The following is a 225,381-nucleotide window of genomic DNA, read 5'->3' as shown; positions in this document are numbered from 1 at the left end:
GAGTTAAGTCGTCTATTATTTTTGTGACATAATTGTGACTTCATGGTTAAATCTATATTTTACATATATTAACACAACACGAGAATTATATGGGTTAATGAAAAATTCAAGAAAACAAAGTTCAGCCAATTAAACAATGTAAAATATTCTTAAATGGTTGCAAAGTGCTGAATGGTTTGAATCTACTGTTGCATTTAATTAACATTTTTGCAGAGACATTTTCTGTTAGAATTTGGTTTTCTGTCACATAAAATGTACTTTTGTGGATATGAATTTATAGAAAGACTTTGTTTTATGTATCGGAAACATAAAAAACAAAGAGCACCGTAATACAGTAATAAATAATCAATGTTACAACAAACATAAAAAATGTCTTGACATTTACAGTACTTGCTTTTATTTTTATTTGCTTAAACTCTCTATTTATTTGCACTCTTTCCTACTTTGTGCTGCATCTGCTGCACAACAGTTTCCCTCAGGATAAATAAAGTTCCATCATCTTATCCTGCAATTTAGAAAGGCACCCGTTAGTAATTAGAGGAGCAGTTGAGCTGGACTCTCTGGAGGAGGTGACAGAGAAAAGGATGCTGTCCAAGTTGGTTCGCATCCTGAACAAGGTTTCCCATCAGCTTGAATAATGAAGTATGTGTGTACACATAGAAGGAATTTGACTCTGGTTACTCAAAGTACATACACAGAAAAGGACATAAAAACAAAGCTGGATATATATATACACTGTATGTGTGTATGTATGTATGTATGACCCCTCCTGGTCTTTAAGGGAATTACACTAACGGTACTACCCAGTGACCCCTGCTGGTCTTTAAGGGAATTACACTAACGGTACTACCCAGTGACCCCTGCTGGTCTTTAAGGGAATTACACCAACGTTACTACCCAGTGTGACGTATGTTCCTGTGACGCGCAGAAATTTTAAACTATCGTCCTTCTCAGTGATGGCGGCTTCGTCTCGTTCTCTCCCTGCAAGCTGTAATAACAAATGGTACTACACCCGACAACAGATCGACAACAGCCCATCTCGGAGAGCTGGACTTGATCCGGACAAGGAGCTGTCCTACAGACAACAGGCGGCCAACCTGCTGCAGGACATGGGACAGCGGCTCAATGTGTATCTTTTGTCGAGGGACGACTTGCTACCTAGCCAACATTAGCTTGTTAGCTAGCGAAGTTTAGCTTCTCGTGACGCCGGTTGGGCACAGAGCTACGACTTGTGTTTTGTTATTGTGTTTAGTTCGAAGGCTTCTTGGTTGGGTTTTATGTTGCCCGTGTGTTTCACGCGTTGGTTTGTGATTTTACTACGTTAACGTTAGTTTGTTAGCTATATCTAAGAGCGGCGTATTGGACTAAATATACCGGAGCCACGAAGGCCTGTGTGGTCTGCAGGCCTTCAGGACGTTAGCCTTAGCTTTACCTCTTACTGTGGATGTTCGTGAAGAAAATGTGTAGCTATAGTGGAACAACAACCATTAGAAACATTATGTTTTAGTGTGTTTAAGTGTTTTAAATATTTTATCTATTTAGCCAACCCTTTTATTTGTTAAAATAGAGGCTCCCGGCTAACATCCGAAGCTAGCTATGGTTTCTGTTTTTCTCTGATGTGATATTTAGTTTCAGTAAGTCATGAGCTTAATCAAACCTATTTTAGTTATGTTATTTTACTTAAAGAACAATGACCCCTTGACATATACACGATACATTAATGCAGATGTTGCGATCTGTTAGCACTGTTTGCTACTTTGTCCTTAACTTCCATGTATCAGGTCCCAACTCACAATAAACACAGCCATCGTGTACATGCATCGATTCTACATGGTCCAGTCATTCACCAGATTTCACAGAAATGTAAGTATCGATGTCACCAGAAGTCCCACATACAGCTCTCAGTACTCAATGTTCAATCATTCGTGAACTTCTTTTTTTGTTTTCCCCTCAACAGGTCATTTCTCCTGCAGCACTTTTCCTAGCTGCAAAGGTCGAGGAGCAGCCCCGAAAGCTGGAACATGTTATCAAGGTGGCCCATGCATGCCTCAATCCTCAGGATCCTTCACCAGATGTACGCAGTGACGTAAGTGTTGGGCTGTAGTCAAAATTGCCTGCAATTGTGCTCTTGTCTCCCCCTGAGCTTACCTGATGGGGTAGAGGTTTCATCTCTGCAACACTATGGCTTAAAGGGAATGTATTGTTATTCGTCAGTAGAATTTGTGACTATTAATATTGCTTTATTCATTTGACTGATTATTTTGTTTTTTTCTAATTGCAGCTTCAATGCTGATGCTCTTATATGGAATGTATTTTGGCAATAAGTTAACTGCTGAGTTTTCCTCTTTATTCTTGGTTTTCACATTGGATTCAAACTGGGTACAATAACTTGACTTGGTGATTTGTTGTGAGACACTTTAGGTTACTTGAAGCTAGCTACGTGAAACTTGAACTTTTTGGCAAACTACGAGATTGTGGTATTTTAATGTCTTACATCGTTTCTCAAACTTCACATAATCTCATTGACCAGTGGAACAGCGCTATGTGTGAACAAACCAATAGAGTGATCCAGCTAAATAGATGACTATGCTGATCGGATGTGGCTCTTCTTTGGGTTATGTATTGCGAACAATGCAACATAAATTCTAGCTATAGGCATTGTAGGCAGCTGGATTATCACCAGAAAATTCAAGAAATAAGTTTGATCTGGTAGGCCAGAGCACGGACTAATCAGTGTCCTGTGAGGAGCTAATGGCAGCTATGGGTGTAGTTTAGGTGTGTGCGTGACTGAGAGGTGACTGTTCGTTCAAAACAACAATGGCGGCTCCTGAAGAGGTGTAGATACTGCAATAGTATCTGTTACATCAGAACTGGAGAGTATTTCTTCACTGAAAGAACGGTACTGAAGGCTTTTCTCGGTGGAAAAGATGTTTATGCTTCTCCCGACTCGCTTCAGTAAGAGTTTGATTGACAGGTGGTTTAACCAATCACATGCCACGTATTTGTTTTGAAAGTGCCTGCCCTATGCCAATCGGTGTCCAATGACAGCTTATCAGATGGTTCTATGTAACAAACCATCTCGCCATCAGGTGATGGCGGATGAGGAGCTTGTGCCAAAAAAGATGTCAGTTATATAGGAATGGTTTGGTTACGCAGTGTTGGATAATTCCCAAGCCAACGTCATCTGTAAATTACGTCGAGCAGCTGTGGGCTCTTCTAGCGATAACACAACTTATTCAATCACCTTAAAAGAAAGAACCTGAAATAATATGCCGACATCAGCTCATCACACCGAACAAAAACAAAACAGTTGCCATTGGCTGAAGCTTCTGAGCAGTTGAATAAACATGACCAAAGCAGCAGATAACTGAGACGTATTTAGCAAAGGATGTGCTGCATTCAAAGCCGTTCACAGTGTTGGATTTAAAATGCCGCTGAAAACTTCAGATCAGAGGTTTGAGCTGCAAATATGTTTTGTGTTTTGTGTTGTTTACATTTTTACTGAGTATTGTTTTGTGATATTTTGCTTCTTTGTTTTGAGTCCTTGAAAAATGTTATTTTATGATGTTTTATTTTGTCTTCTGTTTACAACTTCAGGTTTTAATCACTGCTTTGAAACCTGTTTAGTATCTTAAGCAGTAACGCAATGGCGTAAATGGAGATTGTGATATTATATTTTTGGGCCGGACCGCCCCACCCCCTACCTCAAGTATTGTTTCTTCTTGATACATGGGTCAAGAAAGCAAAAGACAAAAAAAAGTATCCGAGTGTCTTTTGTAGGTTTTCAGTGACCCAGGTTATGTGATGTTTAGTAGTAAAGCAAATGTACTCACTGTTAAGCTTTTAATCTGTGAGGCTCCGTCAGCTCTACGTCAAAGGTGGGTTTAATGTGTTTGACGACGAATGGAGGCCTCCCAGTGAGTAACGTGCCTGTCTCCTCAACCTCAGGCCTACCTGCAACAAGCCCAAGACCTGGTCATTCTTGAGAGCATAATACTTCAGACCTTGGGTAAGTTGGGAAGGAAATACTGGGTCCCTTGATTTCCCTCCTGGAACACATATAACTATAAAACTAGTGCTAACCTGTTTCACTTTTGTCCACAGAAAGCACAGGAAAGAGACATTAACGCTTAATATTAGCAGCACTCACCCACTGTTGCATTACAGTGTTTCTGCTTTTGTTTCTATTATGTCCATAACTTTTTACATTTTCCCCCCTTTTTTTGTCTACATTTTTTTTTAGCCATTTGTTGTTGAGGATAATGTGAAAAATCTCCTGAACAATGGCTTTTAGTATGTTTTTAATCTGATTTAATCCTTTCCCATGTTTTCAAGCTTGTAGGCAGTCGAAGAAGATAACTGGTTTTAATTAAATACACCAAATTGTTTTTTTGTTTTTTTTGTTAAACAAGACTCAATCAAGGGAATCAAGAAGTGTATCGGCATGCCTTTTAATATTTTTTCACATTCATCTGTTTTCATGTCGTCCAGGTTATTATTGGGAGACTCCAAATTTATATTCCAAGTTAATCTCTGCAACACGTAGTTTGGTATAACAGTATTCATTTTCTGGTTTTCAGGGACTTTAATGATTTAAATCTCTGTGGTGCATATGTTAGTTTGACTTCTGCATTTCATTTATCGAGCTTTGTCTCTTTTTGTCCTTTTTTTTTTTTAATTACAGCTTTTGAAATCACCATTGACCATCCTCATACTCATGTTGTCAAGTGCACTCAGCTTGTCAGAGGTGAGCATCAACTCTTCAATTTTGCGAACTTGTGTTTGTATGTTTCAGCATGATGGGAAGTGTGCATGTTGCGTTGTTAAATCGCAGGTTTTAAGTGTGTTTTTTTGCTCTATTGTTGTTCCAGCGAGTAAGGATCTGGCTCAAACATCATACTTTATGGCAACTAACAGGTATATTCACAGTTCACTGTAAAATATTAGCTTCTTTAGTTTTTTTGATATATGATGTTGCAGCATGTCTTCATATATTGTGTACAATCCTCTAACTCAATATGTCTGCTCTCTCTTCTCTCTCTTCCTGTTTCTGTTTTTTATTGCCTTCTGGGATGTATCCTGCCACGTAGTCTGCACTTGACCACGTTCTGCCTGCAGTATAGTCCGCCGGTTGTGGCCTGTGTGTGCATCCACCTCGCCTGCAAATGGTCCAACTGGGAGATCCCCGTGTCTACAGACGGCAAACACTGGTGGGAGTATGTTGATCCCACGGTTACCCTCGAGCTGCTGGATGGTACGTGTCTGAAAAGGAACTACAAGTCACACATCAGTTACTTAATCTGAAGTTCTTTAACCTCCTCTTCACTTCTCCATAACTCATTTCAGAGCTCACACACGAGTTCCTGCAGATTCTGGAGAAAACACCCAGCCGGTTGAAACGGATTCGCAACTGGAAGGTAGATATTTATTTTCTTCCCATTTCTCCTTTGTGACCCAACGGAGTACAGCCAAGACGTCCTGCATTGTGTGGACATTTATCGTTGAATGACTTTAACTGTGAGGCTCTGTTTTCTCGGCTCCCAGGCTGGAGGTCAGACGCCAAAAGCCAAGCCAAAAGTTCAGGAGGAGGGCGACCAGAGGGATACCATGATGAGCATGATCTCTATGGCCTCATCGGAGAGCACCGTGGCAGGCTTGATGAGCCTCTCAGCTCCACCTTCCGGCTCCTCTTCCTCATCCGTCGGAGACAAGGACGGGGGTGAACCTGGCAGTGCTGCGACTTGGAGTGGAAAGGGTCAGGCTGGAGCTGAGCAGCAGCTGCCCAACAACGAGGTTCACGCTCCAGCTAAGGTGTCGCTGAGTGAGTACCGGGCCAAGAACGCAGACGTCCTGGCTGCCCAGAAGAGGAAGCTGGAGAACATGGAGGCCAGCGTAAAGAGGGACTATGCCAATGCTGCCCAGGCTCTCATTGGTCAGCAGCAGAGGAAGGAGAAGCAGCAGCATCACCAGCAGTCCAGCTCATCCTCGTCCGACGTGTCCAACCCGTCGCCCATTATTCTGAAAATCCCCCTGGAGAAGGAGAGGCATGAGAGGACCTCTCTCAAAATGCGCTTTCCTCTTGCTGGGGGAGGAGGCAGCGGGCACAGTGGCAGCGCCCGAGGTCAGGAACAGGACATCAAAGTTAGAATACGAGTGCCTGACAAGCAACGGGGGAGCTCAGGAGAGGAGGGCAAGAGCAGGGACAAGCACAGGGAACGGTCTAACCACCACCATCATCGCCACCACCTCCACCATTCCTCCTCTACCGGCGCTTCACTCTCCTCCTCACACAAACATTCATCTAGTTCTAGCGGGGCTGTTGGAGGCAGCAAAAAAGTCCCCAGCGACTCGTCTCGAACGAGCTCTTCGTCCTCTTCTGCTTCGCGTAAGAGGACTCACTCCCAAGATCCCACAGCAGCCACTCACTCCACCTCGAAAGTCAGCAAGTCCTCTAGGAATCCCTACCAGCTACCCTCCCTGTCTTCCTCCTCTGGGCAAACTCTGGGGCACGGCTCTGACATTCTCCCCGCCCTGGGTCTCCCCCACCACCAAGGGAGCTTTCCCCACTCCAAAGGCGACAAGACGGACACTAATGGGCACGGTGCAGCGGGGGGAGCCCAGTCGAACGAGTACCAGGACACTTTTGAAATGCTGAACTCACTTCTGAGCGCACAGGGGGTCCAGCCGTCGCAGCCGTCCATGTTTAACTACAGATCCCAATATGGGGAGTGCCGGTACAGTGGTGGCTCCAGAGGGAACAACCAGAGGCCCCCACCCCTCCCTTCAGAACCGCCTCCCCAACTGCCGCCGCTACCCAAATAGGTTCCTGATCGGAAGACGTATTGTGTACATCGTACTTGACATCCCCGACATCCATCTTGTTACATAAAGTATTGTCGTGTTTTTTTTTTTTTTTTAAACTCACCCGACATTTTTTTTATAGGTTTCAGTGTGACAGCAGTGAAATGTACCGGTGAGATAAATGAGTATTCAACTTTTTTTGTTTTTACACTTTTTGGGCAATAATGAGTGGCTTTAAAAGCTTGCAAAATGTGAGGGGGAAAAAAATACAGGAAAGTGTAGATAATATTTTTTTGCTCTTCCGTTGAACTCAAATGAAATGTGATAATGGGACCTGGTATTTTTAGCATCACTGTTTTGGAGGAAGTCGTTGTCTTGAAATTATGAGGAAACTAAAAGATTTCCGTCACATACCTGTTAGGTCTTCTTTCCGATTGTCTTTTTATAATGTTTTTATAGTATGTTATTTATTAATCGAATGCTTTTAAAAAAAACATCGCCCTCTTTTATACCTTTTTTTTAAGGTTCCCCCTCTTCGTTCTTCAGGGCAGAGGGATATTTCTTCATCCAGACTGTACAGGCTAGTGTGAGTGTGCATGTCTCCAAAGCCATCTTTTCAATATTTTTGTCTTTTTTGTCTTTTTTTTTTGTTCAAACAGCCATAGCCTAAAAGAAATGTGAGAGCCCATCCCTGGTGTTTATCTATTTTATTTCTTTCATTATTTGGTAAGCTTGTACAAAGACTGTAAAATGTTTAAAAACAAACATGAAATATTTTTTACATTTTGTTATGAAAAATTGCAAAAAAAAAAGATGTAAATTAAGGAATCTTGTACTTTTTTTTTGTTTTTAGATATTGCGTGTTGCAGTCATTGTTTTAAATGGTTGTAAAATATTCATATTCAGTTGTCTAATTATTACACTAATGGACAAAGTTCATACCAAGGATATACATCTATAGTTTTATCAAAGGGTTCAAACATATCGACACAGTATGGTCACAATGAAGGAATTGCCTACACAAAAAAAAATCCCTCTAGAGAAGAAATGTGAGTTTTTAATTCTGTCGTGTAATTTAACACACCAGTCTTTTTATGATCAAATTGGCAGAATGTGTAGATATACAACACTCTAAATGGTGTGGACAGCAGCACTCTGAAACTGCCAGACCTGCTGGTGCACACCTGCTCTAACTAATTGAATTTATGATGAATTTGTTTTAAACGACAGTGGAAGAGGTGCTACTTGTTGGCAAGAGAATCTGGTATCATCTGTACATTTAATTCATACTAAGCTTTATGTGGTTTTGATTGTATAGTATTACTGCTCTTAACCTGCTTTCTTTTATCAGTTCAAGTAAAAAAAAAACAACACTTTATTACCTTCATTATAGACATACAGGTACATACATGAACAATTACCTCTGTGTTTAACCCGTCGTGAGCGTTTCAGAAGCAGTGGGCTGCTGTAAAGTGGCCAGGGAGCAACTTGGGGTTCAGGGGATCGAACCCGCCCAACCTTAGCCTCCCTCATTTGTTTTAGACAGTTCACAGTAATGCAGTACAACAAATCATCAGCCATACAATTGTAATATATTTTTTGTTCCCATGATTATGTGGAAGATAAGCTGAAAAGATTACAGCTCTTTGCTCAGGCAGCAGAGGTTTAATGGTTGTAACAGGGAAACGGTAAATGCACTGAATATTTATCTCGGTAGGTACGCCTACAATGCAAATGACAGTGTTACATGTACAATGGGTAGGCTATTAGAGTAGATGTCCAATATATTGCCATTTTTTAAAATTGTTTTAATTGATCTGGGCACATTTTCAAATTTAAATATCAACTTTATGTTGTGAGAAAATGTTTTTTAAAAAAAGGACGCTCATTTAAAAATAAAACTAATGTACGACAATAGGACACTCATTTCAAAATAAAACTCATATGTGAGAAATAAATGGAAGACACTCATGCAACCTAACAATGCAAAATCCAATAGCTACAGTAAGTTTCATGTTTTTCATGTCTTGGTGTTTTTAGCGACACTCAGGTCTTGAAATGAAACGTTTTGGTATTTTATTTTATTTTTGTTTTCAGTTAAAACGTTATATGTGAACACTGTTCTTTTTGATAATATGTGGTTGCTTTATTCTCAATTAAAGTCAATAAATATTTTAAGAAAACTTGCTGCATTACATGTTTTAATAAAACTTCACTGGTGCAGTATTGTGGGCGGAGAAGACCTTTTTTTACTGTTATGCCACTTTTGATTGGCAGCTAGATTGACCAATGAAATACCTTGAGCTTTAACCAATCAGAGCTCTGAGTGGGTGGGCTCATATTGAGCTTGCAGTGGCTGTGGCAGTTATTGAGGATTGCTGGGAAACCTATGTGGTGTGCCTCGGAAGCAAGTTGAACCTGCTCGGACCTTTGTGACAAAGGTAAGCAGTTATAAACAATACATGCAGAGATATTCATTTTCTGGCACCGACGCTTCTTGTTGATATCGAGACGGATGGCCGTCTGTCGCCATTGTTCAGCAAAACTCCCTTCCTAGGTGTAAATTGTGGAAAGTAGCGGTTGGCTAATGTTAGCAACTGCTAAACAAAGATGGCCGCGCCATAACTGAAAGCCTGACGCAGTAACTGTTACGTCTTACGTTGGTACGGGTTCAATGGTTTTGATAGTTAATGACTAATTCTTGTTAATAATTTATATTAACTTACAAAGTTATGGTGACTAACGTGAGTCTTCTTAGACATTATTTTAAATAAAGAATAACTTAAATTGGAATTTAAATTCGATAAACTTTGGTTGTTTTCAGTGAATATTGATACGATAACGTGTCAATTCTGTTTGCTTTACTCTGACCCCTGGACACAATTTATGACGAAAGGTTTAACTTTAAATAATCCATATGCAATATATTATTAGGCAATACATTATTTGCAATATGTAGTTGGTCTGACGTCTACTGTTATTATATGACAAGATGAATGTCATAAAATGTGTTGTTTTGTCTGACCAATGGTAGAAAATCTATTTTGGTTGGCTATATTTTTTAGTTTAATACCATAAAGGCCAAAGATTAGGGAAATAAATGGGATATTTTTGGACAGTTTTGCATATGATCAGTGTAGTCAGTGCAACGCAATCTTTTTGTCTGAAAATTACAAAAGATGTCCGATGATAAGGGTTGAATATGGAAAAAATTAAACATCACTATTTTTTTTACCAACTACATCCATCGATATTGCGACAATATTGTAAGGTTGACTATGTCTTTTAAACAAATTATTTTCACAATGAGATTTTTTATAAATACAGTCTGGTAAGTTCACTTTAATGTAGTTCAGCCTTTTAAAACCAGGAAAAGACAACACCTGCGTCATATTACAATATCCAAAATCTATAACAATATCTAGTCTCAAGTCAAAATATCAATATAATATCGATTGGATATCAATATAATATTGATTTGATATCAGTACAATGATATTTTTACCAGCACTACTGGTGATATTTTCAGTTTTTTGTTTTCTCTGACTGACATTACAAAGATATTCAGTTTACAAGACAGAGGAAAACAAAATGGGAAGATCATACATTTGAGAAGCCAGAATGAGTGTTTGCTATTTTTTTCAATTAACTAATTGTTTCAACTCGTAATTTTTTAGCAGGCTTGCAATGAACAGAATACGAATCCATGTTTTGCCTTCGAGTCGAAACCGAGTGACCCAGACGGCTCGTTCCCAGGAGCCCCAGGCATGCTCCTTTACCCAGCGGCCGTGCTCTCAGCCCCGCCTAGACGGCCTGGAGTTCTGCATCAAACACATTTTGGAGGATAAGAACGCCCCGTACAAGCAGTGCAGCTATGTCTCCTCCAAGAACGGCAAGCGCTGCCCCAATGCTGCACCTAAAGTCGAGAGGAAAGATGGGTAAGAAAGTAAAAATTTGATTTGAAACAAGTTACACCTCAGCTTTATTATGAACTGCAAGTCTCTGTATGTTAGACACTTACTGACATTTCTTCTCCAATGACTCTTTCTATTGTTTAGAGTGACGTTCTGTGCAGAGCATGCTCGCAGGAATGCCATGGCCATCCGTGCTCAGATGAGAAAGGCGTCTTCTGGTCCGTCCCCAGAGTCGCTGTTGTCTCAGCTTAGTGGATACAACCGTGCAGATACTCATAGCACTGACGGAGGTCGCTCTGAAGCGAGCCGTATTCTAGGTACAAGGTCTTGTTTAGACTTTGTCAATTGTTGACACAAGTTAATCTCATGTGCGTTGACATTTCCTCTGTATTATGTTAGTGGTGAATTTATGTGCTTAGTTCTTTTGCAGTTTATGTTAACATGCGTAAATATGATTTTAATGTTTAACTTCACCTGCTCTGGACAGATGAGGACAGTCTGAGTGAGGAGGAGCAGGGTCCGTTGGTTCTAGACCAGACGTGGAGAGGAGACCCCGACAGTGAGGCAGACAGCGTTGACAGTGATCACGAGGATCCTCTGAAGTAAGTTTTTAATCTAAACTCATTTTAATTTGAGAAGTGCATCATCTCCTTTGAGGAAGGAACGCGATGTACCAACCCCTGCCTGCCCATGACCCGTCACTGCGTCTCACGTATCAACGATGTTTTCATTATGTGTCTGGAACATATTGTGATCTGTTTACATATTAAAAAAACCTGCGCCCTGTTTCAGAAAGCAGGTTTAATAAACCCTGAACTCTGAGCTGACTAACCCTGAGGTGGCTCATTGAGCCGTCCTCACCATGGCCTCGATCAAGACCAGCAGCTTGCATTAGCTGCTGGTTTCAAAGAGTGCCTACATAAACTCCTTCCTGTGGTCTGTTGATTTTTCCCAGAGTTATAAAGGGACTAATCTTTTCAGTTGGAAGGAACAAAATCCCATCTCAACCTGCCTTCCTTTTTACCTAAAATCATTGACGGTAGTCTCATGAGTCTCATATTTTCAACAAGATTTACATTCTAGATTTTTCTCTGCTAACAACAAGAAAATAGTTTATATTGCAAGTACTCAACTTTGTGTGCTTCTAATTGTCATTTTAGTTGGGGAAAAGTTGTACAAAGCCACTCGGGCAACACAGTGAGGCCTTTTGCTATAGAGCTGGAGCGATGCGTCGAATCATTTTAATTTGATTGGATTTAGATTGTAGTGTAAATCTAACTTTTGGAAGTTTGCTTAGATGTCCAAAACAAAAAAAGTATTGATTATACTCTAACACATTTTTCTTTCTCTTTGTGAGTTTTAATTAGCAGCGACTTTCTAAAATCTCAATTCTCTTGGAAGGCACACCTATTGTATAATTTCCTGTTTGTATAAAACTATGTAGATTTCTTGTATACTAATTACAGATACAGTATAGGGTATGATTATAATTTTGTAGAATGTCTTGATTTAGCCTTAATTAATCCAAGATTGTGTAGTCGGACTGGTTGGAGGTTGTTGGAAGAGTTGAATAAAGGGTGATATGAGCCCTTCTCCGGTAAATATATTTTTCTTTTTTCCTTTTGTAAATCGCAGACATGCAGGGGTGTACACAGCAGAGGAAGTGGCACTCATCACCCGAGAGAAACTCATCCGGCTCCAGTCCCTCTACATCGACCAGTTCAAACGCCTGCAGCACCTGCTGAAAGAGAAAAAGCGCAGATACCTGCACAACCGCAAAGTGGAGCATGAAACTCTAGGTAAATATACGACTAATGGATTACTAACTACATTTTTTTTACCCCCACACCCTTTCATGTTTACAAACTCGCAGCCCAGAGCGTCATCTGTACTTGTTTACCTTGCCGTCAGGGAGCAGTCTGCTGACAGGGCCTGAAGGTCTGTCGATGAAGGAGAGGGAGAACCTGAAGAAGCTCAAAGCGCTGCGCCGATACCGTCGTCGGTACGGCGTGGAAGCCCTGCTGCACCGGCAGCTCAGGGAGAGGAGGCAGGCTGTGACAGAAGGAGCTTCTCAGGTATGACGTCGCAGTAGTAGTGAAACTAGGAAGCCTTCAAACTAATGTTTACGGGTCACTTCACCTGATGGTATCTAGCCTTGAAAATAGTTCCAAGTTTCTCTGTACAGGTTTCAAGATATCATGTCTAAAATTTCCGCGGCCATCCTAGTGTACATGTGTGATGGATGGATGGATGGATGGATGGATGGATGGATGGATGGATGGATGGATAGCTAGCCCTATACTCATTTAGCAAACAGTATCTTTGTAATTTGGTGCAGAGGCCCTTTCTGAAGAGAACAGAGTCCACCAAAAACATCTAGGATGTTCAGCATAAAGGGATGTTTTGATTGATTAAACATGTCCTGCTTTTTAAAATGTCAATAAGAGCTTTTATGTTTTAAATGTAGCAGAACAGTTGTATCCTCAATAATGTAGATTCAGGGAATGGGGGAGATAATACACACTTTTGTGTTTGACATTATGCTTTACATATTTGAGTGTAGCAAACTGGAATTCCACCTAATTTTTATAGGCATTTCTAACAATTCTGTGGCATTCAGGATTTTTTTTTAAAGGGTGATTATAGTTATAAAGGAAATTCTAGATTGTGTTTTGACTTTCTATGACTCTTTACTCCGTTGTAGCCACACTCAAGAACCTTGCACGAGAAGTGCATCTCCTTTGAGGAGGGAACGCGATGTACCAACCCCTGCCTGCCCATGACCCGTCACTGCGTCTCACGTATCCTCAACGATGTTTTCATTATGTGTCTGGAACATGGTGTGATCTGTTTACATATAAAAAAACCTGCGACCTGTTTCAGAAAGCAGGTTTAATAAACCCTGAACTCTGAGCTGACTAACCCTGAGGTGGCTCATTGAGCCGTCCTCACCATGGCCTCGATCAAGACCAGCAGCTTGCATTAGCTGCTGGTTTCAAAGAGTGCCTACATAAACTCCTTCCTGTGGTCTGTTGATTTTTCCCAGAGTTATAAAGGGACTAATCTTTTCAGTTGGAAGTAACAAAATCCCATCCCAACCTGCCTTCCTTTTTACCCCAAATCATTGACGGTAGTCTCATGCGTCTCATATTTTCAACAAGATTTACCTTCTAGATTTTTCTCTGCTAACAGCAAGAAAATAGTTTATATTGCAAGTACTTAACTTTGTGTGCTTCTAATTGTCATTTTAGTTGGGGAAAAAAAGTTGTACAAAGCCACTCGGGCAACACAGTGAAGCCTTTTGCGATAGAGCTGGAGCGATGCGTTGACATAATTGGTGTCATAGATGACTAAAATATATTGGTGGCTGCATTCGGTCAGAGCATGCGTTCCCCTGGAGAACAAGCTTTAACCCCAAAAAGAACATTTCCATGACTCTCTAAAGTCTGCAAATTAGAAAAGGCTTATCACAGCAGTACAACTGCTACGCACAAAGCGAAAGCATCCTGGAGCGCTTTGCCAAGACGGCACCGTGTCCCGTACCTTTCTGTCCCCACCAAAGCACGATATATTAGGATTATCAACATGTGGAGCTGTTTTATGGGATAGTATTAGTTACACCATGCGTCATCTGACGTTGCTATTTGGCCATTCCATATTTTGTGTTTAATTTAACAGCAATGTATGAGTGAGAAACTAAACTGAAGCTTTGTTTATACTCGCGTTTCATGAGTTACAAAACTCTGAACATTTTAGTCTGTGACTGTTTTTACAGTCATTTTATGTTTTAAGTCAAGTATTTAGGTACAATTAGTGATTCAGCAGTTTAGGGACAGGTGTGTGGCGACATGCAGTAATTAAATGAATCAGTGTGTCGCAGCAATCCTTTTGAATTTGAGCGCCAGTGTTTTTCTGACCAGGAATCTGACAAATTAGTTTTTTAAATATTTCTTATACTAATACACTATTAAAAAGAGAAACTTTGTAATAATCACTAAATTACTCATTAAAATACATTGACTAATCTCGAAAAGAATAATCGCTTAAAAAAATAATCGTTAGGTGGCGCTGTATAGAAGATTGTACTCATTGGAATGATTTTAGTACTTGCAATAATACTTATTATACTAACTTGTGAGGTTAAAATGTCCCATTAATCAAAACCACAGGCCAGAATTTAGTTTAACCTTTCTAAGATAGGAGCAGTTCTTTCTTTTGAATGCGTGTGTGGACATCGTGCATCATTGTCCTTGACACCCAGACACTTAGACATCTTCCAGGACGGCAATCAGGTGCTTTTCAAAATGTGCCCGGGCCTGAAAGACGTCCCATGTGAATGCCCCGTGCACATGGGACAGTCCGATGATCCTCGCTGCCCGCTTCACCTCACCCTGCCTCCCCCCATGTACCAGCCCGAGCAGGAGCCTCCCCCACAGGAGCAGATCACCACTGCAACCAGAGACATGTATCTGAGTGCGGCCGAGCTTCAGCCCACAGAGAGCCTCCCCCTAGAGTTCAGTGATGTACGTAGACATGACATACCACTGTCCTCTAATCTGTATGCATTGTATTAAAAATGTGAGTGCCACACTTATTGATAGGAAAGATTGCTGGTGTGTTCGGGTGCTTTCACAACTACTGCAACAGCTTCTGGTGCGTTTTCCTCCGTAGTCCGTGCTGGATAGTGTTGTCCTGTTTTTGTCAAATCTCAAGAAGGCAATACTTAGTTGCTTGCCCGGCTCAGACCTCGACACACTACAGGAGCTGTTTAGCTCAAACTTGCAGAGTACGCCATGAAGTTGAATCAGAACCACGTTCCCACAACAAAAGAACTGAGACATTTGTTTGTGACCGGATTGAGGCCACTTCTAAAAGTGAACAAAGAGGCCAAAAACGAACTAGCGTCTGATTACGTAGCTTTGAAAACACCCTGAAGCCGAAGATGCACCAAGCGGTGGTTAAAGTGTGGCCTGCTGCAGTGCGATGTCTATGGAAAGCTGTGGCTGCTGCTCCAAACTGTGCAAGCTACAACAGTTTGATTCTGCAGTGCAGTGCGGCCAAACTAAAAGTTCTGGATAGTTTGACTTTTGTTGGCAAATTGCAGCCAGAAAATACCCGTAAACCGACTCCTGTGACATGTCGAGCTGTGTTACAAAGGTTTCCTGCCTGAAGCGCGTGAACACGCCTCCCGGCAGCAGAAACAGTGCGGCGAGCCGCACTTCGCTTGGTGTGTTTCCGGCGTAACTGAACAACCCGACCTGGTCCTCTGTGTGATTGTGGAATTGCTTTTTTTTTTTTTTTTTTGGCGAGAATTCAAAATGATTGTAAATTGTTGATATATAGATTGATGGATGGACTTAAGCTCTTGCTTTGTTTGTATAAAGTCGGTGTGAACCAGCCCAGATCCATAAAAACGCAAAAACATATCAGGGAAAAAGTTGCTACACCCTTGAAATACTACTACCGGCACCTTTTTTAGAAGAAGCAAATTACTTTCTAAGTGTAGTGACTGTTTACAACCCGGGACGAGCCACTGAGGGGCTGTTATGGTCAGATTGAGTTGTGATGTCCTGATGATCACAAATCTCTGCAGCTCACAACTTGCTGTTTTATTATTGTACAATGTTTTCTAAAAAAAAAAGCATGACTACAAAATTGGGCATAAAATAATGCTGGATCACAAGCTCAAAAACTGCATGCTTACAAAGCAGCAACACCTGAAGCTGATTGCGTTGATCTAATTATCCCAAACCGAGGACGCTCCGCCTGGTGGTCGGAGGTGTAAACCTAAATAAAAACATCTATACATACAACTTCAAATGGCTCCTACAAGTGTTATGTTAAGCTTTAGATTTCATCCTATTGTACAGGACCTGGATGTGGAAGGGGACGGTATGCAGGGTCCTCCGTCCCCCCTACAGTTTGACACGGCCCTGGCCCTGGAGGACCAGACCATCAGAGCCATTGCAGAGGGCCCGATGGACATCCTGACTGGAGAAGACCCAGACCTGGACGCCTCGGGACAGGAGCTCTCGGAAAGAGACGTGGATGCCATCATGCATGATCAGGTTAACTCTCAGTCGGGGCCATCTTGAGTCTTTCTTTTGAAGGATTGTGTCCATACACTGTTCATTGTATGTAATGTATGGCTCCAATAAAAATATTGGTCACAATCTTTGCCAGGACTTTCATACTAAAAAGATATACACACATATTGGCTTCATATAAACTTTGGAATATACTTTTTAAACAGTCGGCGCTGTGTTTTCTGTCCCTCATCTTGTACATTGGGAGCATGTTAGGCAGGGATCTCCTCATCGGTCAACTCAAACTATTTGTTAATGAAATTTCTCTGCTTGCGTCACTAATGTTTGGAAAATGATCAACCAGCTTTGGCTGTAGTGCATCAAAAAACCTCTAAAAGAGGAGAGTGAAAGAGGGGAATATGGATTGAGATAGTTTGATGTGATTATCTTGTTTGCTCAGAGGTTCAAGGCACTGACTATGAACTGAATATCCCTGGTTCAAGTCTGACCTTTTTTTTTAATGACTTCTCTCTACTGTTGACTAAAAGTATAAATCCTCCACATTCTTTTGTTACATTTATTTACAGGTTTTAAGTTTCTTCATCCCCAAAAAACATGAAAATTACAGTGTTTCCTTCTTTATCAACCAATGCTGATTGACCAAAACATAACATATTAAATAAAACTCCAGGTAAAAAGAACTATTTCATAATAAAACTGTAAAACAGAACCTCTCACTGCAAAATAAGACTAAGATTAAAATACTATTAAGACATTTCTGGTTGTGCTCTTTATCCCCTGGTCTTACTGGGAATTAAAGCGTCGGTTTACTCTTTAACCTCAATTCCCCGTCCTCTGAACCAGCTGTCGAACATCTGGCTGACTGAAATCTAAACAGAAATCTTTATTTGAATTCATAGAATCCTGCTAAACATCTAAATACTGGACAGAGTATGTGGTCCTGTCTGTTGTTGCAGCACATTGATTGGTTTGTAGCCTTTGGTTGTAGCAGCCATCACATTGTGAGGCAGCCTGTCTTGAGCAGCCAGGTTTCCATGCAAATGTATGCAGCTTTCCATCCACTGTTCAGTGAATGTTAAGATGGTTCAGAAGAAGCTTTACAAATCAGCCGGACTCCACTCTCGGTGTGATGTAGGACCGCTGCTTTTAACTGATGACCAAACGATTTCACCACACTCCTCTCAACCATCATCTGAACATGCTTAGAAGCAAGATGTTACAAAAACAAACCAGTGAAGCAAGTAAAGTAAAGAAACAAATCATTTTTGTTGTGTCTCCACATTCTTGTACTCCATCGCAGACACACACACACACACACACACACACACACACACGTAGGAATTTAAACCATGACATCAACACACGTAAGCAGAGCATTCTTTGGCTGGAAATTACACCTTATTTTAGTCACAACAGCAGAGCAGTAAATGTACCACCGTCCTCCCAACTTCCTGTTCTTCCACCTAGGTGGTGTCAGAGGTTGAGGGAGGTGAAAAAGAAGACGCCACTGATGATTCACTCCAAGACATCGAGTCTGCTGCAGTTGATGCTCCTATAGATGAAAAACCACTGCGGCTCCATTTACAGAATATGTAAATAGTCTAATAGTTTACTAGACAATACATTTATTTATTTCACTTATCAGCATGTGGATGTTTTTTTCAATTGCCTTAAATTGTACTCCATCTGTTTTAAATAAAAGTAGGACACTCATATTGCATCCACAAATAAACAAGTTGATACATTTGTTGAACTTAATGATCTCCAGATGGTATTTAAAGTGCATTAAGTTAAAGGTTGTGGTTCAACAAAGGGATTCACGTTGGAGCGCTTGACCCAAAACCCAATGAGCATGAACAAATGTGATAGGGTAGCACACCCAAAATACTAACAATGCACTATTTGATTGGCTTACAACACAATTACACACACGGAGTATACAGATTCAGTTCAGTAATATGAATATATTGAAAGTATGCCAATGCCTTTTTAAAAAAGTATATTGAAGTTATGTTTGGCAGCACGGGGACAGCCTCCCAAAAAAAAAAGAAAAAAAATTGGGGCGGGTAATGCAATTTCATGCAATGACATCACTTTTTCTCAACCCAAAACACTGAACGCCGAGGCAGAGATTAGAAAGCGGCTGCTGCTGCAGTGGAGGACGCTTCACAAATGAGCACAAGATAGACCCGTTTTAAAAACAAAAACTAGTATATTTCTGTATTTTATTAATCCCGGAGAGGCAGCGTCGTCTTCGACAGTTTCCAACCAAATGAGGTGAGTTTTAAAAAAAGCCAGGAAAATGCTGTTTCGTGTCCGCTTGGTCGAGAGAATTGTTGGAATACCGACAGAGGCTCTTGGCATGCTTTTCATTGATTTAACAGTACCGGTGAAGCGACGGTCTGAACGGCTGCAGCCTCAAGCTAAACGTGTGGGTATCTTTCTTTACCGTTGGACGCCCCGGTGTTTTCCAACGGGGTTTTTGTCCGTTTGTGGGAGAAACGCAAGGGCGTAACGACATGAACGTGTCGGAGGGGGACGCATGTCGGTGCGGGGTTTGGTTTTTCTTTTTGGAGGGCCTGTCCCAGACAGAAAAAAAATCATTTTTTCTGAGCCGAAGTAGGTTTTTTTGTTCAGTTGCATGCACATGCTATCTTAAAGCAGCCCCGTCGCAGTTCTGGCCTCGTTTTAAGGGGTGAGACCTTAAAGGGGAACATGGAAAGAGGAACTGACATCCTAACGGTATATCTATTTGTTCTTCTCACAATGACGATGAAGAGAAGCATTTATATGAATGATGGAAATAAAACCCAGTGACAGTGGTACATATTCAACCAGATAATGAATGAATTAAGGTGTGAATATGTCTGCAGCAGGGGGTGTAGTGGAGGATAGCCCACCCTGCTTTATAGAATGTGAAGTTAACACATTGATCAATGTCTGCCTTATCACTAGTCTGCAGGGATGTCAGTCTATTTTTACCAGCTGGTTTAAAGTTCCTCTCCACTCAGAAATGTGCATATATTTGCATCACACGGATGTTTGAGCTTCACTGTGTGTGCAGAGTGATGTTTGTGCACAGTTTGATACTTGCAGGATGTTTTTAAAAGGGGGCAAGTTTAAGCAGGATTTTGTGACATCTCAACTAATGAGATCTAATTATATGCAACTTACAACTTGCATTACACAAAACTGAGAAAAGGACTTTCGGTGAAGTGGAACTCGTCTAGGAAAGGGACAATATTTACGTATTCGTAGATTAAAACAAATGCATTTTTTGTATTTTATGTATCTGCTTTGTTGAATTATTGAATATATATATATATATATATATATATATATCAGTCTGTGTATTATGTTGGTAGCTAAATAGATACCATTACATATTTTGTACACCAGAGATGTTTACATTACAAGATGTTCCACTCAGTATGTATCTTAGTCACAGTTAAAACAAAACAAAACAAATCCAAGGGATCTGTATTAAGATGCTGTTACGAGATTTTTTTAAACTTCCAAATCAATATCAGCCTCAAAACTGTAGTCTTGTTTGGGCTTGATCTGTAAACACCAGACAGTGAGAGGAAAAGGAAGTGAAAACAGTCCTTAGACAGATTTCCATCCAAATCTTTCCAGCGAATTTGGCAAAAGATAATGCAAATGAAGGCATGTTTCCATCCAGTGTACTGTTACATGACACGACGTAATTAGAAGAGCGCCAGTCGAATCTCAAGTGGTGGAAAACGACACATACGTGTGGCCTTTATCTTTATGTTTGTTTCATGTATTGGTTTAAGGGAACGTTATAGTCTCGTCGGTCGACACAGATCGGATGTTAACGTCAGCTGTTATTTTTAGTGGTTTCAAAGGATGTTTAAGTCACATGCTTCATATGTCACAATTAATTTGACTGAGTTTTGGTCGTACTTTCTCCACTCTCACTCAGGTTTTTTTTTTTAATGCACATTAAAATATTTGCATCAAAACAGGTGGATGGAGTTTGGTGTGCGTAGCGCCAAACTAATACATGGATTACAACTAATCCCTATTGTCATTAGAAAACAGGTTGTCACAGTTTCTAAAGACCAAAGGTCACTTCCTCAAATTGCTTGTTTTGTCTGACCAAACTTAACGATCATAGAACACAAAGAAAAGCAGTAAATCCTCACTAACTAAGAAGCTTTAACGTGGGAATGTTTGGCCTTTTTGTTTGAAAAATAATTGATGAATAGTTTAAGCTTTATTGGGGGTGCTCCCCTCAAAGTAATGGACTGGATTGGTGCCCATGTTTGCCAGGACACAAACTTACTTGGAGCAGAATTGGCAGTGAACACGTGTTGCTGGATCATACTTTAACAATGCTGCTATTCAGTAAAGGTGATACCACATTTTCTGAATGGCATTCTAGTCACGAGGAGTGGATTGGTTCTTGTTTGTTTTCACATTGCTAGGGATTTTATCGGCCATAAAAATGTGCCGGCAATCTTAATAAATTGTAAGGCATTTTCTGAGCTTAAACAAGAATTAAGACATCTAAAATGTTGCTGTGTTGCTATTCCAGAGTCCTTTTGAAGGAGAAAAAACATCCACGCTTAATGATCTGTGTCTGTTGGTTTTAGGCCAGATACAAGCTCATGATTGTCTCATCGTCTTCTGAACAAAGACCAAACTTTAGGTCAAAAGAAATGAGAATAGAACGATTGTTTGAACTCTGGCCGGCGTTCAGGCCGTAAAATATTTAAGTTTCACTGAAGATCTCCTATGAAATGCTCGATGAATCTTTGCAAAAATGACGTATCCATCGTGCCTTTTCCAAATTGTATGTTGATGTAATGTTGGAGTTTGTTGTTTTTGGCCATTGCAGACAAATACAGCATATAATGTAAGAAATCCTGGTGGACTTCATGGCACAAAGACACATTAAAACAGTGACCTCATGATTGGAACAAAGTGATGGACTTGTTTCCTGAAAAAAGGAAATGATAGGGTTTGCTTTGCTTGTTTCTTTGTCAAAACCTTCCACCTACATTACCCAAAATGCAACTCAAATGCTGACAGTTTAGTCTGAGGTTTGGGTGTGCTATGCTAGTAGCTGCTTGGTGCGCCCAGGTAGCTCATCTCCTTACTGTCTATCAATCTGTCCTATCATATAAAGGCAAAAAAATGCTAATAGCCGCTAATGTAGCCTTTAGCTTGCTGCAAAGATGAGGAGCGTGCTACAGACGTAGCTCACGTCTTTCTAACTGCACACACACACACAGATTTTTGTTTTCGTATCAAATTCGTATTATTAAACCCCAAACAAACGGTTCCTCAAGTGACATCACTTGAGGCAATTTGAAGCCTCTGTAACCTTAGTAGTTCTCCTCAAGTAAGCAGACATTTAAAATGTGTAAAATCTGTGGAGTTCCCAAAACATATACTAATAATTTATGTCTGTTTTTCCACAAAAAAGTTCAATCAGCAGCTTTTATAAATTCTTCAAATGACATCTACTCTTTCCTCGTCTTTAAAATAATCCAGAATCACATTTCTCATTTGAGTTGAACTGCTGGACACGAGATGTCTCCTACTTCACTGAGAAGTTTCTACGTCACATACACCTGCGTGAGTTGGATATTAGATCACGATTGGCTGTAATCAGCCGTGTAGCTGTATCTAAATCTCAAACGGGGGCACACCCAGCATAATCATATATATAATATAACATAAATAAATGTATTCAGAGCTTTAAGAGCCTACTGCCGGTCAAACAGCCAACTAAATTAATAGTTTGGTCTACTTGGTTGGCTGTAATGTCACAAAATCATCTTGTTCGAACACGTGTTACACTTAGATTTAAGGTGAACCTCCCTCCTCCAGCAGATGAATGTGAAAACAGTCTTCTGGCACCAAACCTAATCCTGCACAGTGAAGGTTAAACATCCAAGTGAAGAAAGAATAAGCAAAACGCCTTTCTGGAGTGGAGGAGGGAGACATTTCAAATCAACCACAAGGACAGAAATACTGCAGCGTGAATTCAAAGTTTACTCTGTTGATTAAGTGGACTTATTGCTTTATTGCTTCTTCTTTTTTTTTGGGAGGCTGGGGAGGACTAAAGAATTAACGTGTCACATTCGAAACAATATGTCATCAAGAACACAAGGACCCACTGGCACTGTGGACGTTCTTTTGTCCCCGAGGAAAGACAAATGTGGTTCCGCTCTCCCGCTCGCTGCATCGCATTTATGGACCGTTTGCTCCGTGTTTGAACTTGATTGAAGTTTTTGCGAGAGGCTCTGTCCCAGTGCAACTTTTGAGATTGCATATCCAAGCTGCGCCGCATTACATCATGAAGAGCCGAGCCAGTGACTTATTCAAGTGTAATGGGCAGTATAAGTGCTTGCTCGCTCTGTTCGCCTCTAGTTGTTCACAGATGTTCTGCACGCCTTTGTGTCCCACATCTTGTTGCAGCCACAGACGGTGTTCAGACTTTATTAGAGAGGGGAAACGTGGCATGGAGTAAGTGTTTAATTTGGCCGTTGGTCCTGTAAACTGGTTTTGGTTATTTAATAGGCGTCGCAGTCCACGAAACATGATACAGTTGAAACGATGTGTCCAGGTCTTGATCATAATTATACAGGTGATTTAAGCAGGTTATCGATGAACGAGCCTGATGACAAACGAGAGGACTCGCAGAGGAAGTGAAATGAGGAAGCACCACAACAAGCAGATTCTTCTTCACCTCTGTTAATTCATGAAGCCAGTCATAGTCATAGTTGATCTACTTTGATAGTTGATTCATCATTTAAGGCATTTTTCAATAAAAAGATTCTCATCTTCTCACTCTTACAGCAATTTAGAGCTGAAACAATTAATTGATTATTCAGTTGGTTGATCAACAGACATCACACATTACTCTGGGAACTTGTTATGACCATTTCATAGACTCTTGTCTTGTATCAAACTAGTAGTGTAAAGTCGAGCAGTCCTTTTTTTGTTGCTATATTTGCTTGAAAATCAATGATCAAAATTGTTCCCTAGGTATTAGACTAGTCGTGCAACCTGAGGCAAAGAAATGTGAGTTTTATGGAGCAAAGGACCTTACAGACTGTCAAGGTCAGTCCGTCTGTGAAATATCACTTTATTAGGTCGTAGTTCAGCAGTTTTACAGGGAGGGAAGAGCAACGGGACAGTCATTTAGTCAGTTTGAAGCCTGGTCGGGGCGTGCAGACGGGTCAGAGCCTCCTGCAGTCGGCCTATCTCTTCAGTATCACCATCTCCCCCCCCCCATCTGTATAAACGACCATGCTTTGAAGATAGGCCAGGCTGGGGCTGAGACCTTATCAGCTATGAGTTTAATCACTCCGCTGTCTGATGCTTGTAGGTACTGTAGTTACCATGGTTATACACCAAAGGCACTTCTGGAGTCTGCATTAGCATCGCAAAATATTCATTAATTACCCCGCTGAGTCGGCGCGATACAGCAGAGCTCACAGCAGGAGAGAGGACTGACGGAGGGCTCAGCTTCAGCATCAGCACTGTTTACACAATGCAGATGTTCACATCAAAGGGATATTATCTCCTCCTGCATTGTCTCCTCCGAGGCGAGCCACCTCCGCACGAGTCTTATCGTGATTATTTGCAATGCAGAATATCGGCAGAAGAAGTCGGAACAACTCAAAAGCGCAGGACTTGTCTTCTCCATCTTCACATTAACTGAAAAATGCTTAAGGAATGCTCATAATATACGAGAGAGAGAGAGCAAAGAGCTCACACTTATTCAAAGCCCACCCTACAGAGGAATCTGTGGTCATACAAACATTGAAGTTGGCAAAACACTGCTTTAGCTGCTGCAGCTGCAACAAACATTCAATTCATCAGTCTGGCCAAAGAAAATATGGCTCGGAATTTAGCTTTAATCAAGTCAAGCAAACCGGGTCCCCGCCACGTCCTGTTTGGACTGAAAAAGGATTAAGAAGCCATCATTTTATTCAGTCTTTTATGACCGCACAACCTATTATATTCCACGCTGAGATTTATGACCCGTGATAACTTGGATTAACACTGTGCAGATAAAGAATAACAGCGGCAGTGGGAGGTATTTTGTTTATAGGCAGGCTGCCTTGTATATCAACAGTGTTCCTTTGTGTACCCCTGCAGTTTATTTTCATTTGTCTTAAAATAAATTGGTTATGGAGGAGCTTTATGCAGCCCCTCCCCCCCCCCACCCCTTCAATCCCTAAACCCTCTCCCACAAGGTGCTTCAGTGAACTGCTGCTGCTTCAGTGTTTTTAAATCCTCGCGAGCTTCCTGTTTCACAGCGCCAACCTATACGCCTTGAGAAACATCGGCGACCCTCCCATGTAGGTCGTGTTTGCCGGTGTGATGGCGAGTAGATTGTTTGGAGGCCTGAATAAGGATCTCCATATATAAACCCCCCATATTATCTTGGATTCTGTACCATAAATAGGTCTTCCCCTTGGCCAGACCTTGGGAAAAGGATGTGGATGATGAGTGTGCCGACTCCTTGACTTTGAGCCGCTGCGGCTGGTGGCCAGATGTGGAGACACTGCCCATCGCCCAGCCGCTCACGCTCCTCATAGACCTTCTTTTTATCTGGTCTGTCATAAAGTTCAACCTGGTCCGGCTGTCTAGCTCACCTGGCTTCAGGGATTTGTGATTTTGGATAGTTGGGTTTATTAATCCTGCTCATGAATGGAGTAGTCGGTGGTGGAACGTAACTATTTACATTAAATCAAGAACAGGACTTAAGTACAGTTTTGTACTGTGATGTATTTTTGTGCTACATCACACTTCTACTTCAATACAATTCAGAGGCAAATATTATGCTTTTTACTCTGTTTTAAACAGACAGTGGAAACCTGGTGCTGTATGTTTCTGCAGCTCTTTAATGTTTTCACCCCAGTGAGCTATATGTAACGCTGCATAGAAGTCTCTGGTTCAAACCACGGTGTTGGAGTCACGGTTCTGAGAGAGTTAAATATAGCAGAAACAAGAACAAATGCTTAAAGGATACGTTTTCTTTTCCTTTATTTTGAGCAGACAGTAGTAAAGAGTCAAAGACAGACACAATCCTCATGCTTGGATCTGAAGTAGCATTTAGTCGACTGGCAACTTTGGTAAACTATTTTCATAAAAGTAAGGAGCATTTCAAACACTTATTAATAACACTGTATCACGCTGTACAGAAATGGCGCAAACACGACATGTCACAATAGGCTTTAAAACCGAACAACACCTCTAATGCTATAAAGTTCAATATGCAAAATACGTAGTATAATAAAAATATGACTTGTGCATTGTGAGTGTTTCAATAAGCTCCACGATGGCGATATTAAAACACTGAAAGTACCCAAACATTCATCCATCGTCACCTCGATGATCGGACATCTGGGTGACTGTGCGTTAGCTTGTTTGATGTGTTTCCATTCACGTCCCTGCAACGGCGACACTCCGTCCTCGTCTTATACACCGGTCTCTGTCTGTCTGTCTGTGTCTCTGTGTCTCTGTCTCTCCCCCGTTGCTGTTGTAGCTGACCAGGAAGCTCCAGCGTTTAATTTGCACTCGCCATGGTGTGACTGACTTCACATGCCAATCATCACATGTCGCTCACGCACGACCACCGTACCGTGACTGGTTAATACGAACACAGGAGCCGTGACAGCCCTCCGGTGAGCTGATTGGCCAGTAGTCGGGCTGATTTGACACGTTTTGATCCTCGCAGAATAGGTTGCCATGTTAATCTACTACAGTTACCGTGGTGATAACAGTGAGTCAGCGTCATGGTACCAGAAATGTACAGTGAGCTGCTATAGCAGCTCTATAGAGCTGGACGGGATGACCTGGATTAACTTGTCTGGCCTCCGCACCAGCGTGCCTTGTTCAACCTCCACATATTTTCCAGGCATGTCAGGGTTCAGCAGCTTGGTGCGAATATGACTCGCCGAGGAATCTGGTATTAAAGACGTTTGCTGACTCTCATGGAAATGTAGTGTGCAGCTGGACAAGATGTCAGTCTGGTTACACAGCTCGTAGTCTGGTTGTCGGGGGGACGTGTGGAGTATTTACGGTGGTATGAAACCTGCTTTTTAATAGAGGCCACGACAAATGGTTTTCATTACCGGGCTTTTATGATTGCAGAAGTGAACTAGAGAGCGTGCTTTAAATCTTTTTTTACATGTGACGGGGTTCTAAAGATCACTGTAGCTCTGGAGTGAAAGTTGAGAATAAGGCTGCAGCCAATGATTATTTTCACAATCGATTCATCTGAATAATTGTCTTAATTAATTGGTAAAAGGTGCAAGATACGAGATTGGGAGCATTTCGATTGCCTCTCTGCGGCCCTCAACATGGCGTCCCCTGAGCTGACAGCTTGTAGCTAACGGTGCTAACGGTACAAAACTACGGCACACCTGACCGAGCTAACAGTGATCACCTGAAGGGGAACCAGAGGGTGGGTGCTACGCTTCTACGGCTTTGAGTATATTTTGTATTTGCTCCTTTTATTGATGCACTCTTTGTTCTGCACCTGCTGCACAATAATTTAGGGATCTGGGGTTAAATAAAGTGCTGTCCTATCTTACAGGCCTATTTAAACGGCTTGTTGTGTCTAAGATACCGTCCAAAACCTGAAGGTATTCACCTCGATATCAGAGAAGGCAAAGACATCCTGTGAATATCTATTTTTAAGAGGCTGCAACCAGCGATTGTTTTCTGATGTTTTTATTTAAGACTTGACTTGAGAATCGAAATAGCTGCCAATTCATTTCGTCTTGATCGATTTAATCGTTTAAGCTCTACATGTGAAGGTCATTTCTCCTGGCGTGGCACAAGCAGCTAACATAGCTCACAAAGCCACCGATGGCTCGCCGGCTTCAACTCCTGACTTCCTAATGAGGTCCGACTGAGCCGAGGCTTCATGCAAATTAACACAAGAGGCCTCCACCGACACCGCCGGGGTGTTTACGGCCCCGGCTTTAAACCCTGCACATCTCCTCGCCGAGGCCCGAGTGTCACATTTCTTGTCGGTGGATTAGCTCTCCATCCTCTCGCGGAGCCGCGGCCATCAGTGCCCGTTAAACTGTCGGTCCCTCAATGGAGGTTTGTGCCCCTCGAGTCTGATTTACAACTCTAATTCAGAACTTCCCAGATATTTCGTTCGCTTCAGCCGCCGTGACCACAAACAACCGTTGACCATCTGCTACCGGATCGTTGGTTTCTGTATTTTTACATGGCCTGTCTGCTGATTAATCTTCTCAATTGTTTGTTTAGTCAAGTAATAGTCAAGAAAAATGTCCGTCTTCCAATCACTTTGTTTCTTTGAACTTGGTAATATTTAGTATTTGTTTGCTCGAAAAATGACAAACTATTAATCTATTATCAAGATAGTTGCCTTTTTCTATTGATTGACTGATCAATCAATCAGCAAAGTGTCTACTCTTTAGAAATGAACCATTATCATTTCCCAGAGCCCAATGTGTAAATCACTTGTTGTCTTACAGTAAAATGTATTCAGTTTAGGGTTGTTAAATAGAAAAGCATCAAGTCCTTTACTTTGACAAGCCAGAACCAGAGAATGTTTGGCTTAAAGATGAATGTTCATTTTCAGTCTATCAGCTAATCGTTCCAGATCCGGTCTTTTTAGTTTTGATGATTTTGTTCTTTGTTTTTTCGGAGGTTCGTGAAGGCACTTCCTTGTTGTCATCTTACATTATCATGACAGGAGAAACTGCATGTTTTAAAAAAAAAAAAGATGCGCGACGTCCTGCTTTACATGTTGTTTGCATTGAATTTCAAATCGGTACCATGTGTTGGTCCAGTCCAGTTCTTTCCACTTAGTTTCCAGGCAAGTTTCCCTCCATTAAGACACACTTTACTCTCTTTATGTCCACATTAGCGTTGAGTTTTCTGAGTTGGGGAAAATCCTCACTTGAGGGGAAAGTGGACGTCGGAGGGAGGTGACAATAAGGCTTTTATGTTGAGAGTTATCCTCATTTCCCTTGTGTTAGCTCCAGGGGACCATGTGACCGGCTCTCATTCAGGTCATGTCGGCCTGTTCAGCCTTTGACCCTCTTAGAAGGGAAGCCGGTCCCTCAATGTCCCATTCATGCCATACAGATGTCTGTGTGCGTTAACGTCTGACACAGCTGAGGTATGACGATCCCCTGACTGTCCTTCATTCATTGGTTAACCGTTTCTGTGCTGTGCTGGTGACAACTAGACCGATTCCTCCATTTGGTGAGCAAAGGATAGATTCACTTTTTTTTCTAAACCCCGTCTTAAAACAATACTTAGACGCCTCAATGAACATTGAAATAGTTGCTGCTTGCTGTAGTAATTCATCTCTGTTTCCAGAGTGTTAACACACTTGAAAAGTTGCTGTGTTGGTGAAAGCAACATGCTATAGAAACAGACTTGGGGAATAGATCTTGATGCACATGAAGCTAGGGCTGGGCAATGTGGCCTAAACATAAAATCAAATGCTATTTACACATTTAAATTATAATTATTTTCTTTTCTTAAAAACAAACAGAGTAACTTCGATGCCTCTTGAAAAAAATGTATTTTATCCCTTAATGTTGCATGTTGTGTCGTAGAGACGGAGAGATGTGGTGTAGACAGAGTACAGCGACTGTGCATTGTTCCATTCACATCATGTGTGTGTGTGCAACGTCAACGCATTGTCCTCTTCTCATACATAAGCCTCCCTCTGTTGCTGTTGTATCTGATGGGAAACCAGCAGGCGGGTCTTACAGCGTTTTCATTTGCTCTCGCATTCTTCTTCTCACAAATGCGAAACTACGAGAACATGATCCTGCTTAATGTACAATAAAGGAGGTGTTTTAGGCCGCCGTCTCGTGCCACACACTGCCACTCGTGCCTCTGTTTGAGATGCGGCTGCAAGAAATCAATCGTGCTGCTGCTCTAGTTTGCCACAGACTTTAGACAATCTTTACAGCGGACAGTGTTTTGCTCGACACAATGGCTTTCTTTGTGAACAAACTCCTTACTTTAATGAAGTAATAAAGAGTACAATATCTAACTCTGAAAGGTAGGGGAGTAGAAGTAAAAAGTTGTAGTACAAGTACGTCAGTTTTGCACATAAGTACAGTTTTTGAGTCCATGTACTTGGTTTGTTCTTCATCTCTTACTTTGTTGGCACATTGTGAGATCTTGTAGTGACAGGAAGAAAGATTACATCAAGTAAAACAACGCCTCATTGTACATTTGAGCACCTGACTGTTAACATATCCATTAAAACTGGTTTGAATGGATATGTTGACACGCAGTGACGCTCCCGTGCAGGTTGTCTCTGTCTCCCAGCCACTAGGTGGACAGAGATTAGAAGCCTGGCAATGAGGACAGACTGGGCAGGACGGCCACATGTGTTCAGTAATAAGAGGATAAATCCTGACTGGACACGAGCTCGTTTGATCTGGGTGATTTTTGATGTGAAGCTCAGCGTCTGTCGTGTTTTTTTTTTTTTACCTTTGATGTGGTTCAGTCTTTATGACCTGTGCTGTGTTTTGTCTTTGGGGTTTCCCCTCATTGTCCATATTGTATTTATCACTGTCTATTTGTTTGAAAGCGGAGCTCACCGTCTCTCATTTCAGCATTCAGAAGTATTCCGATCCACACTGTGGAAATACTCCTCTACCCTGCATTCAAAACTTAAGTAAAAGTATATAAGTAGTATCAGCTAAATGTCCTTTAAGTATGAAAAGTAAAAGTAGTCATTGTGTCAGTGCTAATTATAACTCCAGTCATATACTGTTGGGTAGTTTAATCTACAGGAATGCAACATATTCTATAAGGTCATAATGCGTTTGTAGCGTCTTTGTTTTGTGAGAACCACGTACCTAAAAAGTCAACTTCTCGACAGCCCTGTGTTCGGCTTTGTGACGATGCGTTTTCATGCTGATCCAAGAGGGTTTTAAAAAAGTGTATTTAGCTTAAGAAGTGTGAGGATTTCTCAACTCGTATAGGGAACACTTAATCCTTCAGTTTATCAAAAACATTCAAAACCAACACATCTGGTGATACCTGGCTTAGTAAAGTAACCAAAGCTGTCAGATAAATGTGGTAAAAAGAACAATATTTGGCTGAGATGTAGGACGTTGCATACAATGGAAATACTCAACTAAACGACAAGTACCTCTGTGCTTAAGTGCAGTACTTGTGTACATGTTCTTTACTGAAGTACCCCACTGCATTTCACACATAGAAATTGAAATTTTGCTGTGAATCTGGGACAAACTGTATACTCGACTGTTTTGGTCAAATCTGAATGACAATAGCTTGAAACAACTGACATTCATGTGAGCACCCCGGGGCGCTTTATTTTGCCTGTAGGAAGTCTGTTGTGGGGGCCAAATCGATTTGGGTCAGGTCTCTTGTCGACTCAATTAGGGTCAAATTGAAAAAAGCTAAACTTTGACTTGAATGCATATAGATCTGCTTTTTTTAAAAGAATAGTTTCCAGAGGCGGCAGTTGGGCTGTTTTTTTCTTCCGTTATTACTTCATCGTCTCATCCTCCCACATTCAATAACCCAAAACCTGTGTTTTCCTCCTCCTGTTGTTGTTGCTGTTGTTGTTGTTGCCTTGGCGCCCAGTCATTTTGTCATCAGACTTGGTTTAGTGTGTCTGGTATGTCTGAGCATGATGCGCCTTCATTAACTAGGAGAGCAGATGAGTCACACAGGGGGGGGAAAACCTGCAGAGATAAACCACACCGAGACACTCGTTTAGAAAGCCTCCGTGCTGCTGACCAGTTGAGACACGACACAGTTTAGTTGAAACATGCTGCTGCTGTGATAATCATTCACTGTATGTGAGAAAGTAACGGAGTTAGGGTCGAGACTAATTGTCGGTTGATTGACAAGGTGAACCTGGAGCTATTTGGATGAACAAAATGTTAAACGTCTCTTCTCAGATGTGAAGAAGCAACCGTTTTTATAATCGATTCATCATTGAAGTCAATTTTCCCTAAAAAAAATACCAAATATTTACTCATTCCAGCTTCTCCATTGTGACGCTTGTTGTGTGACAGTAAATTGAGTATCTTTGTGTTTGAACAAAACAAGCTCTTAAAAGAGGTTTTATTCACTTCATTCATTTTAAATGCCAAACAATAAATCAATTGATCTACGAGATAATCACCAGATTAATCCGTTTATTGAAGGGTTGCAACGGACGATTATTATTGATCTGGCATCTAGTTTTTATTCAGTTGATCGATAGTGAAAGGTGCTATTACAGTCAAAAAACACCAAATATTCTGTTTATATTCAGATGCAGAAAATGATAATGTTTGAGAAGTTTTAACCAACACATGTTTGGAATTATGATAAAAATGATATATTGATGTCACCTCAAATTGTTTAAATAATTTTGCACAGCGAAGATGCCATTGCTGCTTGAGCCCGATACTGATATCTCTTTAAACATAAATGCATAATGTAAACAAACAATATTGATCATAAGTCATTTAATCCTTTTATATTTGTCTTTTTTTTTTTTGTGTGACATTTTACTGTGTAAAAATGAACTTGTCAGCGCCCTCTGGTGGACAAACTATGTCACAGTGCCACTGTTTTTAAATGACTTTAAACCGCAATGTCTACTGATCTGCAATAAGGTAATACGGGCCGATTTGTTGGTGTCGCTCTACGTGTCACATATAACAGTCCAACCTCAGCGCAGCCTCACAGGACTCAGTCCAACACTTATTACCGCTGTGATTGAGGAAGACAATCCTCTTAGCACAGAGCCTGCCTTCTTTCTAGGGCACTGAATGGTTCTCTGCAGAAGTGCTGTCAGTTCAGCCCGGCTGTCGGATATCCTCTCTCTGTTAACTTCCTTTGTCCGTTACATGGTAGGGTCTCTTTTGAAACACAACCCCCCTCTCCACCTCTTTATGGGCCTGAGCCGGCAGCTGCAGGGTTAATGTTTAGAAGCAGCAGCAGCAGCAGCAGCAGCAGCAGCAGCAGAGAGGCAGGAGTTGTAGCAGGAGGAGGAGGAAGAGGAGGAGGGGAGAAGGCGAGTGGCAGAGAGGTGGGGGCTGGTCCACAGCTGTTGTAGTAGGCAGGGTCTATTGGGGTAGGAAGCCTGCCTCACTCGCCCTGGAACAATGGGAGACATGGCAGCCTCTGCAGACAGCACAGACACACACACACAATGCACATGCCCAAGGACAGGCCTTCTCTAGCTGAAGCGTAGAGGAAACCGGCTTCCTCGCCTCACTCGCAGGGTGACGGCACTTTTAACAGGGAGGAAAATAATCTCCGCGACAACAGCAGCCGGAAAACCGAAATGTAAGGTTGTGTCCTTTCTGTTGCTCTCTCTTTTTTTTTTTTTTCACCTCTTCTTCTGCTGTGAGGAGACCTCTGGATGCGCCGCCTGGATGACTGAAAAGGCAGCAAGAGGACGGTGAGCTGACACAATATGTGTGCTTGATGGAGGGCGGATTTGTGTAAACGTGTGAATACTGGTTGAATATTTACAGCTGACATGGTGTTTTCTGGGCTTCTAGTTGTGTCTTCCTGTTGTGACGCGGCTTCTGTGTCTAAATGCAGCAGATTTTGACTTGTTTGAGTGTTAGAAGATGTGACAGAGAGGGAACACGTGTTTTGTGAGGTTTTTTGGTGTTGACTTAACATGAATGGACTTGATGATGACTCTTGGGGCAGGTCTGTGTGTGTGTGTGTGTGTGTGTGTGTGTGTGTGTGTGTGTGTGTGTGTGTGTGTGTGTGTGTGTGTGTGTGTGTCTGTGTGTGTGTGTCTGTGTGTGTGTGTTTAGTTTAGCATTGGTATCCGTGGGCTAGCTTACATTTTAGGAGCTCTTTTACGACACTGCGTTGTTTTTATTTTAGCCGAGGAAACGCAGAATAATGTCGGATTGTTTCGGTCGAGGCAAACAATGTGTCATAAATCTGCCAAATGTGTACGCCGATGGTGGACAGCGCAGCCTAAATGTTGTTTGTGTTTGATGAAACAAAAACACAGTCTGTGTTGTATCGGAGACGGAGGAGCCCGTGATGCGTTTCCTCCTCGGGTGTGTAGGTCGCCTGGCACAGATTCCAAGAAGCATCCCTGCGATCAGTTCGATTGCTCTCAGTCGTACATGGCGCACAGCCAACCTTTCAGGCCTTTTTGGGAAGAAGGGAGCTCCCTTCCCCTCCTCCATCTCCCTCCCCCCACCCTCCCCCACTATCTCTCCACCGCCTCCGCTCCTCATCCCAAATATTGCTTGTGTACGATTCGTCTCGGTTCTTAAAGCCAAACATCAGACAGGAAGCGGCACCGAGGGAGCTCCCCCAGCCTGATTCTGTGTCACCCACATCCCTCCTCCTCTTTGATATTTATCAGTATTAATGATGCAGACAATCGCGTGGTGATGGTGTGTCTGCATAAAAAAAAGAAGGAAAAAAAAAGACTTTGGCCTACATTTTCAGTCTTCCCTGATCTTGTTTAATTCCACCATGTGAGGATTTAGGTTTTTGTCACATTGTTTACATCTCCCGCCTACACACTTTGTCTACACAGCAAGAACTTCAATCTCCGCCTTTCCCAGATTGGCAGATGGAAAGGATGGTGTTTGACATATCCTGAGACGGCCTTGCCTTTGCCAAATCCTCAAGAGTGCGACTGACATGATTTAAGAAGCTTTTGTGCATTTCTTCTTCTTCTCACTGCTTCGGCTGAGTCGCCTTTGAAACTGTTTTTTTTTCCCCCTCTGCCCTCATTCCATGAATCTCAGCTACTCGTCGTCTTCTGCTGCATCATTCACTCAATATTTCATCATTTTCTCAGCGTCCAGCTGTCAGAAATCAAAGTCTGCCCTCTGCAAATATATGCTGGTGATGTGAAATCGCCGAAGGTCTCTTGTGCTTTTTAATTTTTGAGCCCTGTGATCTGCAGTCTTTGTGATCGTGCGCTCATGACACAGATCCCAGATCCCGGTCGGCTTCTTTTCTCAGGACCAGGTGTACCGAGGAGGGCACTGCCAGACCCGATGATCTGCTCTTACTCTATTAAAACCCAGATTGAGAGGGCAGATGCTCAACACCTCTAATCCCATTTCAGTTTGACAAGCTCTAAAAGGATCAGGCCGTGTGACCCTTTTGGAAATGAAGAGTTTACGCTGTGGCTCGGCGTCTAAACATGCCTGAGGTGATCAGACAAAACGCTGGCTGCAGAGACGCTACCGCAGACAGCGTGTGCCATTTAGGCCCTAAAGGAAACCTTTGTATCAAAGTGAACATAATTAACAAGGGACTCTGTTAATGGGGAATCCCACATTACACCGAAAACTTTAAAAAGAAATCATTGTGTGGCACTTACTGTGTACAGTCCTGTGTTGGCATAAAGGGGGAGTTCTTAAACGCAAACGTCTGCTTAATTATTCATCCGTCTTTCTTTCATTACACTTTACAATGACTCAGAGATGAAAGGGAAGACGAGAGCGAGATAGAGGAGTGGGGGTTTGTGGTCTTGGCATTGCTGGCGTCTGCCGAGCGCTGGTATCTCCCGAGAGCAATGGAGCGTCTTCCTCTCCTCCCCGGTTTCCTGTTAACCAAGAGATCGAAGGAAAGCTGCAGCCTTTGCCCGCCACACGACAGAGGTGACATTGGTCCGCCCCCCCCCCCCCCCCCGATGACCCTAAAACACCCGCCATCAAGCTTAACTTTTCAAGATCTCATGACAAGGGGAAAAATCTTCTGATTTCTATCTTATGATTTCAAGACACAAATAGGATTTGCGGAGATGTCAGGAAGTGGTTTTCTTTTCACTGGAAAGCCTGATGGAGAAAAGATAAGCCTGAGGTTTTATTTCTTTATTTAAATGTGTCGTTGTGCTTTCTCTCCCTCAGCTCCTTGGTTTTGTTGTTGGGAGACAGAGGTGCCTGACAGGAGACTGACTCCTCTTCAAGGATCCTAACGAGAGCTGAAACTACAGGTGAGTGTCTTCACCATGTAGTCAACTGTATCACTGATCTAAGGTTACAACTAACTATAGCAGATTCATTGTTTCCCAGAGGAAGGTGATAGTTGTTTTAGGGCTGCATCAAATGTTTTCATTCTCGGTTAATTTGCCGGTTGTTTTCTTGATCTCAGACAGAGGTGACGCATGCCCTCGACATCTGGGTGTTTTGTCCAAAACCCAAAGATATTAAATTCACAGTGATATAAATCCTCACATCTGAGAAGCTGGAACCAAAGAATGTTTATAATCGACTGAATCAATTCATTGATTATTAAAATGATTTTCTGTCGATCCAGTAATCGATAAGCCGCCGTAGTTTCAGCTCTAATTAGCTTGTTTTGACGGAATTAAAGTTCAAAATCACCAAAAGAAAGCAGAAAATTGTCACAAAAAAGATAAATCAATTACCAAGATATTTTTTGCTGAATCCACAATCAAGCTTTTGATTTGCTGGTTTGTCCACTGAACCGTCAAAAACCAAAATATATTAACACCGTTGTGTGTATATATATACACTATATTTACCGTTTTATACGTCAAAGAAGAACAGAAAATTGTCAAATTTTAGAAGGTGGACTTGGACAATGTTTGACTGAATGTGTGATTGTCAAAATAATCGCAAATACATTTTTTTTAATTAATCTTTCAATGTCAGAGATTAGTGAAATCACCCATCAAAGTTTCCCGGAGCCCAATGTGACATCTTCAAATGTTTTGTTGAGTCCAAAACCCAAAGATATTCAGTTTTGAACAATATAAAGCAGTATATGCTCAGATTTAAGAAACTAGAGCCAGAAAATGATTAATCGCTTATCAAAGTAGCTGTCTGTTAATTTCCTGGCGATCTACTCTGATCAATCATCCGGGCATCTCATTTGTTCGTTATCGACAGAATGTGTAACAGTTTGTAGTTAAAATCAGCTTCCTGAATTGGACAGAGGTGAAGATGAATTCATCGTTGACCTCCTTTCCTCGGTGTCTCTGCTTGTTTGTCGTCGGGCTCGTTGGTATCACTGAAAATAAAAGATAATAAAAACACTTTCTGTCTCGGTGATAAAACGCCCATGAAAAGTCACACCGACCTTTGCGGAAGTTGCTGCTGGGTAATTTGTTTAAAGGACACCTTGGATATTTATTTACAGTAAATGACACGTTGGTTTTCCTCTGGTGTCAAGTTTCACTTTATTTGTGTGCTGATGAAAGCTCACCAGTGTCCCCACGGCTCACATTCTTCATGTTCAGGTGTCCATTGGAGAACAAAAGCAGGACACGCTCACTTGGCTCGGAGGCGAACACATGAGCCTCTCTGTGTTGTTCAGTGATTGGACCTTTAAGCTGCGACAGCTGAGCCTCGTTGCTCTTTGTTTACACTTGGCAATGTTGTGTTTAGTTGCTGTATCTTTTTTGACAGGGCTGGATTTTTAAGAACGAAACAAAAAGCACTGTGCTGACGTTGACCTTTAGTCTTATCTGTTCTTTTATTTGTCTTCCTCCTTTGTCTTTTTTCCTATCTATTGCAGCATTGTTTCTTTTATTCGCTGCAATCATTTTTATAGTCGCAGTAAAAAAAAAGAAGAAATGGGCAATATGCATTAAACTTTGACTTCCCCTGTGAAGGTATCTCATCAGGGCTGCGAATAATCGTTAGTTTCATTATCTACTAAACTGATGATTATTTCCTCAATTAATTGATGTATCGTTAAAACACTAAAAAATGCTCCCACATTGCACAAGATAATGTCTCAAACAGTCCCAAACTCATGTTATATTATTCAGTGTACATATATCAAAAGAAAGGCATTTAAATTGTCTCATTTGAGAAGCTGGAACCAGTAAATGTTTGGCATGTTTTCTTAAATTTGGTAAAAATCGATGGAGCAGAGGCCGAGATATCCTGAGAATTTGTCTCTAAATGTCAGGAAAATGATGGAACCTACATTTCCCACAATGCAACTGCAACATTTCTTTTGAACTCCAGACCTCCAGTTTGTAACACATTCTTAAGACTCAAGCCCAAACTGAGGTAACCCCTGATGACATTGCCATGACTTCATCATGACATCATCAGGGTTCTCAAAGTTCCCTTCAGAGCCACAGAAGACAAAATACAACAGTTTTCACAAGTAGTTTCACAGTCGGAGGGAACAGCTGCTGTTTTACAAAAAAACAATTGTAATAATAATCTATTAATATAATGTATAATAGTATAACAGTCACAGGAGTCATGTTCCTGATTGAACTGACTTGCTTTTACTTAATGTAGGATACAGGACTTTTAACTTGTAACGGAGTACTTTCACAGTGTGGTATTAGTACTTCAACTTGAGTAAAGGCCCTGAATACTTGCTCCACTGGTGTACAGAGCAGCGTCATTAGCTCTCTTTGCATTCCCCTCGTGGCTTCTCTCTGACAGCACCAGCGGCTGTAAGTCTGCCAGCAGAGCTCTGTGGAAGGAGCTCCCTGACACTGCAGCCCCACCGGGACGCATTGACCCTCTCCTTTGCCCCCCGTGTGTGTGTGTGTGTGTGTGTGTGTGTGTGTGTGTGTGTGTGTGTGTGTGTGTGTGTGTGTGTGTGTGTGTGTGTGTGTGTGTGTGTGTGTGTGTGTGTGTGTGTGTGTGTGTGTGTGTGTGTGTGTGTGTGTGTGTGTGTGTGTGTGCGTGCGCGTGCGTGCGTGTGCGGTCGCTGGCTCTCAGTCCACCACCATGATGACAATACTGCAGTTCACAAAGCAGCTGGCAGCTTTCTCCCTCTCTCTGCATTTAAATTCAGACATTAAGATGTTTAAGTGCTGTACATCTGAGATTAAAAAAAGGGCATCAAGGCAAGCTATAAACGAAACATAAAGCTATATAAAAAACAAACTTAGAGCTGCAACGTGCTGCAACAGTCATTTGCATCATTTGCGTTGCTTGGTAAGCAGATGCAGAAGCAGATCTTAAGTTTGTTCTGCCCAGCAACGGAAATGATCAAACAGAAAATTAGTTGGCATCTATTTTGATCATCTATATTTATCATTTTAGTCATTTTTCGAGCAGATCATTCTGGTTGCTGCTTCTCCGATATGAGGATTTGCTGAATTTCTTTTTTTTTTCTTCTGTTGGTCAGGCAAAACAAGACATCTGAAGACATTGTACTAAACTTAACTACTAGGAAAACGGGGATGGACATTCAAAAATTGGCAGGTTTATCAATAATTAAAATAATCGTTGGTTGCAGTATTTTGTCCCTAAACGTTTTTAGTTTTTATAAACCAACAGGAGTATTTAAGCCTGTGCAAAGATCTGAGCACTGGCGTGATTGTGTGATTAATAATGACTGAACCCCTCCATGTTCTTTCATCAGTTGGTCTGCTCTTTGATTGGATATCAATAGGTCTTAGATCCAGCACTTGTTTCAGGCCTGTTGCATTCTGGATAAAAGGGACTCAACTTGCTTCTTTCTGGTGGCATTTTCAGCCAGGCTTGTGACGTTAACTCTGCACATCAAACAGAAACCGCAGCCGCAGAACCACATTCTCGTGTTTATATTTAGCTGCACTTTTGTTTGTCTTTTTCTCCACGCTGTAATTTCCATGTGAATGTTCGCACAGGGAGATGAGTGCTTGTATCTCAGCCCTGCTGCCCCGAGCTTTAATGTGCATTAGGTGAAGAGAAAAGCTGGTATTTATAACCGCTCTGTGTCCAAGGTCAAACGGACGGCTAATATCTGCTTCCGTTCTTGGACGGGCTGCATTGATCAGCCCTCCATTATACGTGTAGATTTAGCTGCGTTCAGTCAATCGCGGCTCAATAAGCTCCCTACACTTTGGATGGTGCTGCTTAGGTTTGTCAGTCAGGCTTCACAATCCACAGTGACGTTCGATAATCTTCCTGTAAACGCTTTGCAAACAGCTCCAGTTACATGAGGCCCAGCAGGTCTCTACTGACTTCAGTAGTGAGTTTTATACTCGCAGTATGTTTGATACTGGTGCCAATGAGGTGACGCATTAGGGCTGCAACTAACAATTATTTTCATCATTAAATCCGATGTTTGTTTTTTTTCTCAACTAATCAATTTACCGTTTTAGTCTATAAAACATTACAAAAACTAAAAAAAAACAACTGTTGAAATGCCCAAAGTGATGGCTTCAAATGTCTTGTTTTGTCAGACCGTCATATATTCAGTGTACTATAATAATGACATAGATAAAATAATCTTCTCTACATATGAGCTGGAACGTTTGGCAATTTAGCTTGAAAAATTACTTAAATGATTAATAGATTACATGAATGAATGCCAGTACATTTGCAGTGGATCGCTGCAGCTCTACTTCTTACTGTGTACTGTAAAAATGCTTTTCTACAAAAGCTTCTTTCAATTTAACGGATAAAGCGGCTGTTATGTATTTTTTTTTGGTATCGTGAAGAAATAACATAAAAAGACCAAAACAATGCGTTCGTCTGTTTCTCAATACTTTCCAGTTTCACCAGACTGGCTCTAAGCCCTAAGACCATTCACTCTAGCTGAAGACATAAATCTTTTAAGCAGCTGTAATCAATTATTTTATCCTAACAATGGATCACATGACTGCGTGTATGTGAAAGGAGTCGCTTATAGTGATGAAACCACAGAGAATCTTTACAAATTATCACAGACTCTGCAGTTCACTCGACAGAGTCGGAGACTTTACAGAGCTTTTTAGCGTGATTCAGCTCATGGTTTTGGTTTTATGGCCGGCGACTTGTTTTGGTTCACCCTCAGCGCTCTGATCACTCTACCTGACAGTCAAAACTATAACTCGATGGCGAACATAGGGGAGGATTTGGCAGCTAAGAGACGGATATTTCCCTCAGGAGTCGTCGGAGACCAAATAAACGGAGCTTAAAAAGAGGGAATATTAGACAAACATTCATCAGATGGACACAAACATGACTTCTAATGAATGATAGTGTTTCTCTGTAACTTTTGGATGTGTATATAGACCACAACAAATCTGTGAATGCAGGTTTAAAAACAAGTCAGGTATATAGATAGATTTATATACTTTCATGTTTAAAAAAAGGGTCAGTAATTTCCTCAACCAGCCGAACACTAGTTTTTAGCAAAAATGACACAAAGACGGGGATTTATGTGCATTTTTGTCTGCGGATTAGTCCACATTTGGTGCTCTAGTGAGTATTTGGGTAGCAGGACCGTGTATGGGGGATTACAGTGTGTGTTCATGGTAATGAAAGAACATGTCACCCAGTTCACTGGTGTGTTTTTTTATTTTATTTTATAGTTTCTGGACAACAATGGAGCTCAGATGGGCACAGATGAATAATAAATATCAGGCTTTGGATACACAGACGATACTTGTTAGTATCATTCATTGTTGGTTTTGTTCTTTTCATGAGATTTAATGACTAAAAATAGGCTATAGGATATCAATAGGAAATGTCTGATCAAGGAATAAGTGAAAGTCTGATAATCTGACCAAAAATGTAGGTACGTGATGGTTTTCGTGTGCTAAAGACACATTTTAGTTGTGTGGTCCGCTAAATATTTGAAGCTTTCTTTGTACATTTACACATACGTGGTGGTTTGTTTGTGTGTCACTTGTAAACTGTGCCAGTTCCTGATTGGCCTCCAGCCACAGAATTAGGCTCGTCTCATCCGCTCTAATGACTCCTTAAGATGTGATGGTTGGATCTGGGTCCATGTCGACACACCTATTTCCCCTCTGACAACACACACACATACCCACAGTCACACACACACACACACCTGGAGCCATGCCTACTAGACTGGTCCTCAGCCATATGTCCTGCAGGGTAGCGTGCTCACAGACTCAGGCAGCCTGTGCAGCTCAGCGTGGTTTCTGCAGGTTGAGCTGGTGAACTCGTTGAAGCTGTAGAGGAATATGGACGCCATTCTTTCTCTACAGTCCATCTGAAACTATCCGAAATGATGCAGGATGGATGGATTAATGTGCTCAGTAATCCTAAATACACTGTAGGTATGATGTCTCTGCCCTGTAGATGAGACCATGTCAAAACTCCGAAGCAGCGTTGAAGCGAAATGTTGTGTCTGTCAGATAAACGGAATATAAACAGTGTAACGGTGGTAATATGGTTAACGTCAGTGTTGGAGATGAGAGCTGTGTCTGATGTGAAGCAGACCTCGGCTCCGTTAACTGGTGTTTGTTTTGGTTTGCTTGGAGAAACCAGACGGAAGAGGTTTACTGCAGCAGGACACATCAGATACGGTCAGGTAGGGCTGCAATGATTAGTCCATCGACAGAAAATCTATTTGGATTAATCATTTAAGTCATTTATGAGGCAAACGTTCGCTATTTCCGTGTTCTGAAATGAGGGTTTGCTGTATTTCTCTGTTCTAGATTAGATCAAATTGTAGTATTTAGTAGAGACAACAAAATGCAGTTTAGCATCTTATCTAAAGTGCCGAAAGCAGTAGTGTGGAGTACTATACAGATTAAACAGTAATGAAAAGCCTCTAAATCGAGCAGTCAGGGGTAGATATGGATATGCTACGATACATACAGTATGATCATCTTCAATATCTGAATTTGAACTTTTACAGTTTTCAGTCTTATTTACTTTTACGTAATCTCTTCAAACGGCGTCCTCCGTACTGTGATTATAATGTTGATACATTCATTATTACTGTAAGCTCAGCAATTATCTTTGCAAGGCGCAGTGAGTGCTTAGTGGACTTCTTTTGCCCTGGGCTTCACCTCACAGGCGGCATTAAGGCTGCACTATGTGATTAGGTTGTTGGGAGAGGAAGACGCAGCTATGGGCTAAAACAAGATTCAGCATTTCCAACTGTTTTTGTTGGATTACCATTATAACGGAAAGCACAACAACCTATTTCAATGTCAGTCACATTTGGGAAAGTGATTTAAATACATTTATTATGATAAAGATGCCATTGTTTGGATTGTCTTTTACTATAATGTACGCTGTTATTGACTGAACTAATACTTTAAATGAATTAGTTAATTCCTCTGTAGAGCAAGACTGTTTATAATGAGACTGAATTGATCTTTTTAACGTGTAACTTTTCATTCATTCAAAGGTTAAACTTTGATATGGAGTCAGTTACCACCTTCTGAGTATTTAATTTACCTTCCCACAGACTTAAAGGCAGTAGTGGTCATTTTGGAGAATATAAAAGAGTGTTGCTACAGTCATAATGTGTTGTGTTCTAGATTAAGAATTATTATATGAATTATATAATGAGGTGAAAGCCCCTGACTTCATCGTGTCCCCCCCACCTCTGAAACCTAACCTACGTTCTTCTAGGGGCAGGTGTGGATGCACAGATCTAATGTTTCCTTTCCTGATAATGACTCTGTATCTGGAGATTCCCTGAGTTGAGGTGTCAGAGTACTATCGATCCGATGCGGCTACTCACTTTTTCACAAATTGAAAATCTGTATACCTTACTGCTCTGAGCTCGTTGCAATTATTTTATGTGAGGTAACATGAGACCAGGGGTTGCTGAACTGAGTCAGCAGCTTGTATGTAACCAATAACGGAAACATTGTTTTTTATTATGATATCAACAAAGTATTTAATGTGCTGCATATCAGATCGGTGCATACAGTAGGAGCAGGATAACTGCTTGTGACGGGTCAGCTGTGAGGTGTCCTACCAACGTTTAACTATTTCCAAATCTGGTCCTAAATACTGTCAGATCCATATCTGTTAAAATAATCTGTTGTGCGTATGAGAAGAACCTTTTATATAGTAGCTTCAGCGCAGGGTAGCAAAGGGAAATAAGATGTACTGTACCTTTTAAGGAATGGAGGGCATTCTCATAACGTTGGTCACCGTCCAGAGCGGCTCGTGTTTTATTACCGTATGTTGTTTTCCCAGAAGATTGTGATGGTGATAGCTGCAGTGTCACCTTGTGTGTTTACAGATGAGAACAATGTCTGATGAGACAGAACAGAGGATGTGTGATGAAGACTTTGGTTCGGACGAGGAAGGCGAGGAGGGAGACGTGGAGTCCATTCTGGAGGACAACAGCAGCGAGCTCATGGACCGACTGAGGGAGCTGGAGGTGAGGAAACAATCAAAGCACACGCATTGTTGTATCTTAGCTTAACATAAAGGCAAGAAACAGGGAGAAATAGTTAGCCTGGCTCTGTCCAAAAGCAACACAATCCACCTCCCAGCAGCTGTAGAAGGAAGCTCATAAATGAACACGTTGTTTTAAACATACGAAGTGTAAGTTTTATTTGACTGGGACCAGTTTGACTGCATTTAATCGTTCTATATAAGAAGTAAGACTGTGTTCACGTCTGACAAATGTTTTACCAATGCACCTGTATTTTAACATATATTCATGTGTGCTGGGCAGTTAAATGTGCATGGCACAATAAATGACGTAACTAAATAACTGCTGTTCGTGTTTAATTGTTGTTTTCCTCACAGGCAGAAAACTCTGCTCTGATGTTGGCGAATGAGAGTCAGAGAGAAGCTTATGAGAGATGCTTGGATGAGGTTAGTTCATGTTGCGGAATATAATGTAGAAACTAAGAACATCATTATAAAGTCGTTCTGTGTAAAATGTGATGTTCTCTGGTGTTATCAGGTGGCCAACCACGTGGTCCAAGCTCTGCTGAATCAAAAGGTAACAGAAAGCTGCATTGCTGCGTCTGTGGTTGGATTTGAACTAACTGTAGCGTCATCAGGTGTCTCACTGCTCCGTGTGTCTCTGAACAGGATCTGAGAGAGGAGTGCATCAAGCTGAAGATGTTGGTCTTTGACCTGGAGAGACAAAACCGAGCGCTTTGTGAGCTCTTTCAGCAGAAGCTGCCCAACCACCCCACTGCTCACTACCAGGTAAATCAGCTGTAGTGATTCATAAGTGACTGTGTGTCATGTGCACTCTGAACTTCTTCCACTGAAGCCTTGTGGAGTGCTACTGCTTATGTGAATCAAGCTAAGAAGGCTTTTGGGTCTCCAGAAGGAGCTCTGTGAAGCTGCATAAATGTCCTTGAGTGATTTCACTTGAATCCGTGTTGTTTCAAACTGAAGACTACACATTTGAAAGTGTTGAAATAAAAGTGTGAAATAAATCTTTGGGTGTGGAATTAGAAGAAAGTAAGCTTACCGGACCTCTTGAGGCCACTGCTAATCTCCGCTTTAGGCTAGCAGCTTGAGGTTACGTTAGTCACTACTAGCATAACACAGCCAAATCTCCTGCTGAACTCTCAGTGGTCAAGTTGCATTGTGGGTAATGTAGGCGCCATGTCAAGGAAGGCGAATGTGTGAAATACATTTTAAAAATGTCTCTGGTCTATTTTTGTCCTGATTTTTAACTGTCAATGACAATGTTGTTGAAGTGCGTTGATAAATTAAGTAAAAGTACAGAAGTATTATCATCAAAATGTACTTTAAGTATCAAAAGTAAGAGTGCCCATAATACAGAATGCCCCTATAGGTTGTAACAATATTGATTGTTAATTCTCAAAAACCACAGGAAGCTGTTAATTTATTTTTCACCTCAGCCTCATTCTTTCAGACGCTGCTGAGCCAGTAATGGATCTCAGGCTTTTCACGTCTGCTCTATATTGTTCCAACAGATGTCAGGGCAATATAGCTACTAGTTGTCTGTGTATACAATAAGCTGTAGTGTATACAGTGTCATCATAATTGCCTCATGAATCTCCCATTACAGGTCCAGGCAGGACCCCTCCCAGACTACAATGCACAGCTGCACAATGACTCTGCCAAACAGGCGGAGCCTGCACAGACTGAAGCACAAGCCAAGGTGATTATTCCAAAGCCTTTTCCAAACATTAAGAGTGAAACAACAGGATTATATCAAAGCCTCTTAGTGAGACCTGTGTGTGTGTGACGTGATAACATGCTCTGACATTTGCTCTGTTTTCAACTATTGTGCTTTTAAAAAGCTGATCTGCCCTGTACTCATTTCCTGTACGCAAACACTCTAAAGGTCTTGATGAAATGAATTGTTTGGCATTGAATTGTGTGCTGATAGAGATCTATTTTTGTCCAAAGGGAAATGGCTACCGCACACAGCATGCCTCCCCGGGCCCTCGTGGCCCTGCCGCCTCCATGGAGGCCCTGTCTCCCTTCTTCAAGAAGAAAGCACACATCCTGGAGGTACTTCGCAAGATGGAAGAGACGGACCCTCTGAAGTTCCACCCGTCCACCGCAAGCTTGTCTTTCTGCGACTACAGCCAGGTGCTTATGTCCACAGAGGCTGTTTTGGCCACTGCGGACCCCCTTCCACTACCCTGCAAATCCCACCACACACACTGCCACTACTCCTGCTCTGACACTGACTCACACCAGCGGGTCAACGGCGACGGGGCAGTGAAGTGTGAAGGAGGGAACACCTGCTGTTTACACTGCAAGAAGAGCCCAGACAGTCCTCCAAAGCCATGCAACCACGTCTGTAGTCCTTCAAAAGCCAACTCAGCCACCCAGAGCCATGTAGTTCCTGCAGCTGCTACAAGCGAATGTCACAGTAAGAACCGAACGGCGGAGTCTGTTCCCCCGTCTAAACAATGCACCAAGAATGAAGCCCACCAGCAACCAGCAGGCGCTACCGCCCACTCCTCAGTCACGGAAACGGCACCGAATTTGGAGGTGATGGAAGTGGAGCAAGAGCAGGATAGCTCTGAGAGTTGTCTAAATGCTAGTGTCTCTGAAGAGCTCACTGGTTTCTGTCCCACCTCCCACCTGCCCAGTTCTGTGAAGGAGAGCGCACAGATCTCCCACTGTGACATGGAGACGAGCGATGGCGTTCACAACGGCGTCAAGCCTGCCATGTCGAATGACGCCTCAGCCGTCCCTGAGAAAGACTGCACAGATCAGGAGGCTCCTTCCGTGAGAGCCAGTGCCTCCATCAGCCCCAGCACGTCGTGCCTCACCGACGTCAAAACCGCCGCCATCAACTCGCCGTCCAAACTGCTCAAGTTCTTGAAGATTCCCACGATAGGGGAGAAGTCTCAACCTTCAACCTCTGCCGTCCGTCTGAGCCCCCAACTCACCCGCAGTTCCAGGATCCCCTGTCGCACAAACAACTATGAGGTGTACCACTCACCTGTTCCCACACGCAGAGCCACCACCACAGAGAGGTGCAGGCAGCCCCCTCCACCGCCCTCCAGGTCTGAGTCCTACCCTGCCACACACTCGGCGCCAACCTCACCTCCTCAGCCTGAAGACGTCTCCGCCCCGCCCGCTCAGGATATAAGCTACAGCAGCTTCTCTGCACCTAAAGCCAGTGCTGCTTCAAAGATGGGAGCTCCTTCCTCCGCATCCTCATCCTCACCCAAAGTATCTCAGAGGGTCCCTCATTATGAAAATGTCTGCGTTATGTCTACCAACTCCAGAGAGGAGGAACCAACCCAGGGCCTTGAAAAGAGAACCACACTTCCATCCCAAATAAAGGCGAACGGGGGTGAGAGGAAGCTTGTTAAATCGTTACCCGAAAGTGTCCTCAACCCTCCTCCTCAAAGAAAGCAGTCGTCCTCGTCCACGTCAGAATCCACATCAGATGAAGAAGAGGATTCAGACAGCCCAGTGTGGGTTAACCACCACAGCTTGCCCAACACATCCGCCATCAGCAAGGTCGCGCAGGGCAGAGCCAACTTCTCACAAACCAGAGAGAAACCGGCGGCAGATGTGAGGGAGATCATTGTGCAGAGCTCTGAGGTTGTCCAGCAGCCACAGCAGCAGCAGCAGCAGCAGCAGCAGAAGCAGCAGCCGCCGCCACCTCCAGTCAGGAGGAGCGACTCCTCTTCCATCCCCAAGAGGCCTGCGGCCGGGGCGCCGAGACCCCAGGCTGACTCCAGTCACCACGCTTTCAAAGAGAGGCTGGCTGCACTTGGAAAGCTGAGGAGCTCTGAGGATTTACAAGTCAATCTCAGGCCGGTCGACACAGTGAATGAGGGCACATATGAAGAAGAAAGGAGCAAGGAGCCCATGGAGCTCCCGAAAGAGGAGCAGAGACATTCAAAATACACAGACTCTTTGGACAGTAAACCTAGAGTTATTAGTGGTGGTTTGAAGTACCCGGGTTCATCTCAGCTGTATGAGCAGGCTGTCAAATCTTCTGGTTCAGTGGTGGTTAAACAAGAACTGTGCGTGACCAAGACAGAAGTCTCAAAGAGTAAAATTGGTCTGCCGTCCCCCAACACGGATGCTCCGCAGGTACTACGCAACAACATTAAGTGTCCTGGCTCCCTGAATCTGGCCTATAACCTTAAACCAGTTGTTGGTCCTCACAGTAGCAACAGCCCCAACAGAATTCCCCCAAAGTCGCCGTCCAAACCTTGCCAGGGCACGCCCGTCCACAGAGGGGGGAAGCCCGCAGAGGCCCCACGTTACTCGTCCAAATCAGAGGAGAGGACCAAGATCGGCAGCAAAGGGAAAAAGAATCCTATGTTCGGAGACAGCCTGCCACCTCCTCCCCCGAGACCTCCAATGTCCGAGGGGGAGAAGCCGTTGCCGCCAGTTCCCAGCCCACAATCCGCCATCGAGCAGAAGGTTATGAAGGGTATCGAGGAGAACATGCTGAAGCTCCAGGAGCAAGACAGAGGAGGACAGGGCATCGAGGTCAAGCAGAAAGCCTCCAACGGCATCGCTAGCTGGTTCGGCCTGAAGAAGAGCAAGCTGCCGGCGCTGAGCCGCAAGACGGACGCGACCAAAGCGAAGGACGAGAAGAAGGAGTGGAAGATCAACATGCCCTCGGTGGGCAGGGACTCTGTGAAAATGGCCACCAGGTGTAAAGAAGGAGTGGAAGGCCTGAACATCTCGTCTCTGATGGAGAAGGCAGAGGGGCTGAGGAGGGCGCTGGAGGAGGAGAGGGCGTACGTGGAGCGGTCGGGGAGGGGTCACTCCTGTGAGGTGGTGATGGACCCGGCTCAGGGACAGCTGGCTGTCATGTACAGGGGAGCACGCTCTGACAACTTCATGCAACAGCTGTTGAACAGGTGAGGACTCAACAAGGTCAAGTGGATTGTAAGGCGGCTTAATAACAAATAGTTATTAAAAACAAATATAAATTAAAGGAACAGTTTGGCATTTTGGGGAAAAAGGCTCATTTGGCATATCTTACCGTTTAAGGAATAAGTAAGTGGTTTCAGCGCCTCTAAATCAAATACACTAGACTTTTTTGCTCTTCTCATCTTACTCTCAGCTTTAAAGTGAATAAGAATATTTCCAAAAACTATTTCTTTTTTTAATATTCTTTGTGAAATAGTTTTGCGTAATGACACAACAGGAATAAGTAAAACATAAATAGATAATACGTACAATTTTAAAGTAACTAAAAAACTAAAGAAAAGAAAAGAGTTGAGTTGTGGTTGTCACTACAGTAATGATCCTGTTTGAATAGTCTGTATTGCAAACTATCCTTTTCAATGGGAGAATGCTAACACTTAATTTTTTCTGGTAAAGCTTGGACAATTTAACTCAACTTGTCTTGTGTTTGATAAATATAGAGTGGACGGGAAAGACGTGATCAGCGTGCCCCAGCGTCGGCTCTCGTTCGATTGTAAGAGCTCCAAGCCGGTGTTTTGTCAGCAGGGCGACATCATCAGTCACACCACCAGTCGTGACGATATGGAGAAGGTACTTCGTTAGTTGCACTTTAATTTATTTCTCTTTAGTCAGACACAAACTGACACCATGTTTATATTTACAATAGTGATAAAACAAACTGACTAGGAGGAAGACACAACTCACTTTCATTTAATGCATCAAGCTCTCAGGTTTCATTTCATTTACTCAAGTACTGTAATCAAGTACAAGGTACTTCTACGTTATTTGAATATTGCCATTTTATTCAACTATATACTTCTCCTCCACTACATATCACACAAATGTAGTGTCTCTGACAGCTAAAGCAACTTTCAGGTTGCAATTTCTTTTATTCCCTTCCTGTCCAGTGAAAACCAAACCATCTCTCTCCAGATGTGTTGATTTTGAATGTTTCTGATAAACTGAAGGATGAAGTGTTCCTTTGAGGTTGAGAAAATCCTCCGTCTTCTCTGCTAAAAAAACTAATAAAAACCCTCTTGGATCAGCCGGAAAATCCTTCATCACAAAGCTGAAAACGGGGTTCTTTTTCTGAGCTCATGAAACGTTGACTTTAGAGATACATGGTTCTTACAAAACAGCGACAGTATGTGAAGTATGTTCGGATTTTGGTATTTCTAACTTTACTTAAAGTTACTACAAGGAACTTCATTTTGTGTTGATTTTTGGTGGTCTCTGTGGAAGAAAGTGGTGGTTTTTCCGAGCGCCAGAGACCCTTTTAGAAGATCTTATCATTTTACTGCTGAAGGGTCTGACATTCTGCTACGAGCAGTCCTTGTTCTGGTTCTCTCGTGGCTTCCGTCCCTACAGCGAGCCCAACCATACAGCCTGGGTCTCCAGCAGGGCAAAGCTCAGCTCCTGGTTGGAGGATGAGAGGCGGCTGCCCGCGCCGAGCTCTCTTCCTCCCGCCAGAGCTTCGACTGCAGGTTGAAGGCGGAAGCAAAGCCGGATCTGGGTCGGTCTGCGGTGGGCTGGTTTCCTGCCAGAAACCGCTCTGGAGTCTGAGCTGACGGAGTATCTGGTGAAACGGCATGATTTCATCTAAGGAATGGCACCAATGACAAGTAATAAGATAACTATGTAGAAAGAGCCAATCTTCCGCTGATGGTCTCTTTAATTATGTAGGTCATTTAGAGATGTCAGTATTCAATTGAGATTGTTTCATAACCAGTTCAAAGTTCCTTGCAGTAACTTTAAGAAAAAGAATCTGAAGACCTCTTCTAACCCTGGTGACGTTTGTTCAACATCGTGTCATTTTTCACAGCTAAACTTGGGTTCTACTGCTGTTCGACTAGTTTCCTGCATATTGGTGTAAAGAGCCGACTTTTGGTACATTTACTCCATCTGCTGCTTTGTTGTTTTTTCACGCAGGGATCCGACAGAATAGGCAAGATCACATCAGATGAAAATCTTGCAGATTCAGTTCACTCTCAACACTTTGCAGGTAAGACTGTCTGTCAGGAATTTATCAGAGCAAAGAAATATCACATCTTTTTTAAGGTTTATGAGCGTTACGACCTTTTTAACGCTGAGTCAGACTTGTGGCGAATGGACGAATGAATATTTAAGAATTTAAAAGTGAGAAATACAGTAAATTACTACATTTTAACGTATAATCACAGGAACACATCACAGGTTAGCAGTGGTGGAATGTACACTTACTAGAGGTAATCAACGTGAGTCATAAAAAACTCAAAATACAGCATGCCATTAAAGGTCATAGCATAGTATGCTATAAAACTATAATAAATATTTATAAATAAGTATTTCATAAAAGTAAAGAAAAAGTCAGACTATATAGTATATTGAAAAATGTATTAGTAAAGCATTTAGAAAACAACCATAAGAAAAATCTAAATATAGTATGTTGAAAAAAGTCATAGTATAGCATGTCGAAAAATGTATTAAAGTCATTGTATAGCATTCATTCATAGTATAGTATGTCCAAAGAAAGTCATACAAAATTCATATTATAGTATGATGAAAACAGTCGTAGTGTAGCATGTCAAAAAGTCGTAAAAATAGTCATAGTATAGTTTGTCGAAAAAAATCATAAAAAAGTTATAGTATGTCAAAAAAAGTCTTCATATAGTATGATGAAAAAAGTAATTAAAAGTTCCTAGCATAGTATGTCGAATACAGAATTTCTATAACTGTTTTTTTTGGGGAGTGATATTTGTTCGGTTTTATTTACACAGATACAGTCAAATGTATTTGCGTATATATATTATTATAGGTCTATGTATTATGTGTATAATTAACTTTTTTCATATTCATGATATTAAAGAAGAAAAACCCACACACTAGAGGCACATACACATGTTTTATAATATCGGAGTGAACCCACAAGACAGACGGGTTTGGAAACATTTTTTAATGCTTTTTTTGTTTTAAAGGACTTTAATCTGTAAAGTATTATCACACTGTGGTATTACTACTTATACTTCAGTAAAAGATCTGAGTGTTTCTGCCTATACTACAATCCATACAGTTTTCAATCAAACCTAATTTGCACAGTGAGGGCAAATAAATTGGCTCGTACCTTAATTAGCATATCAAGGGGAAATAAACCAGGTCACGCCCCAGAGGAATATCGATTCACCACTTCAGTAAAAGATCATATAAATAATGGGATATTCATTAATTTACTCATTTATCTCTTCATTCCTTTGTGTATTTTTATTTATTAATTTGTTTATGTGAGCATGTTGTTTATTCATGTATGCTTCTCCACATCAGTCAGTCACTGAATGTCTCCTTTCTCTGCAGGTTCTGGTGCTTCCACGTACACCCTGGACAGCGGCATCGGTACGTTCCCCCTGCCCGACTGCAGCAGCAGCAGCAGCGGTGCGGCAGGACGGAGCCTGTCCAAGACGAGGGCGGGGGCCGAGCGCCACTCTTCTGGCTCCCCGGGGAGGGCCGGCCGACGGGCCCGCACCCTGGACAGAGAGCCCACGTCCCAGGAGGAGTGCTACGTGCCTCACAAACAGCTGATTCCTACCATTCAGTATGGCGCCGTGCTGGAGGGAAGAAGCTCCGTCGGCGTCATCCGTGAAGGTGCATAGTAGCATTCAGGGCATTGTCAGATGTCACTTAGTTGTTTTATATAGCCTCTATACGTTGTGCTTTTGTACACTTCTTACATTTGTCATCGATTCACAAGGCTGAGGTTCTGAAAATGAAACGATACTAAAGAGTCTACAGTTGTGCTGTGAGGTTGTAAAGAACAGAGACATTACACAAACCAAAGTCAGTACAGATGCATCCTCTGGGGAACATGAACATATGTACAAAATATCATGGCAATTCATCCAGTGGTTGTTGAGATAGTTCAGTTTTTAAAAGCGTTTGTGCTCCTGACAGATTATATTTAGTGATGACGTGTGGAAACGAGATGAAACGAGTCTTAAAATTCTCCATCTACAGACAAAGAGGTCTGTGGAGCGAACATGTTTTCTCCTCGCTCCAAGACTTGGACCTTCCCCAACCTGAAGACGCCAGCAGGACCTGCAGAGGTTTACCTGGCAGTGGAGGAGGAGGAAGAGGAGGCCGTGTCCTTTGGATCTCCATTCAGAGGGGTAGGGATGCTGTATTATTACTTTTGAAATACTATACTGTGATATTTTGATGACATTTCAGACATAATATACTAGGATTCTATATGGATGTTTTCATCTTGCTATACTATGAATTGTTTGTTACTATTTGCAACATACTAAAGTACGACTCTTCTTAACTTGCTGTACTGTGACTTTTTACGACAATGACATTATTTTAAATATTTTACTACGACTTTTGGGGTTATAGTATGACTTTTGTGAAAAAAATTAAAGACAAACTATGAAATTGTATCACTTTTTCAACATACTATGTCTTGTTTCGTCAAACTATCCCGACTTTTTTAGGAATTTATTGGAAATACTATGCAATTACTTTTTTCTTGACGATGTTTCCCAAAAAACTATGACACTGATACTTAACTGATATTTTTATGACGTTTTTATCAAGATATATGACTTTAATTCCTTTTTTTAACTTATAATACTATGACTTTTATAGACATACTATAATATACATTTTTTCATATCTTTTTTCAAAATGCTATTCCATGACTTTTAGATTTACTTTACTATGACTTTTTTTCCATATACTATACTATGTAATTTTTATGATTTGTGGTATATAGTATGAATTCTGTATGACTTTTTTTCGACACTCTACGATTACTTTTTCATGACATGGTATAACCTTAGAAGAAACTCCCCAAATAAAATGCTTTAACAGGGGAAAATATGGAAGAAACCTCATGAAGCACAACAGTGGAGGGATCCCTCTTCCAGGATGGACATGCATGCAGTAGATGTCGTGAATACCTAGTAAACCCAAAAAGCAAAATTATGGAAAATCAGGAGACAATATAACAGTCATTTTTGTAAGTTATTATTCTTGTTCTCCCCAAATTAATGTGTTTTATTTGATCTTTTTTTATTGAAAAACTGCTGTTCAGGAGCATGCTTAAAGGAATTATCTGGGTCACTAACAGACTGAAAGTACTTTGCAGGCAGTAAAGTTGAGATACATTTTTAAATCTGCACTCACATCTTACATAATGTAAAAACACAGAACCACATTCTCCCTTTAGAAATTATTAATCAGCTGAGTATTCATTAAAGATTCACAGTTGTATGCTTTATGTAACCCACTTTTGTTTTCTTTTTTTTGCACCTAAAGGCGTTTACATAAGACGAAAGACATGACCTAAAATGTTTCTCACCCCATTGTGCGTCCCCTTTCAGAGCATGAAGGCCGGCGGTCCCTCCTCCAGCCGGGTTGTCGACCCAGGCAGCTTGCCCGTCCCGGCCCAGACGGGGATGATCCGCAGGGGGAAGACTCGGACTCCCAGCGTCCCCGAGATGAGCAGGGAGGCCGGGCTGGAGCTGCTCAGGGAGCGGCCGGAGGAAGCTCTCTCCCCGAGCCGCCCTCAGGTCCTGGAAACCCCCGAGTCCCTCAGCGATTCTCTGTACGACAGTCTGTCGTCCTGCGGAAGCCAAGGATGATCCGGCCAAGGATTGGGGAGGACGGAGAGGAGCTCATCTTTACCACAGACAATAAGACACAGCCCCGCTCTGAACATGTCTCCTGGCTGCTGCTGATCCACCGCCATCTTTAAAGAAGAGAAACTGTGCTCTGTAGATGTTCGCAAGCATATTGTGGTGATGCTTTCTCATCAGCTGTTTCTCTGTTGCAACTGGAAAGAGATCAATAGACTTCTCCTCAGGATTTCCTATAAACATGAAGCCAAAAGTCCCCCCCCCTCCCCCCCAAGTCATATAGGTTGTTCACCTTTTTCACAATCAGACTCTTCAGTGGACACTCTTTAATTCATGTATAGAGGACTACAAAACGCATGGCTATGCTAATGGTTAGCACAAAAGTTGTCACTCCTGGTAGTTGTTCAGCAACTTCGTCTTTTGTTTTGAATCATCTTGGTAGACAGATCGTCGTCGTGCATCAAGGAAGAGCCGATCAGTTCAATCGCCGACGATCTGCATCAATACATCCATTCTGTTCTGGACGACATTTCATCACATAATGTATTGAAAAAAAAAAAACAGAAAAAACATTGAGCTCCTTAAAAAAAATGAATGTTAATGTCTGTGATTCTTAATTGCTTAACTCATGCATCACGATTTTAAATGTACAAACGATTTTATTGAACATGTTGATATCGTTTTGTGACCGATTGAAGGTTGTCAGAAAATGTCTGTTTTAAATCATAATACATTTAAAGGTAATATATACCAGCAATAATAACATAGATAAGAGAAATGGCTACACTATTCAATGAATATGTATTTCTATTATTTATTTATTTTAAATGTACATCATTTGCAGTCATCTTATTTTCTTTTTGTAATCTTTCTGTGAAATTGCAGTCTCTTCGCTTAGTAGATTATGTTCATATCTTGTATTTCAACATCTCCGTTGCTGTTCGTTCCCTAGCCAATAGAGGTCCTATGTACCTACTGCCGTTTTTCAACTTTCTAATTAAAATGTTTTGATTTACTTCTGTGTGAAGCAGTTATTTTGGCCGGTCGACTCAATTACAGACACATAACAGGTGGAAAGTGCATTTACTTAAGCGCTTTGTTACAATGCAGAGACATTTGTACTCAGAGTACTCCACCAATTTAGCAGAAACGGATATTGTATTATTTATTCGACACATTCCTTGTCTGTCAGAAACCTACATTACCCATAATGCAACTCACACGCAGAACGTTTTGTTGGCGATGTTATGCCAGTAGCAGCTAATGCGGCAATGAGGTACAGCGTTGTGGGAAGTTCACTTCTTTCCACTCCACATATTGATTTATCTATATTTAAAAATCTAGTAGTTTTGTGAGTTGCTTTGTTAATCTTAAACTAAAGACGTCTCATAAATGTAGTGCAGTAGAAGTACAATATTTCCCTCTGAATTGTGGAGTAGAAACTACACAGTATAAATTGGAAATAGTTAATGTAAGATTTTACTAAAACCATAAAAAACTGAATCTGATATTGTGGTAGATTAAACAACCCAACTATGTATAAACAACTATATTCCCTTAAACATTAATGCATCAGTAATAACCTCATAAGAGCATTTTCTGCAGTAAAAGTATGTGTACTACACCATGTACATTTTGATAATACACTAATAGTACTTTTACTTCAAAGGTATGTAGAATATTCCATTTCTGCCAATAGATCCACCTAAATGTTTCTCACCGTTCCTTTAAGCAACATCTTTAGGAATGCAACTTAAGTTTTCATTAATATTCTGAGTTTTTTTTAATAATCATGTAATCTATCAAACGCCCATCACAAATTCTCAATGGCCAAGTTGATGTCTTCAAATCAACACATTTTAAATGCAGAACTATTACTTATAATTAGTAGTTTTGACAGGTATCACTATATTTAATGGCAATATCTTCCATCACTGTTATCATTGGTAGCCAGAATGAAAACAATCACTTCATTCCAATACGTTCAACACATTTATTTGAGCAAATGTATCAAATTATTAGTTTAAATTTTACATCCATAAAATAAATTCTTCACAGTATACACTTTCAAAAAATCGTAAAGGTTAACATCACATCATTTGGCAAACTACTTTCTAGACAACAGATGTTTAGAGAAACTTACACCGGGAGAGGCCTGAACAACTCGCCTGCTATCCAAGATGAAGACAGATGGCACCGACTCTTCCTCCTCCTCCAGCCGACGACACCCGAAACCCCAAAAGTCCGTCGGAATGAGTTGGTGTAGACCACCATGACTCCGACGGGCCTTTAGGGTTTGTGTCAGTGTTACCAGGCTTCACCATTCTTACTCAAAATGTTGGTCTCAAAACAAAAATTAGTCGGGACAAAAACAATGACGGGGAAATTTCTCAAAGGGGGTAATCTGTTGTCAAAATCATGGGACACCATATCTTATGACACTCCACTAAAGAGAATGGAGGAAAACTAAAACAATAAGCAAATCAACGACTGAAATTAAATAACTTCAAATAAAAACAAGGATTAGCCTCAGAAGCTGACATGACCCACTAGAAAAGAGCCCATCATGTCATTCATTTATGGCACTAAATAATGAGTATGTTCATTAAGTGCTGCTCAGCTTCCAGAAGTCTTCACAGGGCAACGCTCCCCTCTACAGGCCAAGCATGTTCACTGCAGCATTAGTCTAATTCTCCATTCACAGCCATGACGGGGACTAGCATTAGTTTACCATAAACTTACATTCAACTGTTGTTGAAAGTTTGAAAAGTAAATCAAAACAAATTTCAATAATATAAGACCACATAGGAGTTAATTCAATAAATGAAGACAGAAAGTGAAAAGCACCAAGTGCGCTGCACATTGTGCCTCTTCAGACTTTAATTATCCAAACGTTCTTTACTTCTTTTCCTTCTTCTTCTCCTGAAAAACAGACAAATAATCAGAGTTGTAAGACAAAAGCATATTCATCTTAGAAATTAAATGTTATGAAAGCCAAAACACATTTTCCACTTCACTCTGGTGGTATAGATGTGGTTACAGAGTGCGTGTTGATTGATTGCTTTTGAGCGATGACAACTTTCCAAACTGTGACTGAAGAAGAACTAAGACTCTTTACTTCAGTAAAAACACCAACACTGTAAAAAATACTGCATTACAAGTCTCTCATGCAAAATCTAAAATAAAAGTACTGAACTATTACAAGCAAAATGTACTCTGACGTATCAAACTGTGAAAGTATTACTCCGATTATTATATCTGACATTATCAGATTGTTAACAATGACGCAGCATTTTACTGTTGTAGGTGGAGCTAGTGTATCTGCTCTATATACAGTCAGCTAGTTTAATTCAGAGGATCACAACACAAACTAACTTCCCCTCACAACCACCGTACTGCGGAGGAGGGAGAAGTCTCATATCTAAACCCCAGCCAATAAAAGCCAAAGCATCTGTTTGGATAGATTCTACTTGAACTAAATAAGACAATATGTTGTTTCTGTTCTGATTTGGGGAGCCAAGCAGTTCAAAACATTGAATCTACAGTACTGTTTGAAAAAACAACAGCCGTAAAATGCATTAAAGACTAATGGTGCGTTCACACTCAGCTGGGGGCGAGTACATTTAAAAAAAGGCTCAGTAAGTTCCTAAAACATCTGGCCTCCATAGTGTCAATGCTACTCAAACGGGTAAATAATGAAAGTGCGGGGAACTATTTTCAGGCATGGATCTATGTATTCGTGAGTATCTCCGGCAGCAGGGCGGTATATGTGGGATTGTGTCAAAATAATCCGTCACCGAGTGCAACAGTGTGGCTCAATCTTGTTTTTTTTATATTTACAACTGAGCTCTATGGCACAGAGGTCTAAAATATATATCAGGCTTTGGATACACACACACACACACACACACACACAACGTGTGTTAATAGGATCACTTCATGGTTGCCTTTGGTCTTTTCATTGGATGTGTTGACAATAAGGAAAACACTAAATATGACGAGACTTATCCATTAAATTTACAAAAAATTAAAAAAGGATAGAATTCCGTACCTTGTCATTCATGGCGAGGATGACCATGAGTTTTCTGAAGATGGTGATGAAATCCAGGAACAAGTCCACGCAGTGCCTTAAAAGAAATAAAGTATACCAGAGTATGCTTCAGAATCGTATCATATGCTTTTGAGGGGAAACAAATGACCATACATCATTCAATATCTCTCAAATAAGAGCATCTGGCTATTAAATGTCTCCATTCATTTTCTAAGGGCTGAGCTCAGGTGGCTGCTCTGATATTTGGACCCGTCATTACTTACTTTTAGGAACTGATGCTAACGATGCATTCACATGGTATTTGGTTATGAGAAAATGTTCCTCACCAGATGTAGTCCTTGTCTCCATTCTCTGCTTTCTCAATGATGAGCTGAGTGTCAAACAGGACGAAGCCGCACATGATGAGCAGCCCGAGGTACATGTGTGCCTGTCAGAACAAGTGAAGAACATGATTAACACCAAGACAATGACACAGCTGATCAATGGTTGAGTGAGGAATGGTGCCACTTGGGTCAGCTACCTTAAACAGCATCACGGATCCGAAGAACATGTTCATCACAGACATCAGGAAGAGGAGGGAAAGGCCAGACATCAGGGTGCCTTACAAGAAGTCAAATGGGTAAAATGTAAGTATTGCTGTAGATGGTTGAGACGAGAAGCAGACAGTGTAACGGGTCACAGTGTTTAGAAACAGCCTTTACCTCCAAGGAACAGGTAGCTCCTGCGTTTGGCATAGAGAGCGCTGAGAGTGAAGCAGATGAAAATCACAGAGGTTCCCATGAAAGCCGTCAGGATGATGCTGAGAAAAGAACCAGAACAAAATGGAAGATTTCAGTAAATGACCACTTTCAATGATATGTGTACAGACTGACAGAGATACTAATCATCACACAATTATCTTCTCATTGCCGTTTAGTTTTATAATGTTAAACAGCTGGCAGCTAGCTGACTAAAAGTTAATGTGCAAGCGTTATACACTGAGTGACTTCCCACATACCTCGGATTGACAGCGATGACAAAGTCCAGTGTGGGGCCAAGGCCAACACCTGGAGAAGGAAAGCGCTGCTTATAGACTCCGACATGACCGTAAATGAACAAAGACAGCAGGGTTTGCATGCTACGTGACACCTGTACCTGTAACATCAGGTAGCTTACCTGTGAGGAAGGCGAATCCTGCGAGGATAGCCAGTCTCTTCTTCTCCGTTTCAGAGTTGTGTGGCGTCATGGCAAGCCAAAACATCATCCCCAAGGAGCCGAGCACAGACAGCACACCTCCCTGAGAACAAGGCCACACGGTGAAGATGGAGCAACCATTGCATGTGTGGGTAACGTCACTGAAACTATAGCTGTCTGGTTCCTTCACAGTAAGACGTTAAGATAAGAGAGAACTCGTCTGAAAGGCCTTTTTCTGTCTCATCACGTAACATCTTATGGTCATTCTGATTTAAATTACAGACGAATACTTTGACATGTGCTACCAGCCCCGATATAAAAGGAGAACACAATATAAAAGTATCAGTTTTACTTTTAACTTTTATGTCACTTCTAACCTATTTCTAACCTAGGATACATAAATATAACTGAAGTGAAAAAGAGGAATTTCACTTTCAGTCAGTTATCCAAAATACACTCACCATCTTCTAAAACTGTAAATCCCTAAATAGTGCGTGTTTCACACTGTTTACAGTGGAGGCAGATATATCACCAAAATGAAAGACCATCGCCACTAAAATCTTAGACAAATATAAATACACTTTCTTACAATGAAAACTTAACTTTCAGGGAAGATGCACCACATTTCACAGAAACTCATTATTTAATTGATGTGGCTATTGTTTAAAACATCAACTAAATTAATTAAAGAGAAGTTCTGGGTAGCTTACCAACTTTGTTCAAAATGTAATTATCTATAAATCAAACTATGACATATTTATCTGCAGTGCATGATTGCAACAACCAGGTATCTAAAAAAGCACCAAGTGGGTTAGATTCAGTAGGACAAAGTATTTGTGTCAGTGCTTTGCCTAAGGGCACTATTTGCATAGACATACAGGATCAACCTGGACAAGTAGACTCTGTAGCATCTTGTTAGCGTTACCTGAAAGAGACGTGTGACAACATGGACGTAGGAGCCAGCTGCAGCCACAAACATACAGAGTGCCAGGCTGGAGTACACATTCTTCAAGTGCACCTGGGTGGAATGAGATCTACAGAAAGAAAAAAAAAGCCGCTTGAGTTATTGTGGATACAAGTATGTGACTGAGATAGCGATCTACTGCATGCTTACGCACATTTGGGAGAACTTGAAGAGGGAGTCAAAGTTGATGTTGCGGTCAAACACGTTCATGATGGAACCAGGGCTCGAGAACTGAAGAGAGATTCTTGGACGAAGACAGCTGAACAGAAACACACATAATTACACTTGAGCTCCAGTTTCACCGGTAGAATCAAAGCTGTTTTATTTAACTATAACTGCAGCATTCAAAGGTAGCACAGGTGTGTCATTTGTTAAAGATCAGTAGTGGGGAGAAATAGCTACACTTACTCAAGAAAAGTACCTCAAAATTGTATTTACATTTGGTGCTACTTTTAATATTAAGAATGTTTAAACACAGGAACAGTTACAATATGGTGGATTTAACTACCCAACAGTATACCATCAATATCTATCATCCAATAACACAACACTGGCAATGCGTGATGCATTCTATGATTAACATTGATATACTTTCACTTGACTTAACCACGATTTTCAATGAAGCAGTTACACTTTTAAGTATTACGGTAATGTGCATCGCTACCCTTACTTAGTTAGACTAAGTTAAAATAACCTGAATACTGCTTCCAAGCATGTCGCTTATTAAAGGTGCGCAGTTTAAAAACCTCATGGAAGACAGTTGCCATTAGGAGCTTTCTGCCAGAAATGGTTTATTTTTAAACACACAATATCAACTGCTTCTAAGCCTCACCAAGTAGGTTTGTAACCTGAACTTAAGGAGATATCTGGCAGAAAACCCTTGCCGTTAGGTTCTCTCGTGTGCGGTTTGCGACATTAAATTGCACAACAGGTTATCACTAACTGATAAGCGCTGACTGCTTTAACACGCTAACAAGCTTCTCTAATAACATATTCTCAACTCGTGTTAACGACATTGCCGTTATCTGGCAACACAATCAAAAGCAACTCAACTTGATTAACGTTAAACACGTTGTTAGAAACAGGAGAATCGAGCAACAGCCCAACACTATGATTGTCGTATGAGGATATCATATTAACAGCTAAGCGTTGCTTAGCTAACAGTTAGCTAAATACCGAGCAGCTTGGCTAACTACGCGGACGTTTCAGGTAACACAATTCGACGTCTCATTTATTCTCAAGCAGATAGCGCCAGCACTGTTACAGCTAACAGTTACTATTAATACCATAACACCGAAGCTATTAGCACAATATGCTAACACTAGCGCTTACCTTTGCTTACTCCGCTAACCAGCTAACAAACAGTTTGGCTGCCGTTCTTCTTCCTGCTGTACGTGTCAGTGGCTTGATGACGTCACAATAGCCACGCCCAGAAAACCGTAGTCCCCCATTCCCGTGTGTGAAATACGGTTATTTTATAAATAAATCAACAAGTCGTCTATATTACAATCACTGAACGTTGAGCCAAAGTTGTGGGTTGTCCCAATACATTGTTAAGAAACCTTTTTTATTAAAAGATACTTCCTGGTGTGTCATCGAGTAATGTCCCCGTTACACCTAAAATGGCCGACCCATAAATTTAACTGCACCATTTCAAACGGGGAAAAAACAACAACTTTCATGTTTGTTAAGCAGTTTGCAACTTCGACCTCACTGTTTTATAAACGCTGTGATTCAAAGACCAGGTTTAAGCTCTTCTGTGAAACAATCAAACTAAAATAAATAGATTCGTAGTTTAAGTGAGTATGAATCTTGATGAATCATTACTAACATGATGCAACGAGATGCAACATAAATATTTTCACTCAACTGTTATGGGTTAGAGGTTTCGTTTTTCTTTGATATGAAGGCAAGAACATTTTGCAATTAATAGTATTATTGTTGTTGTATTCATATTATTACAACTTATTTTAATGAATCAGTTGTTATAACTATTGTTTTCCTTTCTATTGTATTATTATTATTTTCCAAAGTGTGATCTATTTCTTGCAATGCCTTAATATCATAATGCCAAACTAACTGCTTTGTTTACTGCTGGATTTCATATCCTGGGCTTTCTATCACAAATCTTAAAATGAAAAGTAACTATAGCTGTCAGATCAATATAGTGGGGTAAAAAAGAATAACAGTTGTCTCTGAAGAAGTATAAGTAGCATAAAAAGTACATTATTTGAGTAAATTCCACCACTACAGATTGAAAATATAAGTATTTGAGAGATGGATGAAAAAAATATTTTTTATTTACTTTTTCTCTAGTACTGTAGTAACCCAAAGATGTGAGTAGAACAACATGTATTTAAGATTGCGTTAAAAAGATACTTAATTGTTGTATAAGAGGACATATACTAAAATGTATTCCTTGTCCTTTAGTGTCACCGGGGAGAAAAACACATACAAAAACTGTACAATATAACCGATTTTTATTATAAAATAAAAACTGGTAGCACCTTGTCTTTTAGAGTTTTGGTCAGATTGGGTAGACAAAATGAGTGTTTGATTTATTCTGATAGACAAAGACAAATTGTGACTGTTTAAACAAATACTTTTGGTCATCACAACTGGTACAATTTCATTGTCATATTTTAGTCGTTAACATGCAGGCAATAATTGCATCAGACATTGAACATCATAGAAAAACCATATTACCCAGGAAACACACCCCACAAAATATCTGTTGTACTGAATAAAAAATGGAAAAAGAAAACGTGTTCTTGCATGATTGAATCTTGGATTTACATCTATTTGTTTATTTGATTTAACTGCTTAAGTTTTGACTTATCTTTGAACTTTGACAGCAAAACGTGTGATTTTTAGGCACAGATTAAACAGTTAAAACACAAGGCCAGCCTCAAAGTAGGCAAATGGATTACAAAACAATGTTAAGCATTAAGAAGTACTGGACAATACAGATTTTTGGCCAATAAATATAGAAAAAAAACACTCACACATGCTAAAAAATTTGATATTTCAAGTGTTGCACTGCAAGTACCACAGCCGCACGGCATTACACTTGCTCTTGACAGTGTTTTCTCACGCTCAGCATGACACATCAGAGTGTGTAGGCCTACAAATCTCTTCTCAGGCAGAACACCATTCTCTGTCCGGATTTCAAAAGGCACAGTTTTTACTTTCAGCACTGTCAATATAAAACAAGTGCAAGTTGTTTGTCATATAGTAATAAAAGAAAAACATAGCAACAAACGAGTTATTATTAAACCTCGAATGAAAACTGGCATTTCTGGTCGTCCTATGTGCCAACATATTCCAGTGTGTCTGCTTTCAACGGACCATCAAAGACAAGATTTCACCCTGTTTACTTAACTTATACCAAATACTAATCCGACCACTAATGACGTATATTTGCATGGTTTGTAGAAATTATATTTATAGTACAAAAAAGTGAAATATACTTTTGTTTTGCTGCTCCCAAGGTAAATAAGGCTACAGTAATGTTTACATCTGTTGAATGCAATTATTGACTGGCTACTTAGGAGGTACTGTCCATGTACACACAGAACTGGGTTGCATAGAGGAACCACGTTCACCGTTTAAAAATAGATTTCCTTACAAAACAACCTATAAAATGAAATCAATAAATGTATAAAATCTGGTGGAAATTTAAAAAAAGAGCTGATGTTTTTTGTTTTTTTGTTGTTGTTCCATGAAAGGCACAAGAATGAAAAAAAAAAAAAAAAAAAAAAGTCCAAAAGTCAAGTCAGGGCAGGCAGGCTTCTGCTTTGGCAAAATAACCACTTTAATATTGTAACTGGAGTGCGTGTGATGGGATTGCTTTGGTTGTTGATTCCCGCTCTTTCAAATAGTGGTTGTCAATAATCAGCACTGAGGTTCAGAGGAAAGGCCTCAGATTGCGATCTATAGTCTCAGCTGAGCCAAACACATTGTGTTTTTCAGGCTAAGGATTTCCTTAACCCCCCCCTCACGCTAATACAACTTTCTAAACAGAGGATTTTGTGCAGAGGCAAGGAGGACAACGTCTGAAAACTCTAGCATCTATTGTCAATAGAAGGTTCTATTGTAGCTGAAGAAGTCTTAAGCTGGAGCTGAGGAGCGGGTCCACTGAGAGCTTAATGTCCACGAAGCTGGTCCAGCTGGGTGTAAACATTATCAGCTTGGCTAAGTTCCTCAAACACAGGCAGAAGGTTGAGCAGCTCAGCGTCATCCACGTCATCAAACCATGACACCACGGGAACCTGTCGAAAAACAAACAGTCACTCACAAACTGTCGGCTTTTAAAATTAAAATAAATCACATATGACCTGCACCTGGCGGCTGTGAATCAAAGTTTCACAACTGCCAAAGTTCTGAACTGAAAAACACAAGCAAATGTAGCCAGAGGCACACAATTTTAATCTCTCCTAAATGTGTCTTGCATGTGCAAGTGTACGGTTTTATAAATCAGGATTTTAATTGAAATATTCAGCAACAATTATGATATCAATAAAGTAGTTTTAGCCAAAATTTGGGTAGGACAAAACAAGACATTTGATGGTATCATAGTGGGTATTTCTCACTATTTTGTAACTCTACACTATTTTGTATATTACTAACAAAAAGATAAATCGAGAGGGCCAAGAAGTTCTTGTTAACTTTTACAGAGGAGCAACGGATGTGCCCGGCCCACGACTGTAAGGCTCTACAGCGGGTGATTAAAACCGCCCAGATCATCATTGGTACCCATCTACTGAGCATCATTGATACTGGTCACAAGAGGCGCCTGCGAAGAGCTCAAAGGATATCAAAAAAGGAAATACCCACCCCAGCCATAGCCCGTTTACGCTGCTGTAAACGAACCCTGTAACCCGTGTCAACCTAAAATGCTCCTTATAATTCTCAAAACATCGAGGACTAAATCTGCTTTCATTTTCATTTTGTGTGATTTATCAGTTTGTAAGAGCTAATCTCACATTGCCAGATGCTTCTCATCAAGCTTGAGGCCTGGAGAAAATCTTGTCGAAACATTTGGGAAAATAAGATCTCGACATTGGAAGGAGGTGCATGATATCTGACAGAAGCAGATAAAAACTCACAGCATTATTAGGGTGGAAGATGTAGGAGGCAGGAGAGTTATCCAGGATGAGGGTTTTTTGGAGATCTCTGCCCAGGCGGCTCAAATCTTTGACATAGCAGCCCTGGTGGAATACACAAGATTCCCGGAATAACCGGGTCCGGAAAACACCACACTGATCCAGCAGGTCTGTCACTGGGTCTGCATACTGACGGAGGCCAAGGGAGGCGGGGAGCAGGTGAGGGGAAGAGCAGGTTGGACTAATGAAGCACTGTCAACTAATATGGTGGATGTTTATTTCTAACAGCAAATAGCTAAAACATCACACGTCCCAAAAAATACATTCATCTGGATTAGGTTGCACCAGCTACATTTGTGTTGTAAAGTCACATTTACGTTCTAAGTAAATATTAATACACGTTAGCAAGCTAACATTAGCTTTTATCAGTTGGTTCAGTTAGCTATGCAGCAATAAATATGATATATTTACAACTATTTTGTGTGCGTGGGGAAACCCATTTTAATGTATTTAAGCTTAAATCTCCAGTGAGAATTTAAAAGGAGTTGATGCAAGCGGCTCCAGTAAACAAACTATAGCTTTAAACATGAGCAGGGCGTCTACTAAGGTGACTAACAGCATGTTAAGCAGCTGCTATCACACTACAAGGCAAGAAAAAGCAGAAAAACGTCTGATAAATCTGACATGACATCAAACATCTGAACAAAAAATACTTGGTGCAGAATACAAAGTGTCTATTTTGGGATCTGTTTCAGGTTCTGGTGTACTGTACCTTTGCGAGACTGGCTGTAAACAGCACACATTCAAACAACTCTCCCATTCTCTGCAGGAACTCATCCACGTACGGCCTCTTCAGTACATACACCTGTAACCCAAACACACCATTAGTAAACAGTCCCACCAGCAGGACTATTTAAATGGAATTTACATGTCTTCTGTCACATTTGTCCCATGAACTTCCGTCTTCTGTCCGTCAGCTGCAAACAGCCAGTTCCTGAAACAAGTAATCAAGAATAGGCCGTGCCAGTGTTAACCAGCCTATCCTGGATTACTTGAACCAGGCCGAGGCCCACGGTGGATGCTTCCCTACGGATAGAAATGTCATTCCTGGGAGCCTTAAGTTAATTACATTTCCACATGTCCACTAGTGAGAAGCTGAAGAAATGGTCCAACACAATGTGCTAGCTGAGCACTTTACAACATCTTCACAGAGGCAGTAACATGTACTGCATCACTTAATATGACATTTTAGATGAACCGGGGCTGAAACGACTCATTTCCATGCTGATGCATCCACTTCCACTTTCTCTTCCCTGTTCAACATCTGGCCAGTAGAGGGCTCCGTACGCCCGTCAGAACAAAACCTGGCTGATCAGTTACAAGACCCATCCCTTTTTTCAGCTCAGCAAACGCTGCAAACACATCAACACACACACACACACACACACACACACACACACACAAACTCCTCCACAGCAAACACACTCACACACAGCATTTTACCTGGTGTAAGGTCCCCTCTATCTCCACAGGCACGATGAAGTCTGCATTACTAATAGGCTGGAGGGGGAGAGCACAGGGGGAGTTGGTCGGCTGTGTACGTTCACATGGCGTTACATAACAACTGAACACTTAGACGCAGGCTGCACACCGCGGCCATAAATCACAGTGAAGAGCCTACACAAACAGAATGTAATTCACTTGATGTTCCTCAAGCACATGTGATGGTTTTAGAGAAGAAACATTCAGAAAAAATCATCACAGACCAATGCACCACTGCTGCAAGCTGCCGTTATAACGTAAATAAACATTTACCCGATGTTGGATACGTCTGGTGAATCAGAAGGAGCTTTCACTCAAACTACACAAAAATACTAAACACACTAAAATGAAGCATTGACAATGAGCTTATTTGGTGGCCAAGTGAAAGGTTTCTTTGCTTTGGTACCTTGAATGAGCTGTGCACCAGGGTCTCATCCAGGTCTATGACCACGCATAGCTTCCCTTGGTCCTGGGCCTCCACCTCAGGCAGGAGGCTAGGTTCAGGCTCCTAAGAAGACACAAGAAGACTTTTAATGGTACTGTCCAACACTCACCTATATCATTTGTGTTGCGCTTTGTTTACACCTAAGGAGCATTATTAGCCCTGATAGTACACTGATTCATATGATAATCAGACCGTGGCCGGTTCATTTCCCCTCTGGGAAATTTGACTCAGTTTTAGAGCTGCATGTACGCGTGGATGAAGGAGCGAGCCTCATTATTTACGATAATATCGTCTATGCTGCATATCTTTAGGATTAGCATATTTATGTCTTTCATTATATTTCCCAAAAGCATCTGTAGACCTTCACCTGCAGGGAGAACACATTAGCTTGATGTAATCTCATTTTCAGATTTGTTAATATTGTTTCATTCTAGGCTCTTGATGAGCACAGCCAATCTGAACTTAATCATCAACATATTAAATAATGTTGACGACAAATAACATACATGAGCAGGAATATCATTTCACCAACTAATCAACGCAATGCAACATAACCCGATCAGCGCCAATGTTTCATTTTGGATCCAGACAATAACCAGGCCCCCACAGATGCTGCTTCCTGTTTGCTCCTGACGCTGGAGGACACTCCTCAACGTGAACAAACATGGCATCTCATTAAAATGCCCCTTACATGCTACTGAAGCTCTAATCGGGCTGACAGCGTTCACCAGCGTGGCCGGCCGAGTGCAGCAGGCGCTCAAGGCTTTATTTATTTTTTCTCCACCTCAGCAATTACGAGGCACACAATACGCCATTCTCTGCGCGCCGTCTGCCTAAAAGGATTGATCGTCGCTCTGTCGTTCTTATCTTCCTTGGAGGATCAAGTGTGAACATCAAAGTGATTCCATATCCGCAGACAGTTGCGGTTAGCTTTCAAGATGTTCAGAGCAGGTGCAGTAGTGGTTTTAGTGCGCACTTGTAAAAAAAATAATGCTTGAAGACAATAATAAGCAATGGCCAAACTATTCAAACATACAGGTAGTGTGTGTGTGTGTGTGCGTGTGTGTGTGTGTGTGTGCGTGCGTGTGCGTGCGTGTGCGTGCGTGTGTGTGACAAGGAAGTGAAATCTTACATAAACAAAAATCAGACTGAACAGAGGTCTTCAGTGATGTGAAACATTGCTGGAATAAGAATAGTGTTACCTTGACAACCGTCCCATTTTCGTGTGACTCCAGCAAGGCCTGGTGGGGGGGAGGTGGTGTTGGTGGTGGTGGTTTGGGGCCATCCTGAGCTTGGAGGCAACAGAAGAGCGCTTTGAAGATGTTGCAACTCCGAGGCTGTTTCAGGGCAGACCGGCTCACCTGGCCTGTTAACACACAGAGAGAGAGAGAAAGAAAGAAAGAAAGAAAGAGAGACTTTCATGAGGAAACCAAGTGAAGCACACATCAAATACACTACAGGTAATCACTAAACAAATCTTTTTATATGGAAATAGATGACAAATATGATTTAAATTCAATATAATTAGTTATGAGCTACATGTAAGAGCTTCCCCTTTCCTAAAAGGCATCCATCCATCCGTCCACAGCACGCATTTGAAATCTGTTTTTAATGCGCCTGCCTCTGCTGCTGCTGCTGGAAATGGCTGGTACATGTTATATAATCACAGAGGGCGGGAAAACCCACACTTTTTCAGCACTACCTTCGACAGAAAACACAGACAGAAAACATTCCAACCATTTTAAACTCCCAAGACCTTCCAGGGCTGCCTGAAGCTAGCCAGAACAGACAGTCAGTCAGTCAGCCGGACAAGCAGTCACACCTCAATGCTCTGTGCGGGTCTTTGATCAGTCACCATAACCAGGAGTGTCCCAGACCCACACAAGACTTGCAGTTAGAGAAAGGGAGAAACATTCCTGCAAGTTCCCTCGAGTGTGTTTCATGTGAGGACTTGTAAAACATAATTTATACCCATCAATACACCTTCATCGTAGTAAACACTACTAGAAAGAGGGACTGTGGATAAAGAGAGAGAAAGAGATTTACTCCTAATAATCTCCATGCTGACCCTCAGTGCTCAGAAGACATAATGCAGACACATATGTTACACAACACCATCTTTAACAGACAAAGGAGCTTGATTTGGTCATTCGTCAGATGTCCTTCATTAGTCCTGCACACTATTTTCTGAAGAATATCGATATTAAATATTGATATTCCTTCAATATCTTCCAAATGATTAATGTGAATCCTGATTCCTGACAACCAGTGTAAGCCAGCCTATTGATTCCCCACAGGACGGCAGCATTTGGCCATGTATGACATAACAACCACATTATATCTCCCCTGCATGTGAGAGGATGGCACAACAGCAGATTAATCCAGCGCAGATCTATTTGTGACATTTAATGAGCCAGTGCGAGGGGAAAAGACAAGACACATTATGTGTGTCTAACGTGTAATCATGCAATATGCACGATGTTAACGAGCCAGGAATCAATGAGCAGAGCTCCTTTCAAGCCCGAGGAAAGCGTGCAAAACAACGAAATCTTTCAAACGGCGCTACAATGGGGCGTGAGCAGAGGGGTGTGTTTGTGCATTCCGCTGTCAACACCGCGGCACCTGGTATTTCTACACAACCCCTCAGTTAATCAACAGCCAATCTGGACGCCCTTACACATATCCGCCTCTCACATGTATTGTGATTTCATACAGGAACTGTACTGTTTGTCCGTCAAGTAAAATACAAGCAAACTTGGGAACAGTGCAGCAGTCTTCCGTGCCATTACGCACTGATGTGTGACACCCCCCACCACCACCACTACTAAGATATGAACACCTTAGTTTATAAATGAACCACACAGCTTGGTTTACACTGTACTACAGTGCTGCCTGTGGTGGCAGACGAGCTCCTCGAGCTGTACCTGGTAGTAGTAGGATATGGGATGGTGCCAAACAAGCTGGAACCTGATCGACATAAATACACAGCAGCTTGTTTTTTTTTGAGAGAGCTGTGGCCATGATCACCAGCAGCACCACTGAGAAGAAGTCAGCCATAATCACAACACCACATGTTAAGAAGCAACAAGGATTAAAACAAAAAGATAAAAACAGGATCAACAATAAGCTCTGGATGGCATACCCAGTGCGCAATGGAGACTATGAACTTATACTTGACCGTATATTCAATAGTAAAAGGGACAATTTAGCTGTGGCAAATCTACATTATAATCTAGCTTCTGGTGGATGTTATTCAGCTTTATATTTCTATTCTAACAGTTGTATGATCTTTATAATCTCCAGGTGAAGAAAAACGACTTCTGGTCAAAAAATAGTACTAGTAAATAAGCACATTATGCTTCGTGCAGACTCCATGGTTCTGTATCTCATAGTGATAACCTCTAAATATTAAAGATTTGTTTGGTAAAAGGTAAAAAAACAAAGGGGGCAATGCGCCTCTTTGACCGCGCTCTGCGTCCGCAGCGCTCAAACTGTCAAATGGGCGCACTACGGGCTCCCTCGATACACCGATCAGTATTCAGAAAATATCCAAACAATAAACACCAAATGAAGCAGATGTAATAATACCTCAAAAGGCACACAGAACACGGGCCCATCTCACCTGTTTTCGGTGACACTTGAACGTCTTCTTTCTGCACTTGGGTGATAACAGAACTTTCCATCTGACAATCACGGAGCCTTCAAAATCCTCAAATCCTGTCCCCGAGCACTGATGGGCATCCCTCATTGGGTTTTATTGAAAAGTCAACTCAAGTATTCACCGAGGTAACTTGTCATCCGCCTCAGTAACAAATCCCCGATGAGAGTAGGATTTATCTGGTTTCTTTATTCGCCCGCCGCTTCTGCTTCTTCTGCTTCTTCTTCTTCTTCTTCTTCTTCTTCTTCTTCTTCTCTCGGAGGTCCGCCGCACGGAGAGGGGGCAAGGCACTTGGATATGTATTTTTTTTAGGCTATATGAGACTCTGTCCGCTCCGTCGTCTCGGGTTTACCACTACTATTACTGGTAGTATTGCCGAGTAGCCCCCCTCTACCCGTCGCTGCGAAGCCTTCACTCTTGCACCAACAACATGGAGAATCCAGGCGAGAGAAGGAAAACAACCGAGGAAATGGGGCAAGGGAGGGCGGTTTCAAGCCCCCCCTTACTACAAATAAACAACATCGCCCGAAAGGCTCTAAACGCCCACGAAAAACACAGAGAATCGACCTCTACTGTCGGTTTCGATCCAATAAAACGGATTCCCGTGTTCAGTTAAATGTAAAATACGAGTTTTGTTGTTATCCGATGCTTTGTTTTTCTACGGTTGGGACTCCGAGGGTGCCTTGAAACCGTGCTGATCACTGATTGGGCGCATGGGAGGTGGGGGTGTGGCCAAGGCATTCCTCCCCGTTCTGCATGCGCTGCACCGTCGAACACATTCCAGCGCTGATTTTACAAATGAGATCACATTATTTGTTAATTACTTTTAACATAATGTTGATTTCTGCTACTGCATTATCATATGATTGGTTCATACTATATACAAGTAGTGTAATATGTTATCTTTCGTTTAAATTGTAATTCTTTTAAAGTTTAATTTGGTTTCTTTTTTGTTTTTTTCATATACATATATAGGCTAATTATTTAGTATTTGTATACCGCATTTTTTGACTGTTGTTCAACTTCAATCATTGTACCAGAGGAGTTATAGATATTATTAATTATGAGCCACAATAATACAATTATCTCCAAAGAAAGTACTGTAGAGGTTATGTTGACTTTAATACATAAACCAAAACTGGTAGGCTATTATTGTCCGGAAGTTGCTAATTGTAGGCTTTGCATTTTACGCTACACCTTTTAGTTTACAAACTAAACTTCGCGGTTTTAAAGTGTAAAATCGCGATATCACCAACCTCCGATTAGCAAGGAAAACAACATTTGTTTTGAGGCTCATTCAATAACCTTTCAAAGGATATATTCGGTCAACACTAAACCTACAGTTTGATGCATGTAACAGCAGATGGATGAACTCCAGAGGAGTTTTGTTGGTAGATGTATCTCCATGCAAAACAACATACCAACTGTCCTCAGTAGTACTTTATGTGTGGAGGTAACAGAGGGCAGAGTGAAACCAATGACCCAGGCTCTTTTTTTCTCTCCGTTTGCTTCCCTTAACTGACACAATAAGAAAATGAAACCGTAACTTGTTTTTGCCTGAAACCTGATGGGGGACTTTTCTCTGGGAACTACTGCATTATGGCAATCTCCAAACATTACTTTACCATGGGACTGATGATCATCAACATTACAGTTACATGATGTAAAAAAGTATCATATTTAATCAACTATGTAGGTAATTATTTAGTTCTAAATCTAGGGAGAAAAAAATACTTAAACATTTCTATTGTTTTTGATTGAAATAAATTGTACTAAATTGACAAATCCTGTGTTTTTTATAAAAATGTTTCACTATTCTGAAGAGAACTAAAGCACATTTCGCATAAATAGAAGTTGTTTTGAAATCATATTAGGCAATATAGTTAACCAGATATTTACAGTGTGGAGGTTCTGCAGGGCCTTCTTATTGTCTGAAACCTCTTGAACACTGACCCCCTCACCGTCATGCATGTTGAGCACCTGTGATGTGGAGTTGAGCAACAGCAGCTATTTGCAATATCTAAGCACATTAAACACACGAGTGGTATATAGAACACTAACTGCATACAGCCTTAAAAATCCAGAAGAAACAATAAAATAAATTTGTTAATAAAGGAATAACTACACAGTTGAACCAAGCACTCTATCCATTCCAAACACATGTGGGCCCCTTACACCACAAGCTCAGCCAGTGCCCACAGTGGCCACAATGCAAGACATAAACAAGAATGGCTCCGCTGTTTGCATTCCTGGTGTCGGGCGTTTTAGGGCAGCACTGACAGATCTGTGTAAAAATATATACAAAATAAGTATGGACCGCACAGCTGGAAAAAGTCATGCGGTTTAGAGCTGATGCCACCGTTTACTAAATCAATTTGAAATTCATTATCTTTGCCTGATCTCTGGTGCGTCTTGCCCTCTCCTTCTTATAACGTTGCATTCCTCTGAGAAGAAGAGCAAAGGGAGAAAGCTGGCGTTTGAGGCCCTGAGCTGACGGTGCTGCCGTTGTTGTACCCCTGGAAAAAGCTTTCCAAAACATGTGACTTCAAACATCATGTACAAGTTAAACCTACATCCATCTTTCACCAGTTAACAGAACTAATGCGCAGGCATGCATGTAAAAAAAACACGAGGGGAACGGAGAATTGAATCCTACGTGTGGCACATTTCAAACCTGAAATTCCTTTTCACAGAGTGAATGGAAAGTATATGATATGCAAGTTTATGTGAATTTGTTTTGGGAATAACACAATTCCAGCATTCCTTGTGCTGTAGTTTATTGTGTTTGTTCACTGGGATTGTTTACAATTCGATTACACATTTAATGATTTTTACCTGAAATTCATAAAAATCTGTCAATTCTGGCAAGCAACAGTAATACAACAACACGGGGCTTTTGCTATTACAAATTCATCAAGGAGATCTTTTTGCAAAAATAAATCAGTGACTTACATCAGCAAATCTGTTACTTGTCGACACATTAAAGCAAATATACAAATACAACACTGTTAAAATAGCTTATCATATTAATGTAAATCAATTGTAAATATGGGCGAAACGATTCAGAAATATTCTGTACAAAACTATACAACAAGTTATAGTGCATGGCAAAAACTCTGTGGAGATGTTGACATTAATGGCAAAAATAACATTTACCCTTTATACACACACACACACACACACACACACACACACACACAGACACACAAATACAAATACACTCCATATCAATCCATCTGGCGTTGTGGTTCTATTTCTACATTTCACACCTGGGAATCCACAGCGTCTACTTACAGCCTCATGCACTCTGCCATGCATTGCTACATCCAATCACGTTGATGACAAACTAGCTGTTGAAATGTGCTTGCAGCATCTGAGCCTCTGCTAGGGCTGGAGCTTTAGGGTCTACAATCATGTGATTTGCTGGAAGTACCGACCCTCCCTCACTGCCTCCTCTCCTCCCCTACCCTCCCACCTCTGCAGGCCTGCCCCTGAGTGGCCTCTGCTAGGCTATGTTTCCAGGAAAGGGGCCTACTGGACAGGCTGCGAGGCCTAGGCAGGGAGACATTGGCTCATTGAGAAAAACAAAAAACAGAGAGGGGCGGTGGGAAGACTCTCCTCTCTTACATAACTCTGCCTCCATGACAGGAAAAGAAAAAAAAGGAAAAAGTTCCCCGCCACAATGCAAAGAAAAACCTGTCCCTCTACTGGGCTTGCAAATGCTGAAGCACTTCAGGACTGGAATTCAAGCAACACCGAAACTAGCAGTGCTTGCTTGCAGTTGCACAATAGTTGCAAGTCTTCAGGCATGCCACCACCTCAGGCATGTCAAATTTAAACGGAATGTACAGGAACATAGCAGTCAAATCACTGCAGCCAATTATACTGTATTGTTTGAAGAATGCTGTTCCTGTGCAGCTGTAAGGACAACAGAAAACGTGATGTAACTCATAAAACGTGATGTAACACACCGTGTCATTTAATGTGTTGTGTTGTGTTGTGTTGTTCGGCTCTGGTGGTGAGACGTTTACTGTATCAGAGGAGCGTCTTCGATGGCCTGCACTGCCTCCCTGTGTTCAAAAGAGAGACTGCACAGAGTCTTAAAGTGCACTGAATTCAGTTTCCCCAAACAAAAGCCTTCGTTTTGATTTACAAAAGTATTTTATATTTGACTGTCGAGAGATGTTACACATTTATAAATTACAGTCATTGTGTCATTATAGCTTATCTGTTGTGTTTTTTCATTGGTTATCTGGGTCCAGGTATTAATTATCTGCGTAATTAATTATATCATTAGAAAATGTACCCTTTATTACTGCTGTGAAGTACTTAAAAATGGTGGTATTCTAGGCCATATCGTCTCTACTGGTTTTCCATCATCGTACACAGATTTATATTTGCTCAGTTATATTCGGTGAGATTACCTTATTTTTCTCATGTTTATTGAGTTTTCATAATTCAATTAATCGTATTCTGTTTTGTAGTTTAGAAAGGGATCTTCACGGTGCACCATGCCTGCAATAATAATAACGTATAATAATAAAGTGGACTAGACGAAGCAGTATGCTCCATCTAGCAACTGTCAGGTTTATAGTTAACTAATTGTAACTAGTAAAACCTCATTCACACCTGTAAACCAGTCAAGTTGGCAAAACGTATCTTAATTGTTTTGTAAAATCAGTAGGGCTGTGACTAAAGATACAGACATTGACAATACCAGTTTCTTGTTTACTAAATAAAAACATCTATTCAATTCATTTCTGAACTTAAATAGGCAAAGGAGGCTAAATGTGCTGGAAGAGAAGACCGTCGGGTTGCTCACAGCTGCACTTTTGAATAAAAAGGTCCATATGTGATTCAGGAGTCAAACTCTGGCCGCTGCTCGATCAGGATGGTTGTGTCGTTCCCTCTCGTGGTGGTCGGATCAAGGCAGGAAACTCCCAGAGCTATCAGACACAACCACACCTGCAGCACAGACAGAGAGATTCAAAATGTAAAAGTCCATTGATCAGACAAACATCACATATTCAGCATGAGCATGAGTTATGTATGTGGCACCTTTGACAGAAACCAGTCACAAAGTGCTTCACAGTCAATAAAATAAAATAAACGATGAAAGGGGAAAAGAGAGAAAAGGCACAAGATAAAACATAAAATGCCACAATGCCTGCCTGAACAGATGGGTTTTTTGCATTTTTTCCATTGAGACCAAAGACATCAAGATTATTGGGAGACTACTACAGTTTATAGCTTAGGGCTGCCGACTGGAAAGCACAACCTCCCCGACGCTTAAAATGTATCCGAGGTACATAAGACCTAAGAGCTCAGGTTGTGGTGTGGGAGTGCAGAAGGTCCGTGATATTCTTGGCTCTATAAGTGAGCACCAATATTTTAAAATGAACTCTAAAATGAACAAGAAACCAGTTCACGGAGGTTAAATTAGGCGTAATGTGCGACCATCTGTTGGATCGAGTTATGAGCCTAAAGGGAGCATTTTGGACTTAAATGGTGTATGGAGGCTTTATAAAGGCAGGTAAAAAAGAGAATTATAGTAGTCCAAATGTGGTGAGATAAAAGCATTTATTGGCATCTCCCTTTCATTTCTCAACACAACAGACCCACATTTGGCTATGTTTCTGAGGTGAAAGAAACATGATTTGGTCAGCGTCTTAATGTGAGTATCAAAACTCATGGATTGGTTAAAAATCCCACTAATATTATGCAGAATAGACCCTGAAGATAATGATAAGGCACCAAGGTTCTGCCTGATCGCTGAGTGCATTGAACTGCACGAAATGATTTGCCATCTAGTTCTTAATTGGATTGAAACAGTTGTTCAGTACGGAAAGTTTAAGAAGCTCATCAGGTTTTAATGAAAAAATATAAAATAAGATTATATATGTTTAAGATGCAACGTCAAATGGTGAACTATGTTGCTGTGTGATGTAACAATATTTTATTTTTCTTTATAATTATATTTATAAAGAATTACTATCACTGCTGGGAAGTACTGAAAAAAATGTTGTATTCTACTATCGCTATTACGATGATTGTTTTTATTATTTGCTTATTATATTCTCCATTAATCGTTTGTTCTTAAAATGCCAGAAAATAGTGAAACTTTAGTTTTTTTCAAAGATGTTTTGTCCAACCAACAGTCCTGAAATTTAAAGATATTTATCAAAGACTAAGAAAACAAGCAAATATGACATTTGAGAGGCTAGAAGTAGTATATTTTTGGCATTGTTGCTTTAAAAAATGATTGATTATCAAGACAGATATGTTTTCTATCAACTAATTTATTAATCAACTAATTGTTTCATCTCTACGTCAATTATTTATCCCAGTGATCATGGATAATAAGATAAAAGATGTTTTAAACTTCCCTAACATTATCCGATTTTTCCTGAAACTTTCAACCATCTTCGAATCACCTGGCATGAGAATGGTTGTCGGATTTTCCCAGTTAATTAGAATAATAACAGGCAGCTAAAAGCAGCAACAACATTCTAAATATCAACAGACCAGACAGCATTCTCTGGTTTTGTGACCATGCTCTGTGACATACTCTGACTGCACTTATAGTTGAAGATTAAGTCGCGAGAACCAGTTTTAAGTTTCAAAGTGAAACAACCAAGATCCGCTCCGCTAATGTTACCTACCAAATATCCCACAAATGTCAGGTATGCTAGGCAGAAGAATCCTGCCAACACATACAGCCACACGCTGTTGAGGGAGGTCACGAATACCACGACGAAGTACATGTTGATGGCGCACACGATCAAGATCACGAGTCCTCCTCCGATCTTAAACACTCTGCAGGGAAAAGAGTAACGAGTGTGTTTAAAGAGACAATTATCATTCGTCTTTGTGCCTTTATGATGTAGATAAACTTACAATCCGTTGGCAAACTCATTCATGAGAGATGGCAAACTGGTAAAAGTGAGGATGGGAATGAGGGCAAATGGCAACTGTGAGAGAAGAATGAATATGTTATAATATTAAAATGTAGTTTATACCATTTCAAGACAGCAATGAACAGGTATTTCAAATAACAGTTACAACAGATATTTCTTCTTATTGAGAGGGATTGGATTCCCTGAAACCCCCAAAGTAAGGCACATTGCTTTGTTACAGTACAGTTAAAAAGCCTTTATTATTGTGGCTACATGATTAAAAACAAGAACAAGAAATGTATTAGACTGTGAGATAAAAAATGTGGCTATTCCAAAGTGGAGCCAGTTATTTATTAACTCAGTCCGATTTGCTTGAATCAAATATTTTTATCATATTAATGTCTTCCTTTTTGATTGATTGAATGAATGTGCTATGAGAGGAAAAGGTGAACTAAAAGGTGATATGCAGGAAAGATGAAGCAGGTGAAGGTGGAGAGACGTTGATGAAGCTGCCAGTGAACAAGCTTTCACGTTAGCCTGACCTGCATGCTCTGCAGCACGTTGAGGAAGTCATTCATGCCCGTCAGGTGCTGCACGTCCTGGAAGATGGCCACCAGCAGGGTGGGAGTGATGGCAATGGAGCGGGTCAACAACACCCGAGCAAAACGCGACCAGCGCAGGTTCAAGAAACCCTGAGGACAGGAAAACACATCGTTCTGTGACATTTACAAGAGAACTGCACAAACAGCAAACAGTGTGCATATCTTTAGCTCGCTTGAATTAATAAAGTCTGATTCCACACAGACATTTTGATGTAAAAAAATGTAACAAAACTAAGCCACAACTAAAGAAAAAAATGGGTAAAACAACTGACTGATGTGTGATTGTGATGAAGTTAAACAACAGGGCTGACATTTCCACTGTTTGTGTTACATGTGTGTTTTTGTGCACACGGCTGATTCCTCCCTCTTCCACTAACCTCCATGACAAACTGGCCGGAGTACGTTCCAGTCATGGTGGAACTCTGACCAGCTGCAAGGATCCCCACGGCCCAGATGTAGAGCGCTGCCGGGCCAAAGAAACAGCCGAGCACCACTCCCTGAAAACAGACACGCGAACACAGACGCTGGTCAACTCAACAGCAACATTCAACTCACCAGTAAAATCCCACGCTGCTCAAAAAAAAACAGGAGAGGAATGAAATGACTGGGAAATTTGAAAGGGGTCACTCATAATAATAAAAAATACAGAGAATTATCACATTTACAGCATTTTAGCATCTTTCATCTCATTGTTTTGACAAGTACTCAATTTGCTCAGAAGACAGACACATAGACAGATAACTGGGATGTTTTTGGGTTGTGTAGGCAGGGTTTTTGGAGCTTAGCTTGTACTCAATGGTGGAGGAAGTAGTCAGATCTTTTACTTAAGTAAGAGTAACCACAGTGTAGAAATACTCTAGTACAAGGAAATGTAAAAATACAAAAAGGAAATTATTCATTTGTTGATTATATTTTTTGTTATCAATCAGAATCTGCAAAGTAGCTCAAGTAGCGAGATAAATGTAGTGGAGTAAAAAGTACAATATTTGCCTCTGAAATGTAGTAGAGTAGAAGTATAAAGTCAAGTAAAGCATGAGTATCTCAACATTTTACTTACTTAAGAACAGTACATTCCACCACTGCCCAAACTGGAGACTACTAGTCAGGTTCTCTCCGTCTCTGTGGCTTCAATTCTGAGCGTTCTTTTATAAATCTGCCTCCACTACTTAACAGCTGAAGAGAGCCCTATAATTGATTTAATTGATATTGCTCAATCAAGAAAATCCAACCTCAAGTTAATTTACTGAGCTGAACTTACCCCTTTGTAGAGGTTCACCTCTAGAGTTTCATTGTTCAAAGGGAAAAGATGTGAATGAGGACTTCCTGTTTGATTGCAGACGCTGTACTGGAATATAAAAAAAGAAAAACACACGTCTGTAGCAAAGCAGCCAAAGAAAAGAAACACACACAATCTTTACCTTCTAAAAGACGTCACTCTTCTTAGATTATGAGAGCGGGTGCAGAGATACTCACCACCTCTTGGTTTGTGCGTCCATAGAAACCCTCCGCAAAGACAGCCACCACAAACACGTTGATGAGGAAAGAGATAAACAGCGCGATGGTCGACTCAATGAAGAAATATTTGTTGGCCTCTTTTACTTCTTTCTTGTTCGACCGATCCACATCTCGAGACTGAGGGGACATTTGGACAGTTACGATGTTTTGCCGATACAAGTTGATAAAGCTGATTTAAAAAAAGGGGGAATGCCATAGACATTCAGGAGTTGATCGCACCTTGACAAGAGCAGAGTGGAGGTAAATGTTGTGCGGCATGATGACGGCTCCCACGATGCCGACGGCCTGAGCCAGCTGGACGGGCCCGCAGCCCTCGCAGTACGGCATGAACATCCCCTTCAGCAGCTGGCCTTGGTCTGGACTCACCATCACATACTGCCAAAGGGAAAGCAGTGCATGTGTAGATGTTAATGATAAGACGATAATCATCAGTCCAGATTTGGATACACGGTGTGACCACAAAGTTGCTTCAGAACAGGAAGTCTTATTGTAAAAACCCTGTTTTGAACAAACAACAAAAGCCGTTTTAGATCTGATGTGAGAAGATTAAGTCAAACCCAGTTTAAAAAAATCTACCCGAGACATCAAGCTAAGATCTCACAATAAAGAACTTTAATTGTTTGTTATTGTTATACTTCCTTGTTCCAACTCTTTGAGGGCAAATTCTTTGCTGCAACCCTCAAGTGACACCCCGAAAAATATAGATATGGGTGGAGGAGAAATGTTTAGGAAAACATGTTCTACTCAGCCCTGTCTGCAGATACGTGAATGCTTGTACCTCATATCCAAAGGTGATGGCCATGATGGTGATGAGCAAACCGAAAAAGGCTTCCAGCTTCCTCAGGCCTGCAGAGACAGAAATGAGGATGTTATATGTATTGTTATTGTGGCGACATATTTCCCTGTAAGAGTACGACCACAACTTACCATACTTGTCTAAGAAGAGGAAGACAAACGTGTCGATGATGGTGATGAGGACACCAGCCCACAAGGGGATCCTATGGGTGAACACACACACACACACACACACACACACACACACACACACACACACAATCAACACCAAAGAAGTAATCAAGACATTTTAAAGCACTCATCAAACTGTGACTCCGTCTTAGAGGCAGTAGTGGAATGTAACAAAGTACATTTACGAAGTACACATTTATCTGACAGCTTAAGTTTTTTACAAAACAGAAGAGCTTGTAAAATATGATGAATAGTTTTTTGTTATGAATTAATCTTTAAAGCAACAGTATATACAAGTACAGCTGAAACAATTAGTCAGTTAATTGATTGGCAGAAAATGTATTAGAAACTATTTTGTTAATCGTTTAAGTCTTTTTCCGTTCAAAAACATGTCATGGTTACAGCTTCACAAATGTGAAGATTTGCCGCTTTTTCTTTTCATTTTTCTAATGATTTCAATGTATTGAATTTAATATATATATTAATAATGTTGAGATTTGGACTGCTGGTCGGACAAAATAAACATTGTTAAGATGCCACTTTGGTTAAACAACAAACCAAACAATCAATTGGTTAATGGAGAAATTAATCAGCAGATTGATCCATAATGAAAATAATTATTAGTTAATACTACCTCAACCAAAAAAACCCTGCTTTTACATTAATGCAGGAATAATAATAATCTAAAGATGAAATATATAATAGTATGACAGTCACAGGGGACGTTTTTCTAATTTTAATAAGTAAATAACATTCTACTGATTATACTTACATACTTTGACTGTAACATTTTTAATGCAGGACTTTTACTTGTAACAGAGTATTTTAACAGTGTGGTATTAGTACTTAGCCAAAAAATGGATGTTGTGTCTGATCACATTACCTGCCGGAGGAAAGAAGGTTGAAAGCGATGGCGCAGCCGATGACCTCCTGCATGTCTGAGCCGATGATCGCCAGCTCCACCATCAACCACAGGATGATACGAGGCACCTGGACAGACGACACAGGTGTGATTATTTAGAGAAAACACACCAAGCTAACAACAGATTCACCAATATTCAAGATGAAAAATTCACATGAACATCCAAAAGATAATCAACGGAGTTGAATGAAGCTGGTCAGACCTCTGTTCTATCAGGTCACAGTTTGAAGAAAAGATCAGGTGAGTGACTGGAAACACTTGAATTGTGTCTGAATCTGAATATCTGAAGCTAAATAATTTAAATTGTACAATTTAAAAAAATCTTCTGAGAGGGGAAATCAAACCACATAAATTCAGATGGTTTTCAAAGTAAAATATTTCAGTGCAAGAAATTCAGTGATATAAATAATTAGTACCTTGCATTGGTCCCTTTCTAATTCATAGTCAGTGAAATGCTCACAGCTTTAATAGATTATGTACATGAACACAGAAAACGTTACTTTCATGCAGCTCCCTGTAATTGTTGCTCACATGCATTGGAGCCTCTTAAAATGTGTCCAGCAGAAACACAGTAGTTAAGCTCCAGAGAACAAAAGGGCTGGTCACATGTTGTTTCAGCCATGTGGTTAACAGTTCCACTTCAGGAAGCGGAGACATTTTTACACAATCATTTATAAGTCACTCTGGATTTAACTGTAAATTTAAAACACATTTTCTCAGTTTTGAAAACTCTTTTCAAGCGCTACTTCTGCTTATAGCCTCTCAGTTAGATCATTTCTGCATTGCTGCTGATTATTGGGGAAGCTAATCATTAATGAAAACAGCGACCGCAGTGAGTGTTAGCAGGCGCTGTAGATATTTCATGGAAACAGCAGAGATTACTGATGTCTCACCGTGCGGTACTGGCGGTTGCAGACCTCGGCCAGGTGCATCCCGGTGACGACGCCGAGCCGAGCCGCCAGCCGCTGCAGCAGCAGACCGGTGATGGTGGCTGCCAACAGCACCCAGAGGAGCTGAAAGGACCAGAACAGAGACAGGCATCGTCTGTTAATTGGCCCTCTTTATGAGCTCAAATAAGGGTCAATACCTTTGTGAAATGACGTTAACAAACAATTCAAGAGTTTATACTTGTAAATCCACCTCTGTTAACCTGTGAAAAAAAGTCTTGTGAATGTTTTGCAAATTGTATTTACACATTTATTATGGAAATTATATCAACAGACCTTTCTCATGGCAGACATTTTAATCATGCCATTCATGTTTGCGTGCATTCGTGAGTGAGTGTGCACCTCTGTGTCTGTCCACGGCTAATCTCGCATTCTGCTGCAGCAAACTATTAAAAATAATTTTGGGTGGCCAGTTGTGGCTGCATGCTCAAGGACCTCTCATCGTTGCGGTGACTCGCACTTTCTCAAAACACCTTTTACGGCCTGTTTTATACTGCCATTGACTGCTGACTCCTCACTCACTGGGCCGGTTAAGAGCAGCGACCACCAGCTGCTGCTCTGCGCTTAGAGACACAGTGGTAAAACAACAGTGTGTTTGGTTAACCGCTAACAGAACTACCAGTCCACACACTGCTGTACCTCTCAGCAACTCAGCAGCTGCTATGCCAGTACACTGCTTGGTGACTTTAATTTTGTTCTAGGCAAGATTGTACAACCTGATTTGTGTGGGTTTTACGACGGCCTACAGCCCATTCTGTCTAGAATCTGTACATTTCTACCTCTTTGTTTCAACTCCTACTTGTTTCTCACACAAAAACAGGGCTTTTCCACAGTGTCTTTAACCGCTGGCTTTGTGTTTCAGCGTGTACGGGAAAAACAGAGCTTTCACCAAACGGTTGTGCTCTGAGTTTCTCTGAAAAGTTAAGGGGGACTTATTGTCGCCCCAAATCTTCTCTGCGATCACTCCGTTTTTTGCCAGATCGATTAATGTACGACCCACACTTGGCGTTTCAGCCTTCGTTCTCAGTTCCGCCTGCCTGCCTCTCGCCTACTTTGTTTGCCCCGTTGCTGAACTCTGCCTTGAACTTCCTACCAAGTCAACGATTTCTTTCAACTGCTTTACCTCCTGCGGTTGAGTGTGCAGAACAGTTTCAAGGAACTGCTGTCATCGACCTGGATTTATGTTGATTCCATCAGACGATGTCCCGATTATAAAGTGATTTTTTCAGCGCAGCACCTCTGTTGTGACTGCTTGTTTATCAAAGACAATTAAATCACTATTAACTACTCTACTGCTGAAAGAGAAAAATGTGTAAATGAGAACAAATATATTGTGAATTTGGCTGCATTATAACAAAGTAATTACAGACAGCAAGAGGAAAACAACTTTCTGTCACCTCTGACTTTCTCTGTGATTTATTATTTTATATTTAAATATATAGTCGAGGCAGTTTTGCTGTTTGCCAACTGAAAAGAGGGCGAAAAGCAGGAAGAGTTGTAGCTGTCTTTTTTTGTTGGATATGTGTTTCTCTGCAGACTAAGGTCGCTACAAAAACTTTAAAATTAGATGTTAATGAAGAGTTAGTCTGAGTCTAATTTGTGCAATCATTTCTTTACTCATTCTCAAGTCTTTTCTACAACTTGAATTCCTCACACAAACTTTACAGGTTTACATAACATTACATGTGATTGGTAATTTCAGATGTTGCATACTTCAGTTATTTTTTTTATGTGAAAAATCTCAAAATGATGAATGAAGTGTTTTATTCGTACGTCATGGGGAAGTTTAACTTTCACTCATGTGTGACTCTGTTTCAACATAATAAAAATACCCGGATAGAAGACCAGATATTGTCTGCGACAGTTTTCTTGTATTTCATTAAACACTAACGTTTTTTTTTAAACCGCTTTAGCTGTTTTTAGAATAGATTCATCCCAACAATATTGGGACATTAAGTACCTTATAAACACAAGTGATTTATTAGCTGGAAAACTCGACAGTCAGGCTTTAAGGCTGAGGGCTCGGTCACTCTCTGTGAATATTCACTCCACCTCTCATTCACTTTATTCAAAGCTCCTCTGACTAACGACTTCAGGAATGTGCTCCCAGTTTTTGTAGGACAAAGTTCCCCTTTATTAAACTTTGACCTGCAGTACCGTGAGACTCTCTAATGTCGAGCCAATTTGAGATAGAATGAAAGTGAGCTGTCCTTCAGGAAGTATTATTGTTAGTATAGTTTACGTGACTGAATGGTGACAGAATACAAACAGCAGAGTGAGATGGAAGCTGCATGTCTGGCAGTGTGGACACAGCTAGTGGGAGACAATGAAGTTGTGTCATTTTCTTTGAGTTACATTGCTATCCTACCAGTCAAGTTATATCCAGCAGCTTATAATTATAACCCAGCCCACATTATTTACAGTCTTACTTGTTTAAAGGTATGCCGACAACATGTAAGCCAATCTCATCCTGTTAGGTCTGTATCCAGTCAATTGCTGTAATAACATTACGTGACTGGATGAGACAGCTGTAGGTAGTATTTGTTTTCACAGGTTTTAGTAGCAATAGGCCTGTAAATCCAATAGAATTGTTCATTGACTGTCAGTGAAATTATTTTTGCTCTCCAAATGACATCTGCAATAAAAGGTAACGCTTTATTTTAGGGATACATTATTTCCGAGACAGAAACATGTAATTTGGTTGAATTTTGGTGTAACTCTAAGGAAAACAGAGACTGGTTTTTAGACTTTGGTGTTTTTTGGAAACCTTTTTCTTCATATATGTTGGATTATATGTTTACCTCAGGTGACCCGCTTTGTTTCTACTTTAACTATAACAGATGGGTAGCTTTGTCATGAAACATCATTGACATAAATAAAGCATTACCCATTTTTAAACTAAATTAGTTATATAACACATGAAGAGCTTTGCCTCATGTGACACATAACAGTGGAACACAGTTCACTGTTTAACGGTTTGATTATTTTATGTGCTCATATGGTGCATCAAAAAATATCCACGTAATATCATGCAAATTCATTCAAGCACACATCAAGTCATTCCTAATCAACCAAACATAAAGTGAACACAACAGTCAGGGTCAGTTATTGTGGTCCAAGCATTACTTTAGTTACCTTGAAGCCAGCTTTAGCACCAGACTGCAGGTCAGACTCGATGTTACCTGGGTCCAGGTAGGCTATGCTCATCAGAAACCCCGGCCCACTGAAGGCCCACAGCTTGCGGAGACTAAACCCCCCCTATAGGATACAGAAACACAAGCTGTGACACTGACATCTTTACATACTATACAGTTATCAACCTAACAAAAACAAACAGCCATCTAAACTGGAAATTGGCATAACTTTTAATACAGGCTTTCTTATTTGGCACTTTTCATGGACTCGTGGATTACCTCGCTGTCCTCCTCAGGAACAGGGACCCTCTGTTCAAAGTAAGTACTCGAAACAGGCTCATTATTCTGTTTCTGAAATAAGGCCGAGGGGGCGGACGCTCCGTATGTGTGTGTGGTCTGGATCACTGGTTTCTCTTCCTCCATGTCATCGGCTGAAATGTGGCAGAAAACATGGTGAAATAACAAGAACTAATCCCCACAAGGACTCATGTTCAGGTTTATTGTCATATACATTAAACAGTTTCAATGTTTTACATTCACATGCAATGAAATGCATCTGCCCTGGCTCGCTCACCTCTTTAAAATGATTAATAATATGGTCAATAAAAATAAATTCTACAATAATAGACAAATAAATAATAACAACAACAATATTAATAATAACTTTGGGTTATCAAAGTGCTTGTGCGTGATTCATATCACACACACAGATCATACACTGCAGTAAACGCATGACTCCAGCACATTTACACGTTTGATGACAGGAAAAACATTGTAAAGAGGTCGTTTCTGTTCATTAGCAGAGCAAAGTCATTATTGTAAACACTTAGTTATATAAATATATTGATAGATTTGTTCCTGCACAATTAAGCCTGTAGAGACAGACAGACAGACAGACAGACAGACAGACAGACAGACAGACAGATAGGTAGATAGGTAGATAGGTAGATTCAGTAAATACAAATTTTGACAAAACAAACATCCTCACCTTGTCCTCCAGTTTGTTCTGGCTCCTGATCTGTGGGAACGCTGGGAGGCAGAGAGGAGATGTGGATGTTCTCAGGAGGGGGGTCTCTGACTGGAAGCAAACAGGTTATTATAATGAGATTTAAAAGATTTAGGTGCACAGAACAAAATCCTTCACACACAGAGAACCATGAGAAAGAAGTGCAAAGATAATCATTATTGTCAGTCGCAGGCCTTCTTTGCAAAGTAATAATAATGTCAGTAATCATGCTCTTATCTGACAAATGTTTCCCCTCTGCAGTGACAGTATTTTGAGTTTCTAAGTGGTCACGTGTGTGTGAATGACAGTGGTGGAAAGTAACTAAGTACATATAATCAAGTACTGTACTTAAGTACAATTTTGAGGTTGAGGAATTTCTGTTTACTTTATACTTTTACAACACTACGATTTGGGGGCATATATTGTCGAATTTACTCCTCCACATTTATTTCACAGCTTTTGTTACTTTGCAGATTTAGAATATATCACTATTAAATCCTGATGTAATATTATAGATTATAAAATACCCGCCAATGTAAAGTACTCCAAATGAGCCTCAGTGTTACCAGCTGCAACATTCAAGTGATTTCACACATTCATAAATTAATAATTGATACAGTAAATCTCTTTTTTGTTTTGAAATTTTATAAAATCAGTGACCAATTTGTAGGTATACAATACAAACAATTCAACATTTCTGAGATAAATTCTATTGAAATGTTCAGATTTGATAGACACAACTACATGTTTATTATTATTATCATCACTGTGCCTGTCTCAGCCTGCTGTGTCATACTTGTTAGTGCAAACTCAACAATTAATCAATTAATGAAGAAAAATACAAACTTGATGAGGTTTTAAAATTAGATTCTGACAGAGACCCTCTACAAGCCCAGAATCAGAAGATTAGGACCCATTTTAGTTGCTATAATGGTGCAAATAGCTAAATATAAGTGCAATCAATCAGTTTGCAACCAATTAGCCTAATATGGAGTGAAATCTAGGACTTCTGTGCTCTCTGTTGATAAGCCAGCATCACTTCAACAAAACAGTAATATGTTCCTGTCAGAACTTTATGGGGGATGTTATGTCATAAACCAACGGAAACGATGGATGCCATTAAGAATGAGGAGGTCAATCAGAACTGTTGTTACACTATAAATCATATGTTGAATGTTTTAAAATATATCAAGGGACATGTGAGGAGAAACATTTGATCAGAAGAATATAAACTGTGGATGAAGTAAAACTACCAACACTAAAATGTAAAAATACTCCGCCACAAGTAAAAGTCATGCATTAGAAATCTTACCAAAAGAAGGAGCATCAGCTGTTAAATATATTTATAGATAACAAAGTGAAATTTCTCATTTTGAGAACACAATCATATATATATGCAATTTCTTACACACAAATTAGTATTCTTTAAAAAAGAAATTCTAATTTTAGCTTTTTTGTAAAACATTGGATGATCTTAGCTTTTTGGACTAAAAACAATCATTTACATTAAACCTATCATATTGTATTTTGTCATCAAATCTTAATTTGTATTAATAATTATTTAATTGTTGGTTAAAAAGTACACTACACGAGTGAAATGTAGTGGAGTAGAAGTAATAAAACAGCATAAAATGAAACAGGTAAAATAGTTCCTCAAATGAGTATCTACAGCACATGAGTAAATGTCACATTCCACCACTGCTGGCTTTAATTACAACACTGCAGGAGACACACTGACTCACCTGACCGCAGGAAGGAAAACATCTTCTTCTTCTTCTGTGACATTAATGGTCTCTTTAAACTCTGTTCAAAACTTCCAAAACATCAGACGAAACAAGCAGCTACATTCCGGTTATATGGTTCACTTTGTTCTGACCGAGGAGTTCACGGAGAGCAGGAGCATCCGGCAGGTTATGTTGAACAGCGTCACTCCGAGTGAAAAGTGGACTCACCTGACAGGTGAGGGAGGAGGAGGAAGTGAGGAGGAGGAAGTAAGGAGGAAGGGGGGCGTGGGAGAAACCGCCTGAGGACAAAGTACAACCGATACAAGTTTCGCAAATGAAACTGGTGTCATGTTTCTATCACGTGACACGGTTAACACAGTGAAGCAGTCTGAGCTGACCCTGGATCAGGAGGAAACGAGACTCGCTGAAGGGTTATAGATTCCAAAATAAAAGCACAAATAAGACAGGCGTGTGTGTCTATAGATAGACATATATAATACCATTGAAGAATGATTAGTTTAGTTGAGTTTTATGATCCTTGTTTATTGTTTTGTTCAATCAATTTATTTTGTATAGCCCAAAATCACAAATTTATAATGAACCCAAACCAATCAATCGTTAAAGAGTCAGTTGTGGCTCTACTTTGGATTTAACAGGTCACACTTCTAGTTTCTCTCCTTCATATATTACAAAAAATAAAGTATAACTATTATCTATTCTTATTGTCTGCCATTTTGTGAATAAATGTTGATCCAACATAGTTTAAACGATGGTTCAAAGCCTCTGCAACGACTAAAACTATGGTTAATTTTATAAAATGATTTATCATAAATATTTTTCAGTTTATCTAATTTGTTGCTTGGCCTTCAAGTTGTCAAAATGTATATTATATTATACTATATATATACGTATATATGTATATATATATATATATATATATATATATATATATATATATATATATATATATATATTAATATTCACCCTTAAGATACTAGATCAGCCTATAATATACCCAGTACATCATTTAAATCCCCCAAATGCATGACCTCAAAGGCACAGTATTACGGCAATGTTCCTAGTAAAGGCCAATATGCAGCTAGCTATATTTGCTTTACTACAAACTCTAGAGGATTATTTGATAAAATCGAAAGGATGTGTTTGAAAGACAGGTTATGATGTCCAGCTTGATCCTGCTGCAGGTGTAATAACGCCCTCTAGCAGCAATAATGGGTGTGTTTTGTTTTTCATGTCCTGCAGAGAAAATAAATGGTTTAATATCGAAGGAGAGTGTGACCAGAGCAGGAACAGCCACTGGGTGGAGACAAATACCAACTGATATTTCTTTGTGTGCTACATTTCAGTTAAACGTTAATGTCAAGGTTTGAAACAAACAACAAATAATCAGTTTTGACAATGACTTTTCCTCTAGCTCCACCACGAGGCTGACATTTGTGGCGTTACATTCCTATTGAGCTTACTGTTGTACTTTACACAAGAGGGTGAACATGCTCTCTTTGGACCACCTGGTTGGATTAATTAATAAATGTTACATTGTTGTGGGATGTTTTTGTGTGTCTAGAGAGAGCTTGTATGACAATACTTTATCAGTTATGCTATCAAATGCCCAATAGTGTAACTAATACTCTCCAGAAGCTATAAAGTAATTATGGTATAAAATATTTCACCGTAACAATATTCTTCCAATATCAAGACAGTTGTCCCACCAAGGCATCATTTATTAGTACAATTAAAGAGTAAAAACAGCTCTGTGGTCACTTTGGGAACATTCCACATTGATTTGTTTGTCAATAACCTTCATCTGAGTATTCCTACCTCACTGTACCCTCACAGTTTTATCCTAACTATGAAATACTATATTACTGTAAAAGATTCTGCAGAATATCAATGTTGTTTTATTCCCAACCTTATGTTTTGTATGCTGTACCCTGAAGGTTCCCAGTACGAACATATACAAAAGGTAATTCATTTCTCTGTTCCTCTAAAATGCTCAATGACTCCCTTGTTCCCTAAAGTCTTGTTTTCTTCACCTGTACGGGAACTGATCATTATTTTATTGGTATCTGATTCAAACAAATGTGTCCTGTAAAACCCGGGCTGCATTATAAAGTTTTACTTAATATTCCTACTGTATATTCAGTAAATCTTTAATATATATATTTTTTTTATATATATATCTGTATCACCTCCTTCGATAAGTTATCACAGTAACCCATTAAGCAATTCTTCTCAAAACCATTCTGTCCAAACAAGTCGCAGATACGACTCATTAGAGGTCTGACCAGTTTCATTCAGGTTTGGTTGATTATCGTTGGGAGCCCAGATGTTCACGTGAATGTTGGTCTGGATTTATCTGGAAAAAAATCTGAGCAACTTGAATACAGTTTTTTGTATATTAGACACTTAAAAAAATACTTAAAATCAAAAGTTATGAAATTGTACTAGGGCTGCACACATGATTATTTGCACCATATAGTATTCTGTTTAATATTTTCCCAATTAATAATTGAATCGCATAGTCTGTAAAATGTTGGAAAATAGTGAAATACGGCCATCACAGTGTTTTCATTTGTGTCTGGTCCAAAACCCCAAAATATTCACATTACAGTGATACAAAACAGATAAACAGCAGCAAATGATCCCATCTTTGCTTAAAAAGGGATCATTTGATTATCAAAGTCGTCGCCAATTCATTTTCTTTCCATCGACTAATTGATTAATTAACTATTTGTTTGAGCTCTACTGATCATATCATCTCAACGGATCTGCTTGTCAGTGATTTAATTTCACCTTCAGTTAGGACGAGTTTTAGTCAGTTTAAACAAGTTAATAAATGAAAAATAATTATTAAAAATAAAGGATGTCCCGTTGTGTTTCCCACAAACTACATTTACACCAAGAAACCTACAACACATTGGACCAGACCATGCATGCTTTCAGCTGCAGGCGGAGTAAAGAAGAGACGGAGTGAGACTGAGTAGTAAGAGATCATCTGATCCCCATGTTTAATCCAATAGTTTACTTATTATCAAATCTGAATCAGCACACAGCAGCAACAATCTGTATTTTAGCTGAAATAGCTGTAACACACTGCCATTTGTCACGTTGACAAAAAGTTGGTGCAATGAAACCAGATGTTTGTGTTTATTTTGGCAAGCACCATTGGAAATAGAGCAAATTTGTCATGTGCTTATGTTATGTGATGAAGAATAAAATTATATACCCATGCAAAATTCCCCGTGAAATGTACATACGTATCTTTATTGCAGAAAGGTTAAGTGTCACTGAAATCTTACTGATTTCTTTTTTTATTCTTTTTTTACTTTTCTTTTTTTTTTCTCTTAACTTGTAATGACTTATTGATCAGTTGTCGCCTCTGTGTTTGCCCTCATGTTTGTTTGTTTCAGTTTTCGGTCTATTTCCCAGCATCGGTTTTCTTGTAGAAATTGTAAGATCATTATACATAGTTGTCTGGAAATGTTTGGCATGTATGGAGTTACATGATTTCCTCTAAAATCATACATCCGTACAAAAGCAAAGTGAGTAAAAAACAAACAAAAAACAATAGATACAAATCAAACCAAGAGGATCAAATCAAAGAGAAATGTCTGTGCATCCTGATATTGAACTGGAAAAAACGTCTCACCATCTTGGATTCAGTTGTAAAGCCTGTGTACACTTTTTTTCCTCCACACATTTCTATGTCTTTTAATGCATCGTTATTTCGGTTACTTATTGAAAAGGAGCATCTGGCTTCCTTTTGTTGTACGAAACACGAGGAAAAATATCCTCAAGTGTCTGTTGATGTGGCAGCGCTCGGCTCCTCACAGGACTCCTGTCGTCTACATGAGTCTGTAGCATTTAATATAAGGTCCATGAGTCCGTTCTCTCATATACATCTGGACACCAGGATGAGGTCTAACCCATCGCAACGCGCCCGGTCCGACTCATACCGTGGTCACCCTCATCACCACCTCCCGGTTGGCGGCGGCGCTGATCCGAGGGTCGTTGGGCCGCAGTTGGCTCAGGATGTGCAAGATGGTGTATCCACAGTGGTGGTTCAGAATAGTTCTTAACCTCCTGCTCTGTCGCCCACCACTGCTGCTGGCCAGACCGTGAGGATTACTGCGAGAGCTGCGATTCCCCGTTTTGCTCGAGCTCAGCGGGTCGCCCAAGTCCTTTGATTTCTCATAGTTCAGTACTTTCCACTGCTGATTGACAGCCTGCCATCGTTTGAAGATTCGATACACTGATGATCCCTCGTGGATGATGAGGCCTGGGCAGAAAGAAGAAGAGTGAAGGACAGGGCCTGAATGAATCCCCAATGCTTTACATCAGATATGATGCTTAAAAGGCTGCAACCAGCATCATAACAGGTTGGAACTTTCCATCTCATCTGTGCTAGACAGTTGGCAATAATCACAGTGCAGATATCTGATGCCATCTGTTCTCAGTGTTGTCTTACACGAGCAACTCACAATTATAAAAGAACCGTCAGCCAGGTTGCTCCATAAAAGTTTCTTTTTCTCTTTGAACATCTTAAAAATGCTTTTATAGTGTAGTTGTCATCCTCCTACTTTGGCACCATCTGCTTATTTTGTTTAGTTTCTGTGTAATTTTGTATGACCTTAACAACCAACAGAATGTGAGCTGAATACATGTTTTTTAGTTTGTCCTGGCATAATGCAACCTATGTTTATTAATATATTGTTGTGTTCTTGTTGCATAATGTATCCCTTCGTGCTCTGTAACCTAAACCTTCTACTACGCCCAACTTTTCATGTGATATTCTTATACAATTTGTCTATAGATGCTGCTGCCAAAGCTATTTATGTAATACTGGCGTGTGATTTTTATGTTTGCACATCTTGGTGTCCACGCCGTCCCTTACCTATGCACACGATATCCATGAAGCCGTACATGCCATAGCAGATTTGGAAGAGCAGGTCCTGACGTTGCCACTTGGCCGAGGGGCTGAGGGAGGACCAGATGAGCCAGGAGATGCTGGCGATGAGGAAAAGGGAGCCCAGAATAATGGCCGCTATCTGCACCTTCTCTATCACCGTCAGAGAGATGGCCTGCCACTGGAGGAGGAGAAAGATGTCTAAATGAGTGGTGGAAGAAGAACTCAGATGCTTTACTTAAGTAAAACACTAGAACAATGTAAACAAAGGCTCCGAGTAAATGTTCTGCATTCAAAATCCTCTACAAAGTCAAGGTGATTTTATTGCATTCTATGCATACATTTGTTGTCTTTTTCAGCACCTTTTAAACTGTCTTTACTGTCTCTACATTTTCCAGCACAAACTCAGCTATAAATCTATTATATAGATCATGGCTCTAAAGAGAATATTGTGGCACTATTTATACACATAATTACAGCAGAAAAATGTATAAAATAATACTATATTATATAGTCTATTTACATGTTGATTGATTTTATTCCAACTCTTTTTTGTGAACTTTATTGTTAAGTCAAGTTGTTCTCAACCTGGAGGTCAATCCCCTCCAAACAACCACAAGATCAATCTGAGTGTCCGTGACATGATGAATACAAGAGAAAAGACAAATTGTCTTTTTCAGACTTCTTTAACCTTTGTTAGTGAAATATTGGACACTTCTACTATTGTTTAAATGACAACCACGAGGAGCCACAACTAGACAATGCTTTACTGGTTCCAAACATTTTTTGTCTGGTATATTACATTTAAACTATTAGCTAGTTATTTGAACTGTTAATTCATTACTTTCAGGTAATTATTTCAACCATTTTCTTTCGCACTGAACAAATTGCGATGACTTAAGAGAGTTAATGTTCCGTGAAATGATTCGACTAAACCCTGAAATGTTCTGGTGCTCAGCGCAGCAAAGATTGGATTGATTGTTTGATCTTTATGTGTTCAAGTTTGCCACTTTTATCTCAAGATTGTGCAAAAGAAGACTCGTATTTAGTTAAATTTACATAGTAAATGTTGCTGTGAGTGATTTCATTAATTCTGAAATTGAAGGAAACAAATAAAGCTTTATTTGTTTTTCTACTTTCGTTGCTGTTTGAAAATGTGTCTGCTGTATACTGGCCCTGGCTTGTTTGATCTTATGGTGTCTTGTTATTATATGCATGAAACAAAAATAATATTCATTCATTTCCAATTAATTTATTTAAAATGTTTATCTGTCTTAGCTAACTATTTAAAACATGAAATCATTACTTTCAGCTGACTATTTCGACTTCTCAAAACTTTTACAATCAAAACAATAATTTATATATATATTTTTTTTGGTTATTTCCATGTACCCCCAAACAAGTACTGAGGGATCATAAGAACAACTAGTTTAATCTGTGACAACAAATAGCATGTATCATGTGTTTTCATTTAAATTCTTCATCTGTAAAGTAATTAGTAACCCATGGCTGTTAAATGAATGTAGTGGAGTAAAAAGTACATTTATGTCTGATATGTGTTAAGGAGCATGAAATGGAAAAACTGTACTGTAAATTGTACACGAGTGCGGTATTTGAATAAATGTACAGTTTCCACCAAATTATGTCTCACCAGTGAGAGAAATCACCATATGAGTCCATGATGAATATGCGCATTAACAAATATGTCAAACACACACACACACACACACACACACACACACACACACACACACACACACACACACACACACACACACACACACATGGCATCTTCTCAATAGGTTTTAGAGTCATTGGCTGTCTCTGAAAAGGAGGGCAGAAGGACAGTGACGCAGAGGGAAAATGTGTCAGCACAATATGGCAAACAGTCCTCACACCACAGCGACGGCCTGAGATTTGTTCTAGCAAAGAGTGTTGGTCTGATGCAGCAGCGTTTGTATGTTGTATGTGTGTTATTATGGAATGTCTCTGTCAGCACACAACTTTTGCTTTGTTCTCCCACACGATGCGTAGCTCTCTGCCTAAGTCATGAATTCATGGGCTTTAAAAAAACGTACACCTCACAGAGCATGACAACGCTTGTGTTTACCCGAATGTTGAGACGAGGTTTGCATAATCACATCCTCTATCTCGATCTTGTTTACGTACAAGAAATGAACCATGTAGCTTGTAACCTTGTAACCTTTTGTAAAAAAACTTTTGGGGGGACTAAATTATATCTCATGAGCATCTGGATACTGATTCACCTGGACGGGAGCAGAATCAGAGCTTTAGTGAATTTTCAGCAGAATTCAGGGCACTCAGATCTTTCCGTTTCAGGAACCGTGTAGCATTTAGGCGGATCTATTGACATAAATGGAATATCGCATCAATAAGTATGTTTTTTTGGGTATAATTACCTGAAAATAATCATTGTGTTTTCTCAGAATGAGCCGTTTGTATCTACATAAGGTCATGTTTCTACTGAAGCCCAGACAAGAAATACCAAACTCTGGCTCTAGGTAGGGCCATTCACCTTTTAGTGTTTTGGCGTCGGCCACAGTAGTTCTCCTACACGTTTAGCACACGGGAGAAGTTTCAGCTAGAGTGGACATCTACAACCAGCCAAATATAACACACACTACCTCTTTTAGTGAAAGTATACTCTAAATATTCTGTTACAAGTAAGTCCCGCATTGAACATTTTACTCCTGTAAAAGTGCAGAAGTATCAGCATCAACACAAAATTAAAGTACCAAAAGTAAAAGTACTTATCATGCAGAACGATCAAAATGCTTTTCAGCTCTGCAAGAGTAAGAATCCAAGAAAGGAGTGTTAAGCCTTGTTTCCTCCCACATTTTTGTTTTCTTTGTGTTAAAATCTGTTTCTCCACAGATTTGTTGGTGTGTGTTCGTGCTGCAGATTCCCTTCATGTTACCTGCAGAGGGTTCTTGGTGCTGATGGCCAGGACCTGGTACTTGAAGTAGCAGAGCTCGCAGCTCCAGGATCCCCTCTCGCTGATCCAGCGGATGAGGCACGGCTGATGGGTGCAGCGCACTGAGCCGTCACAGCGACAGGGGCTCAACAGTTCGCCCTGCAGGACAGACGAGGAAAACACAGCATGATGAATTCAGGGGAAAAACAAATATTGTTTTGATATTTTCAAAAAAAGTCTATTCTGATTGCATTCCCGCAAGTGAAATATATGGATATATTATATATTATTTTCAATTTAGAGACCTGTATGTAAGAATACAAAGAGAGATGCTGCGTTAAATACAACACACATGTGTTTATCCTAAGGGACTGTATACAATTAAAAAATTCCCATTCATGATTAATATTTCCCTCCCCTTGGATTTGAAGAGAAACACCCTCCCCTCCAAATAATATAACAGTAAACTTCTTGAAGTTCACTTTCTGCTGGAGAGTCAGATGAGAAGATGGATACCACATGATTTATGTGAAGGGAGGCCCGCTGTCTCAGATTTTGAAACCTGCCAATGTGCACTACCAATATACATTCATTGAAATTTAAGGCCAACAAATGATTCGTCCCTTTTACCAAATATTCCAGCTCCTCTCAAGTTCTTGTTTTAAATGAGGATACATAGTGATAGCTTAATGAGTCTTGGTTACAGTTCGGTTAACTGTGGAAGAGCGGATGATTAAGTTTGTGAGTTCAACTGAAAACGCAGGAAAAGATCACATTAGATCATATCTTAAATCATGTATGCTTCATTTCTCTACACTGAACACATGTGTGGTACTGAACCTACATTTTACGCTAACTTGATATGGTACATTTCATTTAACTGCAGTTCGGCAAGCGATAAGATCTAACATCCACATGTAGGCAACACGGCCATATTGGTCCTTCTGCTAATGGAAAAATGCTCCTTTGTGACCGCTAGCTCACATGAACACATCTTATTGATAAACCATTTTGATCTATTTTTAATGTAATAAATATCACAAGGAATAACTGAAAATAAATATAAATACTAGGTAAGAAGAAAAATATACTCTGCTTTAAGCAATTATAAAAATGACCCTCCTCCTATTATGACCCCCCCCCCCCATCTAATCATTTTGGGAGAGTCTCTAAGAAACAGGTTAGTGTCTCTCCGGCACCCCTCCAGCACCTGAAGCGTGTTGGCATTTTCGCCACATTAAGGATGACCACATTCAGGCTGTCATCACCGTTCAGCGTCAAACATCCATTTTGTCAGAAGGCTTAACATTTTTCGGCATGTTTTACCTCAGAGGTCAGCAAAGTTCTCACTTAATGAAAAGCAAAAAAACAACCTAAAACCACACCCATGCGTCACAAACGAATGAAAGCTTTCAAAACACCCGTGTTGGGTGTATCAGTGTGAATCATTGGTGAATCAGTTGGCGGAGGGGCACGTTAGCACAACAACAGCAGGGAGCGGCGGAGCTTCAAAGGCTGACAGGTGAAGGAGAGACGAGCTGAGGACGACTCACACAAACTCTGAGTGAACTCCATTACAAACTTCCATCTCTCAGACATCAAACATACATATTGACTGTCGGGAGAGTTCAATTCAGTGGTGTTGAATTTCTAAAAAGTATTAACTGTTTGTGAACTGGTCTAAAGTGTAAAGCAGGGACCAAATGTCTTGATGAAAAGGAACATTTTAAGTAACAATTGGATATTTCGCTTTCTTGCCGAGAGTTAGGTGAGAAGATTGATACCACTCTCGTTTCTGTCCATTAAATATGTTAGCTTAGCTTAGCATAAAGACTAAAAGCAGGGGGAAACAGCTAGCCTGTCCAAAGATAACAAAACCTGCCTACCAGCATCTCTAAAGCGCACAAATGAACATGTTACTGTCCATCTCGTCTCTTTGACAAAACTCCAGGAAGTCACTAAAATAGTCGGACATACAACACCCTGCAAACCGCATATTGTTGATTTTACTCTCAATTTCTAAACAAACAAGGTATCACGTGTTAATTAGTGAGCTTCAGATATCAACCTTCCACCAAACTCCCAGTAAGACAGAACAAAGTTGAACGGAGCATTACTGGGATTATTAACTGGAATCTAATTACTGAATTTCAAATTATGATCCCTTACATTACTGTTACCGAAAACAAGTAATTACTTTGCTACTTCAGCTATTATTGTTGGGAAATAGAGGACTACTAGTGTAATCAATACAGATTGTATGCAACAGAGGACTGCGTTGACACAAATAATGCTTCTTTTATTTTTTCTGTCTGCCTGCAGTCTGTCGGTCCCCCATCTGGCTTGTTTGACCTTCCCACTTGTAATAAAAGTATTCAAGTGTGCATAAAAGATTGGATTTAGCAGATGAGCCACATGCCACTCATAAACTTTAAAATAACTTGCCTGCTGACATTATAAAGATAACACAGAGAAGGTCAGAAGTATATGGGAAACTAAATAAAAACCATATGAAAGCAAGCATTTCTAAAATGTCGTTGGAAAGTGTTCATGTGCGAGGAAACGTTTTCCAGCTCGTACGAGGACGTTAATGTCACGATCAACTAGAACACAATAAAAACAAAGACCTTTAAAAGCTGTGATTATGATTTGAAACCGTCACCTTTAACAGAAGCCGTTTAAGCATAAAATGTGATAGTTTTGTCTAAATTCATGTCTTCTCTAAAGAGGAACATTTTCTGGAGCTACTCGATGAGTAAGAGACACCATATTTTAGGAAGGGATTTTCGCCGCACAAGCGTCCAATTATCACTATCAAGTAATAAATAACAGCTCATTATTTACATTCGCAAAACTTCAAAGTGTCTCCTGAATTCATCCCAAAATAAGGTTCAAGATTCAAATTCTGAGGGAGCTGTGTTTGATGTTCACATACATTGATCGTCCTGCTCACGGATCACAGGATGTACATTTAGTTTCGGGAAACAAAACTGGAGGTGTGAAAGATGTTTGTTTTTAAATGTACTGAAGTCAAATAATGGCTGAACACAGAACTGTTTTTAGGTGAAAATGTTGCATCTCCACAACAACCTTGTTTTTGAGCTTCATGCAAAAATGTTCAGCAAATGAGGTCAATGCAAAAAATACTGAACAGTTAAAACATTATATCACAATCAAAGCTGCATGTTTATCCACCAGTAAAGTAATACTAATGAGGATTAGAATGTTTTAATTAACTAAGGGTTTACATTGATACTTTAATATTGAAGTTAAAGAAGCTATGAAATTGAACTGAATCAAATCAAATTGTTGAAATCCAACAGCAATTGAATAAAGATAGAAGTAATACACACACACACACACACACACACACACACAGACACACACACACACACACACACACACACACACACACACACACACACACACACACACACACACACACACACACAAAGTCTATTTACAGTTTCTCCCCTTTGACAGTGAAACCTTCCACCTGAAGGCAACAAACAGTAAAAAAAGGAGGCATGAAGGTCACATCTGGACTAGCAGGATGTACTGATGCTCAAATAAAAGTAGAACGTGTGGAATTATACCGTGTTTGAACAAGTATACACGTGAAGTCGACTGTAAAGCAACATCACAATTGACATTAACCTACTTAATTTAAAGGGACCAAGAGATAAAGATGGAGTTTTTCTATATTATTGTTAACAAATCCTATGAGAAGACTAAAACCAACAATGTGGCTCAAACTGAAAATCTTTAAAAATGTTTATGTTATATTTTTAAAAGAGTTAAATAATTTCCTAAAACAGCTAGTTGCTGTAGTTTTTGTCAAACGTTACTCAGACAGGGGGAAGTAATGTATTTGGTGGGGACTATTTTCAGCACTGGATTAATCCACATTTGGTGCTCTAGTGAGTTATTCGGCCAACAAAAGAAACTTCAGTGACCGGGTCAACAAAACATTGTACTTTTACGAGGTCGCTGTTCGTTTCTCATCTGGTTCCTTTATATGGCAACGAAGGTTCACTAACCTCAATGAATACTTATAATAATAATACTTATTTCAACCCAAACCAAACATTTTTTACTTAACCAAACCAAACCTTAAACGTTCATTAACATGTGATGTTAATTACTCAAGTATACTGTAATTAAGTGTAATTTTGAGGTACTTGTGCTGTACTGGAATTTCCATTTTATGCTCCTTTATACTTCTATTACAATTTAGAAGTTAATATAATACTTTTTATGACACTAGATTTATTTGATCATTTTAGTTACAGATTTAGATAATTAAAAACAATAAATCAACTAATACATTATGGATTAAGCAACCCAGCAGTTTAAAAAAAAATAAAAAGCATAGCTCCCCCTTTACCAGCTTTAACATTAAAACGATAAACACATTAATGCATCAATAACTGTATACATCAATGCAGTTCGGCATCATGAGTACTTTAATTTTGTCACTTTAAGTATATTACGTCAAATGCAATAATTTTGTTCTTTTACTTAAGATTTCAAATGCAGGACTTTTACTTGTAACAGAGTATTTTACACTGTAGTATTGACTTTTACTTCAGTAAAAGATGTGACCTAACACATGGTTCATCGTGGCATCAGAGCAGAAAATGCTTCTATGTTGCACCAAGAAACGGTGTATTTTGTTGTTTAATTTGGACTAGCGTTTTAAATCATTCTTGGACATCATTGGACCAATATGGCACAGAGGGATGAGATATGTCAGGCTGTGGATACACACACACACACACACACACACACACACACACACACACACACACACACACACACACACACTTACACACACAAACAATACTAGTTAGTAGATCAGATCAGTGTTGGTTTTGGTCTTTTCATAGCATTTGTTGACAATAAGAAAAACATACTTATCCTTTTAACGACAAGTAGATGCTGTACCATGCAAAGGCTTCTCACCACACTCGCTCACACACACACACACACACACACACACACACACACACACACACACACACACACACACACACACACACACACACACACACACACACACACACACACACACACACACACACACACACTTCCCGTTCAGTTGATCTGGCGTGGGTTTGTCCCTCAAGGCTACTTCACAGAGCATGAAGGTGTTAATTTGGTGTGTCACTTCTATGACTAAGAAAATGGTTTTCCTCCTCAGCTGTAACCTTTAGACAAAATAATGTGCCCCCCCCCCACCCTGAGCTGCAGACTGTGTGTCACTGTGAAAAGGGCAGGCAGGGGTGATCACCGCCACCACTTCCGCCACCCCGCCTGACTCCAACATGCCGGCAGCCTATCTCCATGCGAACCTAACACCAGGCCAGCCCCTCCTTCTGTGAATCCAGACCTACTGTACGTCGACACACGCTGACACCTTTGACAGACAGTTAATAAGGATTCATACTCAATGCAACCCACAGAGCAAGGGTGATTATGTCTGTAGGTAATTGGCCCGCTGACAGCGACATGATCCCGGCCCCTGTTGAGACCTGCTTAAATAATGAAATAACAATAAAATGGCAAATGTGAGCCCCCCCTGCCCCCCCCACACACACCCTGCACCCAAGGACGTATAAGGTACTTTGAGTGCTGTGGAGGCAAAAGAAAAGAAGCTATATAATGTACTAGTCTCAGGGTTTCCCTTCAGTGCTTTGCTTGCTTGCTCTTTGTCTGTAGCTAAAAGAAGCCGCTCAGAGCATGTTGCACGATGAGTCACCTTGCTGGAGAGCCCAAAGTCCCAAACATCAACCTTTTATTAAAGGAGGATCTTTGAGTGTGCAAGACAGCAACCTGGGGTTGATCCCCAACTGTAACATCAAATGACTTCATATCCCAAACAAGCCCACACTGATTTATACTCCAGTTTACTATGTCCCACAATAGAAACTCTCAGATGTCATAAATTAGCACATGGGCTGCAATAACACTAGGCCTATACGACTAAAGGAGACTAAATGGTAATATCCATCTGTGCTCCTACATGATTTAAGAGTGTTTCTAGTTATCTCAGGCTTCAGGACTACCTGCTAAGCCAGGCGGCACAGGTTTCTGCACATCTGGTGAGATCGACATTTGGCCACAGACCAAAAAAGATGCACTACTTATTGTTTTGTTTGGGGCTCTGGGAAAAAAAAATATCAAGCAGTGAGGAGGAGGAGAGAGAGAGAGAGAGAGAGAGAGAGAGTAGAGTAGAAATAGATCACAAAAAAAGGATGACAAATTCATCTAACTTGTCATTTATCGTCATAGTCAACACCATTGTCTGGCCAGGAACAGTGATTGTCACAAGATTAGTAGTTGATCATCCTGTTCTGTGACACATGCAGACAGCGGACAGTTGATTTACATTTACAAAATGTTTGTGACTCATGCATATTCAGTCCCTCTCACTCTATTTGTCATCCTGCAGACCTAATTGGCTAACTTTCTTTGTTGCTATGCTGGCCGGATTTCATATGTGTGGGAACTGCTGCCTCTCCACCACTGATTAGCTTAGCTATGAAAACAGTGTTATTTAGACAACCACATCACTGAGCAATCATCAGGAAAAAAAGGAGAATATTTGCCTCTAAATCCAGGGTTCAGAGACAGAGGGTGTCTACAGTGTGACGATGTATAGCCCAATGAGACACATTTATGATTTTAGGCTTTTTAAATAAAATAAATTGGACTATTTTACATGATTAAAATCTTGGTTTCATCCTAAAGGAGGTACTTGAGAGTGAAGATGGGTGAGAAAGAAAGAAAGAAAGAGAGAGAGAGGGGGGGGGGGTTGTAGAATCCTCTGAATGAGAGATACCCACTTTTTGATTTGCTACAACAAAAAAATCAAAATGGCAGGTTACACTAAAAACTTAAAATATGACCACTTCCTGGAAAAATAAAAACCCTGCACTCATGCGTGGTGAAATGGCTCTCCACAGCAGCACAAAGGCTCAGCAGCACATTTAAAGCACAGAAACAAACAGTCTGTCTGATTCACAGGACGAGGCATCAGCATTATAGGAAGCATCGCCTGCTGCATGTCTACCTGCTCTGGGCCTTGGAAACAGATCCGGCACTGGGGGGTCCACAGGCTGCTGGCGGTGCTGCCCAGAGACACAGCGTCCAGGCCCACTTGCAGCTTGGGCTCCTTGTCCTCAAACGCCAGGCTCCGGGGCCGCGGGTCGCTGCCGTAGTACTCCTCCTCGTCATCCCGGGAATGGCAGTCGACAAAAGGCGGCCAACCGCAGCCGCCCATCCCCAGACCTCGCATGGTGGTGGACCGTCTCTCTGTGTCTGAGCCGGACTGTCTCGTATCGGATCGCATAAACACCAGGACTTTCAGTTCATTAAAAAACATGCGGATCCGATACTTGAACATGTTTGGCTACATAAAGAATCCGCCAGACTGAAATAAATGAATGAAGTGTTTTTGTCACCTCTCCCTCTATTAATTATTATTATTATTATTATGAATATTGTTATTCATACACCTAATATGTTCATTCTTATTGTAGTATTTTCAACAATACCCCAAGCAGCCTATCAATTGGAAATCCAGAGAAATAAAGGCTCTCGCCCCACTGATGGCATGTGTGTCTAAGCCAATGCGGATGAAAGATTTTCCCTTTCAGCTGGCCGACACACTCTTTCAATATTCATTACTCAAACAACTCGGTAAACGCTGTCTATGGACGCATCCTCCACCGCACCTCGGGAACAAACACACTACAACTTGTACAGGTTTTGATTTCCACGGTCCATTTTTCTTCAAAGACACCTTTATTCAGATGCACTGGGCTTGCAGCAAAAAATAGCCTACATGTTTTGCTACCCAAAGCAGAAGACCGCGAGAGAGTGGACGAGTGGAAGAGAGAGCAACACAGAGCCAGGAAATAGAAGATGGGGTGTAAAATACAACGACCTGCCATCCATACAGTCAAATCTGAGACTCTTGTCAAGAATCATAATCCAAAAGGAAAATGAGAGATGAAATGGAAGCTTGATTTGGATAATTATAATATGTCTGTTTTGTTTTTTTGTAATTGTCCCTCACTGTAGCATCCCAAGCGTCAGATCATGGTCCATTTTTTTCTCCCTCTCTCTCTCTATTTCATCTCCTTTTTGTAAAGCCTCCACGAAGAATCCGAGCCATTCACCCCGACAATCCACGTCGAGATCAAAAACACAATCCTTTTCATTTTTTTTTTTCAGAAGCCTACAGCCTGGAAACACGGCCACACAAAAACACCCGAAAGCCTCATGTTTCCCATCTTCGCCTCGATGTCCATCAGCATTTCATCGCGAGCCCCCCCAAAAAAATACGGTCAAAGAGAGAGCGAGAGGCAGAATAACAGAGGCACCCTGCGATTTTTCTAATTAGAGAGAAAGACGGGAAAGACGCATGGAGACGTCTTCAAATCCGAGAGCAATTACACAGCAGTAATGGCATTGATTATTGGATCAGATAGATGGTGGTGATGATACTGCTGGCGCTGATTTTCCTCCTCGAAATGGTCGGCTTGGAGATTGAACCAACGCAGCAGCTACTTCCGGAATAGGGAGAAGGAGAAGAAGAAGAAGAAGAAGAAGAAGAAGAAGAAGAAGAGGAGGAAAAAAAATCTCGTCCTGTAAACAAGTCGGTATTTTTTAGCTGGTCCTCCATTCGCCTCCGATGGGTGACGTGCCTCTCCCAGTGCTCCCAGCAGCTGGGCAGGAAAGGCGCTCTGGCTGCTTTATTATTGACCAGCCAGCGCTGTCCAGGGTGCTGATCTCCCTCTGCTGACGTGTACGCTGAGGCCACATGCACCGGGAGCCCGCGAAGTACGAACCGGACCTGGACGTTGATGTGCGTGCGTGTGCGTGTGCGTGCGCGTGCGTGTGTGTGTGTGTGTGTGTGTGCGTGTGTGTTTGCGTGTGCTCTATATAATGTGTGTGAGAGCAGATATGAATTTGGGGACGTGGGGGAAGAAGTACACAGAAGTAAATACAACAGAGTGATAATACTCTGTTACAAGTAAAAGTCCTGCATTTAAAGTAAAAGTACTAAAGTATTAACATTAGTATATTGGCCTACTCATCATGCCGATTGGCCCATTTCAGAATAGTACATATTATATCACTGGATTATAAATGGTAAAGTTGGGAATAATTGTAATTACTTTAGATAGTAACTCCATTACAAATATACACCCAATTACCAGTTTATGAGGTGCACAATGTTTCTATTATTTATATCAACCAATAGAAACAGCCCTCTAATTCAACCACACACACCAAACTGCAGCCCCCGAATGTCATCAGGTTGAATAAACACCTCTTTAAAACAAAAGCTGAACATTAACCTTCAGCGTAATGACTGTTGTATTAGACTGCATTCATTTTCGCTGGCAAAATGTAGGCTACTTACTGAAAGCATCCAAGATAACAGTACTTGTTCTGCAGTAAAGTGTAGGACTGATGTATTAGTATGACTTTATGGGATTGTTATACTTCTGTAATGTGTAAGAAGACACTTGGTTGCTGCTCGTGGGGGAGCTAGTTTGAGTTACTTTATAATGTCAGCACTGGTGGAAAGTTACTCAATACATTCACACACGTACTGCACATTACTACAATGTTGAGATGCTTGTGCCTTACTTGAGTAAGTCCATTTCCTGCTACTTCTGCTCCACCACATTTCAGAGAAAACATGTACTTTTTACTTAGCTACATGCATTTGATACATTTAGATACTTTGCAAATTCACAATAATATTAGAGAATATAAATCAACTTAGAAATTATGATATATTATTACAAGTTGAACTACCCAGCAATTTCTAAATTAGCTCCACCTTTGACGGCTGCATAATATGTATTATAAAATAGATTAACCTTTCTGCATAATGTGAATTTTACTTTTGGTAGTTTTTTTATGTTAGTACATTTGTACTTTTACTTAAGTTAAAGACCTAAATATTTCCTTCACTGTCAATACCTGAGGAACCTGAGGCGTCTACTAGCCATAGCTCAAGTCCCCATTGAGACTGATACTGTTCCTGTAATACAGACAGCAGTGCAACCACAAGCTATACACACAGTACTCGTACTGAAGGTTCAGCTTGTGCTCATCACAGTTTCAGGTTTTTGAAGCTGTAAACAGCAGAGAAGCAAACCGTCTCAGAGCTGTTTACCAGGATGCAGAGACAAGATAATTAGGAAAACATCAGAGGCACAAGACCGGAGGTCACTTTAGTCTGCAGTTTGCAGAGAAGAAGCCGCCTTATTGCCTCTCTCTCTCTCTCTCTCTCTCTCTCTCTCTCTCTCTCTCTCTCTCTCTCTTCACACTCTGCATTCTCCTCCATGGCAACACTTCCCACAAACCCCCCTGTCACATTGATCTTGATTGATTTTTCACACTCTGCTTGTTATAGATATATAGATTTACTTTAAGCATAACACTTGATTTAATGCAATGCAATGCCATACCTCTCCTCTCATGACATTGTTCCCTATACGATATATAACTATACACACACACACACACACACACACACACACACACACACACACACACACACACACACACACACACACACACACACACACACATTTAGCTGAGTATATTTATTCAAGTTCCCAGGTACAAATTCAAGGTACTTGTACTTTAGTATTTCTCCACTATACTACTCCATTATATTTGTCTGACAAAAGAGAAAGTTTTATTCACAATTTTTCAAATTTTCATACCACTCTTGTCCAGTGAAAACCATGTATCTTAAATTTGTTGATTCAGAATTTGAATGTAAATATTTGTGATGAACTGAGTGTAGTTAAAGTGTTCCTTTTTGTGTTACTTCTAAATAAACTATTTAAAACCCCTCTTGGATGAAAAAGCATTTCATCCAAATTTCTTCAGACTTTTGTTTTAGAGATACGTGGATCTCACAGGACAAAGACGCTACAAACATATGACGATCTTTTAGATTATGATTCATTGCTGTAAATTAAACTACTCAACAGTATATGAAAGGAGTTAAAATGAGCACCACCTTAAACATCTACAGCAGTAAAATGCAACAAACACATGAATGCAGCAGTGATATTAACCCAAAAACATATATGATAGTAAAACACTGACAGGGAACATTTAACTGCATTGAGTACTTTTACTTTTCATATTTAAGTCAATTTTGCTGATACTTTTACTTAATCAAGGTTTTGAATGGAGGACTTTTGTTTGTTTTGGCGTTTTTTCAGTGTGATGTTACTTTTAGTTGAGTAAATTATTTGAATACTTCCTCCGCCACTGCATATATCATACTGTACTGTGTTCAGGCAGTGTTTAGTTGTTTGTAATGATCAAACAGCAGGTCTTGAGCGGAGCCTAATCATTTGTTTAGACTTTTGTACATCATAACAGCAGCTATAAGCGTAGTCTGCTAACACTGTTCTCATGCAAAGCAATTAACAACACTGCAGCAAAATGTGTTAATCTTTCACTCATAATTGACCAACATACATTAGCATTACTACACACCTTTAGAATAAACTGTTCTGCAATGCGCTACATGATGGCACATTGTGTAGGAGGGTTATTTTATGATGATTCTGTGTGGGGGGAGGGTTGGTGCTAAATGCTAATGAGGTGAACATTTGAGAAAAAAAAAAAGTCTAATAGTGTCTGCATCCAAAGGACTGAACATCCCAGATTTTTAAGATGGAGATTTCATGTCTGCTCACCAGGAAGTCCCCTTTATGTTTAATATAATGTAAACCTGAATTCCTCACCTCGTTCTGTCCCTTTTTCTTTCTCCATTCCTCCATTTTTAAAAGTATTTTCTTCATTTTCCTCATCAGCTAAAGCTTTAGTTCCCTTTCGGTGCAATGTACCCTGACAAAACGCCATCAGATGAGCTCCAATAACCCATATCAACACCTCCCGTCATGTTCTCAACATGTTTTTTGATTTGATTTGAAGCTGGATGCTATATAACACTATTACAAATGTGGGGTTGGATAAAGCCTTACAAGCAGGCAGGTGCAGATCTGGGTTCGAGTTTAGGTCCAGATCCAGATCCAGGTCTCTGTCTATGTCTAGGTCTAGGTCCAGGTGAAGTTGCAGAGTTGGGGTAAGGTTCAGGTTCCAGAAAAGTCCAATACACTTGGCAACTCTAATGGTCTGGCGGGGAAAGAAAGGAGCTGGGACGGCATATGAACTGAGATGCTGATGAGGGAATAAGATGCAGGTGAGCAGGTGGGCGGGGAAGGCCAGCCAATTGCAGAGCAGATACGGGAACAGGTGAGGAGGAGGAGGTGTGGGGCAGTCAGGTGATTGGGGAAAGTCTGAATGCATCTGGTGGATGGATGGAAACTGGCAATGAAGGGACTTGAGGAATAGGAAATGTGGCTGTGGAGGAGGGACAGAGAAACAGACTGTGACAAATGCTGTACTCTGCAGACGTCATTTTGGAAGATATTCACTTGACTTGATGGGCTCCCATTGTTGAAACCTCATATTGGCTTCAGATGAACTTTTCAATACATTTTGCACAAAGACTGTAGATTTTGACTGAAAACTCTTCCTTTAAGCAAAGGGATCCTTTTAATGGCCAGCATGAACAGGAGGAATGATTACAGCAAGAAAAAACATCCCTGACTCCTGTTATGAGACAGACTTGAAAACATGTGAACTGATCCTTTAACTCATGTGGAGACAGCTGTATGAAAAAAAGAAGTGCCATTTTAAAGTGATACTTTGAGACTTGAATGCTCTGATTAACCCCCTGCATCACCTGTACTGCCCTTTAATCTGAGGACTAACAACATGCATCCCTCCTCTGTTTCATTAGGGCCATATTGACCCGTTTGTCTCCGTTCACTGTTAAGAATTATTTGCCTTCCTGTTTGTCCTCACAGTGCTGTGAGAGGAATACAACCCCATTTAAAGAAACTCATCTGAATGACCTCCATGTGGTCCCAACAATACATCCCAGTTGTTGCATTATAATTTAATATTTATTTATGGCTTATTCACTTATTTGACCATTTTTGTCTACCTGAGTCTATACCTTTAGTGTCATTTTTACTTTTCCAAGTTTAATTTTAAAACAGCTCAATAAAATATTGCAATATATATATATATATATATATATATATATATATGTTATGTAAACCCAAGTAGCTTCTGAGTGCTGTATGGATTATTCTTTACAGTATTGTTACTTTAATTTAAGTAAAAGATTTGAGTACATCCCCCACCACGGAGAATAGGACTATTATAAGAAACAATGTATTGTATCTGAAGGCGGCCTTATCTTTCCCCATGAAAAGCTACGCATAATTAGTTCTGCCTATAGGAACAGCCCCTGTGAAAGCCTTTCATCATGTGGTATAATGGACCAAATGTTTTAAGATCCTGCCTTCATGCGCTTGCAGAGTCCATGCTATATCTGTAAGAGGACAGATGGCCATCCCTGTTGGTGCAATTCTCCACAGCTTCTCAGAGCTAATACACCCGGCATATGGACATGCATCACAGGGTGGGGACTGGCATCGAGCCCTCAGGAGAGCACGCTGACAGGATAGGGGATGCGATATGTCGCTGACAGGATAGGGGATGCGATATGTGGTGCAGTTTTCCAAAAACTGCTGGTCCCAAGCCACCGGCAACACTCAAAACCCAAAGCCCTTAGCAGGCACATTTCACTTACATAAATGTTCCTGCGTCTCAGGAAAGTGAACCTGCAGGTGCCTCCAGGCAGGGTGCACCGACGCTAGAGATTAGGTCACGCCTTTTCATGAAGGGGGGGCAGCAGGGATGGTGACAGTCTGCCATGGGCCATTAGGATGAGGGCAGAGCAGCAGTTTATCCTCATTTATTACAACCTTGGTTGAAAGGTATCCAGATAATCTCCTCGTGTTCTCTCTATTCCCCTATCAGAGTGTACTTGAGCTCTCCTTCTGCTCTGCCAGCCCCCCCCGCCCCCCCCCTCCACATTACTGGACCCATCCCAGCTGAAGGGATTAATGGCCTTCTGACAACACAAGGAACCAAAACCTACAGTTTGAGTAAATTCATTTTTACAGCTGCCACGTTGACGCCATGCACCTTCAACTTCGATGCCGTCACTCTGCAGGATAATAGTCTCTAGAAACAGTCCCCACTGTGTGTACATTCCTTGCTTGTCTTGAAGTATTTACTCATGTCAGAGCAGGACTGAAATAACAACTACCCAGGAAGAAATGGCAGCAGTGGGGAGACTGTACTGCCATCATGTGGTGAAATGTGTCGTATCTTTGGTGTCATCACTCCTAAACTCTGACACTATAATGTCACAAGACATTTTCAATAGTAGTGGAAGTACTACAAAGATATTTTACTCAAGTAAAAGTAGCAACACCACAAGTAACAGTCCAGCATTTAAAATCGAAAAGTATTAGCAACAAAATATATTTAAAGCGCAGAAAGTAAAAGTATTCATTATGCAGAATGGCCCATTTCTGATTTATATATTATACACATTACTGAATTATAATTAGTGATTAATTAATGTATACATCACTAACATTACAGCTGGTTACTTTCACTTTCTTCGTATAGTGTTGGTAGCTATAGAATTTATATCATAATGTATTAGTTAAGTTTTATTATGTGTTAATATTCTAAATCTGCAAAGTAACAAAAGCTGTCAGACAAATGTAGTGGAGTAAAACATACACTATTAGCCTCTGAAATGTAGTCGAGCAGAAGTATAAAACAGCATACAATGGAAATACTCAAGTGAAGTACAAGTGCCTCAACACTGTACCAACGTACAATACTTGAGTTAGCTTCAAATAGACCCCGAAAGAAAACAAATAACATCTTTACACCACTCACTGCTTATTTTTTTAAAGACATAAAGAAATGTAAACTAAATCACTGACTTGAGTGAAACGGTTTGCAATTTGAGGTTTTATTATTTGGAAAATTAAGTCTCAAAAATTCAAGATACATTTGAATGACAAGTGCACACAAATTCAAAGTGAGGTTTAATATATGGCATAATCGATGCTTAAGATCTGTCAAACTGTTTGTTTACACCAGCGATGACTCCAAATCAGCAGCAAGAAATTCATATCAGCCAAGTTGACAGGTTCAAGTAAGACATGTAGTTACAGTTTGTGTTAGTCCTTTAAGTTAAAAGCAATTCAAAAAGAAGAAACATCTTAAAAGAGAGAATCGATGAGCAGTGATTTATCAACAGGAAATGTCAAACATCGAGTCAGGCAGCAAAATTATATCATCAAAACTAAAACTTAAATTGAGCCTAATGTGCATCCTCAAACTTAACTTAAATAGATCCCGAAAATATTTTACACATTTTTTTTTACAAAGCATTTAACACTGATGAACAAAAACAGCTGATGGCAACTGAGAACAAAATTATTTCACAAAATTATTTTAAAACACAAAAAAAGAAAAATAACTGCAACCAAGAGCACATTTTCACAATTAACACTATTAAAAACAAAACTGTCTTTGCAATGAGCAGTTTTGGCTAAATCTATCCAAATGTTTAAAATCAAAAAACAGCACTTAACTGTATTTCTAGATGTTGTGATTTCTTCCAGTTACACAGAAGAAAATGATACGTACCTGAATCCGCTTCTCTACAAAGCTATACTAAGCAACATCACTGTGCAACACAAAGAAACATTAAATACAGGAAGGGTGGATTATTGTGGCCTTCAAGGACCTCAAATATGCAGGCAAACCTCCCGACTAGAGGGGCAACTACACGGCAAACCCACCAAGAGTGATTTCTAAAAGAGTATGTACAACATCAAGGCTGCAGTCCATTGGCGTCCTAATATCTCAGACTGTTAAAAGTTAGTTGGCTCAGTTACAGTTCATACTTTTTTTTCTTTTTTGAACCCGAAAGACTAGCAACTACGTTACCTAACATCTATTCTTGCTTCGTAATCCTGTTACATCCCGGCATTTGTGGCATCTGAAAAAAGAACATTTACATACAATTCAAAAACTACTTTACAACACACGTCCAGTATTCGCCTCCTGTTGCCCCTCGGCTGACTTAAGAGCACAAAGCCGTCGCACTGGACATGTTGGGTACACAACTCTACACATCACAGCACTGACCAGAGGACTATATTTGTCGTTATGTGGTGGCACTACATCGGACACAAGAGGAAAGAATTCAAGGTGCATACAAGGTAATTTGTTGGACACGGCACAGTCATTTGGTTGGTGTGTGGAATAAAATCAGCAAAGAGGCCGTTTGTCTGTGCGGGCCCAGGACACATGCAGAGATGTCTCATCCCTTGTTACATAGTTGGAAACTAGCAGGAAATCTGGTACTCAAATCAAGGCTGGGTCGCGATACCAACAAGTCACACTTCTTGGTATTACAAGTTATCCTTTCATACACAAGTATCCAGGTCTTCCGGCTGGAGCTCTGGCAACACTTTCTGGACAGGTTGTTGTAGTTTCTCAGTCTCAGTTGAAGGTGTGTGTGTGTGTGTGTGTGTGTTTTATTTCTCAGTGTTTGTCGTGTGCTGCGTGAGCTCGTCCATTCTGTGTGTTGTTGTAGTTGGTGTGGTACTGTATTGTATGCTGGCGTGTGTCTGCCTGTAGATGTGCATGATACTATGTGTGGCAGTGTGTCGGACACTGCGCTGCGTACGGGGGACAGACTATAGGAAAGCACTCGGGTTCGCTCGTGGATCCTTCTGGTTCCTGTAGCGCACAGCGAGCCACACTCCCAGGATCTGTGAAAGACACGACAGGCAAAAAAAAGATAAATGCACGGGCACTTCTAAATAAATCAGCACGTCATCACCAGATATGTGGTGCGTTTTTGAAAAAGTGACGACTCACAGGGCTAGCTGGCCAGCTAACTGCTAACACGCTATCAAGCCGGGAACATGCGAGCGCTTGTCAATAACGATAGCGTCTTCCTATTTCCTGGAAACTAGCAGGAAATCTGGTACCGAATGATTTCGCCACCAATATTGACATTTATAAATACGGATTCAATCGGTTATTTAAAGAAGAACAATAAATCAAACTGCAAACCTTACGATTGCTGGATGATTTGCTCAACAAAAAAGAGAAAACCTCAATTGGAACTCGATGGATAATTTTCCTCCCAAAATAAATGGACATGGGAATGTGGGCACATCCTTTTCGGCTAAATCACTCAAGTTGGCATGCAACGCTAAACTCAATTCAGTGTCTTTCTTTTGTCCTTCAAAGCCTTATTAGACTGATTAAATGAGTGGGTGGTTAGCAGATCTAGGTTTGGAGACGGGACACTCACCTCTGTGAAGCTGAAGAAGAGCCCGACGCCCCCGAGGATCTTCAGAGCCTCCGTTGCATGAGTCAGCATCATATCCCCGCAGGTGTAACAGCCAGTGTTCTTTTTGCATAACTGGAGGGAAAGACACAAAAAAAAGAATACAAGGCCTTTAGTCTTCAGCAGTGTGAGTCAACTGTTTGTCGGCTAAGCCAGAAATATCCTCCAAAATCTGTTCTGAGATCTACAAACTTTTAACTTATCCTGGTTGAAGGAAATGCTTATGTGACTTCTGCTCAGTGGGGCATATTGTGTAACAGGAAATATAATGTGAAACTGCAATATTTATCTATGATGCAGTTGAGCATTGTACTTAACAGAAACAAAAAAAACACAGTTAAATTATGCAGCAACTCAAGACTATGATTGTGCTGGTGAAGCAGGTTTTTATATCCGAGACTCACAGCGGGACAGTTCTGCAAGTCCAGATCAAACTGTGCCTGGTTGGCGGTGACGTTGAGCAGCCCACAGCAGTTCAGCTGGCTCTCTAGGTCAGTCTTGGTCTTGTTTTCCAACATACTCCAAGCAGAGTTCAGAAGTGCCTCCTGGAGAAGCAAGAAAGACAAATAAAATGAGGCAAATTTCTTGTAAAAAGTCAGAACAGTGTATTTATGTAGATACAAACACGTTTTGGTAATACGCGTTATGAACATGGATGCAGCGCAAGAGACATTCAAACTGTTAAATTAAGAGTTTTCTCACCTGTTGTCCGCGGTTCATCGCCAAGCAGGAACATGAAACTCCAAATTGGAAGAGGAAAACGATGAAAAGAATGACCATGTACTTGGAGCAAGAAGTCAAAGAAACAACAGGGGAAGAAACACAAAGACCATTTCATATCACAGTTCACAGCAACTGACACGAAAAATCATCTGTGCATCAATGTCAACGAGGGGAAAGGATACAAAGAAAAGCATGACTTGGTGGTGGTGTATCGCTCCGATGAGTCCAACAATGGCGATGAGCAGCAGGAAGACGCCCACTGCGATGACCCCTCCGATGATGTGGATGCTCGACACCAGGCCGAACCCCTTCCCCCATGCTGCTACTCCGATTAGCAGCAGCCCGACCAGCTAAGAAGAGGGAAGGAAGACGGTTAACCAGAGTCAGCTGAGGCAGTGTGCATCTGATGGGACTGAGCGTATCACGCGGTCATGGTCCTACGTTTTGAACACCAGTTGGGTCTTTCATTAAAAGGTAAAGTGTTTGCCAAATAAGTAATGCAGGAGAAGAAACAGGCTGACACGGTTAGAGTTTATTGTTAACGTTTCTTCACATGGCCCGCGGCGATTAGAGCGCTGGCCTCCAGGCAACACATTTTTAAAACTATTTTCAATTATCTGAAACAAATAAAAAACAGTGAGGTCATTGTTTTATTTCTTTAATTGATTACGTTCAACAGAACAGTCCTGCTTGTATTCTATAATACTATTGGCTTGTCACTTTACCTTTAATGGGAGCTGACAAAACATTACAGAATACATATTTGTCATGTCTGACCCAGGAGGTTCATCTTTTTATGGAGGTACTATTTGTGCCTTTATACATGTCTTCTTTCACTGCCGTCAGTGCCCTGACTCAACACAGCATCACACTCGTGACAGTTCCAGTGACTCAGCTGTTGACATGATTGCTGGCATGTGTACACGTTCCAAAGTTTTCTGACTGGGTGGGTCGTGTCTCAAGTGTGTATATCAGCAGTGAGGCTCAGTGTGTCACAACAGCAGGCAAACAATGCAACACTTCTCTTAATCCCACGTACTTCACAAAGTGTATGCCTGGCAAACTTAAAAATAATCATGACAGCAGAGTAAGAAAAACACAATAAAGATGTTTTTTGACTTAACACTTAAAACTGGACATGTTAGTTATACACTGTGGGTACATTTACGCATAATCACAATATAGTACTAAACAAAACCCTAGATGAAAGTATACCACAATATGACTAACATTACTAATTAATCTGACAGATCGCAATAAAACAAGTGATTATTTAGTCTATTAGATGTCAGTTTATTATAGAAGACAAAGAAATGCAGCACTTTGTCACAATTAAGAAGCTGGAGCATCAAATGTTCAGTATTTAGGCTAGAAATACGACATGAAAGATCAATCAGTTATCAAAATATTTCCATTTGCTATTGATTAACTTGACCAATCATTTTAGCTCAACACAATATAGAGACAGATTAAAAAAAGACACGTCAGAGCAGTTATGTACAGTTGCCCACTGGCAGACATCAACCAACAACAGTTACAAAAACAACTAGTTGTTAACAATTAGGGTAAACACATCTGTAATACCAGGCAGTAGTGACAGTGACTAGAACAATAGAAACAAGCTGTACGATATGATGCAATGCAACAAATACAATCTGACTTAAGTGTCTGTTTAAAGAGACAAATATGCTATTTGTCTTTATATAGACTCATATGTTAGATGGTGATTCTAATATTTTGTCTTCCTTATTCACATATATGAAGGAGCATAGCTACAAGACAACACAATACAGCACACTACCACAAACAACAACCTTAAAACTCACAATAAGGTCCAATCCAAAAAGGGGTACATTTACTACAGGGCTGGTATACTGGGACTAAGTTCACGGTGGGTTTATGCTAACGTTAGCTGAGTCGAGGCCAACATGTTGACTCTGACAGCTCACATGACTGACACACAAACACATTGGGTCTTGTTGTAACAGGCTCGGGTGACTGATAAGGAGAGAAGACATGGGAGATAACACGCATGTCAATCTCACATCTGGGTTCAGCTGGCCTCCCTGCTAACGGTAGCATCCGGGCACATAATGGCGAAAGCTAACCGGCTAACTACGGTTAGCTAACATATCTAACGCTACATATCCGTCTAGTTAGCTAACGTACACTTAACAACGTCTACCTCTAAATGTGTAATAACCAGATATGAATCCATACCATTAATCGTCTGAAAAACAAAAACAGAAGAATGTGAAACAATGGGCAAAATCAGTCATCTTTCTGCGCCCTAGTCACACTGCCAGCTGACATAACGCTAGTTCACTCAGAAGCTAGCTTCGATAAGCTAACTTGGCTATCGCTAAAAGTTAGCATCATGATCCATTTTGTACACTCACCATGTAAACCACATTCAGGGAACAAAGCGCATTTTTGGAGCAGGTGAAACCGCCACAGACCATATTCGAAAAAGCTCTATCGACTACTGAACAAGACTTAATTAAAAAAAACCAGGCTCGTCGGGCTCTCCGGAGCGCTAACGTCTGGACAACAACTGTTTTTGGTCAGCGGAGAGGGCGTATCTGATGATGTCGGCACCGCATGTGACGTCAGGGTGTCAACCATACGTCATCGTTTTAGGACAAAACCAGAGTCGTATATAAAGAGAAAGTGGCGTCAACGGAAATTCAAAATGCTTGATTTTCACGGGACTCGCGCACGATACACGACTTCATATAGTATATAGATATTAGTAGACATTGGTACAAACAGAGAGACATAATTGGGATTTTTGCTGATTAGTAGTTAATGACTGAATATATTTACAATATTAATTGAGAGTAACTACATACGTATTTAGAAACACATCAATTTTGTGTAAAGTAATCTAAGTGTAAAAGCTAGAGGTGCCTGCTTTGTTGACCTGCTTTGTTGACCTGCTTTTTGGCTAAAGTTACCTTGTTTAGAGGAACAGAGTGAGATTTAGTGGCATCTAGTGGTGAGGTTGCAGATTGCAAGCAATAACATACCCCTCCGACCACCCTCCCTTTAAAACCGTGTCAGAGAAGTGACCCTCTGGTAGTGATAGGTACCTTTAAGATATTATTACTACAAGGAGCTACTCTTACCAATACTTTTAAAAACCAATGTAGAATTAACAAATAAATTCAGAACAGAATTAGAAGATATTTATAATTTAGATATAACTAAATGAAACTGGATCCTTATGTAGTTTAATTTAGCTGTAAATTAATTAAATTTTATATTTATTTATTTATCTTTACTATTTGTTGTATTACTACATTGAGCATACATAAAACCACACCCTGTGTCTGGAATGACAAACCAGTTGTGATTTCCATTTTGCCAGTAAAGATGTTAGCATAAAACGGTGAAAACAAAAGTAAACATTTTAACATAAAAAATGACATAAAGGACTGGAAAACAGGATTCCCAGTCTGTGTGAACACAGTGAGTATTTTCAGCAGGCTCTCTGTTGTTTTAACAGGACACCTGTTACACGAGGATTACACAATAAGCTTGGTAATACATCAGGGAGACATCTGTGATACAGCATGACAAAGACAAACAGAGAAATGTTTGACATTAGCAGTCATTTATTCACACGTACATTTTTTTGTTTTTTACCAGTTGCACAGAACACCACTCTACGAAAGAAAGCCAAACTGTAACATCCTGTTACTGTGGCGCATCGAGTTGCTCTACTAATACTGAATAAGACACTGTTTGATTGACATTGTAGACAAGAACATTTCACACAAAAAGTGTCATAATTATTATATTTGTGTATAATCAATTCTTTACCAATAGAAGCAGAGCATGTAATGTGAAATTAATCGTGTCTTTTCAATGGTGCGGCCACCACTACAGTCAGAGCGTGCGTGTTGTGAGAATATGGTTTGAAATAAGGAAGTGAATTCAGTTCAGTTCAAATCTGCAGAGGAAACTGAGACACACACTGTCGTGAGCTGACTTTTGTGGTGTAGAGAGTGAGCGAGAGAGAAACCCTGAGCAGCGGCCGCCGCTTCTTTTTCTGCTTGCTTCTGCGTCTTAAAGTTTGTGTTCATCTTGTAGAACAAACAAGCCAGGAGTTCAAATGGGCTGAAGCGAGGCACTTTAGCTTCAGTTTACAAAGAGATCGATGTGTCAGGATGAACAGCAGCAGCAAATCAGTAAACTCCTGTGCAATAAAAGCAGAGATCAAGAGGCATGCAACTCTCCAGAGTGCAATCAACAGACTTTCCAAGCAGTTTGAAAGAGTTGCGGATCAACAGCTGCGCTCAGGACTTAAAGTTTACCTCCACAGCATTCAAGGTAAGCTCATCCTTCCTACTTTGTTGTATTTGGGGAAGAAAGCGACATATTATGCCAAAGTTCCGTATCAGAATGTGGTGCATGGTCTGCCTCTCAAGGTGCTCACTTCAGTGCATTTCTTGATCGGAAAAATCTTGAGCAGACTTTGGGTCACAGTGAGTTTGTTCATTCTCGTCATCAACAGTAGTGGCTGGGTGTGGGGGAACATGATAGCGTTGGTGATTGGTATCTTTCTCTGTGCTTCCTGTGTCAGTCGGCGTGTCTATTTCAGAGAAGTCGATGTTCATTTTCACTCTCATTTCAAATTCACCTCTCGGCGTTCGATACAGTGGCGTTTTATCTATCAGTCAGCTTCTGGACACGGCCAACCAATGGCAACATCCCTCAGCAGCCATCGCCATGGCAGCAGGATGAAACCTGCTGTGCGGCCTACTTCCTGTCTGCCAATCTGCAGCCGCCCTCAAAGCCACTTCCTTTCAGACGAGCAGGGCCTTTACACGTGAAACCGATCCGTTTTACATCATTTCCTCATATCTCTACTTCCCACCGTTTCTTGTTAATGTGACACAATGCGTTTCTGTCGTCAGTTGTTTCTTGTCATCGGCATCCTTTTTCTGTTGATGGTGGAAGAAGTATTCAGATCCCCTATTTTGGTAAAAGTATTAATACCACAGTGTAAGAATACTCTGTTACAAGTACAAGTCATGCGATTAAACTTTAAGTATTACCAGCTAAATATATTAACAGTAAAAGTACTCGCAATGCAAAATGTCCCCTTTCAGAGTGTTAAATTAGGGAGATCAGGGATTTAAAAAAAATAAATGTTATGCACACCAGATAATAATTTATCCACCACTGATGGAAATACTTTCTTTTACTCAACTACCATATTTAAGTAAAATTTTGAGGTGCTCGAGTATTTCCATAGAAAGCCAAGAGAAATCTGTAACTTCCTGCTTCTGTGGAGCATCGAGCTGCTCTACTAATGTTGAAGAAGAGACTGTTTGATATTGCAGACAAGAACATTTCACAAAAATACTTGAGTATTTATATTTTATTCTACTTTTAACATCTACTCCAGAACATTCCAGACGGAAATATTACTTTGCTTCACTACATTCATTCATTCATTCATTACTTTTCGAATTTAGATTTTACATTGAAAACACAATAAGATACAACAGATCTTTTAAAATGTAACCAGTGGTTCTTGTACTGATACTGGCAATACAAATGCTAATTTTACTTAAATTGGCAATATCAAAGATTTTCATGTTTCAAACAAATGTTTGTTAAATCACAATCCATCTCTGAAGGAGGTAGGGAAAAAAGTCCTGTATTAAATACTTCATCACTGCATACATGGCATAACTCAGGCCTGAGCAGGCCTAATCAGACACACTAGTGTGGGTATGAGGGGCCTTTAAGCTTTTATAATGCATCATATTTACTAAGTTAATCACATGTTTTGTACGTTTATGAAAATCAATCACAGATAGATAAATGTTGTGGAGTAAAAAGTACAATATTTAAGTATAAAGCAGAATAAATTGGAAAATACTCACGTAAAGTACTTCAAAATCGTACTTGAGTAAATGTACTTTACACCAGTGGCGTGGTCAGACTGGGTGGAATAACCTTATGAAATAACAGCTTACCTTTTGATTTCATCCGTTAATTCATCAGTCCACTGTTTGTGTGTGAATTGAAGGTTAATCAGCCCCCTGAGGGATTTTTGGGAGTGCTTTGAGGTATTTTTCGGGATCTGGCAGATCTAGACACCCTCAGAGAAGCTCTTCCCCTATGTGTTAAACATTCAGCTACATTTTTTGGGGGGTGTAATTAGGCTGCTGGAGTGAGGATCAAAGTCAGTGTATCCTCCAGTGGGGCCTGGATCTGTGAGTGTAGAGTTCACTGGTGCTAAAAAGAGAGCCACCTCTCTGTTTTGGACTTAATAAGCGAGTGGGATGTGGTCGACTGACTGTCTGCCAAGGAAAGGCTGGGGGGGGGGAGAGAAGGAGAAAAGGGGTCAGACGGAGCCAAATGAAGACATTTAAATGTGAATCTGACTGGTATGTGTTCACTGCAGCATGGCAGCAGAGCGGAGGGGGAAAGACAGGAAGGACAGCTCCCACTGAAGGAGAAATGAAAAATCACCCAGCATGACCACTGCCCTTGGCCACTGTCCATCTGACAGCACCCGCCCATAGGTGTTAATGCGTAATGTGTGCTTTGTTTGTGTGCATGTGAGTCTCTTCACATAGAGTGTTTTATATGCTGGTGTCTGTTTTTTTAAAATAGATAGATTCGCCGTGCAGCACTGCAAGTTTGACTCATGAATCTTCTTCTGTGTTGGAGGCTGCGGTCCTCTCTCAGGTTGTGTGTGTTTTTCCCCTTGAGCCAAAGGCGGCTGGTTGTCAGAGGTCTTTTGTATTCAGTGAGAGTAGTTATTGCCCTCTCACTGACTGGTGAAGGGGAGGGGCGGAGTGGGCTGAGCAGGTGGACAGTCTGATCGTGTATTATGGGATGATGGTGGGAGGCTGAGACTGGTGCACTGTGGGGAAACGCATCCTCTGATTTCACTTCAAGGATTTTTATTTTTTTAATCAGAGCGTAATCAACATGAAATTACACCAGATAATAATACAAGTGATGGATGTGTGTAATCATGTTTGCTGCAGTGTTTATGTTGTAGCATGCATCATAATTGCAGCAGTTTACTTTGTCTTCTCTTCCTGTATTTTAATGTCTGTTTCTTAACGATGAAGTCGATTGAAAAATGAATCTATTTCAAGTTTTTTGATACTGGCTTGATGAATCGAATAATGCTAAATATTTTATGGGTCTATCTTTTCCTTGTCTTGTATTATAGACATTGAATTTATTTGGGTTTTGGAACGTTGGTCGGTCTAAATATGACATTTGATGACATCAGCTTGGCTTCTGGGGAATTTAGAGACTGCAGTATATTCTGATGTTTTGTGGACTAAACGATTAATCGATTGAGAAAATAATGGACCGATCAATGGATAATGAAATACTCGCAGCCCTAATTCCTTTCATTACTCAAATTGTATTAGTAATATACTGCATTTTGCAACACAGGTTTTAATCGTAGATGAGTTACTGTATCTCTAAAAGCGTATGCAGATTTTTTTCACCTACATCATCATATGGAATATTTCTATGCTTGGGTTTGTTTGATACAACAGTGTGTGTGTTTAATATTTTTTGCATTCTGTGGTCAACTATTGATGTCCAATATGCTCCGCTTCATGCTGTGAGCCCAGAGCTATCCACCTCTGCTAATGAACACATGCCGTAGCCGGCAATAGACTACAGATCAATAACCTCACAGGAAATCTCTTTCACTCACTTGTACGACGCAATGAAACACCCACGCACAGAGAAACACCATTTTGATACAGAGATCCTGGGAGTGATTGCGATACAGAATGTACCACCGGAGGAGGAGGAGGAGGAGGAGGAGGAGGGAGGAAGGACACGGAGATGATTGTGCCACCAGAGCCAGGAAGATTGTAACACCTTAGCAACAAACAAGCCAAGCCTCCTACTGAGGAGGAGCCACACAGAGCCACACACACACACACACACACACACACAAACACAAATAGACAGCTGAAGACAGATGGATGATCTTGATGAAACTATTCTGGCAGCTGTATAAATGAGACAGGGAGCCGACACTTGGAAAACACACCCTGTCCTACCCTTTGTCTTTTTCCCTCCACAAACACCTTTTTCCCCCTGTTGTCATCCCTGACTAATCCTTCCTGCTTTCCTCTCCCTGCCGCTGATCTTTTCTCCGGCGGTCTCTCCTCATTTAGCAGGTCCAGCTTATGTGTGCACTGCTGCTTTACCACCAGCAGTTACCCGCTGCCTTCCCCCCTCCTCTCCGGCACGCAGGGAGAAAGATGGAGGGGAGGGGATGATGGGGATGGGAGGGATGAGCAATAAAGAGCAGGGACTCTGCACAGTCTGAGAGGCAGCAGCAGAGAAAGAGAGAGAGCGAGAGAGAGAGAGGGGGAGAAAATAAAGGAGGGAAAGAGAAAGAAGAGAAGCAGGATCCTTCTGCTTTGTATGGATTGCCTATTGGAACAAGGAGGGGCATGTAGAGGGAGGGACATTGGAGATTCCTATCAGTGTGTCGGTGAGAGCAGGAGAGAGAAACGCAGAGTGTGAGCTGTGCATGTGTGAGGGTGTGTGTATGTGTGTGTGTGACTGAGCTCGTTGAACCTGTGCGACGGTGTCTCTATCGGGGGGGCCGTTTTGGCAGTGACTCGCCTCAGCGCCTCCTCTGTGTTGTCCTGCTCACCGCCTAATGCGCTCAGAGGACACAAGCTGCCCGGGAGACAGCGAGAGGGGCGTGATGGCCGGACGCGCCCTGACTCTGCCATGCATCTCCAGATATCCGCCCGGGCTTCTGTTGGCTTCTCCTCCTGATCCCCTTCAGCCCTCATCAATGTCCTTCCTGTGCGTCTCCGCGAGGCTGCCTGCCTTCTTGCCGCTGCGCTCTCTGAATGGATGCATCTGTCAACACACATGTGTGGCTTGAAGTGAGAGCCCATGATCCGGACTGGACTGCATACAGCTCTGGGTGTACTGTGCCATGCTGCTTTAGGGTGACACTGATGAATTTTTAAAGACGTTACCTTTTCACGTTACAGCTGCTGTTGATCACATTCTTGATGACGTATGATGCGGGGCAGTTGTTATTCTGAATTGAATCCTGATTTTTTTTCTTCTGCTTTGAGCGAAGAGGATGGACTGAGCGACATATAAGATGCACATAAAAATAAGGTCAAGTAAATAATTACCATCAGGAATGAGGCGCCATAATGAAGATGGATAGATTTTAATTTGGTGTTTTCTAGGAACAAAAGAGCTGCTTGGACTGCACTGACAGTGTGTTGAAGGTTGTCTGGAAGAGTGGATTTGTTTTCTGTATTCCAGAGAAATGAAAATTACAGTTAGAGAAGGATTCCGTGACTAAAATTAATATATCGAAACAAAGAAATAGGGATTTGGGGGATGGATGAAACCAACAGCCGCTCTGCTGCTGTATCTTCCAAGGAGAAACTTAATCTCCCTCCATGTAAGTTTTTTGTCTCAGTCGTGCTGCCAGATTCTCTCACATCCCAACACGCTGGCAAACTGTCAGTCGTTCATGTCGCTCTGTCTGGTTTCATTCATCTACTGTGTGTCCACTGAAGCCTGACCACATGAGCGGAGGCGGCGCCCTGCAGCAACGCACCACCTACCTCATCTCCCTCACCCTGGTCAAAGTAGAGGCTGTGGAGGAGAATGGAGGGGAGGCCAAGAACAGCACCCAGGGGAAGGAGGTGGAGGCCGGGCCTGGAGGAAGGGCAGGAGAAGAGGCCGGGGCTAGAGTGGAGGCTGAAGGTGAAGCTCCGGCTCGGGGTGAGAATGGAGCAGGACAATCACAAAGAGCCGAGGATGCTGCTATTGTCAAAGGGAGCAAGTTACCAGATGAACTTAAAGATGGAGAGAGAAAAGCCCTCAGCCCTTTGAAGGATAAACTGCCCTCTACTGTTGATGTCCTGATCAAAGGGAGTGAAAAGCCACCGTGCAACCTCTCAATCCCCTTACCTGCTGAGAGAGCGACAGTTCAGAAGACAAAGTCTGCAGAGATTGACTTAACACAGGTCGAGAAGACGCCCTCCACCCCAGAGGCAAAGCAATGCAGGTCACCATTACTGACCACCACACCTCCAACAGAGGTGGTCGAGCCCATCCGCACCCCAACCAGGACCAGCCTCCCTATCCGTCCGGTGGGACAGCGTCCTGTGAGTCTGCTGAAGTCTCACAGCAGTGTGGCGACCCGCGGTCGCGACTCCAGGGACGGTAGAGAGCGCAGCCCTACCTCAGCGCAGAGCCTGGACCGGAAGGACTGCCGCATGCCGACGCGCTCACCAGGTCCCTGCAGGGCCTCATGGGCCGAGGCGAGCAGGCCCGACGGCTGGAGGGACCTGCGGGATGAAGCTCAAGCCGGAATACCTCTGGAGATTGGAGGTGGCATGGTTGCGGTGATGAGAGACATCCCCAGGAAGGACAGACTGAAGGCAGGTTCGGCCTCCCTACCTGCACCTGCCACCCTGGCCAACAAACCAGGACGCAAAGGTAAAAGCCGCACGCTGGATAACAGCGACCTGAACAGCCTCTCTGAAGACCTGGGGCTGGCCCAGCAGGCGCAGCAGGGCAACCGAGGCTCCACTAAAGACAGGAAGATGCTCAAGTTCATTAGTGGCATTTTCACAAAGAGCAGCTCGGGGTCAGCGGGGTCATCTTCCACAGCGCCGCCTGTCTATATACAGAGGGACTCCAGTGAAGAGGAAGGTAGGATGTCACAACATCACTTTCACCTCTTCTTTCACCCCTCTAAATCTTCATGTTGACTACATCCAACGAATACACACCCTTATCAGACACTCTCATGTCTTCAGTTCCTTTGCCAAACAATTATCAGACATGGAGCTGCTTCATCTGTGCACAGGCATCCATTTAAAATGAGTTGGGATGGGGTTGGGTGGGGTTGATCTTTTTAAAGAACCCCACGAATACATTTACAGGCTATAATACCGTCACGTGTCGAGAATAATTTTCCAGAAGCCAAATTAACGACAGATGGAGTTCTTTGATCTGAGAACTGACAATAGAATCATCTTGGACAGTCTTAATCTAATTCCCCTCAGAGTGTGCGCAGATTTCACACCGCTGGAGGGGTAATCTCTGCACTCAGACATACACACACACTTAAGCAGCGTTCCCAGCATGGGTTTAAATCTCATAATGAAGCCAAAGGGGAGAGGAGCCTTTGGCTTGATCACGGGTGGATTGTGCTGCTCCGGTTGGCTTTATTTCCATGTAGAGGGAAAGACATGAGGCGATATTTGTTCATCCACATCAAACAGGGAAGGGTGCATCCACAGCCAATCAAGAACATTGCTAATCCTGTTTTTGATATTCCACCCACTACATGTTCTGCTATATGGGGCTTCTCTTTTCTCTCCTTCCCTCTGACTCTCGTCTTTGTCTCTGTCAGGCATTCAATTGAAATTCCATCGTCATGTCAGACGCACTCATGTGGCATTTTAAGATTTAGGATCGCCATTGCTGCCGTTGTGTCCTCTTCGCTGCGTGTCGACGGCGGCAGCTTAACAGTGCATCTTTCTCACAAACGTGTTTGCTCAAAGACAGTGTGTGTGTGTGTGTGTGTGTTTTATGGATTCATTCACTCATTGTGTATTCACACTGTTACACACGCAAGTAGTGCGACTAGCCCTGCCGACTGCACACGCACACACACACACACACACACACACACACACATACACATTTGAACACACACATACTGAGGGCAGGAGGAAGTGTTGCCATGGCAACCGGCAGGACTGCTGCTTCTGCTGCTGCTACAGAGGCAGAGTCTGATGAAACAGGGTGGAGGAGGAGGAGATGGAGGAGGAGGAGGTGTTGGGTGTGTGTGTGCGTTGACACACAGGCTGAGAGGATTGTGACAAAATTCCCTCCCAAAAAAATTTAAGTCAGAAAATTGGCAGTTTTAGACGTGAGCTACAGGCGACATGTGGGAGTTTGCAGAGTGGATCACACATGGCTGGTTTGGAGCAGAGTGTGTGGATAATTGGCTTTCTGTATAAATCTGTGGGCCGAAGCAGCAGAAGGATCACACAGTCGGATCACTGTTGACAACAGCAGCAGGCCATAAAGAGAGCTTTGACTCGGACAAAGATAGACAAACTCTATGTTTGTGTGTGTCTGTTTGTGTGGCAGGACTTGCACATCATCACCGGCTGCATCTGTGTGATGCTGGCCTGGACGTTCCATAGATTTAGAAGCAGGCCCGAGTTTAATGATCATCTGTCTTTGAAGGACACATCACACATTCACGCCGCTGTAGTCTGCCAAACCTCCCGGTCTCCTCTGTAGTCTTTCTGTGATTTAATCCTTTTCTCCTTTTGCATTTTCTGATCATTCTTACACTGAATTAGCTTTAGCAGCATCATCCCCCGACTTCAGCAGGTCACAGATTTCACATATCCAGAGAAATATCTTAACATGTAATTGATGGATTGGCATTTTAATTTAATTTTAGAGAGGTGCAGTTTGTGGTGCTGTTGAACTGTATTGCATTATACTGACACAGATGTGTTTCTATTATTTTGTCCACGATATATATACAAACAAGAGTAGGCCAAATATAGCATCTATAACACACTGTAGTTCAACAGCACAACAAGCTACATCCCCCAAAAATGATTGTACAGTTGAATCAACAGTTTCAACACAAACTGAACATTATAACCTTCACGAAGGGAGGATTTAATGCAGGACTGTTGTATTAGGATACATTAGTTTTAGCTATGTACCTAATAAACTGTTCTTTCTGTATCTGAATCAGTTTCAGACTCTCCTCAGGCATTCTCTTTATTCTCGTCCTTCTGAAGCTGCAGCTGGTTCTGATGGTCACATCACATTGGGGGCATGCCACCTTTCTATTCCCCAGTAGGGACGTTGGCACAGCTGTGTGTGCAACCCGACCCTTCTCGACTATTATATTGTTTGATGTGTATGTGTGTGTGTGTGTGTGTGTGTGCACGTGAGGGTTCATGCCACACCAAAGAACCTTCAACATTGACATTATCAAAACGTGACTCAATTTTGAGCTGAGATGATTTGTCGATTAATCTATTACTCAGCTGGCCGAAAAATGATATACTGCCATATAATATTTTGATTATCAATTAATGTTTTCAGTCATTTTTCAAGTGAAAATGACAATTATCGTACAAAATAAGACATTTATAGACACCTGAAATGGTAATGGACATTTTTTTTATAGTCGAAGTCAATCCGAGAATCAAAAAAAGTAATCGTTATTTGCAGGTCTAGCTCAGAGGAGGGATGCCGTTAAAATCCACAGGTGAGTCTTTGGTTGTTTGAATGACAGCTGAACTGGAGCATCCACTAAAGGCCACAGTAACTCACCACACAGCTGCCCGTCATTTATGGCACACACGGGGGGGCAAAGTGGATAAAGAGTGGTGTGGCTGGATGTTGTTGGATTCCCCCGTCGTTACCGAAAGGTTACAGTCATTAAGACGACCTGCGAGGCCACACGTGTGCTTACGGCTGTCGGTCATGCAGCAGCTGTGTGATTTATTGCTCTCCCACAGAACACAGGCTGTTATCGTGGCTTTCTTTACTGTACATGATCAAAATGATGAATCTCTCTCTCTCTGCATCTCTGCCTCACTGACTGTTTGTCTCTGTTTGTCTCTCTCTAGTTAATATTGCCAACAGCCAGGAGTGGACCCTGAGCAGATCCATCCCAGAGCTGAGACTGGTGAGGCAAAGAGTGTACCTGAACCACTCACAGTCGGTTAACACCTGCATCACAAACAGAAGGATTTGTTTATAATTGTGTCATTGTATTAGAGAAGTCTATAAAGAGTGCAAACTTAGACACCCAGAACTTCTCTAATTTTATGTTAGGGTTGGTTGTTTAATTATCTCTAGACACTCCAAAAATACGCTTAGGTTGAGGAATTAAGACTATGCAGTAGTGGAAAGTAACTAATTACATTTACTCAAGTGTAATTTTGAGTTACTTGTGCTTTACGTGAGTATTACCATTTTCTGCCACTTTATACTTTATTATTTTACCAGACTGCATTTATACAGTGAAATATTTAAGTTGTTATTCGACTACATTTATTTGACAGCCATAGTTTCTTTGCAGATAAAGTTTATATATGATCAACTCCTATAAACATCAATTTAATCAAACAACCCATTAGAGTATAAACTTGTTACAACTGGCTCTATATTGACCGAATACACCATTAGAATGATGCTTACATGCAATAATAATCTAATGATATCTTGTATAAAAGTACATATTGGAGAATGGCTACTAAACTAAATCATATGCTATAGCCTGTAATGTTCAGTGTTTGTTCACACAGTCATCAATGTGTTCAATGCAAAGGACAAAACATTAGAAACACCTCTCAATATAATGTTGTCCAGTACAACAGCACCTTTAACTATGACCTGAATAATAAACATATGAATGAATTTACACATTTAAGAACACATCAACACAAACAGAACATTATGAGCTCCATAGAGACAGATGTTATGGTAGCCAGACTGTACAGGTGTACCTAATAAAGTGTATGATAGGTCATTTTACTTTTCCATATTTAAGTACATTTTGCTGATAGTGCTTTTGTATTTCTACTTAAATGCAGGACTGCTGCCTACATAGTTTTTCAAAGCATTTTTGTAATGTGATATTGCTACTTTTGCTAAAGTAAAGGATCTGAATACTTCTTTCACCACTGAATAAACATGGCTAATAGGAACAAAAACATATTCAGAGGAGGAACTATGTGTTTGAATTCAGTCTGAGAGCTATATTTGAAACTCTGTCATTGAGCGTGCACACTGACCCTGAATGAACGGTGTTGTGTTTCCTTTTCTCATCTCTCAGGGCATTCTGGGAAGTCTAAAAAGCGGCAAGTCAGCGTTGGTGAACAAATATATCACCGGCAGTTATGTTGCACTTGAGAAGTCTGATGGTAAGAAACATTAAACACGTCGTCTGTATTGTGTCCTTAACAGTGGTGGGATGTATGCTTTAAATGAAGTACTGTACATGTTTACAAACATTAGGTACTTTATACTTCTACTGCACAACATTGAATATCATGTGGGAAATATTGAAAATGTAGAACTCAAACAATCGATGAAAATACATTGACAGAAAATGTATTGGCTGCTAATTTGATCATCTTTTTTCATTTTTCATGCAAAATATTTCATGGTTCCAGCTCCACAAACGTGAAGATTTGCTGCTCTTCTTTTTAATTATTTTTAATTAATTTCTAATAATTTAGCTGTTTGTATTGTTAGTTGGACAAAGCAAACATTGGGAAGGTAACTGTGGCGGCACTCCTCACCATTTTCTGATTTCTTTACAAACCAAACAATCAATCGATCAGTGGAGAAAATAATCAGCAGATAAAACCATCATTCTAATTCCAAACTGAATCCATCTAAGTTAATAGTTGAGCTCCATCTCAACCAATTGCAACAGTCAAATCCTGCTTTTATATTAATGCATGAGTAATAATAATCTAATGATGCAACAAAAAAGGTTTGAGAGTCACAGGGGACATGTTTATACTTTTAATACTTTAACTATATTTTCCTAATTTTACATGCTTTTACTAAAGTAATATTTTTCATGCGGGACTTTTACCAGTAACAGAATATGTTCAGTGTGGTTTTAATACTTTTACTAAAGTAAATGATCTGAATACATCCTCCACCACTGGTCCTTCAATGCTGGTTATAATGTTTTGGTTTATAAATAACAATTCTTATAAAATACATTTTTATCCCCATGCTTGCTGAGTGTCCTATTGAATTTGATTTGTTCAGAGAGATGTGGCTTCATCATCTGTCATGCTGCTGAATAACTTGTCTTTCATTGTCCTCGTCAGGTGGCAGATATAAAAAGGAAGTGTTGGTGGACGGACAGAGTCATTTATTACTGATCCGGGAGGAAGCTGGACCACCTGATGCCCAGGTTTGTGTGAGAAACAGAGAGAGATAGTGTGCAAAACCTTAATACCTGCAGACTTCATCATCCTCGTTCTCCTTCAGTTCAGCAGCTGGGTCGACGCAGTGATCCTGGTTTTCAGTCTGGAGAACGAGGGCAGCTTCCAGGAGCTCTACCAGCTGTACAGCCAGCTGAGTTCACACCGCACGGACATCCCAGTCATAGTGGTCGGCACCCAAGGTCAGCTCCAATCACAACCATGTAGATCTATTCTGAAACTAAACCAAGGCGGACATGTCAAATACAGACTGTGGACATTAATCTTCATTATTGGGTTTTCATTATCATAAGAGGAAACAACTGTAGCGTTTCTTAAAGTATGTATTAAAGTGATAGTTCTGATTTTTTGGAAGTGAGGTTGTATAAGGTACTTATCATTAGTCAGTGAATTAGCTGCTGTAGATGCCGGTCAGCACGGCCCCAGTTTGGAGAAACAGACACGTGTACGAAGCTACGATGTGTGCTGCTGAGTACGGGGGCATCAGCAGTCAAATTTGAGCAGACAATGTGAACTGTGTGCAAACACAGGGTTTAAGGTTTACAACTAATTCATAAAAATAAATGATTTACAATAAAGAATTAATGGAAATAGAAACTCTGCAATTAGCATGCTCATTCAAGCTACATCCCACATGGTAACAGTAAGCTAGCAAAGACCAGCAGTAAACAATATACTGTGTACTTTGCTTTAGGCTACCATCTTACTGAATTATCATACAAATCTAAAATACAGTCACTTTAGTACACTAATCAAACCTTACATGATAACACATCAGACTCAGACAGTGCAGAAATGTTGGCAGGAGAACACATGTGACTGGAGAATATGTTGTGCATGCAGGGGATTGTTATTCTACTGAATTCCTATCTAATGGGATGCTGGCAAATTAACTGCACATGTGATGGAAGAGTGTGCTGAAGAATGCATTGCATGGTTACATTCAATTAAGTTGGCATACTTATAACCAAAATATCCCATAATATCGAGCATTGCTTTTTGCTGAGCTTAATTTCCCCAAATTCTCCAACCATTTGCAACCCTGATTACATAGATCTTTGCGGTACTGTTTTTATCATATTTTTCAGTTTTCTATTCACTGATCTGTTTTTTATAGATAAAATCAGTAGCACCAACCCTCGTGTGATCGAGGATCAGAGAGCCAGACAGCTGTGTATCGATGTGCGTCACTCGCTGTTTTACGAGACATGCGCGACATACGGGTTCAACGTTGATCGAGTGTTTTCAGAGGGTGAGTTGACTGACAGTTTATCAGTGCTCTAAATACACACACAACACTAGTATTTGTGACACACGTCCGATGAGTGAAACGCTTTAACGTCTGTGTGTTTTCCAGCTGCCCAGAAGATTGTAGCTCAGAAGAAGCAGGCGGCGCTGCAGGCCTGCAAGTCTCTTCCCAACTCTCCCAGTCACTCTGGAGGCTCCACACCGGGATCAGCATCGTTCCCTGGCCAGGTAGCTCATCCTAACAGCTTTAATCTGACTAGTTCAATATTATGCATCTGCTCCACCACATTTTAGTGGCAATTATTGTACTTTTTACTCCACTAAATCTATTTTAAAGCTAAAGTTACTTAGCAGATTCAGATTATTAATACAAAATATAAATCAACTAATCAATCATTACATATAATTCTAAGTGTATAAAGTAGTTAAAATAAGATACACATTTACCAGCTGCAACATTAAAGTGATGAACACATTAACGCATCAATAATTATAATCCAGTGATATAATATTATTCTGACATGTGCCATTCTGCATGATGAGTACTTTTACTTTTGGTACTTTTAAGCATATTTGATACATTGAGTGCAGGACTTTTACTTGTATTGAGTATTTTTACACTTTCCATACTCTCAGCAAACACAGATCTCTTAAACAAATATTGTAATTATTAAAAAATACTTCACCAAGCCCATAGTTGTAAAGCAAAGTAAACCAAGATCCAATCATTTGCATATTGGATATAAATTCTAATCAGCCTCTTTTCTTCTACAATATGTAGACGATTCAATAACTGAGCTAAACGTATCCACCAGTGACGTCACATCTAACCGTTTTGCACAGATTCACACATAAATATTTCTAAAGTACTGACAGGATATCAGATATCAGAGCGATGAACACTAGCACATTCAGGTTGTTATTGTTCTTTTGTTTGGGTAAACACAATCTTTTCCCTGTCTAGACAGATATTACGTAAGACCCGATGAAAACGGGACACAGATCAAAGTGTTCTGCTGTTGCCATGCTGGTGTTTTCTTCAAAATTAAACTTTGGCTGAGCATTTCTTTTTCTCTGCTCACCTACATAAAGCTTCAGGAGCATTTCATAGTCACCTTTGTTGGGTCTATTCAGTATCGATGAGTAAAAGAGACACAATTACCTCTTTAAAAAGTTATTTTATTCTATGTAGTAGTAGGATATTCTCTCTGGGCAGTTACATGCATTACATTATTTTTAAATCATTTATCAAACTGAAATCTAATTTTCAACACCATCTTAAAGCCCGTCCATCACTCCCTCCACATCCATCTCAGCTCCATCAGTAGCACTTTCCCTCGTTCATTCAGTAGATCTTCACCCACTTTTCTTGATGTAAATCGACTTCGCCTGGTTTCCATCTTTCATGCCATTTTCACTCTCTCCATCTCTTCCCTCACGCCTCCATCCACATCCACTCCGGTCCTCCCCCCCCACCCTCGCTCCTCCTCTCAGGCCAGTAATGGGGCGAGTTGTGGCTACGCCTACTCCCTCCCCTCCACCCCTGTGATCGGTCACAGAGATCTGCGGGTTGCACAGGGAGAGGGGGGAGGCAGCGTCAACTCGCGTTCGCTGAAGAGCATCCCCAGACGGCCCTCCCTCTTCAAGGTCAGTTGTTGCCAGCTGACGGCTGTCTCACACCTTTCAGTCTCCCGTCATCTCTCATAATCATTTCACTCCATTCAGCTCCACCTCTGCCTCTCTCTGCTGAAACCTTCTAAACACTTGCCTGCTTTTGGATTTATATTTCAGAATCGTGACTCAGATAAGAAGTCCGGTGATCCAAAGGGAGACCTGAGCAGCACGCGGGGCGTTCCCATCAAACAGGTTTGGTTAAAATCACAAAACACGACACAAAATAAAACCAACTTTTCAATGAGGCTTCAGTTTGCTTGCAGCACAATAATATGTACCAATTCCCTCTTCAGCAACAAGGTGGGAACGAACAATTTATTTCATCTTACATAAGCAGTAATCAACCTTTCTCAAGGGTGTACTATTAATATTGTGCTTTCAGCTATTGTTGTCGGACCACTTTACACTTTGAAGAAATTGCCTCGACTCTAAATTTAGGCAGATTCAGAGTGCCGTTTGTTGCAAGTGCTTTAACCTCGGTTGTTGTTTTTGATAGAGCATCCTTTGGAAGAGAAGCGGCAGCTCTCTGAATAAGGAGTGGAAGAAGAAATACGTCACCCTGTCCAACAATGGCCCGCTGTCTTACCACTCCAGCTCCAGTGTAAGAGAACACCAAAAGACGGATCGATGCAGCAGTAAAACACAGTATTCAGAGTTTTTACTGTGGAGAAGATAATATCTGCAGCTTTTTAGATTTAACTGTCGTTTCAACCTCAATGGTTATGAGTGCAGGGCTACAGGAATTGCTTTGAGACTTTTACTTAACATTGATTTATTTTTATTTCTTTCCAGAAAACATTCAGGGTGATAGATCGTTTGTATTTGTCTCATATCCTTTACTTAAGTAAAATTAGCAATACCGACCTGTAAAAATACTGCTTACTATATGTATGTATGTATACTGTTAGAAGTAAAAGTCCTGCATTCAAGTAAATGTACAAAAGCATTGAAGTAACAGTATCCAACTGTACTTGTTGGACAGACAGTTATATTATTATACGAAACTTATTATAATACTAAAACTGTTGCTTTAACATTTAGTATATTGGTAGTATTTTAATGTTATAGCTGGTGGAGTTATCATATCTTATAAATTGTCATATTTTATAAATTGATCGCACGTTTTGTTTGTAAAATATTTATCTGCAAAATAACTCCAGCTGTCAGATAAATGTAGTGAAGTAAGAACTAAAATATTTCCTCTGAATTGTCATAGAGTAGAAGTGTAAAGCAGTTTAACATTTAAATACTTTATGCTTTTATGGAAATAGGAAAAAGCAAGCAAAGAAGGAAAAAAACAGCAGTGTCTATCTAAAGTTTGCTAACATTAGCCACAATAAGCCACTGGTCATATCTAGCTGTGTACTTTCTTATGAATTCAACTTGTAATTTGTAAGAGGAAGTATTACTTCTTTAAAAAGTTGCATATACTTGTTCATCTGTAATTCTGACGAAAATGTCTAATACGTGTGAGATATCATCAGGACTACACGCAGAACATCCATGGAAAAGAAATCGACCTGCTGCGTGTGACGGTTAAAGTTCCCGGGAAACGTCCTCCGAGAGCCGTGGTTCCTGCGGGGCCCTCACCTGTCCCCCCCGGCACTGCACCTGGAGTCAACGGTCTGAGTAAGGAGCCAACAGCCGCTGAGAGCACCAGTACAGGTACTTCTACTTGTCACTGAGGGTCTGAGAGCAGATGTTTCCATTTAAAGGATAAGTTTATTCTATATTTATCAAATCCCACGAAAAGACCAAAACCAACAATGTGTTGGTCCGTCTCGATATATTTAACTTAACTTGTCAGTGGCACGCAGCCTGAAGCCCATTGGTACAATTCGTACTTGTATTTCACTTGAGTTTTTCCATTTTATACTTTGTACTCCTACTACACTTAATTTATTTTAGATTTTTCAGATTAAGATTTTACATATGAACATTTTATAAAATATGATGTGCAGTTCCACCGCTGCCAGCCACAACATCGAAGTACTGCTGACAAATCAATGCATTAATAATGCTGATCTAGTAATATAATAATGTAACACAAATAGGAAATATTCTGCACAATGTTACTTTGAGTACAAATGGTTGCTAAAACGTCTGTACTTTTTATTCAGTAAAAATGTAATACAATACTTTTGCTTGTAATGAATTATAACTAAACTAATTAATCTGAATATTTGTACCATATGCTGCATTACATTGCATCAAAGTTTTGATGAACAACAAACAGGATTTCATTCTTGTTTTCAATTTGACATATACTGTGTATGAACACTTCCTCTCTCGCTTTCAGTTCCCCAGTTGTGTCCAGCCACTCTGTCTGTGGTTGATGATCGGTCTGGTGGCCTGTCACCTCAGGGAGGAGACAGAGGCCTTCAGCGGTGCTCCTCCTCATTGTCCACCAAAGCACAAAGTGTTGGTACGAACTGCCAGAAATAAAAAAAACACTTTAGCGCCACTAAGACTGTATTCAATGCTGTCATACATACACAATATATGATCCACTATTTTTGCACCAAATGTCAGATGCCCTCGAAGGAGCAGCCGCTCCTTTCGCTGGAAAAGATCCCGGCCAATCATCTCCCATGAGCGACAGGAAGAAGAATAGGAGGAAGAAGAGCATGAATCAGAAAGGAGATGCAGCCGTTGGGCAGGCTGAAGGTAACTCAACACAGAGATCACGTTTTCACTAACTTTTTAAAGAAGAGCAGCATTTGATTCTTGCAATTGTTATTTTAAACAACTCAAAACTATCAAAAATGGTGTTTAAATATTTACATTTATATATTCCTGTGCTGTTTTCTGTTTTCTTAAGCCTCTGTCTCTTCTGTGAGGATACAGATTAATGCTCGTCTTTCTCTAAATATTCCTCCGCAGCCTCTTCTTAACACTTGTACTTGTCTTTCTCTGTTTCTCTTCTTTTCCTTTCCCCTGTGCTTATCTCTCGCTCTGCAGCCAAACGCAAAATGTGGAAATTAAAGAGCTTTGGTAGCTTGAGAAACATTAATAAAACAGGTAACAAGTGAGGGTGATGGAGCTGAATCAGCTTGTGCTCTGATTTACATTCTTTTCATTTTCCTCTTCATTGCTTCTGACATCCCAAGCTTAGGTTGTCAATTTTACTTGTTTTTATTGCAATAACCCCAAAATGTTCTTTTCTCACCTTCCATAAAATAGCTTTTTCATGTTTAGCTTTTTTTTTTGTACTTCTAACACTGACTGCGGATTCATAATGCCCATAACATCATGTCATGTTGAATTACTGTCTCTGTACACGTGCAAATCTTACCTGAGTTTGTTGTGCTTCCCTTTTACTCGCAGATGAAGAGAATGCAGACTTTATCATCGTGTCGTTCACCGGGCAGACGTGGCACTTTGAGGCTCAGAGCCTGGAGGACCGGGACTCCTGGGTTTCGGCTATAGAGAGCCAGATCCTGGCCAGCCTGCAGTCCTGTGAGAGCGGCAGAAACAAGGTACACACGTTTTTTAAAGGCCCTAAAGTCCTATTTTCTCACTCAGGTTCTTACTATGAGCGTCAGGATCCAACATGAGCACAAATTTGCTTTGCTTTTCGGCACTTATATTGGTTTAGCGACATCTGAATCAAAATCTGATGACAGCTGTGGGGTTGCTGTTAGCACTGTGAACCATATCTGATGAAAACACACTCACACAGTTCTGATTACTCAGATTAGCTTTTGAGAGGTGAGGCCAGGACACAGACGCGGTTGAACGCTGCACTATTTTGGCAGCAAAATAAACTCCAATGGGGTGAAATAATTTCACTAGGCCTCACCAGACAAACTCTACAAATATGATAACTAAGGAGGTTATTATGTTCGAATTTCAACTTTGATTGTTGACTATGTAGTCATGAATATGTAATCTTATAGAGACTTTTAAATAGCTCTGAATGATATATCCGTAGAGGAAGCTCCCTTCTGTAAACATACATGTGTGTATTTAAATGTACTGCAGACAGAAATAGTTCAGTGATTTATTGAACAAAATATAAGAAGATACGAAAGCGTACTGTCATGGGTGTCTAGTCCAAACAGGGGTAACTGAGAATCCACAGGTGAACAGGAATTGGGCCGGCACAGATAAGGGTTCTGGTTCTGGCGGCAACATTGATAATCAATGACTGAGACCGGTGGATGGATGGAGAATGGAAATGCATGGAGCTGAGAGAAGCAGGGCAGAGAGATGGAAGTTGTGACAATGTCTCCATAATCAATACACATGATGCATTGTCACGTGTTACCATTTATTATTTGCTGTATAGGTAATTGTGTGGACGAATAAAGGATTTGAATATGTGTGTTGGTGTGTAACTGTGCAGGCTCGGAGGAGCAGCCAGAGCGAGGCTGTAGCGCTGCAGGCCATCCGTAACGCCAAGGGCAACCATCTGTGTGTCGACTGTGAAGCACCAAGTGAGTTCAGCCTCTTTCCCCTCTCATAACCCATCGACAGCCTGTGGTGGTGTCATGGACTTTAAGTAGCCATACCACAGGAAAGAAGTACTTTAACACAAGCAAAAGTCATGCATTTAATGTTTGAGTATCAGCATCAAAATATACTTTAAGTACCAAAAGTGAAAGTACTCCTTTTCATATTCATGTTTTTTTTTCTATTATTGGAATATAATTATTGATGCATTAATGTGTTCATAACGTTAATGTTTCAATGTTGAATCTGGAAAGTAACTATAAAGTTATTATGTATGTAGTAAAGTAAAACAAACAATATTTGCCTCTGGATTGCAGTGTAGTGGAAGTATAAAGTAGCTGGAAATGGAAATAAAAACTAAATTGTACTTAAGAATAGTATTTGAGTAAATGTACTTATTTACATCCCACCACAGCTGCTCAATAATCTGTGTTAGTTCGTTAAGGGCAACTTAACTCGTCCCCCTCCTCTCTTTGTCCTGCAGATCCCACCTGGGCCAGTCTCAACCTGGGTGCGCTGATCTGCATCGAGTGCTCGGGGATCCATCGAAACCTGGGGACTCACCTGTCCCGCGTCCGCTCGCTGGACCTGGACGACTGGCCGGGAGAGCTCACACAAGTCCTGGCGGCCATCGGAAACTACATGGCCAACAGCATCTGGGAGAGCTTCACCCAAGGCCGAACCAAACCCACACCTGCTGCAACACGGTGGGTATCACCACATTCATTTACAGGAACACAGGTTTTTAGATTGATTAATGTATTTTCAGACAGCAGAGTTTCAGTCCATTCTTGTACAGTATGTAAATCTACTTGTAGACAGGTAATAACACACTATAATGCAGTTGTAAGTAGATAAAAGAACATTTTTTAACGTATATTTATGCGTTTTTCACCAAGTTCATCATTAATAACTGGTATAACAGTTTAATATCGATCATGTAATCATTCATAGCTTGATAGCTATGATTATGATTACACACATGAATACGTCCTAAAAGTGTGTTGCAAAACATTTATCTATGTTTTATACTTATACGTTAATACACACATGTCCTTATATCTGCTTACAACTACATTATAAACGATTTATTAAATGGTTATACACTGCTTTTGAGTGCTAAAAAGTCTTCCTGCTTGGTGTATTCAAGTGCTTGAGGGAAGCTCCGAAATCATGAGGTATGAAAGACAGCAAACCTTTAAATACAAGAAATAACCGCTGCGTTTGTAAAAATGTTATGAGCTTCACATCTCAGACGCCAGGTCTTCAAATTGAAGTACATCCTATGCATGACTCAATCTCCTGTGTGTCTGTTTTCCAAGTGAGGAAAGAGAGTCGTGGATTCGCGCAAAGTACGAACAACGGGCGTTTGTGCCGCCTCTTCAGCCGCCCCCGGGGCCCCAGCTTCCAGACGACGGTATGCCGGTGTGGTTGCTTTCTGCAGTGACTGAGAGGGATCTGCCCAGACTGCTGCTCCTTCTGGCCCACAGCACCAAGGAACGGATCAACGCTCAGCTGACCGGGGAGACTTCACCGCCTCGCTCGGCCCTGCACGCTGCTTGTCATCTGGGAGATGTAGTGATGACACAGCTGCTCGTCTGGGTGGGTTTCTCCATTCTGTTCACATTTCTGTCCTTTTATGATTCCTCGTAGTTCACCCTCTGTACATTGTTACCTGCTCTTATATGACAAGTAGAGCAACATTTTCATAATAAGGTTTCACATTGATCACATTGACATGGTCTTGCCATGACATAAACTGGTTTGAGTGCCCCAAGGCCTCCAAATTTCCATATGGGCCCTCTGTACATTGTGAATGTACCGTCGCCTTCAAGTTCCCAATAAGTTCAATGCACAAAGAAGACAATGAAGGTGTTTCCCCCGCAGCAGCTTCCCCAAGGGACCAAGAACCTTTTGAGGAACTCAGGAACTTGTTTTTCGACCGGAGGAACAACAGGGTTAATCTAGTTCCAGGTATAAAATATCATGACAGACATGCAACAGCAAATACACAGAAGGACAGCACGACTCTGTGTTGTTGCTTCCTCTTCTTTGAGTGACTCGTCGACCTAATTTACCCTTATCTACACATCTCTTCAGATGTGGTCGAACAGTATTTAGCAAAAGGGGCTTTCAGTTCTTGGTTTAGTTCCTGTGGTTCTATAGTTACTGGAACATCTTGGTAAAAATGGACCACGCCTGTCTTTTAGTGCATGTGAGCGTGCCCTACTGGTTAGCTCACGGACGCTGCTCTGCACTGCTCTCATACAGCGGTTACAGCTGACGACGCTGTTCCAACCGACGGCATTGTTGTGGAAGCGTAGGACCCACCGTCTGCTTAACACTTATCTCTGTCAGCACTGTTTCTGTTGGTTGCACTTTTAGCGCCGTTAACACCGTTTGCTGAGAGCCGTCGGCTCAGCCGTCGCCATGTTGATAGCGGGGAGGCAATCCATCTGCTCTGTTTATCAAAGTTAGCACCTTTATAAATGTAGCAATATGCACCATCTGAGCACAATATAAACTAATGAAGATCTTAAAATGAGATTTGGACACAAGACAATGTTGCATATCGGATTGTAATTTCACAAAATAATAACGTGGGACTCCTAGGGCTCCAGAGTAACCTGCTTTTCCCAGTTAGTCTTCTGTCTTAGGTCTTGCAGACAAAAATGCTCGCCTGCTTTGTCTCCTGTCATATTTAATATATGTTTGTATACGTTTTGATAGCAAAGAGCTGCATTTCACTGCACACACTGTTCTACCTTTAATCAATATTTACCCTATAAATAAGCCCGTAGATGAGTTAACATTGTCTTTCTCTCTCCCCCTAGTACGGCATTGACGTGAAAGCGAAAGATAACCAAGGCCAGACAGCCATGAAGATGGCCAGAAAAACCGGGAGCAAAGGCTGCATTGATATTTTGCTCCAACACGGCTGTCCCAACGAGACGTCCCCCACCACTGCCACGCCCGTCCTCTCCCGCCGGTCCAGCACTGCCAGCCTGGGTCGAACCAGCAGCTCCAGGAAACGGGTGTCGTAGCGCCAACGGAAGATACCACCACACGGAGGCGCTGGTGGCGACTGGAGGATGCTTATTGTTTAGAAACCTTTTAAAAATCACCAGATACAATGGAGAGCGGCGTACTATAATGACAGGACTATATCGTAGTACTAAGGATATACAAAATACTTTCTGAAGACTGAACATATCAAACAACTTAAAAGCAATATTCATTCAATTTGTTGATGACAGATATGTTAATGAGATACTGTGTTGTTGTTGACATAATTTCAAAATGACTCAAGTAGAACTTTGAGGCCGTCTTCTGTAAATTTAGAGCAGACAAACTGCATCTTGTTTCACTTCGTCCAGAAGAAGTGCAATAATCCAAATATGATGATGAAAAGCAACAAGTTTTAGAGCGAACTATGTCTGTATGGTCAATACATCGAGAGGGTGCTGCTTTTTTCAAATTTGTTGTGACTGGACCAAAACAGCACTTATTTTCTTTGGCTTTACAAATAAAACCTACAATATGTCATGTTGTTAGTTACGTGTGCCTGCGGCAGCAGTAAAAAGGCCAGTTTGGCCAATATAAACTGTTTTTCAGTGACGATTCAGCTGAAATTATTCTGCTTAGACTAGAAAAATGAATGGTTTGAAATATGAACTATATCAGTGTTACTATCACAGGTCAGAGATATGGCGTTTTAATATACTGTAAATGTACCTATACTACATACTTAATGTTAAACTCTGTAACGAAGACACAACAGAAAAATCAAAGACTGAATTTTGTAAATGATTTCTACTGGTAGTTTTGAAAATGTTTTTTTTTTCATTGTCTTATAATTTGTCACAAAAGCATAAACCAGTAAACAAAATGCTTTTACATAATGTAAACATGTGGCTATTTGTTTAAAGTTTTTTTTGGGGGGGGGGTGGCTAAACAACATAAAGACATTGTTCATGTTCATATTACTGTTGTGTAGGTCTATCCCATGAGTTTACAGTGAAGTATGAAGAGTTGCAGGTGTCATCGTTATTTCTGACACTTTGTGGGTCGTGTGAATCTGTCATGAGCTAAAAAAAAATGGTTACCGAAATCAAATAAACTTTTTTTAATTAGCATTATTAGGATCATTCGTGTTGTTGTTGTTTTTTGTCTTTGTGTGTCTGGGCCTGTCTTCTGCAATTCTGTTTATAGCATGCTTTTAGCCATGCTAGCAGATACAAATAAGATACAAATTAAAGCTGAAAGATTAAACCAGAGGATTCCAAACTTTTTGGCATGTGTCAGTAGCGCTACTGGGTGAATACACCTCGCTTCAGTGCAATGAACATTGCATTTTGAGTGCAATAACCATATGTAATTAATAATAACACTGCAACACAAGTTAATTCAGTTAAATGCAACTTTAGTTTGCTTGTGAATACCAAAACAAATGTAACATTTAAAGATGAAAAATAAAATCCCACATTAGTGTCCTTATGTGGGATTTCTCCACAGTTTCAATTAACTTCAAAGTCAGTCTCTGATAACCATATGGAAAATTTGTCAAAATTAGTTTGAGTTCAGATCAAATCAAAGTCTGATTTGTCAAAGTCTGATGAGCTAGTGACTGATGATTCAGTGTTTGCGCCCATTGGCAGTTTATTCACAATCAGTTGTGGGAAAGTGGCAGAAATATGACTTTATAACAATCATTATGTATATAACACGTTTTAAAACGTTTACTTTAATGGCGAGCTGTCTCTGTTTCCGGCTCTCGACCTCCTTGACTCAATTTTCATTATTAAAGTTGGACAATGGAACAAACTGACATTTTGGTGCACGGAATTGATATTGCACGTGTTCATTCAATGCAACAATAACACAGGCCAAGCATTAACCGCGTTTAGCATCGGCTATTAAAGAAAGAACTCACACGTGGCAGAAGACATTTGCATTTGCACAAGAAGACCAATGAGAGTAGGCAATACCCCTAAACTGACATTGTTCATTATACAACATCAACAATTGCAAATTAATTATACTTTGTGCACAGACCCATTACAAGTTTATCTTTTTATAACATTTTTTTTTTGTTGCCATGGACGTATTGTAAGAAATAACGTCTTGAATAGTGACACTAATGCTCAATAATCTAAACACCATTAGTTCTGCGTATCATGTGCATGTGAGGCCAGCACTAAAGAAAGTAAAGGGACCATTAGCTCCGCGTATCAAATGCATGTGAGGCCAACACTGAAGAAAGCAGAAACCATCAGTCACGGTGGACGGTGGAGAAACCCAAGAGAAGATAAACAACGGTGTATATAGCAGAGAGTAATAGATAGGGGTAGAAACAGTAGCAGGGAACTTACAACTAAGCTAAGGAAAATCAGTTGCTCCATGGACCAGCTCGGTTTACATGTACTCTGTTTGATTTTGCAGTAAACTAATATCATATTGAACTCCACTGAATCGGTGTGTTGATTGAAACCAGTGTGGTAGGGGACCTGAAAACATCTTGGGTCTCATCTATAAAACAGTGCGTAGGATCCTCACTAAATGTTTGCTTACGCACAAATGAGGAAATCAACGTACCCAAACCATGCATGTGTCTGCCTGTGTGCAATTTCCTTTAGTAAACCCCAAATCAACTTGGAAAAGTGCGCATGTGGATCAGCCTGATATAACCCTCTACACACCCACATACAACTATAAATGGTCATGCAAAGCATGAATGTTGAAGAATAGAAATGAGCCTGAGCATGAGGTTCTTAACTGTGAATCACGGCAACTATACCGAGAGGAAGAACAAGAAAAGGAATTTTTCTGACACAGAAATCGAGGCGCTTGTGGGTGAGTTTGTCCCTGAACACCCTAATTATTCTAGTCACGTAGTCCTCTAACAAAGCTCGTCCATCATGCAGCATTGCAATTGTCACCGCAATATGTATGTTTACAGCAATCAGACTGATTGCTTCCAAAATGATTGCGACAATCAGTGTATCCGTCACCATGGGATATTATTAGAAACACATTTTATTTATCTATTTCAGATTTGTTGTGGTGAGCTTGGCCTGCATCATGATAAGGATCTCATAATGAGGATATGGAGTGTAGCGATTGAGCGGCCACTGGCTTTAACTCCAGACTTTGCTAACTTTGCACTCTGATACTTGCACTGGATAGTTGTTTGCAGCTTGTCTGTATACAGTATATCTGTCCCTACAGAATAAACCATGAATTAAGAAATAAAGTTGTGTTCACTGCAGTGATTTTACACACAAATATAAAAATCTAAAATGTTACAACTACGATATTATTGAAAGCTATTGACTTCTATAAGTATTTGATGCTATTTGATGTTATCTTGTTATCTCAACAACCAATGATAATGATTTAATATGCATGGTGCGCTCCACAGTTGACCACTAGTGTCAGTAGTCCTCTCCATATGCACAGCTGGGTGCAGACAGCGCTGATGAAATATTGAGTGGGGTTTGATTTGAATTCATTTATTTTTTGTTAAAAATGAAAGGTGCTTATGGAAGAGTTATGGCTCACTAGCACACGCAGAAATAACAATGCTGGTTTGAAGGTTTATGGTATGAATGTTTATAAAGCTGAAGTAACGTGTAAGAACACAATTACAAAACAATTAAATAATTATGAGTCAGTGTTTATATGATGAATAATATGAAATTCACACTTCAAACATCAATACATTTACATAGAGTTTTTTTTTACCATTAATATATTAGTAGACTACTTTTTCTACTCATGGCAGAAGTACTCAGATCTTTTGAATCCGAGTGGCCCGGGTCCTGAAGATTTGAATTCTTAACTTAATTGACATTTTCACTTAAATAAAAATATAGAAGCCTTATCAGCAAAATGCGCTTTACACATTCAAGTACCATGATGCAGAATGGGTCCTTTATTATACGGTAGAATATTATATTATTATGTTTTTATCAGCCAATTTTTTATACTTTCTATACTATACTATGCAGGTTCAAAGTTATATTGTTTACGTTTCTCACAAATAAATTGAAGAGCCTATTCAACATCTCCCTCTTAAATGTAGTGTAGAAGTAGAAGTACAAAGTCATAATAATGGAAATACTTAAATAAAGTACAAGTATATAAAATTGTACTTCCTCACAGTACTTAAGTACTAGTCACTTCCCTCCACTGTCGTTGATTCACTCCATCCTGTCTAAACTTGAACCCCTTCCCCTGCAGTACCTCATCCAGACTGTAGGGAGCGCCTGCGATGATCTTTTGTTGACATACGTCACAAACATGCGACGGACGATCAGAGGGGTTGTAAATTATATCCGTGGACGACCACCAGAATCCCTTTAAAAACATAGTGAAAAGAGAGGAGTCTTCGACACCTTTTAAATGGGTAAGTCACAAAGATACCAACGAGACGGCTACATTTAAAAGAGGGGGATTTTTTGTCATGAATGAATTGTAAAGATCTGTCTGATTTAGCGTTTAGTGAACAGAGTTGCTGTAATGAGTGTAAGAAGGTGGCTACGCTCCGTTAGCTTCTTGTTGGAATGAACAGTCTCTCAAATATAAACTCAAGAGTTTAAACACGTAAAAACAAATGGATACCACACAACGGTTACTTTAAACATCTGTTTGTGTTGGTAGGAGGAAGGTTAGATTACCAGCTTATTTCTGTCCTTCTGAAGATCGTTATTCTTTTCTTTGACTTCAATAATTAATAAGTGTTCTTGTTATGCACGGGTTTGATGGGTAATATATGTTAAATGATGATATTTATTAGTTTGATCATAGTAGGTTCAGTCGAAGCCTGTTTCCTTTGTGTTTGTATTCATTGAATTATGTCTATTGTTATTGTTTGATTTGCAGTGGACGTGATTTACGTGTTATTGGTGTATTGTGATGAGTAGTGTGAGGGAGCATTTCTGCATTGTCACCATGTAAACCGTGTGTACCCCAGAGACAAAAGCTGCTGATGGGGATCTTAATAAACAAACAAAGTATTTAAAGTAACAAAGGTCTTAAATACAAATTGGGTGAAAATTCCCCCGGCTGACTGCGTCTGGAAGTCTGTCTGATTATTTCACTGCAATCATTTAATATTTGAAGACAGTCAGAAACCAAAGAGACAAATATCCAGTGATCTACATATTTCTTTGTTGTTTTGCAGAATACTTTTACCTCTACTCATATGGATTTGCAATCAAATGTAGGCCGACTTCTACCCACTTATTGGCTACACATGTCTCGCTACTTTTACTGTTGCATTTAAGTTATGAATATTATTTATATTCAGCTGAGCTCACACATGACAGCGAGAACCAGCCAACATGTTGTCTGAAAACTGGAGTAAACTTTGGGTTTATCAGTCACTTTAGTAATACGGTGATTTAAGGCCAAATGTAATAATTCTGTTGTTAGTGTTTGTGTAGCAGCTTCCAACAACATTTCAAAGTGCTGTATCGTTACATAAGTAACGTTACAATCATACGTTTTCTGGGACAGTAAGTGTTTTATAATCCATTTATTGACACTCAGGAAGCCGGTGCAAAGCTCTGAGACCTGAGTGATGTGATGCACTTTCTTCATCTCAGTGATGACTTTGTTTAAGCCTCGCTGAGGCCTTTTCAACTGTTTTCAGGTGATTCTGGCTGGTTGTGTGGTTGATTTCTGACTTGGTTGGTGATCTTTTACGTTATTGATTGGAGCTGAGTAACTGTTCCTGATATTCAACATCTAAAAATGTTGTTTGTTTTTCATGCACTGATGAATTTTGAGATTTTGAGCTGTTTTGCTTCCATAACGTTCTTCAGACGAGTGGAAAGAAAACATCCAAAATACACATTCATGTGTTCATTTTACTACAGAACTGCAAAGATAAAGATAAAGATAAAGCCAACATTTGCATATTCAAACACAACATTTCTGAAAACTTGTAAAACCAAATATAATTGCCTTAATGTAAGTAATCAACTGGGGGAATTTCCTGGTGATATGTATTATTATTATTATTATTATTATTATTATTATTATTATTATTATTATTATTATTATTATTATTATTATTATTATTTATTACCCCTATTCACCTGAAAATGTCTGGCATTGAGTTCAGGCATTACATTTGCTCTGGAGCAGAATAATTGAGATATTTAATGTATTTCTTCATATTTTATGTTTACATCCACCTTATGACCATTTCCGCAGCGTCCATTACCTATGTGCTTGCTCGTTAGGTGGCGGTAGCACACCTTGTGTGACTGTGATCCGCATTTTAACCCAGACGAAGTACGTGTTTACCCGGCCTCACATTTGATGGCTGCGGCGGGGGAAACGGGACCGAACGTGGGACCGGGAGGAGCATGACGCTGCGAGCCGGTAAAGCAGCACAGGCTCCGGCACCGGCACCGGTAAATAAATGCACATTCAGCGGGACGTGGCTGGAGGCAGAGACCGATTCACGCGACCAGCTGAGACTGTGCAGCGATTGGTTCTGCACGAGGGGTGAACTTTGTCATAAAATATTCAAACTGGGGACAATGGGTCGTAAAATACTGGAATGTGCGCTTTGCTAGCGGTCGGTCGCTGCTGCTGCTGCTGGTTTTGTACTAAATAGAGATGAAATGTCCACTCTCTGTCAAAGACACCTCGTACTTCTTAAGACAATTCAACTGTGTAGAAACCCTCTTGGATCAGCTCCGTCTCAAAACCTGGTGTTTGGAAAGGTGGAGGAGGGATGCAGAGCTCGTGATAAGTTGAAAATCCACAAACATCTGAGTGTAATGCAACATACACTTTAATGCTGCAGTGATATTAATGCAAAAAACATCATGTATGACAGTAAAACAGTGACGGGGAACAATGCACAGTGAGTACTACTGGTATAGTTTGATGGTAATACTTGCATACTTATGCTTAAGTAAGGTTTTGAATGTTTGTTTTTACTTCCTGATTTTTAGGATCTGAATACTTCTGAACAATTCTTGTTTTAATGTGCCCTTATTTGTTTCTTTACCACATTTTACTGTACATTTTCATATTTTCTATTCTAAATTCTCTATTTTATTTTCTATTTTTAATGATGTCATACTATTGCACTGTGTTTCACTGTTGCACAAGCCACATTCCTTGTGTGTGTAACTGTAATGGTAAAATATGTATTAAGTATAATAATGGTAAAATATATTTTAGTATCTTGGGATGTTTTGAAAGATGTTGTTCTACTGATGGGAAAGTACAGAGACACAGGAAAAGATCACTGCAGTCCTACAGAGGCATTTAATTAGTTCATGAAACCAATGTCCTATCTTCCAAGGTTGTTCATATGCACACACGAGAAGAAACATTGTTTCTGACCTCTGTATGAGACTGACTCCCAGTTGAACGCACCTGGAAGACGCAAAACAATGAGCAGAACAAATCAACCTTTGTCCAAAAACCTATACTCCCTTTTCCTTTCCTATGAGGTAACTAAAGGCGTGACTTCTTGTATGCATAAAATATGAAGTGCCTTGTACTTCGTTGACAGTGTTTGCACAGTTCACTGAGATACGTGTCTGTGTGTTCGCTCTCCTGCTTGCAAGCATTAAATTGACTCTTACTACTTTGAGCATTCATCAGACTCTGTTTATTTAATCAACTCTTATCCCGCATCTACATAGAAATATTCCACAACATAACGTACTTGGTAATAAACAGTTTCTGATTCTCATTCTAATCAACTCTGCAAAACTTTATTCTTTTCATGCTCTCTGTCACAATTACCGTAGGCCTGGACTCATTGTTATTATCTGAGAATAAGAATGCTTTTTATTGCCTAGTATTTTATTTTTATACAAGGGATTGGTCTTTGTGTGTACTTTGCCCACTCAAAGCAAAACATCCAGTCTAATATAAATGGTTAACATAACTTTGTACGGTTGAGTGCTCTACCAAGGCTCTCTGCTCTTTTATAGAAAGAATTGAGATAGTCTTGCGTTCACATTTTTGTTGTTGTAGCCCTCTTTATTTTTTGTTAATGAGAAAGCAGTTGTGTTCATTAATGTGCACTGATTAATTCAGTTATTCAAACTCAATAATGGTGTATATACTGTAGTGTAGTTTGTTGATTTCTTCTGCCGCAGTAATGGTATTATTTTTTCTTCTTAGCGGTTTTAAAAAACGTCTTCAGTCATTCAACTTGTGCTATAAAATGTGCAGAGGCCCTGCTGTCAGTCTGTTCTGACTCCTCTTCTCTGCTCCTGCAGTTGGATAGTAGCACACCAGGAGCTGCAGCAGGGATGAGGATCCAGCTGCAGGGTCCCGGCCACGCTGCCAGCCTGCTCGCTCAGCTCAACGGCTGCCGCCAGTCGCGCCAATACTGTGATGTGTTCCTGCAAGTCGGCAACCGCACGTTCGCGGCGCACCGAGCGGTGCTGGCCTGCTCCGGGACGTACTTCCGTAACCTGTTTGCCCGGGCGCCGTCCTCGTCCTCGGCTGCCTTCTCCTTGGAGTTCATCTCCCCGGCCAACTTTGAGAAGCTGCTGACCTTCGTCTACACGGGGGAGATCTTGACTGATCTCATAGATGTCGGGGTGCTGTACGAGCTGGCCGAGAGGCTGGGCGTCAGTGAGCTGGTGAGGGCCTGCCACGCCACCTTCCCCGACCTGCAGGCTTCTGCGTCTGCAAGCTGTAAACCGGGTAGTCCCGGAGACCTCACCCTGAACTCTAGCATGGTTGCCGCTGCTGCGTCCACAGTGGCCGCCGTCAGTGCAGCTTCTGCGTCGTCCGTGTGCTCCTCTGTCGCCTCCTGCTCGTCTCTGTCTTCGTCTGCGGCCCCGACGCCTGCTGCCGCTCCCTCGCCGCTCTTCCAAACCAGGGCAGCCGGGGCCGGCCATGAAGCTCACACCGGGGCTCTGTCTCTGGACCTGAAGGAGGAAGACGTGCAGTCTCATATCGGCTACGGGCAGATGGCAGGAGATCAGCAACAACCAGGAGGACTCAGACTTTTGTCCGGCAGCCACTCCAGTCAGTGTGGCGGCGTGCTGCCTCCGGGGCCTGTTCTCCAGCTGAAGATCGAGCCAGGGCTGGAGGAAGAGGAAGGCGGCTGTGAGGACAGAGATGGACGACTGGTTTCCCAGTGCGCACGAAGTTCTCTGCCTCAGAGCAGCGACGCTGCACCGTCTGACCCCTGCTCCTTCCCCGACTCCTCGGCTCAGCTCGGAGCCGAGGCCTGCGCCCCGACGTCGTCCTCCGGAGAGCCTCTGGGCAGCCTGCAGGTGGTGTCAGTGGAGGGCGGCATGGTGGACGTCCAGAGGGACGGCAGGCTGGTGTTTGGAAAGGTGGAGGAGGGAGAGAATGAGGAGGAGGATGAGGAGGAGGAGGAGGAGGAGAGGGAGGCTCTGAAAGGAAACGGAGCCATGGAGGGAACCGAGGAGGAGCAGTGGAGACAGCTGGCAGGTGAGATCATCGAGCTGAGCGACGACGAGAACTTCATGGAGGAGGGAGATGAGGAGGAGGATGAAGACGAACTTGTGTATGTGGAGAACGGAGACGGAGGGAGCTCAAGCAGCCAGGTAATGTTTGAATTCATCAGCACTGAACTATTTCAGGTGACATAAGTCCACACAACAGAATGAATGCTTTTTCCCTCCCTCCAGGTGACGGGGAACATGCTGCCGTGTAAAGCCTGCGCAGTGCTTCTCCCGGCAGACCCGGATGCCATCCGACGACACGCCGAGACCCACCTGACGGAGCTGGGGCTCTGCAGAGTGTGCGGGGCCTCGTTCCCGGACTGCGAAGCCGGTGTCGCCCACTCTCTCTCCCACGTCGGCGTGCAGCTCTTCACCTGCGACATGTGTCACTTGCAGTTCTGCAGCCAAAACAAACTGCTGCGCCACCACCGCCACGCGGCCTCCAGCTACACGATACCACAGGTGGCGCTGACCAGCAGCAGCCAGAGCCTCGACCCAGAGCTGCAGTGTGCCGCCTGCGCCAAGACCCTCAGCAAGGACTTCCAGGTGAGTGGACATATAACGAAAACATAATTTCAGGTCAATTTTGTACATAATTATGTAATAATAATGATTAATCATTTTATAAAACACTATAAGAACAGAGTTACAAAGTGCTCTACACGGGAAAATCAAGATAAAACAAGTCAGAACAATACAAATTAAAGAAAAAAAAAAGAGTAAAATAAACAAACGGTTGGAGTATAAATGAGGGAATTCTTTATTATTAGTATTATTTAGTATTAATTGGGAGTTATTGTCAGTCTCGGCAGGTTTCAAGTCTTTGCAAGCTGATTTTAATATTGTAGTGAACTTAATTAAGATGAATGGCTGCCGTCAAAACATTGACAGCATGTGCTTCGTAAAATTGTTAGCAGTAATTTAAAGTATTTGGTGTAGAGCTGAGAGGATTATTCAATAGTAGATCGTTGGAAAGTTTGTTTGAAAGTATTTTTTCAAGCAAAAAAAAACCTAACTTCTCAATCGTGATGATGTTCTGCTTTTCTTTGTCTTAGCTAATTGTAGCTTTTCTTTTTTTGGACTGTTCAACTTGGTCTTTAGGAAGTTGTTACAGGCACTTTCACAATTCACCAACAGAGAAGTAAGACTGTAAGAATATGGAATTACAACCAGACTGCTGCACCGTCATGAGATCTCACGTTCACTCACACGTTTCTTTACCTCCTTCACAGACGGTCAAAGACCACCTGCTGAGCCACGTGTGTCCCCAGAGCCTGAGCTGTGGCGTGTGCCACCTCCCCCAGCTCTCCTTGTGCTCCCTGCTGTGGCACGCCCTCGCCCACCTCTCGCTGCCCGTCTTCACCTGCCCACACTGTGCCCGCTGCTTCGTGGAGCGCTCCATGCTGGACCGACATATGACCACGCACGCCGAGGAGGCGGCAGCCAAGGAGAGGGAGCAGTTTGCTGCGCTGAGGGCTTACAGAGTCGGGGGAGGCGGCGCGCCGGGAGTGGAGGAGTTGCATTGCTTCCTGTGCCCGCAGACTTTCCGCTCCGCCTCTGCCTTTCAGTACCACCTCAGCCTGCACACCACCGAGTCCCTGGTGAGTGTCGGAGGTGCCAGGGCCCAAGGCTGGCTGGGCAAACGTAAAGCGGACCAGACTCTGGAGTGCCTTCCGTCTTCCTCCTCTCAACGGGAGGTCGGCAGCCTCGTTAAAATGAGCAACATGGGTCTGGGGCTGGGAATGAGCTTCAGCGTACCAGATAAGTTCTTTCAAGGGGCGTTACACAGCCTGCCCACCGGGGTCCTGACCAACGGGAACTCGGGGCAGGACGGGGGAGTCGGGGCAGCAGGCGTCCGTGGCAAATGGTACCGGTGTCGCTACTGCGGTAAGTGCTTCGCCCACTCGGGGGAGTTCACCTACCACCTCCGCATCCACACCGGGGAGAAACCCTACCAGTGCAAAGTGTGTCTGCGCTTCTTCAGAGGGCGCTCCACCATGATCTGCCACCTGAAGACGCACGCCGGAGCCCTCATGTACCGCTGCACGGTCTGCGGCCTCTTCTTCTCCACGCTGAAAATGGTGTCGTCGCACATGGAGCTGCACACGGACCACCTGCCCCCGGACTTCAACATCGAGCAGACCTTCATGTACAATGACCACTCTAAAGAACCGCTGCCCAATGTGGACGCCTGACGCGTGTCGGCAGGGTAGTTTCCCCTCCTCGTCCCTTTTTACCTCTCTCTGACACTTCCACTGTGTCTGGTTGTCGTGGACCACGTACCGCATATAATAGAATAGGGCTGAAACTAATGGTTATTTTCTTTCTCGATTATTTTTTGGGGTGATTAACCGTTGTTAAATCAATTTTTAAAATGGTTTTCGCTCTACGTCTAAGGCGACGTCTTTTAAATCTTTTGTCTCATCAACAGTCCAAAACCCAAAGACATTCAGTTCATAAGGATATAAAAAAAAAAAGCATTTCAGAAGCTGCAAAAAGAGAATTCTGACGTTTTTGTTTGACAAACAGCAGATTACTTTTCCGTCGATCGATTGTTGGCCTCGGCTCTATAATAGACGTAGACTTGTAGAATGTAGTGGGCATATTATCTGTCGGATGCTGTTCGCTGAGTCAACCTCTTTGAACTAAGATAAAAAGAAGCCACTTGGTGGCAGTGTATCCTGTTCCGTGTCAGCGAGAGAAGGGAAGCTGGTGGCTTTGTTGACCGTCATGCAGCACTCTGCTTCATATTCATCTGCTCCCCCGAACAAGTCTGTGTCTTCGCCACTTGAATCTGAGGATTGATTTCCATGTCAGCGGTTGATGATTATTAAAGTAGCACCTCATTGTAGCATAGAAATTATTTTCCTATATTTGCAGTCACTATTTTCTCACTTTTTTAAGGTCTGAAAGTTTTTCACTCCAGAGATACGGGACCAGTCACATAAAAGATTGATTTAATTGGTCATTTAAACATAAAACGTGTTATTTGTTGTTATGAATGCTTTCAGATTCTGTCACATGCTGTATTCATTTGTTAAGAGCGTGTGGTCAGTTGTAGAAATTATTTAAGTGCCCATCACAAGTTTGTGTCTTACCTCATATTTATGATGGCTGTATAACTATTTATTATTTGTATGCCTCTATATGTTATCTGTTTCTAAAGCTGTATGAATGTTGGCTTTTTTTTAAAATATTGTTCATGAAAAGAATAAAATAAATGCCTCTCGGAAGACTGTTATCAACCCGAAACTATGTTTTTATCTGGTTTTTGATGAACGTTTAAATGAAATGAATAAATCCTTTATTGCACCAACAGGTTTTTGATTTGCACAAAGATCTTAAAAGAATATCAGAAGAACGGCAACAACCGTACATGACAGTAATGCTGGGCGGTATGGAGAAAATCTAATCCAAATAACTCAATATCAATACTGCAGCGTTGACTATTGGTGCTTTTACAAAATAGTTAAACTGAGATTTTTGATAAATAATCATCAGTGATGTGGATATAAAGGCTAAGTAAATAATGGGACAGTCTGATAAGTTAAGTAAATAACATCACTTTACTGTAATGCAGCATTTAAAACCAGGAAGTGCCAACACCATTTTATAATATCCAAAATCTAAGACGATATCAAGTCTCACGTCACAATATCGATAAATTGCTCATAAAAAGCATAATTTGGGAAATCTATAAAAGGACATTAGGTGCAAGTTCATAAGTCAACTTCAGAGCATTTGAATTGTGTGTGATGCCTCTTATAGTCTTTTATAGACGTGCTACACCTTCATATTTAGACTTTAGGGGGTGAGGTGAATCTGACTACTGGTCTGACATGTACGTTATACTGCACATTGGTTCCCTAGTTATCCTGCCACCATGTTTGACAACCCTGTTCAGTTTGCTCCCCAACACTGAATACAAATGGTCAATATACTCTGAATGAATCTTATGAAACAATGTCAGCACAGCTCGATGTCCACATTAAAGCTTACAATCAATGACAGCGCCCAGGTTCTTGTGCTCCTTTACACTTTCAATGGTTATGTCGTTCATAATTACAGGGGACAGGAAGGAGTTTCTCCTGAGATCAATAATCATTTCTTTGTGTTTAAAATCAATGAGTCGACTGAACACCAGTTGTGGAAGTGATTAATCTCAGCTCTTCACTGTCCTGAATCACAAAGTCCATCCATCATCAGAATTTCAGTGATGAACTTGCAGAAATCTGCGGCGCTTTGTGAACCTCCTGCTTCCAGTGGCTTGTGACCTTTGCCCTCTTTAAAGCCCGGTCTCTTCCTGCTATTGTGCCATCTGTGGACTGACACCCCCCTTTTCCCTTTTTCTGCCTTCTTATCATTTCAACAGTTGAGCATGACGCATTCCAGATGAGAAGGGACATAGCTACGTGCAAGGACAGCAAAAGCGTCTCGGTAGAATAAACACGTCCCCAAGTTTGTTTATTGCTCCACTCTGCATCAAAGAGAACAACGTTTTATTGCATTCAAACCCTATTACATCACATGTAGGAAACAGCAGCATCTAGGAACAGATAAATAAGCAGTAAGTGGCATGAATTATGATTTATCTGTTAATATTTGTAATGAAGTGAAACAGTTACATTTTTATATGGTTATGTTGTTATGATGATTGTTCTTATCTGGCACTGGACCGACAGCAGATTTGTTTACACACATTCCTGGTGTGGCACTATTCTCTCTATGTGCCATCAGATTATAAAATAAGTGGGCGTTGAGCAGCTTTGAGGGGAAAAAAAACAACACAAACCAAATATTTCCTGCCTTCCTCTGTTTAAAACTGCGATCAGATAAATGATTAACGAAAAAGGAAGTGGATTACGAGTGGAAGGTGTCTGTGAGTCTGTCAGTAGCGTTACAAATAGCACAATGAGTCTATGACCAGAGTGAGATGATACGATGTACAATCTATGCATCTGGTTTTCTGAAGCACAAAGACTGGATTCAGTTCTGACGTCTCACTTTTCTCATCTTGGCTTCTTTCTTCTTTATTTTTTTTATGATCCAATATCAGAGTGGCTGGTGCTGGCGTTACTTAACTTGGGTTGCGTCCCCGGGTCTAACCCGCCTCCGTTGGGAGCGTTGGGCCGGGTCCCTGCTCCCACCCAGTCCGCAGTTCCCTCTCTGGGTAAGTAGTCCACCACAGTGTTGATCAGGTTGCTGCGGAAGCTCTTGCTGAGGAAGTTGTAGAGGATGGGGTTGGCGACGCAGTGGAACAGAGACACGCCCTGCACCACGTTGAACGAGAAGTAGAGGAGTTCTACCGTGTTGCAGCTGAGGAGGAACGGGTCGATGTCATCTATGATCATCAGGAATAAGACCAGGTGGTAGGGCAGCCAGCACATGACGAACACCAGGGAGTACACGTGCACCAGCCACACGTCCCGCCGGCCCTGCACATCCGGCGCTGTTTTAACCGCACGAGCGAGCAGCACGTTACAGGTGACGATGACGGCAGCGGGGCCCAGGAACTGGAAGATCAGGCAAAGGAAGGCTACAGAGATGAACCATTCGGTGTGGTTGTGCTCAGGCATCATGTAACAGCCCGGCTCATCCCACTCCAGAAGATCCACGTGGACATTCTCCATCAGAGCGAGGAACAAGGAGAGCATCCACAGGCCTCCACAGAGCACCCAGCGGCGCCGGCCCACCACGGGGAAGAAGGCCGGAAACGAGGGTCTGGTCAGGGACAGATAGCGCTCCAGGGTCATGAAGGCCAGGAAGAAGGAGCTGCTGTAGAAGTTGACCAAATAGATGAGGCTGGTGACCTTGCAGAGGAAGCGTCCCCACACCCAAACCTTGTCCATGGTCACCTCCATCATGAAGAAAGGCAGGATAATGATGACCATCAGGTCCGACAGGCTCACGTTGATGATGCAGAAGAGAACCCCGTTGGCCGAGTGGCGTCGGCGCCAGTTGACCCAGACGACCAGCCCGTTCTCCAGCAGGCCCACCATGAAGATGAAAAGGTAGACCAGGAAGAGGGCGATGCGCCGATATTCTCCAGCAGCGCGCAGCTGGAGGGTGCACTCAAAGACATACCATGGTGTGCCATTGTAGTAGTCCAGAGAGTGGTTGTGCTCGTAGCCGCTCATGGTCTGGAGTGAAAAGCAGAGGAAAACAGTTTGATATCTGGAGTTGAGATTTACTTTTTGGGTTAATCTGATTATGTTTTCAGACGTTACATAACAGGAGGAGGAGGAGGAGGAGGAGGGTGGCAGACTTCCTCAGTTGAAATGTTTCTCAAATGATTTTGAGAGGTTAATACTTAAACCACAACAGATTAGTAGAAAACCATTTCACAACTAATAATGTATAAGGTGTAAATGTCTCACTTTGAGGGGCTGTGAGTGCATGTTTGGCTTTGTTTATGATTAAAGTTATACCTGCCGATTTATAGCACCTTTCAAAACAGGGTTACAAAGTGCTTCACAAATAATACAAAATAACAAGAAACACTTCAAACCAAAGTTGTGCAGAGAGATAGGGGCATAAAGAAACCACAGAGGTGGGGCTGGACAATGTAGCGCCTAAAAGGTGATGAGTGAAACCTTAAAATCCATCTTGATGTAAACTGGAAGCCAACACAGGGAGGTTTAAATGGTTGTCATGTGATGTCTCTCCTTTGATCCACTGAACAGTCTGGCTGCAGCATTTTGGATAACTAGAAGGCGTGAACATACTTTTTCAGCAGGTAAAGAGTGAATTATAAAAGTCAATTCTGGAGAAAAAAAATGCATGAATAACTTTCTCAAACTCAAAGAGTCGTAGAATTTATCTAATTTTTGGAACCATTTGAAGTTAACAAAAACAGGACGGGACTACTTTCTTGACATGATGACAGAAAGTTGAATTGGAAGGCGATAATTCGTAAATGTGTAAAGATTATCCCATTGATTCAGGATTTCTATAACAACTCTGTTGGACTTTTCTTTAACATACAAGTTCATCTTTCTTGTCAAAACATGGTGCCTACATTACCCACAATGCAACTCAACATTTGATATGCTAGTGGCAGCTAATGTAGCCGATGAGGAGCGGGGTACAGGGGTCTGGTAGACTCTTCATTCTAACCTCATTGACCCTGATTTAGATTTTTTACATTTTCAAACTTGGTCTTCAGACCCAACTGACACTGACTCAACTAGTGACACCACATGAGGCAATTTATCTGACAAAAGGTTTTTTAACTTTTTTTAACACATGTAAACAGACTTTAATGTGTAAGATCGGAGGAGTTCCTCTTTCAAAGAGAAATGAACGGTAAAAATACAGAATTGGTGATCACCGTACCTTGTTGCGATGATGAAGACTGGTGATGAAGAGGCCAGGTCCCTACTGAAGCCGCGCTGTCTTCTGGAGAGTTTTCTGTTTGAAGCCTGCAGACACCAGATGACTCGTTCCAGCTCTGATGTTGAGGGATTATCTCACGGTGAGGGTTTCTACCCTCCCATTTCTCATTAACACACACACACACACACACACACACATGCACAAATGCACACACACACACATGCACAAACGCACACACAGATATAACAGGACATCCTCAGTCAGTAGTGGGGATTGATGTGGAAGTCCAGAGATGCCCACACAGCTAAATGTCTATTCAGTACTAATGGGAGAACCTTGTACAAACAGAGCAAGACTTAGCTAAAAAAACAACCTGTTTCCATCCCAAATACTAAGATTTCACATCTGAAAACTCTAAATTGAACCCCAAACTTAAGTACAATTTTAAAGGTACTTTATACTTCTACTACATTTTTCTTCTTCTTTCCTCTCCCATAAACTCTCACAATCCCTTTGATTTATTTTGTGGCTCTTTCGAGGACCTTGGACTAAACTTGACTTGTAGTCATTTATAACGTTGGTGAAACCATAGTTCCACTGTCCGCTACTTGCTTCATCGGTATTAATAATCTAATTGTGCATATTATAATAGTACTTTTGATGCTTTTTAGTACACTTTGATTATAATTCTGCACTTTTACTGAAGTAAGATGTCAAATTAATGACTTTTACTTGGAATGGAGTACTTAAGACATCATAGTATTGGTACTTTTACTAAGTAAAAACATGCGTACTTCTTCACTGTATAGAGACAACAGCAAGATACATTATGTGGGCATGGTCCACCTGTACGGATCCATATCAGAGTCCCAGTAAACTTGGATTTCTGCTTACAGGTTATGAACAAAATAAATCAGTTTTTAGTTCTCACAGATCTTAATAAATTGTATCACAAATTTCCGTTAGCATTAACTTTATGATGGTGAGTTTCCTCTGCATTACCTTGCATAATCCTGTGTGTATATATGGCTGGTAAAAAAAACAGGCACCACATAGCGGAGAACAATGCCAGGAAGCTGAGGGGGCACGGTGAGTGACGGGCAGAGGCGGTGTGAAGCCCGGGGCACATCGCTGAGGAAGGGGCTCTTTAACCTCGACACACACACGCATCCTCATTATTTCAACATTAGAATCTTTAAAAGAGAGCTGCAGTTTGGCTTCCCTTCAGCCTGTGCAGGTGATGACAGAGCTTGTTTAATTGAGACAGTTTGCGGTTGAACTACAGTGGACAGCTTCCTCACGTCATCGTCTGAAAATTGTGTAAAGTGCAACCTTTTTGTGTCTTCTGGGAGCTGCTCAGTGGCATCATTTTATCAGAGCGTGAGCCCAGATGTGTCCTGACACGGAGGTCAGTGTCACACAGAGAAAAAGCAGAAACGTTTGTTGGCTGTGATTCACACCGATTAATCTGCTGCCCTGGACACTGTGTTCCAACTGCCACTCCGGATCGTCAGCAGTTTGTAGCTCGCTGACCTCTTCGACGACTGCCTCCTTCTGTCTAACTGCTCATCCTGCCTGAATCCTGTTGTTTAAATCAGTAAAACAAATCTGGTGAAACAAGTAGGAACCAGTCAGCAAATTCTGTCTCCTCTGATGAAACAGGAAGGAGCCAGTCAGCAAAAAGACATCTCCTGGAAAGAGCGAGACAGAAAAAAACACCCCAGACCCCCCACACTGTTATCATGACTTGATTAAAGCTATAATAACAAAAACCTACAGTTTAGCTGATACTCTGACCTGAAAAATACCCCATAGCTAGCAGTAAACTACCTCCGACAGAATGTTTTACTGTAGGTACAAAGGTCTACAGCTCTGCAAGCAGCACTGTGAGGCTTTGAGCTGAACGTCATGCTGATGTTTCACAGGTATTAAGGGATAACCAAAGTGACTTCAGTACATCCTGAGGGGAACATGAATTTGTGTACCAAATGTTATGTCATTTAGAGGTAGAAGTCAGAAGATCACTTCTGTAGTAGAAGTCAGAAGATCACCAAAGTCAGCAGGAGTCATCGTCTGGGGACCATAAATCTTTGTAAAGAATTTCATTAATCTCTAAATGTTGGACGACAGCAAGATCAGCAAAATACATCCGTTTATAGACGGGGAGAATCATCACACAAACTTGTTCCAAAAAAAATAACAAGACAAACACTTTTCAGAAATTCTTTGTAAAATATATTTTGGTCCAAAAGCGGATTTGCAAAAATACAACATGTGCAACCATCGAGTAGATGAGGCATCATACAGAGTGGACCGTAGCTACGCTGCCTGGCCAGAGTTTAGGAATGCTCGTCATGTCACTGAGTTACGGCTAACTGCAGAAGCTACTGAAATGTAGTGTTATTGTCAACAATGCTTTACAAGGTACCCTGCTTATCACTAAATCTGAAATGTCAGCACAATACACAGACGGTAGATCCTAGTTCTATTGCTATATTTGTCTTTATCTTATCACAATGATTCACATAGCACATTGGCCATTTTAATGCACAAAACGCTACATCAGTCTGTCCAGAATAATGATGTGTGGGCTCATTCTCAGGAAGTGTTGCGATAAAAGACCCACACATGAAGGTATTTCATTAATTAAAAAGGCAGGACTGATCCTAAAGTCACTTCATTAATGCAGGCCCAGCTCTGTGTCACACGCTCTCTTTACAGGCTCTGAGAGCTAAAAGATGAACCGGTTTACAGGCTGAACTATTTGATGTGCTCTCCATTCAAATACCACATTTATCATTTCAAGTGACGAGGTTGTTCTTTGTGTTTCCTTCAAAATTTAGCAGAGACTTTGGTGGAAAATCCTATTTGATCCATTCAAATTGTGTTTAATTTATCTGTCCCAACAGAGTTGGTTTAATTGTTTGCAACATGCAAATCCTGCAACAGTAAAGCTTTGATCCCACACATTTGGCACTCTAAACATTCAAATGGCCTGCTTCAATAGATAAATAATATTTCTTAAGTGCAGAATCTAGACTACAATTATTGTTTTAATACATATTTCCATTTAAAGATTATTCTAGGATGTAAGGAATAGTTTAAAGTTTTGGGAGCTAGGTTTATTTGCTTTCTTACAGAGAGATGAGAGGATCGATAGCAATACAAGGCTACAGCCAGCAGCTGGTTAGCTTAGCATTAAGATTGGAAACAAGGTGATAGTTAGCCTGGCTCTGTTAAGATAACAAAATCTGCCAAACAGCTGCTCTAAAGATCACAAGTTAAAATGTTATCTCTCATTTGTTTAAGTTGTATAAAACCAATTACTCATAAACGTCATTTTACTACATCTGAACAGAGCGAGGCCAGCTGTTTAGCCCTGATTCCAGTCTGTATGCTAAGCTAACGGTCTCCTACAGCGTCACATTAAAAGGTGCCTTGTGGAGTTTTCCTGTAAACAAACAAAAGTAGGGCTGAGCGAAAAACTGGTGCTTTAAATATTTAAACTATTAGAGTTTTGATAAATAATCATCAGTAATGTGAATACAAGTGGACATTCATGCCATATTTTGAGATCCAAAATCTGAGACAATATCTAGTCTCATATCCCGAAATCAATTTAATATCTATATATTGCCAAGCCTTAAACACAAGTTATGTTTGAATTCACTTAAAAACATACCGTTTGTATCCTCTAATAAGCATGTTGGATACATTTCCCTCATAAATCTTTTTGAAAGCTGAGATTTGAATTCCACCATTGTTTACATCTATAGCAGTATTCTTCTTTGAAAACTCCACAGGGAACCTTTAACAGACACACATGAGAGATATTATTCTCCATAGTTAACTTTTGTCAAGAAAGGAAATAAGCACACCTCTCAAAATGTAAGTTTAGGTCATGGGCAATCAGAAGAAGGTGACAAAAAAGAGAAGTTGTGTTTGATCTTGCACTGATGTGGTCTAACACTGATCAACAGCAGTTTGTTTCCATGTACCCTAATGCTCCAGAGTTAATCCTTTAAAGACGGCTTAATATCTAGAAGAAATGCATCTTACGTCTTACAAATAAATAAATGCATCAGAAGTAGTACATTATGTTGCTACAATGTAAGTCGTCTCATCTCAGATCACCACATTTGAATGGTGATCTGCGTGTGCATACTATTTTTGGTCAACGGTAAAAATAGCTCTCAGTTGGAGCGACTTATGGCGGCGCTCACGGCCTCGTGTTACGCAAAGATGTTAAAGATGAAGTCGCGAAATCGTTTGGCATACTGCTCGGGGTGGACTGTGGAGATTTCAGCACCCGCCTGCAACACAGAAGAAGAAAAAAAAAAAAAAAGGTCAACAACATCCTCTGTATACATTGAACAATTCAAGATATGACGTGAGAGCGGACATCAGACGGTTGCCCTCCGTGCAGGTACCACTAACAGCAGACCTCTTTGCTTCCTCTCTTGTGCTACTCACCCCGTGTTTGACAGTTTTTGCTGCATGAGCGGCTTTCTTCTTGGTGTCGTACTGAGTAAGTACGTCTATCAGGCCCATGAAATAGACCTCCCTCTGAGGGGCTCCTGAGGGTAAAGAACAATCAGGGTTACTTTATTGGGCTTGTATCGACAGTATTGTGACACGTCTCAATAATCCTCACGATTAAAGCTCCCTGGTAAGAAATGTATATCAAAGCCTCTGAAACTATATCATTAGCATTTCTCAGAAGATCTGATGACAGTGGAGATATCATATCATATTACCCAGACACGTGTAGAAGACTTCAGAGGAACATTTAAGTAAAAATAGAGCACTGGTATTTAAACTGTAGTTTAAAGCTAGAGGGACAGACTGTTGAACGGCCGTTACATTCAAGCAATTGCTAAAAGCGTTCACACAATGCTGAATTAGCCGACCGCTGCCGGGAAAAGCGCTCTGTATTTCTCAGTATACAATCAGGCAGACGTCATCAGCACCTCAGCAGTGTTTGTGTCCTTCAGATTCTAATAATACCATTTATATTTACTCTCACTACTAGTGGGGAGAACGAAAGTTCCCCCTCTAGCTTGAAGTATAAGAATCAGTATCGGGAGAGAGAGAAAGACAGATCAGTGCATCGCTGCCTACAACAAGTTTCATTATTCTTATTTTGTGGCCTAAACAAGTGTTCACCTGGGCAGCTCCCGAGTGCGTACACGTCCACATAGGGGTCGAACTCTCCGGGCCCCAGAGGTTTGCAGCAGGACATGTAACCAGCGATTCCATCTGGAGAGGTGCCGTACGAGCCCACCGTAGCGCCCGGAGCCAGGCCGTTCTCTGCCTCTGGTTCTTCCTCGTTAGAAACCTCCTCGCCCTCCTCCTCATCCCGCTCAGCTCGACCCACATCATGGATCCCGAGCAGCAGGCTGTAGTCCATGATCTTCAGCCTCACTAGGAACTGGGGACAATCGGAGAGGGGACATTTATCAAGAAGCTTTTACAACAAGGTGTACAGAAAGCACTGTGATAATCCATTAATCTTTTTCGTAATTAGTAATTTGTTAAGCAAATATAACCACAATTCACAGCTTCCAACTCCTCAAATGTGCCTCAATGTGTCATTTTTTAGCTTGGGACTACAGGTCTAAATGTTTTTGACCAAATTGCTGATTTATTGATAATAAAAATGAGTTGCAGCCCTAGAGCTATCTCACAGATGGGAACCCGTATTGTTTATGTTAGGGGTGCAACTAACTGCTATTTTCATCTTCCCTTCATCGCCGATTGTCTTCTTGATTCAACAGTCAATCATTTGGTATTTAAAATGTCAGCAAATAGCAAAAAAGCAACTACAGACATGCAGTTGTTGGTGTTTTGTATGTTTTTTTGTGTTATGAAATATGCACATTTGAGAAGTTGGAACCGGGTACATTTCTGCATTAGAAAAAAAAAGGATTAAAAATGATCAAAATAGCTGCTGATTAACCTTCTATTATTCAAGTAATCATGTTATGTTCATTCCAACCCAATTATTTCAAAGCTAAATGTATCTTTAATTGTAAATGAACCCTCCTGCTGCCAAAATGGTATCACAGGAGTGGAGAGTCTCTAATGTGCCAATGCTGCCACTTTGTGGCAGAATGATGCAACAACAGTGAATCACATTTAACAGATCTACCTCCACATCTTTGTTGAGTTTCTCCATGAACTTCTCCTTCTGCTCATCCGTCACGTACACCTTCTGCATATTGTTCCTGAAGTCCATGTCCTTAAAGGTAGGGAGCTCTTTTCCCTTTAGGAATAAAACACATCTTTAGCAGAACTCATGGGATGAGACAGACAACGGGCCACATCAGGACATGAAACGGAGAGCAGGCGAGATGCGTCTTTTACCCTTTCTTTGTCACTTGCTTCACGAGCCACCAGAGAGCCCTGCAACAACAAATTCATATAAATAAAGAGGCAAGAGACTCTGTCTTAAAAATACAGATCTCCACCACTGATCACAGAAAAGAGAAAAACATTAGAAGAGAATGAAACCCTTTGATGCTGCTGCAGACATAACATATACTATATATAATATTATTCAGTGGCTTTTTATTTTCCACCTCATCTTATGCATTCTATCTATTCTATTTATTATTAATCTAATTTTATCAGATGCGTTTTATGTTTCCATTAATAAATGGCATTCTGTCCCTTTATGTTCATTCTAGTCTTCTTTCCTTCATTATAAAACACTTTGTGCTGCATTTCATGAAAGGTATGAAAGGTGCTACACAAATAAAGGTCATTATTATTACACAAAAACAAAACAGGAGTATGAAGTACTTCTGTTCTGAGAGCAATAAGGTGTGTGTTACTGTGCCTCTGAGGGCCGTGTTGGAGTAAACACATTTGTATGCAACTTGCTCACTGCTTTGTGAACCAGTGAGGAGAAGTGGGATTGTTGTGAAGTTCCTCCTCACCTTCAGGTCGTACTTCCTGTGAACGAGCAGTCTGTGGCTGAACATGTTCCTCATGACGATCAGGTAGGTCTCCTCGCTGTCCACGCTCACACGGTACATACCCAGGAACTGAGGCAGCAGGGTGCCGCCATGACACTTCACTATGTGCTGCAGAGAGGAAGCTACGGTGAATTTGCATGGCAGGTGCAGAGAGTGGAATACTGTCGTCAAGGGCAGCCTCAATGTTTCACATACAAATAGTAAAATACGGTACAAAGACAGATTCACAGATGAAGGTAAATACATGGACATTTAAAAGGTCACTTTGAACGCAACGCTATTACTGAGCGTATCAAGGTTAGACTTCAAACTGAGCTCAGTCAGTTAAAATAGACACTCACTTCAGACTGACCTCATTCAGAGTCCCCTGAAACACACTGGGCAATATGTTTAGAGACGTCACTCTACAGAACAACCTTTTCTTTTGTGTATTATATTTTTTAAGGCGCCTCTACCGGTAGAAAAACACTCAGCACCACAGCGAGCTGGGTTCAATCCCCTCATAATTACCCAGGAGCCCCAGTGAAAACAGAAATCAGAAATCATGCGTTTGTCACCACATCAGCAACTTGCGACTGTGCCTGCAGTGTATAAATGTGTAAATAAATGTATAAATGGTAGCCCCTGCCATCAGTGTATGAATGGGTGAATGACATGTAGTGTTAAAGCGCTTTGAGTGGTTGGAAGACTAGAAAAGTACAAGACCACTCTCCAGAAACCGGGTGTCTGACAAAAACGGTTGAATGCCATTTAGGACACGTGTCATATGGACAAAATGCCAAAAAAATTATATTCAAATAGTTTGCACCTATGTGTTGTTGTTTTGAACGAATATTTGAACGCCAGTTTTGGCCAATTTTGACAGCCCTAATATGAAAAGAATATATAATACAACATAAGATGAATTTGTCTAAAATGGTCAATATTTTGCCAAATCACTGATACCAAGGAAGCCGTCCCTTTAAGACAACTTCATGACAATATTCTATGTACAGGAACCACTGCGATGAAGTGACTTCAGGAGGATGTTCTCTGTCATTAATATCAATATAAAATTACATACCGTTTCACATCTTGGATTACACTAAAACATCAACTAAACAACGCTATGAATTATTTATGTTGAAAGTTGGTTTTGCAGTAGAATAGCCCTATAGCTTTAATTGTTTGAAAAGCTGCTGGTCCAAATCCCCACACCTGCCAGAAACCACAAAACCTGATCCTCAACATTCTGCAAACATAACAGCCATATAACGCCTGAATGCCAAAACTACAACAGTGATAGAGCTTTCTGCAGCAAAGCCACCATGACTGGCCCAAATGTTTCAGTACAGTGTCTCAATGTCCAGTTATTTTACAGCTGAAAAACAAAACCTCTAAATAATTCAGTATTTCACTGAATATGAAAAAGTTGTTCAGCATGCCGAACATGTAACCCTGACACTAAACAACAAGAAAACCAATGCAAAACACTGCAATCTGCAAAACTGTCATGATGAATGAGGGGAATTGTGCAATGCCAACGCAGGAGCTCTGATAACAATGACTTCATTCAGGGCCAAGTGAATAAAAAAAACACTGAAACAGAGCTTCTCCTCATCTCTCTCCCACTTCTATGTAGGCTGCATATTCCAATAAGAGCTCAAAGCAGCCAAAGGTTTACTCGGTAGCATGTTTAGCCTGAAGTGAGACCCGGTTCTGAAGTATCCACACGACTCGGCCACACAAGCATGAACACGGATAACAGGCCGGGCAGCAAAGAGAAAATAGAGGTTAAAGTATGTCACGTCACGCTTTCTCTTTAACAAAACTGCTATTGACACATAGACGTGTTGACACGGAGACCTTTGCATATCTTCAATAAACCAACACTCAAATAACAGTGTTTGTTCTCTTCGCACTGCAGCGCTGTAACCTTGATGATGAGGCGTTTCGTGTTTGTAGTCTCATTCAGCGGTCAGGTTCAGTTTGAATGAGGCACCGTAAAGCGAAATTTAGGGTCTTGCTCAAGGACATCCTCAGAATATATTGCCGTCTTCCTACTAACTGCACCACATTGCTGCTCCCGCCAAGACGTATAAATCTAGAATAGTCATATATTGTGGTATCGACTTTACCTCACCTATGAGACAGAAAAAAGAAAATAAATCTACCAGGGAAGTGCTGATTTTAGAAACTTGTTTTTAGCTACAAAAAGGTCCGAACGAAGGTTGAAGAGAATATTCTGTCAGTAGGATGTGAAGCTTTATCCACAGACAGGAGGGGAATGATCTCGGCTCAGTGTGTGTGATGTAGGGTTGGGAATCTTCAGATTCAGAGGGCTACGATGCAATTATAAAACGATTATTGTTTCATTTGGATGCGTCAAAACTTTTGATTTCGTTACATGATTTTTCTCAGTGACTTTCGGCTATTTTTAAAAACACAGCATATCTGTAATGATTCATAATAAAAAATAAATATCACGAATTCAATATTAGAAACGTATAGAACAGATGTGTAAACTGCAGGGTTACATTTCCCAATGTTGCCAAAAAAAAAAACAAGAAATTAAATAAAATTGTGCCTGTAGCAGCATTCTGTTCAAAAGCTAAATGTTGTGAATCACTTGATTTAAAAGCTGCCCTTATTCACAAATAAATAACAGAGACTTCTCTTCAATTAAATGTTATAGGCACTAAGCATCCTGTACCAGATCTCAAACATAAATAACACTTTCTCTGGATCATGTGGTGTAGGGTGTTGCTGCCATCCTCAGTGATTTCATGACTTTAGCATTGGTTTTGCTGTAGCGTGAGAGTATCGCTGTGTCTGTAAAACGTTGAGATGGAATGTTGTATCTCGGTTCCAAAGGTTGCAACATAGCCGAAAGCCTTTGCTCTCACTGACTGAGTAGGGGCACAAATCCGTGGCAAAAAAAAGTGGCAATCTACTTTGTGATTCGCTTTCCCATGTTGGGCGGAAGAAGAAGACGCAAAATGCTTCCATATGTTATCTTTTAAGCCAGGAGGTGCCGGTCAGATTGTATCCATATTCGGCTGCTGAAGCTCAGTCGCCCTCACCAAAACTCAAGAGTATTTATCATCGTTTAGGACGTAAACAAGATGCACATGTTTTACATCTGTTGCGTTCAGAGGAAGCCATGAGGAGCAGACAGCCCGGTGTCACAGAGCCGTTACAATCGATCAAAATGTTGAGAATTTAGTTTTAAATTTCCATCGAGACAAAACCTTTCAAGAGAGAATCAAGCTGCATCCAAGTATCGATTTTTCTCCTCCACCCCTAGTGTGATGTTAGCATGTCTGGAGCTCGACAGGCAAACCGCTAATGAACGACTGAGGGGAAGATTAAATGAACAAAATGCAGACGGCGAGAAGGGATTCAGATTCAAGATGATCATCGAGAGGTTCAGTTATAGAGTTTCACAGCAGCAACAATTATGACTTACACAAAATGTCATGTCACCCAGCTCCTTGACAGATCTGGGTCCAGCTTTGAATAAAGCTCCATTGTTGCCCAAAGACTATTTAAAAACACATCACTGAGCCACACTCTTGCACTGGGTGACATGTTCCTTCAATACCATGAACACACACACAGTTTATTCTGACTCAAACTCACATCCTGCCGCACTAGAGGGCCAAATGTGGATTAATCCACCGCTGAAAATAGTCACCAACAAATGCCGTATTTCCTCGTCTTTGAGGAGCATTTGCTAAAAATCAACAACACTCAGCTGTTTGCGGAACTTCCTTTAACAATGAAACTCGGGCTGAGCTAAAAATATAAACTCGAGGACGATTCATAGATTGTTTTCCCTTTCAAAAAGCAGGAAAACTAAGACATGATTGAGATATCATATTTAAAGAACAAGACCTGAGCCACAGCTGTCATTGTTATGCATACTCAAAAACATACAGTCGGTTACACCATATCAGTTTACATCATTTTCAGCAAACAGAGCAGAACACTCCTGCTGTTTGTGTTTCATGACATCAGCAGACAGCTGGCTAGTTAGCGTTAGCTCCCCAGCAGGACGAGACAGAAAGCAGAATCCGCAGACTTTTCAGCTGACTCCCCTCGAGGCTTCATCTCTCGTGATCAGATAACACCTCATCAACAAATCAGTGTTCAGAAACCTCTCAGTTTGCCCTTCTTGTCGGCGTTTTGCCCCAAATCTATATGAAATTATACATTTGTGACAAGATTTTACAGGTCTTCAGACATGGCAAGGAAGTCTCAAAGTATTGAGAGGTGCACTAACACACTAACATTTTCAAGAGATTTATTGACAGAAAGAAAACTATAGAATATCGCCAGACTTTTCCTTTAGTCATCAGACCTTACCTGGTGATACTCAGACAGGATGCTGTGCATGTCTGCAACATCCTCGCTGGAGATTTGCTTGATGACCAGCGTCCGGTCGTAGGAGTTGAGGAGCAGACCCTCTCCCTGGTCCTCTACACTCCTCACCGGGGGGCTGCGGGTCAACGACACCTGGACCGCACGAAGCAGACAACTAAGATTAGAGATTATCTACCTATTAGATTAAATCTGAATTATTTTAAAGACATTTTCTAGATACAGACAAAATTGACACCACATACATTCCAAAAGAATATAGAGTGTGTATCAGTTCATCACATACCTGATAGTCCAGATCCTCAATACCAAACCGTTCCCTTAGATTTCGGAAGACCTGAGGACAGTACTCTTTGAACTTGAAATGTCCCGGAAGATTTTCTCTGCAAAAGTAGAAGAAGCAGGCTGAAGACACAAACCTTTCACATGCCCGTTACAAATACTTAATACTAATTCTTCAGTCCAACACAGACTTCAGGACTTTGTTATCCGTTTATGATCTTCTGTTCTGAAGTTTGGGGCAACGAGAGACAAGACAGTGTCTGTTATTGACATTTCAGCCAAACCTGCTTCAGTCTGACAACTTATCTCTGTGTCTTACTTGTTAAAGAGGTGGTTGTTGACTTTGATCTTAGTGTTAGCTTTAAAGTCATCAGGCAGCAGCATGACAGGAACAGGCACCTGGTTGAGATCATTGATCTGAAAGAAAGAAGGGAAATGCAAAAAATGTGCGAGCCCACGTTAGTGTCTAAAATGGGGCTGCAACAAACATTTATTTTCATCAAGTAATCTGCAACTATTTTGCGAATTGATTAATCGTAAACATATATTTTCTCTTTTCTCTGTTTTATTTGATCGTAAAATGAATATGTAGCGGTTTTGAACTGTAGACGAGACAAATGGCGCAACAAGATGTCACATTGGGACCTTCAAACAGGTGTTTTTTTGTTGTTAAAAAATATTTAGTTGCAGCCCTACTCTGACAATGACTTTCTCAATATGCCCAACTCATAGCTTGGTCTCCCAAACAGAAACATTTCCATCACAACTTCCTTGTGTCCGAGGTATCAAATGTCTTGTTTAGTCCAACAGTTCCAAAACTAAAAGATATTTCACTTTCTATGATGTCAGAAAAAGAAAAAGTTCTCAAAATTGATACATATTCAATTATACAAGTTATTATAATTTTCAGCAAATCAACTACAGATCTTGTAGTTGGCTACAAAAAGAACAGTGGTTTAAAGTTACATAACATTACACTTGTTCAGTGGGGGAAGAAGTTCTCACATCTAAGTAAAAATACCAATATCACAGTTTAAATATGCTCCGTTACAAGTAAAATTCGATATTCATAAATATACTTAAAAAAGGTAAAATTAATCAATTACTCATTTCAGAATACTACAAATAATATCGCTAGATTATAGTTATTGTTGCAGCTGGTAAAGGTGGAGCACATTTCAACTACTTTATATACTGCTGGGAAGCTCAATCCTTAACAATACACTGTAATGTAATTTAATATTTAATTAATGTTTGTATTAATGTGAATCTATAAACTAACAGGTAGCTAATGATGTCAAATAGATGTAGGAGAATAAAAAGTATAATATTGGCGTCCACATGTAGAAGAGACAAAATATAAATACTCAAGTAAGTTAGTTCAAAATTGTACTTAAGTAAAGCACTTGAGTAAACTTATCTAGTAAGTTAATGCTAGATTCCACCACTGCACCTACTATAAGGTTACTGCATTCCTTCAGATTCAATACAAAGCTAAGACATTAGTACTCATGAATTACTTTTAGCAGAGTCCCTTACTTAGTTGTAACAACTGTTACCAAAGTACATAGCATTTTATTAGCATTTATTAGCATTTTAATAGGTGTTAAGAACAACAGTGTAACAGGTGTGTAGGTGAGACAAAGTCAGACTCTGACAGGTCACACATTTTAGTGTAACACTACCACCTTGCTAACGCTAACTGCTACCTAAGCTAAGCTACATTTACATGACACACACATTAGCATTCACTTAGCTTCAGACCGACTCACCGAGTGATTGACACCCCACATGAAGACGCTCAGGACGGGGTCGCTGGCTCGAAACACTTTCACCTTCTGCTGCACGAAATGTTTCTTTTTTGTTTTGGTCTTCGGAGCCAACACCACCATCGGGCTGGAAGTGGCCCCTGAGTTACCGAGGGCAGCCATGAGCACAGCCGGGCTCTGCTCGTCTCTTTGGTGACACTTCTTCCTGAAGGCTACTACTGAGCTAATGTTAGCTAACGTCTCTCTCACACGCTACCAATGTGCACCTGTCTCGAGCTCCGGTTCTGTTACTATGACGCAGTTTTTTTAACGTTGACTTTAACGTTTAAACCTGCGTGATGACTCATTACTCAACTTTATTAATGCGTGACTACATACTTCCGAATCACCGCTGACAGTCCACCACCGCCCCCTCGAGCCCACCCATGTTATTATCAACCACGTGGTGACTTTGTGATTGACAGGTGGCAGGGACCATTAAAATCGATACTAGTGCGTCATGTGACCACAAATGGGCGGGCGGAACAGAATTTAATGGTGCGTTGATGTTAAGGTGGACGGTCGGAGTTATTAGTTATCTAGTTAACTCTAAACACTTCGTAAATTACTCAGTACTTATGATGTACACAGGTAAATACCACCGTGCGAAGTACTCTGTTACGAGTAAATATCCTGCATTCAAGATCGTACTAGTTAAAAGTATTATCAGCTAAATATACTCAAGGTAAATATCAGAATAATATATCACTGGGTTATAATTGTTGTTACATTAATGTGTAAGACAACTTTATATATACACACACATATATATATATATATATATATATATATATATATATATATATACATACACACACACAGTAACTGCAGAGCTTATCTGAAAACTAATTTAGCATGCAAACAGCGTGGGAACTGTCAGAAAAGAAAGCAGATATTTTATTGTGTTGGAAACACAGTTTGGCACAGAACACACAAAAACTCAAAAGTACAACTCAAGACAGCATGTTCAGAGTAAATCCAAAACCTCGAATCCAGCACAGATCTAAACCAGGTAGACTATCAAGGAAGGCAAACTTAACCAGGGAAATGGGAAGCAGTTGAGCTCGTGGGAGAAGCAGGTCAGGTGGTAAAACTGATAGGAAAGGGGTTAGAAGCTGGGCCTGAATGGAAAAGACAGTTTGAGACATGGAAAAACATGCATGATGAAGTAATGAATGAGTGAATGATGCTGAGGGATTCACGATAGTATTGTATTCAGGTACAGATTATGAGTGGAATTTTCTGGATTAAATTGAGCATCAGAGATTTGAACACCTGCTGTTAAAATTGTGCCTTCTTGAATACTTTATTTAACTGCAACATCTTCCTAAAAATGACACCAAAACGTTCAATATTTGTCCAACTTTAAAACATTCACATATACACCCACAACATTAATTCCTATTGGAGCGAGAATATTGATGAAAGGCCCCACAGGTGTTATCACTTATCTATCTTGATTAGAGCTCCTCTCAGGACTATGTAATGTGCTTTCATTGTGCTTTACTGACTTTGCAGTTTTTTTGTACCTGCTTGTGTTGGAGCAGAGGTTTAATCAGCCAGAATAATTGATAACACCTGTGTGGCTGTGACCGCGAGGGGCCTTTAAACTCATTCAGTTAAGGTGACTCCATCATTATCTTTACTGTATCCCCTTGAAAACTCCCACAATGGCACAAACAAGCAGTGCACATTTGCATGAACACTTCGTTCAGCCAACAGTCCGGTGATTCAATGCTCCGTAGAACGGTGACGCAAAATTACAATGATTTATGAGTATACGAAATCTTAATGTACAGCTCATAATGTACACTATAGAGTGTAGTGAATAAGTAAACTTTTGTTTCCAGCCATCAAGAGCTACATTTTTATTGCAGCTTGAATTGTGGGACACAACTGCTCATCAGCACCTCACTCACTTTAGTGTGAATGTTTTTTAATCTCATTTTCAGTATGAACACACTGCACACTTAGTGGAATGTGACACTTGGTGAGTTTATTCAAGTATTGGAATAGCATTTCCTCCATGTAATACTCTGAATATATTCATGGTAAGCATCATAAAGCCTCACCGTGCTGTGTATATATATGACTCTTGAGCTAATGCTCTTCATCACAAATCCAATCATCAAGGCTTGAATCCTAAAGGGAGTCTCCTCATCTCAATACCACATACAGTACGATGGGAAAATATAGACTTGAGGCAATATCATTTGCTGATGTATTGATTTTTCTCCCACCCTGCTAAACCTTTAATGTACAGTCCTATAGAACCACAGGGTTATCAGCGTCAGAGACCGCCTTCAATAAGAGAGGTTGCTATGAGACGGGCTGAGCTTTCATCCTGTGCTGTATACTAAAGTGGTGGAGAAGATGTGTGCAGCTGTATATGTGCCTCATACATGGACTGGATGAGCCTTTGTATGTGTTTGTGCAAACCTCCTTGGAGTTTGTTCACTTCCAGAATATTTCAGCCCATTCATGAGGGTGTCGTAAAAGCAGTCCGCATGAGCTTTGCTCTTTGACTGTGTTCATTTATTTTGGATGAAAGATTTTACGAATGATATACATTCAATCTACAGTTTACAGGAACCATTGAGACATTATGTCATTGCTTTTAACATTAGTTTTAACTGGAACATTAACTCTCATCCTACCAAGTGGGGTATACTCTTTTTATTCATAAATGTGGATGTAAATCATAAAAACGTGGGTCATTATAAAACACATGTGAATGAATGCTTCAGTAGATGTGCAACGCTTTCATCACGGCAAACATTGTGATATTGATTAGTGGTTATCAGTGTACTTTGAAATTTTACTTGTTTGGCTTTCAGTCAATATTACGGTCTGAGATGTTACATTAAGATTCATCAATAATATAGAGTGTGCAGAAAACGCAGACTGTGTGATTTATAAAATAAACCTTTATAAGAACTTTATTAATTAAAACAGGCCGAGATGGTAAGAAAAGGGAGGTATATGTTCTGCATATCTTTCTACAATTATATCTAATTGCATTTAAGATTGTATGTATATCGTATATGTCACTGCTGCGTAAGGCAATGCAGAAGAATATGAAAGTGCTCCTTGAATAATCTTTTATGCGACCAATAGATTGATAATCTTGCAGCAGTGCTCATGCATACTTCCTCTGTGTTACGTAGAAGCCTGATTCTCCATATCTCTAACTGATAGTGTCACCGTCACTGTGTAAAAGCTGTGTATTTAACTATGTAGTGTGTCTATGTGTATTGTAAAGAACTACACTCACTGTTAAACACCTGCACTATATATTCTATTAAAACATTTGGGAATGCTTCATATGTGTATATATATATATATAGATGCATTTTAAACAAACTAGTCATGGAAAAAAAAGGCTACAAGTCTGAGGCAACAACACCTAACACTAAATGAAAATTCAGTTCTTCATTTGATAGGTTCGACTCTATGTTATAAATAGGCAGATAATAGATTTATATATTTCTTTATTTCCTGCAGAACATAAGACACTGTGTCTTCTCAGCACACGCTGGTAGATGACAGAAATTTGGGGAGAGACATCTAAGTCATCCGACTTATTCCAATTTATTTTATTTTCCTCCATGTATTCTCGCTGCTGGGAGCAATAAAACCTCGCTTTAATGGTTCTTAAGCCATTCAGTTCAAAAACACATTTTATGTACAGACGTGAAACAGTCAGTCGTGATCAATAAGTTCTGCTCTGCAATCAAAAATGTCATAAAGAGTCCCACACAAGAATCGATCAACCGTATGTTTTCATAGTCCAGGGAGCATCAATACTGTGCTGTAGATGCATATTTTCGATAGGGGGGGGGGGGCGGTTAAATGCTTTGCTACATCAATAATTTTCGATGAGGAAAGTGACACATTGCTTCCATTAAAATTCATTTCAGCTCAATAGATAAACAACACAATAAAATAAGAATCCCTTTGCTGCAGAAAAGAATATGAAATACAAAGAGTCTTATGTTAGCGTGTTACCAAGCTAACATTTGCTAATTAGCAATAAACACATATACAGCTGAGGTTGATGGGAACGTCATCAGCTTTACAGGTTTGTCTTCATAAAGTTTTGATCAAATTAAAATTTCAACCTGATAATGGTGCTAAATGGAAAGTTCAGGGAATGTTAATCCTGTGGAACATGAACGTGTGAACCAGATTTCATCAAACATCCAAAAGTTGTTGAGAAGTTTCACTCAAACTCGATTTATCGCTTGGGGGGCCATACATATGTGTACAAAGTTTACAAAGTTTGTTGAATTATTTCAGTCTGGACCAAAGTGGAGGATTGAAAGACCAACATTCATCCCTAGAGCCGCTAGCGTGGCTAAAAATAAATCAAATAACTCCTCCAACCATTTCTCACAAAATACTTTGCAGCTTTTACGGATGTCTCATCTTTTAAAAAGCACAACTCTCCTTTGATCTCCTGAAGCAGACAATAGAAATATATATATATGTCTGATGAAAGGACTACAAGCTGGTTATGCTTCTCACAAGAGGAATATAATTATTCTAGACAGCTCCATTTCACCGGCTTTGTCAACCTCATTGCAGCTCAGTGTCCCTGCAGTTATAAGATCTCTGCTGATATTATTAATCCCCCGCCCATCCCCCCCATCATCCTCTGCTGAGAACACATGTATGGCTCTGCTCAAAAGCTTTTTACCTGCAGACTATAGCAGGAGACTGTCTGTATGAATACGAGTTTAGTTTATCTGTCTTAAATATAAATATATTTCCAAGTGCATCTCACTCCTGATTGAGTGTTTAAAATAGACATCTGAACAAAGAAATATCACAGCTGTCCTCTTTCAGCAGAGAAGTTTGATCTGTAATCAATGAAACTCATCCTGCTCCAGATATGATCACACATCATGCCAAGTTTGCATGGTCTGAGTAGTTTATGGTGTTGCAGTAGTGGAATGTAACTCAGTACAATAACTCAAGTATACTCCCATGCTTCTCAGCCTTTTCCTGTACTTCAACAACATTTTTAAACTGCGAATAAAGTGCGAAACACAATATTTCCTTCTGTGTGTTTTGATACTTTTTGTTTAAATGTTGTCATGGGCCTAAATGATTTACTTGTTATTTCAGGTCTCTGGATTCTGGCAGTAGGATGACATTTTCCCGACAGACTGAAGTTCATATCCCAAACCTACTGGACATAGATACTTGATAGCAGGCATCCAGTTCTAACATTTAAACCATCGCCACCAAGCACTGCATGCAGTGTGAGAATTGAGCCACCAGAGGCCACCAGGAATTCAACACCTTCCTCCTGCACAGAGATTCAGTATAATAACAGAGAGAGACGCTTATTCATTTGAACCCTGACTGACATGTGTTAGAAATGAAAGCATCATTATTTTTTGTAGAAACAGTGTGCAAGAAAGAGAATACATATTTGTGTGATGTGATGTTTTTCTTGCTTATAATATAAAACAATAGCTATTAACATACATGTAATGGAATGAGACAATAGTCTCAATATAGTATTCTTTTATTCTTATATTCTTCTTTTAATAGGCCATTTTTATCAGCAGAAGAAGAAGAAAGCACATTTACTAATAACATTAATGGCTTTGTTCTATCCATGTGTCCCAGTAATATTAATTTGTATTTATGCTTTATATTTCAGGTTTGACATGTCAAAAATATACAGCTTTCACAGCTGTCAAATCTTAACTTAACATCAATTATTGAGCTGTGAAAACTTGATAACATCTTTGTCTTTTCAGAATTGACCTATTCAACGACATTACTTATGCAGAGCACAACCAGTCAGACGATCAGAGGTACAATAAGAGGAGATTGTATCATTGACATTTGAAGAAACGGACATCACTGCAATTCACTTCTGGTGTGACTTATAATATTGGATATTTGGAGTTGTATTTTGGTTGCCATCTTGTTGTCCATCTTTGTCCTTCCATTCTCTGCATGTGTTTTTTGTTCAGTATAGGTATATAGTATATGGTGGATGTGTGCCGTACTATTTCTTTTGCATATTTACTATGTTGTCTGCATTAATCATAGACTATAAGAGATGTTTTCAGGGTGCCTTTTTAACATCTGGCCAGGAACCGCAGCTGAAAATGAACAGTCTAGGATAACTGTGAGTATTTTACACGTCTTTTCAAATACACTAATAAAATAAAAATGAATATTTGTGTCACTTGTGTCCAACTTCAACCTCAGCCAGAGTTAGTGACAACACCTGTGTGGGTGCAGGGCCTTTAAATAATGCTTGTAGGTTAAAAGTGACATAAAAAAATAAATAATGAAGTAACCCCTTTTCCCTCAAAATGAAAAATGAAATTCACAAAGGAAACTGATCAGCTCAGCATATTCAATGGTTTTGTTGCCACAGCTCTACTTGGTCTGGTATGACCAACAACTTTTGACTGCTAATGTTCGGCAATATTAGCAATAAGTCAATAAGTACTTAAATGACATATAATGCCTGCACAACAATGCTATGCAAATTACAATAACTAACTGTAAATATGTTTTATGGTTGGTTTATTAGGCATGTTGTTGTATTTAACTGTAAAAATGACAGCAAAGGCTAAAAGTGTATACAATAATTTAACAAGTGGTCCATAACGACTGCGGCTTACTTGCGATTGCTCATCATATACAGAAGCAGAAACATATTTTGTCTCAGATTTATCTTGGGATCTCAGAAAGGGTGAGAACCACACTGTAAATATATCATGTCACTACCGACCAATAACTGACAAGATATTATGCTGCAGTATATACTTGTAAACATTTAGCTATAGTCGCAGCTTTTGAATCCAAAGCAGTTGTCATGTCTTTATTGTAATTTTTTCCAGTTATGTATTTTATGAATAAAATGTCATTAATTGTCAAATGCTTTTAACATGTTTTGTTAAGTCTCCTGGAGCTCTTTACAAGGAAAAATGCAACCTAAAAACCCACAATGTTTCATGAGGCCAGGCTCACTGCAGCTTTTCACCCTTTTCACTCAGTATTCACTATTCACTATTCACAAGGATTGTGTAAATTAGGCATATTCAACAGATTAACACTTACTTTTATGTTAACTTTTGCATTGTGAGTACTGGAAAGATATTAGATGTTCTAAAAAAAACACCTCTTGCCTCCCGGCTTTGTCTCTTAACACAGTCTGCTCTCTGCATTATGTAGAGATTCATTCAAACATGAGAGGATTAATGGACAAGAAATAATAAAGTCTCTTAACACAGCGTAATGGTTTTCCTGAAACAACTCAAACACTCTGGCTGCCCTTTGATTATTTGTGCTAATTTTAGACAAGAACTCTTGCAGTGAATAAATTATTCATTCTCACAGACCAACAGCGCCTTTTGTTCTTTATTATCAAAACGAATATCAAACTATATATTGTACTATCTGTTACTCATCATATGATTTATTCAAGATCTTTAAATACAGCTCAGTGTGATATAGCTGCTTTATGGAGTTAATCTGTGATACACTTTCAACAGTATTTAGTTAATTTCTCAAACACAGATATCTAAATTATCTTTTTATTTCCTCAGATTGCGTTTGAAGATAGTTTAGAATAAGTTATCAAAGACAAAGATGTAGCCAAAGATTAAAAAAGGTTGTTGGAACAATTTCCTCACAAGTGTGTTTGATTTAAAAAGTAAAAGTAACAAAACCACACGATAAAATAAGTAAAAGTACTCATTAGGTGGCAGGCTGGCCCACTTTCAGAATTAATATATACCAATATTGACTATATCTTAATTTAACAGTGCTGATAGGACGATTTTGATAAGTTACCTTTGGACAGCAGGTTTTCCAGTCCTCTTGCAAAGCTATAAGCTAACCAGCTGCTGGATGTAGCTTCATATTTCACAGACAAATAAACAGAGTGGTATCGATCTACTCGTCTAACTTTCGAGAATAAATCAAATATTCCTTCTATTCCTCTAAAGAAATTCACTGTTTTGGTCAGAAATAACTGTTGGGGTTTCTGTGTTTCTTTCAGTGACATTAACGAGGTCAATAATGTGGTGAAGTGAGTGGGCACAATGTCTATTGTATGAGTGAAAAGGAGAGGAATTAAGAATCCTTATTATACCGAAAAATACTTATACTATTGTTAATGCAAGCTTTGGGGAATATAAGCATAAAAAGTCCATGATTATCACTCTGAACTGTTTGTGAATTATTGAATCATTTCATTGTCATATAAAGGGGAACACTGCTAGACGTCATCTTGCTGGATATTTACTGCAGAAGACTGAATAAATTTGCGGTCTGACAAGTCCCTGTTCAGAATTACTAAGCAGCGCATGCTGTCAAACAAGACGACTAAATGAGCTGGCATGCCATTAATAGTCAAAGTAGTTTCTCTGCTGTGTCTCCACAGAAAGTGGTTTGCATTATCACATATTTAGTGTCTGTCTAGACTTTTAAGTTTCGGCTTCATTCAAATTTGACGCACCAGGCAAAGGAAGGTGTTGAGACTTCAACTGTCTGAAAAAGTTTAATTTCCAAGAGTTGAAGAAAGTTTTCTGATGGAATCTTGTACAAAATGAAGGACTGACAAAGTAAAGAATAATAATCCGCATGCGCAATCAGTCCTTCAGTCGAGGCAATGGGTATTCTTATATCTGACATAAAATCAAACACAACAAGAACCCCCTAAAAATAAGAAATACATTATTGATACATGTTGTCACATCTAGCTGAAAAGAAACAAATATAAATGGCTGCTGGAGCCACTAGCAGCATTTTTGCTGTAGGTCTTTGTATTTCTGCTTTTGTGGCATCTCTTTCATCACAAAAAACTCCTTATATAGAATTAATCAGCACCATTCAGACTGCACAATGTCCAGAGGGACTTAAATGCTTTGCTCTGGATGTGACAAGAGAACGTGGCTACCTCATTAGAAAACTCCTACAGGGTTGATTATTGACAGGAACACCCTATAAGTACCCAACCTGCTGTGAAGCTGCATTTAGTTCAAACAAAACCATCTTTCTTTCTTATACATGTGTTTTGCCAATAATTGTTATTTGTATGTTATTTACACGCTACGGTTTATGCTTTTTATAGTTTAGAGCTGCAACAGGAAACTGGGAAAAGTAAACAAAGGTGTGATATGTTCAAACAAACGATAAGATACAGGCAAATTAATGCAAATCAAAAACAAAAGAATTAGAAGTGCGTCCTTGAAATGATCCATCTGTTATCCTCTATTCAGGGCTGTACTCATGCTGAATGACAACATGTGCTAGAGCTACAGTGCAATTCAGTTTATGTAAATCTCCATTCTCTAAAGGAAATACTAGATGAACAACGTTTATATTTATTTTAATTCGACACACAAAACGCTCATGAATAAAAATAATGTATACATTTTTTAAGGTTTTTAAAATTATTTGTTAATCCACGTAAAACTACAAAGCTTTTTAAATAAACACAAGATCAAACATGTACAATATACAGAATAGATAATATATATTGAACAGATGGTGAAGAGTTGGCTGTGTTGAGATGCACAGGCATGCAGCGATGATGAAAACAACAGCAATAAGACGACAGACACAGCCAACTTGTTAGCAACAATTAACGTCAAAATATTTTCCCATAATGCACTTGCTGTCAGATGTGTTGCATGTCAAAAAGACGATTTCAAGACAACTTTTTTTTCATCCTTTGGCTTGGCCCGATAGGAGCTATGGGAGCTTTCATGGGTATTACCTCCTCCCAGTTTGTCAGAATGTAAATCTAATGATACAAACCTTTCACACAAAGTTCCTTTGGAATAATCTCAGTGGATGGGCTGAGGGATTGTCGTTATTTCAGGGGGTTTTGGATTGTAGTCTAAGAAGATCCAGTGATATTTTCAAGGATTAGAAGAGAAGTTTAGTTGGTATATGCAGAAAAACATTATTGCAACTAACTGAGACTCAACAGACTAAATACTAAAGGACCTGCACATCCACACAGGTGTTTTGAATTACTCTGGCTAATTAGACCTTTAATGAAATTAGGGGGGCTGTTCTGGGAATTTCACAATGTCACCAAACTTGATTTATAAAGGGTCCTCTACATCCCTCCACAGTCAGAATTAAATACCCAAATAATGATAATGATTAAAAGAAAGATAACAGTGTAAATGCTCCAGCACTTACTTTACTCCTTCTGATGCAAATTTACAGAAATGGACAACAGGAAGGCACAATTGTTTTTGTGTTTTTGTTTTGGTTCAAGGTTTTCTGTTGCAATTGCATTTCTATAAATCATCTTTGAATCTTGAATCCTTGAACAAAGCTAACATGAGTAAAGGACATGCCAATCAAGCTCAGTCTGTAGACATCACACAGGTATGAAAGGAGGTCTAATCAGGTAACACCTGTGTAGATGGAGCGCTGCGTAAAGGCTTTAGCTACTTAGCCTCGCTTAAAAACCATGTCAGCCTACAGCTGTCTATAGCGGCTGGATAGCTATTCTGTTGATTTATGATCATGAATGAATAAATAAGACTTAAAGTTGCAAGCCGCTAGCTACTCTGTGAAGCTGTACTTAGGAACAGCGATACTTTGAGTTAAATGCTAACGTTAGGAAGCTAAGGTGCTCACAATGACAATGCTAACATGCCGATGTTTAGCAGGCATAAAGTGTACAATGTTCACTGTCTTAGTTTAGCATGTTAGCATCCTACCATTTAGTAGTTGGTGCTTAACACAAAGAACATCTGAGGTTGGTGTGTGTGTGTAGTCCAGAGTAGAGAAGACATTGACTCCAAACCACAAAAATTAACCTCGTGGTGGAGGAAAAATCACATTACCAGGGTCACCAAAGTCAGTACGATTTATCATCTGTGAATCATGAATATCAGTTCAAAATGTCATCACAATCCATCGAACAGTTATTAGATGAATGAATAAATAAGTATTAATAAAAGGGGAAAATCTAGACTGTTCATCAGTGCTGTTGAAGATTGTGGTATATTTGAGGACAATCCAGCCTGAGAGTGTAACCATGAAAAGCACAAGTGCACTTGTTATCAAGAGACACATGCTGATTCTTTGATTAGGTTAGTGTTGCACATAAGTACCGGTACTACTCAAAAGTCTGGATATTGTTTCGAGGCAAAATTCAAAATATGCATCCACAGCATCAGTTTTACCTGTCACATTTTTTATGTTCACTAAAATGGTAAGTACAGTATTTCCAAAAATTTGAAAGAACCACACATTTTTGTGTAACTGCAACAGATATTATGATGTACATTATGTGGCACTAGGCAGCGTGAAGTACACTAAAGCCTGCTTTCACATACTGTGTTCAACACAGTTACAATACTGATGCAAAAGTACCACAACTACTACACCACAAAGTAGACGAATATATACAGATCTCAGAGGCAGTAAATATTTTTTCTAACAGATGGAAATAACAGCAATCTTAAACAATAAATAGAAACTCATTAAGAAATGCTGAAAGTGCTCGCGTCATCATCCGTTTCGATGCCCCTCCTTTTGGTTTGGCCGCTCACCTCCTCCTGCTCTGTGACCTGCTCATTGCTCTCATGGGATGAATCCTTTATCACGCTGTAATACATCGGCACATTGTACTCTGTCGCCTTCCCCTTGTGTCGCCAGCTGCACTTGCAGAGCTTTTTGAACGCGACACGAAACTTCTGAGACATGAGGTTGTAAATGATGGGGTTGATGGCACTGTTGGTGTAGATGCACATGCGACAGAAGAGCAGGAACCAGGTGTTGTGGTAAGGCGGGTCGATAAAGGAGTTGACCACCACCAGGGTTCGATAAGGCATCCAGAGCACGGCGAAGAGGACGACCACCACAGCCAGCATCTTTGTTATCTGTTGGTGCAGAGAAGGAGACAGAGGAGCGAGGAAACAAAGAACAATAGAGATGTAATTATGTGGCAGTAATGAGGAGGAGTAATTATTTTAACAAGCACGCTGGTATCATGTCAGTGTTTGAGAAGATGTTCTAATAACAAGAGTTTACAATGCTAGTGGCTCTGTTAGGTTGTACCCACAGACAGCTGCACTAAATGCTAACATCGGTATGCCAACAATGCTATGGGCCAGGTTATTCGGAAGGAAAAAGTTTTGATAGCTGTTTTTCGAACAACAGTGGAGGGTGGGGTAAAAAAGGCAGCTCTCATAGAGAATTAAGATGCATGATGTTTAGGAGGTATAATGTTTGCTTGATAATTCAAGGATGGAAATATGATTAGTTTTGCAAGTTATTGGTCATAAACCAAAGTATTGGATCTGATGATGGTGCTAGATAAGAAAGTCAGAGGATCACCAAGTTATTACAGTTCATCCTGGTCATGAACCAAATTGCAATCAATCTAATAGTTGTAGAGACATTTCGCTCAAAACCTCAAATGTCAACCTCCCGGTGGTGCTGGAGGACAAACAGGAGGTCACCAAAGTAGGATTCATCTTCTGAGAACCATGAACATCTGTACAAACCATCCAATTGTTATTTCGATGAAACCATAATAAAAAGTCATACATTTGAAGGAACAATTAAGATTTTGAGATTCCTGACCAACACTGTATTTTAGTAGCTAAAAAGACACTTAAACAGAATATGTTCATAAGACTTTAATATTTACTCATGAAGATAGATTATTGTCTAAACTGTGTATTAGCATTTACTGTACCTGTTTCCTTGCAGAGACCGCACCTCTGTTTGCCTTGTTAGTGCTGCGGGAGTGACCCTGGTGAACCGACCCTCCTCCGTCGTTCAGGTGCGAAGGCAGAGGGCTCATGAACAAAATCCTGGCGATGAGACCGTAAAGCACAGTGGCCACAACGAGGGGGATCACATAGAACAAAGTGAAGTCCAGGAAATAGATCGGCATGTAGAAGTTCCTGGAGACGCGGTAGCCACATGTGACGACCACTCCGTTGGTGTAGACGGTTTCATCTGTGTCCACTAAGAAGAACCACATAATGCAGTAGAGTGAGGTGAAGACCCAGACCGCAGCTATGATCCTCTTGGCCCGGGAAACGGTGCATATGAATTGTGCCTTCATGGAGTGACAAATAGCGATGTATCGCTCGATGGTGAAGGCTGTGATGGAGCAGGACGACACGTTGATGCCCAGGTACTGAAGATAAGTAATGCACAAGCATCCTGTGTACCCGTATATCCAGAAGGCTACAACATCCGAGATATTAGGCAGCCCTGCAGCCAAGAGCACAATGAGGTCTGCGACAGCCAGACTGACGAGGTAGCAGTTAGTCGGGGTCACCATGTGTTTAGTGCGCAGCACAACCAGCACCACCATGATGTTCCCGGCAATCCCAATTATACAGATGAGCATTGTCAAAAATATTGTTATGACCTGCACTTCAACAGGGTTCAGAGGTATTTCTGTCAGATTAACAACCTGAGTGACATCTTCAAAGATGGTTGTGTTGTTCTCCATTGTGTTCAAGTCCAACGTCCACAATTCAGTTGTTCTCCAGAGGGACAGAACAAGAATCCTGAAGGCAGAAACAGAGAGAAACAATGGGGACTGTATAAAATGATCGGGCTAAAAACGTTTTTAAAGCACGGCGCTCCGCTTCGTATTGTATTTCACCGCTACGCTTGACTTATAGGGGCACGAAAACTGCAACACCTTCCCTCCGATCTAATACAAACCGTAAAGCAGCTATAATCAATATTTTTACTGTAACAATCTAATGGGAAAATGTGACAAAGTGAAAGGGGTCGCTCGCACTGATAAACCTACAGAGAATTATCACCTGAATCTGCAGCTCCTCTCCACTTTACGGAGCTTTATAGTGAGTTTTGTGTCCGGCTGCAACTTTACTGTTTTTATTCATTCTCAAGGTTCTCACAATACATTTTCAGATTTAGCTGCCAGCTGTTCAGTAAAGAAGAACCAAAAAACTCACTTTACTCACTACCTGCTCAGCACCAGACAACGGAAAGACACAGTTAGAGACTAGCTGGGGAAATAGTGGAGCATGTAGCTGCTAAAGGCCCAGATATTTCCCTCAGGAGTCGGTAGAGACCAAAACAGAGCTAAAAGAGAGTGAAAAATGGACTCAAGGATGGATTCATCAGGTGGACACAATTACGACAATTGCTCCGTAACTGCTGGATATTTAAATATGCAACTCTTTGCTACCAAACATATTAAATCAACTCAAAAGAACATTTTTTGTGTGAAATCAGCTATTGCAGGTTTTATATATATTTAAGGGACAGTGTTTAGTATTTCGAGGGATGTGTAATATAACATTCATAACTATGTTGTGTGTATAATCACCTGAAACTAGCTTAGAATGAGCCCTTCATATCCACAGAGGGTGCGGATTCTCTTCCCAGAACAGACAGACCAAACATTGACTCCAGCGAGAACCTTTCTCGTTTTTACGTTATCTGAAGGCCACACACTGTCCCTTTAATGAAATAACAGTAATACGCCATTTTCCACCTTATTGCAACAATAACACCATTATGAATATTCCAGCCACTCTCTAGTTTAGAATAAAGAGATAAGTAAAAGGTTGAACTTGAATCTATGTCAACATCATAATTAACTTCCTGTTGTGACGCTGACTAAAGTGAAGGGGGGAGATGACATTTAATCACAAACATCCAGAAAGATGTTTTCTGTGTTTCTCACAACTGATTAGTCCTTTGCTAGTGGACTGTGAAGATAAAGTTAAGCCCTGGTTGTCTGAAGGATAAAGTGCACTTTAATGACCAAAAGCCATAATGTTTAACTATTAGCCAGACTGCCCTCAGCAAAAAGATAAAAATACATAACATTCCCCTTTATATCCCGAAAAGCAAAAGTAAATTTCTTTCATTCACAGTTGATTCAGGTCAAGAAAATAAACTGTGAACTGATATGTAGCAAATGTTTTTAAGAGAAAAGAATGGGCAGCTTACCATCATTTGTAGACGGCAGCTCTCACTCTGGCATGGCAGCACTCAGGTACAATCACCCAAGAAACACAAATGAATGCATATTCCTTCTCCAGAGTCGCTCGATTCGTCCCTCCCTCTCTCTCTTGCTCTCCATCCTTTTTTCTTTTTTTTTTTTACCAGTGCACCCCTCCCTTTCTTTTACATCATACACCATTACATCCACACTGAAACACACTGCCTTGCACACAGCCACCAACTTAAAAATCAATTCCACCTTCCCACGTTATGTCAACCACTGAGGCCATGGCTGTAACCATAAACCCTGCAATTATGGAAAGAACAGAGGAACTAGGAGATGTTTCCCACCTGCTACAGCTTCCTTCTTGGACTATTGCAGACTTTCCCCACCATTCCTCATCCCTCCCAGGTTCCCCTCATGCTTCAGGTAACATCCCATGAACTTATGAGTACATTGTGTATTTTATGTTGGTAACTTGCACTACAATACAATTGGTGTGTTGTTTGCTAAGTAGATTTTTTTTGTTGTCAACATTAATGATTCCAAACTAAACTTGTTCCTCATTGAGACCTACTGATAGATTGTGTGCTTTTCAGCCTGTAGCTGATAATGGGTTTTTTTAATTATATGTTTTACTCCAGCAAGACTAAAGAAATGAAGCATCATCTGAATCTGAATTCAATCACCTGATATCCCTGGAATTTTCTTTACATTTGGACTATATACTCTAGGATAATGTTCTATAAAGACAGACATATTCTGTCTTGTTTCATTTTCCATTGGGGGCTGAGTCCTTTCCTCACACCTCGATCGCTTTACATATAGTTGTTTGTACATTACTTGAGTACATGTACCTAGTTCAGGAGTCGGCAACCTTTACTATCCAAAGAGCCATTTTGCCCTATTTTCCACCAAATAAAATTTGTCTGGAGCCGCAAAAGCTATTTGATATCACAGTTTATAAAGTTTTATATATAGTTATATTATATATACAAAAACTATAGTTTGTTGTATTTATGAAATTATAGAACAAGAATAAAGACACTTGTTGACATTTTATTGCTATTTTACGTGTTATAACAATATCAGGAGGCGAGTTTGCTGCAGCAGTTGAGGAATCGCTCTTTTTCGCTCATCTCCATCGTGATACCTTTCAGTAAATGCTGTGTGTTTGTTCTGGAAGCGGCTCTCGACATTACATTTTTTGTTGTTTGCAAATTTCTCGCCACATATCAAGCATACAGGTAAGCCAGCATCGTTCGCAGTGAAAGCTAATTAATACATCCACGCAGAATTAAACTCTCTATTTTCCTCCGTGACTTTTCTGTTTTTGGATTTATCCATTGATAGTTTACAGAGGGCGGGGGTCTGCAAATCATGATTAGCCACCTACACGGAAAGGCGCAAGACAGCGATGTAAGATGCAAGTGGCGGATCGCGTAGTGCGGCCGTTTTTGAATATCTTACTATTTTGCTCGACAGAGTTCGAATCCAGGTTGATGCGATCTTTCCATAAATATATGTTCTTCAATGTATTTCTTCATACGTGGCTGTGATATAGTGCTCACTTATACAATCGTAATCCCCGCAATAAAACATATGAGATGTGGCTTTTAGATCTCCAGCAATATGTTTGTGAATGTGTGACGAATCTGGCAACAGAGGCAGAAAACAGCTGCTGCTGTTAACGCGAACCCATCACACGCACGGAAACCAGTAGGTTTGAAAACCAGTAGGACCGGCGTCCTTTCAGGCGTTTAAGTCTGGACGGAGATCATCTCGGAAACGATGCTTAAACGCCATGTGGACAGAGGACTCAGGGAGCCGCAACAGAGGGGCCGAAGAGCCGCATGCGGCTCCGGAGCCGTGGGTTGCCGACCCCTGACCTAGTTACTTTCCATCACTGGCTTCATCATCAGTAGCCTGTAATTCAACACACCATCCCCTGCAGTGATTGGGCATTCAATTGAAATGGCACTAATTACGAAGTAGAGCTTTTCTTGTGCCACAAGGAGACATCATTTAGTTAACATTTCATCTTCTGTAAAAAGGCAATGGACATGGTTTTGCACAGATGCACGGGTAAGAAAGTTTCTTTAGGGACAAAAAGGAACCCACATCATACGATTAAGAGTGTTGTTATACCTTTTTCAGCTCCTGGCAGTAGATTCTGATACTGTTAAAAAACTTGCTCCCAATAGCTGTAAACATTAAGTAACAAAAGAAAAAGATCATCCTGAAAATCTTTCTCAAAGCTATGGAAACAGATTGTTATAAACCACTCTGAGCTCGGAAAGCTCTCTAAACCTTTTACTGCGGACAGGACTGGAAGGATGAATGCTAATGTATGACAGATGCTTGCATTTTCATCATTTCAAAGAGTCAGTCCAGGCTTCCTCTAATGAATAGATAACAGCTTCACAGAAGAAGCAAAAATCCCGCAGAGCAGTTTCTGTTCAGGTAACTGTTTGATTGAAGTGCTGAATGCTAAGAAGTACATCCTACTTGTGTCTGAACAAATGTTATGATTAGTGTGCTCGACGTCATGCTGTGCATCCAAAATGTGTTCAAACCCACAGACTTTTATTTGAAGTTCCAGTTGAGATCCCAACGTTTCCAGAGCAAACATGCCAGTCTTGATTTTAAGGTAATGTATATAAAATGAAAGATATCTTGAATATGTGAGGTTTAACATTTCACTAAGTGTAAACAACAACAAGTTGATACAGAAAAGTGATGATGTCAGTGCAAAAAAGTAATTTTTTCAAACCGTAAAGCTACTAAAGGAGAAAGAAAATGGCAAGAATGGACACGAAGAGCTACATTTTATTTACATTTGTAAAATAATTGATCATTCATTTCACTGCATTTCCATCAGCAATAAGCCCAGAGATGTCACACACAAAAAGCAAACCTCTGATGCTAAAATTCATGATGGAAAATACATGAATAGTTTATAATTTCTTTGTATCATCTTTATACAAACTGCTGGATTTTGAGAGTGGACACAAAGCCAGAATTAAAAATAGATGATAAAGAGGTATTCTATTATTATTCTGGGATTGTATCTTAAAATAAACTCCTGAGGGCTCATGGGAGTTTTAAGCAGGGGTGTGCTGATCAAAATGCAAAACGTTTTCAGAGAAAGGAAGAGATTATTTTAAAAGGGCACACTGATTAAAATAGGCTGGTGAATTATTCGATGTGCACATGAAACAGATTCATTTAATCTATTAAAGTTATCTAAGCCAATAAAATATTCATAAAAACTGTAAGATCCAATCTATTGCTGTTCATTTCAGGAGGTACATAAATATTATTCTCTATCCTCGGCTGTCCAAAGCACCATAGTGGCATCTAGTGGGACTGAGGGGTAAACAAAAGACAAACAAGAAATAACACAGATTTATACTGAACCACACAAGAGGACAAATGATACTACACACACACACATTACAGAGAAAAATATACAGTGAAACATCAGCTCTGTGACATGTATGTAAAATATAACAACAACCTGTTAGACAAACAAGATGGATGCAAATTGAGCAGATGAGGTGGCACATCTATAAAAACCACATCAGGTTTTAGTCTGTTAAGCGGTGGCACGCCCGCACAGGAAAAGGTGTTGTTTCACAGGATGCTCTATCTTCAGTTTCTATTCAGCAAGAACAGACACAGGAAGAGCAGCAATTGATGTGCTGAAAAACTGAAGGCGAAACTGCACTGTAGGTAAGAAGACTACGCTTCTTCCACAAACTGTCGGTCAGAAGACAGCTCTGTGAGGCTGTATTTAGGCACACCAGTGCTTTGAGGCAAATGCTAACGTCCGACTGCTACAGTTCCCCCATAATACTAATGCTGGATCCCCCTCCGGACCCCTAATTATTGCATATTGTGGAGAACCAAACCTATTGGGGTGTTTAATGGACTGCATTATTTTGAGCTTTTCTGGTTTTAGTGACCCCTCAAACTGCTTTATAACACAAGTCAGCATTCATTCATTCACTCACACGTTCATACAGTGGTGGCAGAGGTTATCATGCAAAGTGCCACCTGTTCCTCAGGACCGCTAAACATTCACAGCACGCTCACCGACAATTTGGGGTTCAGTATCTTGCCTAAGGAAACTTCAACATGTAGATTGCAAGGGCCAGGGATCGAACCGCCGACTTCCCGCTTAGTGGACGACCGGTCGACCTCCTGAGGTACGTAATAGTTGTGCTTAATATTTTTGGTATCCCTGAAATCGCACGTGGCCCCAGCCTGGCCTCCACATTTGAAATGGTCTGGAATCGTCACTGTTGTCATGGCAAGACCTCAAATAATTGTTGAAACATCAAAGTGGACCAACACACACCAACAGTGCTATCCCAGCATGGCTGAACAGATCCTCAGATCAAATGGTCTCCATCTGCTTTGTTCTACTCTGCTTCACTTGTACTTTCTTCATCAAGTACGCCATCCTCCTCTCCTCTTGCTCTCTGAAAAAGGATGCAGAGATTCTCCTGCGCAGCCGTCTGGCGTAAAGCTCGAGGAACACTAGCGAGTAGCTCATCGCCCAAAGACATCCCAGCAGGAGTGTGACTCCCAGGTTCGGAGGTGAAGTCGTCGCCTCGCAGAGCGACGGCTCGGGGTTGAAGGTCCACTTGTAATCCCTGTGGAAGTTTGTGAGCTCCCGTGTGACACAGGACTGTGGGATGATACAGAAGGCAGGGGGGAACCACTGAACCTATCAGGAGATAAAGAAATAAGAGCAAATACATGAAAAAGTGAGGAAGTAAATACTGCAGGAACAATAAAAAGAGCTGCATGTCTTACCTTATAATTGACACTTATGCTGGCAGATGTCGGTGGAAAATCCACTATCCACGGCACAATCGCCTGAACTATGTGATACACAACATAATCCAAAGCTACTATTAAAGTTATTGCAATGAAATATAATGTTACCACAACCAGGGATACAAAACAGGAGGTACATTCCTGACTTGTTATTTTGCAGCTTGTGGGATAAGTTTTATTTTTCGCTCTTTGCTGGAGCCCTCTGGCGATGTAGCCATTATCAAACTTAGCTGATGCCAGATAGGATTTTAAGTAGCGGGCAGACTCAAAGATTAGCAAAGCCACAAAAACGGCAGCGAGGATCCTGTTCGACAGCAGTTTGTAGTCTTTTATCTGGTTCCTGGCATGTGAGAAGTTGACCTCTATCTGCGCAATCATCTTAGTAAACCTGCTTTTGACTTCTGACACATCCACATGGGTGAAATGATCCAACTTCCTCAAGTTGGTGACGATGCTCAAGTCATCCCTCTTCACTTTGATGGCTTCCTCAACGAGGTCTCGCTTTGCGTTATTCAAAGGTTCAGATGAGTTTAACAAAGTCTTTGTGAATCCCTCAGCGGTGCACTTTAAGATGCGAGCGACCACCCCTACGTTCACCGTCATATTGGGGACGACGTTCAAAACTAGAATCATGACAGAGGCTGTGATGAGGAGTTTGCGTCCCTGTTTGGTGCATACGGTGGGCAGAGTCATGGTCAGCACACAGCGCAGGGGGTGACACAGGAACGAGACCAGAAACATGGCCACGCTGTAGATGCAGGCGGTCTGAATGGACGCTTCATGGCTGTATTTCAGAGTTTTTGACAGCCAGTGATGAAGCAGGCCGCCAGTGACAACGGTGAGTGTGAGACAGAGAGACAGTAGAGTCGCGACGTCTCTGCCGGCGGGTGCAGGTGCAGAGTAAACATCCCATAGATAAAGCAGGACAGATTTTAAAGCCTGTCTGAAAGATCCGGTTCTGTTCCTGAGGAAAGAAAACACAACCTGAACAAAGCTGAGGAATAGTTTTTGGAAATAGAGTTAGATGAGAAACAGCAGACTGTTAGCTTAGCTTAGCATACAGACTGGAAACAGGGGAAACAGTTAGCCTGGTTCTGTTAATATGTAAAAAAAAGAAATCTTCAACAAAATCTTAAATCTTTAAATGATCATTTTTATGGGTTTTTTTGTACTGATTAAACAAAGAAGCTAACTTGTTAATTAGTGAACTTTAGAGGTGTTTTTCAAAGCTAACCGGCTGCTGACTTCAGCTTCATATTGACCGAACAGACAGAAGAGTGTGATTGATCTTCTCATTAAACTCTAGGCATGAAAGCAGATGAGTTCCCAAAATGTTACACTATTACCTTAAGTTTGAAGCTACAGGCGATTAGCCTAGCCTAGCACAAAAACAGCCTGGCTGTCTCCAAAGTGGTACAAAAAAAACCCTGCTCATAACATCTCTAAATATCAACTAATTAACACATTGTATGCTTGTTTAATCTGTCCAGAACAGAAATGCAAAACAAGAATTTGTAGTTACGTGTATTAGGATTAAGTATTTATTTATAAAAACATTTTTAAAAACTATCTGCCCAGTTCTTCGGGGCAGTGTCTTCCCTTTAAAACCACAAATTGACATGTTTCTCATGTGACTCTTGTCAAGAAAGCAAACTTATTTTCCAAAATGTCAAGTCAAGTAAATTTGTTTTATAAAGCCCAATATCACAAATCTGTATGAATTCTGCAAAATATCACTTTACTCTTAACAGTACTGTAGAATAAAGAGTAATTTGAATGAGACATTTAAAAATTCCAGTTGTGTACTTTTACAGAAAAATACTGCAATTATCAATGATGCAGGCCTCAAACTGTTACATTTAAGAGTAAAGAAACATTATCTACATTAACAACTTACTATATAGCCAATATAGGACTAGCCTAATGATCGATAGATAGATAGATAGATAGATAGATAGATAGATAGATAGATAGATAGATAGATAGATAGATAGATAGATAGAATTAAAGAAAAGGCTAAATTATAGATAAATAACAATTCTTACCTGACAGGAATAATAACATTCTCTGAAATAAACTTCATTCTCACGACTGATATGACAATATGAGTTGACGGAAAAGCAGGATTGGGAAGTGTTGTAGGATTATGAGGATTAAAAGAGGAACTTCTCTGAACAGTCACTGTCATGTTGGTATTTGTGGGTCGCCTACAAGTTCCCACTTTGGAAATATAAACCATAAATGACACTAAATCATATGGAGAGGCATGATGCAATCACACGCACGCAATGTGACACAGGTCACCCTCTCAGAATGTGTTGCAATTTGTATGTTTGTTTCAATCCGTTCTCACACTGTGGTATGCTGATGTAAGTGTGATCACACATATTGTTTACACCAGAAGGCTATTTTTTCTTCTGCTGAAATGGGGGAAGTAAGCCTGCTTGGCTTGTGTCTGTCGCATTACTGAACTGTTTCTGGTTGCATGTTGCAGGTTTTTACACGTTCCTCCAGTTACACAAGTGTAATCCTTTTGACTGACACCCATTATCCACCCAAGTAATTCACTTAATAAAAGAAGTGTTGCGTCATATATTCTTGTTCTAACAGGACAGAAATCAATAAAAGAAGTAGGGCCAGTAATTAACATTTGTTCTGCTGCCTACCAGCAGTTGGTAGTTTGATAGAGTTCTATCCTCAGATTAACTGACATTCTGTTGTTAGTAGCAACCATTCCTGGAAGAGTTCCATGGCAGTTTAACTGACATTGTTACAACCGCCACTTTGTCAAATCTGTGACAAATACTGACAACCTCCACAACCTACTATGGAGCCAAAGGGAAAAAACAATTCCAGAACTAGATCAAAGTTATATTTAACCCCCATAAACTTTTCCTTCACTTACTTTTAGTTTGAATACATTGTTGTATTTTTCAAAGTTCAAGACCAAAATTTGAACTTTCAGTTTCAATTGTTTTTTCAACTATTGGCCTGGATTTGGCTCCATATCCTACAACCTACAACCTTGCTGCTAACCTAGCTAGCTGTCTGGAGCTGATGTGTTGCTAAGACTGCATTCTAAGAAACTGATAAATTACTGTTGTGGTCTTTACACTTTTGACTTCTACTCTTGTGGACTCAACTCTCACTCCCAACTCTTAAAATATCAATGGTTGGTCAGCGCCCCTCAGCATCGGAGATAGACACGAGGCCTCCTTTAGCCAACGTTTGTTCGCGACGCACCCGGCTTTCAACTAACTCCAATTTAAATCCTCCCACAACATTAGTGGGAAGTTATGTCATGTGACGTAGAATAAAGTGCACGAGAGTCTACTTAGGGCCAGATGACCATTGTTTGTGTCCCATGCAAAACTAAAAGTAAACGCTGACATTTTGTCACTAATACTAACTTCCTGTGAAGACAGAGGTTTACTTTGAAAGGACACATGCATGTTGACACACACCTTGATATATAACGTGTACCTAGTGCGTCGAGTTGGTGTGAGAATGTGTTTGTGAAATATTTTAATTACTGTGTTGTACATCCTGTGTTTGTTCCTGCCATGAGGGACAATTATTCTAATGTCACAGTTTATGTGTTTGCTTGCTACTGAACTTATTCATTTTACAATACCTTTGGTTTAGGTCTTATATCACAATTATTTCATCTTTTGCCCAACACTGTTTTTGCAATTTCACATTTGCTTCCAGTAAACATTTCAAAGGCAAAATGTTCTCTTTAGTCTTTATTAAAAGTATGTTGAGCTCACTGCATAGCTTTTCACCTACACTGGTGAAGGCAGAACAACTTTATTAGAGCCTCCTAGGATACTATATATACTCTCTCTCTCCTCAACAAACACACACAGATTTGATCTGTCTCTGGATCCTCAAAATGCAAAGATATAAATCAGCTGTGGTTCAGAACAAAGGTTGTGGAGACAGTTGGGTACATCCTGTCTTGGTCTGTGGCTTTTGGTTGAGTATTTCAGAATTTTGCACAAATTAACCAACCTTGCACAAGTTAAACATTGTTGTTGGTTATGACACCAAAGGAATTTACAACAGTGTGCTCTCTCTGGCTCTCTTTGAGTGCACGGAAGGGAAAATGTGTTAAAATAGGTGCTAAACCTGCAGCAGTACAGCTATAGATAATCAAAACCTGAGGATTGAGGGTTACATTTTGTATCAAAACTAAAGCAGAATTCAGCTGTTGCAAATATTCTGAAAGCAAAGTCCTTCTCATAATGAACCTCAATGCTCTCCTCACAGCCAAATGCATAGACCCCACATGCAACTAAATTAGCAATATTTCATTCATTTTCTTTTATATCATCAACATACAGACAATGTATTTGTAACAGCAGTTATAAATGCTATATCACTCTGTAACAAAATTCATTATTCGGATTCATTCTCTAACGTAGAAAGGTTTTTGAAAATATTGATTATGTGCTATGGATTTAAACATGTGCCATATAATACATAAACGAGTAACATGATCTCTCAGGGATTCTAACCAAAAGTCAAAATATTATAAGAATACTATATTTATATCAAATATTTATTTTAAAATAATTATTCACAGAGGTATCTCTCATTCTTCCAGCAGAGGTGAGCGTCAATACAAACAGCACACTCTGCAGTCTGACTGGTGTTTCTCTTCAGAGCTCCGGCTGTCACTGTTGTTGAGGTTAAATGTCTCTCCTGTCCAATTTTAGGAAGGCAGAGAAATATTGTTGCTTGTTTTTATCTCGTTGTACCATTCTTATGTTAAAACTTGGAGTGTGCCAAAAAATAACAGTTCACAGCAGGAATTCCTGACATTTGAGTGTCACAAACTTATTAAATGTATCATAACAGGTAACAGCTGAAGCTCCCAGACGTCTACAGACAGACATTTGTCCCTGTTTAGTGTTAAATCTTTGTGCAATCGTCGGATACTCTTTGGGTGTGTAATCAGAGCGTAGCATTGAGTGTCAGGACAGGTAATACGTGTACATCAGTAACAAGAGCAGACTTGTTAATGGGGTGTGCCCATTCTGGATATGTGTTCAAGTCAAACATGGCAATGCCCCACGTGTTCATGGCCAGAGAGACAGAGAGGATGCCCAGGATGTTCATCACAATGCCAGTTTTCACCTGAGAAAACAGGAGCAGAAAACATGAAGGTAGGGGATGAAAGGTACGTTAAGTGTGAGATGTGTAAGATGCGAGGATCTTACCATGTCTTTGACCATGAGATGTCCTGATGCAAAGGCGATGGAGTTGGGTGGTGTGGAGACTGGCAGCATGAAGGCATATGAACATCCTATTGTTGCAGGTATCATGAAGTACAGAGGGTTCACGGCGACGTGAATAGCCTGCAGAGACAAAGACAAATCCAGCACGTTTTTAGGGTAGGATGTAAACCATTTAATTCACACCTTCGCTGGTGCCATTATTGAAAACGTATTTTATATGGGAAAACATTGTTTAAACCCAACAAAGCATTGTATTCAAAACAAGATCTAATGGTGTCCAAAGATACCAAATATGTCGGCCACAGCTAAAAAGAAAATGACGCACACGACGTCTTGATTCTTCTATTTGATTTAAAATGGTGAGGCCATAGAGAAACTGCCTTGTGTTTGACGTGAAATAGGACTAGCAGTCTAATGCCACACTAGCGACTCTGTAGGTTACAGAAAATTCAGGGAATTACTTTGGTCATTAGACTTTATCCTCTGTGGGCCATGAATGTTTGTACAACATTTAATGGCAATCCATTCAAAAGCTGTTGAGGAATTTCAGTCTGTACCTAAAGCCCCATTGCCAGTTTCTATAAAAACACAGTTTAATCTAAGTTCACAGCTAAATGAGGGAATTAATCCAAATAAAACCAAAAGTATGTGCATGGCTACATATCGCTAGAGGTTAGAAATATGGGTGAACTTTCAAGCAAAGCCTTGGGTGGTCATGGTCCGATAGGTTTTTCCTTTATATGATAACTTAGTCACTAAGCCTCCTATACATCCTGTAAACAATTTTCTGAGTGCGTAGTTTGCAGTATAGGCACCGCTGCAAAGTACAAAATCCTCCAGATAATGATTACTGACAACAGCAGTTAATGTCCAACAGGCTACAAACATAAGAACATCTATTGCAAGAGTTAAACAACTCTACTAAGCCTTTGACTGACATAAAGAACAAGGTCAGAAACAAACCCATGTTTCCTGTCAAGTTTATGAGTTTCCACAGCTTGTCTTGTAACTGAGTCTGCCAGTTCATCTACCCGACTGTCATCTTAATCATCAACAGAGACACACAGATAAAAAAAAGAGTCTCACCCACAATATGTCTTTAAGTTGTCTTACCAGTTCAGCAATGACGGGTAAAAATATAATAATTGTGGCAGTGTTGCTGGCGAACTCAGTGAAGCAGGCCAGGAAAGCAGTGATCAACATCACAGCTGCAGGAGGAGGGACCTCGGCCAAAGGCTGGAGGTGGCCCCCGATCCATGTGGCGAGTCCAGATTCCTGCCAAATGCCACAAGATTGGGGTCAAAGGTCAAAGATCAAATCTCAACATAATAAAGCAAAGTGGAGAACAGAACCGAGCAGAGCAGAGCAGCACAGAGCAAACAGGACAGAGGGGAGATACATTTATTACACAGACTTATGACAAGTTTCACAATCTAGAGTCACAAATCCTGCATTCAGCAGGAAGGAAACTAAACCATTGAAGGATTAGTTCAACTTTATTCACTTTCTTGCCTAGACTTAGATGTGAATATGAAAATAGGGAAATAGTACCAGTATTTATATATATATATATATATTTACATACATACAGGTATACGTTATAGGTGAAGGTTAGAGCGGTCCAGTCCCCCGGACCACCAGGATAAATCTGGATGGGGAAAGTGAAAACCAGCGCATGCCCCTCCTTCACTGAGGTGCCCTTGAGCAAAGCCCTTAACCCCAACTGTGGGGTGTACTGGACAGCTTCATGTGGGAATGTGTGGAACTATGTGGGGTGTTGTAGGGATGCTCGATTGGAATGCGGTTGTAACAACATGTTTACCTCACAAGCTTTAGCCATAGCGAAGCCGCCCCCGAGCAACAGAATGATATTCCAGGGAACAGAGTCCTGAGCTTTCTTCCATGATAAGAGAGGTACATAAGGAGTATTTGATGCTGAGGAAAAATATGGAGGGAAACAAGCCATGAGGAACTTCAATACAAGATTTTGATATTATTTATAATGACATATGTCCATATATATTTATATGCACATTGTTCATGTATATGACATCACTGGTGTCTGCTGATTCAATATGAGATTCAGTATTTAGTCGGTCAAATCTGCACAAGTTACTTCCTGTACATACTTAATCAATAGCATATTCATGTTTAAAACATTCAACAGAATAAGCATCTTAAAGTAAAAGATTAAGCCACAAATCCAGAGTGTTTTATTTTATGTTTTATACATTGCTGACAATTTTGATGTTGTTGTTGTTACTATTTCTGTACTGTATCCCATGTGTTTTTATAGAATATATTTTGGTGAGATAAGAAAAAATGTTCCTTACTGGTTGAAAATATAGTTGTATTCTTGACCTACATTGAGACGAACAAATGAGCCCCATGATTTGCTTCTTTTTTTTTCTCTTGCGTCCAGCAGTTTATTTGACCAGCTGAACATAATATACACAATCGCACACAAACACGCACACTCACACGTGTCTGCAGCGCACACAGAGCGGATGCGTACAAACTGTACTCGTGCACACACACTTGCACACACACACACATAAACAAAAACCCCAAAGTGTGACAACATAGTTTTGAGAGATTATTGTAATCGCAGAAACAGAGAAACTACAGTTTCAGCTTCAGACGGGAAATGTTCTCAGACTCTCTAATCTACATTATTAACATTCCTTGACATATTTGCAGTATTTGCAACAGTTGTGCTGGAACATATATGACCAAATATTTGTTCATCACTATTAACTTCTGACTCGCCACAAGCCGCTAACTGGTTGCTTCAATTTGTTATCTCTTTGATAAATGATATTCTCCCTTTGTTCCTTTTTACAGCCCTTATTGTGTGGCACAAATCTAATCAAATATGTTTATTTCTACGATAGCTTAAATTACATTATTACCGACATATATATATGTATATAGTACAAGGTTAATTAAACGTTAACAGGGGTGCTGTTTATAGCAAAAGCTCACTGACCTTGAGGGTCAAACCACCATCTCAGAGAAGGTTTCTGCGACGGGAAGAAGAACAACATGGACACAATGATCACACCAGTGACTGCGTCTGAGACGTACCTGCAGGGCAACGAGGAGGGGATCATTATCAGAGATAGAAGATCATAAACAGACGCCTCAATACATAGAAACGGATCATTTCCAAACAAGAAATTGTGTCATCACAAATAAGCTCCGTTATTTAATTTTTTTTATCAAGTGCACCTTTCTTACCCTTTTTTAAAGAACACAGACCAGCCGGGGATGAATTTGGGATCTCTTGTGAACAGCAGAACTGCAAACAATACAAAAAAGAAAGAGATAGCTCCCTCTGCAAAACTGAAAGGGAAGTTAAAGTCAGTAAAATGGCCGTGATCCGTGATTAAAAGAAAAAGAAGAATGCACAATCCTGTATTGCGTGAGATTTGAAGGCATACACGAGTCCTCACCATATGGGCCCTAGTTTTCTGTAATCGTCCTCGATAAGAGCCTTTGCTCTGGCCTCGGCCTGAGCTCTCCGGTCGTGTTTCGTGAAGCACAACCTGCATAAAATAAAACAAATTCAGTATGTGACACATATTTCAAGGAGAACATGACTGTACTCTGACAATAAACAGTATTTTCTCTCATAGAACCATCGAGACATTTTGCCTTTAATGTGTTGGCTCAAAATGGGATAACAGTCCAAATATTATTTTTAAATGATTTTATAAAACTTCTTAATCTGCAATAAGCAAACGTCTGACACCCCATTACCGTGCATTCAATCCCCCGTGGAGAAACGCGATCCAAATCCATCCCAAAAACAGGAAAATAAGCATGAGCGGGAAAGCGAACGCAAACCAAGAGCCAAAGTTGATCATTTCGCAGTCTGGAAAGTAGCTGTAAAACAAAGACAGTTTTGTCAAACTGCTGGAAAAGGATTGTTTTGAATAAAGTTTTTACTGTATAAAATGCTGTCCAAAATAAAAAAGTTACCTTTTCAGCTGTCCAATCAGGATGAGGTTGGGCGCGGTGCCGGTCAGTGTGGCGGTCCCTCCAATACTCGCTGCATAAGGAATACAGATCAAGAATCCTTTCCACACCTTCAGTTGATACGCCGACTCCGATCGGATCTCCTCAGGCGTACTCTTGTCGCTCTGCTCTGTCCTATCCGTCGTTTTTCAAGTTTTAAGAGACATAATTACTTCAAATAAACTGTGGACAAGCACATGAACTCCACCAGAGTTTGGAGAAGGTTATTTTCATCAAAAGAGTTTAACATGAGTTAGTAAATTCGCATATTGGCTTTCTTGCCGAGAATAAGATGAGAAGATTGATACCACTCTCATGTCTTTACAATAAATATGGAAATTAAAGCCAGCAGCTGGTTAGCTTAGCTTAGCATAAAGACTGGGAACAGGGGGAAACAGTTAGCCTTGCTCTGACCTAAGCTACCAAAATCCATCTACCTCTAAAGCTCACTAATTAACATGTTATAGCTCGTTTTTGCCCCCAGCTTGCAGCTTTGATGCTAAGCCTCCTGGCTGTGGCTTCATATTTACCGTACAGCCATGAGAGCACTATTGATCTTCTCACATAACTCTTGGTAGGAAAACACCGTTCAAATATCATTAGAGTTGGTTGTTTGAGGACGTTCAGGATTATGTCAAACGATCTCAGTGTTTTTCTCACCCGTCGTTTGACAGCATTTGGTTTTCGGAGGGCACTGAGGGCAGTGAATGCAGCTTTACACTAGACCGACCTGAAATGAAGTGAAACAAAGAGTTTTTGTCCTGCAGTATAAACATGAGTCAAATCTTCAGCTTTAGCTCTGCGTGATGTTCTGTACTGTTCATATTTATGACTTTAACTTCACCCTGTATCAATAATCACTTACCACTTGAATATTGACTAACTTTGTATTCTAGGACTCAGTCTATTGGAAAAACTGTACAAAGTTCAGACCTTAGGTTATATATTAAAGAACCGTGAAGACAAGCTTAAAACAATACAACCATCTTCTTTGCACATTTTAGCAACGTCACCTTTTGGACAGGGCCAGAAAACCAAAAAGATCAGCTGAAAGATAAAATGCTCAGTAGTACTGAGGTAAACTCATCACTAATCACCATACCTTTCACATTATGCAGAGTAGTTCCAGCCATTGTTAGAATAGCAGCATTGATTAGATCAGCTCTAAGTAAACAGTCACATGTCAGGTAAGCGACATACAACGTACCATTTATTATATCACCCTCGGGGTCCTTTGTGCACTTGCAATTCTCTTTCAGGGTCTCCAGGTCTCCAAACAGACTCTCCAGGATGGCATTAGCGATAGGGAGCATCATGGCTGTGGTGGCGGTGTTGCTGAGCCACATGGACAGGAAGGACGAGGTCAGCATCATTCCCAGTATGAGCCTAGGAAAGTAATTCAATCTCAAATCAGTAATTTAAATCGCCATCATGGCTGCTGACTTGAAATAAGCAGCACTCTCACATACAGAATAAAATGTATATTATTTTGTCACGAAATCCCACAAAAAGTCCATACCAGCAATGTATTTGTCTCTTTCTCAACACTTTTTGACTTCCCTGCCCTGTCTGTGGCTCCAACATATAAAGACTGAAGACATACATTCATACCTATCTTTTTAAACATCTTTTGATTTCCTAATACAGATGGACACTGCACTTTTTATAGCAAACATTGCTCAAACAGGGATAAATAGTGTTATTACTATTTTCAGCTGCGGATTAATACACATTGGGTGCTCTAGTGAGTATTGTCAGCAGCAGGATGGTGCATGTTGGATCGACTCGAAGTAAACTACAGAGCCCACATTCATTATAATAAAAGAACATGTTTCTTGGTGCAACTGTGTGGCTCACTGAAGTGTTTTTAATAGTTAGAACAATTGAGCTCTATGGCACAGAGGAATAAGATACATCAGGATTTGGCTATACAGGGAGTACTTGCTCATAGAGAAATTCCTTGTTGGTTTTGTACTTTTCATGAGATTTTTTGGAAATGAGAAAAATGATAGAATTTCATTATTTTCTCACCAGGCCGGTTTTACGCCGACGATAGTGAGGACCTTCAGGGCGATTCTGCGATGTAGGCCCCACTCCTCGATGGACGACGCCATCAGAAGACCGCTGAGGAAAAGAAAATTGGTTTCGAGGAAGTACTGAGGGCAGACTCTTTTGGATGGAAGAATTCCCAGTGTTGGGAAGAGGCAGACCGGAAGCATCGCAGTGACGGCCAGAGGAAGGGCCTCTGTGCACCAAAACATAGCCATCAGCACCACCACATAAAGACATTTTCCCTCCTAAAAGATAAGCAATGCATGATTGTTAATGTTCAGCCAAATTCAGAGAGGAGAAAAAAAAGAAGGAAGCAAGTTAACAACACAACGTGTTTCACAAGTGATGGATTACAGTGCAGTGAGTAAAATAAAGTACATGAAGAATAGTGTACAGTTCATGGTGGCATTTCTGCAAATTACTACTTTAACGGCTGGTTTAGCATAAAAATAATATTTGACATATTTATTTTTTTATTGCTACAACTGAGAAACTTGTACTCTATTTAAGTATTTCCATTGTAAGCTACTCATTGACTACTTCTACTCCACTACCTTCCAGAGGCAACTATTAATCCACTAGATTAACACGCATTAGAAAAAACACATATTTGAAGGTTATGATATGATGCAGTAGCCTACTAATGTGGTACACAAAGTAGAAAACACTTTGAAAGGATCCGATCTGCATAAAGGCTATTTTCATGCTTTAAGTAGAATCTGCTGATAAGGCTTCTGTACTTTTACCTAAGTAAGCAGGCCTACAAAGGCTACTTCCTAGACTGTGGTATTTCTACTTGTATTGCAGAAGGTCTGAGTACGTCTTCCACCACTGAGCCTGTAATCAATTGAATTCATTATCCATGACGAAAAGACACTCACGTGAACTAATAGCGTGAAAGCACTCACCTTCTCCGGGAGAGTGAAAAGGAGCGGCAGAAACAGGAGCGGAACGAGCAGGAGAATCAGCTGTTTGTGGACGCACCACAGCTTGTTGGAGACAACTGATATTTTCATCTCCCGAGTGAAGTGTTGCTCCGTTTGGAGGAGAAGGAGCAGCAGACTGGCCGAGAGGAGTCAGGACGCACTTTGATGCCTCTGTCCCACTTCACAGAAGATTAACTACGCCTACTTGTCTTGTGCGTCGCAAGTGTGTAGTCAAAAGATACACACAAAAAAATAATATTACGGGGAGACCCATTTAAAACTTTAAATCACTGCTGTATATTTCCAACTAAAACAAGCAAATATTTAAATGTGGATCTGGTTCTAATACAAACACCAATGAGTAGAAAAAGTAGTAATAAAAAGTAATAATAAAAAGTAGTAAATGTATTTGTGTATATATGTATATATTAAACTGCAACAATTATGTATTGAATGTCTATTGTGATTATTGTATTTCTTGGAAATTAAATGCAAAACTATTGGGTTGTATTACTCTGTAAATAAACGCTAACATTCTGGCATATATCATAAAATCACCGTAAAACCCAGTTATCCTACTATCATATACCGTAATCCAGTATACGGTAAAATTACGGTAGCTTCGCCTGGCGTCCCTGCCGCCAGTAAATTACTGTTATTTTACGGTGAAATTGTTTAGAGTGCAGAAGAAAATGGCAAAATGTGGGTCAGTTCAGGATCATTTTTTCTTTGGTAAAGTCCTGGAACAACAGGAGGATTGAGCTTTAATTAAAGACATCAATTTCATGAGGAAAGAAAAAGTGTTTGACAAGGACATGGACAGGATTACACAGAGCATCCATTGATACTTATTGTGTCCTCCATACCAACTCCATGGTGGACATGGGTTTGTCTTTTTGAAGGGTTTACAATGGTGCCATTTTTATAATATTGAGAGTTCTTGTTTGAATACAGGCATTTTAAAAGCCTGACTCTGTATTCTATGCCCTAAAAAGGTGTCACCTCATGGGCTCCAATTCAACTGCATTATTCACCCCTGATTTGGGTTAAAGTAAGTAAGTGGTGTTACCTAAAGCTACTGTGTCTGACAGTCTGCTCCATGCAGTCCAGGCTCTGGTTCGACCATGCCACCCGTCCCTCCAAAGGGCCCAGCCTGGTCTTGGTCTGTTTGAGGTGGGGTGATCACTGGGCTGGACAGCCGCCTGGCTTTATCCCACAGCACCTAAAAAGCCTCTAGCAAGCCCCACTGTGCTCTGCTCCTCCACCAAAGAGCCTGAGGGAAGTCGGCGGGGTCTGCTGGCGGTCTTGTGGAGCATCTCTTGAGAGAGCTCCAGCAAGCTCACAGCGGGGTTTGTAAGCCTGACTTACTGTCTGGCTAGCTATCGACCCCCGCAGGTGCTAGCTTCCAAAAAATGCTGGTGCAAATTTTTGCTTCACCATTAATCTAAGTCAGTCTACACAGACCTGTAGTGTTTAATGAGCCAGTTAGCATCATAGCTAGGGTAACTTTAACTTTAAAAGCAGTCAGGAGCCAATCAGAGGCAGAGTAGGGGTGGGCCTTCCAGGAAGGCAATGCATACCGGTTAGATATGTGGCCTACTTGATCACGACTTGGTCTGAGGTCATGCACTCGCTCACAAGATCGAAGCAGCCTCAGTTTTTAGAGCCAGACGCCGCAGTTGCTCTCCACCGACGCCTTGCTGTCAACAGATCAAAGAGCTGATTGGTTCTTACTTTTGACAGGTTTGTTGAAAATCCTAATTTTCTGTGTATTTGTAATATTTAACGGTAGATTGTAGGCCATTAGTCTCATGTTGTGCAATGAAGGTTTAACCTGTTAACAATAGTATCTGGTGTTAATAATAATAAAAGTAATGAAGGTTATTTATATAGCACTTATCTAAATGAACCTTGATTGCAACTTGTTTTACAAGACAGACACAAACAGAACAAATGATGGCACACAATGCCAGATACACACATTTCTACAAATGTGGTTGGCAAATCACACATAGCCTAAAGATGAATACAACAGGATGTAAACGTTTCTGTGACATCCTGTATTCAAAGGCTGCTGGAAACTGTCCGACTTGACCGCAGCTTTTTGTCTCCGACCCGCCGCTGCTGCCGCCTGACCTCGTCCACTTTCCAGGCAAGGTGCAGTTTATCTCGAACGAGACGATGGACGATGTATTCAAGTTTGAAAAGGTCTATGGTTTCATATTGTCTGTCACTTTTCAACTCCAGTGGAGGAGATAGAAATGTGGCCTGGACCGTGCCAAAAGAATAATTGTGCACTTTTAACAGTTATTTTTTATTTAATTAATGAATTGATACATTTTAGAAACAGCTATTATAAAGTGTCCAACCCACATACCAGCAACAAGCACTCTGGTTGGCCAGTGTGTACGGTGTCAGTGCTTTCAATTGGTTAAAGGCTGGTTGTCTGGTTCACATATCAATTGTCATTTGATGTGTGCTATTTTTTTATGTTTCATGTTTCTTTAAAATAATTGGAAAATTACGTAATGAAATCAAATAAAAATAAAGCCTTTCCAAATTTTATTTGTGATTACATTTAAAAGTAAATAATTAACTCAGAACAATAAAATAGATTCAGAAAAATCTTTTTTATCATTTATATTTGTCTGCTTTTGTTTAATTAAGTGGCCAATGTATAATTTCAAAGGTACATTTGATTAATCAACTCATAATATATTTTATTAAACACTAGTGAACGTTTACAATTATTACTTGGTCTCACTTCATGAAGCATCATTTTGCAATTAAAATAATTCAAACCCCGTTTTAAAACAGTTAGATTCTTAAGTATAGATCTTGATGATTACGTTGATTTTAGATTCCGATGACTGGTGGTGGTGTCTTCTGAGGATGGGCCAGTAGGTGGTGATCTGTGCACATTTTTCTCCACTATGTAGCTGCTGAGCTGCACTCAGTGCAACGCCTCTGTTATGATCTCAAATCGATATTTTCAAAAAGCAGTGATCCATTTAATGCCTTTCCTGTATTAGTTTGACTTTGTAAACCAGGAGGAGAACTCAGCGGTAGATGCTCTCTCCCTCACTGTGATGATTAGGGGGTTTTACTGCAGGTGTCTGCAGGATAATAGCTACTGGATCTCTTTACATCCCCATAGAGGGGAAGTAAATACAGACTGAAGCGCATGAATACAGATTTTCAACATGCAGCACTTTCACCTCATTTCTTAAACAGGAACTGCACTCAGCTCAAGAGGGCTTTGCGCTTGTTGAAATTATTGGAGTTTGTGGTGCCACTTCAGAGTGAAATTCTCTTTGAGCATTTGATTCTTGACAGGAACTAAAAGCATAAAATGAGGTGAGTGAAAACCACAAGCTGGGTGATACGGTTGCTGAGTTTATTATAAAAAATTAAATGTATTATTTTACATTTATAAACAGAACAATTAAAAGCATGAATAACAAGCTGACTGTTATCATATGAGAAGTTTGTTTAAATCCCTGTGCAACGTAATCAGGTAAATTCAATGTTACAAGATCTGCTATCACAGTATCGGCCATCATTTGCTCTTTACACCTGTAGCGGTGTGTGCGTGGTGGTTTTTGTTCCTCCTCTCATGTGTCTGTTCCTGTTTAGTTATGAAAAGTCTTTCTGGTTCAGTTGACCTCTTTCATGCCATTAAAAAAAGGCAACATGTGGTTTGGTTCAGTTCAGCACAGTGACACATTTTTACAAACTTTACTGGGAAAAACAAATATATGAATATCTCTGAAAACAAAGTGAAGTAGAATGAATAAGAATTGCAAAAATAAAATCACTTGCAATTGCTGACTTAGATGATTTGTGGGTCTTTATAATTTCACAGGTCAGCTTCACTGCTGGCGTCGTCTTGAGGACCTCTTACGAACAGCTTGAATAACCTGCACGACCGGAAAAAAAAAGAGACAAAACACCACAAGACAAATCAAATCAGTGAATTGTTTCACTGGAAAGAAGCCCACCCACTATGTTTGTTCGAAAAATCCCTTAAGGTGGAAGTGGGCTGCTGTTAGAGGAAATGGTGCCTCAGAGGAGGAGTCAGCTCGCCTACAATCTGTCCACAAAAACAACCAAACATCATAAAGGTGTACAAATCTCACAGACACAAGCAGCTTTACTCCTCTACAGGATATGGGGTTTCCAAACCAAAGAGAGAAAATACAAAAACTAAACTGCCATTAATGCTGCATGATGTTCTGTGTCAAGTGGAATCATACAAAGTGTTACAATAACACATCTGATCATGTGTAATTCCTTTTAAAAACGATCCTCCCTGTCCACTGTATTACACCAATACATTCTAATGCAATCCCATGCAACAGCTCAGCCATACATTCTACCTCTACAAAGATATTTATGCTCAGTTTGTGTTGACACTGTCAGAGAGGTATTCATTCAGCAATATGTTTACTATCAAGGTCATAGCTAGTGCTTGTCTTGTACTGGACTACGTTATATTGAAATGTGTTTCTAATATCTCTCTCCCTTTATGTTTGTAAAGGGGGTCGGCATATATATACTATATCAATAATATATAATATTCTCAATATTATCATAGATCTCAATAATAAACATATCATTGAATTAATACCACTCTGACAGTGCCAACAAAAACAAAACAGTATTAACTTTATAAAGGCAGAATTTATGGCTGAACTATTGTGTTAAATTGTATTACATTTTACAGGAGTATCTAATAAAGTGTCCACTTAGAGTAAAATACAACAGATCAACAAGTCCTCCAAATAGAATAACAAATGACATCGCTTGTCAATGCCCTTGAGAACGACACATCGGCAGGACATCATCATTTAACTGTGCACTCCAAAAAAAAAAAAAAACCTGCTTTATGACGTGACAATGATATGGTTTGGTTAGGTTCAGGCACAATTACAGCTTGGCCAAGAGTAATTTGCTTCTCATTGGCATGATAGATGAATCTTGGTTAGGGATATAAACTTTCCTCTTGTGGTGTTCCTCAAGGATCCATTTTAGACCCCATTTATTTGAAATCATATACTTCCACAGAAGGCTGTGCTAAAAAAACACTGTTCTACAGCTGTAATTCCCCTTCAAACCCAGATGACGTGCAGAGGGTTTTCAGAGTCAAATTGTGAATCACAAAAACCTTTTCTTGCTAACAAAAGCATCTTGACACAGATGTCTTCATTTTTCAAATCTGTGTTTTAACCACTATTCTTTGGGTTGCAAATGTCCATAACCATGCAAGAAATCTCTGTTACTTTTCATTCTGCTTTAAATTTGATGGGTTTTCAGTAGTTTGGGCTGTAACATTTGTTTCAGGAAAGACACAATATGTCAAATGCGTGAAGATAAATAGAGTATATTTACCCAAATGCTGATTAGAGATAAAACGATTTTGGTGAGGCCCACTGCCGTGTAGCCTACAATGCTCCACATGACCGGCATGTCTTCCTCTTGTTTGGGGCAGAGCGGGACGGGCTGAGTCGTGTTCATTATTGTAGTTATCGTGTCAGTCTGGGTCACACACTCTGTATTTAGACAGAGAAATCAGTCTATAAAATAGATATTTCAGTGCAGACAGGTAGAAATCTATCACAGCAATAAGTCTTGTTTGATACCTAGATCGCATCAAAGATTAAACATTATTTCTTTAAAAAATGTAACTGACAATTTCACAAAATTTCTGCACTGACATGTTTTTTATGTGAAATAGGAATTGTTTGATCAGATGTAACATTTGTCTGTTGGTTTACATTTTGTTTTACTGAATGGTAAAACACATATGGAGGAAAATGCATAATTGTCACAGCGGAAAGGAAATATATTGAGTGGGTTTGAGAAGATGGATAAACTTAAAAGTGTGTTTCCTGCTATTTGATGTGGCTCAGCACGTTCTGTGACTGTTTGCAGACGCAGAGCTTGAAGCAGACAAGTTTGGGTCAGAAAAGTTAATTAATTTAAAATATAATTAATTAATAGTCCATGATATTGATGAAGTTCTACATTTTTGGTGCATCTTCAAAGGTTGTAACCAAATACCTCCAACACACATTTCTGAGCATTAGTATGTATTTAACCCTCTACCTCCATCAATATTTTGGCAAATATGACTATGCATTATATATGGTATACGGTTTAACAGAGTTTAATTCCAATGTTGTATGTGTTTATGTGATTATATACAGGAAACTGTGATACTAACAACAATTACTTCGTAGACTTTAAATACTTTTGCAACTTGCATATCCTGCAACTTTTATTGTCAAATATGAAATATCATAATAATAATGAAACATTACATCTGCCATAAACATCTTGTCATTACATAAGAAGTCCCAAATTTAGAGATTAGATATCAAAAAAGTTGTCAATATGTCATCTAGATACGTGTGTAGCTCAGTTCAGATGCTTTAATAGAGTCAAATGTAAATCAAAGCTTACCATGGACCGTTAGGAGGACTTCATGATTCTGATTTTGATGCCCTACTTTCGCACCAATTTCACATTCGTAGGTGCCCGAGTCTTCAGGTGTCACACTGGGGATCACAAGACTGTGTTTCTCTCCAAACCTGGGTTTGGGTGAACGAATGGGTTCGTACAGCTTAGTCTTGTTATCTGCACCCCTCCTGATGATGCCAGTTCTTTTTTCGATTAACTGTTTAAAGTAACCAAAAAGTCAAGAGTTCACATCAGATTAAATGAAAGTCAATGACACACAAACTATCAATCTGGAATGAATCGCAGCTTAAATTTAGCAACATTTATGAATTGATTCACTGACCTTGTACCATGCCACGTAGAGGAACTCCATGCTGTCAGTGTCAACACTTGAACACTTCACTCGAACATCTTCAGCGCAGTTTGCCTTCATTTCTGTCTGACTCTGGGTTGCGTAATGCAGCAACAGCAGCTGAGGTAATCAACCCGCAAATATATTCTATTAGTGTACAACAGCATCAATAAACTGAATGATTTGTGTCTGTGAAGGAAATTATCAATAACATATGAATTAAATATCATAATTATATAAAAGTCAGATTTAACTCACCTTAATGAACAATACCTTCTGGGACATGATTTCCACTTCAGCTGTCACTTGAGTGAGCTGTAACAAGTTTCCTTTTCACTTCACTTGAAATGGAGTTACATACTGTATTTCCTGTAAAAGGGGCGCATTTGAGCTGAGGGTGCCTGACAGAATGTGCCATCAAGTGGTGCTTTAGAGAGGTGCGTCATTACTCTATTGCTGTATTTTTTTTTTTATATGGACACAAGATAGGAGTTTTGGATCGCTTCCTTAACACCCACAGTTCAGTTTCGTTCAGATCTTTGTTGCTCCACAGTAAGGCAATTTAAAGAGTAATCTGAAGGGGAGCTCCACCAGTTTTACACAGGAAGTTCAGTGCACTTGCCTCTCATCAGCTCATCAGCTCGCAGTATCTAGATTGCTGTTTGAACCGCAGTAGTTATGCTTCCCGGCCAACTTTTGTTTCTATCTCTAGTGGTTCATTATCTTTTGTGCTTTGTGTGACTAACCTGTGTCTCTTCTGTCCAAGGATTATCACTCGCCTGCCTGCCTGCCCTTTCAGTCTGCTGCCACTGGATTTACATGTCCTGCCAGCTTCTCATACAGATCCTCTTCTGCTGTTTGTGTCCTGCATTTGTGTCCCTTCTGTGTTCCTGCTAAATCATTGGATCGCTCCTTCACACAATATGAACATCTTGATTTTGCTGACCTCCAGTGGTTTAATGGTTGAGTTACGTTTAAAAAAGAACTGGTTTGTACAACTTGTGTTTAGAGTTATAAGTTACAAGGTAAACAAGGTGGTTGATATAGAGGCGCCCTAGACACTTAAATATGGATATGGCAAATATTTTCAGACAGTCTCTCCTGGAAGAAATATTTTGCTTGGTTGTTCACATCAAAAGGGAGAGAATATCTTACTGCAGTGATGTAGAAGTGTACTCCAGGGTGTGCAGGTACACTCTGACATCACGGTTGGATGTGGTTACAGGTGCAATAAAGTGTAGCAGACACTTTCAAACCAGAGAATGACGTAAACAAACAAAATGTAAGGCAACAGCAGACAGCAGACATGTGTAATACTATTCAATTCAATTTATTTTGTGTTGCCCAAAATCACAAATTTGCCTCAGAGGGCTTTACAATCTGTACACATACGACACCCTCACATCGGTACAGGAAAACCACCCAAAAACAGCTTTAGCAGGGAGGGAAAAAAAGAAGGAACCTTATTGGGAGAGCAACAGAGGAGGGAACAACATAACAGAGTTACAACACATTCAATGCATATGATATAAATTATTCAAATAATGAGAGTAATAAGCAGAATAATGTTGGAAAAATTACTACGACTAAAAATAACAGCAGCAGTAGATATAGTAGAATAATAATGATAATAAAAGCAGTAATGGTATCGGTAATTGTAATAGTAATGTGACAATAATATGGTAGTGGGTGTCAGCAGGGCCACGGCAGGAGGTAAGACGACGGTCCAGGCATGACCACGATCTATGGAAACCTGGGGAGCGAGGCAGCCTCCGGGGAAGAAGCAAAGTTAGTAATGTGCATTAATGAGATATAAATTCATACAGAAGAGAGAGAGAAGAGGAGAGAGGAGCTCAGTGTAGGAAGTCCCCCGGCGGTCTGGGCCTATAGCAGCATATCTATAGGGCTGGACTAAGGCAAACCTGAGCCAGCCCTAACTATAAGTGTTATCATAGAGGAAATACTTAAGCCTATACTCTCAAATGTGGTGAGTGTGTTCGCCCCATGGACATATGAGTCAGAATAAAGATAAGACAAATTATAGGATAACATATAAGTGTTGTATGTGGGTCAGTAAGATGTTTCTCCACTGTCTGGAGGCTCACATAAATCACACACACACACACACACACTTATGAGGCTGGCTCATCCTGTTGTTTTCATCGCAGGGAACTCCCCATTGTCTCCCTTCAAGCATATTATTTGTATGTGTCGCTCTTGTTGACAAAGGAGGTCGATATATGGTTATTAATAGCAGACTGGCTTTATGGAAAAGGGAAGAGTGAGGTCTTTGGATTCCACCATCTGCATCAAACAATGCCTCATTCAGCAGCAGCTGGCACAGCAAGTGCTGGGATGTAGAAATGTACTGATGTTAACACATAGCATCATTGGAAATGAGGATTTTTTCCGCCGCTTCCTATTGGACACCGGTAACTGCAACTGTGAGCGGTTTTAGATTTATGACAGTGAGTAATCTAAGCATTGAAAATGCGTAAATAGGCCGCATGACACTCCTCACATTTTTGAAATATCTCTCACTTGGTCGATCACTGCAGCTGCATTGAAACATCTTAATCTAGCACAGGAGAGTTTTACAGTTATAGGCCTGCAAACGTGTTAAAGGGAAAAAAGTGTGACTTATCAGAGTTGTGATTCTCTTAAGGCCTAATTGTTGGTTTGAATGTGAGTGAGTGCATGTGTGATGTGTGTGCATGCATGTATATATGCATGTTCTCCGCGCTGTAGTTAAAGGGTGTTGCACGCCACAGTAAATCCCAGAGGTTGTTAGCACGCCCAGCTGCTGGCGAAGGTCTCCATGTTTCTGTCAGCGAGGTTGTTCACTGCACACTCTGCAGCCTCTGATTGAGGAAATCCTCTGTTTGCTGAAATGAAACGTCCCAATGGTTCCGCCGTCTCTCCCACAGGTCCTGTACACGGAGACTTTCCCATGAAGACTGTGCATGTTTACTGGGTTTTGACAGATTTATAGCTCTTTGATGGACCTTAACACTACCAATGTTTTAGGTGCTGGGGAGGCTGATAGGTGGTATTTTGAGATAGTTCTCACTATTTTTTAAATCAACCCAGAGTTTAACACCAAAACTTTAACCTGAAGCCAAATCAAATCCTTCTAAGTTTGGTTAAATTCTACAAGATCCTTATTGCTTTACATGATAAAATGTCATTCTCTGCTCAGGTATTACTCCACTACTTTACATAGCAAATAGTTGTTTGCTGCTAAATGAAGGCTCTGAATATCTGAGTATTTTGAATGTTCTCAATTGTTTTTAAATCTCCTTTTCTTTTGCCTTGTGTTTTGATGCTTTTAATGGTTTTATGTGAAGCACTTTGAATTGCCTTGTTGTTGAAATGTGCTGTACAAATAAACGTGCCTTGCCTTGCCTATAGTAAACCTTTAAGGCAAACTGACCAAAGAAGCTCCGGAAAATACTGTTTTAAAAATAACATCAAGACAACCTAAATAAAGCCCAATATATTGCAAACTGATAATCATCTTTAAATCTAGATGATGACACACACAAACTAGTCTCAAACATATGCTATAATGAACATACAGTATGCGGTCCGGCATGCCTGAGAGGATGAGCAGAATAACTGACTTTATTATTCCTGTTTTATGTGGATAATACAGTTACAGTATACCACTGTAACTGGCTGAAAAGGTTCCTGTCTTTGTGAGAATGCAGAGCTTCATCACACTGCCTGTTCAATTGTTTGTTTAAGGAAGCAAAAAAAACAAAAGCCTTTCAGTCAGTATTGCTGGATTCTCACCTCTGCCTCTGGGCTTTGGCAGGCTGCTGAGCGCTGGAGGTCAATTGTCCGAGCCTGCGGCAGAACTGAGCCGTGTTACGACGATCTGTATTGTTCCCTAATTTCTTCTCTGGGATTTCCTCTTACCAGCTCCCCCCCGCCCGCCCATCCTATACTCACTGCACAGCCCTCCATCATCCTCCCTCTGTCTGAAGGCCTTGCCAAAACTCTCTGGCACATGAAAACAATTGTTCTCGTATGTTTGAGGAGACACAACCTCCTCCTCAGACAGTCTTTTCTCCCCCACAGAGGCTCAGTTGAGTGTCGGGCAGACAGACGTCCTTCTCCTCCTCCTCCTCCTTTCGGAAAAGTGGTTGTGTTCAGTAAAAATCGGAAGCGAGGTATCAGAGTCCTGAGCCACAAAGTGACTCAGAACCATTAATATCTTTGACATGCAGGTGGAGCGAGGGGCCATCTCCCCAGCCAGTGAGGGTTTGAAACATGCTGAAACAGACTGTGAGAGCAGGAGCTATTAAAATATTACCATGTGCAGGTTTGTCTCTAACAAGAGCTCTTTGGCAAGACTACAAAAATGCTGACGGTAAGCACCCATCTGGGAATCAGGACTGCGCTCCCAGATGATGTTGAAAAAAGCTTTACATCCTTCCCGTTCCTGGATCATCTATCTTGGCTTTTTTTTTTGTTTGTTGAGGCAAAGACGGGAACACGTTTGAACAGTCAGAGGAGTGATTTGTGGTTAATCTGGAGAGATGTTTTCATGGAGCCATTGCTCAACAGGAGTGTGTCCTAAACGCTTCCTCTGCCATTTGTTTAAATCAATATCTGTGAGTCAATCAACACGAACGGGCTGAGATGTTACACTATGTCAGTTTCTTCTACATTTATGGACAAATAACTCTCTCAAAAGGTAAAACGAAGAACTCTGAATGCTGAATCTGTATCGCGCAACAAAGCACTGAGCTTCTCAATGGGCATCATAAAGAAGACGCATTTTACACACACAATATTGTTTTAGGTTTAAAGTGAACTCTATTGTACAACTGTACTTTATTGAACTTCATTGCTGCATTACGGTCATCTTGCACGCACACACACACACACACACACACACACACACACAAAATGACTATCTTGGATAATACCGCACTACCCAGTACCCATGGGTAGAAATCCTCCTGAGACAATAGGTTGTTTGCATAATTCTTTATTTTACTGTTGGGTTATTTACCCAAATAATTATGGTATGGTGGCAAACTGTTATAATCTACTCTATCACTTTTTTAACATACATGTAGTGGTGGAAGAAGCATTGCGATATTTCACTTAAACAAAAGTACCAATTTAAAAATACTCAATTACAAGTAAACACCCTGTATCATTTCTTCAATGCACTTCATGTAGAAATGTATTGGAGTACATGTATATGAAAATATTCTGTTTTGTTACTAACAAATACTTGTCAGGGCAATTGAATGTTTGTCACTGTGGCAACTTAGATAAATAGTATAATACTGCATCATATCATGTTACATATGTATCAAGTAACTGTCAGTGTCAAATAAATGCAGTACAAGTACGATGTTTCCCTCTGAAATAGAAGTATTGCAGTACAAATACTCAAGTCAAGTACAGTAAGTACCCTAAAGCTTAGGTAGATGTACTTAGTGACATTCCTCACTGCTCACATGTTACTATTTGTTACTTATTGTCACTAATATGTGCATCCTTTCAACACAAAATGAATCATACATATTTTCGTACAACTAAACGTTTTAAGGTAAAACTTGAACTTCTTGTTTTTAACCAACAGGTCATATTTAATGACCACATTTTACTTTGGGTAAATAACTCAAAAAAATAAAACACGCTGGGTCAAAACAACCAGTTGGTACTGGGTAAAGTGAACCCATTATTGCACTGGTGCTATATGTTTAACCCAGAGATTTTTAGTGACACTGAGGCCATCCATCCTTCTGACCTGCATGAAAGGAAACAAATATCTTCTCTCTCTCTCTCTCTCTCTCTCTTTGGTCTCTGCATGTGTTTAGTGTTTACTTTAGGTTGCAAGAGTGAGTTCAGGCTTGATACTTCAAAGACATGACATAACACAGCAGAATAAGATAATTCAGGAGAAGTGACAAGTGTTTGGCTGTTTTCATTCTCTATTTCTCCCCAAAACGATTCCGAAATCAAGGTCATTTCTCGTCTCAGGTCATAAAACTGGCAGCAGGAGGAGGAACTGCCGTCTAGCTTCATTTCATCTCGGCTGAAATTCTTCCTGCACAAAATCTCTTTTGGGATTAAGAGATGCGAGCGTCCGAGGAAGAGGAACAACTCACCAAAGCGAAGCAGTAAACCTTTGCAGTGGTCCCCAGGTGGATCCTCGCCTGTCAGACATGTTAAACAGATCCACACTGACCTTATTTCTCCCTCATCTCCTCTGATGGTCTCTGCCATCAATTTGTTACCTGTCATCTTGGGGGAAAAAAAAAAAAAAACTCTACTTCCGAAGTGGTTGAACACTCACTATATTGGGCTGCTCTCACTGAAAAGCACCACCGGAGAGCTGTACATCTGGGTCCCAGCGCCGGATGAAGTCAGGACTGGCACTGACCCAAAGCCCGCCGCACAGAGAGTTGCTCAGAGAGGTCGGCTGTGCGCTGTTTTCCCTTCCTGTGCCTCCGTGACGTCTTCCTGCCGGGGGGAGCCTCGGGGAGCCATTTGAGGAGGCCCCGGGGCCCCGTGCATGGAGGACTTAGCACAGCAAATTCCAATTAGCCTGACAGGGCAGGTGGGGGATGTGGGGGGTAGGAGGGGAGCCCAGACCCCCAGCATGCACCTTTAACTGCCTTAAAACGCACTTTCTGTACAGCCTCCTGTCACCGGGGAGCCTCCCTCTGTCGTTTTGAGGAACGAGTCCGCAGTCTGATTCAAAGCGAGGCCAGACAGGAACTCGGGCTCAGCTGACTGTGTGTCCGCATGTTGGACCGATCACTGCAGTGTCTTTTTCAGACTGGAGAGGACAGAGAGAGGCCCGCAGAGACTCTCAGCAGTTATGAAATGTTTCTCAGTGAAAGAGGTCTAAATTGTCTCTGTGCTAGGGTGACTGCAAGAGAGTATAAAAGTTGAAAGCTGACAAATCTTTGCAGAAAATATATAAGATAATAATTATCTGTCATGTTGATAGTGTAAGTAAGAGCCTGAGTATGAAGTTCAGAGTGAATCTTCAACCTCTGCTGACAAGTGAACTAATCCGCTAATATAAAATCACAGAAAGTTATCTTCAGGATCAACGGCAGCATTATATTTGCACCATTTTCGATGATTAAACGTCAGCAGGGTTTCACTTCTTTGCTCCGCCATGACCTCTGACCTCTGACCCCATCGCTCCCTGTCTGTTGGGTCCACAGCAGTGATTTATCCCTCTGACATACCAACAGCTGTGTTGGGGGCTCCGAGCAGAGTGTGGGCTACTATTTGCCGTGACTAATCGATAACAGACTTCAAAAAAACACCAATCGTGAGATCTGGAAAAAAAATACACCAGCCATTGACACCAGAAACCTTGAACCTTTGCCGAGGCTCTGCGGGCTTCACACAACAACGTCTTGGCAACATTACTGGAAACAGGGAAAAAAGTGTGTGCATAAAAAAACATATATAAAACACATTTTATACAACTAAGTTGATTCCTAAGATAACAGATATTTGCAAATGGAGCAGAACAATTAATACAGTTGTTAATTCAGCATTTAGATGTCAAACAAAAAAGTTTCATCTTTGACATTTAAGTTGTCAATTTTGTTCTTTATATAATTTCCAATCTGCAGTTGAGCTTCTTGTTAAATAACAAGAGAACCATGCTCGGATCGTTGCTCAGAGAAGTGAACATTTTGTTTTTTTTTAATCTTTTGTCAATTTCATCAATATACTAACAGTGTTCCAGTCAATACCACAATCTGAAATACAGTACGCTTTGAAATGATTAACTTTCATGACTTCTTAAGTGTGTTTGCTCGATGTCACAGGACAAACCTGGGAATCAGGAAAATAACTGCTTTTATTTTTGATAAAATATATTTTATTTAAAACTTTCGGGGGGGTTCAAAAAGTCCATAAGTTCCCAACCAATGCACTGCATCTTTGAGAGGCTTATGATTACATTTCTCAGTCAAGTATAAATAGTCTCTTCTTGGGTTCCATCATTTGATCCAGCATGTAAGTGTGTGTGTATGTGTGTGTGTGTGTGTGTGTGTGTGTGTGTGTGTGTGTGTGTGTGTGTGTGTGTGTGTGTGTGTGTGCTATGTAACACCAGCTTCGACTCTTCCCTGAGAAAGTCTTTGAGGATTTTCAGGTTGCTAATCGTTCACTGGTCTTCAGTCAGCGCCTCATTCGCAGCGGACCCATCCTTCGCATTTTTAAACAGTCTTTGGCATCCTTTATCTGAAAAAAAGAAAGATTCAACAATATTTAATTAAATGCCCCAGAAATTAACGTATTTAAGAAAAATAACGACATAATTAATGACAGTATATTTTCTACAAATCAACAACTATTTGTCAGCTTCACTGTTTGATGTCACATACATTTCAAAATGCAAGAGGAAGCTACTAAATCAGTTGTACATCACATTTTGTTTTACTCTCACAGTAGTCAAAAATAAGAAAAAGAGAACATATGTGTCTGACTGTGTGATGAATTTACAGCGAGCGCCAAACATGTGCCGTGCGTAAAGTGCGTTTTACGCACACCATAATGGAGTTACACAAACGTGGTCACGATTGAAAGAGAAACAGATGCTGCATGAGACGAAATATTCTCAAAAAGCACGATCAAACCAAAAGAGACCTGTCTGTGTTCACTTCATTATTTATTTTTGCATTCAAGATAAATTGGATTTGAAGCGGCGAGAGTAAAACAGGCATTTACCCCTTTCCTCTGGGTGCTCAAGCAGAAGGTGCAGATGGTCCGCGGCTGCAGCGCCCTGCTCTCTCCTTGCGCATGAACCGCGCCGAGGCACGGCTGTCCATCAGCGCCGCCGTCTCCGAGAAGAAGCTCGTTGGCCAGATGGGAAATGTAGCTGGACGCAAGTCGAAGCGTTTCGATCTTGGAGAGCTTTCTATCCACTGGCTCGGTGGGTATGAGAGTCCGAAGAGCTGTGAACGCGCTGTTGACACTCTGGGTCCTGCCTCTCTCCCGGGCGTTAGCTGCGCTCCTCTGTTTCACGACCACCGGGGGCTCGCCATCCAGTTCGCGCGAAATCCGTCTTCGTTTTTCGCTGGAGTCGCAGTAACTTTGCTCCGAGCTGCCGTCGCTTTCGCTGCGGTTTTCGTCATCCTCGGACGTGATGGTGAAGTCTGAATATTTCAAGTGTGACGCCACAGGCCGCAGCATGGCGAAAGTCATCTTTTAAAAAGTTACGAGTCCCGGTCAGGCTCCAAGATCAGACCGAGAACAAACGCAGGGACCAATCCGGCATCTCAGTATTCAGGCTGCATGTAACCACCTGCGAAAAAAAGCACGTTTTTAATAAAGCTGACCGACTTTCCACAAGTCAGTTAGGACTGGTCTATTTCAGGGATGGACGGTAAGTACCTGGTCAGCTGGGCTCTTATAGCTGGGTGGGAGGAGCTGCCAGCAGCACAGTGTTACAGTAACCTCTCAAGTGAAAACACTCACAAATAATAACTCATCGTAAATATGCCAAATACTTATGAATCACAAATGCAGAATAAGTGTTGAATAGTACAGTGATACAGTAAAAGAAAAAAGTGATTCAGACATAAACACACGGTGACCAGCAGAAATATTAAAGAAACATTAGCACTGTGGGATTCTTTGGGGGCAATTTTATTGTCATTGTTTACTACACTTTCAAAGTCATTATGGTTTATAAATAATTTCAACAAGAAAAAACAACAACTATTGCAAGACACAGTGTATCAGTGAGCTATACCTGTATTCAGAGGTGCAATACGACAGTACAAATACTCCATTCCAAGTAAAAGTTCTGCATTCAAAATCGTACAACTGTAAAATGTATAAAAAGTTCCATTATGCAGAATACCCACATTAATTAAGTATGAGCGTACTGCATATTATATCATTATTATCATGCACTGATATGCGAGTAGAATCTTAGTGTTGCTGGTGAAGGTGGATCCAATTTCTAACTACTTTATGTAATATAATGCTGAATAGTTTAGTCCACATAAACACATCTGATCAAATGTTTTCCATGTCAATTTGTTATCAGCAAAGTAACTTATAACTATAGCTTTCAAACACAAGTATTGGAACAAAAAGTAAGACTTAAGTGCAAATACCACAAAATTGTACTTAAGTGCAGTATATGAGTAAATGTACTGAGTCAGTTAAACTTGCAAAATTCGAATGTAAATGCGATGGAGTCTTTAAATGCCATTTAGGGACTAAAGCTTGCTTTCCAGTTAATTTCCAGTTTATTATGTTGTGTTAGCCTGACATGTTTATGGTGCAGCCACCCACTGACACGTCTTTCTTTGTAAGTGTGGCTGGTAAACCACAAGAGCAAAACAAACTCAATATCTTCACACAGCTTGCTTATAATTGCGCAGGTGTTTGGAGAACTGTATGTAAATTCTGTTCAAATGGAAATTGTCAAGTCAAATGTAAGTAGGTCTTGAATTTGAATATCTTTTTCATGAAGCCTGGCTTAATTGTTCACCATGTATCACTATAGCACAGCAACAAGCAGGCCTACATTAGATGGAGTAAATAATCCTACTCTTAAGTCCCCATATTAAAAGCTCTACACTCAGGAGCAAATCTTAGACAGCAGGAGAAAGTTGAGTGTGAGTAAGTAAACAGATGATCCTGGAATGGCAAGCTTGCTGCCCGGAGTTTAAAAAAACAAAACAGTGGCAAATGGACAGTCTCCTCCAGCCACAAACAACCACGAGAGTGTGCCTCAACTGCATCAATAGTAAGACATCAGACACCAAAACGGTCTGCTGGAGGAGTTCTGAGGTCTTACAAAGGACACAAACCAACCACAAGAATCTGAAGTGGCAAAGGCTGTGTGAAAACTTAAATTGGCAAAAACAAGGTTGTCTCTCGATTTGACTTCATACACAAACTGATTTAAATGTGTTGTGATATCTGATATGATGCAGTAATAACACATTCAAGGTCAAATCCCCTCAACTATCAGCAAACAAATTTATGCTGCAAGTCTCAGACACTCGCTGCTGCTGCTGCTGCTGCTGCTGTGTGGTGTATTACATTTAGAGTACATTTAGGGTGTGTCTTTGTGGGGCGTGTGAACCAGTTTGTGTGAGTGTGTTGACTTGGAACTAAAGACAGAAGTTGAAGCGTTCTTAGAAGAACTCTCCTATTTCATGGAGCTGTGAAACGCTCTTTTGCTCGTCAGGAAGAAGTAGATTAATGTACCCGTGCTGATGAAGCGACAGCATGTTGGGTTTGCCACCCACTGAGTCCTCTGTTGTCGTGCTACACAGAGCTCTGACAACAGCAGCTCTGTCTGAGGAAGGTTTTTCTATCTCTGTACTGCATGTTTTGCCATTTTATAGACGTCAATGTCCATCTGCCTGTTCATCAGTTTAGAAGATGGATTTTCATGAAATTTGGTACAGACATTCATGTTCCCCAGAGGATGAGCCCTACAAAATTGGAACATTATAGATTAGTAGTATATAATACTGTCGTATCATATCAGCGTATCATTTGTTTTTAGTTAAAAAAAGTAACTGGTGTCAAATAAATGTATAAAATGTAATATCCCTCTGAAACGTAATGAAGTAGAAGTATAAGGTAACATAAAATGGAAATACTCAAGTAAAGTACAAGTATGTCAATATTGTACTTAATTACAGTACTTGAATAAATATACGTAATTATATTCCACTACTAGTGTTCAATTAGCGAATGCAAACGTTGAACCAAAAGACAAATGATGGCATAATGATAAGTTCTGTTTCACACAGGTGAGGTACAGTAGTAGCGGTAGTTTCCTGAGAATAGATTAAACATTTGCATTTAAGTGCACAGCACTTCAGAGTGAGCCTGTTTAATTCTGCAGGGCAGCACTCACTCATCCACTTTTATTCAGCACGGCTGAGCCACTGGTTTCATCTGCTGCTGACACATTTGCTTACATGTCTTAGTCAAGAGAGCTGGTTAATGTCGTCCCTGACATCCGTTTAAGAGGACGAGTAAAGAGATATTCTTGATGTTTCTTACTGTCAAACAAACCCCGTTAAAAGACAAGAAAAACAACCACAAATTGATCCTACTAGCAAGTACTGCCGGTGTAGCCAAAGTCTGATATACTTTATTCCTCTGAGCTCCATTGTTGTACAAAAAAAAACAACATATCACTGAGCCACAATGTTGCACTGTGTGACATGCAAATAATGTTAACGTTTGCTAGAAACTACAGTACCCAGCTGTTTTAGGGAATGATTGAAAAGTCATTGAAACTCATGGTTGGTTATGGTCTTTTGATGGGATTTGGGAGGTCTGTCTCTCCCGTTTCTCAGTGTATGTAATGTTTAGGTAAGGTTTAGGTGTTGCAGACAAATAGATAGGGGGAAGGTGAACGTTTTATCGAGGTAAAGCCAAGGAATATCATAAATTAAATAAAACAACGGCCTATCACATATTTCCCTCGTCCTTGTTCAGCAAAGCCTTTGTAGAGGGGATCTGTAACATCATGATTCAGGCACTGTTTAATAATCAGGCTTAATCTCCTAGCGACAGCTGGTGAGGCCCCGTTGATGAACATTGCAAGTAGACACACATGTTAACATGTCGGTGAATCACCCACCTGCCTGACCGAGCAGTTTGCCTCGCCGTTGTGCGGTTACATGTGGACTCAGATGTGCGATGTCACAGCAGAGACTTTGGGCTCAGCCGAAGTCGACCGAGTGCCGACTTAAGAGGACAAAGCTGATGTGAGGTCCATGATAATATGTTTGGCCACAGACGATGCCTTCTAATGAGTCAACCAGTGCTTTTAGTCTTGGCAGGGCAAGTTTGATGCCTGTGTGGAAATACAACCTGCTGCTATTATACCTCATGTACACTTTTGTAAATCATTTTTCATGAAAAAAAAAAAGGGAAATATTTCATGGTCCCGGCTTAACGACTCAAGGATTTGCTGCTTTTTGTTTAATTTTTTTTTTAATTGTTTAAAATAGTTTTGAAGTTTGGACAAAACTCATTGTGAAGGTGTCTGGGTAATTGTGACAGCATTTCTTACTATTCTCTGAATTTTTACAAACGGAACAATCAGGAAGATAATCAACAGATTAGTGGTGATCCGATACAAAATAATTGAAAATAAGCTCCACTCCACTTATATAATATATAATAGTACAAACAGTCACGGGGGACATTTTGCTGCATTAAGTACATTTTCCTGAATACACTTGTACTTTTCAAAGCAGGACTTGTATTGGGAGTATTTTGTTAGTACTTTTACATCTGTAAAGGATCTGAATGCTTCGTCCACTGCTCAGAGCACACAGTGGTGAGGTCAGAGGGTGGATACGGCATTGCAAATCTGGCACAAATTACACGCCTGCAGCCACCGGTAGTCTGAGGGAATTCCGGATAGGAAGCTGTGAGAAGTCACCATCGCCTCAAACACCTAAGCTCTTTCAAGAGGATTTGGTTGTAATGCCCCCCCAAGTGGAACAAATGGGTGAGCTGGCTAACCAGAGATCATTTTTTAGCTGTAATTTAAATGTAGACGGACTCTACAGGAGAGAGAGCCAGAAGAAAATGATTACGATCTTGTAAGGTGGTTTTATTCTGCCACTGTATCACCTCAGCAGTGATTAGAAGACAGACGAGAAAAGCTCTTTCTATTATATTCTTTTAAAACTATTATAAATCCCAAGAGGAATCTGCCATAATAAAAAAAAAGGAATGAAAAGGCAGGCTTGTAAAATGTTTAAGAGATTGTAAACAACTGGCTGATTTGTGCCCTTTATTTCACACTGCGTATAGTAAAAACAAACAGAGCAATTCATTTTTCAGCAATTTGGGTTGTACAACAGACGTGTACAAGACCATGAAACATTCTGTAGGTCAAACAATTTGGCGGGGTGTAAAGAACAATGTCACTGCAGGTAGTTTAGTAAGTTCTTGTAGAGGAGGAAGTGATCCTCTCTGCATCACCAAACATAATCAATCAACATTAACACCTTGTCCACAGGATGCACAAACTAAGTTGCTGCTTGCAGCCTCAGAGCCTCCAGAGGGCCAAAAAAACACCAAGAACAAAGTAAAAACATATTTGAAGTACTGCCAGTATCATTTCAAAATGTTGCAGCCAAGAAAACAAATCTTTCTTCTTGGTAATAAAAATGTAAAATATAAATTCAGTTATTTAGTGACGTTGAAGGAGAGAAACTATACTGAGCAGAAACAAATCTCTGCTTAAAGCATCAAAGCGGTTTCTCCAAACAGAGCAGTCATCATGTGTTCAGTCATCATTGAGTAAAACAGCAAACTGTAAAACAAAAAAAAACGGCCACGGCCACAATCCATTTATGAAAATGGCCACAAACACTTCCTCTTCTTAGCCCCCTAAACCCCCTTGATCTGGTTAAATCCTCAAAGATAAAGCGTACAGAACCACCCATGAAAAACCGCTCCCCGAAGTAACAGGTGCAATGTATTTTTTCATACCGGTGTTGCGTGTCAAAGTGCCTTTGAGGATATGGTTACTTCCAGACAGTGAGCGAGCCACAGGAAGTCCTCTCACACGCGACGATTCAGAGGAGAAATTTAGAGTCCTGCAGGGCCGGTCGGTAAAAGCTGCCCTCAGGTCTCCCTTCCATTTCCTCGGTGGCCACAAAGGGAGACCATTAAGCGGCTCTGGGCTCGCATTGTGAAGGCGTTGATGTCGGAAAGGCCTCGTCTCTGCGCACTGCCTTGTGATGTATGGTTTACTTTCATAATTATGCAAACCTACAGTTCCTTCCTCCAAGACAGTAGGGCTCGGGAACTGACTTGATTCAATAAGCAGGGCGAGTCTCAAGGTCGGTAACAACAACAAACATGTGCGTCAAGATTACGCATTACAGCAAAACAAACCATTATCAGCATTGTTG

At 40.6% G+C, this 225,381-nt stretch overlaps 17 protein-coding genes across 22 annotated transcripts; 5 read left to right on the top strand and 12 right to left on the bottom strand.

The window, feature by feature from the left end:
• Positions 1 to 956: 956 nt before the first annotated feature.
• Positions 957 to 8,966, top strand: ccnt1 (cyclin T1; the record flags this gene model as incomplete). Its single annotated transcript, XM_079183069.1, has 9 exons — positions 957 to 1,129; positions 1,782 to 1,863; positions 1,958 to 2,086; positions 3,949 to 4,009; positions 4,685 to 4,747; positions 4,872 to 4,917; positions 5,091 to 5,254; positions 5,347 to 5,417; positions 5,545 to 8,966. 9 exons carry the CDS (start codon positions 957 to 959, stop codon positions 6,820 to 6,822), a joined length of 2,067 nt encoding a protein of 688 aa, XP_079039195.1. The 3' UTR covers positions 6,823 to 8,966.
• A 198-nt stretch (positions 8,967 to 9,164) lies between these two features.
• Positions 9,165 to 16,926, top strand: kansl2 (KAT8 regulatory NSL complex subunit 2). Of its 2 annotated transcripts, none has more exons than XM_079180170.1 (9): positions 9,165 to 9,242; positions 10,479 to 10,739; positions 10,860 to 11,032; positions 11,203 to 11,317; positions 12,351 to 12,514; positions 12,627 to 12,790; positions 13,420 to 13,516; positions 14,985 to 15,238; positions 16,586 to 16,926. In XM_079180170.1, exons 2-9 carry the CDS (start codon positions 10,489 to 10,491, stop codon positions 16,808 to 16,810), a joined length of 1,443 nt encoding a protein of 480 aa, XP_079036296.1. In that variant the 5' UTR covers positions 9,165 to 9,242; positions 10,479 to 10,488; the 3' UTR covers positions 16,811 to 16,926. The 2 variants fall into 2 exon arrangements, with proteins under 2 accessions (XP_079036296.1, XP_079036297.1); XM_079180171.1 differs by having other exon boundaries at positions 9,174 to 9,242; positions 10,482 to 10,739.
• A 1,993-nt stretch (positions 16,927 to 18,919) lies between these two features.
• Positions 18,920 to 55,327, top strand: nckap5l (NCK-associated protein 5-like). Its single transcript, XM_079183059.1, has 13 exons — positions 18,920 to 19,039; positions 35,638 to 35,723; positions 43,661 to 43,801; positions 44,176 to 44,244; positions 44,336 to 44,374; positions 44,467 to 44,586; positions 45,425 to 45,517; positions 45,769 to 48,710; positions 49,221 to 49,350; positions 50,689 to 50,761; positions 52,087 to 52,374; positions 52,744 to 52,895; positions 54,114 to 55,327. The coding sequence occupies exons 3-13, from the start codon at positions 43,661 to 43,663 to the stop codon at positions 54,372 to 54,374; spliced, it is 4,308 nt and encodes a 1,435-aa protein (XP_079039185.1). The 5' UTR covers positions 18,920 to 19,039; positions 35,638 to 35,723; the 3' UTR covers positions 54,375 to 55,327.
• A 1,020-nt stretch (positions 55,328 to 56,347) lies between these two features.
• tegt (testis enhanced gene transcript (BAX inhibitor 1)) lies at positions 56,348 to 61,990 on the bottom strand. Its single transcript, XM_079181898.1, has 10 exons — positions 61,889 to 61,990; positions 60,711 to 60,815; positions 60,518 to 60,626; positions 59,575 to 59,695; positions 59,417 to 59,465; positions 59,121 to 59,218; positions 58,940 to 59,019; positions 58,746 to 58,846; positions 58,420 to 58,495; positions 56,348 to 57,290 (listed from the first exon to the last, which is right to left on the bottom strand). Exons 2-10 carry the CDS (start codon positions 60,764 to 60,766, stop codon positions 57,267 to 57,269), a joined length of 714 nt encoding a protein of 237 aa, XP_079038024.1. The 5' UTR covers positions 60,767 to 60,815; positions 61,889 to 61,990; the 3' UTR covers positions 56,348 to 57,266.
• A 1,029-nt stretch (positions 61,991 to 63,019) lies between these two features.
• Positions 63,020 to 71,967, bottom strand: ctdsp2 (CTD (carboxy-terminal domain, RNA polymerase II, polypeptide A) small phosphatase 2). Its single transcript, XM_079178800.1, has 7 exons — positions 71,271 to 71,967; positions 68,851 to 69,014; positions 67,610 to 67,711; positions 67,165 to 67,221; positions 66,434 to 66,526; positions 65,665 to 65,850; positions 63,020 to 64,827 (listed from the first exon to the last, which is right to left on the bottom strand). The coding sequence occupies exons 1-7, from the start codon at positions 71,329 to 71,331 to the stop codon at positions 64,702 to 64,704; spliced, it is 789 nt and encodes a 262-aa protein (XP_079034926.1). The 5' UTR covers positions 71,332 to 71,967; the 3' UTR covers positions 63,020 to 64,701.
• Positions 71,968 to 74,075: 2,108 nt separating this feature from the next.
• Positions 74,076 to 89,204, bottom strand: LOC306701345 (natural resistance-associated macrophage protein 2-like). Its single transcript, XM_079166629.1, has 16 exons — positions 89,037 to 89,204; positions 87,277 to 87,366; positions 86,568 to 86,719; positions 86,290 to 86,412; positions 83,101 to 83,220; positions 82,169 to 82,275; positions 81,247 to 81,317; positions 81,098 to 81,165; positions 80,539 to 80,694; positions 80,278 to 80,436; positions 80,063 to 80,149; positions 79,182 to 79,301; positions 78,745 to 78,894; positions 78,204 to 78,277; positions 77,969 to 78,122; positions 74,076 to 76,271 (listed from the first exon to the last, which is right to left on the bottom strand). Exons 1-16 carry the CDS (start codon positions 89,077 to 89,079, stop codon positions 76,164 to 76,166), a joined length of 1,782 nt encoding a protein of 593 aa, XP_079022755.1. The 5' UTR covers positions 89,080 to 89,204; the 3' UTR covers positions 74,076 to 76,163.
• Positions 89,205 to 92,986: 3,782 nt separating this feature from the next.
• Positions 92,987 to 104,304, bottom strand: marchf9 (membrane-associated ring finger (C3HC4) 9; the record flags this gene model as incomplete). Its single annotated transcript, XM_079166732.1, has 4 exons — positions 103,953 to 104,304; positions 96,881 to 97,036; positions 93,931 to 94,123; positions 92,987 to 93,315 (listed from the first exon to the last, which is right to left on the bottom strand). Exons 1-4 carry the CDS (start codon positions 104,283 to 104,285, stop codon positions 92,987 to 92,989), a joined length of 1,011 nt encoding a protein of 336 aa, XP_079022858.1. The 5' UTR covers positions 104,286 to 104,304.
• Positions 104,305 to 111,826: 7,522 nt separating this feature from the next.
• Positions 111,827 to 117,517, bottom strand: tspan31 (tetraspanin 31). Its single transcript, XM_079181289.1, has 6 exons — positions 117,368 to 117,517; positions 115,151 to 115,318; positions 114,948 to 115,028; positions 114,650 to 114,790; positions 114,210 to 114,320; positions 111,827 to 113,658 (listed from the first exon to the last, which is right to left on the bottom strand). Exons 1-6 carry the CDS (start codon positions 117,428 to 117,430, stop codon positions 113,584 to 113,586), a joined length of 639 nt encoding a protein of 212 aa, XP_079037415.1. The 5' UTR covers positions 117,431 to 117,517; the 3' UTR covers positions 111,827 to 113,583.
• Positions 117,518 to 119,099: 1,582 nt separating this feature from the next.
• agap2 (ArfGAP with GTPase domain, ankyrin repeat and PH domain 2) lies at positions 119,100 to 142,503 on the top strand (the record flags this gene model as incomplete). 2 transcript variants are annotated; one of them, XM_079182247.1, is made up of 19 exons in its annotated part: positions 124,547 to 125,681; positions 128,648 to 128,706; positions 129,859 to 129,946; positions 130,874 to 130,959; positions 131,037 to 131,172; positions 132,108 to 132,242; positions 132,348 to 132,466; positions 133,733 to 133,885; positions 134,030 to 134,104; positions 134,409 to 134,513; positions 135,397 to 135,577; positions 136,212 to 136,337; positions 136,445 to 136,579; positions 136,874 to 136,933; positions 137,240 to 137,391; positions 138,261 to 138,351; positions 138,852 to 139,074; positions 139,690 to 139,969; positions 141,202 to 142,503. In XM_079182247.1, the coding sequence occupies 19 exons, from the start codon at positions 124,547 to 124,549 to the stop codon at positions 141,409 to 141,411; spliced, it is 3,549 nt and encodes a 1,182-aa protein (XP_079038373.1). In that variant the 3' UTR covers positions 141,412 to 142,503. The 2 variants fall into 2 exon arrangements, with proteins under 2 accessions (XP_079038374.1, XP_079038373.1); XM_079182248.1 differs by lacking the exons at positions 124,547 to 125,681; positions 136,874 to 136,933 and adding an exon at positions 119,100 to 119,303.
• A 3,173-nt stretch (positions 142,504 to 145,676) lies between these two features.
• Positions 145,677 to 154,080, top strand: zbtb39 (zinc finger and BTB domain containing 39). Of its 2 annotated transcripts, none has more exons than XM_079179433.1 (4): positions 145,677 to 145,775; positions 149,629 to 150,936; positions 151,021 to 151,380; positions 152,067 to 154,080. In XM_079179433.1, the coding sequence occupies exons 2-4, from the start codon at positions 149,662 to 149,664 to the stop codon at positions 153,027 to 153,029; spliced, it is 2,598 nt and encodes an 865-aa protein (XP_079035559.1). In that variant the 5' UTR covers positions 145,677 to 145,775; positions 149,629 to 149,661; the 3' UTR covers positions 153,030 to 154,080. The 2 variants fall into 2 exon arrangements, with proteins under 2 accessions (XP_079035559.1, XP_079035558.1); XM_079179432.1 differs by lacking the exon at positions 145,677 to 145,775 and adding an exon at positions 148,125 to 148,250.
• Positions 154,081 to 155,379: 1,299 nt separating this feature from the next.
• On the bottom strand, positions 155,380 to 158,245 carry ackr5 (atypical chemokine receptor 5). The gene is made up of 2 exons (XM_079169238.1): positions 158,170 to 158,245; positions 155,380 to 156,974 (listed from the first exon to the last, which is right to left on the bottom strand). The coding sequence occupies exon 2, from the start codon at positions 156,969 to 156,971 to the stop codon at positions 155,874 to 155,876; it is 1,098 nt and encodes a 365-aa protein (XP_079025364.1). The 5' UTR covers positions 156,972 to 156,974; positions 158,170 to 158,245; the 3' UTR covers positions 155,380 to 155,873.
• A 2,142-nt stretch (positions 158,246 to 160,387) lies between these two features.
• Positions 160,388 to 171,942, bottom strand: pip4k2ca (phosphatidylinositol-5-phosphate 4-kinase, type II, gamma a). The gene is made up of 10 exons (XM_079181646.1): positions 171,566 to 171,942; positions 170,113 to 170,210; positions 169,798 to 169,894; positions 169,497 to 169,646; positions 165,111 to 165,257; positions 164,536 to 164,574; positions 164,321 to 164,434; positions 163,336 to 163,600; positions 162,643 to 162,746; positions 160,388 to 162,482 (listed from the first exon to the last, which is right to left on the bottom strand). Exons 1-10 carry the CDS (start codon positions 171,722 to 171,724, stop codon positions 162,402 to 162,404), a joined length of 1,254 nt encoding a protein of 417 aa, XP_079037772.1. The 5' UTR covers positions 171,725 to 171,942; the 3' UTR covers positions 160,388 to 162,401.
• Positions 171,943 to 183,093: 11,151 nt separating this feature from the next.
• Positions 183,094 to 185,084, bottom strand: LOC306708101 (thyrotropin-releasing hormone receptor; the record flags this gene model as incomplete). The annotated part of the gene is made up of 2 exons (XM_079175812.1): positions 183,094 to 183,492; positions 184,314 to 185,084. The coding sequence occupies 2 exons, from the start codon at positions 185,082 to 185,084 to the stop codon at positions 183,094 to 183,096; spliced, it is 1,170 nt and encodes a 389-aa protein (XP_079031938.1).
• Positions 185,085 to 190,962: 5,878 nt separating this feature from the next.
• ocstamp (osteoclast stimulatory transmembrane protein) lies at positions 190,963 to 193,596 on the bottom strand (the record flags this gene model as incomplete). The annotated part of the gene is made up of 3 exons (XM_079175800.1): positions 190,963 to 191,295; positions 191,385 to 192,372; positions 193,454 to 193,596. The coding sequence occupies 3 exons, from the start codon at positions 193,594 to 193,596 to the stop codon at positions 190,963 to 190,965; spliced, it is 1,464 nt and encodes a 487-aa protein (XP_079031926.1).
• A 1,553-nt stretch (positions 193,597 to 195,149) lies between these two features.
• On the bottom strand, positions 195,150 to 203,881 carry slc13a3 (solute carrier family 13 member 3). 2 transcript variants are annotated; one of them, XM_079174517.1, is made up of 13 exons: positions 203,632 to 203,881; positions 202,703 to 202,968; positions 201,879 to 202,057; positions 201,332 to 201,401; positions 200,636 to 200,806; positions 200,414 to 200,539; positions 200,107 to 200,199; positions 199,892 to 199,996; positions 199,641 to 199,738; positions 198,474 to 198,586; positions 197,765 to 197,926; positions 196,634 to 196,771; positions 195,150 to 196,550 (listed from the first exon to the last, which is right to left on the bottom strand). In XM_079174517.1, the coding sequence occupies exons 1-13, from the start codon at positions 203,737 to 203,739 to the stop codon at positions 196,368 to 196,370; spliced, it is 1,812 nt and encodes a 603-aa protein (XP_079030643.1). In that variant the 5' UTR covers positions 203,740 to 203,881; the 3' UTR covers positions 195,150 to 196,367. The 2 variants fall into 2 exon arrangements, with proteins under 2 accessions (XP_079030643.1, XP_079030644.1); XM_079174518.1 differs by having other exon boundaries at positions 202,703 to 202,795; positions 203,632 to 203,762.
• Positions 203,882 to 207,031: 3,150 nt separating this feature from the next.
• On the bottom strand, positions 207,032 to 211,331 carry LOC306710490 (uncharacterized protein). Of its 2 annotated transcripts, XM_079179078.1 has the most exons (6): positions 211,210 to 211,331; positions 210,722 to 210,832; positions 210,455 to 210,583; positions 210,115 to 210,328; positions 209,041 to 209,201; positions 207,032 to 207,569 (listed from the first exon to the last, which is right to left on the bottom strand). In XM_079179078.1, exons 2-6 carry the CDS (start codon positions 210,746 to 210,748, stop codon positions 207,522 to 207,524), a joined length of 579 nt encoding a protein of 192 aa, XP_079035204.1. In that variant the 5' UTR covers positions 210,749 to 210,832; positions 211,210 to 211,331; the 3' UTR covers positions 207,032 to 207,521. The 2 variants fall into 2 exon arrangements, with proteins under 2 accessions (XP_079035204.1, XP_079035205.1); XM_079179079.1 differs by lacking the exon at positions 209,041 to 209,201.
• A 6,985-nt stretch (positions 211,332 to 218,316) lies between these two features.
• tcf15 (transcription factor 15) lies at positions 218,317 to 221,561 on the bottom strand. The gene is made up of 2 exons (XM_079177460.1): positions 219,188 to 221,561; positions 218,317 to 218,701 (listed from the first exon to the last, which is right to left on the bottom strand). Exons 1-2 carry the CDS (start codon positions 219,662 to 219,664, stop codon positions 218,639 to 218,641), a joined length of 540 nt encoding a protein of 179 aa, XP_079033586.1. The 5' UTR covers positions 219,665 to 221,561; the 3' UTR covers positions 218,317 to 218,638.
• Between the last annotated feature and the right edge of the window lie 3,820 nt (positions 221,562 to 225,381).

The sequence above is a fragment of the Pholis gunnellus genome (genome assembly GCF_910591455.1).
Source record: "Pholis gunnellus genome assembly, chromosome: 2".
NCBI lineage: Eukaryota > Metazoa > Chordata > Actinopteri > Perciformes > Pholidae > Pholis > Pholis gunnellus.
The sequence above is the reverse complement of the archived record's forward strand: the minus strand, read 5'-3'. Positions and strand labels throughout refer to the sequence as shown.

What these genes read in the sequence shown, in the direction of transcription:
- kansl2 (XM_079180170.1), top strand. Translation starts at nt 10,489, where the DNA reads ATGAACAGAATACGAATCCATGTTTTGCCTTCGAGTCGAAACCGAGTG. An exon ending in TGAAGCGAGCCGTATTCTAG is followed by an intron (nt 11,033 to 11,202) that starts GTACAAGGTCTT and finishes TGCTCTGGACAG; the next exon opens with ATGAGGACAGTCTGAGTGAG. An exon ending in AGTGGAGCATGAAACTCTAG is followed by an intron (nt 12,515 to 12,626) that starts GTAAATATACGA and finishes CCTTGCCGTCAG; the next exon opens with GGAGCAGTCTGCTGACAGGG.
- nckap5l (XM_079183059.1), top strand. Translation starts at nt 43,661, where the DNA reads ATGAGAACAATGTCTGATGAGACAGAACAGAGGATGTGTGATGAAGAC. An exon ending in ATGAGAGATGCTTGGATGAG is followed by an intron (nt 44,245 to 44,335) that starts GTTAGTTCATGT and finishes TGGTGTTATCAG; the next exon opens with GTGGCCAACCACGTGGTCCA. An exon ending in TTGGATCTCCATTCAGAGGG is followed by an intron (nt 52,896 to 54,113) that starts GTAGGGATGCTG and finishes GTCCCCTTTCAG; the next exon opens with AGCATGAAGGCCGGCGGTCC.
- tegt (XM_079181898.1), bottom strand. Translation starts at nt 60,766, where the DNA reads ATGAACGTGTTTGACCGCAACATCAACTTTGACTCCCTCTTCAAGTTC. An exon ending in TTGTCACACGTCTCTTTCAG is followed by an intron (nt 59,696 to 60,517) that starts GTAACGCTAACA and finishes CCTTGTTCTCAG; the next exon opens with GGAGGTGTGCTGTCTGTGCT. An exon ending in AGGATTCGCCTTCCTCACAG is followed by an intron (nt 59,466 to 59,574) that starts GTAAGCTACCTG and finishes TTCCTTCTCCAG; the next exon opens with GTGTTGGCCTTGGCCCCACA.
- ctdsp2 (XM_079178800.1), bottom strand. Translation starts at nt 71,331, where the DNA reads ATGGAAAGTTCTGTTATCACCCAAGTGCAGAAAGAAGACGTTCAAGTG. An exon ending in TGGTGCACAGCTCATTCAAG is followed by an intron (nt 67,222 to 67,609) that starts GTACCAAAGCAA and finishes CTCCCCCTCCAG; the next exon opens with CCTATTAGTAATGCAGACTT. An exon ending in TTACAGCCAGTCTCGCAAAG is followed by an intron (nt 65,851 to 66,433) that starts GTACAGTACACC and finishes GGCCTCCGTCAG; the next exon opens with TATGCAGACCCAGTGACAGA.
- LOC306701345 (XM_079166629.1), bottom strand. Translation starts at nt 89,079, where the DNA reads ATGTCACAGAAGAAGAAGAAGATGTTTTCCTTCCTGCGGTCAG. An exon ending in AGAACAAACTGGAGGACAAG is followed by an intron (nt 86,720 to 87,276) that starts GTGAGGATGTTT and finishes GCCACATTTCAG; the next exon opens with CCGATGACATGGAGGAAGAG. An exon ending in GTGCTAAAGCTGGCTTCAAG is followed by an intron (nt 83,221 to 86,289) that starts GTAACTAAAGTA and finishes TGGTCCTTTCAG; the next exon opens with CTCCTCTGGGTGCTGTTGGC.
- tspan31 (XM_079181289.1), bottom strand. Translation starts at nt 117,430, where the DNA reads ATGGTCTGTGGCGGTTTCACCTGCTCCAAAAATGCGCTTTGTTCCCTG. An exon ending in ACCAAGTCATGCTTTTCTTT is followed by an intron (nt 115,029 to 115,150) that starts GTATCCTTTCCC and finishes TCTTGCTCCAAG; the next exon opens with TACATGGTCATTCTTTTCAT. An exon ending in TCTTCTTCAGCTTCACAGAG is followed by an intron (nt 113,659 to 114,209) that starts GTGAGTGTCCCG and finishes TGTCTTTCACAG; the next exon opens with ATCCTGGGAGTGTGGCTCGC.
- zbtb39 (XM_079179433.1), top strand. Translation starts at nt 149,662, where the DNA reads ATGAGGATCCAGCTGCAGGGTCCCGGCCACGCTGCCAGCCTGCTCGCT. An exon ending in GAGGGAGCTCAAGCAGCCAG is followed by an intron (nt 150,937 to 151,020) that starts GTAATGTTTGAA and finishes CCCTCCCTCCAG; the next exon opens with GTGACGGGGAACATGCTGCC. An exon ending in CCCTCAGCAAGGACTTCCAG is followed by an intron (nt 151,381 to 152,066) that starts GTGAGTGGACAT and finishes CCTCCTTCACAG; the next exon opens with ACGGTCAAAGACCACCTGCT.
- ackr5 (XM_079169238.1), bottom strand. Translation starts at nt 156,971, where the DNA reads ATGAGCGGCTACGAGCACAACCACTCTCTGGACTACTACAATGGCACA.
- pip4k2ca (XM_079181646.1), bottom strand. Translation starts at nt 171,724, where the DNA reads ATGGCTGCCCTCGGTAACTCAGGGGCCACTTCCAGCCCGATGGTGGTG. An exon ending in TGTGGGGTGTCAATCACTCG is followed by an intron (nt 170,211 to 171,565) that starts GTGAGTCGGTCT and finishes TCTTTCTTTCAG; the next exon opens with ATCAATGATCTCAACCAGGT. An exon ending in AACTCAACAAAGATGTGGAG is followed by an intron (nt 163,601 to 164,320) that starts GTAGATCTGTTA and finishes GATTGTCCCCAG; the next exon opens with TTCCTAGTGAGGCTGAAGAT.
- slc13a3 (XM_079174517.1), bottom strand. Translation starts at nt 203,739, where the DNA reads ATGAAAATATCAGTTGTCTCCAACAAGCTGTGGTGCGTCCACAAACAG. An exon ending in AGAAAACTAGGGCCCATATG is followed by an intron (nt 199,997 to 200,106) that starts GTGAGGACTCGT and finishes CTTCCCTTTCAG; the next exon opens with TTTTGCAGAGGGAGCTATCT. An exon ending in TCTGTGTTCTTTAAAAAAGG is followed by an intron (nt 199,739 to 199,891) that starts GTAAGAAAGGTG and finishes GTTGCCCTGCAG; the next exon opens with GTACGTCTCAGACGCAGTCA.
- LOC306710490 (XM_079179078.1), bottom strand. Translation starts at nt 210,748, where the DNA reads ATGTCCCAGAAGGTATTGTTCATTAAG. An exon ending in TCTACGTGGCATGGTACAAG is followed by an intron (nt 210,329 to 210,454) that starts GTCAGTGAATCA and finishes TACTTTAAACAG; the next exon opens with TTAATCGAAAAAAGAACTGG. An exon ending in AGTCCTCCTAACGGTCCATG is followed by an intron (nt 209,202 to 210,114) that starts GTAAGCTTTGAT and finishes GTCTAAATACAG; the next exon opens with AGTGTGTGACCCAGACTGAC.
- tcf15 (XM_079177460.1), bottom strand. Translation starts at nt 219,664, where the DNA reads ATGACTTTCGCCATGCTGCGGCCTGTGGCGTCACACTTGAAATATTCA. An exon ending in TGAGCACCCAGAGGAAAGGG is followed by an intron (nt 218,702 to 219,187) that starts GTAAATGCCTGT and finishes TCTTTTTTTCAG; the next exon opens with ATAAAGGATGCCAAAGACTG.